General features: G+C 45.0%; 2 protein-coding genes across 3 annotated transcripts in view; one reads left to right on the plus strand and one right to left on the minus strand.

Annotated features, from left to right (window-relative positions):
- Positions 1–70,759: 70,759 nt before the first annotated feature.
- On the plus strand, positions 70,760–224,163 carry MYH11 (myosin heavy chain 11). Of its 2 annotated transcripts, XM_075317961.1 has the most exons (42): positions 70,760–70,863; positions 74,232–74,587; positions 90,610–90,766; positions 125,818–125,845; positions 153,435–153,537; positions 158,537–158,557; positions 168,702–168,794; positions 168,910–168,973; positions 171,594–171,692; positions 171,850–171,993; positions 173,998–174,093; positions 176,469–176,587; positions 180,681–180,833; positions 181,538–181,711; positions 181,795–181,968; positions 182,063–182,177; positions 182,286–182,479; positions 183,579–183,700; positions 184,269–184,338; positions 185,575–185,735; positions 195,923–196,031; positions 197,458–197,589; positions 197,706–197,912; positions 198,315–198,452; positions 198,541–198,664; positions 201,276–201,447; positions 201,713–201,925; positions 203,193–203,337; positions 203,423–203,629; positions 203,710–203,814; positions 203,920–204,072; positions 206,113–206,361; positions 206,446–206,658; positions 206,800–207,012; positions 207,179–207,340; positions 207,529–207,657; positions 207,749–207,837; positions 207,932–208,055; positions 208,134–208,342; positions 210,504–210,612; positions 211,154–211,326; positions 223,206–224,163. In XM_075317961.1, the coding sequence occupies exons 2-42, from the start codon at positions 74,249–74,251 to the stop codon at positions 223,345–223,347; spliced, it is 5,943 nt and encodes a 1,980-aa protein (XP_075174076.1). In that variant the 5' UTR covers positions 70,760–70,863; positions 74,232–74,248; the 3' UTR covers positions 223,348–224,163. The 2 variants fall into 2 exon arrangements, with proteins under 2 accessions (XP_075174076.1, XP_075174078.1); XM_075317963.1 differs by lacking the exon at positions 158,537–158,557.
- Positions 224,164–280,672: 56,509 nt separating this feature from the next.
- Positions 280,673–288,358, minus strand: part of NDE1 (nudE neurodevelopment protein 1) — a 77,496-nt gene continuing 69,810 nt past the window's right edge. The window contains exons 6-9 of the mRNA XM_075319123.1: positions 286,582–286,761; positions 285,971–286,074; positions 284,530–284,681; positions 280,673–281,582 (exon numbers count right to left, since the gene is read on the minus strand). Coding sequence (XP_075175238.1) covers positions 281,489–281,582; positions 284,530–284,681; positions 285,971–286,074; positions 286,582–286,761 — 530 coding nt within the window. The 3' untranslated portion in view covers positions 280,673–281,488. The remainder of the gene's footprint in view (positions 281,583–284,529; positions 284,682–285,970; positions 286,075–286,581; positions 286,762–288,358) is intronic.

Here is a 288,358-nt window from a genome sequence, read left to right on the forward strand (position 1 = left end):
TATTTCAATTTACATAGCTAGTTGTGACGATGGTACTATAAATTCCATTAGTCCTCCTTATGTTTCTGAATATTTATTAACAAAGATGTTAAAATACACAGGGCAGCAGGAGGGCTGTAGGAAAGCATTTTGGCTATTTTTAACGTCATGAGAACTCAGGTCAGGGGTTGATCTACCAGGATTTTTATGTGCTGCTCTTTCTACTATTTTCCAGTTAGAGAACAGTTATCTGTAGTGGAATAATCTAATATATAAAGTCGTGTGTGTGTGTGTGTGTGTGTAAATGTGACGGTGCGGATTCCTTTAGCGAACAATCACAACATTTTGCACAGACACTCCATGTGACTCAGGGAACGTCATAGACTATGTTTGGACGGGAAAATGTAACCCTGCGCTTCCCAGTTACTCTCCAAAAATCCTGCCTCCATTAAAGTCAATGGAGCTGCGACCTATTAGGTTATTAATAGGAGCTGTGAGTGGTTGCTATAGGAACAAAATAAGTTGTTAGTATAAGAAGCTTATGTGTGAGGTAATAAGATGTCGGTGGGGAGATGGATAGAGACAGAGAGACAGACAGTCAAAGAGACAGACAGAGGCAGACAGACAGGGAAAGAGACAGCTAGACGGGGAAAGAGACAGCTAGACGGGGAAAGAGACAGAGACTGGGAAAGAGACAGAGACTGGGAAAGAGAGACGGGAAAGAGACAGAGACAAGTAACTAGACAGGGAAAGAAACAGAAACAAGAAAAGAGAGACCATTAAAGAGACAGGGAAAGAGACAGACCTGGAACGAGACTGACAGACAGAGACAGACACAGAGAGAGATAGAGAGGCACAGAGAAAGAGAGAGAGACGGACAGAGAAACTGAGACAGACAGAAACTCGAAGAGAGACAGTTACTATCCCGGGTACTACAGGTAGTTTCATATAAAAGAGAACTGCGTAGTTTGCTTCAATATACTTCTGATTTTCAAACACACAAAAATCTGCTATGGATATACAGATTTTTAAGAAAGCTCAAAGAAGTCAAAGATAATAAAATACTTTTTCTTTATTGAAAATGTCTTCTCTATTATAAAAATACATATATACATAACTCCACTGTATAGTACCCTAGGACTGGAAGGACAGGTCAAAAATTAATTAATTATCCCGCATTAGCATATGGATTTAAGGATTCATAGTGCCCTATAGTTAATTAAATATATATAAGGCTGCAATGAAAATTCAGACTTCCTTTTTTCCAAGTGCAGAAATTATTTAGTAAAAATAGTCACAGCAGCATATCATGTGGTGAATAATAAATAGGTGCAAGGTACCATATATCAATTTCCTATGCCACTACGGGATACTCAAATCATTTAGTGCGTTCCCTATTCTGTGGGCATGTAGACTTCTGATTTTGCAAGTTTTCCCACCTACAAAGAATGGAGAGGTCTGTAATTTTTATCGTAGGTACACTTCAACTGTGACAGACAGACGAAAAAACAAAAAACAGTAAATCACATTGTATGATTTTTAAATAATTAATTTGCATTTAATTGCATAAAATAAGTATCTGATCACCTACCAACCAGCAAGAATTCTGCCACTCACAGACCTGTTATTTTTTTCTTTAAGAAGCCCTTCTACTGTGCACTCATTACCTGTATTAATTGCATCTGTTTGAACTTGTTACCTGTATAAAAAAAACACCTGTCCGCACACTTAATTAATCTCACTCAACCTCTCTGCTATTGCCAAGACCAAAGAGCTGTCTAAGGACACCAGGGACACAATTGTAGACCTGCACATGGTTGGGATGGGCTACAAGACAATAGGCAAGCAGCTTGGTGAGAAGGCAACAACTGTTGGAGCAATTCACAGCACAACAATGTTTTTGCTACTGAGGGTAAAACATGTGTTCTTTACTAATTTGAACATGCTGATTCCAAATATGAACTCAGAATTTGCACAGCACGTCCAGATTTTGAGTTATACTCAAAATAAATATATGCATATATATATATATAAATGCATTTATATTAGTAGTTCAAAACTTCCTTGGAAACGAAAGAGCAGAAAACTATGCTGAACTAATAGACAATATGCTTCAAGCATACGAAATGCATGGTGCCCGAATGTCATTGAAAATGCATTTCCTACATTCACATCTTGACTTCTTTCCTCCAAATATGGGTAATGTCAGTGACGAACATGGTGAGAGATTCCACCAGGACATTTCTACTATGGAAGAAAGATACCCAGGTCGCTTTAACCCCAACATGATGGGCGATTACTGCTGGTTTTTGCAACGGGCCACTAGGACCACTCACAAGCGCAAAAGCAAGTGCCTGAAGCACTTTTAAAAGTACTCTGCTGAGTTCAAGGCGATTTCTTAAGCTACTATAAGTGATTTTTAAGTTTTTTGGTTTATTTACCTATACTTCTTTTTCAATAAAAATGATAATACATGTTGTGAAACTGTGGGACATAACGATTCTGTATCTTTATTAATTGCTTATTTTAATTTTCACAAAAATTGGAATAACTTAATATCCTGACGTGCTACAAAAAAACTAACTTCAGATTTGGATTCAGCGCATTCGATTTAGTATAGCGTACATGGTTTTTGCCAAGTAGCAGACAAAAAGTGTTTATTTGTTGTGCTGTGATTAGAAAATGGAAGAAACACAAGATGACTGTCAATCTTACTTGATTTGGGGAACCATGCAAGATCTCGCCTCATGGGTAAGGATAAGTCTGAGAAAGGTCAGCAATTAGCACAGAACTACATGGGAGGACCTGGTCAATGGCCTGAGGAGAAGTGGGACCACAGACAGTCTCAAAGATTATTGTTTGTAACACACTATGCCGTCATGGATTAAAATCCTGCAGGGCATGCAAGGTACCCCTGCTCACGCCAGCACATGTCCAGACCTGTTTGAAGTTCACCAATGACCATCTGGATGATCCAGAGGAGGCATGGGAGAAGGTCATGTGGTCAGATGAGACCAAAATAGAACTTGGTATCAATGTATCAATGTCAAAGGAGACAGGATGACTGCAGCATACTGAAATGAGGATAAATAGGGTAATGTATCTAAGATTTTGGTCAACAACCTCCTTACCTCAGTAAGCGCATTAAAGATGGGTCATGGCTGGGTCTTCTAGCATGACAATGACCCAAAACACACAGCCAGGGCAACTAAAGAGTGGCTCCGTAAGAAGTATTTTAAAGTCCTGGGGTTGCCTAGCCAGTCTTTAGACCTGAACACAAAAGAAAATATTTGGAGGAAGCTGAAGTTTACTGTTGCCCAACGACATCCCCAAAACCTGAAAGATCTGAAGAAGATCTGTATGGAGCAGTGGGCCAAAATCCCTGCTGCAGTGTGTGCAAACTTGGTCAAGAACTACAAGAAACGTCCGACCTCTGTAATTGCAAAGGATTCTGTACCAAATATAAAGTTCTGTTTTTCTATTGTATCATATACTCCCCCATGCTTAGGAGGTCGCTTGGCCTCCTATGCATGGGGGAGTATATGATACAACTGTATTCTTTGTGAGAGACCTTTCACCAGATGTACTATTAAATTTGCATTTTATTGGAAATCCCTGGTGTTTGTATGTATATGAGTCCAGTGGCTGGTCCTACTCAGTGATTGCATGCAGTCATACACTGAAGAGAGTAGGATTTTGTATCGCACTCCACTCGCACTGATTTTCATGCTGTGTGTCTTAGGCCTTATAGTGACAACAGAGAAACATGATTAGTAGACCTGCTGCAGACTGGTGATTTTGCAAGATTTATAGCAGCAGCTTGTCAGGAGCTGAAAGGGAAGTGTGCAGATAACTGCTGAATAGAAATAAATAGGCTATAGCGAGGTGGCTAGGATAGTAAGTGTTAATTGCTTTTGATGGAATGTAACTACTGAGCATATTTGGCCTGGGTGTAACGCTTGCCTAGAATCATAGACTCAGACTGGCTGTCATGGACAGGCTAGAGGAAAGCCGCTCACAAAGCAGGATCCTGAGAACCCTGAAACCCTTTAACCCCTATACAGGGATTTGGAATTACACAGGGCCCCGGAGATCACTACCTGTCGTAGGCTGCAATCCAATGAGAGTATTAGGCTGTGTTTGCACGTACATGCTGAAATTTCTGCAGCGATTTGACAGCACATTTTCGCTTCAAATCGCTGCAGAAACACTGTGTAATGGATGCAGTGTTTCAGCAGAATAAATGCCGAATTCATGCGCTCTGGATGCTGCCCCCACCATAGACAGAGTGGGAGCTGCATCCAAAGTGCACAAATTAATTGACATGCTGCTTTTTTGAATGCACGGATTTGGGTCAAAATTTTGGCATCCAAATCGCTGCGTTCAAAAAAGCATCGTGCAGACGGATTATGCACAATCTTCATAGATTGTGCTGGGGAAGCAGGACGCATGTATTTACGCAACGTGCGCACATGCCCTTAGTCAGGCAGGGTCAAACCGGGAAATGCAGAACAGGGACAAAATCAAAGGACAGGCAGCAAAGGCAGCAAAGGACGTAGTTAGGAAACCAGGCAGAGGTCAAATCCGGATTGGGTAGCAAGGTACAAAAACGGCATACAAGAGGGTAGTCAGAGAACAGGCAGAGGTCAAAACACAGGAATCACTATACAAAACAGAGCGGTAACCAGAAAGCAGGAATACAAAACTATCTCTGGCAGTGACCAGCAGACAAGAGGGAGAATTGGAAGGCTGTGGTGTCTTCCCATTGGCTATAGCTGAATGGTGGTAACTTCAGCTGACAGACACATGCCACCTACAGTCAGCTAGTGGTACTGCAGGTCCTAGGGAAACCCAGCTTAGTGGATGAGCAGAGCCTGTGCCCACCAGAGCCACTGGCACCGACTCCTCTCCTATAACCAGCAAAGTCCACAGTGGGAACACGGCACAGCCTGATGACCGAAGCAGAAAGTCGCAGGAGCGGGCTCTGGTGGAGATGTGACACTGGGCAGGCACTAGTGGCCAAGCTCCATGCAAACCAGCTATACACGATCAAAAATAAAAGCTCTCTTTCGAGAGAATTACAACAGATAGAAAAAGCAATTCAAAAGCAAACTTTCTTATTTCCAATCTAAACAAATGAAAACCCCTTTAAAGTGTGTTGAAATAAAGTACTGATAGGATAGAAAGGATTCTCAATATTCTCATTGTTATTTTAGCTAAATATATTTTTCCCTTTTCCTCATAATAAAGATATTGTTCAGATTCTGCTTCCACGCTGCAATCATTGTCATAATGGGGATTGGAAAATATACAGTATAAACAAATATGTTAGATAAGTGGTAGATGGGTTAATTTAATAGGTTTATAGACAAGAATTGGTGACAGTAATGAAAGTTTCTGACAATCAGAAATGCTGAATGCAAAGACCACCCAATGGTCATACTATAAATGAAATAATCCAAATGTGTATATGTTACCAGGAGGAAAGGAGGACGCTAGAACCAAAGGAGTGTATCATCTACTCAACAAATAAAGGATTACGCAGTTATAATCCAACTGCCTGATCTGTATCTCCCTTGGTATCTGCCAGTATCACATTTTGAGACGATCACTGCAGCCTATTGTATAGTCATATGGTGGTTACATCTCCCATAGGCTCCTCTTCTAATGAAACAGAAAGCGTACCATTTCCTAAACATTTTAATGGACTCTGTGCAATGGCAAGTACAGTAATTTACTTTTTGTAATGGTGGTAAAACATATTCTGATTTGTATTGGCCTAAACTATGCCAAATAAAATTATTTTTTTATAGATAGTGCATCAAGGAATACACACAACATGTAAAGAAGATGATGTGATCTGAACATGTTACGAGTGTTTCACGGCCTGATGTGATCTTGGGGGATCTGGGATCAGAAGGTCACATTGTATAGTTAATCGCAGATCCTCTTTAGTTTCCGCTCGTCGTTGACCCTGAGTTGGAACTTATTTAATTCCATCCGGTACTGAAAGGGTTAAGGTTCCTTTCGATCCTGCTGTGATTTAACAGGTAGTTGTAACTAGAGCTGATCGGATTGGCGAAAAAAACAGGAGTGGCAGATCACTGCTCAATTAAAAAAAAAAAACCCGATCCGCCAGTGGTATTGCAGGTCCCAGGGAAACCAAGCTTAGTGGATGGGCAGAGCCTGTGCCCACCAGAGCCACTGGCACCGACTCCTCTCCTATCACCAGCACTGTCCACGGCAGAAATACGGCGGCACCTGGTGACCGAAGCAGAAGTCGCAGGAGCGGACTGCGGTGGGAACGTGACACTTTATTACAAATGTATATTTGTGAATGTATTGTGCAAAAATCCATCCTATAGATCTAAATAAAACCATTACGGTACATGATTTCCACTTTTATGCACTGACGTAAGCTGCAGATTCCACATGTATTGGCTCACCTCTATTGATTACATGGCTTTTGGGTAAGAACACAATAAATTATCTGTAATACCTCGCAGTCGCCTCATTGTATACAGTCTGTTTTCTGGCTATGAATGGGTAATACTATAACACAAGGATTCCCTATGTGGTGTTGGTATTGCACAATAGCTTCCAGCCTCCTGTAGTTATAGCTCAAAGTGATAAATCCCAGTAACTTATAAACATCGCAGTAGAGTTTCCTTTCCATAACTTCAGTTAAAGGTAGCTCCAGTAACAAGTTAGGCAATGTCTCCTGCGCGGAGACTGGTGGAACTCACCTACACCTTGCTGAACATTTCCGCACAGAAAATGACCAGAATTCATAACAAATTTCAGAATTTTCAATAACAATGAAAACTGTAGCAAATATGGAGATGCAACCAAAGTTGCAATATACAGTATATTACTCCTTCCTTAGGCTTCATTCTGCGAGTTTGCTCCAGAGTTTCTGTGTAGGTTTGCAATGCAAAAGGGGAAATCTGCAGCAAATCCATCAAATTCTGTATATAGTTTATGCTTTTCTTGCTACCAATGTGTTGTCTAGAAATGCACAGAAAATATGATAGGTGTGAATATGCTCATTAAGTTAATCCGCCATTATCAAGGCCTTTTCTTTTTAGACCATCTTTGAGATATTAACCAACTGCATTGTTGGCAGATTTGACTCCAGCATGGATGCTATGTTTTTTTGGGCTGTAGTTTGGTAAACTTCAACTTAAAGCGATTGTCTGGTCAAAAATGACAAGTGTGCAGTCACTGCATGGCATGTGACTTGTGAATTTTCACATCACGCGCCTTGCTCGCTGTGAGGGTTCTCCGGTATCAGCAGCAGGAATGGCAATCACGTGACCGCAAGAATGCGACATATAGTACATACTCCTAGCCAGAGTCCGACTAGACGGTTTCTGGCTGCTTAATGCAAGAGTATTGAGGAGACCGAAAACAGTCAAGAATGTGATCATGTTCTAGAATAAAACCGTTTAATACGCTTATATTACTGGTTGTGTGTCACACAACCCTTCGAGGTGAGCTTCTAATTCTCTTGATCTCTTCACTGTTTCTGTTGGGTAAAACGCTATTGCGCTTGTCTATCCACAGTTATCTAAGAGTTAAAAGGGTGGTCCAGTACACGGCATAGTGGCCACATCGGTGTAAAAATCATAGTGATGGCTTTTGTCAAATACTTTGTGTAGAACATTCTGCCTCTGAGCAGCGCTATTGCGGTCCACTCATCCTCATCAAGTGAGCCCCGGGCTCCATGACCTCTAAGATCCGGTGATGTCACATCAACTTCCAATTGACCCAGCATCACCGAGGTGGGCTCCAGTCTCCCCGAGTGACTGGTCTGTGGGCAGAGTTTCACCGCTCGTCACAGCCCAGCATCGCTTCTTCTTGCAGCGCTCTGCAGCGAAGGAGAGAGCGCGTGAAATGCTGGGCTGTGATAAGCGGTGAAACTCCGCCCACAGCACAGTCAGTCAGCGAGACTGGGGCCCGCCTCAGTGATGTCGGGTCAGCTAGAAGTTGATGTCACATCACCGGATCTCAGAGGTTACAGATGCCTGGGGTCACTTGATGGGGATGAGCGGAGCACAATTGCACTGCTCAGAGGCAGAATGTACCACACAAGGTATTTGACAAAAGCCTTCACTATGAGTTATACAGCGATGTGGTCACTAATGCTGAGTAGTTAACCACCCCTTTAAGATATGTAAATGGAGAGAATCTTGGCGCATGCGTGATGCTTTACATAAGTCAGATCAGGAAGATTTCTATAGTAAACCTTAGGCATGCACGGGATATACCAAACTATGTATGCGTTAGTTCAACATGGGAACAAAAATACAAATATACAAACAATGTCAGGAAGATATTAAAAAGCAGAACGTAGTAGATAGTGCCTATAGATATATAGGAACATATAGGTAAGTAGGTAATACATCAGAATGCGCATATGTGGGCTATAATAGCAACAAAAACAGAGAGATGTAAAGAAAATTGAATGATGAAAGCTGCAGCTCCTATAAATGATAACCAAATAACATGCGGAAGCGCAGTCCGCCCGCAGTACATACAAGGCACATGAAGAGTTAAGCTGGGGTCACACATAACGACGACGACAACGACGTCGCTGCAACGTCACCATATTCTGTGACGTAGCAGCGACCATAGATGATCGTTAGTAAGCTGTCAAACATGCTATAAAAAGCAGCGACGGAGTAGCGATCATAGCGACGTCGACGGTCGTTGTGTGGTTTCAGACGTAGCGTAGCGTCCCTGCTGCGGTGTCAAACAAAAGGATTATCAGCTTATCAGCATGGCGCAGCGGGATAGCAGCGTTCAAAAAATGACCTGGAGCATTCAGGAGCGAGCAGCGATTTCGCAGCAGGGGTCTGATCGTTGTTATGTGTCACACATAGCGACGTCGCTGTTGAGGTCGCTGCAACGTCACAGAATATGGTGACGTTGCAGCGACGTCGTTGTCGTCGTCGTTATGTGTGACACCAGCTTTAAATAGAGACGTAGTCACGCATGCTTTGTTTCACATTGAAAACAGACAACCATCCTTTCAGGAAATATATACTTGTCAGAAAGGGCTGTGTGGTTAAAATAGCACAACGAAAGCTAAAAACGATAAATTATGTACAAGGGACGTAGCATGTGTTTAGTTAATAATGGAAAGACAGAATAACAATATGCTTATGTTTCAAAACCAAGCAAAATAAAGCTAACACAATCTCCCTATGGACAAATAGAAAAGTATAAATGCAAGAATAGAAAAAAGAGCAAAAATTAGGGAGACCCCAAATTCACAGGGTTAAAGCCAATGTATCAGGTAAATAAATATATGTATACATTAAAAAAAATAAAGTGAAACAATTAACACAGTGAATGACAATCAGTGGTGCCTGCAAATATTAATTATTTATATTACTATTGTTTAAATGTTTCTTCTTTATCTTGAGCTTAAAGTAAAAGTGATAAGAGAAAATCTTGATATGGATCCTCAGTGAAATTTGAAGTATCAGCATGGGGGCTCGTCTGACTGCAACCAATCACAGACGTCGATGGGCGGGAGGAGCAGTGAATATGTATGAGCCTAATGAGTGGGTCGGGAAGAAGAATGAGAGGCCGCAGGAGCAGTGTGACAGCCGCCCCAATGAATCGGTAAGTATGAAGTGCTTGCTACCCCTTTGCGCCGGATTCTGGTCCCCATAAACTTTATATGGGGACCAGCATCTGGCCAGATACCAGGGATCAATTCTCCGCCAACCCTGAGTCAGCGGGGCATTGATTTACAAAATGCAAAAAGAATAGACATGCTGCATCTTTGTGGTCACCACAGAGATATAGCCAATAAAACTACAACGTGACAGCAAACAGCAAAAATGAAATCTTATAGACTTTGCTGGGGAAGGAAATTCATGCAGTTTTGGTACCAAAACTGCACCCGGAAAACACTCAAAAACGAGGCAAGAAAACGCAGCGAGCGCATAAGACCTAAGAGGTGAGTTCTCTGTAAATGTGTTCAAATAGAAAAAACAGATCTAGTATAAATAGTCATCTAAAAAAGGGCACAGACTGTTAGTCATTACTAGACTACAGTCAGCAATAGTAAAAAAAAAAAAAAAATAGGAGCAGCCCCTCTAGACTAAACTAAACCAATGTGGTTAACAAGTAGTGAGCTGTCTGAAAAAAATATTGACTATCTTCTTCTCTAAAACTGCGCAGCAGGGCAGATATTTTAACATGGAAACACACAGTCTTTTATGACAACCAGCAAGTTTCCATAAGGAATTTGACACTGGGGTTTTATTGGCTTTTTTTAACTTTTAAAAAAACTCCATGGAATTTTTACAAGCACTTTTTTTGTATGATTATTATTATTATTATTATTATTATTTTCATTCACATACTTTAATATTTGCATTCCCTATAGAAAAGAATATAAGAAATTGCACGAAAAATGCAGCACAGCCTACTGTATATTGGGAAAAATATGTGAGGGATCCAAAAATGGAACAAAAGTGAAAAAAAAAAAAGCCACAGAAAAAAAATTCCTCTTGAGTTCTAACCAACATCTCTCTGTTTTTTCAATAAAAAAATGAAATTTTGCAGAATAAACAACATTAGGGGTTTCCAAAACAGCATTTGTAAAAAGAAAAAATATTTCCTTTTTCTATATTTTTCGGATTTGCATGTTGAAGATATGACAATTTCACAGGCAAGTTGTGATATTTTTCTACATTGAACAGTCTTGTTTTTTTATTTCTGTGCTAAAAAAAACATGTTTCAAATTGCATTTTGTTGAAATTTTTTTTGGGGGGGGGGACGGAAAGTGCTTGTAATTTTTTCTAACTTTTTAATTCTAAAAACAGCCAAAAAAGGGGCAAAATTTATTAAAACTCCAATTTATAAACAATGTACAGTTAGACTACATAGTCTTAATATGAGCTTCAAATGAGAAGGAATGGCGGCAACTCACTGGTGAATATTAACGGCAATTTTTATTGCACAATCTGCGGCATTGTTACAATGTAACCAGGGCTTACACACCTGGGCTTGCAGTGCCTAGCCTTTCTTTTTTATTACTACATAGTCTTAAAGTGACTCATGGTGGACGATAAATTTGATCCAAGCTTAGACCATCTAGTCTACGTTTATACCGACCATTAATTGTTGCCTCGGTGCTAAACATTTATGGCAAAAGTTTTCAGTTTTTATGATCCCATAATGTTTGAAGATGCCAAAGAAGTTGCATTCTGAATCTGGAAAAATACCTAGAATGTACAGCACATTTATTCATGGAATGTGTATGTTTCTTCAAAGCAGCAATAACATATGGTGAGTGGTCTGCAAATGGGATCACAGGGGTTAAATCACAATGAAAAGAGCCACTTCTGAAACAAGATCCTGCTTTCATCTTAAGGAAATTCAGCTTCAACCAGTAATTGTTTTGCCCTTCAGGCAGTTCCTGATAAGATGGTTGGGAAACATTGCAACCACCATTAAATTTCCAGTTATTTTTGGGGGCAATGATATGTCGCAACAATAGGTAAATCGAGAGACCTTATCATCAAGCAGTGCAAGAATCGGCGATAGTTCAGCATTTTGTAATTGATTGAAAGTTTTATGATCTATCATTTGTCAGTATCATATCCCTCGTATGATGCAGCATCTGTTAGCTGTTAGGGGACCGGAGGAAAGATAAGAGATCTCACGAGCGATCATAATTACTAAAGAACTTGTAATTACTGTACTAGTTAAATGTATATATTGTGAAATTAAACAACTTTGCTTATACCCCAGATAGGTGATGTTTGACCATCCAGGCTATTTCACTCATATTTGTTTAGGCATTCTATTGAGTGGATATACGATACGATACACTTTATTGATCCCGTGGGAAATTATGGTATCACAGCAGCACAACTTAAATCATAACATGAATTACATAATTGACAAGACAGTAGAGTTGACATATGTAGTAGGTGGACTTGTCCCGTACCGGTTATGTCATGTACTAATACTACTAGTACTGATTGTATATGTTAATATGTTATGCTACTAGCTGGGTGCAGGTTCCAGATACAGTAGAGCAGGACTGTTACCAAAGGTGCCATGTAGTGGTTGGGCTCAGATAGTGGCAGAATGGAAGAGAGAGGGTTAAAGGGGAAGTGACAGATGTGACAAAGAGGACAGTTTTGAGGTCTCGAGAGGAGCCAGTCTAAAATAGGGTTCAAGTGTGAGAGGACGTAACCTCGATGCTAAGGCCAATCAGGGAACCCTGAGGCACTCTGAAGAAGTCCAGAGCTTGGAGAGTCAACTGGCTAGAGAGCCGCCAAAGCCCTGAATCGGACAAAGCTGAATGGTGTCGGGGAAGGAGACACAGACCCCGGAGCATGAGATCCAAATTAGTGGAGGGAGACAGGTCGAGAGGTAGTACCCCACACTGAGAGGAAGGAAGCAAAGGAAGGCCATGTCGATCACAACAGTGTGAAAAATAAAATGAATAGGGATGGGCAGACCTGAACTGTAAAAGTCCAGATCCGTGCGGATTCAAAAGAACCCGAGCACCGACCCTGGAGTTCTCAGGGAAATCCGGGTAAGGATCTGGATCTATCCATTCAAGTAATAAAAAAAAAATCAAAAGAAAAATAAAGAACAGAATAAACCTTTATACGTACCGGACTCTGCGTGGTTGTAACTCTGCTTCTAGGCCGCTCATTATCTTCAGGCATATGCACTACTTTCCCCACCCACCAGCAGTCATGGAGTCACTGATTGGTTGCAGTCAGACGCGCCCCCAACCTGTTTGACAGCATGTCTGACTGCAACCAATCAGATGCGCTGTGTGTGTCTAGATTAGTAAAAGCAAAAATAAATAAAAAAACCTGACATGGTCCCCCCATATTATGATACCCAGCCATGATAAAGCATACAGCTACAGGCTGCAGCCCCCAGCCGTGTGCTTATCTTGGCTGTGTATCAAAATATTGAAAGCAGAATTTTTTTACATCTATTTATTTAAATAAATAATTTTAAAAAACGGTGTGCGATCCCCCCTCTATTTTGATACCCAGCCATGATAAAGCTCTCAGCCAGGAGCTGGCATTCTCAGGTTGGGGAGGCCCATGGTTATTGGGGGCCCCCCAAGACTGAAATTAGCAGCCTGCAGCTTCACAGGATTGTCGTATCCATTAGATTAGAACTTTACCTGGCTCATCTAAATTGCCCTCGTGGCAATCGGGGTAATAAGGGTTTAAGAACAGCTCACAGCTGCCACTTAGCAATAATGGGAGGCTTCTATGAGACCCTACCCCATTACTAATCTGTAAGTGAAAAGAAATAAACACATGCTTTATCATGACTGAGTATCATAATATGGGGGGACTCTACACCAATTTTTTTATTTAATTATTTTTACACCAATCTAGACGCAGACACAGTGCCTCTAATTGGTCGCAGTAAGACACGCTGTCACATAGGCTGGGGAAGCGTCTATTATAGGCCGCTTTACACGCTATAATTTATCATGCGTTCGCATGTTCGATCGCACCCGCCCCCATCGTTTGTGCGTTACGGGCAATTTGTTGCCCGTGTCGCACAAAGTCGTTAACCCCTGTCACACGTACTTACCTCCCGAACGACCTCGCTGTGGGCAGCGAACATCCTCTTCCTGAAGGGGAAGGGACGTTCGGCGTCACAACGATGTCACACAGCGACCGCCCAGTAGAAACGGAGGGGCGGAGATGAGCGGGACGTAACATCCTGCCCACCTCCTTCCTTCCGCATTGCCAGCGGGACGCAGGTAAGCTGTGTTCATCGTTCCGGGGGTGTCACACGGAGCGATGCGTGCTGCCTCGGGAACGATGAACAACCGGCACGCAGAAGGATGATCGATTTTTTTAAAATGAGTGACGTGTCAACGAGCAACGATAAGGTGAGTATTTTTGCTCATTCACAGTCGCTCGTAGCTGTCACACGCTACGATATGTCAAACGAGGCCGGATTTGCGTCACTAACGACGTGACCCCGACGACATATCGTTAGATATATCGTAGCGTGTATCAGGCCCTTTACTGCAGCCAACCAGAGACGTGGGGACTACCGGTGGGAAAAGGAAGAAGTGAATATGTATGATGGATAATGAGCGGCCCCATAAGTAGTGTTAGAACCATGCGGAGACTCAGTAAGTATAATGCTCCTAATCCAATTCCCTTATCCCTTCTACCACCATTTTGAAGAGCCAGATTCTGGTCCGCATAGACTTATGGGGACTGGAGTCCAGTCAGATATCAGGGATTGATTCCGGGCTCGAACCGTTTTTTTTAAACCCGATTGGACCCGCCGGTCCCATGTAGGAGGGTGTCTGGTGACCTGCATCCCACCTGAAGACGTCATGGCATTTTATGTGTATGTATTTGCGTGTAATATATTTATGTGGTCATCTAATGGTTCCCAGGTATCCTTATAGGCAGGAAACAGTTAAAGTGTTGTAGGAATAGCCCCCAAGAGGAGCTCAGCAAGTAAAACAGTCTGACTTCTCCAGAAGTAGTGGTCCTTTGCCCTAAGAAGACTTTTGGGAAGCGACTGACTCCAATAGGACTGCTTCCGCTTCTGGGGAGAGTTAACATAGACCTGGGTGAACGGGTCGTCATGGAGACAGTGATGAAGGAACTTTGTCCGGTGGTAAAATGAATCCCAGTTAGACTGCAAGCCCACGATCAGGGTTCACAGCGTTTTGGACGCAACGTGCTTTTGCTGCGTCCAAAATGCTGCGTTGTACAGTACAAGCACCGTGGGTGGGATTTATAGTAATCCCGTGCCCATTGTGCTTGTTTTTCTCGCAGCTAAAACTGACATTCGGTGTGGCTTCCTGAGCTGCAGAATGTCAATTCTTTGCTGTGGAGATGCGAGTGAAAACATAGCGAGAAACCGCAACTGCCCGGGCCTGGATTATGGACATGAGTGTGTTCTCCTGTGGAGGAGACTCGTGGCCCCGCAGGTCAGAACCTGCTGCATCCAGGACGCAGCTGGTTCTGATCGTGGGCATGTACCCTTAGAGCCATGCGGGACTTTTTGAATTTATTGCTTGCCACTGTGGTGTTACAGGGAGGGAAAGGCAGTCTTAGAGCAATAGCAGCAACGTACATAATGGAGCAGTCTCCAATGTTAAAGCTTTGTGTCCACATTGAGTGTGACTCAAGAACACTGTGTCAGTTCCTAAGTAAAGAATGGTTGAAAGTTATACTGGACTTCGTGTCTAAAGTACCCCTAAAGAAGTGGGGTTTTGATTTCTTTAATTGCACTGTAGAGGTGGCCGGGGTGCAGCCCAGAAGAGAAGCACTGCCTGAAAGTAAGGACTCGCCCTTGCCCAAAACTACTGCCCCATGTCATCTGCACACCCAGGTATTTGCGAATGCAGCCATCGTTAAAAGCGGGGTGATGAACGCCGGCCTAAAGAAACCAGTAAGTGTTGTGCATCACACCTTAGGTTTAATCTGCACAAAGTGGTTCCTTAGCAGAGGAGTGTGGCACCCGAGTGGCCCGGGGCTGGCACCTTCCTTCATATATGTGCCAAAATCCTTCTCAAAACCACCTAAAAAATGACTGGAAAACTTTTCCTATTCATTTTTATGGGAAATCTACTTTGCTGTTCAGACAAAGATTTTTTCAGTGTCATATTTTTTCGTCCTCTGAAGAGGTTTTTGAAAAAGGCCTCGTGGAGAAAAAAATGTATTTCACTTCTTTGAAGTACATCCTGGCTTTTTTAAGGTACAAAGGCTGTCATGACTGTACAAAACATCTTTATTAAAATAATAACTTTCATAAACTCCCTAAAAATAAAAACTCAGTGTGAACATAGCTTTATCTTCCCTTGTGAAAGAAAACATTTATCACCAATGTTCACCCAGAATACTAGCTTAATTCGCAGATGTACCGTGTTTTTCCAAAAATAGGCCCTCCCCCAAAAATAAGCCCTAGCAGGAATTTTCAGCATTTTCGGAGTAAGGCTTAAACATAAGCCCTACCCCGAAATTAAGCCCTAGTCGTGGTTCAATAATGAAGTGTACATGCAGCTAAAAAAGTTAAAGATACTGCAGGACACATCATTATAGACAGTGGACACAACACAAATATAATTACCAGACAGAGTGGGAACACACACTCACCACATCAGCGATACTGATTTCTTCTGGCTGGCAAAGAATCCTGAGACACAGTGCGGTGGAACGCATAGGCCCTGTGGTGCAAAGCATGAATGCGTTCCAACACCGGGTCATCCATGCATTCCACTACACTGCTTCCCATCTTTCCCTGCTGGCCAGAAGCAATCAGAATTGCCAGATGTGGTGAGCGTGTGTGTGATTGTGTATGCGATCTGATGTGTGACTGTGAAAATGAGTGTGTGTGATCTGATGCATGCAAGTGTGTTGGCCAGAAGCAGGGGAGGACAGCATGCAACATACCTGCTGAGAGCGCCTGTCGAAGATCACAGGAGTACCTGGGAGCCCTGAACTATCAGGTCGTCACAGGGTACAGCACAAGCTGCCCTTCCGTGCAGTATTCCACCTCCTTCTTGGTTCTGGGTCCCTACTTAAGTGGTGTTGCCTCCAACAGCAAATCAAACCCTAGAGACACCCTGCACCACACCCACCTGATACACCAGTGGATGGCTTGAGAGGAATAGAGTCGCCCACTTGGGGGGTCAGTTAGGGGAGGTGAGGAGTGTAGGGAGTCTAGTCAGTCAGTGAGTGAGTTGAGGAATGGAAGGAGAGAGAGTTGGAGTAGCCCTCGAGCTGAGAGTAGCTCAGAGGATGTCGGGAGTGGTGATTCCTGAAGTAACTGCCTAGGTTGCAGACGGTGGTCTGGGCCTAGAGGAGTCGGACCCCCGGTCACAGGGGATTGTGGCGAGGTGCTCGGACCTGTCGAGGAGGAGAGCCGGCAGTCTAGCACTATCACCGGTCCGGGATCGAAGGCACGACGGGGTACACGGACCCTAGGTCGGGGAGTAGCTTCAGGCAACCCGAAAATTCACCTGAGGAGAACGGAGCCTTTACGATCTGTTCCCACCTGCTCCAGAATCGTGGCATTAGCGCAACAAGGGGGATAGGACTTTCCAACCAAAACGGTCCAGAAAATCCCAAGCGTGAGCCCTGAGAGCAAGCTCCCATACTTAACCATAGTAGGGAGCGGGGCCCGGCTAGTTCCATGCTACCGGGCCATCAAGTTGAAGTCAAAGTAAGTGCCAGGAGGCAGGTCACGGATCACCAGGCAGCATCATTGAGGACGGGACCAGGACGAGCTCCCCTCAGCGGCAGCGGTACCCAGAGACTTGGTTTACCCAGTTGTCAGTGTCTGCTTATGGACTGAGTGAGTACGAGAGTGACCCCTGCACCCCACGGCAGCCCTCACCGAATTCAGGGGCACGCCCTACCCGTGGAGGGTTACAACACCTTGCTGCCCCCCGCTCCATCATCCCCAGGTACTCCCTGAACGACAGCGGTGATACTCTCAATTACCACACACCACAGGTGGCGTCACGAACTATAACTCCCCTGTAAATACCCCCTTTCACTTCAGTGGCCGCACGACCCCCGGGTCTGGAGACTCTCGAGCCACAGCGAACCCGGATCTGAGCAGCTCGGCTGCTTCCACGGGGGCGGTACACATACGTTCGTGGTCTGGTAAGTATAAGTCTCCTGGGAAGGGGGGGGCTGCTTTTTTGGGGACGGGGTAAATTTACCCCAAACCTTATTTCTCCAAGAATAAGACCTACCCTGAAAATAAGCCCTAGTGCTTTTTTCAGGGTACAAAAAGTATAAGCACCTTGCTATAGCTCTTCCACTGTTTTCCAAAAACACATAAACCAGGTTTTCCACTGCTGTTCTGCCCTGTTGTAGAGGGCGCAGGTTCTCTGAATAAGACCCTATGTGTCTGGGTGGCCAGCTTACTTCAACCTTACTTCAACATGTTCTATTGGTCATGGATCAATTTCAGTGGAGGAGAGACTACATATGTGTGTTGTCCCGGTTCTCTGACACCGCACGAACCGCCCCCTTAAAGGAGAGATTGTTCGATGTCTCCAGTGATGTTGGTGAACGGTAATTGAGTGTGACACTGCCATAGCGATATTGTTCGCTACGGCAGCGATCACCCCGTGACACGCCACCGATGTTGGCGGGTGCTATCGCTTGCGACATCGCTAGCGATGTCACAGCGTGTAAAGCCCGCTTTCGTCCCCCTGCCCTTTTCTTATTCTCACCCTCCGGCGGCTTCTTCTATTTTCACTGACGTTCCCATCGGTTTCCGGTCATTTATGACCTTCTGGCAGCTTCATTGTTTCATGGAGAGGTCACAACTCAATACAAGTCTATGAGAACCTCGTTCTGGCTCTCATAGACTTGTATTGAGTGATTGTGATGTAACGTCCGATTTCAAGCCAGTCAGAAGTTATGGGAACAAGATGGTTCTGTGGGACCGGAGCGACGCCAAACAAGGATGAAACCGGCGCAGGGTGAGTTTAAACTTGGGCAGAGGACTTAGATTTATAGCTCCACCCTGGCGCTGAAACCCCCTTGCCCGCTGAGTGGAGCTTTAAAGGTGCAATCGAATAATGAAAATACACTTTTCCATTTGTGGGTTTATAGAAACAGACAATTTTACTAGTGGACATGGAATAACAAGAGTGATGTAATTGATTCTTGCTGGCTCTTTAAAACGGCACAAAGACTGTAAATGCCACAAATGTAAGCTGGCAGGCTACAAGTCAGTGCATGCCTCTCCAGAGAGAGTGGTTTGAAATTGGCCCCGTATCCTTCCTAAAGTGCTCTTTCTTGTTCCATCCCTGTTTACTAGTTAACCCAATGCAGCCTATTTTAGTCAACCGCAGCCATCTGAAGGAGGATTGTGCCGTAACCCTCTGGGTTTTAACTTGACACCATATTTAGTATGTTACAATGTGGCTGGCTTCTATATTTCATATCCGGTATGTTGATGGGATTCCTAGAGGATCCTTGCTTTCCTTTTTGGGATGTCTCAGAGTTCCCTTGCATCGGGAGGTTGTCAGAGGTTGTTTTACTGGGAAGGCTTGGAAAGCTGCAGTTTCTAAATTCACTTGGCATTGATGAGGAGCAGAGATGTGCAGCGCTGCCGAATCCTCTCCAGTGTCAGGAGGGTTGGAATAGCTCTCCAGCTCCAATGCTCCTCACCTGCTCACTATTACCGTACTACACGGACATTTCTATTAAAGTGGATAAAAATGCACATACCATAATAATGTGAAAATCATTTCTCTTTATTTTACATGTGCAGCAATGTTCATTTAATCCTAAGGCCGGCGTCACACGGGACGATATATTGTGCGATCGCACCCGCCCCCATAGTTTGTGCGTCACGGGCAATTAGTTGCCCGTGGCGCACAAAGTCGTTAAACCCCCGTCACACGGACTTACCTCCGAACGACCTCGCTGTGGGCGGTGAACATTCTCTTCCTGAAGGGGGAGGGACGTTCGGCGTCACAGCGACGTCACACAGCGGCCGCCCAATAGAAGCGGAGGGGTGGAGATGAGCGGGATGTAACATCCTACCTACCTCCTTCCTTCCGCATTGCCGGCGGGACGCAGGTAAGCTGTGTTCATCGTTCCCGGGGTGTCACACGGAGCGACGTGTGCTGCCTCGGGAACGATGAACAACCGGAGCACAGAAGGAGGAACAATTTTGTTAAAATGAGCAACGTGTCAACGAGCAACGATAAGGTCAGTATTTTTGCTCATTAACAGTCGCTCGTAGCTGTCACATGCTATGATATGTTAAACAATGCCGGATGTGCGTCATTAACGACGTGACCCCGACGACATATTGCCCGATATATCGTAGCGTGTGACGCCGGCATTAGATTAGGGCAGCACATCCTTAGGAACGAACAATTTGCACGAGATTTAACACCAGCATTGCTCCAAATTTTCTATTGTCAGAACTCACTCACCCATACTGGAGACCGGCCCAGGGGGCAATTTCTCCCTTGTCCCCCGGGCCAGCGCACCCCTGCATATGGCTCAATGTGGGCAGAGATGTATCTATTTAGGACTTCCTGGAGGAATCGTCATTTTGACACAAAAAAAATAGAACAGTTAAATCAAAGTTGATATATTACTATGCGCAAAGTTCAGTAAGTTTGTTTCTATGTAACACAAGACCCTCAGGTTATTGAGAGATTTCTACCTCCGTGCCTATGTTTTGTTTTATAAATATAGTACGGTATACAGTAAAACCTCTGAGTATTCCGCTTAACGAGCAATGCTTGCTGTAAATTTGTAACTCACTTTACGAGCAAGCTTTGCCGTACAAGCAAAATACTCACTGCACATACTTCCGGTTCCATACATCCACCGCGCTCTGACCCGCTCTTATAGTCCGCACAAACACGCACAAACACGCACAAACATGCACAAACACACACATATTATGCTCCCCTTACCTTCCGTTCCATCGCCGGCCTCTCTATTGTTGTAGTTCGCCGTTACAGGATGTGTATCGGTAACCATCGCGACAAGGGAGGAACTTCCCCTGTCAGCCGCTACTCAAAGGCAGCACGCTGACCAATCAGAGGCAAGGGGCTCCTGCCTTTGACATCAGTGCTCTGGAAGCGGAAGGTCCTCCCTCATCGCGATGGTTACCCAATACATATCCTGTACCGGCGAACTGCAAGATCCAGGAGGCCGGTGATTGAACGGAAGGTAAGGTGAGTATAATATGTGTGTGTGCGTGTTTGTTTGTGTGTGTTTATGTATGTTTGTGCATGTTTGTACGTGTTTGTACGTGTGTGGAATGGCACAATAGGGGACTAGGATGGGACAGTTAACAAGTTGTGGAACGAATTGTCTGAGCTTGCATTATTTCCTATGGGAAATCTTGCTTTGCTAGACAAGTAACTTGGTTAACAAGCACACTCCCAGAATGGATTGTTCTCGTTAACCAAGGTTCCACTGTATATACAGGGGAGAAGTATTAGGGGGTATACAGGTAACTGGGGCACTTGCGCCCTGAATGAGATCATAGGTATCTACATCACGCTGTCACATATAGTTGGGGAAAAAGTATACAATCAGCCACCAATTGTGCAAGTTCTCCCACTTAAAAAAATGAGAGGCCTGTAATTGACATCATAGGTAGACCACAACTATGAGAGACAAAATGAGAAAACTAATCCAGAAAATCACCTTGTCTGATTTGTCAAGAATTTATTTGCAAGTTATGGTGGAAAATAAGTATTTAGTCACCTAAAAGCATGCAAGATTTCTGGCTCTCACAGACCTGTAACTTCTTCTTTAATAGGCTCCTCTGTCCTTCACTCATTACCAGTAGTAATGGCTCCTGTTTGAACTTCTTATCAGTATAAGAGACACCTGTCCACAACCTCAAACAGTAAAGCTGGGTTTACACACTGCAACATCTCAAACGACATCGCTGTAACGTCACCGGTTTTGTGACGCAATAGCGATGTTGTTTGCGATGTTGCAGTGTGTGAAACCTATCAGCGACCCGGCCCCTGCTGTGAAGTTGTAATCGTTACAAATCGTTCAGGACCATTCCTAGGTCCTTTGTTTCCCGCTGTGCAGCATGAAGTTTCAGTGTGTGAAGACTTTGCAGCGACTTTGTTAGCAACTTCCCTTTCAAAAGGCTGCTTATCAACGTCCCCAAACAACCAGCTAGGTCGCTCTGCAGGTCCGGATCGCTGTTGAGTTGTTGGCCAGGTTTGCCTGTTTGAACGCTCACCAGAGACTTAGCAGAGACTTAGGGAGGTCGCTATTGCGTCACCAAACCGGTGACGTTACAGCGATGTCCTTTGCGATGTTGCAGTGTGTAAACCCAGCTTAACACTCCAAACTCCACTTTGGTGAAGACCAAAGAGCTGTCGAAGGACACCAGAAACAAAATTGTAGCCCTGCACCAGGCTGGGAAGATTCAATCTGCAATAGGCAAGCAGCTTGGTGTGATGAAATAAACTGTGGGAGCAATAATAAGAAAATGGAAGACATCCAAGACCACTGATAATCTCGCTCGATCTGGGGTTTCACGCAAGATCTCACCCCGTGGGGTCAAAATGATCACTAGAACGTTGAGCAAAAATCACAAACCCTCATGGGGGGAGCTAGTAAATGACCTGCATACAGCTGGGACTACCGTAACAAAGGCTACCACCAGTAACACACTACACCGCCAGAGACTCAGATCCTGCAGTGCCAGATGTGTTCCCCTGCCAGTACATGTCTGGGCTCGTCTGAAGTTTGCTAGAGAGCATTTGGATTATCCAGAAGAGTATTAGTAGAATGTAATATGGTCTGATGAGACAAAAGTAGAACTGTTTGGTAGAAACACAACTCTTCGTGTCTGGAGTAGACAGAATGCTGAGTTGCATCCAAAGAACACCATACCTACTGTGTAGCATGGGGGGTGACAACATCATGCTTTGGGGCTGTTTCTCTGTAAAGGGACCAGGACGACTGATCCGTGTACATGAAAGAATGAATGGGGCCATGCATCTTGAAATTTTGAGTGCAAACCTCCTTCCATTAGCAAGGGCATTGAAGATGAAACGTGGCTGGGTCTTTCAGCATGATAATGATCCCAAGCACACCACCAAGGCAATGAAGGAGTGGCTTCGTAAGAAGTATATGAAGGTCCTGGAGTGGCCTAGCCAGTCTCCAGATCTTAACCCCATAGAAAACCTTTGGAGGGAGTTGAAAGTCCGTGTTGCCCAGCGACAGGCCCAATACATCACTGCTCTAGAGGAGATCTGTATGAAGGAATGGGCCAACATACCACCAACAGTGTGTGCCAACCTTGTGAAGACTTACAGAAAATGTTTGACCTCTGTCATTGCCAACAAAGGATATATAACAAAATATTGAGATGAACGTTTGTTATTGACCAAATACTTATTTTCCACCATAATTTGCAAAAAAAACCTTGCAAAATCAGAGAAGATGATTTTTTGGATTTGTTTTCTCATTTTGTCTCTCATAGTTGTGGTCTACCTATGATGTCAATTACAGGCAAATCTCATCTTTTTAAGTGGGAGAACTTGCACAATTGGTGGCTGACTAAATACTTTTGTCCCCACTGTATACTGGAGATCAAAATTAGAGCACAATGTGTGATCATTTGCTTTTTTCAGAAATAAAGTAATCTACATAGATCAACATTGAAGTTTTTTTTGTAAGGGGTACACCATGCCACTGGAACAGTGTTTTACATAAGATCCAAAGTTTATCAACATAAAACCTTTCTTTTGCCCAAAACGTGATGATCATAATTAGAGAACAATGACTGTAGCACGAAGAAAGATTCTAACTACATTTTCTGAAGGTAACAAGAGTCACCAATCAGTAGGACGTGTTCAGGCCTTTTCTTTGAATGACTTCAGCACATCTGCGGCCATGCGTCATCACTAGTCACTCACACTGCTCTGGTGTGATTTTGGTCCACTCTTCTTCCACAGTTTTTTGACGTTGTGGGTTTCTTGGCCATAACATTGTCACCAAGGATTTTCCAGTAGTTTTCTATTGGGTTTAGATCAGGACTCTGGGCTGTGGCAATTTCATTGTTTCAATGTTTTCTGTTTCTATGAACTGTTTTACCCATTTTGCTGTGTGACAAGGGGCATTGTCCTGCATGAACATTGCTAGTTGATTGAGTGATGAGTTTTTTTGCCTAAAACACAAAGTAAATGTGTCATCTACAACTTTATGCTTTTTAGAGATCATTTCATCTTCAACTTGTTTAACTGTTCACAGTAAGAGTAATTTTGACAAGAGGTACCCAAACTTTTGCATGCCACTGTATATGCTAAAATAAGTAGTAAAGAGACAACGAAATTCAAGGATTGGGGTTTTTTTTGGGTTCCCCTAACTCCGCCAAATAATGCAATAATGTGATCAAATATCATCGATTCCCCAAATCGGTATCAAAAACATCAGCTTGCCATGCAAACACAAGTATTCATATGGCCACATCGCCCTGAAAATTAAACCGTTACCAGTTTAAAAAAAAATTGTGACATAAGCTAATTTTTTTTCCCAAATGTCAGAAGTTTTTCTCATCACTTAAATGAAAAAAATAAATAATACAAGTTTGGCATCTCATGCTGCCAAGTCATTTTTACCACACAACAAGCGCTGTAAATGTGGAGCCCCGCATTACCTTCAGGTCGCCTCAGGGTCTTCAGGGACTCCACGTGCTGGAAATCTTCTGGCCGCAGGTAGGTCAGGTTAACTTCTATGGGGATCGTGAGGCCACTCTCGGTATTTGCGGTCAGGGGGGTGACCGCCACTGCAATTTAGGGAACGCCTGGGGCTGATGGTAGATGCAGTCAGTTCTTGTGGCCTCCCAAGAGTGAGGCTGGCCCCAGGGCCCGGTGTAAGTGTGTAGTACCACAGGTCGCAGAAGAACTCACACACAAGCAGCAATATCTTTCAGGGTTTTTACTCACTTTCAGATGGTAGCTGTGAGTCAACCCGGGCGATGCTATGATGAACCAGGCGGAACCAGGTATCCCTTCGGCTGATGTAGGGGTGACTGCTGACTCGCCTTCCTTGCCCTTCTTGTTTGGGGTGACTCCTACTTGTAGTTGTGGTGGAATTACCCAGGGAAGTCGCAACTGCCGTTCTCCCCTTTCTGGCCCGTTTGCGGGCAGCGTGGGCCAAGGTAAGATGGCTCCTGGCTCAATCCTCCTTATGGGCCCCCTCGTTGCTGCTGTAGCTGCGGACTCTGTGTGGTTGGTGAGGCGCATAAAGTGCCCTCACCAGCTGGTTTAGCAGGCCAACTGAATGGGCCCTTGCTCTGGGGACCTGTTTCCCCGTGCGAGGTGGTTTACCGGTAGTTTCCTTACTCAGCCACCTCTTGCCCTAGGTGGTTTTCAGGCGGCACCACTGGGTAGCCTCTCTCCCCCGCCAGCAGCCACTACAGCTGCAGGGTCTGACAGGGTCCTGCTCCTCTGCTCTACCCTCCAGACGCGGCTCCTCCACTCCTACTCCTTCGGCTGCCTCTGCACAACTCCCTGTCTCCAGTCCCACTACTCACCACTAGCTGGGATGCGAGGGCTACGCCCCCTCCTTGGGTCTACCCTGGGGTCCCCTCTAAGCTGTGTGTGTGTCCTGGTTACGAAGTGTCTGTGTAAACACACCCCAGTCAGCCTTTGGGATTACCTGTTTGTACTGACCCAGGCATGGGTGCAATACTCAGTGGCGCCTCACCAGGTCAGGTGCGCCACATAAAAACATAACCTTAAAGAAGTGGTGAAATTGCATTTTTATCACAATTTAACCACAATTGGATTTTTTCCCCATTTGGCAGTACAGTATATGGTTAAGTGAATGGTGAAATTCAACACTACAACCTGCCCCACAAAAAGCAAGCTATCACAATGGAAAATTTAAAATAGTAATGGCTCTTGGAAGAAGGGGGAGGGGAAAAACAAAAATGCAAAAATTAAAAATTATTTTGTCATGAAGGGGTTAAGTTGTGAAGGAAAGTGTGAATATGGTTGTCCTTTCAAACTATTTCAGTATAAAATTACTATTGCAGACTGTAGACTAGTAGAACTGTAGTGTAAAATATTCCACAATGCTACAATAATCCTTTAATATAGGTCATAACAGGGCAAGGGTAATTATTTTGATCCCCAGAAGTCCCCTGCAATAAATACAATGGATTTACAAAGTCTATACACCCCTGTTAAAATGCGATGTTTGTGATGTAAAAAATTATACCAAGAAAAATAATTTCAGTACTTTTCCCACCTTTTTTTGTCACCTATTTGTACAAAGCAAATAATTTGTGCAGTACTTAAGGTTCCTAAGAGCACAGTGGCCTCCATAATCCTTAAATGGAAGAAGTTTGGGACCACCAGAACTCTCCCTAGATCTGGCCGTCCAGCCAAACTGAGCAATCGTGGGAGAAGAGCCTTCGTGAGAGAGGTAAAGAAGAACCCCAAGGTCACTGTGGCTGAACTCCAGAGATGCAGTAGGGAGATGGGAGAAAGTTCCACAAAGTCAACTATCACTGCAGCCTTCCACCAGTTGGGCCTTTATGGCAGAGTGGCCCGATGGAAGCCTCTCCTCAGTGCAAGACATATGAAAGCTCACATAGAGTTTGCAAAAAAACACATGAAGAACTAAAGTGAAGAATGTGTGCTATATGATCCTCTGTGACACTGAAACGTGCAAGATTTGTGTTCGCTATCTAACGTACATTGTTGATGCCAAGTTTATGTTCAGTAAAACTACATCATTTATGAACTTGTGGTCTCCCTTAATGAACTGTGTGCCATCTGTTAGCCAAAACTATCTGCAACATGTGGCCTGCAAAGGCGTATCGCCTCCATAGTGCAACACCACACACTGAGCCAGGACCTCCATTTTCATGTGTTAGGGTGAACTCTTAATCAGAGAACACTAGCTGCCTACTGCCTGGCCGAATTGATATGGGCCAAGTGCATGCATAAAAGAATTCACACCAGACACAGTCGGATATGAAGTCTCTTCTTGGTCACAGTAAAGATAGCACCAAACAAACAGACTGAGGAGACTCATGCGTCCTCTGATATAGGCTAGGGGCGTACACAAGTTCGGATATGCCCATTTAGTGGGACAGTTCATGGGCTAGCGAATGGGGAGATCCGTGTTGCTGTTGATGGGCAGGTCTGACTCCAGTGGATGAAACCATGATGATGGGAGGGACGTCATTTAGTGGATCCATGCTGATGGTTTGGTCTGTGATGTCTTCTAGCTTGATCAGGGGGTCTTCCCTTATATGGTGGTCTTCTTTCATCTGGACATTCCTTGCATTCCAAACAAGGTGTGCAAAACAGGAAATAGCGGCCATCTTTATATCTGTGTCATGTATATGATCTGAAACCTGAATTATGTAAGGCAAATCGACATATTTCCCACAATCCCTTGTCAAGAGGTTAATTAAGTATTTGATAAAAAGGTCCTCCTCAACAGTCCCCCCTAAATACTTTATTAACCTTCTGACCCTACTCCTAACCCATCAGTCTCCAATACCTGGCTGCAACTCTTTTCTTTTTGCTGCCCGCTATACGAGCAATGCTAAGCCTTTGCCCCCATTGTTACAGACTTCGATTGGAGCCTGATGTATTCGCCCTACCCAGACTGCCTAGCTGGGGACTGTGAAAGACTGAAGGGGGCCTAGCTGCTCTATATCCACAGAATAGCTGACCTCCTGAGCTAGGAAAGTGGGGACTGACGTTTCTACTCCTTTCTCGATCATCTTCCTTATACAGGGAAAAACACAACAAACAACAATAGCTACAACAATTAAGACAACAAGGATCACTATGCCTATCTGAGCTAGCCATCTCTGCCATCCCTTCATCCATGAGAAGTATTGGTCCCAGGGATCCTCTACACCTGAATTCCTTTTTAATTCTTTTTGTAGAGAAGCTAGCTTTTTTATCGCTACCGTAACCTTCCCGGTGGGACCTGTATTATCTGGAATGTAGGTACAACACGCGGACTTCACCATTTTACAAACACCTCCTTTCTCTGCCAGTATCATGTCAAGGGCCATCCTGTTTTGAAACGCCATTATTGATGTAGGGCCTAGCTGATCTGCCAAACCTTGAAGAGCTTCTCTAGTGTAATTGACAAATCTTTGTTGGTTATAATAGATGTAATTGATCCAGTCTACATTTTTATTTATGGTCACTAGAGGTAGTATGAATGACTCAAAACCTGCTTTTACTTGATCCCTGGCTTTAAATTCTTCTGGTACCCCCCTTGGGACTCCTATAGCATCAATATAAACATGGGGGTAAAAACTGCCTTTGGGTTCGGGATTTGTCTCTCTTTTTGTTCTGTGTAGCTCTTTTGACGTTAGGGCTTCCTCTCCTTCTGCTGCTATGTAGAAGGGCATTATGGCTTTGGCTAGTGTGCATTCCCCCATCCATTCACTTTCTAAATGAGTTCTGATCTTCATGTCCCCACATATCCAGAAGACATCAGAAATGGACTGGGTCTGGTTGACCAGGTCCTCTCTGGTGGCACTACTATATCTGCTGCAATATCCCTCTGTGAAATTACCCACAAATGTGTTCCCCTCAGTGCTAGTATAACAGATGTATTTTCCTGGATATATGGTGATGCCTTGACCTGGGTTAGGTGTGTCTGTGACTATGGGGTACTTCTTTTTCCAGTTTTCACAATTTAATTCACTAAGGGATTTGTTAGTGAACAGACTCAGGAAACATTTTTCCACATCTGGGGGGAGATCTAGAGGGACAGATCCTAGATGGGGTCTCGCCCCTGCGCAGACAAAGCAATTAGACTTATTATATTGATTGGCGGTATATTTCATCCACTTCAACCATAAGTTGGTCTCAGTGTACCCTGTTTCAACGGCAAGGATATCTTCAAATGTGGGGTTTGCAATGGCCATCATTTTATTAAGTTTTTGAATACGGAACATTAGGGAATTTGAGTGTGTGTTTCTATCTTTTGTCGACATTTCTCTTATGTCTGCTAATCTGAACACCCCCAGATGGGCACAACTAGCACACCCACCATATACATATGTGCCCAGTAGATAGGTGCCATTATCGCCAGGTTGAGGGTTCTCCAGGTTAAGGACTAGTGGATTACATTGACCAATAGTATCACAGGGCTTGATGACTTTTGTACGGGAGAGTGTCATCCTGTTGAGTAGAGGTTTGCCATGGGAGTCTAGTTTATTTAGGGCTGTCTTCGGTCTATACCCCCAATCTTCACCAGTGTTCCACCCGACTGCCCTCCATGAACCACATGTTTGTCCCCAACCATCACCTGTAACACATATATATTGTTGTCCTGATCTTAATTGTGCTGGTTGACTCATTGAGGAAGGTGAGGAAGCCCATTGATTGTCACACTATACTACATCACAATAATCGAATTTAAAAGAAGCAACATGTGTAGTGGTGTTATACCAGAACGTAATCACCCCCCCTGCTTGGGTGATCGCGGCCTGCTGTGCTCCTACAAAGGAGTGTAGAACTGTGTAACACATAAGGTAAAAGATATGCGGCATTATGCAGAAGACTCTGATGGAGGCATGAACTTCTTGCAGTGGGAGGCGTGTATCCACGTTGGTCTTCTTTCAAGTTTGACAGAAGTAGGAGTAGTCAGGAGCACTTGGTAGGGACCTTCAAATCTCGGTTCCAGGGATGTCTTTCTGGTGAACTTCTTTACCAGCACGTAGTCACCAGGTTGGAAACTATGGACACCTTCACTGGAATCTGGATCTGGAATGGATGATAAAACTCGTGCATGTGTTATTGACAATTCTTTAGCAAGGGCAACAACATAATTCACAAGAGTATCACTTCCTAAAGCTAGCTGTTGTGGGAAGTATTGACCCAGCCTTGGAGGCCCCCCAAAAAGAATCTCGTATGGTGTGAGTATAGTGGAACCCCTTGGAGTGTTTCTGACTGAATATAAGGCAATAGGCAAAATGTCTGTCCAGGGAAGTTTGACTTCCTGACTAGCTTTTAGGATTTTGTTTTTCAGGGCACCATTAAGTCTTTCTACTTTTCCACTGCTCTGAGGGTGATATGGGGTATGTAGACCCAAATCCGCTCCTACAAACGTCCATAGCTCCTTCGTCAATACTGCCGTGAATGCAGGTCCTTGGTCACTCTCAATTACCTCTGGGACCCCATATCTGCATACTAACTCAGTTATCAGTCTCTTAACAGTCACCCTGGCAGTCATATTGGTTACCGGATAGGCTTCGGGCCATCCTGAGAACATGTCAGTCACTACCAGTACATATTCAAATGCCAAAAGTAGGGAAGTATGAGTATGATCAATTTGAATTCTTTGGAAAGGATAGAGTGGTTTGGCCAAATGTTTTTGAGTAACTTTTTGGGGTGGTGCTGGATTGCATTTTGCACACACAAGGCAGGACTTGCAATAGTTTTGGGTGACAGTAGAGATCCCCGGTGCCAGATACATCTTCCAAATCAAGTCATTCATCTGGTTCTTGCCTCTATGGGTGATACCGTGTGCCCATTCTGTCACCGAGGGGTATAGGTTGCGGGGTAGACAGATCTTTTTGTTCTTCCTCCAAACTCCATCTTCATCCTTTTTTGCTCCTGCTTCTTGCCAATGCTTTTTCTCATCATCGGGTGCCTTGTCTTGGTGTAGATGAATAAACTTCATAGGAGAGCTCTGGAGTTCCTCTTCAGGATCTTGAGACACGTACACCACTGCTTTTTCTTTCTTTCAAGTGGGTGCACAGCATACGTTTTCGCTATTTTGTCAGCAAAGAAGTTTCCCTTCGCCTCTGGAGAATTTAATTTCCCGTGAGCTTTAATCTTGATCACTGCAACCTCTGAAGGTAGGTCCACAGCAGCCACAAGTTCTTTTATGGCAGCAGCATGTTTTACAGGATTTCCACTGGACGTTAGGTATCCTCTGGCTGCCCAGATACTGCCGAAGTCATGAGCCACTCCGAAAGCATATCTTGAATCCGTGTAGATGATGGCCACCTTCTCTGCCGCTTCTTGACAGGCCAGCGTCAAAGCCTTAAGTTCCGCTTCTTGTGCAGACATGTGTGGTGGTAGGGATCCTGCTGAGATAACCTGGTCATATGTAACCACGGCATATCCTGTATGGAACCTTCCTGTTTCATCTGCAAATCTGGAACAATCAGTAAAAAACGTCAGGTCAGCGTGCGGGAGTGGGTCTTCGGACACAATTTTCTTTGAGGCTGCTTCTTGCTGCATCTGTTGTAGACAGTCATGATCATCTGAGTACATATAGGCCTCTTCTCCTGGAGTATGACTGTCATCATCTACATCCCCCCTGGAAAGAGGAAGCAGTGTGGACGGGTTAAGGACGGTACAGCGGACAAGAGTGACATTATCCGGAATTAGGAGGGAACATTGGAGTCTCATATGACGCTGTAGTGACAGATGTTTAGGTTGAGTCTGGTCAAGTATAGCTTTGAAATCGTGTGGAGCCATCAAGAGCACTGGATGTCCTAAGATGATGTCTGAAGTTTTGTCCAGGAGCATATGTGCAGCATGTACGGCTCTAAGGCAAGTTGGTGAAGCTTGAGACACAGTGTCCAGACGGGCAGAGTAATAACCGATGGGCCTTGTTTTTCCCCCATGTTTCTGGGCTAGGACTCCGGAGGCATGTCCTGCTACTTCACTGATAAACAGGTAGAAAGGCAGCTGATAATTTGGGATTCCAAGGGCTGGTGCAGATTGTATGGCTTGTTTAAGAGCATAGAAAGCTTCCACAGACTCTGGTTTTAGTGGGAAAGCAGACATCTTGAGGTCATCATACAATGGTTGCATCAACTTGGAGGCGTCTGGAATCCACTGCCGGCAGTAGGTTATAAGTCCCAAGAAAGCTTGTAGCTGCTTAGTTCCTTTTGGTAGAGGAACTGTCTCAATTGCGTCTTTTCTTTCACTTGTGAGATGTTTTAACCCTGGAGAGAGACAGTGTCCTAGAAACACAACTTTGGGTTGACACCATTGAACTTTGTTGAGGGACACTTTGCAGTTCTGTTGTGCGAGGTGAAGTAGAAGACTGAGACTTGATTTTTCAGCTACTGCTTGATCAGGACAACACAATAGAAGATCATCGACATACTCAAGGAGAACAACCTGATGGTTCATCTCTCTCCAAGGCTTCAGACAAGAGGCAAGGGCTTGAGAGAAATGACTTGGTGAATTCTGTGCTCCTTGTGGCAAGACCGTCCAGGTGTATTGTGATCCTTGGTAAGTGAAGGCAAACAGGTACCAATCTTCTGGATGCAATAGTACGCTGAAGAAAGCATTGGCTAGATCGATGACAGTGAAATGTGTAGCATCCGATGGTATCTGAGACAGCAATGTATGTGGATTGGGCACAATGGGACTTTCCAATACAGTTGCTGCATTAACAGCCCGGAGATCTTGAACCATACGGTACTTTGGGGCTTCTCCCTTCAATGTCCTCTTCTTGACTGGGAACAAAGGTGTGTTACAGAGAGAGGTACATTTGACTAGTGCCCCGTTATCCAAGAGAGTCTTAATTTGAGTGCCTAAAGACTCTTCCTGGGCAGATTTGAGTGGGTACTGAGGCACCCTTGGGAGTTGAGCTCCAGGTTTAAGAATGGCCCGTACAGGAGGTACAGCAAGACGTCCAATATCTTCAGGACCAGTGGTCCATAGAGTAGATGGGACTTGCGACATCACTTCTGGTGGAATACCCGAGGCAGCATTAACGACTTCGTCCATCATCATAAGCAACGGTGCTGCCTGAAGTTGACACTCTTCACTCGGATCGAGTGGATCAGTAATGGTGATGGTAAGACCATTAGATGAATAGTTGATAGTCGCTCTCAATCTTTGGAGAAGGTCTGCTCCCAGAAGGTTAGTGGGACAAGTGGGGGACACCACTAGGCGCATAAATACATCTTCGTATGGTCCAACCTGTACTTCTCGGGTGAGCTTGTTAGAAGTAGGCTTGCCATCTACTCCCACGCATGTCACAGCTTCAGAGGATATCAGGTCGGGAAAAGGCAGGTCCTGTAGTCTGATAACACTTCTGGCTGCACCTGTATCCACAAGGAACGGTAAGGGTTTGCCTTGAACGTTGATGGTTACTTTGGCTATTGGACCAGACGTAGAAGCCAAAGTAGTGGACACGGGCTTGCCCTTGTCCTATTGGGTATTCGGATCCCTCAGAGCAGCGATGTGACTGGCATCTGGGTGGACCTGTGGTTGTGGCTGATTTAAATAATACTGGTCCTTTCGGGGATAGGCAAGTCTACGGTTGTCTCCACCGTGGTATTGTTCCCAAGAAAAGTTTCTACAGTCACGTTTGTAGTGACCACGTTTGCCACAATTGAAACAGAGACCTCTAGCATGTGGTGTTGAAGGAAGCTGACCTTGATGTTGTACATGATGTACATCATTCCATAGGATATGAGTCTTCTTATTTGAAGTTGTTATAGTTTTTTCAGGGAGTGTTTTTTCGAACCCCTTAGCTATCGTTAAGACATCCTTAGGATCCAATGTGGCATACTCAGGTCTGATTGCTTGGAATTGCTTCCTCAGGGCTTCTCGAAGGCCTTCAACAAAAGAGGAGACGAGCAGTGTTCATTGAACCTTAATCTGGATACTGAAGCCGAGGTCACTAAACATTTGAGTTAAACGAGCATGATATCTCTCCACTGATTCTCCTGGTTCTTGTGTGACATCCTTGAGCGATGTTGATTGATCAGCCAGCTTATCTGAGGCCCATGTCTTTAGTTGTTGACAGAACTCAACACCGGAGTCCCACGTGGTGTCACTGACAAGTGTGGCGTCATTGAATGCATTTTCCATAACAGGCTAATATGCATCGCCCGCTTTAAGATTTGCCAGGGAAATGAGATCTTGCCACGTTGCGGAGTAATTTCTCTGGATTTGAAGCATGCTTCTGTAAAAAGGCATCGGCTGCTTTTCTGGATCTGTAAGCTGGTTCAATAGAGTAGCAGCTTGCTGTGGTGTAAACTTGACATAGAGGGTGGGCTCTCCAGACGTGGGCTTTTCCGCTATTGGTAGTGGCACCAGCGGTGGGAGTGGAGGTGGCAGTCGGGGTATGGGCATCGACACTTGTATGAGAGGAGCAGGAGGAGGTGGTAAGCCTGGAGGGAGAGTTTGCGATTGAATAGCTCCTATATCATAAGGTGGAGTCCAGGTGAGGCAGGCAGTCTTGAGAGCCTTTACAATCCTGTCTTCATTGCTAATTAACCTGATTTCAGAGAGACAGCAAATGTTTGGGGGGCTGCATTTGTTCATTATAACGCCTACTATCTCTCTTGCACATGCATGAATGGGATATCCAAAAATGCCAGAACCAATAGCGGGGATTGTCAGGGTCTCAAACTGCTGACTAGTATTCGCATATTCTAGAATGCGAGTTATTGCTGTGCGAAGTTGTTGTGTACTAACGTCTGGATGCATTGGGTCAAAAGTAGATATCACAGCATGTATAATCAATCTACAGGGAAGACTGCCAGGTTTAGTCACTGCTATGTCCCCAATAGCTATCTGCCCACGTGACTCAACAATGACTCGACTGTCAGCTTGAATAGTCACCCCTCCTGCCTCCACTATAGCTCTAGCTATACCTCCATTGTGTTTTAAATGAGAATTTGCAGCATTGACAATAGCCTCTGTCCCCATTGTTGTTATAACAGAGAGTAGTAGAGAATGGGTTTCACAGCCGCGCCAAAAGACTACTGGATTCTTCTCAGATTAATGTTTCTTTTATTTCATAACAGGTCAAGTCTACGCGTTTCAGAAGGACACAGCTCCCTTCTTCAGGACAAACCAGCAAAGAATCATCAAATTTGATGATTCTTTGCTGGTTTGTCCTGAAGAAGGGAGCTGTGTCCTTCTGAAACGCGTAGACTTGACCTGTTATGAAATAAAAGAAACATTAATCTGAGAAGAATCCAGTAGTCTTTTGGCGCGGCTGTGAAACCCATTCTCTACTACTCTCTGTTATCTGCCTCTTGGGGACCGCTGCCGGGACTTGGTGTTACATGCTGCTATAGGTGTTGTGACTGTCACAACCCGAATTGGTGAGTAGGATTATTCTTTGCTTCACCCTATATATATTGGGGTAAGACCCTATTGCGCTTTCTTTTTCCACAGTTTTCACTTATACCCATTGTTGTTATGTCACCTTTACCCACCACCAATAAAGGTCCCTCTGGAATTTCTTTTTCAAGAACTGATTGCCAGTATTCCCTTCCCCCTATGCTCCCTGTGGTATTAGTGTTCCCTTCCCAAATTGTGCCTTCCTCTGATACAGTGGCTACCGTCCCATATAGATGTGCACTTGGTTGTGAAAGGACCCTCGAGGCGCCGGGAGTAGTATTAGAGAGACAGCGTGAGAGTGCTGTTGCATCAGAAGTGTTGGGAGGAAAGGTTGCTGCTTGGAGTGGCTCACGTGAGTGTGTGTCTGGATTGACCTCAAAGGTGACAGTGGAAAGGGTTGGTGCTGAGAGTGATTCTTGTGTTTGTGCAGCTAAATTAGCAGCGGAAGTGACAGTGGAAAGTGTCGGTGCTGGGGATGATCCAGGTTGGAGGATAGCTTGATTCACAGCGGAAGTGGTGGAGGAAAGGGTTGATGCTTCACTGGAAATCGTTGTGACAGGAAATGTGGGTAATGTCTGTTCACTTCCCAGAGGGATGTAGTACTGACCGTTAATGGTCATTACTGGGTAGAGGGAATCTGGGCGGGTACCACTAGGGACAGCACATTTGTCTTCAACAAAATGGCTACCACCGGGTCGAGCACATTTGTCTTCAACAAAATGGCTACCACCGGGTCGAGCACATTTGTCTTCAATAAAATGGCTGACACTGGAAGTGGCACCTGCTCCTCCTCCAAGATGGCCGACACTGGAAGTAGCACATGTTCCTCCTCCAAGATTGCCGACACTGGAAGTAGCACATGTTCCTCCTCCAAGATGGCCGACACTGGAAGTAGCACATGTTCCTCCTCCAAGATGGCCGACACTGGAAGTAGCACATGTTCCTCCTCCAAGATGGCCAACACTGGAAGTAGCACATGTTCCTCCTCCAAGATGGCCACCAGCAGATTCAGCACATGGCCTTTGTCCACCATTTTGCGGTTTAGAGTCACCACATCCACAACAAAATTTATTCTCATCCGAATTTCTACAACTACAACCAGAACAGGTCCATACCACAGCATCAGCATTATATGGAGGTGGTCGCTCACAAGGTATAGTCTTGTAATACACATAATTTAAAACTTTGTCTTTCTTTTTCCTCACTTCTTCTACCCAGTTCTCTCTATATAATCTTTCAGAAACTCTTCCCCATGCACAAGCAGCAGATAGCAATCCATTGTCTTCCAAAACACCTTTTCTCTCTGTTAACCCCTTCACCCCCGGCCACTAAAACACCCTAATGAGCGGGCCATTTTTTGCAATTCTGACCAGTGTCACTTTGACAGGTTATAACTCTGGAACGCTTCAACGGATCCTGGCGATTCTGAGATTGTTTTTTCGTGACATATTGTACTTCATGTCAGTGGTAAATTTAGGCCGATATTTTTTGCGTTTATTTGTGAAAATTTAGGAAATTTGGCGAAAATTTCGCAATTTTCAAACTTTGAAAATTTATGCCCATAAATCTGAGAGATATGTCACACAAAATAGTTACTAAATAACATTTCCCACTTGTCTACTTTACATCAGCGCAATTTTCGAAACAAATTTTTTTTCCGTTAGGAAGTTAGAAGGGGTCAAAGGTCATCAGCAAATTCTCATTTTTCCAACAAAATTTACAAAATATTTTTTTTTAGGGACCACATTACATTTGAGGTGACTTTGAGAGGCCTAGGTGACAGGTGACAGAAAATACCCAAAAGTGATCCCATTCTAAAAACTACACCCCTCACACTGCTCAAAACCACATCCAATAAGTTTATTAACCCTTTAGGTGCTTCACAGGAACCAAAGCAATGTGGAAGGAAAAAATGAAAATTTTACTTTTTAACACAAAAATGTTACTTTAGCCATAAAATTTTCATTTTTACAAGGGAGAAAAGAGAAAGTACACAATACAATTTATTGTGCATGTTCTCCTGAGTACGCTGATACCCCATATGTGGTAAAAATCAATTGTTTGGGCGCACGGCAGAGCTCGGAAGGGAAGGAGCGCCATTTGAATTTTTGAACGCAAAATTAGCTGCACTCATTAGCGGACGCCATGTCGGGTTTGAAGACCCCCTGAGGTGCCTAACCAATGGAGCTCCCCCATAAGTGACCCCATTTTGGAAACTAGAGCCCTCAAATAATTTTTCTAGATGTTTGGTGAGCACTTTGAACCCCTGGGGGCTTCACAGAAGTTTATAGCGTTGAGCCGTGAAAAGAAAAAATTTTTTTTTTACCACAAAATGGTTGCTTCAACTAGGTAGCTTTTTTTTTCACAAGGGTAACAGGAAAAAATGCACCATAAAATGTATTGTGCATTTTCTCCTGAGTACGCAGATACCTCATATGTGGTGGAAATCAAATGTTTGGACACACAGCAGTGCTCGGAAGGCAAGGAGCGCCATTTGAATTTTTGAGTGCAAAATTAGCTGCACCTGTTAGCGGACGCCATGTCGGGTTTGAAGACCCCCTGAGGTGCCTAAACAATGGAGCTCCCCCACAAGTGACCCCATTTTGGAAACTAGAGCCCTCAAATAATTGTTCTAGATGTTTGGTGAGCACTTTGAACACCTGGGGGCTTCACAGAAGTTTATAGCGTTGAGCCGTGAAAAGAAAAAAGTTTTTTTTTACAACAAAACGGTTGCTTCAAGTAGGTAGCTTTTTTTTTCACAAGGGTAACAGGAAAAAATGCACCATAAAATGTATTGTGCATTTTCTCCTGAATACGCAGATACCTCATGTGGTGGAAATCAAATCTTTGAACACACGGCAGTGCTCGGAAGGCAAGGAGCGCCATTTGAATTTTTGAGTGCAAAATTAGCTGCACTCATTAGCGGACGCCATGTGGGGTATGAAGACCCCCTGAGGTGCCTAAACAATGGAGCTCCCCCACAAGTCACCCCATTTTGGAAACTAGAGCCCTCAAATAATTTTTCTAGATGTTTGGTGAGCACTTTGAACACCTGGGGGCTTCACAGAAGTTTATAGCGTTGAGCCGTGAAAAGAAAATTATTTTTTTTTACCACAAAACGGTTGCTTCAACTAGGTAGCTTTTTTTTTCACAAGGCTATCAGGAAAAAATGCACCATAAAATGTATTGTGCATTTTCTCCTGAGTACGCAGATACCTCATATGTGGTGGAAAGTAATTGTTTGAGCGCATGGTGGGGCTCAGAAGAGAAGGAGCGCCATTTGACTTTTCAAACGCACAGACGCAGTGCACTGATCGGCCGCTGCAGGACGCACGGTCGGATGCGATAAAAAAAAGCGTCGGGGATACGTAAAAAAAAAGTCACGCCAAAAATTGACCATGGATGCAGATACGTTATGTGCATCCCTGATCAGCGCTTGGTGGGATGCACGGACGGATGCGATACAAAAAGCGTCGCAAATACGGAAAAAAGTCACGCCAAAAATTGAGCAGGGATGCCGATCCGTTATGTGCATCCCTAATCAGCGCTCGGCGGGACGCACGGACGGATGTGATACAAAAAGCGTCGTGAATACGGAAAAAAGTCACGCCAAAAACTGAACACGGATGCAGATCCGTTATCTGCATCCCTGATCAGCGCTCAGCGGGACGCACGGACGTATGCGATACAAAAAGCGTCGTGAATACGGAAAAAAGTCACGCCAAAAATTGACCATGGATGCCGATCCGTTATGTGCATCCCTGATCAGCGCTTGGCGGGACGCATGGACGGATGCGATACAAAAAGCGTCGGGGATACGGAAAAAAGTCACGCCAAAAATTGAGCAGGGATGCCGATCCGTTATCTGCATCCCTGATCAGCGCTTGGCGGGACGCACGGACGGATGCGATACAAAAAGCGTCGGGGATACGGAAAAAAGTCACGCCAAAAATTGAGCAGGGATGCCGATCCGTTATCTGCATCCCTGATCAGCGCTTGGCGGGACGCACGGACGGATGCGATACAAAAAGCGTCGGGGATACGTAAAAAAAAGTCACGCCAAAAATTGAGCAGGGATGCCGATCCGTTATCTGCATCCCTGATCAGCGCTTGGCGGGACGCACAGACGGATGAGGTGTAAAAATGGACAGGGGATACGGAAAAAAAAAAAGTTATACTCACAGTACCCAGAGGACTAGCAGGAGGATCACTGACCAGAAGAGCTGCAGAGGAACAGATGGCAGAGAGATGGACAGCTTTACAGGAGCAGCAGGCAGATCAGCAGAATGCCCAGGAAGGACCCAGCGATGGACGCAGATGTGATCAGGCCGGTGAAGACAGGTAAGAGGACGTCGGGGGAGAGCAGAGGGGGAGAGGGGGGGGTGAGAGCAGAGGGGGGGTTGATAGCAGAGGGGGTAGAGCAGAGGGGGAGACCGGAGAGGGAGCTGCAGAAGCAGAAAAGAGATAATGGGGGAGGCAGTCAGATCGCGGGGGGAGCAGATCGGGATGTGGGTGGGGGGGTTGGGGGGAGCAGATCGCGGGGGGGCACGGCAGGGGCTATCACGGCAGCGCGCAGGGGCACCACGGGAGCGCGCACGGGCTGGCTGCAAAGTGAGCACAGTACTCACGTGCAGCAGCAGCGGTGACCTCAGCTACGGCGGCGGCAGCAGCAGCGGTGGCGTGGTACCACAAGTACCAGCCACTGCACGCTGCAGACATGTTGGGGGAGGCGGATCGCAGGGGGAGCAGATCGGGATGTTGGGGGACACGGGCAGGGGCCATCACGGGAGCGCGCACGGGCTGCAAGGGGAGCGTAACACTCATGTTGAGTAGGAGCACTAGCGGTGACATCAGCGGCGGCGGCAGCAGCAGCGGTGGCGTGGTACCACAAGTACCAGCCACTGCACGCTGCAGACATGTTGGGGGAGGGCTCGCAGGCCAGCACAGGCCTGGGGAGGGCGGCCACCGGCAGATCAGACCGCCCCACTGCACACTGATTGGAGCGATTGCGCGTCATAGCACGATCGCTCCAATCAGTGCTGCAGGGGCTGGGGGCGACATGTTTGAGGTCCACCTATGATATGCTGCAGCAGCTGCGACATCTCATAGCTGGATCTCACAGGATCGCACTAATTCGGGCATTATTTTTGCCGAAATTAGTGCGATCGATGTGGTTGGCGGTTCAGATTTGAACAGCCAATCACATCAATCGTCGATAGGGGGTGGCGATGCCGCCCCCCCTGGGGTCAAGCAAAGGTCCCCTGCTGTAAGAAACAGCAGGGGACATCATTTGAAAGCCGTTGCTATGGCCACGGCAATCAAATGAAGTTTAGGCCGTAAAATTACGTCCCTGGTCGTTAAGTCACGTTGAAATAGGACGTAATTTTACGGCCCGCGGTCGTGAAGGGGTTAAGGTCCAGTCACACTAAGCAACTTACCAGCGATCCCAACAACGATAGGGATCGCTGGTAAGTTGCTAGGAGGTTGCTGGTGAGATGTCACACTGCGACGCTCCAGCGATCCCACCAGCAACCTGACCTGGCAGGGATCGCTGGAGCGTCGCTACACGAGTTGCTGGTGAGCTCACCAGCAACCAGTGACCAGCCCCCAGCGCCGCGTGGAAGATGCTGCGCTTGGTAACTAAGGTAAATATCGGGTAACCAACCCGATATTTACCTTGGTTACCAGTGCACGCAGCTACACGTGCAGAGAACAGGGAGCAGCGCACACTGAGCGCTGGCTCCTTGCTCTCCTAGTTACAGCACACATCGGGTTAATTAGCCGATGTGTGCTGCAGCTAAATGTGCACAGAGCAGGGAGCAGCGCACAATGCTTAGCGCTGGCTCCCTGCTCTCCTAGCTACAGCACACATCGGGTTAATTAGCCGATGTGTGCTGCAGCTAAATGTGCACAGAGCAGGGAGCAGCGCACAATGCTTAGTACCGGCTCCTTGCTCTCCTAGCTACAGCACACATCGGGTTAATTAACCCGATGTGTCCTGCAGCTACATGTGCACAGACCAGGAGCCGGCACTGACCGTGAGAGCGGCGGAGGCTGGTAACAAAGGTAAATATCGGGTAACCAAGGACAGGGCTTCTTGGTTACCCGATGTTTACATTGGTTACCAGCCTCCGCAGAAGCCGGCTCCTGCTGCCTGCACATTTAGTTGTTGCTGTCTCGCTGTCACACACAGCGATCTGTGCTTCACAGCGGGACAGCAACAACTAAAAAATGGCCCAGGACATTCAGCAACAACCAACGACCTCACAGCAGGGGCCAGGTTGTTGCTGAATGTCACACACAGCAACATCGCTAGCAACGTCACAAAAGTTGTTCGTTAGCAGCGATGTTGCTAGCGATGTTGCTTAGTGTGACGGGGCCTTTAGCACAAGCTTCCACTCTAAAGGCTGCAATCTTCCTCCTGCTGGCATCCCACACAATTTCATGAGTTTTCTACATTGTTTTATATGACTCTTCCCTTCACGAGCTGCAACTAATGTGCATGGGTCTAATTTGCCATCTGAATTTGGCTTATTGCCAATACGACAAACCTTCATCAATTTTTCCATCCTCTCCCAAGATAAACAACACCAAACAATCTTTCTCTATGCAGACCAAGATAAAAATAACAGACAAAGAGATGGGGAGATGACACAACTGAAACACTAAAGAAAGCCTAGGGTTTGCAGCATACACTTCCAAATCCTTCCTTACTCTGTCATGTGGTCCCTGTCTGATTTCTGCGTTCTGTAATTCACAAAGACACCAATGGTGTCACCCCTGACTACAAGGTGCCCGTACCAGCCGATTCACGTCCAGCGCTCTTTCTAGACCCCAAGACACCCCATACCAATTATATCACCCAAGCTTGCGCTAAGCCCCAATGGTATCCGTACCAGCCACTTCACGTCCAGCGTTAGGCCCCAAGACTACCACGTACCAGCCACAACGCGCAACTTAAACGCTATGCCCCAATGGTATCCGTACCAGCCACTTCACGCTACACTGCGCTAGGCCCCAAGATTACCACGTACCAGCAGTCCCACGTATTTCCTCACAGAACCACAAACCATATCACAGGCACCACCATTAACCATGTGACAGACAATATCCTTTTTGTTTCCAGACACTGCTCACAAACCCACTTGCTCTTTTAACTACGAGTCAATCTCCCCTTGAGACAAACAGGCAGCAGGCAACTAAACACGTGATGGTTCTTCCGCAATTAATATGGCCAGCAGCCGTGAGACCCGTCTGCCGTGTACAGAGACCCTGAAAACCGGACACAGTCAGGCAATCAGTGCCACACACCCCGAGAATACACAGGGAAGACTACAGATTATAAAAATCAGCAGACTTACCGTGCAAAATAATGTTAGGAGGCGATCAATCTCCTTTCTCAAGGTGTGGGGCTCGTCCTGCCGTTCCAATTGCCGATTCCAAGGGTTTTCGGGTGTCGACGTCTGATGGCCCCACGTTGGGCACCAATAATGTTAGGGTGAACTCTTAATCAGAGAACACTAGCTGCCTACTGCCTGGCCGAATTGATATGGGCCAAGTGCATGCATAAAAGAATTCACACCAGACACAGTCGGATATGAAGTCTCTTCTTGGTCACAGTAAAGATAGCACCAAACAAACAGACTGAGGAGACTCATGCGTCCTCTGATATAGGCTAGGGGCGTACACAAGTTCAGATATGCCCATTTAGTGGGACAGTTCATGGGCTAGCGAATGGGGAGATCCGTGTTGCTGTTGATGGGCAGGTCTGACTCCAGTGGATGAAACCATGATGATGGGAAGGACGTCATTTAGTGGATCCATGCTGATGGTTTGGTCTGTGATGTCTTCTAGCTTGATCAGGGGGTCTTCCCTTATATGGTGGTCTTCTTTCATCTGGACATTCCTTGCATTCCAAACAAGGTGTGCAAAACAGGAAATAGCGGCCATCTTTATATCTGTGTCATGTATATGATCTGAAACCTGAATTATGTAAGGCAAATCGACATATTTCCCACAATCCCTTGTCAAGAGGTTAATTAAGTATTTGATAAAAAGGTCCTCCTCAACACATGTAGCATGCCAGGGTACAGCAGATGATTACTTCGCCCATGACTACCACTCCACACCATATTACACTTGCATAAACAATCTACAGTTTTTTACCATGTTTACTTTCTGGATTGTTGTATACACATCGCTGAACCAGCACTTGTGTATACAGATTAGGAAGCACTAACAGCACTTCCTCCCCCAGACCCAGTGATCATAGGATTGTTGTGTGTAGAGAGGGAGCAACAGCTGCTGAGTCCTAGGAGACTCAGTCAGTTCTTCCATGGGTGGACATATTATTAGTGCCACCTGGGCAGCTGCATAGGGGCTTAAGAGGTAAGGGTTATTGTAGCACCCAGGGGGCAGGGGTTGTCAGGCACGGGGTGTCTTGTACCTCTGTTATTCATCAACGGGCTTGTGTAATGATCTGGGATGTCGTGGTGGCCTGCCCGGCTTCGTACCCCGAGGTGTACACCAATAAGGAGGGAAAATGGTGGGGATAGTAGTAGGATGAATGTTGTGATGCCACCTGTGGTATGCGGCCAGGGATTCTGTCGCTGTCATCTGGGGCGGATGGTAGTAGCAGCCAAAGATGGTATTGTGACGCCCTGGACTAGCCAGGTAGTCACATACATACCAACACACACACCAGGGCCGGACTGGGACTGAAATTCAGCCCTGGAACTCAAACCAAAGCAGCCCACATGTGGTGGCGCACTGGCGGTATAATACCGGCGGCGGCCAGCAGCATTGAAAATTGGCGGCGGGGGCCGCTCACCGGACCCCGCCGCTATAGTGGCGGGTGGCGGCAGCCACAAAATAATTTTAAACAGCAGGCAGTGCGGGCAGGGCCGGCTCCAGGTTTTTGTGGGCCCCAGGCGGAAGAGTCCCAGTGGGCCCCATCCACACGCAGACACACACATACGTACACATACATATACATATTTAAAGACAAACTCACAAAAATACATATAGAACTGACACATCTATACAGTCATATACACTGACATACATAGATACACATCATACATGCATACAGACACACATAGCTCTGCTGCATACATACACACATAGCTCTGCTGCATACATACACACATAGCTCTGCTGCATACATACACACATAGCTCTGCTGCATACATACACACATAGCTCTGCTGCATACATACACACATAGCTCTGCTGCATACATACACACATAGCTCTGCTGCATACATACACACATAGCTCTGCTGCATACATACACACATAGCTCTGCTGCATACATACACACATAGCTCTGCTGCATACATACACACATAGCTCTGCTGCATACATACACACATAGCTCTGCTGCATACATACACACATAGCTCTGCTGCATACATGCACACATAGCTCTGCTGCATACATGCACACATAGCTCTGCTGCATACATGCACACATAGCTCTGCTGCATACATGCACACATAGCTCTGCTGCATACATGCACACATAGCTCTGCTGCATACATACACACATAGCTCTGCTGCATACATACACACATAGCTCTGCTGCATACATACACACATAGCTCTGCTGCATACATACACACATAGCTCTGCTGCATACATACACACATAGCTCTGCTGCATACATACACACATAGCTCTGCTGCATACATACACACATAGCTCTGCTGCATACATACACACATAGCTCTGCTGCATACATACACACATAGCTCTGCTGCACACATACACACATAGCTCTGCTGCACACATACACACATAGCTCTGCTGCACACATACACACATAGCTCTGCTGCACACATACACACATAGCTCTGCTGCACACATACACACATAGCTCTGCTGCACACATACACACATAGCTCTGCTGCACACATACACACATAGCTCTGCTGCACACATACACACATAGCTCTGCTGCATACATACACACATAGCTCTGCTACATACATGCATAGCTCTGCTACATGCATACACACATAGCTCTGCTACATACATAGCTCTGCTACATACATAAATCTGCTACATACATACACATAGCTCTGCTACATACATACACACATAGCTCTGCTACATACATGCACACATAGCTCTGTTACATACATAGCTCTGCTACATACATGCACACATAGCTCTGTTACATACATAGCTCTGCTACATACATGCACACATAGCTCTGTTACATACATAGCTCTGCTACATACATGCATAGCTCTGCTACATACATACACACATAGCTCTGCTACATACATACATGAATCTGCTACATACATACACATAGCTCTGCTACATACATACACACATAGCTCTGCCACATACAGACGCACACGTGGCTCTGAGGGGCCCACACACGCGGCTCTGGGGGGCCCACACACAGCTCCAGGGGCCAGCACATACAACACCGGGGGGGGCAACGGGGAGGGCACATACCGCTCAGGTCACGGTGGAGAGGGGACCCACACAGCGCCGGAGAGAAGAGCTGTGCTGGGGGTCGCTGGCTGGCACTGCAACTCCTTCATCTGTGGGACTGAGCAGGCCGGTCGGTAGCTCCGCCCACAGATGAAGTTCAAACCAGGAAGTCTGCTCGCCTTAAAGGGACGGCGCTGCAGATTCCTGGCGAGGACTGCAGACCCCCGGAACTCTGCCCGGGGGCAGCAGAACTAAGGCGAGGGGGCCCCGGCCAAGGGGCACCAGAACTGACGAGGCCGAGTGGGCCCCCCCGGCTCTCCAGGGCCTCGGCATTTGCCCAGGTATGCCGCGTGCACTGCTGACGCCGGCCCTGAGTGCGGGAGAGGCGGAGGGCGGCCCCCCCACCCCTCCACCGGCCAGCCCACCGGGAGAAGTCCCGCCCCTCCTGCCTGTCAGTCCGGGCCTGACACACACCCCCACCCTAGGCAGTTACAACAGTCAATCAAAAACCCTTGTTGCCTCCCTCCAGGGTCTGATGTCCACACCAGGTGGGGCGGAGCCAGGCGGTTAGCTCCACCCACCGAGGAGTTCACAGCCCTGGAGGCGGGAAAAGTGTCAGTTTAGTCTTGGAGGTGAAAGTGAGAGGAGTGAACACTTGAGGTGTCTGGGTTGGAGCAAAGACACTGACAGCAAGGTTGGCAGACGGTGGTGGCCGTCTGCAGGAGTTGGTGGAACTCCGCAGAGCCGTAAGGACCGGGGTCGGGCGTCGGCCCGCCGGTACCAGACCGGGAAACGGAGTGAAGCTAAGCACACAGGCAGGGCCATCGGACTCCGACCAGGCTTGGAGCCGCCATCAATAGTCAAATTGAATGTGACAGGAACCCCAAGGGTTTCCCAACTACTAAGTCCCGATTGAAGGCAACGGTCCACCCAGAGAGGATATACAGCCACCGCCACAGGCTAGAGATCCAAGGGCCAGCTCCTGCGGGCAAAATGGGCTCCTACGGCACCTATAGGCCGGGGAGCGGACTACCGGTGGGCAACCACAGGAGTCAAGAACATTCTTAAAGGTGCAGGGAAAGACAGCCACCATCAGCCGTCCGGGGAGAGCACAACAACAACACTGCAGCCGGCTGCGGGACCCGTCCATCCGGCCGTTTGGTTTACCTACGACTCTGTCAATGATTGTCTGAGTGAGTACACCAGTGCCGTCCGGCACCGCGCCGTGCAGTCCCTGCACCCCAGCCATCCAGCCTCCCCGTTACACCATCAGGCCCCGGGATCACCAACCCCCTACCCACGGAGGGGACAACATCTCAGCTGCATCTCTCCCGGGATCCCCGTTACCAGCAGCGAGGGTGCCATTATCACCACGACCCATGGGTGGCGCCACGAACAATCTCCCTAACCAAACCATCCCTTTTCACTCACGGGTGAGGAGCGCTGCTCGAGTCCCCTGGTCCGGTCCACCGCTCGAGCCATCGAGCAGCAGCAGCAGCAGAAGCCCCGGACCTGAGCGTGGAGCCCGCGACAGTATCACTCCTCCCCACAGGTGGAGCGGGCCCCGGGCAGGATGATGAGGGGAGTAGTGATGGCGTTTGAGCGGCGAGGTGCGAGGTGGCGGTGCTGGTAATAAGAGTCCGAGTCGGTGGCTGCGGTTCCAGGTATCTTTACTTTGTGCTGTGCCGCTCGTCCGGATAGTACTGGTCACCCGCTGTGATTGGCTCCGTCGACCCTGGATAAGTTAGGAGAAAGCACCGGTGTTTGAAAGAAGAAGAAAGTCCTTTTTCAGAGTTGCCCTTCCAGCTGTGAGGCACTTGGGCGAGCGTTCCGCTCCCAGCCCAAGGCTCTGTGAAGAGAAGAGAAGAAAAAGGTGATGATGTTGTGTCCCAGAACTGGTGTCCCGGGTAGACTGACTCGTGATTGTGTGAGTGTGCTCCTACTTCTACCCCAAGTGGAACCCGCCCCCAGGTGGCCCCTTCAGTGACTGGGGAAGTCTCATGACTCATGATGGCCACCCCCCTACCTACCCTGAGCCATTACCCTGGGAGAAGACTCCTAAGCTTTATGGAAAGTGTGAATGTGGAACACCAGTGATTAACCCCCTCCTTAGCCAAGGCGAATATCGCACCTAAAATAAAGTGCAATACTCTGTCACGTCTGAAGTTTCAGGGGCGCCACATTATGGCATAGACAGAACTAGTGGATTGGATTGCAAGGAAATCTGTGATTCTCTTCACCATACGTGCACGTCATGAGGCAGGATAGTCAAATGTTTTAGGGTTGGATACCCAGAGATCACATCAAAATTAAGGAGATAGGCAGAGGCGTAGTCAGGTCATGGTCCAGAGTCAAGATAGTCTGGAGGGTTGCAGAATCAGAGCAGATGGACAAGGCAAAAAGGTGGGTCAAACAAAATCAATGGTCAGGCAGCAAAATATCAATTCCCAGAGCACAGATACAAAAGGCCAACTAACATAACTGAGCTATGACTAAGACTGGCTATGTTCTTGGACTGACTGCTTAGCTGAATAGCTGGGCAATAAAACCAAATAAAGCACACCTGGAAAAACCCAGAACCTCTAAATCTCAGAATGGATGGAGAAGCTGTCAGTGAACACATCAATAGCTCTACACTAGTTTGGACAACTGAGCTGTCAATCAGCATACCGACAGCGCAGCACCCCCAGAATCTATAGTACAAAATAAGGATGAAAACCAAAATACCAATTTAATAAGGAGTCCAGAAAATCAAACACAAGTAACAGATGAAAAACTGAAACATAGAACAAAATGGAAGGAGAGTTCCCTGTTAACTTCTAAAAGGCCGGCGTCACACGGGACGATATATCGTGCGATCGCACCCGCCCCCGTCGTTTGTGTGTCACGGGCAATTTGTTGCCCGTGGCGCACAAAGTCGCTTACCCCCGTCACACGTACTTATCTCCCGGACGATCTCGCTGTGGGCAGCGAACATCCTCTTCCTGAAAGGGGAGGGACGTTCGGCGTCACAGCGACGTCACACAGTGGCCGGCCAATAGAAGCGAACGCTACGATATGTCTAACGATGCCGGATGTGCGTCATGGAATCCGTGACCCCGACGACATATCGACCGATATATCGTAGCGTGTGACGCCACTCTTATACTCGATACACGGGTCGAGCCTGTCCGAGCATCCTACTGCTCATTACGAGTACTGAGCACCCGAGCATGGTAGTGATCGCTCCTCACTAGTCCCTGGGCAAGGACCACAGAGGCAGCTGCTGTTCGGAGACAGAAGCTAGCCAGAAGAGTAGTCAGGTAGCTGGGTCAAAACCAAGAGGGCAGCAAAGTACAAAATCATCAGGCAGGAGAAAGGGTAATAAATAAGCCAAGGTCAAAACGGGAAACAAACACATTACACAGGAGCTGTACATAAGGGACTGAACCAGACGAACACTAGGTTATATCTGGCAGCTTCCAGCAGTAAGCTGGAAGCTTAAGTAGGGGGTGGTGCCTTCCAGTAGGCTAAAGTATAGAGCTACTAACACTAGCTGGACAGCACAAACACACACATTCTGTCAAACTGGAAAGCAGCACAGGTCCCAGCCACTCTGTCTAGAGCCCCTATTTTTTTATATAGCCTCTATCACCAGCGTCACCTTCAGAGTGAATATGGCGGCGCTTGATGACAGAAGCAGAAGTAGCATTATCAGGTTCTAGTAGAGATGTGCTTAAAAAAAATAAGAAGTAGGGAGGCACTCGCCCAAGGCAGTAAAAGGCAGTCCTTTATTTCATCTGGACAAAAGGAACAGCGGGAGGATGCGGGAAGCAGGGACGACGGCTGCCATTTCTTGCTTAGAGTAGCGCTTCTTGGTGGACCCGTAGAAGCGCTACTCTAAGCGCGTTACAGCAGCCGTTGTCCCTGCTTCCCGCATCCTCCTGCTGTACCTTTTGTCCAGATGAAATAAAGGACTGTTTTTTACTGCCTTGGGTGAGTGCCTCCCTTCTTCTTATTATTTTTTTTAAGCCGTTGATTTCATTGATCTTTGGCTGACACCCCCTATTATTTGACCTAGCTCTCTATCCCGGCTGGTTTCTGTAGCTGTGTATTTGGCTCTTGACTCCGTAAAGGCTGACTATAGGCCCTATTACTGACCAACCAACCAACCCCCAACCCACCAGGGGTTCTTACCTAAAATAAACACCAAGACTGTGTGACGGATATAAAAGGCCACAACAACCCCCGTTTATTAATACCAAAACATAAACAATATACAAACATTCCAAAGCATCCATTGAAGAACATCTGAAAGGAGGCGGGGGGGTCAGTGAAGGTTGACAATGTGGGGAGATAAGGTATGCACACCAGTGACTATGTAAGGGGAATACATGTAATAGCAGAAACTGCTGTGTGAATACTGACATGAAAAATTCAATAGCTATATGTAAGAATGAAATGTGAAAAATGGAACCTGCATTACTGCCATGAATATATGAATAAAGAGAAATTTAGCTACTGAATTGATCAATGCAATAGAGCCCCAACACTACGCCAAAGTATTTCTCTACGTTGGGGTCCCTAGCTTGTGTGTGTCCTCTCATGCAGTTAAAAAACTTACCGTGTATGGGAAGCTGAGACCCAGGCTATATATACGATGTGGATTGGCAATAGGTGTGTATGGGGAGGGTTCACAAACGAAAAACTACTAATAAATAAGAAATAACGTTTGGAACTCCATTCTATGTCTGAACTGGGTGCAAAAACCTAAAAAAAACATCACTATAGGGAGATAAGGTATGCACACCAGTGACTATGTAAGGGGAATACATGTAATAGCAGAAACTGCTGTGTGAATACTGACATGAATATATAGCCTGGGTCTCAGCTTCCCATACACGGTAAGTTTTCATTCTTACATATAGCTATTGAATTTTTCATGTCAGTATTCACACAGCAGTTTCTGCTATTACATGTATTCCCCTTACATAGTCACTGGTGTGCATACCTTATCTCCCCGTAGTGATGGTTTTTTTTTAGGTTTTTGCACCCAGTTTAGACATAGAATGGAGTTCCAAACGTTATTTTGTATTTGTTAGTAGTTTTTCGTTTGTGAACCCTCCCCATACACACCTATTGCCAATCCACATCGTATATATAGCCTGGTTCTCAGCTTCCCATACACGGTAAGTTTTTTAACTGCATGAGAGGACACACACAAGCTAGGGACCCCAACGTAGAGAAATACTTTGGCGTAGTGTTGGGGCTCTATTGCATTGATCAATTCAGTAGCTAAATTTCTCTTTATTCATATATTCATGGCAGTAATGCAGGTTCCATTTTTCACATTTCATTCTCACATATAGCTATTGAATTTTTCATGTCAGTATTCACACAGCAGTTTCTGCTATTACATGTATTCCCCTTACATAGTCACTGGTGTGCATACCTTATCTCCCCATAGTGATATTTTTTTTTAGGTTTTTGCACCCAGTTTAGACATAGAATGGAGTTCCAAACGTTATTTCTTATTTGTTAGTGAAGGTTGACAAAACTGTATGCTACAACACCGGCTCCACCACCTACCCTCAACCACACCACATCGGTTCGAGGGTGTTAGGGCCAGGTGGACGGGCAGACCCAGGAGGTGGATCCACTGGGCTGAACACCTCACCGAAGGCAAGGTGCCCGGTAGCCGGAGCACTACGGGTAGCAGGACAGTCCGTTCAGAGGAGTGGAGTGTAGAAGTTCCTGGGACCACGGAGTCACTGAAGGTAGTCCGGGTGACGGAGCTCAGGTTCGGAGGCCGAGATGACGTCAGGCAGAGTCCGGAACCGATGGAGCGAGAAGAACTGACGGGATGGCAGACCGTCACCGTTCGGGGTTCGGGTATCGTCAGGACCGGTTGGCGAGGCAGGAGCGGCTCTAGGAGAGAGATAGGTAAGTATACCACAAGTGAGTCGCCCCCCCCCCGTATATTGTAAGGTAACATATGGTTTCATTGGTGAATAGTGGGATAGACGGTGAGCATAAGTCCCACTACCACCAATGATTGCACTATTTTGCACTTTTTGAGCACCAGTTTTACAAAAAACATTGTTTTTCCTCCCTGATTATACCCCAGTGTTTTCTGTGATCTGTGGATAATCTTTGCATTTGCACGTAGCCACTTTAAAAAGAGTGTTAATCTAAGGGCAAGAGTGCAATTTTGGGAGGATCACGGTTTTTTGCACAATGTCACTTTAATCATTTGGATATATATATCTGAACCGGGAGGACCGTGAGGGAATTGGATATAACTCCTGTTGATATACTGTATGCATCCAATCTGTACTTTGTGTTTTTTTTTACCTTGTGGTAACACCTGATTGGTCCTATAATTTTAATAGAGAAATTAATAAAGGTTAAATTTTAAATACCAGTGCTATACACAACTTCTCATATTGGTATTACCCCCTCATATATAGACTCGTTTGTCGAGTGGAGTAACAGGCACCTGGTACTTGTCCACCGTGGCCTGCTGGATGAAATTGCCTGCTGCCCTGGAATCGAGGTACGCCTCGGCCGTGAACCGCGTCTCTCCCATTGTTACTTGAACAGTCCACGTAACCGGGTCTGAGAGAGTCCCAGCACCTAGGGTGGCCTCTCCTACCAACCCTAGGCTTTGGAGTTTCCCGGCCTCTCTGGACAGGAACGTAGCAGGTGTGTGCCCTCTCCGCAGTAGAAGCAGAGGTCCTTGGCGAGCCGTTCTGCTCGGCGTTGTTCGGACTGCCGCAAACGGTCAATCTGCATGGGCTCGTGGACAGAGACACCAGACGACGCTGACTGAAGTACGGCGGGCTTCTGCGGAGGAGAGGAATGCCGTATCGGACGTCTCTCACGGGACACCTCTTTGGATCGTTCCTGGAATCTGAGGTCCACGCGGGTGGCTAGTGCGATCAGGGCATCCAGGGTGGAAGGAACATCGCGGCCTGCCAGCTCGTCCTTAATACGACTGGAGAGTCCTTCCCAGAAGGCGGCGGTGAGAGCTTCATTGTTCCACCCCAATTCTGAGGCCAAAGTGCGGAAGCGGATGGCATACTGCCCCACCGTCATGGTCCCCTGACGTAGCCTGAGGAGTGATGAGGCGGATGCGGCGGCACGTCCGGGTTCGTCAAAGGTGGTTCTAAACGCCTGCAGGAAGTCCTGGATGTTAGTGGTCACAGGGTCCTCCTTCTCCCACAAGGGGTTCATCCAGGCCAGTGCGTCACCCTCTAGATGGGACATCACAAACGCCACCTTGGCTTGGTCGGAGGCAAACAGGTGCGGAAGCAGCTTGAAATGGAGGGAGCACTGGTTTAAGAATCCTCTGCAGGTCTTGGGATCTCTGGCATATCGGGGTGGAGAGGCCAAGCGGGGTTTAGAAGCTTCCGAGGTAGCTGCCATGGGAACCGTGGCGTGGACTGTGCAGTAGTAGCCTGAGATGCCAGGGACGTGGCAGTCGCTTGCAGCGTGTTCAGGCGGGTATCCACCGAGGACATGAAGGCCAGCATGCGGGACTGGGTCTCGTGCTGTCGTACGAGTTCCTGCTGCAAGGTGCCCAGCTGGGTCGCTAGTGCTTCGGCGGGATCCATGGCCTGTTCTTACTGTTAGGGCCAGGTGGACGGGCAGACCCAGGAGGTGGATCCACTGGGCTGAACACCTCACCGAAGGCAAGGTGCCCGGTAGCCGGAGCACTACGGGTAGCAGGACAGTCCGTTCAAAGGAGTGGAGTGTAGAAGTCCCTGGGACCACGGAGTCACTGAAGGTAGTCCGGGTGACGGAGCTCAAGTTCGGAGGCCGAGATGACGTCAGGCAGAGTCCGGAACCGATGGAGCGAGAAGACGGGTCACCACAGGGATCGGAGATGGTATGAACTGACGGGATGGCAGACCGTCACCGTTCGGGGTTCGGGTATCGTCAGGACCGGTTGGCGAGGCAGGAGCGGCTCTAGGAGAGAGATAGGTAAGTATACCAGAAGACACAAGGAGACCTGACTCCTAGCTTAGCAAAACACGAAGAACAGGCCCCGCCCACTTGGAAAGGATCTCCCTATATACCCTGTACCTGATTCTTAAATATCCTGTTGGAGGACACTGGCCCTTTAAGAGAGGGTCAATGACCGCGCGCGCGCCCTAATGCACATGCGCGAGGCCCGGGTGTCAGAAGCGGGCACCTAGCCAAATGTTGCCCACCAGATGTCCCGCTGAGACTCAACCCAGCAAGGACCCAAATCACAAATTACTTGCACCACCAGGGGTAACCCGCTCCTGCCATGGGTCTCCCCCCTCTCTTCAGTGCAGACCCCCCCACCTTCAGATACCCCCCTCCTTTCCGCTGCTGTTGCGACAAAATCACCAAGTCCTCTTCTTCCAATTTCGTTGTCAAGATTACCACCAGAGCGGGCGGGCAGGAAACGATTCGGGGCGCTGTCCATGTAAGAAATACCGTCACTCACCTTTGCCCTGACCTATATAGGACCCGCATCCCTCACCCCCTCCCCTGAGTGCCCAGGACCAATCAAATCCCCCTTGCCCTAAATGACCCTACAACTCCACACTGCAGTTTGGTGCTCAACTGCCTTATTCGCATTAACCCTATGCTGACCCAGTGGCATGGCATCCCTAAAAGTAATGCTGCCCTCCCTTGAGCCCCTTTCGGCAGCAGTACGGGCTGTTCCTTTCTTGTGGATCTGTGGTGCTGGACTTTCTGCTTTGTTGTGCAGCTCTGGTGGAGATGTGACATCCTGATTCCAGTGATTTATCACTTACTGGGCTGTTTTTCTATAAATGCTGAGTTTTGCTGACAGATCCCCTTTATTTCACATTGTAAAGCAAGGCAATGCACTGTGTACTTGTGTTGTTTGTTTGCTTTTCTGGGCGCAGAGCATTATTATTGCTATTACACTATTACTATACTATTATTTAGCACTGTGCAGACATGTCGTACTGTACAGAGATGCTATTCATACATAATAGTGTTTTCTATAACTAAACACACCCACAAAAACAACTTTATCACTAAATGTCTACAATCTTCCCATGCTGCTGATCACCAAATCCTCCGACACTTCATATTACTATCACAGCCTAATAATGAATTGTTCAGGACCAAGTCACGGCACATGACTGAGGATCACTGTCCACACAGTAAAGACTTATGGAAAACTGAAATCTAAAAAGGTAAGCATATCATTAGATTAGATTTTTTTTATTTTTTCAACCCATACAATTTTTTTCTAACTTTGAATCTAGACGTAACAGCTGTCTTCTCGTAAAAACGTTTTATTAACCAATGCGCTATAGCGTTCTTCTTGCTACTCTTGATCTTCTCAGATGTTTTATGACTTCGTGCACATCTAACAATATTTTTATTCCTAAAGTGTCTTTTTCAGCGACTTTTCAGTGTTTTTTTTTGCAACGTTTCTTTTTTCTTCTACTATATAAACTACTGAGCAGCTTCCAAGCAGAGGCACTTGAATAATGATCAGATCACTTCTTTTAACCGTTTGGCTTCTTTGGTAACCAGAAGCAGTTAAAAGAAGCTCCAAAAAGGAGCAAGAAGTCGTTTTTACATTGCAGTGCACATATTCATTCTTTTTTACGTTTATTTAGTGCTTTTTAAGGCGGGTTATGGAGCAGATCCATCTAAAAAAGACATTATGTGCATACACTGTAAGAAGGCATTTAAACTGGCCAATGATTGTATTATTATTTACTAATTATGATAATCGTGCAGTGTAAACTGACTGCACGTTTGGCAGGTGAAATGATTTCTAAGCTTAATAATAGTAATAATAATAATATTTATTTTTATTTATATAGCACCAACATATTATGTAGCACTTTACAATTAAGTTGTCACAAGGGGATTTTTGCAGGCATCGCCAACTGTCATGGTGGTGTCAGGATCTGTGGAAACTGCAGATTCTGGCATTGTGCCTGATAACTTATCTGATGTCTGTGATCAGCGCAGGGAGATGCCGGTGTTGGCCCACAGACTTAAGCAGGCTATCAAGAGTTAATTCCTGCTGGGCTGCTTGTTAGTCTCTTTGATCGCATGCTGTGGGGGAGCCAATCACATCCGCACCCCTCCTATATATGCTGCCTGGACTATTCCATTAATGCCAGTTGTAGCTTACCTATACTGGTCTGGTAAGGTGTTGTGATTGAGACTTACTGGTGGTTGTTGTGCATTATTGCTGTGAACGGTTGTGGTGTTAACCCTTTTTGTTGCTGCCTTCCTGCTCCTGCTTTTCTTCTGTGTCTCTTACTGTTTATTCCTGTGAGTTTTCAGTTTGTCTGAGTCTTGGTTTTTCACTCTCTGTATAAATCTGTGTTTCCATCACATTCCTGCCCTTCATTCCCTAAGAGGGGGGTAACAGATTATATCTGGTCAGGAGAATAGCAAGACATGGACATTGGCATCTACACCTTCATGAGTAATCCGGAGATTAGGGACAACCCAGGGTCCCTTAACGTGCGGGACAGTATAGGAGCCCCCCATCCCTCGCTATCCTGCTGTTGCCTTGTCACATAAGTGGAGAAGGGAAAGAAAATAAAGACATTACAAAGCAACACATAGTTCAAACAGATACATTAGGAGTAAAGGCACTGATCACAAGCTTACAATCCGTAAGAAAATAGAGCTGACCCAATAGGTAAAAAGTGCTTGTTGTGTATGGTGCTGACATCATTATAATAAATAGGGGTTTTCAAATAAAGTAGCATGAGCTGTTTATCTTGCTTAAAAATCATTGATCTCGGCAGCACATCATCTTGGGTAAAGACAATATATGCTGCCGAGAACAATGAGAGTTTATGAACATAGAATGGTCATATAGTAGATCAATCATTCTGTGCTCATGGAAGTGCGGTCAGCCTGTCTAAACAGGCTATTAAATGAATACTGATCGGCTTCATGGTAGCTCGTCGGCAGTTATTTAACTACCACCTCGATCATGTAGTGTGATACAACCTTAGGCGGGCTTTGCACGTTGCGACATCGCAAGCCGATGCTGCGATGTCGCACGCGACAGTCCCCGCCCCAGTCGCAGGTACGATATCTTGTGATAGCTGGCATAGCGAAAATTATTGCTACGCCAGCTTCACATGCACTCACCTGCCCTGCGACCGTCGCTCTGGCCAGTGACCCGCCTCCTTCCTAAGGGGGCGGGTCGTGCGGCATCATAGCGACGTCACACGGCAGGCGGCCAATAGCAGCGGAGGGGCGGAGATGAGCAGGATGTAAACATCCCGCCCACCTCCTTCCTTCCATAGCCGCTGGCGGCAGGTAAGGAGATGTTCCTCGTTCCTGCGGCTTCATACACAGCGATGTGTGCTGCCGCAGGAGCGAGGAACAACATCGTACCTGTCGCGGCACCGGCATTATGGAAATGTCTGAGCCTGCAACGATGATACGATAACGACGCTTTTGCGCTCGTTCATCGTATCATCTAGGATTTACACACTACGACATCGCAAGTGACGCCGGATGTGCGTCACTTTCGATTTGACCCCACCGACATCGCACCTGCGATGTCGTAGTGTGCAAAGCCGCCCTTAGTCGACTATTTTTGGTGGAATCTGCAACAGAGGCACCAAGTCAGATGTGAAAATAGCCCTAGTGGATCAGTTGTGAATATCTCATTGGGTCACTTTGGCAGGGTGAGGACTCATGGGAAGGTTCACCACCAAGTGCAGTTAGACTTTGGAAAAGATTTCTAAAAACTAATGAAAGTGAAAAGTTGACTAGATTCTCAAAGCTACAAATCAGTTTTAGATTTTATTTTTCAAAGACATATGATAAATAAAAGAAGTATTCTGACTTGCTCCTTTGGGCAAATACTCTACTTTAGCATTATTGTGGTTTCACAGCTGCAATAAACGCCAAGAAAACCAAAAGCGATGAACTGGAATAACTTTGTATACATGCAATGTGTAGGACCTTGTTCACACTGGCCATTAAACAACACCCTAGAAAATATAAAAAAATGATCAAAATACCCTAAAATAAGTCAATTAATAGCAATAGTGCATGTAACCAAAATAGGGTACTTTTATTATTTTTGCTTTTTTAGGGGGAATCAGATCAGGACTGGTCAGGAGCAGGGCCAGGAAGGAGACTCGGGCCTCTCCACCATCAGAAGTATCCCTGAGGGTAGGGATAACATACGGCCCCCTAGCTTGAGGGACAGATTGGGAGCCCCGGTGTCACACTATCCTATAGTCATTGTGACAATAGCTTAGTGTGTTATTAGGTTGATTCCAAGAGAAACATCATTGGTTCGAATTGAGGAGCAGCCATGAAGAAGATTTCCCAAGAAAAGAGAAACAGCATCATCCGGCTCATCGATAGTAGTCTCTCACTCAAGAAAATTGGCAAACTGCATCATGTGAGTGCTATGACAGTTTGAAGAATAGAAAATGAAGTTTGTCCATCCATTGAAAAGCCAAGAGGTGGATGTCAAGGCACATTATAGGGGTCAACAAGTGGGCCCATCACAAGGTCTATCAGTTTTGGCGTGACAAATATGGCAGTGGAGGCGGCTCGTATGCTTCGTAATAGTGCGATCACAGATGTCCATGCAAGCACCGTGAAATGCACGTTGCACAAATCTGGAATGGCTGCCTGAAAAAAGGTGAAGATGTCTCTACTTCAATATCGTCAAAAGAAGCTTCGGCTCAAGTTTGCAAAGATGTACGAAAAAAGGATAGCAGAAGATTGGAAACGGGTGATTTGGAGCAATGAGATGAAAGCCAATAGACTAGGCTCTGATGGGGCAAATGGGTCTGGAAGCAACAAAATATAAAGGGACTAATGGATGAAAAAGTTGAAGAAATTGTCAAGATTTGTTGAGGAAGCCTGATGATATGGGGTTGTTTCATAGTCACAGGCATTGGATACTTGACCAGTATCAATGGTGGTCTCAATGCTGAGGTATATATGAGTATCCTACAAGACGAGTTACTTCCTAAACTCGAGTACTATGGTTATGAAAAGGAAGACATTGTGTTCCAGCAGGACAACTAATTGAAGCATATGTCGAGATTGTTATTGAACAATTTCTTCACCAATGAGTTGGATTGGCACAAACAGTCTCCAGACGTCAACCCAAACAAATACTTTTGGGTAGTGTTGAAAAAAAGCTGTATATATAGCCAAGTGAGTCAATTAGTATGCACCAACATTGGGAACGTGTAGAAGACACCTGGGATCAGATTTTGGTCAATATATCCATCAATCTGATCAAGAGCATGCCCAAAAGGAATCAGGCAGTGTTGAAAGACAAAGGAGATTTACAAAATACTTGCAAAATAATAAAAATTTAGATTTTTAGAAGCAAAACAGTAACAATGCAGTGACATGACAAGAATCTGCATGACTAATCAATACTAAATAGTTACAAGTCAAATTTATGTATGAGATAGCCAAGATGATTGTCTGTAAGATGAAAGTAGTTTCACACTCAAAGCTGTAGTGGATGGTCAGATATGGAGCATGAAAGTCAAAAGTTCAAAACATTGTTACTGTTTTGCTTGTCACTGTATTGTACTTCATGATAATGGTAAATCTAAAGGGGGCTTTACACGCTGCGACATCGCTAATGCGGAGTCGTTCGGGTCACGGAATTTGTGACGCACATCCGGCCGCATTAGCGATGTTGCTGCGTGTGACACCGATGAGCGATTTTGCATCGTTGCAAAAACGTGCAAAATCGCTCATTGGTGACATGGTGGTCCATTCTCGATTATCGTTACTGCAGCAGTAACGATGTAGTTCGTCGCTCCTGCGGCAGCACACATCGCTATGTGTGACGCCGCAGGAACGAGGAAGCTCTCCTTACCTGCCTCCCGGCCGCTATGCGGAAGGAAGGAGGTGGGCGGGATGTTACGTCCCGCTCAGCTCCGCCCCTCCACTGCTATTGGGTGGCCGCTCAGTGACGTCGCTGTGACGCCGCACGGACCGCCCCCTTAGAAAGGAGGCGGTTCGCCGGTCACAGCGACGTCGCGGGGCAGGTAAGTATGTGTGACGGTCTGGGCGATGTTGTGCGGCATGGGCAGCGATTTGCCCGTGTCGCGCAACAGATGGGGGCGGGTACCCACACTAGCGATATCGGGACCGATATCGCAGTGTGTAAAGTAGCCTTTAGACGATTTTTTTTTTGTTTATTTGTGAAAATATCGCAAATTCTGTGAAAATCTAAAAATTTTTAAAATTTGAATTCTTATGCCCTTAACCCTTTCCAACCAAGGACGTTCCGGTACGTCCTATTTTTACGTGACTTAACGACCAATGATGTACCGGTACGTCACAGGGGCGCATACACTCGTGATCGCGGCAGGCATCCGATTTACCTGACAGCCAAGCCTCTGCCCTCGCAGCCAGGGATGATGCCTGTGCTGTCCCTGGCTGTTTAACCCCCTAATTGCCACGATCTATACTGATCATAGACCTTAGGGGCTTGGGAGAAGGATCGTGCTGACTCTCCCCTCTAATCGTCATCCCCGTGATGTAACTGCGAGGGTCTGAGTGTTGTCACGGTGACCCGAGACCATCCTAATGACTTCCAGGTCACCTGAATATGGAGAGCCTGTGTGATCATACCTGCAGCGTGATCACATAGGTTTTCACTGTGCAGCTCTGACAGCTGAGATGTCTTTACAGTGATCAAGCAGTACAGAACATTGCAGCTGCGATCAGAGTGCTGTGGGCTGGTCCCATAAAGTTAAGTAAAAAGTAAAAACAAGTAAAAAAAAAACAAACCAGAAAATAAAGAACAAAAAAATAAAAAAAATTCCTTCCAATAAATACTTATATTTGTGTAAAAAAATATATAAAAAAGTACACATATTTGGTATTGCCGCGTCCATAACAACCTGAGCTAAAACTGTCACACTTGTTAACCCCTTCAGTAAACACCTTAAAAACATAAACAAAGCGTAGCAAAAACTGTCTTTTCATCATACAGGTGACAAAAAAGTGGAATAAAATGTGATCAAAAAGTCATATATAAATAAAAATGGTACAGCTGAAAACATCATCTTGTCACGCAAAAAACAAGCTGCCGTACAGCTCCGTCAGCCAAAAAATAAAAAAGCTATAGCTCTCAGAATACAGCAGTGCAAAAATTGTTTTTTCCTATAAAATAGTTTTTATGGTGTAAAAGTGGCAATACAAAAAAAAAAGTTACATAAATGTGGTATCACTGTAATCATACTGACCCAAAGAATAAACTGTGTTATCACTTTTACGGCACGGTGAACGGCATAAAAAAAAATTAAAAAAAATATTCCTGAGTTGCTGTTTCTTCTTGATTTTGCCTCACAAAAAGTGTAATAGCGAATCTGCCGAGCAGAGAGGTAATGCCCAATAGTCCAAATAGCAAAATCAATAATAGCAGGGACTAAAACATAACTTTTAATCTAACAACGGATAAAATCTCTATATATAATTGCCTTATTCTGTCTGTCTGTCTGTCTTGCTCCAAAATTGTGTCCTTACGGTGACAAACAGCGGATTGGCCGCTGAGCTCGCCATGGCCCCGCCCCCCACACGAATTGGCCGCTCGCTTTGCCTCGGCTCCGCCCCCTCGCACGGATTGGCCTCTCGCCCCGGCCCCCTGCACGCATTGGCAACTCGGCCACGCCCCGCCCCCCTTACGCATTGCCCGCTCGCTCTGGCCCTGCCCCCCGCACGCATTCCCCGAACCGACTCCCTGCAGCGGCGGAACACACACACACGCACACACATAAGAACAGACACACACACACATCAGATCACACTCACTCTCACACACACCTCACACCCACATCAGATCGCATCCACACACTCACAACATCCCGTGATATCGCTTGCTTCTCGGCGGCAATACTGTGTGTGCAGTGACCTTCCAGGACCTGCCGGAGGATCACATGGCCGGAAGAATGTGGTATCTCCGGATGTTGTGATTGTGTGAGCGCGTATGTGCGATATCGTCAGTGTGTGTGTGAGTGTATGTGATCGGATGTGTGCGAGTGTGTTCTGATGTGTGAGTGTGCGTGTGTGAGTGTATGCGATCGGATCTGTGAGTGTCGGCAGAGGAGCACGGCGTGCTGGGGGAGGATGGGAGGAGAGAGGCTGATCCTGGGGAAGGCTGGGAGGGGGAGGCTGATGCTGGGGGAGGCTGGGAGGAGAGAGGCTGATGCTGGGGTAGGCTGATGCTGGGGGAGGCTGGGAGGGTGCGTGTATGCGATCGGATGTGTGTGAGTGTGTTCTGATGTGTGAGTGTGTGTGAGTGTATGCGATCGGATCTGTGAGTGTCGGCAGAGGAGCAAGGCGTGCAGCACAGCTGCTGGGACCGCCCACCGGTGGGCACAAGGAGAAGTGGGGTGTGTGTGTGAGTGTATGCGATCAGATGTGTGCATGTATACTGTCTGATGTGTGACTGTGGAGCACGATGGGGAATGCGCAGCATGGGGGATGGAGCATGATGGGGAGTGCGCAGCATGGGGGATGGAGCATGATGGGGGGTGCGCAGCATGGGGGATGGAGCACGATAGGGGGTGCGCAGCATGGGGGATGGAGCACGATGTGGAGTGCGCAGCATGGGGGATGGAGCACGATGGAGGGTGCGCAGCATGGGGGATGGAGCACGATGGGGAGTGCGCAGCATGGGGGATGGAGCACGATGGGGAGTGCGCAGCATGGGGGATGGAGCACGATGGGGAGTGCGCAGCATGGGGGATGGAGCATGATGGGGGTGCGCAGCATGGGGGATGGAGCACGATGGGGAGTGCGCAGCATGGAGGATGGAGCACGATGGGGAGTGCGCAGTATGGGGGATAGAGCACGATGGGGAGTGCGCAGCATGGGGGATAGAGCATGATGGGGAGTGCGCAGCATGGGGGATGGAGCACGATGGGGAGTGCGCAGCATGGGGGATGGAGCACGATCAGGAATGCGCAGCATGGGGGATGGAGCACGATGGGGAGTGCGCAGCATGGGGGATGGAGCACAATGGGGAGTTCGCAGCATGGGGGATGGAGCACGATAAGGGATGCGCAGCATGGGGGATGGAGCACGATGGGGGGTGCGCAACATGGGGGATGGAGCACGTTTGGGAGTGCCCAGCATGGGGGATAGAGCACGATGGGGAGTGCGCAGCATGGAGGATGGAGCACGATGGGGAGTGCGCAGCATGGGGGATAGAGCACGATGGGGAGTGCGCAGCATGGGGGATAGAGCATGATGGGGAGTGCGCAGCATGGGGGATAGAGCACGAGGGATGGAGCACGATCAGGAATGCGCAGCATGGGGGATGGAGCGCGATGGGGAATGCGCAGCATGAGGGATGGAGCACAATGGGGAGTGCGCAGCATGGGGGATGGAGCACAATGGGGAGTGCGCAGCATGGGGGATGGAACACAATGGGGAGTGCGCAGCATGGGGGATGGAACACAATGGGGAGTGCGCAGCATGGGGGATGGAAAACAATGGGGAGTGCGCAGCATGGGGGATGGAGCACGATGGGGAGTGCGCAGCATGGGGGATGGAGCACGATGGGGGTGCGCAGCATGGGGGATGGAGCACGATGGGGGGAGCACAGCATGGGGGATGGAGCACGATGGGGGGTGCGCAGCATGGGGGATGGAGCACGATGTGGGGTGCGCAGCATGGGGGGATGGATCACGATGGGGGGTGCACACCTCCCCCCAAAACACACACACACCGCCACACACGCACTGCACAACACACCACACACACACTGGGAACCACAAACACTGCCCTACACAGACACCCACAGACAACGCCGCACACACACAACACCTAACACACAAACACCGCGGCACACACAAATATACGCACATACCGCACAACACACACATTGCACAAAACATACCTGCCCCCAAAACACACACACACACCCCCCACCCACACAAACCGCGCAACACACACACAACGCTACAGACACACAGCGCTCCACAAACAACGCAACACACGCAACACACAAACAACACTGCTCTCACCCCCCCGCCACACCCAGACAACACCCAGAACATGTACAGCGCCCTACACAAACACTTGGTAACTACACACAACAACATCTATATATATATATATATATATATATATATATATATATATATATATATATATATATATAACAAAAATCATACAGTAACTACACAATACGTAAATTCTAGAATACCCGATGCGTAGAATCGGGCCACCTTCTAGTTAGTAATAAAGTGCTTGTGCATAAATAGTGCAAATAACAAAATGCCACATGGCAACAAATAGGTTAGATCTCACCCAAGCTTCAAGGGCAGCACCCAAGTAAGATGTCTGCCCCACAACCAGAAATACAAAAGGAATGTCCTCCCGACGCGTTTCCCTCTCAATATAAAGAGTTTCTCAGGGGAGACGGAGGAAAAAATATAGGGGGATCAACCTGCAGTGGCAGAGACCAACACAGGCTACTGAAGATGAATAACCTATGTGTACGAGGCAGACGGTGGGGCAGACATCTTACTTGGGTGCTGCCCTTGTCAGGGCGGAAGTCTATCTACGGGGCACGACAGGGGTTATTTTACCACACTTGTCCACCCTGTCCTTCCAGCCTGTGACCTCTCTTTCCTGGACCGGTGTGCTTTTTGTGGCATGTGGCATTTTGTTATTTGCACTATTTATGCACAAGCACTTTATTACTAATTGTATCCGTTGTTAGATTAAAAGTCATGTTTTAGTCCCTGCTATTATTGATCTCACAAAAAGTGGAATAGAAAGAAATAAAAAATTATTTTGTGTCCAAAAGTGGTACCAAAAAATGCCCCAACTGATCCCGCAAAAAAACGAGCTTTCACATGACTCTGTCAGCAAATAAAAAAAACTATAGCCTTTAAAATCCGGTGATGCAAAAAAACCTTTATTTTGTAATAAGCGTTTTTTAGTGCGAAACTAGCCGAACCTAAGAAAAACTATATACATACAGTATCACTGTAATTCTTCTGACCTAAGGAATAAAGCCGCCTAATCACTTATACTGCAAGGTGAATGGTGTGAAAAATAAATAAAGCCAATTTTTCACCTGCCATTGACTTATTCATTCTGCCTCTAAAAGATCACGGTACGGCACGGCTCATAATGGCGCACCTGGATTACGTGTAGGGTACGTGCCCATAATCTGGAACTGCAGCATCTTGGACGCAGCGTGTTTTTGTTGCTTCAAAACTGCTGCGTTGTACAGTAAAAGCAGCAATGGAGGTTTATTAACCCTTTAGGTGCTTCACAGCTACCAATGTGTAAGGAAAAAATGAAAATTTTACTTTTTTACACAAAAATGTTACTTTAGCTCCAAATTTTGGGTATCAGGAAAAAATGCACCATAAAATTTATTGTGCAAATTTTCCTGAGTATGCCGATACCTCATATGTGGTGGAAACCAATTGTTTGAATGCACGGTGGGGCTCAAAAGAAAAGGAGCGCCGTTTGAATTTTTGAAAGCAAACTTAGCTGGAATCATTAACGTATGCCGTGTCGCGTTTGGTCTCTAAACAGTGGAGATCCCCCACAAGTGACCCCATTTTGGAAACAAGACCCCTCAAGGAATATAACTAGATAGTTGGTGAGCACCTTGAACCCACAGGTGCTTCATAGAATTTTAGAATGTTGAGCTGTGAAAATGAAAAAATAAATTTTTAACCACAGTTATATTGCGTTAACGCCAAATTTTTAAAATTCACTAGGGTAACATAAGATAATGAACCATACAATTTGTTGTGCAATTTCTCCTGAGTATGCCAATACCCCAAGTGCTTTTAGGCACAGTTCAAAGTGAATTAAGAAATGAGCACCATATTTGAGTTCAGATATAGTTGGAACGGTTTGCGGGTGCCATGTCACATTGGCAGAGCCCCTGAGGTGCCAAAACTGCAGAAATCCCCCACAAGTGACCCCATTTTACCAACTGCACCCCTCAATTAATGAATCTAGGGGTGCATATTGCCACTACAGGTGTCTGACAAAATTTTATGCTATTGGGCGGTGATGAAAAATAATAAAATTTTTACCACTAATGGCCCCATAATATGTTATACAATTTCTCCTCAATGTGGCAATACCCACATGTGACTATAGAATACTGTTTGGCCACACCCCAGAGCTCAGGAGGGAAGGAGCATCATTTTATTTTTGGAGAACAGATTTTTCTTGAATAGTTTGCGGACCCCATTTGCAGAGCCCCTAAGTGCCAGAACAGAAGAAAACCCCTCAAGTGACTACATTTTGGAAACTGCACCCCTCTGAGAGTTCATCTCTGTGAGTAGTGACGATTTAGTCTCTGGAAAACACCCATGGAGTCAAAACGCAGTGAATGTTGCAGAATTAAAAAAAACAAAATAACTCTTTGTCCTGCCCAGTACATTGTAGTGCCCATACATTGTGCCCAGCTTGTGCTTCTAGAAACCTGCACCCCATAAATTCAGGTGGCTCTCATGAACCCGGGAAGCATACACCCTGCTTCAAATGCGCACTGATGCAGTCGAAAAGAGTCACGCGCATGTGGGAGATTTCCAGGAGCTGGCGGTGCCACCAGCTCATGGAAATCATGTTCTCATATCCATAGCTTGACGAGTCAAATACCTAATTAGCATAGGTGTAACACCGGTATCCCTGCAGGGACACCAACATAGTCACCACCACGGACGGTCTGTGTCCTCTCCATCCTCTCCACAGCCATCCACATGTTCTCCTGCTGCCTCTCGCTCCTGGGCTTGGCGCATGCCGCACAAGACTCGTGGAAGTGCATGTGCACTCTTTCCCTGCTCTTAAAGGGCCAGAGCACTATTACCAGGAAGTGCCTTTCAGCCTAAGGCACTAGGTATTTAAGGCAACCTGCTCCTAGGGGAGGGACCTGATAAACATGTTTAATTAGTTAGTTGCCTACTTGCGAGCTAGTTGTCAGGTCCTGTTAATCCTGTTCACGCCACCTGTACCTGTGCCCGCCTTTCCATGTCTTTCTGTACCTGCCATACCCTCAGCATATGCCTGCACCAGCTGTACTATCTGTATCAGCTGTCCCGGCTGCACCTGTCTGCATTAGAGACCGTACCTGTCCGTATCTGAGCCCGTCCCTGCCCTGGGAGTCAGCTGCCACAGTCCTGGACACTGCCATGGGAGTGGCTTGTGGTATCTACTGGCAGCCAAGCCCATCCTCACCATCAGAGGCTCTGTTGAATACCCGGTAGGAGCTTAGTTAAGCCTCTCCCACATCAGGGTAAGCCCAAATCCCCCCTGTGGTTCAGAGGATCCACTCCGACTTACTCTCCTGGCAAGCGTAACAGTTTATTCAGGCCATGGACTCTGCTGACTCCGACATCCTTTTACTTCCAGCGCTTTACCGGGAGATGTTTCACATGAAAGTTAAGCAGGATCAGATACTGTCTCATCCACGGTCCGTGAACACCCATTTTAACGATGTGGGTCTAGTAGTCTCATCTGTATCTGTCCTGCCTGCAGTTCCAGCACCAGCAGCACCTGTGCCCCATCTATCTGCTCCACTAGGTTTCGACAGTGAACCAAAGGAATGCTGGGGGTTCATCAACAAGTCTACTCTTTTGAACTGTTGGTCCACCAGTTTTCTTTAGACTGGACCAAAGTGGCATTCCTGACGTTGCACCTCGATGGGGAGGCCATTGCCAGGGTCAACCCCCTGTGGATGAGAAGAGACCTGATTAGATCTGATGTTCTGGATTGCCTGGAGGTCTTCTGGAAAGTTTTTGATGATTTGGGTCATGTCGCCTCTGCGACATCCTCTCTTCTGCAGCTGTGTCAAGATGATCAGAATGTGGGTCAGTATGCGGTTCAGTGCCGTACCCTTTCCTCAGAACTGGGATGGAATAATCAGGTGCTTGAGGATGTCGTTTTGAAGGTCTATCCAAGATGATTAAGGATGAACTGGTAAGCCATAATATACCTGCTACACTGCATGATCTGATTTCCTTTTTTACCCGGGTCAATCACAGGTGCCAGAAATGTTCCATGGAGGTGTCATGTGAAAGGACACCTATGCGCCTGGCTCGATCCCAGAAGAGGCCACTAATTTCTCAGTTTCCAGTTGATGCTCCAGCTCCTGAACTAATGCAGGTTGATTATATCAAGATGTCTGAGCAACGACGAGAACATTGTTGAATCAAGGTTTGTGTTTCTACTGTGGAGGAGCATAACACTTCATCCATGCTTATCCCGTGAGGCTGGGATTCTCTTGCCTTGGGCTGGTACAAGGTGCTACCCTAGGTGAGAACAATCCTTTTTCTCCATTGATCTTGTCCTTGTCCGTATCATATGGAGGAATTTGGTTCTCTGAGAGAGACAACCTTGATTCCAGATCTACTGGAAACTTCATACAACAGGTTGTGGTGGATCGGTGCCAGATACCCATCCAATGCCTTCAGAATCCCTTGACGGTGTCATCTGTTGAGGGAGTACTCCTGTCTGTATCCATATGGTTTGTTTCTGAACCAGTGGAACTACGGGTGAGAACCTCTCATTCGGAGAATATCTCCTTCCTGGTGCTTCCAAACCTGTCTTGCCCGCTTCTCCTGAATCTGCCTTGGCTCTGTACTCATGACCCTGTCCTGGACTGGAAAGCCGTAGAGGTGATCCATTGGGGACAGAATTGCCACAAAAGGTGCCTAGTCAGTGCTCATCCATCCATCTTCTAAGGTACCATCTTGCCATTCGGTTCTGCTTCTTGCCTGTTGGCCTGTTACTGTTGACTTCGACAAGAAGAGAGAGGAGTCTCAATGTGTCCCTGAACACTCTGAGATGACTATTTTTAACCAGTTCCATCTGCCATTCAGAGGGCCAGGAAAAAGTCTCTTAAGCAAAAACCATCCAATCTAACCCTTTCATCGGCTGTTCCTGTGCCCGTCAAAGCTGAAGACGTCGTTCTGGAGAGGACATTTCAGAAGTGTCTCTCAGCCTATGACCCCTTGTGTGGTTAGGTAATTACCCGCTTGCTAGCTAGTTGTCAGTTCCCGTATATCCTGTCCCCATTACCTGTTCCTGTACCCAACTTCCCATACCTGTCTGTAGCTGCCATACCCTCCTCTCCTGCCTGCACCAGCTGTCCTATGTGCATCAACCATCCTGGCTGAACCTGTCTGTAGCAGAGACTATACCTATCCATAGCTGAGCCTTTCCCCGCCCTGGGAGTCAGCTGCCACAGTCCCGGACACTGCCCTGGGAGTGGCACGTGGCGTCTACCAGCAGCCAAGCCCATCCTCACCATCTGTGGCTCTGGTGAATACCTGGTAGGTGCTTAGTTAAGGCCTTCCCATGTCTGGGTAAGCCCAGGAACCTGTTGTGCCCTCCTGCTGAATGCAACAATAGGGAAAGCGGGGTATATACATTTTTTTTTGTTTTGTTTTTTTAAAACATCTATATTCGTGAATAGCTTAATACAAGGCTGGTTTGGGGGAAAATTTAGTCCATACAGCTATGAATCCTGCTGGGTTGGAGGGCATAGGGGACCTGACAGATTCCTTTTATGTTCTCTTATGACAATTTATTAAGATCTTAAACTCCTTATCATTAGAAATACGCAATAATAAAAAATCTAGAAATATAAACATTTGATACCCGTATATTATATACCCTTTTAAGACAAACGCATGAAATTACTTATACGTGTAAACAGGATGTATATTAATTTTAATTAGTACCGTTTATCTGATAAAACTAACGTGACAACTTACAATTACTCTGTTCTGCCAAAGCTACAAAGCAAAATCCCTTGTAAGTATGAAACAAGAGATGTCTGCAATACGCTGACTTGGAAGAATTGCTTAAGGTAACAGGGGATTTGGGTGTTTACACATAGGAATACAACTGCTTCTTAAGGCTGTTAAGCATTAATGGGTTAAATGGAGGCGTTCGCCCTTATTTATGGAATTACATGTTTTATAAAAGACTCCTCTTTCCTACAAGTCACCAGCAGCCTCTCTCCTTACCCTGAGAACAGACAGCCCCTAACATAGAAGAACAGGGGCACAGAGAGTTCCCGTCTCCTTATTTGGGCAGATGGAGTCACATCATCATACAGGGTTTTTTCATTTTTTTTTCCTTTCTCAAGAACATGCATGGGAAGCCCCCAGCTATAACCACAGTCAGTGGGAATCATATACTCCCCACTAAGGAGTAGGATGTCCCTGAGCTCCCAGCCAGATGTGGATGACAAACATTATCCTATTCTTTACAAATAATGCAATAAATATTGGGAGAGAAGTTTATAGAGATACACTCAGGGGTGGACATACCGTCAGTGCAGCCTGTGCAGTCGCCCTGGGGTCCAAGAGGTTAGGGGCCACGTCTACCTCCAAATCAGCAAACAGCTTCTGTCACAGACACATAAAGGGGTGCAATATGATGTGACCCATAGGGGTCCATATGCTTTTTTGCATAGTGTCCCTCTAATGTTTGTGTCCGCTCCTGGAAATATAGTAGATAATGCTTTATGTGTACCTATATATTTTGTTATATCTAAATATAAGTATATACAACAATGTACTTCAGGTAGGATCCAACTTTCCTTTTGAATGCAGATTATATCAAAGCTTGGGGTCAGGAAGCATAAAGGAGTCTTGTTAAATACATATATTTATATAGCTGTTTTATGGACATGGACATTAAATATTATTATTATTATTAATAATAATAATCTTTATTATGTAGAGCCAACATATTCAGCAGTGATATAATAGTAATAATAATATTTCTTTATATAGAGCCAACATATTCAGCAGTGATATAATAATAATAATAATAATAATAATAATGATAATAATATTTATTTATATAGAGCTAACATATTCAAAAGTGATATAATAATAATAATAATAATAATTTATATAGAGCTAACATATTCAGCAGTGATATTATTTTGTTAATAATAATAGTATTATTATTAACAAAATAATAATATCACTACAGAATATGTTAGCTCTATATAAATAAATATTATTATTATATCATATTATATCACTACTGAACATGTTGGCTCTATATAAATAAAGATTATTATTATTATCTTTATTTATATAGAGCCAACATATTCAGCAGTGATATAATAATAATAATAATAATAAAAAAATAATAATCTTTATATAGAGACAACATATTCAGCAGTGATTTATTATTATTATTATTATTATTATTATTATTATTATATAGAGCCAACATATTCAGCAGTGCTTTACAAACAGTCATACAATAATTAAAGCAAAAATAATGACGACCCTACTTATAAGAGCTTACAATCTACAAATATGTATGTACACTATGCACATTAGTGTCGGTGTATACATCAGCCCTTAAAAAGATATGAGCACAGTGTGTATGTAAGAAAGAACAATACATGCATTGTGCTAGTTTAACTTTAGAGGGCAAAGTTTACTGATTTTTTTTTGTAAACTATTGGAAAAAAAAGTTGGATCAAAAAGTTTGCAGTGATCAAGTGTGCAATATATATGTTCTAAAATGATAAAATCATATCACAATGTACTCTTCAAATAAAATCCTATTATGGCAACTGAGGGGTTACTGTCAAATCCACACTGTACTAAGGTGCACTGAGTAACCCATACCTAGGAGCAAGAGGATGAGCTCCCAAGCCCTCCCTCCAGCTCTCCCTATGCTCCATCCCTCCCACTGTGGAGATGGCTCAGTCTATATAGAGGGACTGCAAACTGAAGGGGAATTTGGACTGTCCCAGCTGTGAGCTGTACAGGTTCCAGTCTCTGTCTTCAATCCAACCTCTGCTTAAGTAATTGGATATCTGTAAGTAGGCACTGTTGTTTATACTATAGGATTGGGTATCATTCTATTTACAAAATAGTGTGATTTTCAAATATACAGTATAGAAAGAATAAGAAGAGGGGCTACTCTTTGGCAGTTAACTAGTTAACAAGCGATGTGTCAGACCAGTCCCTGTGCAGACGTTGAATGTGTCAGATGTCACAGGTTATCTAGTCTGTGTTAGGTTAACCTTGCATTTCTACAAGCTGAATGTATCATGTGAAAGTGTCAGAGCTTTTCAGACAATGAGGGCTTCTGTCACAGATGTCAAAGTGCAGATGACTAAGAGCAGGTACATTTTGGAAATGATGGCAAATTCCTTTTTTTGGAGTGAATACTTTTTCAGTTTATTCTGTACTTATTGGATTTTTGCAAAAAAAAACCAAAAAAAACCCAAACACCTAATGGTGTCATATGTTCCAGGACAGATGTTATAGTTACAATGTATCTTTGTATTTTCAAAATAGAGACACAAAATAACAGCACAGTTTATAGGTATATAAACCAGAGAAAAGTCCATTTTCTATGCATTAGTTCTTCCAAACTTAATAAACCCTTTAATTGCCAAAGATTATCCTGCTCACAATATAGGATTATCTCTTATGAGAGGATGCTGCTGCCTGGATAACAGGAATGTATAGGAAGCATCGTTTGGAATCATAACTTTTACTTGACGTTTTACTTTACTTTCTACAGACTGACTTTTTTTTCTCCCTAAAAGGTATTTGTTATGAATCAGTTACTGCGTCTTCAGGGTAACATAGCCTTATAAGGGTCCTCGCAAAGGACCCCTGCTGGCAAATGTGTGCTAGCTCCATGTCTTCTCATATCCTAATGATATGCACACGTTTAATATGCTAAGTACGGAATTCTAGCAAATAATTAATATTAAATTGCATTATTATGTTACATCAGCTCCAAAGAGAAGCATTTCACTCTTATTGAGCGTTGGCATATTGAATCTACTTATTTCGGTTTTGACCCTTCAAGGGCATTGAGTAATTATATATATATTTTTTTTTATATATATATATATATATATATACATATATATATATATATATATATATATATATATATGTGTATATATGTATATGTGTATATATGTATATGTATGTATATGTATGTATGTATATATATATATATATATATATATATATATATATATATATATATATATATATATATATATATATATATATATGTATATGTATGTATATGTATGTATGTATATGTATATTGGGCTAGACTTAAGAGATATGAGAAAGAAAAAAATAATTTGTAACTTTTATATATATATATATATATATATATATATATATATATATATATTATATATATATATACTGTATATTATAATAAATTGGGCTAGACATAAGAGATACGATAAAGAAGACTATTTGTAACCTAAGACAAGAATGAGAGGGTCTTGCCACCATGTTTTCCATGTTCTATGACTTTAGAACATCAAATATTGACGGAGCCTGTCATTAGATTCATGCTTCCTGAACCACGGGCAGCATGAGTCAAATCTTAGCTGCACTCTTCAGGTACATTTCTCTAATGCACTGCACCGTTTCAAAATAAATATACTTCGAAAAGCCGTTCAGGGACTATAGGGAGAGACCTATCAATCAACTGAAGCGGGCAAGGAGAAATCTTCCATGGCCCACATCGGATTAGTCAGGTGTCTCCCTTTATTCCCAGGCCAGATTCTCAAAGTATATCTGCTCAGAAATGCCGCAGTTGTTCGGGTAGCATGAATTAAATGTGCATGTGTCAACAGTGACATCAGTCTCATTTGGCTTTTCATTTCTCCATTGATATAAGCCCCCATACACATTAAACTAAAGTCAACTGGACCCACCGGGCTGATGATCTAATGCCAATGGGACATCTTGAGTCTCCTGTCAAGGAAGAGAAGGATGAAACATGTTGAATTTTAGTGCCATATCCTTTTTTATTCCTTGAGATACATGCTCTTGCCAGAAGTATCTGGCAGCAGCTCACTCAGGTTCTCCATTGAAAATACAGACATGCTGGGCCAAGCATGATTATGTATGGGGTAGTTCGAGAAGGATAACTTTTAGCTATCGGAGACTACTATCTAAAGTGCATGGGCACCTTAAGACACCATTTCATAGGAAGCCTATTGACCAGTAACAGTCTGCTTTTGAAGTGTTGGAGATAAATTACATCCAATCTGGTCTTTTCAAGGATTTATCAAAATCTGGAATCTACCAGAAAGACCAGTGAAACATTGTTGATTATCACCAGGGTTAGTAACTCGTCTTTCATCTGTGTTTGTGTTTGAGCCAAACAACATACTAATATGTTTTACATTCCTCCTCTGCAGATCTCCTGCAGATAACACCCTTATTGTCTACAAAGTATGGAGTAAGCCGTGCTTTGGTGGGAACTTGGTGTAATTCAAAGGGGCTTTCCAAGTGTAAGTTCCTTCCTTGCACTAATTACTGGAAAAAGTTGAATAGTGGAAATGGATTAAAGAATAGCAGCAAGATACAAACTATCTGTAAAAACCAAGAGAGATGAAAGCCTTTTCCTCTATGCATTTTTTTCTGATTTATCATGCGTAGTTCTAGAGATGGTCAAACTACATCATTCAACTACATTGTATCCATCAAAGCTGCATAATAGACATCATGATATGACCAGTAATGAGCCTTTGTAAGGGTGATTGTTGGCCTCATGCCACCACAACCAGCACCATTAAGAAAGAATATCAAGCGATCTTTATCACATATGGTTTCATACCATATACAAAGTCTAATAGAATTGCTCGTCACCAGTATAAGTACTTCCGTTCCCCTAACAATATCTTATATTCACCCTAGTAATTGAACTTTCACTTTTTCATTCTTTAAGCGGCATTGTCTAGCTCAGGGCAGGAACTTTTATAAAGCTTTAAAGATATAGTTCAATATACCAAATCTATACCCTTTTCTTTGTCATCACCTGGTCCTGTAGGCTAATTGTTTCCTTATTACTAGAAGTAGACTTTTGATTCTGTTAATTACCTCCTGTACTTTTAATCTCAAATTCTTATCCTTCCTTCAACTGTCCTATTTCCTTCCTAACCACTCACCAGAATAATACACCCAAAAAGTCCGGATTTTGGTCCATTACATGGGGATGTTGGGGTATTTTATGAGGAAGAACATAACTGTAAAGCCTAGCTAGTAATAACTTTCCTCTACTCTTGCCTGTGTCCTGTTTGTAGTCCATTTGGAGAGGTAATGCTAGTTTGAAATGTACTGGATATATAGATGATTTATTTTTTGTTTTGACCACCTTTGATTATTATTAAGCTTTTGTTATTCTTTTTTTAGGTGATCTTTAAGTCAAAATGTCGCAAAAACCACTGACCGAGGATGAGAAATTCCTCTTTTTGGACAAGAACTTCATGAACAATCCCACAGCCCAAGCAGATTGGTCGGCCAAAAAACAGGTTTGGATCCCTTCTGAGAAACATGGATTTGAAGCTGCAAGTATCAAGGAAGAAAAAGGTGATGAGGTTATGGTTGAATTGGAGAATGGAAAGAAATTTAGCCTAAGCAAGGATGATATCCAAAAGATGAACCCCCCCAAATTCTCCAAGGTGGAGGACATGGCAGAGCTGACTTGCCTAAATGAAGCATCTGTGCTGCACAATTTAAGAGAAAGATATTTCTCCGGCCTTATCTATGTAAGTCATTGGTGATATAACATGATAATTTTTTGGTGTATATGAAATTCTTTCAAGTGGTTATTCCATATGTAGAGAATAACCTTGTGGTGGGATCCTTGCAGAAATTGGAGTATACTTTCTTTTGTCCCAAAACTGTGGTATTTTACTGCTACTGCTTATCTTCAATTGTTATTGTTTATTATCATATATTCCATACTTAACATAGACACTCTACCACCCCTAGAACACCATCATTTGGGTATTTGGTCAATGGCACATAAATTAATGCCCACAGTAAGCATAAAAACAGGACACCTGTACTGGGGCTGGTTCACATTTCCACAGCTCCCACTCCCTATCCCCAATTCCATCAATTCCTAGAATGTTGCTCTCTCCGTGGAACCCTGTCAAAATGGCATTTAGATAACTCATATATGCCTTTATTCTCCATGGCACTGATGATTATAGCAGAGAAAATCGAGCTCAATCGCCACAAAAGAGTACTATTCTCAGGAATGTTGGGGATCCCAGCAGTTAGACCCCGCAATTGGGAAGTTATTACCTATCCTGTGGATATTCGATAACATCAAAACTTGGCCTAAACCGTTTAAGCACTACAGAAAAAAGTAAAGTGATCATTGATCTCATGTTTGGCTGTCTGACTACAACTGGGAGTCATCATCAATGCGCCAACATGACCTAATGGAGTCTGTAGTGCCACGTAAGGAAAGGGGCATATTAACCTTAAGCTCAATTTCCGTAAGGGGCTTGTTATTGATCATAGAACAAATCAGCTATAATTTTTCATTTGTTTTATACATTTGTTTATTGATAAAGTTGTTTTTCTTGTCTCCTGAACTTTTTAAGGCCCCCATTCAAATTAAACTAAAGTCGTCCGAACTAGTCATTCGCAATGTACTCAGACGATAGCCTAATCATATAAAAATAAAAAAACACTCTGTTTATAGTCATCAAAAGTCAATATACAAATCACAAATTCCTTAAGGAGTGTTGGCAAAACCAGCAAAAGGAAATTAGTGACAAAGTATATAAATAAAATCCAAAACTTTTATTGAAAATAGTATTAAAAGACAAAATTATGCAAAATAGAAATAAGGACAGGGAGGTACCCAATTATCAGCAAATATGCATGGCAATGCAAAAAAGACCAAATATACTATTATAAAAAGTAAACCAAAACAATGCAAAAGATAATAGAATGCAAGGGCTGTAAAGAATTGGATTTATATGAAATGTGCCAGTGCAAAAGAAATCCCCAAGAAACCAAATACTTTGTGAACATCTGAACATCAATATATATATATATATATATATATATATATACGGTCTGGGGGCCAATCCTGAAACAGGCCCAAAAGTGCAAATGCAAATAAATGACAGGTAATAACTACTTTAGTAGTATATGGTCAAGTGATGCTGCATACCGCAAACCCCGACGTACGTGTCGTCCGCAAGTTACTTCCTCAGAGGGCGATCCTTTTCTTCTTGACGAGATAAGATGTCATAGAAAACACAATGGTGCCCAACTGGCCAAGAACTCCTATGGATGGAGTGATTGAGAGAGATAGCTGCTGGACGAATGAACGGCTGAACCATTGACAGCTGTCTAATGTCCGTTGGGCCACCAAGTCAGTTGAGGACTTCAATAGCCCAAGATAAGATTTAGTATATTTTTAAAATATTGTATAAGAAAGAAAAGTAACCAATGAAATAAAAACACTGTAGGGATATTCAGTACAAGTTAACTTAAAAATGTTTAGGAAACTATAGAACCATGAAAAATCCTCTGCAAACTCTGAGAACAAACTCTATGCAGATGTTCCACTGTCCCGATTTACACCCTTGGCCCTTCATTCCGTAACACAAGAGTGCAAGCCATTAAGCCACCCATACACATAAGAACATTTTGATATCTTTTTTACTTCTTCTATGTCTTTCCCACATTTCCACACTGATTTACACATATTTGTTAATAGAGAGAAAGCGAGGGTCATTGACATCCATACTCCTGTCACTGTTTACATCTGCTGATATTCACTTCTGTTGGTCCATCGCCCGCCCGGGCAAAAGAGCAGCAGCTGACTGGTCTTATGCATACATGCTGTTACCAGGTTGTGCCTGTATTTGCATAGTCCGAAGAGGTGAGCGTATCCTCAGTCATCCTTGCTTGCAGGTTTCTGCCAGATCTATAGCCAGGGACTATATTAGCTGGGCACATGCTTGACCACCGCTTCTTTCGAACTCCTCCTCATTGGAGTCAAGCAGTGAAGAGATATGGGAAGTGTGGGACACCAGGGGCTGTCCAAAGTTATGGACCTACCGATAAGCCTAACAATGTATTTCCTAGCAGAATTACATATCTGATCCTCATTCCATGTTCATTATTCTTTGTTCACCTCGGTTTTCCATGCGTTCAGAGTCTAGCTTTGTCCACATGTCACAATGATGGCATGAAAGCATAGCTGATAGCAATATGTGCAAAAACTATAATGTGGGATTATAGTTTATCTGATGTCTTGAAATGTATTGCATATGTAAATCAAAAGATCCATTAAATTGCCCAGTTTTGGCCTGGATGCTGCTGCCCTTTCTGGAGAACCAAGGTCAAGCCTCCCCTTCCCCCTACTCACAATCAATGGGTGCACGAGAGTTTAGAATGCCACACACTTTAAGGTTCATACATAGGGTCTTTAGGCTGTTTAGGCCCAGGTAAAAACATTCTTATTGTTGATCCAGTGACTCAGCAGAAGCAGTGTCTAGACCAGGGGTCCCCAACCTGTGGCTCGGGAGCCACATATTGTTCACGGCTGTCTGCCAGCTTGGTGCATAAGGATCAGGTCTAGCAAACAGATATGAAGAGCAGGTCACCAGATGGTGAATTATAAGAAGACCCATGCATAAGAGCAGATCTGAATGGTTGTATGGTGGGATCCCCTGGATCTTGGTATACCGTCTTGATGTGATTTCTTTGGAAAAGCTTACTCTGTCATTGTAAAGGTAATGGGGGCTCTGGATGTCACTACAATGAGGGGACACGAGCTGGATGTGGCTCCCGACCCTCTTTCAGAGCTAAAAGTGGGTCTGATGGTCAGAAAGGTTGGGGACCACTGGTATAGACTTTTATATTGATATCTTACGAGACTGGAGGCCAGGTAGAGGAATACATACTTCTATGTACATAATGAATTATTGGGGTGAATCATCCTAAATTAACAAACATTTGTAAGAAAACCTAACAGTTTCTTTATTCCTCCCCTTCATATTTCCAAGTGGGCACTATTTCAAGAATGTATTTTGCACATAATGATAATAACAGTTAGCAATGAACTCCTCTACCCTCACCCCAGCCTACTCCCCTACACCTACCCTTATCTTAACTCCCCTATTCCTACCCCTATCCTACTCCTTTACCCCTACCCCTATCCTACTCCCCTACCCCTACCACTATTTTACTCCCCTTCCCCTACCCTTATTCTACTCCCCTTCCCCTACCCTTATCCTACTCCCCTACCCCTATCCTACTCCTTTACCCCTACCTTACTCCCCTACCCCTATCTTACTCCCCTACCCCTACCCCTATCCTACTCCCCTACCCCTATCTTATTCCTCTACCCCTACCCTACTCCCCTACCCCTATCTTACTCCCCTACCCCTACCCCTATCCTACTCCCCTACCCCATGAAGATTCTTACTGTACCCATTGCATAATATCTCATACTAACTCAATGTCCATTATTACCTACCGTATTTTATAGCAGAAAACAATGAAATATTGTTAAAGTAACACCTATAATAGCCATACCTGAACATTTACTGTCAATATGGAAAGATCCAGCTGATTGATTTTAATTCTCAGCATTATATTGTAACATTACTTTTAACGGAGTCCAAGAATGAGAACCCTGAAACTGAATTCTAGTTGTATTGGTATGTTATTTCTGTGGATTGAAAACCTGGTATATAATTTAGGATAATTGGTAGATTTTTAAAAGGGTTGTGCAGATATAGGTAACTGATGACCTATCTGCAGGATAAGTCATTAATAGCAGATCGGTGGGGGTCCACCACCAATTAACCGTTATTTCCACTGGTAGCATCCGGATGTAAACACTTTGACTGGCGCTGTTGAGCACACCTCTATTCACTATGTAGCGATCACTGTCAGACGTTGATGGCTCCTGTTGTTTTGGATAGAAGCTTTACTGTAGTAGCCGGCAAAGCCAAGCTGTGACCTCTACTCTTTGAACGAAGTGGCTCCTTCCAAAGTTTTAACAACCGACTGCCGCCGGAGTACAAAATAGCTCATTTGAGGGTCACCGGTTGTCAGCCCCACACTGATAAGCTATAGAGGACCTATCTTGTAGATAGGTCAACAAATACCTATTTCCAGACAACCCCTTTCATTTAATGGTACAGTAACGATTCTTAGGCTGCTTTCACACATCCGGTTAGAGCAGTGCGGCTAAATCCGGCTCTAAAACCTATGCAACGGATGCGGCTAAAAAACCGCATCCTTTGCATAAGTTTTTACATGCGGCCCGTCCGGTTTTTGCCGGTTGCGGCACGCTACTGAGCATGTGCCGTGCAAAAAAACGCATGCGGCGTCCGGATGCGTTTTTTGCCGCATCGCGCCGCATCCGGCGTCCATAGGCATGCATTGGAAAAAGCGCCGCATCGGCTGGATGCGGCGCAATGCGTTTTTTTTTTTGCTGGACAAAAAAACATGCCAGGCAACGTTCCATCCGGCTGCTGCATGGGCTAAATATGCCGCATCCGGCAAAAACCGGACCGAACGCAAGGCCATGCGGCACAATCCGGCACTAATGAAAGTCTATGCGGAAAAAACTCAACCGGCGGCAAAAAAACCCGGTTGCGTTTTTCTGCAAAGAGCCGGATTGTGCCGCACAGCAAAAACCGGATGTGTGAAAGCAGCCTTATCTAACATGATCTTATCTACCTGTTAACATGTAGGCCAATGTAAATGGCTAAACAGCAGCCCAGTAACAGAAACTGAAGAGGTAGAGAAGCAGAATATTTATCAATAATATTATTAATCGCCATAGCCATGGTAAAGTGAAGCAAATAAATAGGGAATTATTGATTATACCCCTAGCATAGATTAATCAGATATCTGGGGTAAGGAAAACAGGTGCTGTTTTCCCTTAGAAATTTAGGGGAGTTACTTCTAGTGGAGACTACCAGTTGATGTAGGGAGACTTAGGGCGGCTTTGCACGTTGCAACATCGCACGTGCGATGTCGGTGGGGTCAAATCGAAAGTGACGCACATCCAGCGTCACTTTCGACATCGTTGTGTGTAAATTCTAGATAATACGATTAACGAGCGCAAAAGCGTCGTTATCGTATCATCGGTGCAGGCTCCGACTTTTCCATAATTACGCTGCCGCGACAGGTGCAATGCTGTTCCTCGTTCCTGCGGCAGCACACATCGCTGTGTGTTACGCCGCAGGAGCGAGGAATATCTCCTTACCTGCCACCGGCGGCTCTATAGAAGGAAGGAGGTGGGTGGGATGTTTACATCCTGCCTATCTCCGCCCCTCCGCCGCTATTAGCCGCCTGCCGTGTGACGTCGCTATGACGCCGCACGACCCGCCCCGTTAGGAAGGAGGCGGGACACCGGCCAGAGCGACGGTCGCAGGGCAGGTGAGTGCATGTGAAGCTGGCATAGCGATAATTTTCGCTACGCCAGCTATCACAAGATATCGTACCTGCGACGGGGCGGGGACTATCGCGTGCGACATCGCAGCATCGGCTTGCGATGTCGCAACGTGCAAAGCCCGCCTTAAAGGGATATTCCTATCTCCCATCCTATCCCAATATGTAGTGAGTGTTATAATAATGATAATAGCAAATACCTCCATTTAGAAATGTAGTATAGTTCTCCTGATTAGCTTTGTCTCTAACCTCATGTGCACGGCATTGCAGCAGCTTAGATATCCATGGTTATGACCAATCATATAGTGACAGTTAGTTGCTAATAGTTGTAACCATGGATGCTAAGCTACTGTAATGCCCTGAACATGAGGTAAGTGATATAGCTAATCAGGAGAACTATACTACATTTCTAATTGGAGGTATTTGCTAATATTATTATTATACCTACTACATATTGGGATAGGATCTTCGAGATGGAAATACCGCTTTAAGCAACAATCCTTAGGCAAAAGTATGCAGCTTAGCTCCTACAGGAGGGAAAAAACTCTCTCTCTAGTGTCCTTGTTCTCAATGAGTCAATGTCTGACCATTCATTAAGCTTTGCCACCAGACTAGGGATATTTAACTAGGGATAATCGAATACCAAAATATTCGCCTTCGCAAATATCCGACAAATAGGTCGCCGCTATGCGAATATTCGATGCGCAATGTAAGTCTATGGGAAGCCCAAATAATTGTTATTCGGGTTTCCCATAGACTTACATTGCACATCGAATATTTGTGAATAGTCGAATAGCGGCGACCTATTCGGTGAATATTTGTGGTATTCGATCATCCCTGTATTTAACCAAAAAAAGTGTTATCCAAAAGGAAAAGACACCCATCTGCAGACAGCTGTTTCAGGGTCCTTGCCTCTCATCAGTACAGAGCAAGGTACTGATTGCTAAAGGGTGCTTGACAGAGGTCTAGGCAGGTACTGTTTTGTCTTGTGGAGACCACTATCAGTATTGGGAGACTTATAGGCCAGCCATGCTCTATGGGAAGAGGGAGAATTTACATATAATTTTCCCATGAAGGTCAAAGGGGGAAAGTTTCTCTTTGTGGAGAGCATCAAGTCCATGTAGGTATGCAATACTCCTCTGGAGATTTAAAGGGGTATTCCCATTTCTAAGATCCTATCCCAATATGTAGTAGGTGTAATAATAATAATATTACCAAATACCTCCAATGAAATATAGAAATGTAGTATAGTTCTTTGGATTCACTATATCTCTTCCCTCATGTTCAGGGCATTGCATTACCTTAGGTATCCATGGTTATGACCACTAACAACTAACTAGTTAATTTGACTATATGTGTGATTGTAACCATGGATACCTAAGGTCCTGCAATGCCTTTCACATGAGGTAAGTTACATAGTGAATCAGGAGAACTATACTACATTTCTAATTGTAAGTATTTGCTAAAATTATTATTATTACACCTACTACTATAAAGACATAATCTTGGAGATGGTAAAACCCCTTTAAATTATTATTTTGCTAGAAATGCCACCACTTTTAGCCATGGGTTGTCTGGTATTGTACCTCATTCCCTTTAAATGGAATCTGTCACCAGGTTTTTGCCCCCCCCATCTGAGAGCGGCATAATGTAGAGACAGAGACTCTGATTCCAGCGATGTGTCACTTACTGAGCTGTTTGCTGTCATTTTGATAAAATCACTGTTTTCTCTGCTGCAGATTTAGCAGTTATACAGAGCTCATGAATATGCTGGACTATCTGCAGGACGCCAAGTAATCCTCTAATGATAATCTTCTGCTGATTAAACTGTGATTTTATCAAAACTACACTAAATAAGTGACACACTGCTCGAATCAGAATCTCTGCCCCTACCTGGTGACAGATTCCCTTCAAAGCAAATGGAAGTAAACTGAAATACTATTTACTACTATATGGTTATTTTCTAATTTGATGACACACAGATAAAGTATACATATTGTCACTCCATCTATATATGTTTATAGTTGGCCCCATTAACCATAATAGAACCTTAAAGACAGATAGATGTTTCCATAGTTTTTTTTTCCATATATCAATAATACATGTGAAAATACAATACTTTGTAATATATCTCTATCAGATATATTGATGTCTTTTTTCTCTATAACTGATCTTTCATTCTCAAAAATTTTCAAAATTAATTCTCAAAATGTGCAAAAAATCTGTCTTCATTGAATACAGACTTTCTCATTACTAAAGCCAAACTGTCAAATGCAAAAGGTTCTGGTTCAATAGTATTAAAGGGAACCAACAGCAGGATTTTCATATATAAAGTAAAGCCAGTGCTATACTGGCACTAGGATGCTGAATGTAAGCATAGCTTTTGTTCAGAGATTGGATGTTTTATTTCAGAAATATGTGCAAGTAAAGTTCCAGCAATGCACTGCTATTTGATTGACAGGTGCAACAGGAAGGGAATATGTGAGTTGGGTCTTGTTATCTGTTCCCGCACCTGTCTGTCTGCCTGTGCCAGAATTAACATCTATGATGGTGACAGGGGAGGAAAAAACAGGCAGGCAGACGGGGCGAGAATAGATAGCAAAACCCAACCCACATATTCCCTTCCTGTTGCACCTGTCAATCAAATAGCAGTGCATTACTGGAACTTTACTTGCACATATTTCTGAAATAAAACATCCAAACTCTGAACAAAAGCTATGCTTACATTCAGCATCCTAGAACCAGTATAGCACTGGCTTTACTTTATGTATGAAAATCCTGCTGGTTGGTTTCCTTTAAGTGGTGCTGTCAGATGATAGATGAAAGTAGCTGTAAGTAAGAGAGGCATCCTGGTATATATTGTGCAGCTCTTAGTGCAGGAAGGTTGAGCTTCGCTCGGGGGAATAATGGTAATTTTTATTAATTAGGTAATCTAGTGTCAGTAATAATGATCGTTCTATATAAAGAAGACTATTGCATGTCTGAATCTGGAGGCTATACAGGTATTTATAATACATGTCGTGAGCTGTAATCCCATTTTCAGGAATGAGGACTGTCTGTTCAGAATTTCCCATTGCCAGAAGGGGCACATCTCGTCTGCCAAGTCACCTGGGCGAAGACTTTCCTGTGAATTAGGTTCTAAGTGCATATGCTGACATGCCCGACACTTCATCAAGTGCAAAATTATGTCCAAAAGGCAAATTAAACCCAAGAACTATCTTCCCACACTGCAGACAAGCTTAACTGGCCATGAAATGAGTTTTCTTTTCTTTGATCAGGACAAGGAGTACGAAAGGTTTTTGCAGGAAGGATCTTATAGGTATTATTACCTTGCGCTCAATATATATAGATAAGGTCTCATATAAGGACATAACTTTTAATTATTCAACCTTAATAATACCGGAATGAAGATAATGGTTACACATGTAGATAGCGAGTACGTCTAGCATATATGGATAATGTGTGATACCGAATTACCTGCTAATCCGCTGACACTTACGACCACAGGCCAAGTAATTCATCACAGATGTAACTAAGCTTTTATCTGTAGTTTAACCTTTACTTATATATATGTATTTTTTATATATATATATATATATATATATATATATATATATATATATATATATATATATATATATATATATATATATATATATATATACACATATATGTATATATATATATACACACACATATGTACAGTATATAGCACTGTAGATGCAAACTTCGTACAATGGTACTCTTAAAGTGTCACTCACACTGAGATTTGTACAGACTGTCATGAGGGCATTGGACTTTGTTCAGATTGCAGATTCTAACACTTCTGCCCAATGGTTTCTCTGGCTTGTGCGATTAACACAGACTCGAGCATCAACCTGCTGTGTGCTGATTCATAGGCAGGCTAGCAGGAGTTAATCTCACCTAGTCTGCTTGCTCCTTTAATAACATGTTGTGTGAAGACCTATCACATCTGCTCTCCTCCTATTCATACTGTTGGAATCCTTCTACCCATGCCAGCTATAGTTTATTCTGTGTTGGTCTGTGAGGTGTGGTGCCCCAGATTCTCTCTGGTGAAAGTTGTGTTTAGTTGTGATTTTTGCTTGGTGTGGTTGTGTAGTTTACCCCTGTTATTTTGTACTTCCTTCCTGCTCCTCTTTTCCTCCTGAATCTTGGATTTTCTTATCCTGTGTGTTATAGAGTTTTGTTTTTTCCCTTGTCTGTCTTTTTTTGTGGTTTTCAACACTCCTGTTCCGTCTCTCCCTGGGGCAGAGGGAATTAGATCAGGACTGAACAGGTGCAGGGCTGGAAAGGAAACTCAGGCCTCTCAACCATTAGGAGTATTCCTGAGAATGATAGTATAGGTCCCACTAGCTTGAGGGACAGCTTAGGTGCCCTTGTTCCCCACTATCCCATAGTATTTCTGACATAAAGGGAGTCTGTCACACCTGGAATGCCATTTAAACATTTATATAGTGGGAGACGTAGATCCTAATAAATAAATCATGCCAGGCATATACAATTTAACTTAATATTTGTAAATATTAATCTGCAAATGAGCACTCTTCTGTGCACCGATGGTGTGGCCTTTGCCCTGGTACACCGTTATGGGCCTGTCATAACACCCTCTCCTTCTTACTGAAGCCGCTCGTTATACTTATGGGTGCTTTGAGCAGTGGCTACAAACAGTCAGGAACTAGGCATCAGAGGGTGCCCATGGCCACTTGGATCGTGCCAGAGTTCTCCTCCGGTGTCAGTGCACAAGGACAGAAGCAGAAACTGATTTTAGACAGCGGTTCACTTTTATCAACGGAGCCCTGTCAATCAAGATAAGGAACTGTGTTGTGAATGTCAGTTATGCTTTTGCTGCTGTGAGGCTCCCTCTTGTGGCCAGGAATGATTTGGACAGAGACCAGGTGTGTTGAGCAATGGGCGTTTCCATTGCTAACTCTCTGCCTATTTAAACCCTGGTCTGCTAGCAGGCTATGCCGGATGTCAGTTGTTCTTTGTTCACCAGCCTGCTTCATCCTGCTGCAGACCACATCTACCCCAGATAAGTGCTTTGCTCTTTATTTGTTGTTTGGTTCTTTTTGCTCTTATCTGAGTTTGTCAGTTTATTTGCATGCAGGAATCTTCCCTCTCAATTGCTTAGCTGGGACGCTCCCTGCAGCTATGTTTGGAGTATTGCTCCTATTAGTCCATGTGTTTGTTGCTTCTTGAATTTGTAATGGTTCCTGCTTTCTGTTCATTGGTATGACAAGAGAACCTGGTATAGGACGGAGTTCAGATCTAGTGATCTTGATGGTTAGTAAGGGGATGGCGGCCAGATTAGTTGCCAATGATCTATGGTGGTCTTCCATGGTTCCGGATCATAACAGAACTGGCTTTAATATGCAAAAAGGAGTGCGTAGTGGTGCATTAAGGTACAGTGGAACCTTGGTTAACAAGAACAATCCGTTCTGGGAGTGTGCTTGTTAACCAAGTTACTCGTTCAGCAAAGCAAGATTTCCCATAGGAAATCATTGCAATGCAGACAATTCGTTTCACAACTCGTTAAAAGTCCCATCCTGGTCCCCTATTGTGCCATTCCACACACGTACAAACACACACAAACACGCACGCACATATACATACATATATGTATTATGCTCACCTTACCTTCCGTTCCATCGCCGGCCTCCTGGATCTTGCAGTTCGCCGGTACAGGATGAGGATCGCGACGAGGGAGGAACTTCCACTGCCAGAGTGCTGACGTCAAAGGTAGAAGCCGCTTGCCTCTGATTGGCCAGCACGCTGCCTTTGAGTAGCGACTGACAGCGGAAGTTCCTCCCTTGTCGCCATGGTTGCCGATACACATACTGTAGTGGCGAACTACAAGAACCATGAGGCCGGTGATGGAATAGAAGGTAAGCATAATATGTGCGTGTGCGCGTGTTTGTGTGTGCTTGTGTGTATTTGTGTGTGTTGCATTGTGCGGACTGCAAGGAGCGGGTCAGAGCGCGGTTAAAGTACGGGAAGTGTGTGCGGTGAGTATTTTGCTCGTACAGCAAAGCTTGCTCGTAAACAGTTACAAATTTACAGCAATCTTTGCTCTTATAGCGAAATACTCGCAAACTGGGTTACTCGTTAAGCGAGGTTCCACTGTATAGGCAACACCAAGGATGCATAAAAGTGCCATCATTTGCATAATAAATAAAAGCATATTTTCTAGTAAATATTAAGTTAAACTATATATATGTCTAGTATGTTTTTATAGGGGCTACATCTTCTATATAAATGTCTATGCAGTTTATTTGGCCTTTTAGGGGTGACAGACTCCCTTTAAGAGACACTGACCTTGTTTCCATTATCTATTGAGAGCATATTTTCCACATTGTTTCAGGTCACCTTTTAAGCTATGGATGGTTAAATAATACCATGAGTTTATCGTTATGGACACGTATTATATAGTCCAGTTTCTGCTGGTATTATTATATTAATAATGCATCTTAATACCCTTATCCCTACACCATGGATCTCTGACCCAACTGGTATTTCCTGATACAGGAGATAAGAACTTTTCTGTCTAAATTGTTTGTTAAAAATGAATTAGGCGGAAACAAAGACACCCATTGTTATAAATCAAGACAAGACCTGATGGTAGATGCATGGATGTGAGGGTACATGCCTGACGTATAGAAAAGAGGTTTTTGCTCTTACTTTATTCCCTTTGCTCTGTTGACTATTTCATCTTTTTTTGTAATTTCGTCATGCGGCCTTTTATTTGGATATGGGCCTTTTTATTTTAAGCTAATTTTTATGATTTTTTTCCCAAGAGGCCATGGCTCACAAGGTAATTATGCAAGGTCGCTTAAAGACACACCCCCATAAAAAAATCATGTGAGCCACGCCTCCTTGGTAAAGACCTTAAATATTAGCATTAAATAAAATGACCTATATCTCTGTATGGAAGATTTAATAAAATAATAATAATAATAATAATAACATAATCAGGAGCGCAGCAGGAATAAAATAAGATCAAAAATTGGTTGCTCTTGACCTGGTGAAAGGTCCTCTTTAAATACCCCCCAATTCTTAATCCCAGGGAGCACTCACTACGAGTGGAAGAAAGGCGATTCCGGCAGCTAAATAGGAAAGGGTTCTTTACAGTTAAAGTAGTCAGACTGTGGAATGCCGACCACAAGAGGTAGTAATGGCCAACTCTACTATGTGACTTAATCACAAAATATCTGCACCCAGACCCTAAACAGGTAAATCATCCAATCATGGCCACCTGCCATGGCTTCAATATCCCACACACACCTAAGTAGCTGCCATGACTCATTTCACACACAGCTATTAATTCCCATGTTTGAGTTCAAGTATCTATGGAATATTCACCTCCTCTACCCAACACAAATGAATTTACAATGGGCGGGATGAGACGGACTTTGGTAAAGGAATGGTCTACACTACCTTGTCCTCCTAATCTACCACCATCTTCTACTAATCACTGACTTCCACCTTGTCTACCCCTTCCCACTGATTCTCCCATGTATTCACCTTCAGCAAGTGAGACAAAAGGTCATCTCTCCCTTGGTCATTCTGGAGCCATGTGGCCATTTTATCTCTATCCAAAGCTCTACTACTACTCCTTCAACTGCATGCTATGTGCCAAGGATGCCCTGGCCTCTTATAAGTCTCCCTCATCCATAAACGGATGTAGTTTATGCCATTTAGTGGACTACTACTGGTTTATGAGCCTTGCCTCTGGCATCACTGTCCCAGAACTTTACAACTTACCATTCACAACCTAATTCTGCCCAGATGTTCAAATGTGAGAATCAGGCAACAAATAGTTTCCCTCAAACATTAATGGGAACTTGTGACCATCATGTTCCGATCTTCCTCTTTTCTAATAGTTCCCAGTTCGTTTGGAGACAGGGATATTGTTGACATCCTGCCATCTTCGCTATGTCTGCCCATATCACACATACCTCAGCATCACAGAACTAAGATATTTCAGGGCAGCTCTCCCCAGGGTAACTGGCAATTAGTTAAACATTGCCAGACCATGGGCGAAACAAAAACCGGAAAAGTTGGACCATGACTTGTCTGATTCTGTGGGGGGTTTTTTTCCACCTGAATTAGATGTTTGGAGATCTGCTGAGGGTGTGTGAGTTGTTATCTGTATGTGTCAATGTTACAATCAAATAAAATATTTAAATTGACCTTAATAGGCATGTTTATAGTAAAGGTCATTTCATTTCTTAGAACTCCTTCTTGGTCACTCCATTTTTGTTAGTTGATTTTTCCCAATAATTGCTGGTCACATCTGCTGGAATCCCAAAAAATAAAACTGTGATCCCAGGGGAAATCTGGTAGCACGTTTCCACTTTTGCTGCAGCAATCCCTCAGGTAAAGAAAAACACTAGTGCATTTCCTCATCATCTCCCGCCTCAACTACTGCAATCTCCTGCTCTCTGGCCTCCCTTCTAACACTCCTGCACCACTTCAATCTATCCTAGACTCTGCAGCTTGACTAATCCACCTGTCTCCCCCCCATCTATTCCCTGGCCCCTCCTCTCTGCCAATCTCTTCACTGGCTTCACATTGCCCAAAGTCTCCGTTTCAAAACACTAACCATGACATACAAAGCCATCCGCAACCTGTCGCCTCCATACATCTTTGGTCTAGCATCTTGGTACCTACCTGCACGTAACCTCTGATCGTCACAAGATCTTCTTTCCTCTCACCTTATCTCCTCTTCCCGCAATCTCATACAAGATTTTTCCTGCACCACACCCGTACTCCGGAACTCTCTGACTTAACATAGACTCTGGCCTACCGTGACTTTCAAAACGAAACTGAAGACCCATCTCTTCCAACAAGCCTACAACCTGCAGTAACCCTCAGTCCACTGTAACACCACACTACCAGCTTTACCCTCACTTACTGTCTCCTCACCCTTCTCCGTTAGACAGTGAGCCCTCACAGGCAAGGTCCTCTCTCCTCCTGTTGACTGTGAGCCCTCGTTGGCAGGGTCCTCTCTCCTCCTGTAGACTGTGAGCCCTCGTGGGCAGGGTCGTTTCTTCTCCTATAGACTGTGAACCCTCATGGGCAGGATCCTCTCTCATCTTGTAGACTGTAAGCTCTCGAAGGCAGGGTCCTCTCTCCATCTGTTGACTGTGAACCCTCTCGGACAGGGTCCTTTCTCCTCCTGTAAACTGTGATCCCTCGTGGGCAGGGTCTTTTCTCCTCCTGTAGACTGTGAGCCCTCGAGGGCAGGGTCGTCTCTCCTCCTGTACCATTCTGTGCCTTGTATTCTTTACGATACAAGGTTCCCAATTCACGATTACATTGTTCCCAATTAAATATATGGCTCTGTGCTCATATTAATGCATTAATATGCTAGGTTCTCCTGGAGAATAAGAGGAGTCCTTAATAAAGAAAAGCCCCCATATATTTAAAGAAATGATTTTCCTTCTGAAATTTCCCCACTCTACATTAAAGTATGCACTAAGTATTTCTTATCCTTATGGCACCATCCAGGTACTGAACATTTTTGGGTCTCTTTAGGAGAAAAGAGGTTGCGGTTCCATCAGAGCACAGGTGTCTAAGTTGATCCAAAAAGTTTGTTTGTCCTCAGTGTTGATACCTTTTAAGTTGATCCAAAGACCCCTTTGTTATATTTTGGGGGTATCAATTCTTTAAGTTCAGTCTGATTCTGGTGATGTAATTTAATGTCATGATTAAAATTGCAGACATTTTAGAAAAAGTTAATATACATGTACAGGAAAAAAACAGGAATGAGTAAGATTGGAGTTAGGTGCTGAGATACATACCGTAAGCACGATGAAAAGTACAACCCAACGTCAGTGGAATGCAGCAGAACGTAACCTTGCCACAAAGGATAATGGAAACAGCAAAAAAGTATCTGCGTCATATATTGCCGTGCTGCTCCTCTACAACAAACATATTCCCATTTATGTTCTTTCTGTTTCTAAATACCAAGCAAACCATACATACCAGCACTTTAAACAAGACGTACTTTGTTCTCCTTTTATGGCCAAAAGAGATCTCGGTACCCACATGTCAAGATCTTTTCTTCAGGTGCCAGAAGACGTAATAACTAATACATTAATATTTAATGTGCAAACTAGAATTAATAATCACATCATACATTTACAATAAAATGTTGTCATGTTTTATAATGATGACCATAATAATTGGACATAAAATTCATGTTTTGTGAAAACCACTCATGACTTACGTTGGGTTCTTCTGAGCGTCCCAATGGGGGCAGTTTAGTATATTCTTGAGTACTATTCCTGTTATATGAATACGCCTCCTCTTTGTATTTCAGACATATTCCGGTCTCTTTTGTGTTGTCGTCAACCCTTACAAATCCCTTCCAATTTATTCGGAGAAGATCATTGACATGTACAAAGGCAAGAAAAGACATGAAATGCCCCCTCACATCTACGCAATAGCAGACAATGCCTACAGGAGTATGTTACAAGGTAAGCCTGCTGGGTACATACCATCGTATGTTGTCACCTCGGGATTCGGGAGGGCAAAGTTTATTCTAAGGCTTCCTTCACATCAGTTCCATGGCTTCTGATCATAATTGAGCCATGATACCTTTTAAATCCACTTTCAGTACATCTGAATAGACCTCATTGGCTTCTGATGATGTTCATGAAAATTCTGGACAGATGCCAAGTGTAGCGCTGAAGACATCACTATTCTGGCAAAAGTGTCTGTGTGAATTGAGCGTACAGTTAGGTTGGGAAATAGCTGCAATGTAATCTTGTAATTATATGTCAGACGTGTTAAGAAGCCCATGATCTTGGATCCCTCTGAACGCCTCCATAAACTTATAGTTTTGGCTAAGCCAATTTTTCATGCATTCTCTATTAGGATAGCCTAGCCATGTGCTGCCCAACTCATCTGGCAGTGTATTTTTGAGTAGGAGAACAAAAAAAAAACAATAAGGGGCTTGAATTCAAGACACCATCTGTCATGAAACTCAGGAGTCCTTCATAGAAATTAGATGATCAGTATGTCCTGCTGAAGTCAGTGGGAATGGCTGACTTTAATACAAGAGAGACCTTTAATTAGCGCTTTGCCCTCAAACCTGTCCACAAATATCAATTTTAGGCCATATAATTTGATGTAAACTATATATAGTATCTACTTGTAGCAAAGATGCACAGCTCGAGCCAGTGGCTCAATTATATCCACGTTTGGCCAACATCTATCTCATATGTACGGAAATCATCAAATCTGTTAAATCGGGTTCTGTGCCATACTTCTTTTCACCTAACAGCAATCAGTTATATTTGGAAAACCCAAACTTGGACTTTTTCCTTCTTTTATCTGATTGTATACATATTTGAAAGTCTTTGTAATGAGAAATAATGATTACCTAAGTTTTGCCTCTATCTGCATCCACACTACGTGCTAATCCTAAACTAAAGGTGTTGAAATGAAAGCAGTTTTCCACTACAAATGTGATCCTCTTGCTTTTATCCTAACTCTCCCGAACTAACATTTCCCTAATATACGTCTGCTATCTACTCTGCTCCCATAAGCTTATCTCTAAGAGTCTCGTAAATATCCTTACTTTAAATAAATTCTAAAGTATAGGTGTTGAAATAAAAGCAATATGCACTACAAATGTGTAGCACTACAAATTTCTTTTATCCTAACACTTTCCTAATATACTTCTGCTATCTACGCTGCTCCTGTAAGTTTATCTCATAGAGGCTCATAAATACCTTTGTTGTTGTTGTAGCGTTGATCCTTCTGACTACAGACTAGAATTGTACCCCATGAGCCTGGCATGTCACTGGTGGGGGCTGAGAGGAGAGTGAAGTGTGATCTGGCCATGCACACCCAGACTGCTGTTGTGACGCCCTGGACTAGCCAGGTAGTCACATACATACCAACATACAAACCCCCCACCCTGGACAGTAACACCAGTCAACCAAAAACCCTTGTTGCCTCCTCCAGGGTCTGATGTCCACACCAGGTGGGGCGGAGCCAGGCGGTTGGCCCCACCCACCGAGGAGTTCACAGGCCTGGAGGCGGGAAGAACAGTAGTTGAGTTTAGGAGGTGAAAGTGAGGGGTCAGAAAACTGCAAGTGTCTGGGTCGAAGCCCAGTCACTGACAGCAAGGTTGGAAGACGGTAGTGGCCGTCTGCAGGAGTTAGCAGAACTCTGCAGAGGCGTAGGACCGGGGCTGGGCGGTGGCCCACCGGTACCAAACCGGGGAGCGGAGTGAAACTAAGCACACAGGCAGGGCCATCGGACCCAGACCAGGCTTGGAGCCGCCGACAATAGTCAAATCCGAGTATGACAGGAACCCCAGGGGTTTCCCAACAACCAAGACCCAACAGAAGGCTAAAGTCCACACCGTGAGGATATACAGCCACCGCGACAGGCTAGAGATCAAAGGGCCAGCGCCTGCGGGCAAAACGGGCTCCTACGGCACCTATACGCCGGGGAGCGGACTACCGGTGGGCAACCACAGGAGTCAGAACATTCTAAAAGGTGCAGAGAAAGACAGCCACCATCAGCCGTCCGGGGAGAGCACAACAACACTGCAGCCGGCTGCAGGACCCGTCCATCCGGCCGTTTGGTTTACCAGAGACTCTGTCATTGATTGTCTGAGTGAGTACACCAGTGCCATCCGGCATCGCATCGCGCTGTACCTGCACCCCCAGCCATCCAGCCTCCCCGTTACACCACCGGGCCCCAGGATCACCAACCCCTACCCACGGAGGGGACAACATCCTAGCTGCTCCCTACCATCTCTCCCGGGATCCCCGTCACCAGCAGCGGTGGTGCCATCATCACCACGTCCCGTGGGTGGCGTCACGAACTCTCTCCCCAAATAAACCATCCCTTTTCACTCACGGGTGAGGAGCGCTGCTCGAGTCCCCGGGTCCGGCCCACCGCTCGAGCCACCAAGCAGCAGCAACAGAAGCCCCGGACCTGAGCGTGGTGAGTGCGTCCCCTCCGCCCGCGACACTGTCACTCACAGAGTGGCAGTCCTGCCCCCACCAGTGATATGCCCTGTTCAGTTGGTCCGATTCTGGTTTGCAGCTGGAAGGAGTAGATATCAGAAGTATATGAGGAAAGTGTTAGTTAGGAACAGTTAAGATAAAAGAAAAGAAATCACATTTGTAGTGGAAAACCACTTTAATTTCAACACCTATACTTTAGAATTTATTTAGAATAAGAGTATTTACGAGCCTCTTAGAGTTAAGCTTACAGGAGCAGAGTAGATAGCAGAAGTATATTAGGAAACTGTTAGTTAGGAAGAGTTAGGATAAAAGAAAGGTGATCACATTAGTAGTTGATAACTTCTTTAAAGAGTAACTGCACTTTAAGAAACATTTTGCTATATCATAGAGCCATGTTAGAAATTTTGATTGGTTTGGTCCTGGTTCTGAATCCTAAACCAATTGTTAAATTCGAGGGGGGAAGAAGCATTCAGCTGAGCACTGCTCTGTTCAAAGACAGCTGGGCTCAAAAGATGCTCTATGAGCCCATTGTCAGCTAGTATAGAGAGAACATGCCTTTGTTTTTAGAAATCTACCGATCACTACATCTGACAAAAGAACTTCTGATATGTCTCTATGATATCTCAGATGTTTTTTAAAAGTGCAATCACTATTCAAATGGGTTGTCAGCTCCTAAGTAGATTTTCAGCAATGTACACACTGTTAGGATTCAGCCAGTTCCATCACTCATCTCGTGAGCATATGTACAGTTAGGTCCAGAAATATTTGGACAGTGACACAATTTTCGCGAGTTGGGCTCTGCATGCCACCACATTGGATTTGAAATTAAACCTCTACAACAGAATTCAAGTGCAGATTGTAACGTTTAATTTGAAGGTTTGAACAAAAATATCTGATAGAAATTGTAGGAATTGTACACATTTCTTCACAAACACTCCATATTTTAGGAGGTCAAAAGTAATTGGACAAATAAACCAAACCCAAACAAAATATTTTTATTTTCAATATTTTGTTGCGAATCCTTTGGAGGCAATCACTGCCTTAAGTCTGGAACCCATGGACATCACCAAACGCTGGGTTTCCTCCTTCTTAATGCTTTGCCAGGCCTTTACAGCCGCAGCCTTCAGGTCTTGCTTGTTTGTGGGTCTTTCCGTCTTAAGTCTGGATTTGAGCAAGTGAAATGCATGCTCAATTGGGTTAAGATCTGGTGATTGACTTGGCCATTGCAGAATGTTCCACTTTTTTGCACTCATGAACTCCTGGGTAGCTCTGGCTGTATGCTTGGAGTCATTGTCCATCTGTACTATGAAGCGCCGTCCGATCAACTTTGCGGCATTTGGCTGAATCTGGGCTGAAAGTATATCCCGGTACACTTCAGAATTCATCCGGCTACTCTTATCTGCTGTTATGTCATCAATAAACACAAGTGACCCAGTGCCATTGAAAGCCATGCATGCCCATGCCATCACGTTGCCTCCACCATGTTTTACAGAGGATGTGGTGTGCCTTGGATCATGCGCTGTTCCCTTTCTTCTCCAAACTTTTTTCTTCCCATCATTCTGGTACAGGTTGATCTTTGTCTCATCTGTCCATAGAATACTTTTCCAGAACTGAGCTGGCTTCATGAGGTGTTTTTCAGCAAATTTAACTCTGGCCTGTCTATTTTTGGAATTGATGAATGGTTTGCATCTAGATGTGAACCCTTTGTATTTACTTTCATGGAGTCTTCTCTTTACTGTTGACTTAGAGACAGATACACCTACTTCACTGAGAGTGTTCTGGACTTCAGTTGATGTTGTGAACGGGTTCTTCTTCACCAAAGAAAGTATGCGGCGATCATCCACCACTGTTGTCATCCGTGGACGCCCAGGCTTTTTTGAGTTCCCAAGCTCACCAGTCAATTCCTTTTTTCTCAGAATGTACCCGACTGTTGATTTTGCTACTCCAAGCATGTCTGCTATCTCTCTGATGGATTTTTTCTTTTTTTTCAGCCTCAGGATGTTCTGCTTCACCTCAATTGAGAGTTCCTTAGACCGCATGTTGTCTGGTCACAGCAACAGCTTCCAAATGCAAAACCACACACCTGTAATCAACCCCAGACCTTTTAACTACTTCATTGATTACAGGTTAACGAGGTAGACGCCTTCAGAGTTAATTGCAGCCCTTAGAGTACCTTGTCCAATTACTTTTGGTCCCTTGAAAAAGAGGAGGCTATGCATTACAGAGCTATGATTCCTAAACCCTTTCTCCGATTTGGATGTGAAAACTCTCATATTGCAGCTGGGAGTGTGCACTTTCAGCCCCTATTATATATATAATTGTATTTCTGAACATGTTTTTGTAAACAGCTAAAATAACAAAACTTGTGTCACTGTCCAAATATTTCTGGACCTAACTGTATATGATTTCATACGTGCGGTCACTTGTCGGCTAAAGTATCTGCTGCTTTGCTCAATAAAACATTGTGAGATGCAGCAGACACTTTAGTCGGCAGGTGAATGAAAATAAGAAAATCACATACTTTTCGTCCCTGGAAGTAGACCCGAATCATGACAGTGTGTGCACTGCACACCATTAGTATTCGCCAAGCTGCACGACTTGCTGAAAATTTACAGCCTCTATAAATTTAAGCAGTTCCCTATGCTAGATATATATGGTAAGGTATCCATGCTGGGTCTGTGACTTGTTCCCAGTGTCACACAGAGCTGTGGAGACATCAAGAAAACTATGTCCTTCCAAATAAAAAAAGACAAGCAGCAGGAAGCCAGCGGTGGTTTACAACTCCATTGCCTTTTTTGGTGGTTGGAGTAAATGTAACAGACATAATAAATCCTCGGGAGCATTTTTGCAGAGTGGCTATGAGCAGATAGCATTCTTAGCTTTATTGGGGCGATGTTCATATAAACCACGGTCACATTACACCCATGAGATACATTTCAATGTTAGGCACTAATCTACAATTCTGGTCTATATTCATGGTTTTAGGTAAGGATTTATTAACTAGAAGAATAAGTGCATGGACTATAGCGGCCGTAGATGATACATTTCCTTTGGTGGTTTGTACTAATTTTGGAGAGTAAATTGAATGTCTATGGTGAGAACTGGATGATGTTCCCATGACACATTTTTTGTCATATACATGAGTGGTGTTAAATGTGGCCACATTAAAGGTGCACATCTATGTGAAGTTGTACCAGAGCCGTGGGCTGATTGATCAATCATTCAAGAGCTAAACCATTGTCTTTTTTTTTTTTTATGTAACATTTTCCTTGCCAAAAAGATACACTGCTGGTTACGCCTTGTTCAGAAGTTGCGTTTTTGCAGCGGTTTTTTTTGCAGCATTTTTTTAATGCAAATTAAAAATTGCATTTTACATTATCAGCAAAACCTATGACATGGATTGAATTAGAAAACTGCAAAGTTTTTCATATCTGCCGCATGCATTTTTTTTTAAGTGTTTTTTCCCAGTATTTTTTCACCCATAGAGTGTAAAAATGCTGTAAAAAAATGCAACTTTATAGATGTATTTTTTCAGCACTAGTCAGGAATAAAGCTAACTTTATTACATTTAAATACGTACTGTAGACAAGTGACACATGTAATCCAGGAAAAAAACCCTGCAAAAATGCAACGTGAGAACATAGCCTTGCAGTGCATGTATCAGACCAGTGCCTTGTAAAGTAGATTTGCACTTTTGTCATCATCACATGGATCGGCATAGATTAACACCCACTGGAACTAAACATTGGGACTTACTATTAACTGACAACAAGCAGAGATCTTAGAAACCAAGAAGAAATGATACACGGTGGCTCAGTGGTTAGCACTGCAGTCTTGCAGCGCTGGGGTCCTGGGTTCAAATCCCACCAAGGACAACATCTGCAAGGATTTTGTATGTTCTCCCTGTGTTTGTGAGGGTTTCCTCTGGCTACTCTGGTTTCCTCCAAAAACATACTGATAGGGACTTTAGATTGTGAGCACCAATGGGGACAGTGTTGCCATTGTATGTAAAGCGCTGTATAAGTGAAAAAATATTATTATATTGAGAGTACATTAGAAATTTGTAGAATTTCTAATGGTACTATAAGCAGTTATGGCCGAAAGGGTTGGTTTTCTTCAAATTGTTTCAAAAAATGAAGTATTTCTCCCAGTATATTATTGTAATTCCACATTTTGTTATACACATGTTGATTTCCTTTTTGTGTATTGAAATAACACAAAAAAGGGGAAAAAAGGTACATTGGACATCATTTCATACAAACCCCCCAAAATGGGCTGGAGAAAATTGTTGGCACCCTCAACCGAGGGGTACTTTGCACGTTGCGACATCGCTAGCCGATGCTAGCGATGCCGAGCGCGATAGTACCCGTCCACGTCGCCCATGCGATATCTTGTGATAGCTGCCGTAGTGAACATTATCGCTATGGCAGCTTCACACGCAATTACCTGCCCTGGCCGGCGACCCGCCTCCTTCCTAAGTTGGCGGGGTCGTGCGGCGTCACAGCGACGTCACACAGCAGGCGGCCAATAAAAGCGGAGGGGCGGAGATGAGCGGGACGTAAACATCTCGCCCACCTCCTTCCTTCCGCATTGGCGGTGGAGGCAGGTAGGAGATGTTCCTCGCTCCTGCGGCTTCACACACAGCGATGTGTGGAGCTGCAGGAACGAGGAACAAAATCGTATCTCCTATAGGTGCGACATTATGAAAATGAACGATGTGACACAGATCACCGATTGACTGTTTCACGCTCGTTCATCGTCGCATCTAGGCTTTACATTTTGCGGTGTCGTTACCGGCGCCGGATGTGAGTCACTTTCGATTTGACCCCGACAATATCGCAGTAGCGATGTCGCAACGTGCAAAGTACCCCTTAATATTTGGTTGCACATCCTTTGGAATAAATAACTGCAATCAATCGCTTCCTATAACCATCAACAAGCTTCTTATACCTCTCAGCTGGAAGTTTGGACCATTCTTGTTTTGCAATCTGCTCCAGATCTCTCATATTAAAAGGCGCCTTCTCCCAACAGCAATTTTAAGATCTCTCCAATAGGATTTAGATGCAGACTCATTGCTGCCACTTCAGAACTCTCCAGAGCTTTGTTTCCATCCATTTCTGGGGGCTTCTTGAAGTATAGCTGGGGTCATCGTCCTGCTGGAAGACCAATGACCTAGGGCATAAACCCAGATATCTAAAGCCTGCTTTACACGTTGCAATTTCGCATACGATATCGTATGCGATTTGCAACGCCCCCATCGTATGTGTGGCATGTTCAATTTGTTGAACGTGCCACACAAACGATTAACCCCCGTCACACGTACTTACCCATCCATATGACCTCTATGTGGGCGGCGAACGTCCACTTCCTGGAGATGGAGGGACATTCGGCATCACATCGATGTCACGCGGCAGCCGGCCAATAGAAGCGGAGGGGCGGAGCTGAGCGGGACGTAAACATCCCGCCCACCTCCTTCCTTCCGCATTACCGGCTGGGAGCCGCAGGACGTAGGTAAGATCTGTTCATCGTTCCCGGGGTGTCACACACTGCAATGTGCGCTACCCCGGGTATGATGAACAACCTGACGTGCAATTCTAGAGAGAGGTACGATGTGTATGCGATGAATGTTTTAACGTTCAATCGCAATCGCACGTACCTGTCACACACTGCAATGTACTTACGATGCCGGATGTGCGTCACTTACGACGTGACCCCGCCGACACATTGAAAAATACATTGCAGCGTGTAAAGCAGGCTTAACACTGGGCACTATATTGTGACCCAAAATCCTTTGGTGATCTTCAGATTTCTTGATTCCTTGCACACAGTCAAGGCACCCAGTGCCAGAGGCTGTAAAACAACCCCAAAAACATCTTTGAGCTTCCACCATATTTGACTGTTCTCATTCACCTAATAGAACTTTTATAATTGTACGCATTCATTGTGTATTCATAATGATTGTAATATTACAATTGTTGTTCTACTTATACCGTAATACTTCTGTTTCATCATGAAATATAAGCGTAGTCCATATTTTTGGTTTTATCGTTCAGAGGCTGAGTATGGCTATAATTTTTTTTTATTGACCGCATTACTTTTGCCTTTTTTCTATTATTATCCCTACTATAAGTGTTGTCTGTTTGCTGAGTAACCGCTGAAGGATCCATTGAGTTTTCCTGTTAAGAAACCACTTTTACAGCCTGTTCTTGTGTTACTGAGAGATAAGATAGACAAGGACCAGAAGGAACTGTCTGTGTCCAAGATGATAGCATGAAAACACAAAATAATTCATTATATGCTGCATATTTATTATGTCCCTCCACTTGGAAATATAGGAATATTACAGATCTTAAAAGTTATTTAACCCCCAAAAAAGAACAAACCCCATTCTTATAAAATATCAATCCTGCTTTACATTTTCATAAAAGCAAGCCTCATTCCCATGGTTTTTGAGGTCTGCATTGCTTAAAGTTGTAGTTGAGGAAATATCCCTTGTAAGATCCTTGAAACAGTTTCTGGCCAAACCCAAGTGTGTCTTACTCCATGTGTAAGGGCATGTGCGGTTTGTATGCATTGAAATTAATAGGAAAAAAGTTCTATATATAGATAATGGGACATCACATGGTGCCTCCTTTTTTTAGGTTAAACTGCCTAATAGTTATGTGTCTCCATACTCCATTAGGCTGGGTCACCATGTCCTGTAATGATCCGTTTGTAACGGATATGGCGCAGGTCTAATAACAGATCCCTTAACAGATAACTTTTTTAACTGATCCGTGAAAGGCTCCCTTATCATTAGAGTCAATGGATCCTTTAACGGATCCGTTATCATTTTATAGAGATAGCTAGATAAAGAGATAGATAGCATAGAAAGAAAGGATAGATAGATAGATATGACAGGTAGATAGCATAGAAAGAAAGGATAGATAGATAGTTACAGTAGATAGAATAGAATAGAAAGGATAGATAGATACAGTAGATAGCTTGTACAGCTATTTAGCAGAATTTAAAATTAATTTTAGATAAAAAAATGACATGAGTTCCCCCGCAATTTTGTTATCCAGCAGAGGTACAGCAGCAGCTGCAGGTTGCGACCCTCAGCTGTCAGCTGTGCCTTGGCTGCTTTTTTTTTTAAATGTGGGGACCTCACGTCATTTTTTGTCTTAAATATTTTTTAAATCTGCTAAATAGCTGTACAAGCTATATCTATCTGTGACGCCCTGGGCAAGCCAGGGGTCACAGGTCACAACACCACACACACCCCACATTCCCTGCAGGAACACCAAGGTCAGAACACAAACCCTTGTTGCCGTCCTCCAGGGGCTGATGTCCACACCAGGGGGTGGGCCAGGCGGTTGGCTCCGCCCACCGAGGAGTTCACAGCCCTGGAGGCGGGAAAACCAGGCAGTTTAGCTTAGGCAGAGCTTGAGTGAGGAGGAACAGTGAGAGATTAAGTGAAGAGTTCAAAGTGAGAGGAAGGAGAAGGAGGACAGTGAGAGTAGTGACAGAGAAAGTGACAGTTGAAAGCCTGAAGTTAGTCCGGGTGTGTGCCCCGGACTGAGACAGCAAGGTTGGCAGACGGCGGTGACCGTCTGCAGGAGAGGCTGCTTGGAGGTTGCCGAAAGGACTGTGGACGGGTGGTGGCCTGGCGGTACCGGAGCGGTATACAAAGAGAAGCCAGCACCAGTGGCAGGGGCCTTTCGGATCCCGGCAAGGCTAGGAGTCGCCATAATTTGCCAAATCCGTCAGTGAAGGGGACCTTCGGGTCTCCCAACAACCAAGTCCCGATTGAAGGCAACAGTCCGACCGTGAAGGGGAGACACCGCCACCGCCAAGGCACCAGTTTCCCAGGGACAGCGCCTGCGGGCAAGAGAGGGGCTCCACCGGCTCATATCCAAGCTGGGGAGCGGGTTACCGGTGGGAATCCATCGCTACCAAAGAACCGTACTTAGGTGCAGGGAAGTGACAGTCACCGCTAACTGCAGGGAACATCAGCACCGTAGCCGTCCAAGGGACCCGCCAACCAGCCGTTTGTTTACCGTGAACTGTGTCATCATCCTTGGGCTGAGTGAGTACCTTCGTGCCGTGCGGCACAGCGCTGCCCCGGCGTCCCTGCACCTCCACAGGCCCCATAACCCGCCTGTCCACCATCCCAACCCCATCACTGGGCCCTGGGACCACCAAACCCCCTACCCACGGAGGGGTCAATCAACAACTAGCTGCTCCAAACCACCACTCCCGGGATCCCCAGACAGAGCAGCGGTGGTGTCCACACAATCACCACAACCGTGGGTGGCGTCACGGACAATAAATTATCCCAAAAACCAAACCCCTTTCACTCACGGGCGAGGAGCGCCGCTCGAGTCCCCAGGATCCGGCCCATCGCTCGAGCCACCGAGCAGCAGCAGGCCGCAGCAGCAGCGGCAGCCGGACCCGAGCAGTGGGAGAGCGCAGCGTCCCCTCCTCCGCCCGCGACATATCTATCTATCCTATTCTATTCTATTCTATTCTAGTCTACTCCGTCGATAAGTGGAATAGCTGTGAAAAATAAAGCACAATAGGGTCTTACCCTTATAAATATAGGGTAGGGGAGGGGGGAGCAATACTACTCACCAAATGTAGTTGTGAAAGTCACAACCACTGCAATCGCATGTAGAAATGGATCAAGGCAGCAGCAACCCAAAACGGCAGATAACAGAGAAAAGTAGAAGATGGGTTTGTAATGCCGCGCCAATGATCACCAGTCATCAAATCAATCAAATCCCATTTGATGTTGTCTTATTTCCGACAGTCCTGAGGAAGGGAGCAGAGCTCCTGAAACGCGTAGACCTATGCAACAATAAAGATACATGAATCTGATCCTCTGACTGGTGATCATTGGCGCGGCATTACAAACCCGTCTTCTACTTTTCTCTGTAGTCTACTCTGTCGAGCATTTATGGGCAGCAGATCCATTCAAGCATAATGGGAGTGTGTCACGGGGATTGTACTGACGGACCAGGGGTACCTAAACTGGCCCTTAGACTTAAGACCCTGCGCTGTCCCTTATCTCGGGGGTAAGCTTGATGGTAGCAAGGTCCGAGCCCCCAACGTGACCCTGACTCCTGTCCGAGCCCTGATCTTACTCCTCCGAGCCTGGGAGCGGGCCAGAAACCCAGTAACAAAACCCCACAGAAAACACACAGACAAGGGAGAATGAAACCTTGTACACTCTGCACTCAAACATAAGGAAGAGACAATATATGTATAGGGGAATAAAGAAAAGGGAAAGAAATAACTGCACAACAGGGGAACGTTCACACTATGCAGAGAAGCAGCTGTTGGTCACCATGAACTGATAACTAGTGAGACCGGGATCACTGATGCCATTTTCGGCGATCTCCTACTACACTCCCCAGCCGTAAATAGGAAGCAAGAAGCATTGGATGGTAATCAGCAACCTGGCTCTCAGAAGAGATGCACACTGCTCCAAAAAGGATTAGCTCCTGCACAGCTAGGAGCAGGGAAACAACTCAGCCGACGCCCAGCAGAGCTGAGCACTTAAGAGAGACCAGGTTGCCTGTCGGACTCTGCAATTAAGGGTGCTTTACACGCTGCGATAGCACCCGCTCCCGTCGTTCGTGCGACATTTGGTGATCGCTGCCGTAGCGATCATTATCGCTACGGCAGCGTCACACGCACATACCTGTTCAGCGATGTCGCTGTGACCGCCGAACAATCCCTCCTTCAAGGGGGAGGTGCGTTCGGCGTCACAACGACGTCACTAAGCGGCCGCCCAATAGCAGAGGAGGGGCGGAGATGAGCGGCCGGAACATGCCGCCCACCTCCTTCCTTCCTCATAGCCAGTGGACACAGGTAAGGAGATGTTCGTCGTTCCTGCGGTGTCACACATAGCGATGTGTGATGCCGCAGGAACGCCGAACAACCAGCGGCATGCACCACCAACGATATTATGAAAAGGAGCAACGTGTCAACGATCAAGGGTTTTTGACGTTTTTGCGATCGTTGATCGTCGCTCCTAGCTGTCACATGCTGCGATGTCGCTAACGATGCCAGATGTGCGTCACTAACGACGTGACCCCGACGATATATATCGTTAGCGATGTCGCAGCGTGTAAAGCACCCTAACGTCCGACGCCATAGCAGTAATCCCCATATGCAGATCAGGACAGCGCATGGGAGAGTCTAAGGGCATTGGATCTATTAACTGCTAGGTGAACGGATGCATTACTAACGGATTTGTTGCCCATAGACTCCCATTATGCTTGATCAGATCTGTTAGTGATCCGTATTTGGATCCGCACAAGAAAAGTTCTGCACCCAGACTTTTTGTCTGTCCAAAACAACGGATGGCTGATGGATTGGCACCTAAAGGATGACAAGTTTTGACCGATCTGTCATCATTATAGTCAATGAATCCATGAACGGATCCATTTTTTCCAGAATTTGCATTTTATAAATGGATGCGAAACCGGAAATGATTACAGGACGTGTGAACATAGCCTTATTCTGATCAGTCACTCTACAGCTGACAAATCAAGAAAAACGACACGGGGAGACAAGGAGTAGATTTCTTCCAAATCTGGTAATGTCCTCAGGCAGACACAGCTGGCAACAGTGCAATGGTTCTTTATCTAAGAGCTGGAATTACAGAAACCATCTATACACAATTAGAAACATCTGCACCCACCGCACCATAGTAAAGCTTTTCTCTGAATGACTTGTTTCACTGGGTCTGAAATATGCATATAAGATCCTCGAAATGTAATAATAGACCTGAATTATTCTACACAAGATTCCGCCAAATCTGATAACCTCTACAGAAAGAGCACGCCATGCCAGGAAATCAGAATACAATACATTTCGATTCCCTCGTATATACAGTAAACCATGTACCTATCTATTAACTTAATGGACAATGGATTAATGCCCCCATACACATTAGATAGATGAAAGTTGGAGTAGCCTACCAATTTCGGAGGGACTGGCCGAGGATCTGAGGTGTAAGGGGGCCTCCCTACTGATCTCCAGCAGATGTTGGAGAAGAGAAGGTTCAGACAGTTGCAACATCAACACCTTAAACTTGTTTTCAAGAGGAATAAACTGATGGCAGAGGAGTGTTAGAGGCTTACTCCGGTTGAAAAGACATGAATGCTCAGCCAAGTACTCATGTGTGTGTTCGGCCGACAGCTATCTTACAGTATGTGTATGGCAAGCTTTAGAATCAAACATATGCACTATTGTCGATTGTGACGCCCTGGACTAGTCAGGTTGTCCAAGGTAGTCCCATGCACACACACCCCTCCCTAAAAAGGTGACAACAGCCAAACTTCAAAACCTTGTCACCACCCTCCAGGTTTGATGTCCACACCAGGGGGGGTGGAGCCAGGTGGTTGGCTCCGCCCACCGAGGAGTTCACAGGCCTGGAGGCGGGAAAAGCAGTAGTTCTAGTGCAGAGTAGATGATTAGCTTTGACAGTGGAGGAGAGAAGTCAAGTTCAAGAGCAGACCTGTGACCAGGTCTGCCATAGTCTACCAGGTGTCTGGGTGGGAGCCCAGTCACTTCTGGCAAGGAGGCAGACGGTGGTGGCTGCCTGCAGGAGCTGGGATTACAGTCGGTGGAACCATAGGGACCAGGGTCGGGCGGTGGCCCGCCGGTACCGAACCGGGGAACCGATTGGAAACCGGAGCACCAGGAGGGGTACTCAGACCCAGTACAAAGCCCAGAACCAACAGGGCTGAGTCAAATCAACTGATTGAGGACTGGACTTAAGGACCTTTCCCACATAAGACCCGACTGAAGACAACAGCCCAACCATTAGGGGTAAAGCCGCCGCCAAGGCATAGAGACCCAAAGGGCCAGCGTCTGCGGGCAAACAGGGCTCTCCCGACACCCAGCAAGCCGAGGAGCGGACTACCGTTGCTTAGGCATAGGAGTCATTACATTCACATTAAGGAGGTGCAGGAGAAAGGCGGAAACCACCAACCTGTTAAGGGAGAAGCTGCAGCCGGCTGTGGGCACTGTTCATCATCCCGTTTGGTTTACCAGAGACTCCAGTGTGTTGTGTCATAGTGAGTACAACAGTGCCTTTGGGCTGCGCACCGCGCCGCACCGCACCGACACGCCAGCACCATCCATTCCCCCGCCTCAGCGCCTCCCTCGGGCCCCTGGGACCTTCATCTCCCTACCCACGGAGGGGTCAACACCAAGCTGCGCAACACCGTCCCCGGGAGGCCTAGTCAATGGCAGCGGTGATATCCATCCATTCACCATAACCCGTGGGTGGCATCATGAACTTAAATCCCCTACAAACCATTGCGGCTCCGGCCGTGGATCTCCCCACCGAAGTCCCTACGTGTAGCGCCAACCCCTTTCAGAGCGACGTGACCCCCGGGTCCGTGAGGAGCTCGAGCCACCCACCGTACGAGCACGGATTCGAGCGGCTCGATAGCTGGCCGAGCCTGCGGGGCGGTACACGATCATAGACATAACCACTCTATCTGCATCTTCTCGCAATGGTTTTATTCATATTGAATTAAATAGATTCTTTATTTGAAACATGGGCTGTTATCAGGATTCAAACTCACAACCTTTCATATGGCAGGTGGGAGCTTTAGCTATGAGCTAGGAGTTGTATTGCTAAAGAGCTAAATCATATTCTTCTTCTTTACAGGCATATTGTACTGGTACATAGAGATATTTTTTTCTTATCAGCCTTTGGCTTGTTCTTGAGCCATGGCAAATTGATGGATGTAAGATCTGTAGGAAGATCGATCTTGAATAAGGCCTGATAGGTCCACCAGGGTCTACTCTGTTGGTACTCTGATTTTATGAAGCCTTTGGATTGCTGGTCTTCTGGTTTGCCTTGTTCCTTCAATTCTTCCACCCATTATATTCTTCTCCTGTGATTGCTCTTTTCTTGTACATAGAAATACATCTCTATATTAGAGATGAGCGAACATGAAAAATAAAATTTGGTGTTCGAACTGAACATAAAATTTGCTAAAAAATTTGAGTTCGGAGTTTCTTGTGCTTTACGTCTAAACAAATGAGCAAAAAAAAAATCTAGGGAACTATAGAAGTACATTACAAAAATACTAATGTATGCATGCTTGTGTTATGTGTATATATGTATCTTATGTACGCTTGCGTGCATATGTGTACTATGTTTATGTGTGCTTGATATGTAAATGTATTAGGTACAAGTATGTGTGTATTGTATTATTCCCAATGTAAATATACCTGGAAATGTGAATGTGTTTATGCTGGTGGACCATGACCTATTGATACAAGATCCTGCACAGGGGCTCTTCACGGTCAGTGTCCGCCCCTGGAGTGCAAGGAGTATGATGGATACTGTTGCATGAAGTGGTGCTCTTCTAAGTTATATTCATGATGAAAGGGCTATAGTCCTATAGTCATATAAAATAAGATAGATCTGCCTACAAAGATGGGTCTTTCAGGCTAGTTAAAAACTGGATATTGATAAGTGATTGTCTGGAGCAGCGCACTCCAGAGAACTGGTGCAGCACAAGAAAGATTTTGGTGACAAATAATTCCTTAATCAATACTTAACATAAGTATTGCTGTATGATGATGATCTACAGTTCTACAGTTATCTTATGAGTCCATCAGTGGATTTTAGTCTGATGTTTACACAATTATGCAGGCTACAAAGGGGCCAGGAAAACATCCTGTGTCTGCTTTGAAGCTGCAAGTAATTTCACTTCCCCCATAGGGCATTTGTATAGGCATGGATTACTGCATAATCTATTCTTAAGATCTATCCAGCAGCACAAAATAAAGATCTATTTTCTATGAAATGTTAAATGCTGGCACGTATATGTAACTAAACTTCTCTTTATATTTTATCTTTCAGACATTGCAAAATTATGAATTTTTATAATGTACTTATTACCTTATATTGCTTTCTTCTCTCTAAATACTATGCAGCAATGTTGTTTCAATGCCCAGTACATGCTCTTTAGAAGCTGCTTTCAATTGCTGCTCAGCGAGATTCTTACGTTATATTCTCAGCTTGTCTATAGCAATTCCCCTGCCTGCTTAAAGAAGGTTTTCTCAGACAGGGAAAGTCCCATACACAGACTGTTTGAATATATTGTGTATGGATTGGAAAGTAACTTCGAAAGGTGCTTGAAGTAGCCAAGTGAAACCAGTTCAGGAAAGTATTTGGAAGAGAAGGAAACAAAATAGGGCAATGGGGTATGTTACATACGCAGAGGCGTAATGTGCCGATCAGTGAATGTCCCATCTCCCTATGGGTAGGTGATAACATTTTTGTGCAGTGCCTTGAAAAAGTATTCATAGCCCGTGAGCCTTTCCACTGTTTTCCACTTTACACCCACAAATTTAAATGAATTTTATTGTGATGTAATGGGATATACCAACACTAAGTAGGGAGTATTTCTGAAGTGTAAAGGAAATGATGGTTTTCAAAATGTTTTGCAAATATTCATCTGAAAATTGTTATGTGCATTAGTATTCAGCCCCTGAGTTGATACTTTGTAGGACCGCCTTTCGCTGCAATTACTGCTGAAAGTCTTTTGTAGTTATGTTTCTACAAGCTTTGCACAACTAGAGTGGGACATTTTTACGCATTTTTCTTTGCACTCGTTCTAGCTCAGTGAAATTGGATTGAGATGTCTGAACAGCAATTTTCAAGTCTTTCCACAGGTTCTCAATCGAAATTAGGTCTGGACTGTGAATAGACCATTCACACACACATGAATGTGCTCTGATCTAATCCATCCATTGCAGATCTGGCAGTATGTAAAGGGTTGTTGTCCTGCTGGAAGGTGGACCTACACCCCAGTTTCAAGTCTTTTGCTGCCTCTAACAAGTTTTCCACCAGGATTGTCCTATATTTGGCTCCATCCATCTTCCCATAAACTCTGACCATCTTCCCTGTCCCTGCTGAAGAAAAGCCTCCCCACAGCATGATGCTGCCGCCACCATGTTTGATGGTAGGGATGGTGTTTTCATGGTGATGTGCAGTTTTAATTTGCCAACACACATAGCATTTTGCATTCAGCCCAAAAAGTTCTACTCTCACCTTTTCCACATGGCATGTAGCAGACACAGTTAGCATGTGGAAGAAGGTGCTCTGGTCAGATTGTTAGGGTAAACTCTTAACCAGAGATCACTAGTTGCTTACTGCCTGGCCTAATTGGTGTGGACCAAGTGCATGTGTAAAGAAATCACACCAGACACAGTCGGATGTGAAATCTCTTCTTGGTCACAGTAAAGATGGCACCAAACAGAGTACAGAGCATGCGTCCTCTTGATATAGGCTGGGGGCATACACAAGTTCAGATATGCCCATTTAGTGGGACAGTTCATGGGCTAGCCAATGGGGAGATCTGTGTTGCTGTTGATGGGCGGGTCTGACTTCAGTGGATGAATCCATGGTGATGGTGATGGGAGGGACGTCATCTGGTGCATCCATGCTGATGGTAGGGTCTGTGATGTCATTGGGGGCCATCTTGGGTTCCTCTGAAGACTGACTGGCTTATGTATAGAGAATTAATTTCAATGAACATACTTCTCACAGTGCTCTATGTCCAGAGGTTAATTAAGTATTTCATCTTATGGCTCTCCTCAACAAGATGAGACCAAAGTAGAATTTCTTCAGCTAAATGCAAAACACCATGTGTGGTGGAAAAATAAGACTGCACATCACCCTGAAAACACCATCCCCACTGTCACACATGGTGGTGGCAGCAGCATGCTGTAGGGAGGCTGTTCTTCAGCAGGGACAGGGAAGCTGGTAAGAGTTAATGGCCAGATAGATGAAGCTAAATACAGGGCAATCCTGGAGGAAAATCTGTTAGAGGCTGCAAAAGACTTGAGTCTGGGGTGTAGGTTCACCTTCCAGCAGGATGTCGACCCTAAACGTATTGTCAGAGCTACAATGGATGGTTTAGATCAAAGCATATTCATGTGTGTGAATGGCCCAGTCACAGTCCAGACCTAAATCTCAGTGAAAATCTATGGGAAGATTTGAAAATTGCTGTTCACAGACGTCTCCATCCAAACTCACTGAGTGAGAGCGAGTGTGCAAAGAAGAATGGGCAAAAATTTCATCCTCTACATGTGCAAAGCTGGTAGAGATATAGCTCAAAAGACTTGCAGCAGTAACTGCAGAGAAAGGTGATCCTACACAGTACTGACTCGGGGGGCTGAATACAAATGCACGGCACAATTTTCAGTTTTATATTTTTTAGATATTTAGAAAACCGTATATCATTTCCTTTTCACTTCACAAATACTTGCTACTTTGTGTTGGTGTATCACATAAAATCCCAATAAAATACATTTAAGTTTGTGAGTGTAAAGTGCAAAACTGTGGAAAAGTTCATTCGGTATGAATACTTTTTCAACGCACTGTAGATTGGAATTGAACACTAATGTTAATATACAGTATATGGAAATCAGGGTCACGGAAAGCCAAATCATATATAAATATGATTAGAAGTAAAAGGTTTATAGATATGTTAGGGTCAGAAGATTTAAATGCTAAAGTAATAAAAGAGATATCCTAAACAATACATGTAAGACACGCTCGGATCTGCTTACTCAAGACCAAGGAAAATAAACCAGTACAGTTCACATCCTTGTTTGCTTTTTCCTGTTAAACACAATTTACACACAAAACTCCCACACACAAAAAAATATCTTCAGCTGAGGGGATCTGTCCTTCATTAACATTCTTTTCACTCCATAGTGATTTTTATCATTTGCATATATTTCAACTTTTAAAGGGGTTGCACCAAGTTTAGAAGTTATCCACTATACATAGCATTGTTAGTAAATTCCCAACCCCCTCAGACACTGACTGAGCCCAAAAAGCTGGGTCTGAAGACCCTGTGTGTATGGAGAAGTGGTGGGTCATATGCACCTCCGCAACATTCATTCTTAATAGGGCCAGTGGAGATTGCCGAGGACAGCGTTTCTCTAGTCTTCGGCAATCCCATTATGAATTAAGGACACGGAGGTACATATGGTCGACCACTACTCCATTCACACGGCGCGATATCTTTTAAACTTGGTTCAACCACTTTAGAGTTTTTCTCAACTTTCTTCAGGAGTGCACCACTTCTTTGCCTCCCAGCTTCCTGTTTACGCTCCTGAAAATTGAGATTTTGGACTGTTGTTCTGACCTGAACGCTATTTCATGCTTCAAGCAGAGGCAGCTTTTTCTCAGGAACATGGGAAAAGCGCAGGAGGACTGAATCTGGCTGGATCCAGCAAGCAAACAGCACTTGTAGGCTTTAAATGATAGAGCCTGCGAGTGATGTGCGCACCTTGCCTAGTGAAACACACACCGCTGGAGATGGTAAGGCAGTGAGCAGGAGTAGACCCACTGGACCACAGGGGGTACCCATGCTTACTCTTTAGTGTTGAGGGGCTTGACTAAGCACCCACTGTGGGGCAGACGCCAGGTGCCACTCCCAGGGCAGTGACTGGGACTGTGGCAGCTGAACCCCAAGGCAAGGACGGATACAGGTGCATACAGGCAAAGTCACTAGTGTAGCAGGGCAGCCAGAACAGCAGACAGATGATGTGGACAGGCTGGACGGACTGAGTCACTAGTCTAGTAGGGCAGCCAGGACGGCTGAGGCAGATGGTGGGCCAGGCTGACAAACAGAGTCACTAATGTAGCAGGGACCACCGGGACTGCTAAGGCTGATTGTATGGCCAGGATGAACAGGCACTGGGTACTGACAGGACTCGAAAACAGGAATAGGACACTGAACACTGACACTGGGATGCACAATGGACAGGGAGAACTGATAACTTGCTGGCTAAGGCACAGACCACTAACTAACTAACCACGTTTATCAAGCAAGCAAGTGTATCAACTTGCTTCCGGTTCCGCAGTCAATGCGGTGAATATTCATGAGCATAATGAGTGGGACCTGGAAACAACAGCAGCGCCGGAGACAGGTAAATATATATATATATATATATATATATATATATGTGACTTGTGTTTTCTCCCATACATGTCACACTGATGTCACACAAATCACATCAGTGTGCTGTCCATGTGACACCCGTGCTGTAGGCAGAAAACGGATATGTTGCCATGTAGAGCACATGGACACGTGGGTCTGTGTCTCCAGTACGTGTGGAAACCAGCACCAACCACATGGACATGTGAAGGAGACATATGGAGCTATACTGGAAATTTTTCCTAATAGGACAGGAAGTTTTTAAAAAAAAAAAACTTAGTGGCCAGTGCAAAAATTGCAAGATTACTGTTTTTTATGATCGTAGTAGAAAAAAAATATTGCCAATATTTAAATGGCCAGGCCACATGGACATGTGAAGGAGGCATATGGAGCTATACTGGAAATTTTTCCTAATAGGACAGGAAGTTTTTTAAAAAAAAACCTAGTGGCCAGTGCAAAAATTGCAAGATTACTGTTTTTTATATGATAGTAGTAGAAAAAAAATATCGCCAATATTTAAAAAAATAAAATAAAAATAAAAAATATAAAAAAATACATATTACTCAAAATCCTGGTTTAAACCATAGGTCATATTCTGATGATAGCGTCCCTTTAAATCTAGCTCTTATAATTAACCACAGGGAATAAAATGTTCACAATTATTCCCAGCATTGTGTCTGCACTTTCAGAATCGCATCCATCTACAGATTGTATTCATTTACAGTTAGAAATCTCATGTTATATACCAGATTGTGGTTTGCAGTTGATTTAGTTGGCGTGTTAGCTTTGTTACAGTATAATTGGCATATATGAAGTACACTTGGATTAAATTATTTACCGCTGCAGGAAGGGCGGCCTATGACGTCCAGGTTTTGGCAGTGTGAGCTGCCGATGGGGGGGGGATATTACATCTCGACACAATGGAGCACTTATATCAAGCAGTGGATTTCCTATTGCCAAAGAGATATGGGTTGTTATAAACATTGGCATGGGGGTCCGCCTGCCAGGGGGCTACCGCTATCTATACTATAATATGTATTACAAAACTAGATACAAATTGAACAAACGTTAAATCCTTCATGTTTTGCCCAATCTGAAGATTTAAGACTGATACAATACCAGACCGAATCCAAAAGGGTTTTTTGGGGGAAACCATTTTGGGGGAAACCATGGATTTGTTTATATTCTGTACCCTGTACCATGACTGCCCTAAATATGAAGACATTGTAGTTCACAGCACATTTCTCTTGGACAGTTTTTATAATTGATGCCCTATATACCACTTTAGGCTTCTGCTACGCACACGTGAAAATCACGCACGTGCCGCGAGATACGTATTTTCCTTGCGTGTTGCGTTAGGCAAGTACATGTCTCTGGTACGTGCGGGCCACGTGTGTTCTACGTGTTCTATCCGCGATAACACACAGAGAACCGGTAATTTGCATACTCACGTGGTCCTTGCTGCTGTCCGTGGTGCTGATCTTCAGTCTCCAGTCCTGCCGATTCCCCGCTGCTGCTGCTTCCGGCCGCAGTGAAGTGAATATGCAATGAGCATAATGAGCGGCGGTCGGAAGCAAGTGACAGCAGCGGCAGAGACAGGCGGACAGGAGAAGGTGAATAAAGATTTGTTATTTTTTTCTCTGACACATGAGTTTTCTCCGGCATGTGTCACACGGGACCGCATCCACACTACATCCATGTGGTACGGGTGCGGGCCGTGTGACACCCGTGATGCCGGAGAAAAACGGACATGTCAGCGTGAGAAACTCATGGACACACGTAAGTACGGAATGGACACATGATCCATTCAAAAATACTTACATGTGTCCAATACATTAGGAATACATTGGTCCACATGTGTACGTGTCTCTAGTACGTGAAAAAACTGCCAAACACGTACCGGATGCACGAACGTGTGACAGAGGCCTTACAAATTATTTGTCCATGTGTATGTACCCATAGTCCAAAGTATAATCAAAGGGGTTTACTGAGCCAAGAAGAAAAAAAAGTAATGTTTTCTTTTTGGTCCACAAATCCCTTTAAAGGGAATCTGTTAGCAGCTTTTTGCTATCTCATCTGAGAGCAGCGTGATGTAGGCAAAGAGACCCTGAATTTAACAATGTATCACTTAGATTACTGTGTACAGCCATTTTGACACAGTGAAAGATTTTAGATTTTGCATGTAGCAGTGCTGGAAGAGCTACCCTCCCCCCCTCTGTCCACACCAGACATTCAGTGTATATTTCCATAGACATAAGCTGCTAATCACAGAAGGGGGCGGAATTGGACTACAGCTCACATGCTGCTGAGACCCATTAATGATGAAGATAAGAGGCTTAAACTAACATGCAGGGATGAGTTTTCTGCTTTAACTATTGCAGCATGCTGTCTTCAGATTACATTGCAGAAACCTTCTGACAGAGTCCCTTTAAATAATACCAGTATCAGTGGCTGTAATTACATTTATCATAGAGCCAATGCTCGAGCTGTGGATACGTGATAAAAATTTGCATAGCCGCTCTTTGATCAGTATTACAGCCTGTTTTTATCCATTTATGGTAAAGCTGCCAAGAGCCTACATCGCTGTGATAAACGTCAGATTCTGCTTGAGATTAGGAAGAAGTTGCTGTTTTCACAGCCCTGAGAATCGTTAGATAAGAGATAACAACTAAGCATCATCCTGCAAATTTAAGGCATGAATCATTGTAAATGAAATAGGGAGGAAGCTCCAGAATCTCTGCTCTGACTTTCTAGGGATAGCATGATTGATTTCTAAATGTCAGATCAAGAGCGGAGATAAAACTGCAAAATGTACAAATGTACTAATCCTTATATGCTGAGTTAAAGCGGTGTTTGTGAAATGTATCACCAGATATTAACCAGAGGATGGGTACTAAATATCTGATCGCTGGGGGCCTCACAATTGGGGCCTACATCGATTACCAGAACAGAGATCCTGATCCACTCTTTAGTGCATGACCTCTGGGAGAAAGAGTTGTGGGTGCGGATACCATCACATACTCCAACAAGTTGTATTGTAAATGTGTATTCATGCTTAAAGAGAATCTGACGGCAGATTTTTGCTACCTCATCTGAGAGCAGCATGATGTAGGCAAAGAGATCCTGAATCCAACTAGGTATCACTTAGATTATTGGGTGCAGCTGTTCTGACACAATCAGAACTTTTAGAATTGGCTATGTAGCAGAGCTGAGAGAGCTATGGCCGCCCACACCAAGCTCTCAATAGAGATTGTACATTGACAGTGAGAAGTCAATCAGAGGAGGGGGCATGCCAGACTGCTGTGCAGTGACTTTGTAGTCAGAGCAATGAGAAGTCCTGCTGCTTAAACAAACATAGCAAATAAACAACAAATTGGATTATAACAAGACAGGCATCCCTGAATTCTCTGTGTTAACCCTTGCAGCATGCTGTCTTCAGCTTACATAGCAAAAACCTGCTGACATATTCTCTTTAAAAGCCCTGTAGTAGGGGTGAACATAATGCATTAAGTGTGGTTTTCAAAGCATTCATTTGCCTGAGATTTCTGACCATCTTTCCATTAAAATCAGTGCTCAGTGATACCTCGTTCTACCGAGGGATGAGTAACCTATTTGTGGGACCGGCATCTAACAAACAGTTATGGCCTATCCAGAGGATTTACTGTAATCTTATGAGATGCCAATGCCCCTTACTTTAATCTTCATACATGTCTAAATATGCAAATTAAATGTAATATTTGGGATTCAAACCATATTTCTTTTCTTGAAGGGTGACTACCATGTAGTTCCAGTCTAATCTAAATGAAATTGGATACTAAGGGGGATGTATAATGAGAAATGTTTATGAAGATTAAAAATAAGACACAAGAGAACAACTGAGGTCTCTGATCAGGGGGAGAGATATCATTGGTGCAGTCACCCCGGGGCCCAAAAAGTAAGGGGGCCCATTCCCACCTCCAAAGTAGCAAGAGGCTTCTGTCATAGGAGAACATTTGGACTCCAAAGGGCCCATATGCTGTTTTTGGGGCCCTTTTCTGTCTGTGTCCGCCACTGTCTCTGTAGTTAACAGATAATTAATTACTTTTGCATATCATGATTTCCATTCTAACCATGACTTCATCTGTCCTTATACTGGGGATATTAAGGCTAAAGCTGCCCATTCATGGAAGTTAAAAGTCAGCAAAAATGACTTATTTTGGCCATTTCTAGCCACCATCGTTCTCACTGGCTGATGGTATACTCCTATGTTTTGTTCTTTTTTTAACAAAAAGATATGAACCCTAAAAAAGCCATGGACAAATCACACAAATATTTTGGTTGCTGAGTTGCTTAACGTTATGAGCCCAAACATAATGCAGCCTTCAGGCTCCCTAATGTCGGCTGAATCCGTCAATATCGATATAGGGGTTAAGGTATATGGGGGAGACAGCCAACTTATGGTTTGGGAAGATGTCGGATATTGGATTGCTGATTGCAGTGTTCTGCCGGAGATAACCCACACACCAATGTAGGAGATGATAGTTTGCTATTAGAGGAGCCAGGACTGATTGGCAGAATGATCTCTCCTGTGTATGGGAGCGTTGGCTGGGATGGCTGTCGGCCAATACATTGTTCAGCCAACAGCCTTCTTATGTGTATGGCCAACCTTAGCTGTCACAGCGTGGACTTGGGGAGGGTCTTTCGTGAGCCAAAACACACAACGAGAGGGGTAACACCATGACAAACAAGGGGTTCACTGGGAACACTTTGATAATTGAGGGCCCTAGGACTAGTAAGAGGGAGATGGATACCTTCTCCACTTACCTGCCACTGTACCCTGCACTCCTAGCCAGTCCCTATAGAGGTTCCTCACCTGTTGCTGAGCAAGAACCTGAAGCCCTGAGTGAACCTATAATAGTCCTGGCTAATGAGCGGGCAGGTAAGGCACGCTAGCCCCACTGCTGCACTAAAACAACACACCAGGGAAGGAAGACAGACAGGGGGAAACACAACAACAAACTGCTGTAGCCAGCACCAAAACTGCAGCCACACCAGCAATTTCAGGAGAGGGTTTCAGCAGCTCCTCCTACCTTCAACACCAGCATCCAAATGGCAAAGAGAATAACCAGCACCCTCTGCAGGTTGCAGAGGGTATATAAAGGGACTGGGAGTGGTCACAACTGGAAACACCTGACCAGGAGTCTGAAGCTGCGGGAAAGCAAACTGATATTAACCTTACGACTGCCAAAGGAAAGGAAACCAATTTAATATTGAGAGTCTAGCATGGAAATAACTCTCAAGCCCTGAATCTGTCACTAGTCTCATAATGCAGAGACAGCCGTGACATTGGCCTTATCTTCCTACTTCACCTGTCCAACTATATAGCTCTAGACAACAGCTTGGTGCCGACTGATACGTAGGATCTTACCATGTACCCAATATAATGGCGCTTTTAGATCTCACCACTGTTTATATGCCAGTATTGCAGCAGCTATAAACATCAGATTAGCACAAAGGGCTGTGGAATGGGAGAATAGAATGGAGATTAGTATTTCTAACATTACAATCATGTTAAAAATGCAATAGAAAAGGTGGATTGATCAACCCCCAATTACGGTATGTGGCAAAGAGGAGATTGGGTGCCTATTCCAGTCTGACCACAGGCATCAGGCGTGCAGTTGTGTGGCACTGCGTGAGCTTGGCATATGGAGTAAATGCCAATCTTCTATATTGTCATTGAGTGTAATTGTAACATAAGGGATCATTCTGGAGGAGAGAAACAAAGCTTCTTATAAATACTGAGAACACCACTGGCATTCACAACATTTTTCTTTACAGTCCTACGTGTACAACTCCGAGGCAGGACTCCACATTACAGTAACATTGCACATATATGGAGCGCTGGCCTCCAGCCCATAATCTTGGATATGCTACACAGGCACCTGGGGATCCTAAAACTGCTTGTTAAAATGTGACCAGATTATGGAAGAATATTCCTGACACTATGCAGACCCAGTATAATATTTCTATAGAGTACTGTATTACTATCTACAGTACAGACCAAAAGTTTGGACACACCTCATCTCTAAAACTACTATTAAGAGACTTTCTGCAGCAGGCCTTCATGGTAAAATAGCTGCTAGGACACCACTGCTAAGGACAGGCAACAAGCAGAAGAGACTTGTTTGGGCTAAAGAACACAAGGAATGGACATTAGACCAGTGGAAATCTGTGCTTTGGTCTGAGGAGTCCAAATTTGAGATCTTTGGATCCAACCACCGTGTCTTTGTAGAAAAGGTGAACGGATGGACTCTACATGGCTGGTTCCCACCGTGAAGCATGGAGGAGGAGGTTGACGGTGTGGGGGTGCTTTGCTGGTGATTTATTCAAAATTGAATGCATAATAAATCAGCATGCCTACCACAGCATCTTGCAGCGGCATGCTATTCCATCTGGTTTGCGTTTAGTTGGACCATAATTTATTTCTCAACAGGACAATGACCCCAAACACACCTCCAGGCTGTGTAAGGGCTATTTGACTAAGAAGCAGAGTTAGGGGATGTTACGCCAGATGACCTGGCCTCCACAGTCACCAAACCTGAACCCAATCGAGATGGTTTGGGGTGAGCTGGACCGCAGAGTGAAGGCAAAAGGGCCAACAAGTGCTAAGCATCTCTGGGAACTCCTTCAAGACTGTTGGAAAACCATTTCCGGTGACTACCTCTTGAAGCTCATCAAGAGAATGCCAAGATTGTGCAAAGTAGTAATCAAAGCAAAAGGTGGCTACTTTGAAGAATCTAGAATATAAGACATATTTCCAGTTGTTTCCCATTTTTTTAAGTATTTCATTCCACATGTGTTAATTCATAGTTTTGATGTCTTCAATGTGAATCTACAATTTTTAGAGTCATGAAAATAAAGAAAACTCTTTGAATGAGAAGCTGTGTCCAAACCTTTGGTCTGTACTGTATATTTCTACTTACAGTAGATACAGAAAAGATGGAATAGATAGGTAAAAAATAGTAATATACTGTTATACTGTCTGTATAGACATTTAAGGGGTTCAGTTGTTAAAACTTTTTTGTTTTTTATTGTGATTTTGATCCACCGTCCGTACCATCAACCATCAAGCTCGACTGCCCTATTGCAGATGCTTCATTACCCTCTTCTCTAACACCTCTCTAACTTCCATTCAACCATCATTCCCTATTCCCTTAAATGAACACACAACACCCCTTTTTGGATAAATTGGCCAGATCGGCCCTTTTATTAACAAACATAACATAAATAATAAAGAACTATTTACACACAAGGAAGGTTCTTGGAGCCCCAAACACCTGACAGGCAACCAAATATTATTTAACAACCATCCAGCGTTTTGCCCCCACAGGCTCTGGGGCACCTCGCTGCTGGAAAACCTTATTTCATAAGGGGGACTTACACGCTGCGACATCGCTAGCGATGTCGCTAGCATTTGCACCCGCTCCCGTCGGTTGTGTGTCACGGTCAAATCGCTGCCCGTGGCGCACAGCATCGCTAGGACCTGTCACACTACTTACCTTCCTAGCAACTTCGCTGTGGCCGTCGAACCGCCTCCTTTCTAGGGGGGCGGTTCGTACGGCGTCACAGCGACGTCACACGGCAGCCGTCCAATAGAAGCGGAGGGGCGGAGAGCAGCCGAAAGAAAGTGACGCCCACCTCATTGCCGGAGGACGCAGGTAAGGTGTTGTTCCTCGTTTCTGGGGTGTCACACGTAGCGATGTGTGCTGCCTCAGGAACGATGAACAACCTGCGTCCTGCAACGATATTTGGGATTAGAATGACGTGTCAACGATCAACGATTAGGTGAGTATTTTTGATCGTTAGCGGTCCTTCGTACGTTTCACACGCAACGATGCCGCTAACGAGGCCGGATGTACGTCACGAATTCCGTGACCCCAATGACATCTCGTTAGCGATGTTGTTGCGTGTAAAGCCCCCTTAACACCGACTCTCAGGGAACCGCATTCTGGAGAGCCCCAAAGTCTGCCATGCAATTACCAGTCCAAAATAAGCGGGGGAGGTTGTCACCATCCACCCGATGTACAACCCCCCCACCCTAACTTTTCCACCAACTCCAAGAACCCCACTCACCACCGCTTGCCAAAAGGACCAAATCAAAACAATTCTAGAAACCACAACCCTTACTATTCCCCCAAGAGATTAACCATAGGGGCGGGACCTTCTCTGCCAACGTGTCGTTATAGTGGCCTACCTCCTCCCCTGAACCTATACATATATATATTCCTACCTCTTCTAACCAGCGCCTGAATGTTCTAACCCACCTCTTTAAACTATTGACCCCACAAAAGCCTGCTCTGCTCCCTGCAGCTACATGTTAATCCTACGTTTCCCTGCAAAGGAGAGTCATGGGTCATTACGCCCATGGCTCTACTTTGGCTCCATTCTGCTTTTATTTGAAACATTTTCTTTATTTATCAGTGGTCCAATGAGTCCAGGAACTGGTGGTAGCAGTGGCTTCATTGACTGGTAAAGCACTCAGGAGTTCTGAATACAAAGCCAAAACTGAACAGATCCAACACTGGGGAACACTAATGATGAATGCATCTTTGGCTCCATACTCTTAGTATCACGGGGTTGCCCTTTGAATCACTATTTGTCTTCATGTCAACGAGCCAGGTTCTCCCTGTAATTTTTTACTATCCATGAAAACACAGGCATAACTTTAGGCCCAAATGCAAATATTGGAACAGTGCCTCCACCTACAATATACCTTATATATTACTTGTGGGGGGTATATACGGTATGTGTGTAAGTGGTCAGGGAGTTCTGCAAGTAACTATTCCCCAGGCTGAAAATGAGCATTTGTGTATAGGCTCCCACTATCTGATCATGACCCTACCAGTAGCAAAATCCCAACAGACAATTTGACTCGGATGCAAAGAATTAAAAATGCATTATCACTAGGGATGATCGAATACTTCGATTATTTGGCTTCGCGAATATTTTTCGAATACCTCGCCGCTATTCGACTATTTGATGTGCAATGTAAGTCTATGGGAAGCCCGAATAGTTCTGAATAGTTGTTATTCGGGTTGCCCATAGACTTACATTGCGCATCGAATATTCGCGAATAGTCGAATAGCGGCGAGGTATTCGGAAAATATTCGCGAAGCCGGATAATCGAAGTATTCGATCATCCCTAATTATCACTCAATATAATATTTTCTGTTAATTTTTGGGGGGCATTTTCTTCAGTAGGAGGACGCAATATAAAAATAACAATTAGTGGAATGGCAATAAAACTACATCTATCACTTTCAAGAATCTGTCCTGTTCTGCATTACATAGACAACACATTAATTTAAAGAGGATATTTCACAATTTTTTACATGGATAATTGTCCCCATCATGATAAAGTGGTTAAAAATTTTTTTACTTCTCATGTCCATTGCTGAGATATTATCTTGCAAACTTTATATGCTAATGTCCCCTTTAACCAAGAGGACAGTAGCAGAGATTCTTCTCTGGGGGCGGTTACTTTTCCCCCTGCATGACTTTGCCCAATCATAAGCAGGAAGTGATATAGAGGGGGAAAATCAAACATCCCAGATAAGCTTATAACAGGCTTTCTGTGTGTATAGCAACATTATCATTATGTGCCAAGTTTAATATTTAAAAAAAGTTGAATCTGTCACCAGGTGTTTGCCACCTAATCTGAGAGCGTCATAATGTACAGGCAGAAACCCTAATTCAGTGATATGTAATTTACTAGGCTGTTTTCTGAAGTTTTAATAAAATCACAGTTGTTTCAGGAAGGGATTATCATTAGGGGACTATTAAACCGGCTGCCAGGTAGTCCAGCATATTCATAAGCTCTGTATAACCACACTCACACTATTGATTCGCACCTTTCTGCTTATGCTCAGTGTACACAAAATTCTGCCAATCAGTGGTGCGCGCAGGGTTATACAAGGCTCAGCATTCAAAGAACAAATAGATCCGCATCAGATAAGGAATTTTTATCAAAACTGCAGCCAAATGAGTGATACATCATTGTAATGAGGGTGTCTGCCCCTACATTATACTGCTCTCAGATGGGGTAGCAAAAACCTGGTGACAGATTTCCTTTAAATGGGCACTATGTTTAATACTTAATTTCCCCTGTGATGGCACTGAAGGGAAATGAAGAGAGAAGATTTTACCACACCTTACAGCTAGTGATGAGTGAGCACTACCATGCTCGGGTGCTCAGTACTCGTAACTAGTGATGAGTGGGCACTACCATGCTCGGGTGCTTGGTACTCGTAACTAGTGATGGGCGAGCACTACCATGCTCGGGTGCTCAGTACTCGTAACTAGTGATGAGCGAGTACTACCATGCTCGGGTGCTCGGTACTCGTAACTAGTGATGAGCTGGCACTACCATGCTTGGGTGCTCAGTACTCGTAACTAGTGATGAGTGAGCACTACCATACTCGGGTGCTCAGTACTCGTAACTAATGATGAATGGGCACTACCATGCTCGGTTGCTCGGTACCCATAACTAGTGATGAGCGATCACTACCATGCTCGGGTGCTCAGTACTCGTAACTAGTGATGAGTGGGCACTACCATGCTTGGGTGCTCAGTACTCATAACTAGTGATGAGTGGGCACTACCATGCTCGGGTGCTTGGTACTCGTAACTAGTGATGAGCGAGCACTACCATGCTTGGGTGCTCAGTACTCGTAACTAGTGATGGGCGAGCACTACCATGCTCGGGTGCTCAGTACTCATAACTAGTGATGAGCGAGTACTACCATGCTCGGGTGCTCGGTACTCGTAACTAGTGATGAGCGAGCACTACCATGCTTGGGTGCTCAGTACTCGTAACTAGTGATGAGTGAGCACTACCATACTCGGGTGCTCAGTGCTCGTAACTAATGATGAATGGGCACTACCATGCTCGGGTGCTCGGTATTCATAACTAGTGATGAGCGATCACTACCATGCTTGGGTGCTCAGTACTCGTAACTAGTGATGAGCGACCACTACCATACTCGGGTGCTCAGTACTCGTAACTAGTGATGAATGGGCACTACCATGCTCGGGTGCTCGGTACCTATAACTAGTGATGAGCAAGCACTACCATGCTCGGGTGCTCAGTACTCGTAACTAGTGATGAGCGAGCACTACCATGCTTGGGTGCTCAGTACTCGTAACTAGTGATGAGTGAGCACTACCATACTCGGGTGCTCAGTACTCGTAACTAATGATGAATGGGCACTACCATGCTCGGGTGCTCGGTATTCATAACTAGTGATGAGCGATCACTACCATGCTCGGGTGCTCAGTACTCGTAACTAGTGATGAGCGACCACTACCATACTCGGGTGCTCAGTACTCGTAACTAGTGATGAATGGGCACTACCATGCTCGGGTGCTCGGTACTCGTAACTAGTGATGAGCGATCACTACCATGCTCGGGTGCTCAGTACTCGTAACTAGTGATGAGTGAGCACTACCATGCTCAGGTGCTCGTTACTCACAACGACGAGCAGTTGGATGCTTGGATGGGCGCAACTCAAGTACCTAAGTATAATGGAAGCCAATGGAGAACGCAAGCATTTTTCCAGAATATTTCCCTGAAAAATGTTTGAGTCCCCCATTGACTTCATTTATACTTGGGTACTTGAGTCGCGCCCCTCTGAGCACCCAACTGCTCTAAACGAGTACCGAGCACCCGAGCATGGTAGTGCTCCTCATCACTAGTTATAGCTGATTGCTGTATCTTTCAGCCCTGGACATCCTGTAATATGCTGATCACTGGCTGATCCTTCTAAGAAAAAGGAATTGTATAAAGTGAACAGCCCCTTTCCCTTAGTTTTCGATGTCTTTGTACCTTGTCCAAAAAGAAGAAAGCAAAGATCTCCTCTCTTGGGATTTGTTCGTTCTCTGAAAAATATCAGTTACAAACCACAATGGATCTGTGTTGTGCTAACACGGCCAAGATTATCTGGAACTCATATAGAAAATAAATTAATGGCTCTGCAATTCATCTACAAGCCGAAGTATACATGATATCTTACTCCACAAATATATGAGAATTTCTCACCACATCTGTCATATCCAAAAACAACCACCACAATTTTTTATTATAAATCATCTGGAACTTTTCCATGTAAAAAATATTATCTCCGACAGTAAGAAAGTCATCCTCAGAAACACTGCAACATGGTGAGAAAACAATGCAGGATAAAAATAGAAAGAAGAACACAAAAACTAGTCCCCCATGGAGAACGAAAATTTCCATCCGGTTTGGACATCTCTCAAAATATGGACCCCAGCAGCCCAAGATTTGTTCTTCAGAGTTTTTAAAGGAGTATTCCCATCTTAGAATTTGGTGGCATGATTGCTTGGATATGTCATCAACTCAACGGAGGTGGCAACAACTCTGAGAACCCCCGATCAAACCAAAGAATAAAAGGGGACACAGCAATGGGGTAAAACTGTGTCCCATTGAACGTTTTCCCTTTACTGTGGAGCTCTCGACCACCTGGAAGCCAACCCAATCCACCATCACTGTTGTGCCCTGACCATCCAGGAGTGCCGCTGTGCAGGACTCAACCGTGAATATTATAAAACTATATTATAAAGCTTTAGCCCAGTTGTGTCTCTTCATTTTCAGGATCGGTAGAGTTCCCAGAATATGGACAGCTACTTTTATTATAGTGATAGTATGCTAGTTGTCACGCCGGGAACAAGAGGACTCCCAGCGAGCAACACAACATTAAAGGGAAAACCAAGGAAGCAATTCAACAGAAGACCCTGGCGCTAGGGAGAGGGGATCAGGATCAACTCCTAAGAATAACTTAAGACTAATCCCTGCACCCCCCAACTTCCCTAGACGGGTCCTTACCCCAAGTGCCGTCATGTGCCCAGGCCCTTGATGGCCCTGATCTCACCCTGATTAGTGAAGGCCCACAAGATGCTAGTCTCGCCACAGCAATAACACAACATGAGGAAGGTAAGACAAACAAATGTGCGGATAGACACAACAAATAACATTCCACAACTTCTCCAGCAGGAAACTTTGCAGCTCCAACAGAAATGAACACTTAAGCTTCTCCACAGACAGGCTCCTTCAAAGGGGACAGTATATTATGAACTATAGCCGGCATAGGAAGAAGTAGATATTTATAGCAGAAGAGAGAGGCTGTAGCTTAGGTTACAATTACCTGTTAGATCACTGCAGGATAGAAAGGAACCATAATCCCTTCAGCACCCGGAGGAATTAAATAAGCTCAAACTCAGGGTAAACAAAGAGTGGGCTCTGAAGAGGATCTGCGATCAACTAAACGCTGTGATCTTCTGATCCCAGATCCCACTGAGATCACATCCGGCTGTGACACACTTGTGATACTAATATATCCAAGTGATATGCCGACACTTTATAAGGAGGGACTACCCCATTAATATCTTTTCTGTGGGACAAGTATTCAATTTTAAAACAGTCTACATAAAAGTAGTGAAAACCAAAAGAGCTGCCATGTTAGGAGCCACATGTGTTATCCATATTACTAGAGCTATAGTCATACATTTAGGATTTGATAAGGCATTAAGCATGGAAATCATTCCTAAGGACTTACTGTATAAATTCATCAACTTTCCAAATAAAATGCAAATATATTGATTATTTCCTACATTATTCATGTGCAGTTGAATAAATGTGTGCATAATATTGATGTATCATACTCATGACCTGCATGAATTGCATGTGCCGAAATGATGGGTACTCTATTAAATGGCACATCCAAGACAGAAACCTGAGTGTCCGTCTCAGACATCTGAGACAAGTTCCATATGTTGAAGACAAATCCACTAAATTAACGTTTTAATGACAAAGTTTAGCAATAATATGGTGGTGATTGATATGGAGGTAACTACAGCTGCTGGAAGTGTGATTTCTACTATTAATGGCTAAATGGAGCTTTTCTTTTTGTGGGTCAAAATAAGGAGTCAACTGTTGTATGATCATATTAGTGAGGCTTCAGACTCCACTCATCGAGCCTGACTGACAGCTGCAGCTTGTACTGAGCAGTGTGAGATCTCAGCAGCAGCAGGGAGGAGGGACACTGAGGAGCTGGGAATCAGACTAGTTTTTGAAAACATCTCTGTTGTTTCTTTGTACATGGGTTTTAAAGTAAATTCTCCAGTCTCATCAGGTCTTCTGAATTTGTGCAGTCTCTATTTTGAAATCTGGTGAGAGATCCGCTTTAAACCCTTTTGAGAAATGGAAGGAGACTATAAGAACTGTATTTCTAGGAAGAAAATTGAATGATCTGTATATACAACAGCTCATTACAGCTTAAACCAGCAGCTGATTTTCCTAAAATTGAAGCAAATACCACAATATAACGTCAGAATGTGAACATCCCCTGAAAGACACTAGACGGTTGTAACTGGTAGTGCATAAAACCTTTTATTTTGTGTGTATAGAAATTGCACAGCACTTTATATCAGATTCCCATATAGAGCTTGTTATAAGCATAAAATGGAAAAGTGTATCTTATTATTATTATAATTTTTCTTTTTTTTTTTCAGATCGTGAAGATCAGTCCATTCTGTGCACGTAAGTACAAATTATTATCACATGATCTACATTTTATATGCACTGCCGGATCTATAGAACTGTGCAAAAGTTTGAATTTGGTTTAGATTTCTCCTTTATCCTTTTAATAAGCAATTTAAGTGATAAAAAAGAACACAGCATTTTTTTCTGCCCCTGCCTAAAAATTTTGCGCAGTATTGTAATTTTCACATATAAGCCTTTCTGTTGTTTAATATCACATTTTTCACTTATGGCATGTTCTTCATACATTAGAAGCCATGTCCTTATATATTTTGTACTGGTGAGCTGTTCTTTAGATAAGTTATTTATTATTTATTCAGTCTACTCTGGGTCCCTGATAATTAATATTGTTTGGTACATGTCTATGACTTGGTATAAATGAACCCTAAATGCATGAAATGAATCATGCGTACTCTAGGTGCAAACCACCTTTTTTTCTTATCTGAGAAAATCAGTACTATTCTGCTGATCAGACTCTGATCAGAGTGTGATCAGAGTGCGATAAATGTGCTATCTGATTAGAGTGTGATCAGATCCAACTATGAGCCAAGTGTGATCAGAGTGTGATCAGATCCAACTGTGAGCCAAGTGTGATCAGAGTGTGATCAGATCCAAGTGTGATCGAACTGTGATCAAAGTGTGATCTGATCAGAGTGTGATCAGAGTGCGACAAATGTGCTATCTGATTAGAGTGTGATCTGATCAGAGTGTTATCAGATCAGATCCAACTGTGATCCAAGTGTAATCAGAGTGTGATCAGATCAGAGTGTGATCCAAGTGTGATCAGATTGAAGTTTGATCGAACTGTGATCAAAGCGTGATCTGACCAGAGTTTAATCCAAGTGTGATCAGATCCAAGTGTGATCAGATCCAAGTGTGATCAGAGTGTGATCTGATCAGAGTGTTAGCAGATCAAAGTGTGATCTGTATTTGATCAGATCTGAGTGTCATCAGATCAAAGTGTGATCAGATTGGAGGGCTATCAGAGAGTGATCAGAGTGTGATCACAGTTTGATCAAAGTGTGGTCAGAGTGAAATAAAATCAGAGTGCGATCAGCATGTGATCAGATTTTCTTAGATGTGGAGAAGATAGGAAAAAAATCTCCATCTTCTCCATTCTGTCAGTCTGTAGAACTTAGAGTGTGATCTGATCAGAGTGTGAACTTCTCAGAGTGTGATCAGATCAAAATGTGATCAGAGTGTGATCATATCCGAGTGTGAGCCGACTGTGATCAGAGTGTGATCTAATTAGTGTGATCAGATCCAACTATGATCAGATCAGAGTGTGATCATAGTGTGATCAGACTGCACTCAGATGTCATTGATGTTGATGTCTGTGGACCCATCTGATTTCCAGAGGCAACTCAAACATACTGCAAACATTTTCCTCTTGCAGACTTTTCCAAGGATAAAATCGGACTTGTGCATGGCCACATAGGATAACTTTGGTCCTAGTCTGATCCAATGTTTTGTTGAATAGAATAGCACTCGGACCACAAATACGGTCGTCTGCACCAAGCCATATACTGTACTGTATACTTTTCTCACAGTGGATTCTTATATATGTCTATTCTAGTTTAATGTTACAGCAAATGGGCAAGTTTCTATGAGTCTAATATTAGGTCAGTTCCATGACATTTGTAAATTATATATATATATATATATATATATATATATATATATATATATATATATATATATATATATATATATATATATATATATATATATATATATATATATATATATATATATATATTCATATTCCCACTGGAGTAGAAATTTCCATCTGTTTTGTTTTTTACATCCTTATAGTATCCCTTTGTATACATCATCAGTAAATACCATTTCCAAGGCTAAATACAGTTTCATTTGTTAGGAATTGCAATGTGTCTGTTATAAGTTTGATCTGTATGGGATCTGATTTTTTGGGGGTCACCCATAGATTTGAATAGTTGAGTCTCATCCAAAATACAGATGAAGATAGTGGAAAAAACTGTCATCTGATCAGCCCTATTGGATTACCTTGCTTCTTCGGCTTTCTGATTTTAACAAGGACTACACGCTCATCTGAAAGAGTCTTAAGGCGCCGGTCCGACCCTCTTACACAGTAAAGGGGGAAATAAATTGGTCATGTTTTTTGGGAGGAAGAAGGTGGCAAACTTTTGTTTTACTGCCCCTCTCTATTCCCCCATATATATTAAGTTGAGCATTCTACAACATACGTCAATGGAATATAAAGTGTCATAACAGTGAATTGAATAGTGAATACCTTTTGTCTGGCAGACCTTATGGGAATGTTTTGTATTAGCCTATAGGATCCTATAGGTCCACAGTACACATACCGCCTACTACTGTGGTATGTATGGAACTATGTACTTAAAGGGGTTAGATGGAACTTGATAGACTGTCTTTAATTTATATGATATCATCTAGGTCTATCTTTCATTCTCCCACTATTTAGCTATTTAAAGGGACCATAGTGGTCCGGCACCCATCGCATTTCACTTGTTGCTTTCCAGGTATTGCTCTGCACATTTAATAGCAGTGTTGCCTTGTTTTACAACTTATTCACACTCCCCTAAGGCTAGGTTCACAGTAGCATTTGGCATTCTTTCTTCTATTTGATTGACAGTGATGTCTGAACAGACAAATCCATCCATTCTATTATTGACGGTGTGTCCTAAACAAATAATCATTTTAACCTCATTAAAGATGACCTTTCACTTGATTTTTTAGCTTGAAGGGAATCTGTCATCAGGTTTTCGCTATATAATGTAAGACCAGACTAATGTAAGAGCAGAGACACTGATTTTAGGTATTTGTCACTTATTAAGATGTGTTCTGTAGATTCAGTACAATGTTTTATCGGCAGGAGATTATCAGTACTGTACTAGTTCTCACGGGCAGGCAAGCTAGAATAATCTGTGTAAACCCACCCCCACTACTGATTGGCAGCTTGCTCAGAATGTACAGGAAATTGTCAATCAGTGGTGTGGGTGGGGTCATGCATAGATGAGCATTCTGGCCACTCCTACATCTACAGCAAAGAACACAGGGATTCTATCACAACTGTAGCAAGCAGCCCAGTAAGTGACACATCAATGAAATCAGGGTCTCTGCTCCTACATTATGCAGCTCTCAGATTACATAGCAAAAAGGTGCTGAAAGATTCACTTTAAACTTTGTATCCCCTTACATTTCTGATGTTCAACTGATTCTGGAACTGGTTTCCTTTTCTGTTTGTGCCCCTCCATTCCAAACTTATACCAACTGGACATATACCACAGAATTTCTCTATTTAATCTAAGTCTATGAGAGCCCCATTCTGACTCTCATAGACTTGTATTGAAAGCTTGTGACGTAACTTCTGACTTCTGGGCAGTCAGAAGTTACAGTCACAAGAAGGCGCCGTGGGAAATGAGCAACATCGGCAAAAGGACCTTAGATTCAAAGCACCACTCCGGCGCTTAAAAACTTCCACCTCTGGAGTGGTGCTTTAATGAATTAAACCAAAATAGTTACATTTTGGACTTGCTGTGGACTTTTCTCCATCATGTCAATAAGATTTGGTAACACATCATTTACTTACATTCTCCTCTACTTTCTTACTCTGAAGACTGGCAAAGGTTTGCCATGGCCGTACTTTGTTCCCGTTCTTGACTTCATCTGAATACCCAAAAGGAGTGACATAGACATGTACCTGATGGAGCCATTGACTTCAATAAGGCAAACGGAGTCCAGAAAATGAAGCTTTGTACTGTGTTTGGCCTCCTTTCCACCTTTTTAGTCAGTCACAATAGTCTAGTGGAAATGATTGGAACCCAGACTTAGGGGTACTTTGCACGTTGCGACATCGCTACTGCAATCTCGAAAGTGACGCACATCTGGCACCAGTAACGACGTCGCAACGTGTAAAGCCTAGAAGCACCGATAAACGATCGCAAAAGCGTCGAAAATTGGTGATCTGTGTAGTGTCGGTCATTTCCATAATTTAGCTGCAGCGACAGGAACGATATAAAAACAAAAAAACAAAAAAGTGAGCCGGAGTATGAGATGGTATACATGGAACTTGTGAGACCATGTTCACACTGGCCATGAGACAAAGAGAAACCAAGGAAAAAATTGTGAAAACATACCCTGCTGTAACTAAATAAAAGCATAGTGCATATAAACATAGGGTACTTAGTAAACACTGTTTTTGATCAAAAAAAGCATAAAGCTATCCCACCAAACGTCAAGGTGTACCCAGTTGGGATAGTACCTACACTCTCTAATATTAAAACCTTACCATGGGTCTAAAATAGGCCTCAATGTGGCTAAGGGCTGAGAGCGACCGGGTCCCAACAGGACACACACAGTCAGGGGGATTCACAAAATGAAATGTCCAGCTCGCTGAGAAGGGGGCCACTCCCTGTTTGTACTGAATACAAAAAAACTACATAAAAACAAAAAAGTGAGCCGGAGTATGAGATGGTATACATGGAACTTGTGAGACCATGTTCACACTGGCCATGAGACAAAGAGAAACCAAGGAAAAAATTGTGAAAACATACCCTGCTGTAACTAAATAAAAGCATAGTGCATATAAACATAGGGTACTTAGTAAACACTGTTTTTGATCAAAAAAAGCATAAAGCTATCCCACCAAACGTCAAGGTGTACCCAGTTGGGATAGTACCTACACTCTCTAATATTAAAACCTTACCATGGGTCTAAAATAGGCCTCAATGTGGCTAAGGGCTGAGAGCGACCAGGTCCCAACAGGACACACACAGTCAGGGGGATTCACAAAATGAAATGTCCAGCTCGCTGAGAAGGGGGCCACTCCCTGTTTGTACTGAATACAAAAAAACTACATAAAAACAAAAAAGTGAGCCGGAGTATGAGATGGTATACATGGAACTTGTGAGACCATGTTCACACTGGCCATGAGACAAAGAGAAACCAAGGAAAAAATTGTGAAAACATACCCTGCTGTAACTAAATAAAAGCATAGTGCATATAAACATAGGGTACTTAGTAAACACTGTTTTTGATCAAAAAAAGCATAAAGCTATCCCACCAAACGTCAAGGTGTACCCAGTTGGGATAGTACCTACACTCTCTAATATTAAAACCTTACCATGGGTCTAAAATAGGCCTCAATGTGGCTAAGGGCTGAGAGCGACCGGGTCCCAACAGGACACACACAGTCAGGGGGATTCACAAAATGAAATGTCCAGCTCGCTGAGAAGGGGGCCACTCCCTGTTTGTACTGAATACAAAAAAACTACATAAAAACAAAAAAGTGAGCCGGAGTATGAGATGGTATACATGGAACTTGTGAGACCATGTTCACACTGGCCATGAGACAAAGAGAAACCAAGGAAAAAATTGTGAAAACATACCCTGCTGTAACTAAATAAAAGCATAGTGCATATAAACATAGGGTACTTAGTAAACACTGTTTTTGATCAAAAAAAGCATAAAGCTATCCCACCAAACGTCAAGGTGTACCCAGTTGGGATAGTACCTACACTCTCTAATATTAAAACCTTACCATGGGTCTAAAATAGGCCTCAATGTGGCTAAGGGCTGAGAGCGACCGGGTCCCAACAGGACACACACAGTCAGGGGGATTCACAAAATGAAATGTCCAGCTCGCTGAGAAGGGGGCCACTCCCTGTTTGTACTGAATACAAAAAAACTACATAAAAACAAAAAAGTGAGCCGGAGTATGAGATGGTATACATGGAACTTGTGAGACCATGTTCACACTGGCCATGAGACAAAGAGAAACCAAGGAAAAAATTGTGAAAACATACCCTGCTGTAACTAAATAAAAGCATAGTGCATATAAACATAGGGTACTTAGTAAACACTGTTTTTGATCAAAAAAAGCATAAAGCTATCCCACCAAACGTCAAGGTGTACCCAGTTGGGATAGTACCTACACTCTCTAATATTAAAACCTTACCATGGGTCTAAAATAGGCCTCAATGTGGCTAAGGGCTGAGAGCGACCGGGTCCCAACAGGACACACACAGTCAGGGGGATTCACAAAATGAAATGTCCAGCTCGCTGAGAAGGGGGCCACTCCCTGTTTGTACTGAATACAAAAAAACTACATAAAAACAAAAAAGTGAGCCGGAGTATGAGATGGTATACATGGAACTTGTGAGACCATGTTCACACTGGCCATGAGACAAAGAGAAACCAAGGAAAAAATTGTGAAAACATACCCTGCTGTAACTAAATAAAAGCATAGTGCATATAAACATAGGGTACTTAGTAAACACTGTTTTTGATCAAAAAAAGCATAAAGCTATCCCACCAAACGTCAAGGTGTACCCAGTTGGGATAGTACCTACACTCTCTAATATTAAAACCTTACCATGGGTCTAAAATAGGCCTCAATGTGGCTAAGGGCTGAGAGCGACCGGGTCCCAACAGGACACACACAGTCAGGGGGATTCACAAAATGAAATGTCCAGCTCGCTGAGAAGGGGGCCACTCCCTGTTTGTACTGAATACAAAAAAACTACATAAAAACAAAAAAGTGAGCCGGAGTATGAGATGGTATACGTGGAACTTGTGAGACCATGTTCACACTGGCCATGAGACAAAGAGAAACCAAGGAAAAAATTGTGAAAACATACCCTGCTGTAACTAAATAAAAGCATAGTGCATATAAACATAGGGTACTTAGTAAACACTGTTTTTGATCAAAAAAAGCATAAAGCTATCCCACCAAACGTCAAGGTGTACCCAGTTGGGATAGTACCTACACTCTCTAATATTAAAACCTTACCATGGGTCTAAAATAGGCCTCAATGTGGCTAAGGGCTGAGAGCGACCGGGTCCCAACAGGACACACACAGTCAGGGGGATTCACAAAATGAAATGTCCAGCTCGCTGAGAAGGGGGCCACTCCCTGTTTGTACTGAATACAAAAAAAACTACATAAAAACAAAAAAGTGAGCCGGAGTATGAGATGGTATACATGGAACTTGTGAGACCATGTTCACACTGGCCATGAGACAAAGAGAAACCAAGGAAAAAATTGTGAAAACATACCCTGCTGTAACTAAATAAAAGCATAGTGCATATAAACATAGGGTACTTAGTAAACACTGTTTTTGATCAAAAGCACTATGCTTTTATTTAGTTACAGCAGGGTATGTTTTCACAATTTTTTCCTTGGTTTCTCTTAGCGACAGGAACGATGTTGTTCCTCGTTCCGGCGGCAGCACACATCACTGTGTATGAAGCCGCAGGAGCGAGGAACATCTCCTTACCTGCCTCCACCGGCTATGCGGAAGGAAGGAGGTGGGCAGGATGTTTACGTCCCGCTCATCTCCGCCCCTCCGCTTCTATTGGACGCCTACCGTGTAACGTCGCTGTGACGCCAAACGACCCACCCACTTAGGAAGGAGGCGGGTTGCCGGCCAGAGCAACGTCGCAGGGCAGGTAAGTGCGTGTGAAGCTGCCGTAGAGATAATGTTCGCTACGGCAGCTATCACAAGATATCGCATCTGCGACGGGGGAGGGAGCTATCGCGCTCGGCATCGCTACAATCGGCTAGCGATGTCGCAACGTGCAAAGTACCCCTTAGAGTCAATGTGGCCCTGATTCGGCAGTATAGATCAGATAGTTATCGGCTGAGGTTATTTTGGCCATCTTCACCATACATGTTTATGTCTGTGTGGGAGCAGGGAATAAGCTAGTGCCATAGCTAGTGCCTTATATCCTCTGAGAATTAAAGATTGGCCATCCTAAAATTTAGCATGATTGACCCTTTTTGTCCCTACGTCTGCTCGATTGAAGGCAACCATGGATATCAAGCTAAGCGCACACTATGTTTGTACACTTAGTTGACGCTATATGTTGGGAGTTTAAACCAGCGCATACTTTATGCTGGGTTTAGATGCATTGTGCTGCCAAAAGATTGCTTTGTGCCGTAGTGCTGTGCACGTGAATGTAACCCTTAACGTACCACGACCGCAAAGAGCAAGTCATAAAAAATCCAAATAGTTCTGACCTCTCTGTGTCTGACTTGCTTGTCATGGTCATGGTACCTCAACTGACGCAATGCAACACCGTTCACATGCGGTGAACGATCTTTGGCCATTCAACCTCCTTTGCGGCTACAGGTGCCGTTTAGCCTCAGTTTTGATGTTCCCAGAAAGAGGATAGAGTGTGCCCTTTTGGCATCCATCATACTATTTATATACTTGTTTTGGAAAGTACATAGTGATGAACACCAAGAAAAACATTGACTTGCATATCTGCTGTAACGTGTTGATTAGTTTCATCTGACGCACCCACATGGGGAATACAGGTGAATCTTAACAGTGTGAACATTACACACTGTCACCAGTCTGCAGTTACATAGAGTGACTTTTATTTTCAGGCCTTGTGTTCTCCATGATGAAGTAATAGTGCGAGAGCTTTTCTGCTTTATGTAATTCATCTGTTATTCTGATAAATGCCCTTGAATTGATATTTTATGGGAAATGCCAGTATTTCTTGTATGGATAGGTCAGGAGAGCAGACTGGTGAAGTAAACCGGGCATCATTAAGAAGTGATTCCCAATCTCCTTGTTCGGTTTGCTCATCCATCACACTCCGCACACATATACTGAGGACTGAGAGCATTGAGCGAGCGATGCCTGGGAGCCTGGTATGACAATTAGGAAGATATGAGGCCGTATATGGTCCGAGAGCCTGGAATTACTGAGAAATGCCAAAAGATAGGCACTTATAGCCTGGGAGAAAGGAAATGCACTATGACCACACTGTAACCTTTCCTCTGCAGAAACCACTCCATGCGCTCTGCTCCATCAAAGACTTCAGATTTCCAAAACACAAGCTGCAAGGTACAGCTATGGGGAAAGTCTGGAGCGTTCCCACAGGATTGTATCTTATCACACACAGGGATATATGGGGCAGGTCTGCTCCCCATTACATGTCCCACAAGGGCAGGCAACAGTCATTAGAAGCTGATAAATACTGGTCGTCAGTCTGTCTCCCCTCCAGGGTACCCCGCAGGTGGCATTATCGGGGCACCTTATCCATCCAGATGTTTTTGTAGCACATAAGACTTGCACCCTTTGAGTATGTGCTTACTGTCTGCACCATTTCTGCATCTCTTGGCAGGAAAAATGCAGCATAAGGTTATATTCACACGCTGCATCTTTTCTATGAGTGCATCTTGACTGCATCTTTTTCCTGTGATCCCAGAAAATGCAGCTTGTGGCCCAAAAAACGCATGATGTTTTGCCGCGACTTTCCCGCATTTTTGCCGCGTTTTTTGAAGGAGAAAAGTAATATAAAAATATGATAGGGTAAGAGAATAGATAGAGAATAGGTAGATTATAGGTAGATAGAAAATAGATAAATAATAGAAAGAACATATAGAATAAATAATAAGAAAGAACATATAGAATAAATAATAAGAAAGAACATATAGAATAGATAATAAGAAAGAACATATAGAATAGATAATAAGAAAGAACATATAGAATAGATAATAAGAAAGAACATATAGAATAGATAATAAGAAAGAACATATAGAATAGATAATAAGAAAGAACATAGAATAGATAATAAGAAAGAACATATAGAATAGATAATAAGAAAGAACATATAGAATAGATAATAAGAAAGAACAGAATAGTTTGATAGAGGGATAGCTAGCTTGACCAGCTGTTTTCTTAATTTTTTTTTTTTTTTTTAAATGATGTGGGGTCCCCCCTAGGTTTTATATCCAGCACAGGAACAGCAGCAAGTTGCAACCCTCAGTTGTCTGCTGTACCTTGGCTGGTTATGAAAAATAGAGGGGACCCCAGGCTTTTTTTTAATTTGTTGATTTATTTATAAAAAAAAATTCACGTGGGATCCCCCCATTATTTTTAAACCAGCCAAGGTACGGCAGACAACTGGGGGCTGATATTATTAGGGTGGGAAGGGCTATCATTACTTGGCCCTTTCCAGCCTAACAGTAGCAGCCCACAACCGCCCCAGAAGTAGCGCATCCATTAGATGTGAAAATTCTGGCTCTGGGCCCGGCTCTTCCCGTTGCCCTTGTGCGGTGGCAATCGTGGTAATTAGGGTAATGAGGGGTTAATAACAGCTCACAGCTGCTACAAAGCCCTAGCTTAGTGATGGTGTCGCGGGCGGAGGGGCCGCGCTCGCTACGCTCGGGTCCGCGGCTGCTGCTGCTGCTCGGTGGCTCGAGCGGTGGGCCGGACCCAGGGACTCGAGCAGCGCTCCTCGCCCACGAGTGAAAAGGGGGTGGTTTGTTTTGGGAGATAGTTCGTGACGCCACCCACGGGTCATGGTGATGATGGGCACCACCGCTGCTGGTGACGGGGATCCCGGGAGCGTTGGTAGGGAGCAGCTAGGATGTTGTCTCCTCCGTCGGTAGAGGTTGGTGATCCTGGGGCCCGGTTGTGGAACGTGGAGGCTGGATGGCTGGGGTGCAGGGGCAGTGCGGCTCGGTGCCGGATGGCACTGTGGTACTCACACAGACACAAATGCACAGAGTCTCTGGTAAACCAAACGGCTGGATGGACGGGTCCCGCAGCCGGCTGCAGTGTTTGGGCTCTCCCCGGACAGGGTGATGGTGGCTGTCTTTCCCTGCACCTTGTTAGAATGTTCTGACTCCTGTGGTTGCCCACCGGTAGTCCGCTTCCCGGCGTATAGGTACCGGAGGAGCCCGTTTTGCCCGCAGGCGCTGGCCCTTGGATCTCTAGCCTATGGCGGTGGCTGTGTATCCTCACGGTGTGGACTGTTGCCTTCTGTCGGGTCTTGGTTGTTAGGAAACCCCTGGGGTTCCGGTCACTTTCGGATTTGACCGTTGTCAGCGACTCCACGCCTAGTCGGGGTCCGATGGCCCTGCCTGTGTGCTTAGTTTCACTCCGCTCCCCGGTTCGGTACCGGCGGGCCAGCGCCCGACCCCGGTCCTACAGTTCCGCAGAGATCCACTAACTCCTGCAGACGGCTACCACCGTCTGCCAACCTTGCTGTTTGTGTCTGGGCCACTACCCAGACACCGACAGTTTCTGACCTCTCACTTTCATTGTCTACTCGAATCTGTCTCTTTTCCCGCCTCCAGACCTGTGAACTCCTCGGTGGGTGGGGCCAACCACCTGGCTCTGCCCCACCTGGTGTGGACATCAGACCCTGGAGGGAGGCAACAAGGGTTTTTGTCTGACTGGTGTGACTATCCAGGGGAGGGGGTGTGTGTGCTGTTATGTTTGTGACTACCTGGCTAGTCCAGGGCGTCACAATGGCAGGTGTCTATGAGACACCACCATCACTAATCTGTAAGTGAAAGTAAATAAACACAAACACCCAAAAAATCCTTTATTTGTAATAAAAGACAAAAAGCACCCTCTTTCACCACTTTATTAACCCCCCAAACACCCCTCCAGGTCCGACGTAATCCAGATGAGGTCCCACGATGCTTCCAGCACTGCTACATATCTGAAGCTCACAGCGAACGCCATAAAACAAGACTGCTCGCTGTGAGCTCCACACGTTCTAATCATAGCATTTCTGTATGCAAGGTGTCGATTCGTATTGAATTGATGATGCCCTACAATTTTTTAATTAACTTTTTTTCTGTATCTCGTTCCGTTTTCAAGATAAAAATACTAACTCCATTGTTTTCCACCAGGTGGCGCTATAGGTGGTTTCATTGCGTAGCGCATGGCTACTTTACTATACCTAGACACCACTTCTATTCCTATAGCTGCAGGCATTCTCAAGTTAATGGCGGTGGACAGGATATGGGTGGACACACTGTATAAGAGCCCACTGGTGGTGGCCGCAGCTTGTAGACCCCAAATCTGGTGACAGGTTCCCTTTAATGATGAACAGTCGGCCAGAGTCTGAGTGGTCTTGGACCTGGGGAAGAAACCAGTGGCATGTGCAGCATACTGGGCCTTTGTGTGGAATGTGATCTGCTGACTGTAAGAGACCCTGACATTATTAATCCTGCAAGTGAGAGCTGGCCATTTATCTCTATGGGAGAGCCGGCATGGAAAGAGGTTGTTTGTTTTTCCATTCTGCCAAAGTTTATGCACTGCAATAAACATACCTCTTTGACCAAGGAACTGCGTGCCTACGTGAATGCTACCTGCTGCCTAAGGCCAGAGTCACACTTGCGAGTGACTCATGCGACTCTCACATCGGCATCACCTGGCACGGCCGCACATTCTCCTGACAGGAGCGGGTTAGCTGCATGCATTTCTATGCAGCTGAGATGCTCCTGTCCGGAGAGTGTGCGGCCGTGCCGGGTGATGCTGATGCGAGACTTGCGGGAGTCACTCGCAAGTGTGACTCCAGCCTAAAAGCGAGTGAATCTCTAAACCCTAATAATCTTTATGATCTAAATTCTGAAAATGATGACAATTAAGTTACTTTTTCAATTTTTGAAATATATATATATATATATATATATATATATATATATATATATATATATATATGTGATTTTTTTTGCCTAGATTTTTTTTAAAGTCTAGGTTTAAAGTTTATAATAAAAAAATCAGATTGAAGTTCAACGTTCAGCTAAAGTAAATTCAGGAGCCAGATAAATCCTCTCATTACCCCCTGCCATAAGTTTGTATATAACGTTTAGGATAAGTTTATACATTCGTTCACTACAGAAAGTGATTTAAACAAACCGTAACTCTGATCTGCTCCACACATAAGTATAACAGAGACATAAGATGATGGCGGCCGCTCCATATATAGAGATCGCAGATGTTCTTTACAGTAGCTCGTTATTAGGGTGTATACTTGGTTATATACTCTGAGGCTGCCATTGCTAGGAAATGCCCCTTCCCTTGTGAGCTTGTAGTATACGTGCCGACTTTTTGAGACTCCACTACTCCTATTCGGAAAGCTTGTTGAGTACGACGCGTTGCTTGAAGCTATTATCTTGCCATAACCGCTCCCTTCTGGGAGTGCGGGGTCCAAGAGGTTTGGGGAGCAGTTAAGCAGCACCCTGTAGGTTTGGTGACTGGTAATGAGACTTCCTATGGACACTTGTTCACTGATCTACTGTAGCAGTCCTCTTCTAATGTCCATGAAGAAGTACTATAAGACTAACCTTCAGTTTTATTATTATTTATATATATTTAATAATATTATTTTTAATAAATCATTAGTATAAATGGAAATCAGAAATTGTGTAATATATCCTATTAGAGAAATCCGCTTTTTTTTCCATCCTGGACTGAACATTCATTTGCAAAGTTATCTATTTATGGGTAAAGCCTGTATTCATTGAATGCAGATTTTCACGTTTCTAATATAGGAGATGACAGTGGGTGCTTATAAAGTTCTATGGAGAACTGTATCTGCTGTTTAAAGAGAACTTGCAAAAGAATGACTGTCAGCCTCTATCTAGCTCCACCCACTCCTCCCATCGTCAGAGAATTTTAAATGAACCAGCTGCCATCTCCTATCTCAGTAATCTCAGAACCAACTGCCATCTCCTATATCACTTACCTCATAGCTAACTGCCATCTTCTATCTCAGTAATCTCAGAACCAACTGCCATCTTACATCTAAGTAATCTCAGAACTAACTGCCATCTTCTATCTCAGTAATCTCAGAACCAACTGCCATCTTCTATCTCAGTAATCTCAGAACCAACTGCCATCTTCTATCTAAGTAATCTCAGAACCAACTGCCATCTTCTATCTAAGTAATCTCAGAACCAACTGCCATCTCCTATCTAAGTAATCTCAGAACCAACTGCCATCTCCTATCTCAGTAATCTCAGAACCATCTGCCATTTCCTGTCTCAGTAATCTCAGAACCAACTACCATCTCCTATTTCACTTATCTCAGAACCAACTGCCATCTCCTATCTCGATACCAACTGCCATCTCCTATTTCACTTAGAACCAACTGCCATCTCAGTAATCTCAGAACCAACTGCCATCTTCTATCTAAGTAATCTCAGAACCAACTGCCATCTCCTATCTAAGTAATCTCAGGACCAACCTCCATCTCCTAAGTAATCTCAGGACCAACTGCCATCTCCTATCTAAGTAATCTCAGGACTAACTGCCATCTCCTATCTAAGTAATCTCAGGACCAACTGCCATCTGCTAGCTCAGTTATCTTAGAACCAACTGCCATCTTCTATCTCAGTAATCTCAGAACCAACTGCCATCTCCTATCTCGATACCAACTGCCATCTCCTATCTCAGTAATCTCAGAACCAACTGCCATCTTCTATCTAAGTAATCTCAGAACCAACTGCCAGCTCCTATCTCAGTAATGTGAACATTTATCTTCCCGAATACAGATTTTCCCATTTCTGAGATGACAGTTGCTGCTTATAAAGTTCTATGGAGAACTTGCAGCAGAATAACTGTCTGCCTCTAGCTCCTCCCAACTCCTCCCTCCGCTCTCCATAGAATTTTAAAAGGATGAACCGCTATCTCCTAAGTAATATGAATATCTATCTTCTGTGAATACAGATTTTACCCATTCATTTGGAATGACAGATCTCTCCAGGAGGAGAAAAAAAAGCGGATTTTTCTGATAAGAAATATTACAAAGATTCTTATTCTCATGTGTACTATTGATTTCTGAAATAATAATTAAAACAATAGTTACACTTTGATAAACATAAAAGGAGCCAAAGACAAAAATGTCCCTAAAACAAGTATATAAGCATGAAGGATCTCGGCCTCTTTGCGGAAAATTGGCAATCCTCTTGAAGACTAAAAACTACACTTCCCTGATATTTAGAACTTTAAGTTATAACTTCTTAATTTAAAGGGAATCTTTCAGACATTTTTGCTATGGGATATGAGAACTTCATAATGTAGGGGCAGAGACATTGATTCCACTGGCCTGCTTGGTGTAGTTTTGCTGGAATCCTTGTTTTCTCTTCTATAGATGTAGCAATAGTCAAATTGTTGAGCTCTCTATCTGCCCACACCACTGATTGTCAGCTTCCTGTATATATTGTACATGGTCAGTAAGCTGCCCATTAGTGGTGGGGGTGGGGTTACACAGATTAGCATGACTGCTCTGCACATGAGTCCTTTAGTGTTACTCTCCTGCCAATAAAACACTAATTGTATTGAAACTACAGGACACAGCCCAGTAAGTGACACATGTCTGGATGTTTACAGGATGCATTGTCAGTAAGCTGCCAATCAGTGGTGGGGGTGGGGTCACAGAGATTAGCCTGACTGCTCTGAACATGAGCTCTGTAGTGATAATCTCCTGCTGATAAAACACTGATTATATTGAAACTACTGCACACAACCGAATAAGTGACACCTCTGGAATCAGGGTCTCTATGCCTACATTATCCTGCTCTCAGATTGGATAGTAGAATCCTGCTGTCAGACTCCCTTTCATTAAGTAAATCCTTGAGTACTGTAGTACTTCTAGACCTTGTGCCACCTTCTCAGGACCTGAGCATTTCTCCTGATTTCACATGCTGATTGTGAAGTGGAAAGCTTATATTTCCAGGGTCGGCTCATAAATATAATGCTTCTAAAATAGGATTATGGGGCATTAAATCTTACATGATATTTTCATGATTCCTGCAATAGTCGGTGCTGGCCTTATAATAGAGTCCTGTGCTGTTCATTCTATTAACACCATCCTTTTATGATACCATGTCGTGCCCAAACTATATAATCTTATAGCTGCAAAATAACATTACTGTAAGATGCTAAAGGCACATTAACCACTCAATAAATGAGGGAATGTAACTGCTTTTTCACAGTTTTGGATGAGCGGTGGGTGTTCCAGGTGCCTGGACCATCAGAGCCAAGGGTGAAAAGAGCCAATTCCGCCCCTTTTGCTATGTAATCTGGATGCAGGGGCTGAGATCCTCATTCCAGTGATATGTCACTTTCGAGTCTGCATGTTGTCATTTGGATACAAGCAAGTTTTCCCTGCTGCAGATCTAGCAGAGCTCAGAATGCTGAGCCTTGTATAACCCCGTCCACACCACTAATTGGCAGCTGTCAGCTGTGTATACTATACATAGGCAGAAAGCTGCTAATAATGGTAGAGGTGGGAGTTACACACAGCAGTTGACTATGAGTTCTGTAGTGATAATCTCCTGCTGATAAAACGTTGATTTTATTGAAATAGCAACACTGTCATGCTAGATACAGGGAAATACCACACGCACAGCAAAAGGGAAGGGAGGGGAAACCTTGTGTCTAGGGATAGGGAAGATAGTGACCCCTGACTAAACCTTCTGCTGGTCCCTGGGGTCCCTCACCACCCTAGATAGGTTCCGCACCTATGCACCGAGCCGTATACCTCACCCTAAGTATCCCTAGTGTTGGACCCTAAACAGGGAACGGATGGGATGAGCTCTTCATCAACCTCACTAAACACTATAGAAGACACAAGGGGGACATACAGGGGGAAAAGCATGAACTACTTTTCTACAGATGACACAGGAAGAAGTCTAGCAAAGCTTTCTGCAAAGATACCACAGAGGAGTACAAGCCACCCACTTGCACCCAGGGCTTGAAGTAACTGAATAATGTCATCAGCACCAGTCAAAAGACAGAAGGGATATTTAAACACCAAGGGAATACTGATAATCAGCAGCTGGGTGGAAGGTGAGCTCCTGCTGGGTCCAAAAGGGGGAGAGATAAATCCAACAGGAAAGCTACTTATACCAATGAATACTGACAGCAGGAACCATGAAAAGTCTGGGAGCATTCTGCGCAGCCAGACCCTGTGAACTTCAATGGCCAGAAACTACATGATTGCCTGTCACACGTGACACACCCGTGACAAACACACAGTAAATTACACATGACTGGAATCAGGCTCTCAGCCCCTACAGAGGATAGTGCTTTAGAGGTACAATCACATGTTAACTACACAGTAACATCAGGCCATACAGAACTGTCGTAAGTATGTGATTTGCATACAGCAATATAGAGTATGGAAATATTGCACTGGTTTAATGATACAAAAGTAGTATATGATAGTGAGCACTGCTATACATTGAACTCATATTTTTACATTCCGGTGGCATTTGCTTTTAGCCATGAAGAGGTCACCTTGGGTTAATCGTGGTAGAACTTCAGTGCGTGGAGTGGAAGGTTTCCGTCTACTCAATTCGACAGCAAGACTAAGGAAATTGAGACAAATCCTTGGTGTAATCAGTAGATAGCCCGTATTTAGCCCTCCGACCCAGGATCACTGCTGCTGCCGCACTATAATGCTAATAATCTGGTATTAATATTAAAACATTTGTCAGGTGTTAGAGGCAGCTGAGCGTAATGTCTATAATATATGTAGCTGCCAACGCAGATTCAATTACATAGGAAGCAATTACAGGCAGAATATTGTTATCCTACATTCACTTCCATCCTAGAAATATTTACTGATTGTAATAAGTACAGATGGGAATTATAATTAAAATTCAGGGGACAAATTGTCAAGACTGGTGGATTGTATTCCAGTCTTGGAAAAACAATGGCCACTGTAACTGTAGCTTCCCCTGAAGCCATCAGGGAGCAAGAAGGTACTGCATCCCCACCAGGATGCAGGGCCTACCCCCTAGGGACCCGGAAGACCAGTGCTGGTCCCACAAAAACACTTCACAAAATCCCAGTTTTTCCCCAACCTCTCCACCATCAGCAGTATCCTGTAGGTTAAGGATAGCATAGAGCCCTCAAGTTTGAGGCACAGCTTAGGAGCAACAGTTCCCTAATCTCCCATACTCATCATGACAACTAATGACCCCATTCTTGTCTAATCAGTGCTTAGAGTTTATCACAATTTATGTGTTTTTGTTTGTTTACCCACTTTTTGAGGATTGTCCACAGGGTCTCAATAGTATTGAAATCTGGGAAGTTTCCTAGCCATGGACCCAAAATTTCAATGTTTTTGTTCTCGGTGGAACTGAAATCTGGGGAGTTTCCTGGCCTTGGACACAAAACGTAAATGTTTTGTTTACCGAGCCACTTAGTTCTCACTTTTGCCTGGTGACATGGTCTCCATCATGTTGGAAGAAGCATTGTTCATCACCAGATTGTTCCTGGATTGTCAGAAGAAGTTGCTTTTGGAGGATGTGTGCCGCACCCACGCCTGTAGCAGCCGGGCTGCTCGGATCCGGACCCGCTGTGTGGCTCGAGGGATCCTCCGGACCCAGGGGTCACGCGGACACGCCAAATGAAAAGGGGGACATAGTTGTACGGGCTTGGCCGTATTCAGTTCGTGACGCCACCCACGGTGTGTGGTGAAGTGGGACACCACCGCTGCTGTTGCTGGACACCCGGGGGAGATGTAGTGGCAGCTGGATGTTAACCCCTCCGTGGGTAGGGATGGTTGCCCCGGGACCCAGTGTCTCTGTGCAGGGTATGGCGATGGCAGGGACTTGTACGCCCGGACGTACCAGGGGGTGTTTGGTTACTCACAATTAAATGAATCACACAAGTCTTTTGGTAATCCAAGGTGCTGGTGGCCGTCCACCGCGGCGGTTGTACTCTGGTTCCCCACCCAGGCTGGTGGTCGCCGTCTTTTCCTCTGCACTAATTCTGTTGTTTGTTTAGACCTACCGGTATGGAACACGGGAGTCTTTGTGTACCTGAGGAACTGTGCCCGCTGACGCTGACCCGTGGGATCTATGGGCCCTGGCGGTTGCCCTATCCCTCTCTGTGGGTGGTTGTCTGCTTTTGGGACTTTGGTTGGGACAGGACCTAAAATCCTGCCCTCAATATGTTGATTAGCTAGGCCGTTGGTTCCGGTCCTGGCTTCAGGGTCCGAGTTACCCCTCTGTGCACGGTTTCCGGGTCGGGTCTCTGGTGTCGGTACCGGCGGGCTCCAACCCTGTCCCGTTCCACCTCGGATCTCTGGCTGCCGTCTTCACGTCGCCTGCCGACGGGGACCACCGTCTGCCACCTAGCCAAGATACCAGGGCTCCAACCCTGGCACCTTCAACTTGAGCTTCTCCTCTGCTGGAGCTACACTTAGCCCCAGTCTCACTCCTCTCAACTCCACTCCACTCGACTCAAAACTCAAACTGTTTGTTTTCCCACCCCGGACTGTCTAGACCCCTAGGTGGGCGTTCCCTAACCGCCTGGTCCCGCCCACTGATGTGCCTGTCTTGCCCTGAGGGGGGTGACTAGGGTTTCAGGTCGGCTGTATGTAACCCTGTGAGGGAAGGTGTTAGGGGGCCTAATGTGTGACTACCTGGTTTTGCCAGGGCATCACAGATGTTTAGTTCCTATTCTTTATTCATAGCAGTGTTTTTAGACAAAAATGTGAGTGAGTCTCCTCCATGGATGGAAAGCGACCCCACACATGAATGTTCCCAGAATGATTTACCATTGGCATGACACAGGACCCTCGGTATTGCTCAACTTTTCTTCTCCAAAAATCATTCTTCCCTATGTCGCAAACATATGTATGATACGAGTCAATAGGGAAACATGAAATGCACAACAAATAGTGGGACAGATTTACTATTGTTGTCCATCATTCGGACAGCAGAAATGTAGGAAATGCAGTCAGAAAATGGGCCAAATCTGTCCGGTGGTGCACACTGCTTTGGCACATCATTAGAGCCCACTTTACAGTGTTTCCTTTTTTATACCACCTCTTACAGACAAATACAGACCATGTTTTTATTGAAGCGTTTTCTTTTGTGTCTTTTTGGTTGTTTTCTTTGCTTCTTTTTTTTATTGCGCATATATGTAGAGATGAGCGAACCTGACCTGTAAAATCAGCGTTCGTACCGAACACTGGGTATCCGGGGCTCGAACCTGAATACAGTCTTTTTAAAACAGCCCATGTCCAAGTTCGGGTGCTGTTCACATGCCAACCACTCAATCGAGCATCAGGGTGCTCGGGTACACTCGGTGCTTGGCCCAGTTAGAGCCGTTTGCAGTCCCTGAACAGCTCTCACTGGGGGCGGGGGAGGAGGGGGGGTTAAAAACAACATTTTTGGATGTAGTGTGTACAAAAAATCCACTCTACATCCACCGGAAATGCTCTGTTTATGGCTGGCTGTATGTGGGAGTAGAACCGAACTGCCCAATCAGTGACTTCCATTATACTCGTTACTTGAGTCAAGCCCGTTAGTTTGTGTCCCCATTGGCTTATATGGGGTTTGGGATCCGGGAACAAGTTCAGGTCAAGTCTGGGTCCTGAAACGAACTTATAACTAAAGTCCAGCTGAACCTGGCTGTCATGATTCCTATGTGCAGAACATTTTGTATTGTTTTGCCATGCTTTCCTGCAGAGCCAGTATATATTTGCTTATGGTGCAGAGCGTTTTGCAGGATGAATGTTCTGCTGATTGTTTCACAGCAATGGGTTTCACGCTGGTCCTGGGAGGTGCTCTTGTAGATGCTTCTAGTTCCCGGTGATTGCTGTGCTTCTTTAGGGAGCGTGTTAGCTCAGGACACTGCCAGTCATACTTACTGGTTTCAGTTGTGCTGTTAGCTCCAGTGATGTTTAGTGTTCAGGTCTTGGCCTCTCGACTCCAGACTGCTGTTTATCCATCTCTGCCTGTCCTCCCCTGTTTCTGTTGTGACTTCCCGGCTTCTGACCTCGGACTTCCTTCTGACCACATCCCCGCCTGCTCCCTGTATTTTGTACATGCTCTCCTGAAACCCTGACCTTCGGCTTGTATCTTGCCCTAAACTCCATCTGCCCCCATGTACAGTCATACCCTCCTGGTTTATGATCTCAGCCTGTCTGACTACCTCTCCCTTTAATGCATACTAGTAGTGTAGGGTCTGCTCATCTCTACATATAAACTACTTCAAAGCGGAAGCTGTGTGTAGAATGGTCAGCTTATAAAGCGTAAGGTGATTAAAAGAAGCTCTAGAACACTCCACATATGTACAAATACATAATACCTTGCTTTCACACCATACATCAGTAGTTTGGTGCATTGGGTGTAAAACTAACCCCGTTTTCTAGATAAGAAGTGATGGCACAAACAATCTCATCTTTTTGGTGCACTTAAGGCCCCGTTACACGCAACAACGTATCTAACGATATGTCGTCGGGGTCACGGAATTCATGACGCACATCCGGCCTCGTTAGCGACGTCGTTGCGTGTGACACTTACGAGCGAGTGTAAACGATCAAAAATACTCATGTAATCGTTGATTGTTGACACGTCGTTCATTTTAAAAAAATCCTTGCTGGTGCTGGACGCAGGTTGTTCATCGTTCCTGAGGCAGCACACATCGCTACGTGTGACACCCCGGGAACGACGAACAAGAACGTACCTGCGTCCTGCCGGCAACGAGGTGGGCGTGTCGTTAATGCGGCTGTTCTCCGCCCCTCCGCTTCTATTGGCGGGCTGCTGTGTGACGCCGCTGTGACTGCGCACGAACCTCCCCCTTAAGAAAGAGTTTGTTCGCCGCCCACAGCGACGTCGCTAGGAAGGTAAGTATGTGTTACGCGGCCTAGCTATATTGTGCGCCACGGGCAGCGATTTGCCCATGACGCACAAACGACGGGGACGGGTGCTTTCACGCGCGACATCGCTAGCGATGTCGCTGCATGTAAAGCCCCCTTTAGTTGATAACATTATCTAAAAATATTTGCGCCAAAATTTAACTCGAAAATTATACCTAACTTACAATAGCAAATCTGCAAAAATGCATTTTTTGTACAATTCTTCCTTTGATATTTTTGGGGTTTGCAGAGAATTTTTTTTTAAATTAAGGTGCATGCTGTAGGTATGACATTGCCATTTCCCCTATACACTTCTCTCTTAATAAAAAAAAAACTGAACTGAATTGTAATTATAAAATTTATCATGGAAAGATTTTTACTTAAATTGAAAGGTTGTCCATGGTAGAATTTTATCCCACCGCGCTACTAATCGGAAGAGGTATCAGGGATGGCAGGTAGAAGGAGCATCATAGGACTCCAGTCCTACGGCCACAGACTACCAACATGGCTGCCGGACAAAGCTCCTGCAAACCTTTTTGTCACGCTCCCATTTTAACATCTGAATGTAAATAAGTTATTTTTCACTGTCAGCAAAACATATTTCCAAAAGCGCGAGGAACAAAAATATTCCAAACCTCTAGAGGTTATCATTTGTGAAGATTTATTAGCATTAGGCAATATTTGTATAAAATCAAAAATGTGTGTGTGTGTGTATATGTATATGTATATGTATATGTATATATATATATATATATATATATATATATATATACTAGAAGGTGGCCCGATTCTACGCATCGGGTATGCGTGTGTTGCGTTGTTTGTGGAGAGCTGTGTGTCTGTAGCGTTGTGTGTGTGTGTGTTGCGCGGTTTGTGTGGGTGTGGTGTGTTTTGGGGGGAGGTATGTTTTGTGCAATGTGTGTGTGTTGCGTGGTATGTGCGTATATTTATGTATGCCGCAGTGTTTGTGTGTTGGGTGTTGTGTGTGTGCAGCGTTGTCTGTGTGTGTGGGTGTCTGTGTAGGGCGGTGTTTGTGGTTCCCAGTGTGTGTGTGGTGTGTTGTGTGTGTGTGTGTATGTGTTGGGGGGAGGTGTGCACCTCCCATCGTGCTCCATCCCACATGCTGCGCACTCCCCATCGTGCTCCATCCGCCATGCTGCACACTCCCAAACGTGGTCCATCCGCCATGCTGCACACTCCCAAACGTGGTCCATCCGCCATGCTGCGCACTCCCAAACGTGCTCCATCCGCCATGCTGTGCACTCCCAAACGTGCTCCATCTGCCATGCTGCGCACTCCCAAACGTGGTCCATCCGCCCTGCTGCACACTCCCAAACGTGCTCCATCCGCCATGCTGCGCACTCCCAAACGTGCTCCATCCTCCATGCTGCGCACCCCCCATCGTGCTCCATCCCCCATGCTGCACCAGCATCAGCCTCTCTGCCTCCAGCATCAGCCTCTCTCCTCCCAGCATCAGCCTCTCTCCTCCCAGTATCAGCCTCTCTCCTCCCAGCATCAGCCTCTGTCCCCAGCATCAGCCTCTCTGTCCCAGGCATCAGCCTCTCTCCTCCCAGCCTCAGCCTCCCCCAGCATCAGCCTCTCTTCTCTCAGCCTCCCCCTCCCAACCTCCCTCCTCCCAGCCTCCCCCAGCATCAGCCTCCCCCTCCCAGCCTCCCCCAGCATCAGCCTCCCCTTCCCAGCCTCCCCAGCATCAGCCTCCCCCTCCCAGCCTCCCCCAGCATCAGCCTCTCGCCTCCCAGCCTCCCCCAGCATCAGCCTCTCTCCTCCCAGCCTCCCCCAGCATCAGCCTCTCTCCTCCCAGCCTCCCCCAACATCAGCCTCTCTCCTCCCAGCCTCCCTCAGCATCAGCCTCTCTCCTCCCAGCCTCCTCCAGCATCAGCCTCTCTCCTCCCAGCCTCCCCCAGCATCAGCCTCCCCCTCCCAGCCTTCCCCAGGATCAGCTTCTCTACTCCCAGCCTCCCTCCTCCCAGCCTCCCCCAACATCAGCCTCCCCCTCCCAGCCTCCCCCAGCATCAGCCTCTCTCCTCCCAGCCTCCCCCAGCATCAGCCTACACCCTCCCAGCCTCCCCCAGCATCAGCCTACCCCAGCATCAGCCTACACCCTCCCAGCCTCCCCCAGCATCAGCCTCCCCCAGCATCAGCCTCCCCCAGCATCAGCCTCCCCCAGCATCAGCCTCCCCCAGCATCAGCCTACCCCAGCATCAGCCTCTCTTCTCCCAGCATCAGCCTCCCCCTCCCAGCCTTCCCCTGGATCAGCCTCTCTACTCCCAGCCTCCCTCCTCCCAGCCTCCCCCAGCATCAGCCTCCCCCTCCCAGCCTCCCCCAGCATCAGCCTCCCCCTCCCAGCCTCCCCCAGCATCAGCCTCTCTCCTCCCAGCCTCCCCCAGCATCAGCCTCCCCCTCCCAGCCTTCCCCAGGATCAGCTTCTCTACTCCCAGCCTCCCTCCTCCCAGCCTCCCCCAGCATCAGCCTCCCCCTCCCAGCCTCCCCCAGCATCAGCCTCTCTCCTCCCAGCCTCCCCCAGCATCAGCTTCTCTCCTCTCAGCCTCCCCCAGCATCAGCTTCTCTCCTCTCAGCCTCCCCCAGCATCAGCTTCTCTCCTCTCAGCCTCCCCCAGCATCAGCCTACACCCTCCCAGCCTCCCCCAGCATCAGCCTACCCCAGCATCAGCCTACACCCTCCCAGCCTCCCCCAGCATCAGCCTCCCCCAGCATCAGCCTCCCCCAGCATCAGCCTCCCCCAGCATCAGCCTACCCCAGCATCAGCCTACCCCAGCATCAGCCTCTCTCCTCCCAGCATCAGCCTCCCCCTCCCAGCCTTCCCCTGGATCAGCGTCTCTACTCCCAGCCTCCCTCCTCCCAGCCTCCCCCAGCATCAGCCTCCCCCTCCCAGCCTCCCCCAGCATCAGCCTCTCTCCTCCCAGCCTCCCCCAGCATCAGCTTCTCTCCCCTCAGCCTCCCCCAGCATCAGCCTATACCCTCCCAGCCTCCCCCAGCATCAGCCTACCCCAGCATCAGCCTACCCCAGCATCAGCCTACACCCTCCCAGCCTCCCCCAGCATCAGCCTCCCCCAGCATCAGCCTCCCCCAGCATCAGCCTACCCCAGCATTAGCCTACCCCAGCATCAGCCTCTCTCCTCCCAGCATCAGCCCCCCCCTCTCAGCCTTCCCCTGGATCAGCCTCTCTACTCCCAGCCTCCCTCCTCCCAGCCTCCCCCAGCATCAGCCTCCCCCTCCCAGCCTCCCCCAGCATCAGCCTCTCTCCTCCCAGCCTCCTCCAGCATCAGCCTCTCTCCTCTCAGCCTCCCCCAGCATCAGCCTACACCCTCCCAGCCTCCCCCAGCATCAGCCTACCCCAGCATCAGCCTACCCCAGCATCAGCCTACCCCAGCATCAGCCTCTCTCCTCCCAGCATCAGCCTCCCCCTCCCAGCCTTCCCCAGGATCAGCCTCTCTACTCCCAGCCTCCCTCCTCCCAGCCTCCCTCCTCCCAGCCTCCCCCAGCATCAGCCTCCCCCTCCCAGCCTCCCCAGCATCAGCCTCTCTCCTCCCAGCCTCCCCCAGCGTCAGCCTCTCTCCTCTCAGCCTCCCCCAGCATCAGCAAACACCCTCCCAGCCTCCCCCAGCATCAGCCTACCCCAGCATCAGCCTACACCCTCCCAGCCTCCCCCAGCATCAGCCTACCCCAGCATCAGCCTCTCTCCTCGCAGCCTCCCCCAGCATCAGCCTCCCCCTCCCAGCCTTCCCCAGGATCAGCCTCTCTCCTCCCAGCCTCCCCCAGCACACCGTGCTCCTCTGCCGACACTCACAGATCCAATCGCATACACTCACACACACACACACTCACACATCAGAACACACTCGCACACATCCGATCGCATACACTCACACACACACTGACGATATCGCACATACGCACTCACAACATCCGGAGATACCACATGCTTCTGGCCATGTGATCCTCCGGCAGGTCCTGGAAAGTCACACCACAGTATCGCCACCGAGAAGCAAGCGATATCCCAGGATGTTGTGAGTGTGTGGATGCGATGTGATGTGTGTGTGTGTTGTTATGTGTGTGCGTGTGTATAGTTACCAGCTGCAGGACCTTGATGCGCTGGTAACTATGCTACCATGGTTACCAGCGTATCCCGTCCCCCGCTCGCACGGGAGCCCACACCAGCATACGGCGGCAACCCCAGCAATGCAAGGGTATGTGTCGGCTGGGTTGGCGGCGTACGCTGATGTGGGCTCCCGGGGGTACAGTACTCACCTGGGAGTCGTGGCTCCGTGTCGGTTCGGGGAATGCGTGCGGGGGGCGGGGCCAGAGCGAGCGTGCATTGCGTGAGGGGGGCGGGGCGTGGCAGAGTTGCCAATGCGTGCAGGGTGCTGGGGCGAGAGGCCAATCCGTGTGGGGGGCGGAGCCTGGGCGAGCGGCCGGCCAATCCGTGTGCGGGCGGAACCTGGGCGAGCGGCCAATCCGTGCGGGGGGGCGGGGCCATGGCGAGCCCAGCGGCCAATCAGCTTTGTGTCACCGTAAGGACACAATTTTGGAGCAAGACAGACAGACAGACAGAATAAGGCAATTATATATATATATATATATATATATATATATATATATATATATATATATATATATATATATATATATATATATAATGCTTCTCTGTGCCATATGATGCTTCTCTGTGGGGAGTATGCTAGTGATGTATACATGAAGAAATGTATAAAATTCAATTGACAATCTATGGAACATGCCCAAGTTTTTAGAGAATCAAAATGCAAACTTGTATATTACACAGTTTAGTCGGAAGACTATGAAAAAAAAAGTCTGATTGGGCCATTTTGACTAAAAACATCAGTATCTGAAGCTGGCCAGGATGCAAAATTTGTAGTATTATGAGAAGTTGCCAGCACACTGTAGTTCAGGTGTTTCTCAGAATGGAGATGAAAGGGTTAAAGGGAACCTGTCAGCAGGTTTTTGCTACCTAATTTGAGAACAGCATGATGTTGGCAAAGAGGCCCTGAGTTCAATGATGTATCACAGAGATTACTGGCTTTAGCTGTTCTAATATAGTGAAAGATTTTAGATTTTGCATATAGCAGTGCTGGGAGAGCTGCTCCCGCCCACACAGTACACAATTCCATAGACAGAAGCTGCTAATCACAGAGGGGAGCCTAGATGGACTAGAGCTTACAGGCTGCTGAGACCCACTAATGATACAGATAAGAGAAGACTGTGAGACTAAAAAAAGACTGTGAGATAACAGACACAGGGCTGAATTCTCTGTTTTAACTCTTGCAGCATACTGTCTTCAGGTTACATTGCAGAAACCTGCTGACAGAGTCCCTTTAAACAGTCGTGGTGACCTGAACAGTGATTTTTTTTCTACATGTTTTGGAGACAAGGAAATCTCCTTCTACAGGAAAAATCACAGATGTTTCTCTGAAACACGTAGAAATAAATTAGAAATAAATCACTGTTCGGGTCACCACAACTGATCCTTACATGTCAGCGTGGTTTTTAAACCCATTCCTCTCCATTCTGCGACTCATCACCGTCCAGGGGCCACGGCAGCCATTTTGTGCATGCTGTTATAGTGGTTGTGACTACTCACCATTTCAGGGGAGCAATTCCATGTGTGTTTCTTAATCCTTTTACTAAGATAAGACCCCTATTTGCGCCATTTATCTTTCCACCACATCATCATTGTGGCTCAGGTGTGAGAGGAGCCCGGAAACCGCTTTGCAGGCTTGTAGAAATCCAAGAAAAGAAGGGAAGATCCAGCTCTAAATTTGGATAAAAAGAAATGGCTTTATTGAAAAACATTAAAATCCATAAGTAAATGTTCCATGTCGAGGTGAAGTAAGGTAACAACAACTACTTCATGCCAGCAGAGGCAACGCGTTTGGCGTCCCTTGTCTAGCATTTGACAAAGGATGCCAGAATGTGTCCGAAACGCGTTGCCTCTGCTGGGAGGAGCTGGATCTTCCTTTCTTTTCTTGGATGCAAAATTTGTATCGCCTCTTATGTGCTAATTATAATGCTGGTGTGGTCCTATCAGAAGGGCCTGATCATGGGACCATTAACTCTGCACCTACTCGTTTAGTTTCTACCCTGATTGGATTTTTGTTTTCTCACTTTAGAGGTGAATCTGGTGCTGGGAAGACAGAGAACACCAAGAAGGTCATCCAGTACTTGGCCGTGGTCGCATCATCACACAAGGGAAAGAAAGACACCACCATCACTGTAAGTATCCCCCATTATTAATGATTTATAGAGCTAATGATGAATGGTAACACTCAACCAACTCTCCACAGGGTGGAGCATATTAGAGAAACATCGTAACGCCAGCTATCTGTTCTCCTGCCAAGTAACTGACATGTTAAGAATACACAGCTACATTTCAGTTCTCATGTTTATGCATAGCTAAGACTTTGTTTAATATACTGTGTGTTGTGACCCGGCACAGTCCAGAGTGTGTCGCGCTGACAATGTCACTCGAAGCATCAAATGATATATTTGCTTACTAAATGTCATTATTTTCTCTAAATTATTTAGGGAGAGGCTTAGGAAAATGCGGACACGAGGATTTTATTTTGGCTTAATATCGAAATTGTAACATTCGATACTGAGAAAGTAAACTGTTAGTGTCATCATAAGCATGCATCGTTGCAATAAATGCTATAAAGTGTATACTAGCCCTCAGTTATGTTAAAGAGGACCAACCACCAGGATTTTAGTATATAAACTAAAGGCAGTGCTATACTGGGGTTATCATGCTGATTCTATACATACCTTTAGTTGTCAGATCAGATGTATAGTTTCTGAAATACAGGCAAGTAAAAGTTTGTGAAATGCACTGTTATTTGATTGATAGGTGCAACAGGTTTTGCTAGTTATTCCCGCCTCTGCCTGCCTGTCCTTCGTCCCTCCCTCCTCCCCCTGTAACAACAGAGACAGGGGGAGGAAGGACAGGCAGATAGGGGTGAGAATAACTAAGTAACCCGACCCACCTATTAGATATTCCATTGCACCTCTCATCAAATTACAGTGCATTTCACAAACTTTACTTGCTTATATTTCAGAAACTATCAATCCGATCTCACAACTAAAGGTATGTATAGAATCAGCATGATAGCACCAGTATAGCACTGGATTTAGTTTATATATGAAAATCCTGGTGGTTGGTCGTCTTTAATCTAAGCCTATCTGCAGAAAATGACTGATCAAACCAAGCATAGGCATAGGTGGTGCACCCTTGGTGTGGCCAAACTGTTAAAGTGGTTGTTCTCTTTCTATTAAGTTTCCACCCTGGTTGCAGTTTGTTAGAAAACATAAAAGAGCGCTGTACTAACCTTTCCTGGGTCCATTGTTGAGTCTCTACCGCTGCTCTCAGTGCCTGTGTTACATCAGCAGTGCGGCAGCCAATCAGTGAGCTCAGCGGCTCTGAAGGTGCCATTCCATCACATGGGCGAGAGGTGCTGAGCTCACTGATTGGCTGATATCAGCACCATAGTCAATGCCAGACACCAGGAGCAGCGTTGAAGACTCAATGGTGGACCCAGGAAAGGTGAAAACAGTGCAGTTTGTTTTTTCATTTACTTGGTAAAAAAGGAACAACCCCTTTAAGTGCACCTTCCCACATACTTTATTTTATATCTTTCTCCTCATCTTTGATTGACAGCTCTGGCTTTACAGGAGCCATAGGGGTAGAAATAGACAGAAAACAAGTAGGAGGGAAGGTACACTGAACTGTTCTGGCACACCAAGGGTGCACTGAGTGTCTGTGCTTGTTTGAACAGACATACTATTGTGACAAAGACCCTTTAAATATATTCTCAATTATTTCTCGACTATTGCTGCCTTTACAGTAGCCACACGGAGTGTTACCCAGTTTTCTAAAAGGCAAACGTAGTGCACAATATCTGTACTATGCTAAAAACTTGGCAAAATGCCACATTTTGGCCATGTTCACATAGTAAGGGTTTCCCATAAGCTAATTTATTGTGTATTATTTAAACAATACTTGATAGAAATCAACAGATCAAACTAGAATTTCTGTTGGGTATTGTCCAAAGGAAACAAGGAACAGTTCCATTATTATAATATAAAAAGTCTGTCAGCACAGAATGACTGCTCAAACCAAGCACAGGAGCTCCGTGCACTCTTGGTGTGGCCAAAGGTGTCAGTGCTCATTCCCACCTACTTACTTTCATATATGTCCAGCCTCCTCTTCTTTGATTGACAGTTATGGCTTTAGAGGAGCCATAGATTAGTAATGATAGATGGAAAACAAGTATACCTGAAGATGATCTACATTGTTTAACCCACCAAGGGCGCCTATGCTTGGTTTGAACAGTCACTTTGTACTGTCAGATTTCCTGTAACAGAACAAATCCATGGCTTTTCAATAGGAAATTTGAGGCAATATTTAACAGGTTTAGATATTAAAACTTGTGTCATTTTCACTATTTCCCTTTGGACATTTTCCTGAACATATTAATGAGGACATATGTGCATGGATGGGCCATGGGTGACTGTCCAAAGTGTGACCCAATATGTTTCAGCAGCTATCCATTCTGGTAATGAGTGGGACACCCTCCTCTTATACAGTATGTCTATATACCATAAATATATCGTGTTTTTGGGATCGCTGGTGTCCCAACAGCCAGACCCATCAGCAAATTATCAACTATCGGTTGGACCCTATTTTACATTACATATCATATATATATATATATATATATATATATATATATATATATATATATCTATATATATATATCTATATATATATATATATATATATATATATATATATATATATATATAGATATATAGATATATATATAATGTGTATGTGTGTGTGTATATAATATATATACTGTGTGTGTGTATATATATATATATATATATATATATATATACTGTGTGTGTGTATATATATATATATATATATATATATATATATATATATATATATATATATATATATATATATATATATATATATACACATACACACAGTTAAACAGTTTATATATATCTCTCTCTCTATATCTATATATATAATATATATATATATATATATATATATATATATATATATATAATACAGGGTGGTCCAAAAGTAGGTGGACACTATGTGTAATGGGGTTATCAAACATGGTGTAAAGTGAAACTGACTCAGTTGCACTTACCACCAACCAATCAGATTCCACCTTTCATTTTCCAAAGAGTCTGTGAAGAATGAAAAGTGGTGTCTGATTGGTTGCTAAGGGCAACTGAGTCAGTTTCACTTTACACCATGTTTGATATCCATAATACACATACTGTCCACCTACTTTTGGACCACCCTGTATATATATATATATATATATATAATATATATATATATATATATATATATATATATATATACACGTATATCTATCAGAGATATATAAATATAAATATATATATATATATATATACTGTGTAACTGTGTATATAAATATATATTCCTTCACATATGAGTAGAGCATATCAGTTATATACCGTACTTCTGCTTGAAAACTTAAAGAATCTTTGGAAGTGATGGTCACCTCTCCTTTGGATAAGTGATACCTTACTGATCAATTGCGGTCCGACTTTCACTGATCCTGAAAAAGGGGCTCAGTAAGGCCCCAACTGAATGAGGCGGTGGCCGGGCATGTGCACCATGACTCCATTGATACTCTGTGGGACCGATGGAAATACCTGAGCGCTGTATTCAGTTATTTCTGGCAGTACTTTACAGAATGAATGGAGTGGTGATGCTCATGCTCCGGCACCTCTCCATTCAGATGGGGCATTTGAGAGCCCCTTTTTTCGGATCAGTGAGAGTGCTATCAGTTTGACCCAAAAAATGAGTGCATTATGGCCTTATTAAGTAACCTTTTACATACTATATTTCACAGAATTTTCTGCTGTTTGAAATGGTTAGTTTGCTTTATAGTTTTTTTTCCTTAATTCTTTCTAATACTTTTTTAAAACAGGGAAAGTTATCACCTTTCCAAACAAGGACGGGGTTCTGAAATGCCCCATCATAACGTAGTAGTGGCCGACCATGCACGCCATGACTACATTCATTCTCTGTCTGACTGCCGTAAATAGCTGAGCACTGTATTTGGCTATCTCCAGCAGCGCTATAGAAAATGAATGGAGCGATGATGCCATGCGCAGGCACCGTCCTATTCTGACAAGATATTTCAGAGCTTCATTCTTAGGATCAGGGGGGTTCCAGAGGTTAGACCTGTACCAATCAGAAAATTATCACCGATTCAGCTGGACCCCCACTGATTAGCATGTTATTGCCTATTCAGTGGTAACTTCTGAAGATGGGATTATTCCTTTAAATACTTAATTTCACAAAATACTCTACTGTTAACATTCAACCATTTGCTCTAAGTTCTTTTTTTTTGTATTCTTTATTAAAATATGGAGTCATCACCTGTACAAACAATATTTGATAACTTGTTGATTGATAGTGGTCCAACTGCTGGGACCCCACCAATACTGTAAGCGGAGCTCTGAAATGCCCAGTGTAAAAGGAGAAGTGTTGGACCCAAACCAATTAGCACGTTATTACCTATTCTGAAGATGGGAATAACTCCTTTAAAGGGATTGTCCACTACTGGGACAACTTCTTCTGATCCCACCAGACCCTGTACTCACCTCCCGTTCTGGAGCCATTCCAGTGCTGCCGGGAAATGCGGTTTTGGGCTCACATGACCTTGTGACATCACAAGAGCCCCACATCTAATCACCGCTGGTTTCTCGCTCCCCACCTTCGGACCAAATGAGTTAATAAACAGGAAGTGACGCTGTGACTGCCACTCACTTCCTGTTGATTGCTCATTTAGTCCAATGGCAGGGATGGAGAAGCCAGTGGTGATTGGACGTGGGGCTCTCGGGATGTCACAATGTCCCCTGAGCCCCTAACCGCGATTACCAACAGTGCTGGCATGGCGCCAGACCGGGAGGTGGGTACAGAGTCTTTTATTTTAACTGGGGGAAACAAGTGGAATCAAAAGTGGTGGTCCTAGTAGTGGACAACCCCTTAAAATACTATATTTAACAGAATGTTCTATTGTTAGAATTGGGCCATTTACTTTAGGCTTTTTCTTGTATTCTTTCTAACACTTTAAAATAGGGAGAGAAAAAAAAATGTGTTTTGTGCCATTTCTGTGTCTGACATTTGTTTTACCGCATTATTCAACTACAGCAAGGCCCGTCTTTTGCTTACGTGAGTAAATAGATTGTGCAGTGTGCGTGTGGTGGCACCGAGTGGACATCTGCATGCTATTGTTGCACACTCAGAACCGTCGGTGGAGGAGAAATGGTGGTGATATCGTGTTGTATCATGGAGAAATGCAACAATAGCACTCGTGTTTGACACAAACTAGTCGAATGAATGAGCTTTGACTCGTGCCGAACTGTGGTTGTTCAGCGGGGAAGAAGTCTAAAAACAGAAAATCTGCAAGGTGGCATAATGGAATGGGTATCAGTAGAAAGCAATCTGGAGCTGCGGGGGCAATATCTCAACTTTGAATGACTTTATATAGAAGGGGCTGACAATCACTGATCGCAAGTCAAACCTCATACAATCCTTTGTGTGTTTTTGATACTTTTGGTTAACATTTCGACAATGCTGAACGAACCAGCTGCTTGAATTTGGAAAGTCATCGAACTGAAATTGAAATTTTAACAGACCCAGTGTGACTTTGTAGTGGGATTGCAATATAGTGTGCACCTTCTTTATTGAGACTTTGTGCTCTGCATGACTGCATGACTCTCTGCTTGCTATTACTTTTGGTTGTTTTCTAATATTAACATATATTTAGCTGAATACAATGAAATATATATTTTCGAGCTGAAGCTTCCCAGAAATATTTACAATCATGGACATCTAAAAAAAGATACTAAAAAAAAAAAGAAAGTAACTGCTACGCATTCCCACAAATCAGAGCGCTGTGCATAGCTGTCGTCTGCTCACTCATTCCAGTTAATAGTGATCTGCATTCCAGTTCTTCTCTACCAGAGAGGCAGATTCTACAGTTAAAACCAGAACTTTATAAACACTATCTAAAAAGATACATCTGCATGTTTTTCTCACTATATGACATGATAATTAACTCAGATGTTGCCAACAAACCTATCAGAAGCTTCTGAAGACATGACATCATCATATGGGCTGTCCCATAGTGTTAAAGTCATTGTACTCTAAAGGCCCCGTTACACGCAGCGATATCGCTAGCGATATCGCTTGCGAGCATACCCGCCCCCGTCGTTTGTGCGTCACGGGCAAATCGGTGCCCGTGGCGCACAACATCGTTAAGAGCCATCACACATACTTACCTGCCTAGCCACATCGCTGTGGCCGGCGAACCGCCTCCTTTCTAAGGGGGCGGTCCGTGCGGCGTCACAGCGGCGTCACTAAGTGGCCGCCCAATAGAAGCGGAGGGGCGGAGATGAGCGGGACGTAACATCCCGCCCACCTTCTTCCTTTCGCATTGCCGGTGGCCGCAGGTAAACTGCAGTTTGTCGTTCCCGAGGTGTCACGCGTAGCGATGTGTGCTGCCTCGGGAACGACGAACAACCTGTGTGCTCAACAATCAACGATTTTTTGAAAAGGAACGACGTGTCAATGATGGATGATTTGGTGAGTATTTTCCATCGTTAACGGACGCTCCTTGCTGTCACACGCAACGACGTCGCTAACGATGCCGGATGTGCGTCATGGAATCCGTGACCCCGGCGATATATCGTTAGATACGTCGTTGCGTGTAACGGGGCCTTTAGTGTATGTAAACTTTTGACTTTGCAGAAAGTAATGAAAATGACTTAAAACACTCTCTCTCTCTCATTATTCTGGCATTTGGCAAATATAAATAATTTTGGTTCTTAATTGACCTAAAACGGGAAAGGTTTGTTCTGATTTCATGTCAGATAGTGCGAAAAACATTCAGATATGTCTTTATGGATAGTGGATGGAAACTGTATGTGGCCCCCCAATTTGTGGTTTGGGATTTATATTCCTTGCCTAGCTCAAATTTTTTAGGATATGGTAACTTTTTTAATTAAATATATATATATATATATTGGGCTAAAAAATGATTTGTGCAATTATGTGTCATTAAACATTTATCTCCTTTTGGCTATTATAGATTTTTAAGTCCATGCACATTTCTGGCTAGAAAGAGTTAACCTAGAATCCACAAGGGAAGCTAGATCAAACATGGTGTATATTTATTTTACTCACTTGTATAGCCCTAATAATTCCACAGCACTTTACAGACATGATCTATGAGTCTTACCTTTCTTTTTATGAACTTCTCTGTGCTAATTTATGACCACACCAATGTTAAACTGAGCTTTGAGGTGAGGAAAAGCTCAGAAAAAGAAAGATAAAAGAGTTAGAATGAGTTCACTGACAGATTCTCAGTTAACTCATTCTATCTTTACTATCTTTTTGTGAACTCCTCTGTGCTAATTTATGACCACACCAATGCTAAGCTGAACTTTGAGATGAGAAAAGCTCAGAAAAAGACAGATAAAAGAGTTAACTGAGAATCTGTCAGTGAACTCATTTTAACTCACTCTGCAGTGCTACGGTAGGCAAATGATGCAAAAAATGTAATGAAACCCTATTGCAAAATTTATTTTTCAACCCAAAATATATTCATTTAAGAAAAAGAAAATGTAATTGAAGATGCTTATTTTCTTAAATATAGGGTATTATTTTGGATATGTCGTAGATTATGGGAACAGTGCACACAATTTGCTATATCTGCTAAAGCTCATGTGGAATGGCAATTCTCATGCTTGGCATGAGTCAACACCTGGATTATATTACGAAAACGTGCACATTACACAAGAGATACATCTGATTTTTGTTTTCCTTAGTTTTAAATAGTAAAAAGGTGTTATGATGTAAGGCAGTGACCCCAATCAATGGCCTGTGGGACATATGTGACTCAGGGCACAGCTTCTTTCTATTTGCAAGTCATTGACTCATTTTATAGTCCCAATGTGAAGTTAATACTGACTGACCGGAATATTTCCTAATGTCTCCTGAATCCTGCATTGCTTTCCTTTTGTTCCTGTGCCTCTCCTCTCCTGAGATAGGGCCCCCTCTTCTCCATATATAAGTGTAATCTTGTTAGCCAAGAGGGTGGGGTCATCAACTTTTCTATGTGGGTACCTCTTTTGGAAGATCACACCCCCTTGGCTAGTAAAGCACATCTCGGAAACAGAAAGGCACAGGTACAAAAAGTGAACAAAACCAAATTCATGAGAAAAGCTACATTTACATCAGGTTAAAAAAGTTATATTTATGGCAAGTACAGTGATGCTATTGGGTTCAAATGCTACATTTGTGAAAGTAACCCTTCTCATGTACCATTAAGAATACTGGGGTGGGTTTGCTATGTGGCCGAGTGGTCTTAGGCACCAGTCACATATGCTGTTGCGAACTTGGCACCTCCTATAGCAGTGCTCCTGCTGCACAGACAACTTCAAGGAGAAAACTGAGATGTAGTCAGATAACTGTCCGGGGTTAAAAGCCAAGAAGTCACGACAGGAACAGGGAGCAGGCAAAGAAGTCAAGCAACAGTCTTGGGTCAGAAAACAGGGATCAGAAGAAATCAAAAACTAAGGTTAACAGAACAACTACCAAACCAGAATGTACGACTGGCAAGGTTCTGGGGGAGCATGTTCAGTAAAGAAACAGGGCAATTTCCAGAAAGATGGAACACCTGAGCAATACAGCTCCCAGAACCAGAATGGAATCCTGCACAATCAATCAACCTGCCAGCTCAGCAGTCCAGAAAACACAGCAGAGCATCTCCAATGCAAGATGTTCTGCACAGAGGAATCATGACAATTATACAGATCAGGGGTAGCCAGCTAGTGGTGTTTGGTGCCAAAATATTATCTATAAAGCAGTCAGGAGCCTCCATCATGAGAGCACAGATGCATGTGCCACTGCACCAAGTTAACTTCACCCCTTATTATATTGGCACATCTCCTAAACTAGATAATGACAATTCTGTATTCTCAGCCTGAGTGCTCAGAACTAGTAATATAAAAGATGACCCTTGCACAGTACCCACAGTACACTAGAGTAACATGCAAGGTACATAGTAGTGCAATCTGCAGCTACACCCCATTATTGTCCCATGGAGAAGTGTCTGTATGGCAGAAACACAATTTTTTAAGTGGACAACTCTTTTAACTACTAGTTAAAGGGAGCCAACCAGCAGGATTTTCATATATAAAGTAAAGCCAGTGCTATACTGGTGCTAGGATGCTGAATGTAACCATAGCTGTTGTTCTGAGATTGGATGTTTTATTTCAGAAATATGTGCAAGTAAAGTTTCAGCAATGCACTGCTATTTGATTGACAGGTGCAACAGGAAGGGAATATGTGGGTCGGGTCTTGCTATCTATTCCCGCCCCTGTCTGCCTGCCTGGCCTTCCTTCCTCTGTCATCATCATAGATGTTAATTCCGAAGCAGGCAGAGAGACAGAAGCGGGAATAGATAGTAAGACCCGACCCACATATTCCCTTCCTGTTGCACCTGTCAATCAAATAGCAGTGCATTGCTGTAACTTTACTTGCACATATTTCTGAAATAAAACATCCAATCTCAGTATAAAAGCTATGCTTACATTCAGTATCCTAGCACCAGTATAGCGCTGGCTTTACTTTATATATGAAAATCCTGCTGGTTGGCTCCCTTTAACTAGTAGTTAAAAGAGTTGTCCACTTAAAAAATTGTGTTTCTGACATACAGTCATGAGAATAGCTAAATACTCCCCCTTCAAATTCTGTAGATTTACTTATCAGGAAATAATTAATAAAAAATCTGGTCCCCAAAAGGTCTTAAAATTAGGTAAACGCAACTGAAGATGAATAACAACACATGACAAATTATACCGTGTCATTGTTTATTTACCAGAAGCTAGGACAAAATTCAAAAGAAGCGTGTAGAAAAATAAGTAGGCCCTTACTGCTTCCAGAGGAATTAAGAGGTTAATTGTTCATCAGCAAGTGTGATCACCTCTATAAGAGCAGATGTTTCAGAAATTTGCTGGTCAGGAGCTTATTATAGGCATGTGTTAACACAATAACAAAGTACAAAGACATCAACAATGTTATTAGAGAAGCATTTGTTGCAGTCTATAAATCTGGGAAGTGTTATAAGGCCATTTGAAACAAATTTGAAGTTCTTCATTCAACAGTGAGAAAGATTGTTACAAGTGAAAAATATTCAATAATTTTACATATTCCCAGGAATAGGTATCCCAGTAAATTCATTCCAATAAAGATTATTATTCCAAGGTCAAACTGTACAATGCTTAGAGAAATAATAATAATAATAATAATAATAATAATAAAAATCCAAGAGCTACAGCTCAGAAGCTAAAGGCCTCCATATCCTATTAAATGTTCAAGTTCATGACAATACAAGAACAAGACTGAATAAGTATGCCTTGTTTGGAAGCTTTGCCAAGAGAAAGACTCTTTTTTTCCATAGAGAACATGGCAGTATGGCTAAAATTTGCAAAATTGCATCTGAACAAGCTACAAGACGTCTGGAACAATGTGCTTTGGACAAACGAGACATAGTGGAGATCTTTGGTCATAGTTTCTAAACTAGAAATATCAGCACAAATACCTTTTACCAGGTGTCAATTGGCACCGCTTTTGTTGAATAAAGACATATTGCAATTTGTAATGTGTTTTTGTTAATCTTTGGTCCTATTTACATCATTTTAAGACCTTCAATTGTCCAGATGTTTTTTATGATATCCTGCAATGCAAACACATAGAATTCAAAGGTTTTGGCCATCACTATAAAAACAAAGAAATTACTAAAGCATCCTGTATAAGTGAAGATTCACTGATGTCCCTGTTTTCTTGGGTTCTTGCAGCTTCAGTCCTAAACTCAAGAATAAGCTTAAAATGTCAGTCCATCATACGTTGTGTGTGTGAGAGAGGCTGTCTGACTGCTCCCTTCAGTAACTAAGCCAGTCCCCTTGACTTAATTGGGTATTCCCATCTCCAAGATAATATCTCAATATGTAGTAGGTGTAATAATAATAATATTAGAAAATACCTCCAATTAGAAATGTAGTATAGTTCTCCTGATATAGCCATGTCACTTACCTAATGTGCAGGGCATTGCAGCTTAGGTATCCATGGTTATGACCACTCATTATGACAGTTAGTTACTAGTGGTTGTAACCATGTATACCTAAGATACTGCAATGCCCTGCACATGAGGTAAGAGACATAGCTAATCAGGAGAACTATACTACATTTCTAATTGAAGGTATTTGCTAATATTATTATTACACCTATTACATATTGGGATAGGATCTTGGAGAATATCCCTTTAACTATTGAAATGAGCCAGTCAGCCAGTCTCCTTCACACCCAGCAATGATGATGCACCGACACTGTAACCACAGGGCTAGAAGTGAAGCTACAGGGATGATGACTTTACAGTAAAATGGGGACATCAATGCAGTGGAGCGTTCCTAATTAAAACACTGTTATATATAAATAAATCACATTTAAAAAAAATAAATTAAAAAAATAAATAAAATATATATATATATATATATATATATATATATATATATGTGTATCCTCTACAGGTAGTAGTATGTTTTGTATCATTGTATATTCATTTATTTATAGCACTAGAAATTGATAAAAAAAAATACAAAAAAACACATGCACATGCATTGTACCTTTTTATCTGTGCCTACAATTACTAAATTCATTATTTTGACCACTGTCTGCATGTCGTGCTGTGTTCACATTTATATCCTTATTACACTGCTTGCGTATCTGTGCATGCAAAATCAATGATAAGATTGCGAGACATTGATTTATTTTTCCTGTTGCAGGCTAAGTATTGCTGCATTTAGCATTATTGTTTGCCTATATTGTGGAATGCAGTAGCAAACATTCAGAAAAAGAAGGGTTAAAGGGGTTGTCTATTACTTAGACACCCCTACTCATTCCCCTTGTTTGCTCCCGTAAAAATAAATAAGCCTTTTCTCCCTTCCGGGACAGCCACGGTTCCAGCAATGCCTGAAGTCACGGTCCCGAGGCCCTCATGACATTATTATGACATGCGAGCCCCACGACCAATCATCATTCGGCATCTGTCTCCCCGCCTTCGGACATTTGAGCAGGATGTGAGCGCAGCGCTGACTTCCTGCTTAACCGTCTGTAAGAAGGGAGAAGGAAGTTGACATTTATTGGTTGTGGGGCCTACGTGTTATAAAAATGTCATATGGACCCCGGGAATGTGACTTCAGGCATCGCTGGAACTGCAGCCACATCAGAGATGAGTATAGGCTTATTTATTTTTACGGGGACAAACAGGGGAGATGAGTAGGGGTTCTCCAAGTAATGGATATCCCCTTTAAGCAGTGCTTACTTAGGCCCTCTTCACACATACCGGAGACACACTCACATGCCTACTTATTAAAATCTATGTTGATTTCACACAGATCATATGTCTGTGTGAATCATACGTGCGTTCCTGTGATCCACATGGGTATATGTCCATTTTTCCCGGTAGCTCGGATCACATGAACCCATACAAGTTAATGGGTCCATGAAAACACACACAGCACATATACGTGTGCCGTCCATATGGCATGGACCAGAATGAAATGCATTCAAAGAATTACTGATTATGAAGTGTTAAAGATGTGCAAAGATAATAGATAGCTATTATCTGTCTATCTATCTATTATCTATCTATCTATCCCTCTGTCTATCTATTATCTATCCATCCATCTATCTATCTATCTATCTATTATCTATCCCATTATCTATCTATCTATTATCTATCCCATTATCTATCTATCTATCCATCCATCTATCTGTCTATCCCTCTATCTATCTATCTATCTATCTATCTATCCCTCTATCTATCTATCTATCTATCTATCCCACTATCCATCTATCTATTTATCTATCTATCTATCTATCCCATTATCTATCTATCTATCTATCTATCTATCTATCTATCTATCTATCTATCTATCTATCTATCTATCTATCTATCCCTCTATCTATCTATCTATCTATCCCATTATCTATCTATCTATCTATCTATCTATCCCACTATCCATCTATCTATTTATCTATCTATCTATCTATCCCATTATCTATTTATCTATCTATCTATCCCTCTATCTATCTATCTATCCCATTATCTATCTATCTATCTATTATCTATCCAACTTTGCACATCTTTAACACATAAAAACTATTATTTTTGGTGTCATGTGTTTTTTATTCTAGGATGTGTTACACAGTTGACACATGTACACACGGATAATACATGGATGGCACATGTACACACGGATGACACATTGGTGACAGACACGTACACATGGATGACATACATGTGCACACGGATAACACATGGATGGCACACACTCACGGATGACACATTGAAGACAGACACGTACACATGGATAACATACATGTGCACACGGATGATACATGGATTACACACATACACACAGATGACACATTGATGACACACATGTACACATGAATGACACACACATACACATTGATGGCACACGAACACACGGATGACACAGGGATGACACATGGATGGCACACGTACACATGGATGACACATACACACGGATGACACATGAATGACACATACACACAGATGACACATGGATGACACACGTACACATGGATGACACGTATACACATATGACACATGGATGGCACACGTACACACAGATGATACATGGATGACACACACACAGAAGACACATGGAGGACACACGTACACACGGATGACACATGGATGACACGTACACACGGATGACACATGGATGACACACGTACACACGGATGACACAGGGATGACACATGAATGGCACACGTACACACGGATGACACACGGATGACACACGGATGACACACGGATGACACACGGATGACACACGGATGACACATGGATGACACATGGATGACACACGAAAACACGGATGACACAGGGATGACACTTGGATGGCACACGTACACATGGATGACAAATGGATGACACATATACACAGATGACACATGGATGACACACATACACATGGATGACACATGGAGGACACACGTACACACGGATGACACATGGCTGACACGTACACACGGATGACACATGGATGACACACGTACACACGGATGACACAGGGATGACACATGAATGGCACACGTACACACGGATGACACACGGATGACACACGGATGACACACGGATGACACATGGATGACACACGAAAACACGGATGACACAGGGATGACACTTGGATGGCACACGTACACATGGATGACAAATGGATGACACATATACACAGATGACACATGGATGACACACATACACATGGATGACACGTATACACATATGACACATGGATGTCACACGTACACACAGATGATACATGGATGACACACATACACACAGAAGACACATGGAGGACACACGTACACACGGATGACACATGGCTGACACGTACACACGGATGACACATGGATGACACACGTACACACGGATGACACATGGATGACACGTACACACAGATGACACATGGATGACACACACATGCACACGGATGGCACACATGTACACACGAATTACACACATACACACGGATGACACACATACGACACACATACACACGGATGACAAAAGCACACACTGATAACACACACAAATGGATATCAGATACGTACACACGGATGGCACATTTGAGTGGCACTCATGTACACACGGATGATTCACATGTACACACAGATGACACACACAAACGGATTACACACACACACGTACACACGGATGGTTAAAACAGAGCATGCCCCAGTTGCGTTTTTTTGTGCACACGTGTGAAGGGGGTCTTAAAGCTTGGTGATGTGTGTTACATCACGACATGGCACAATGCTGTGTTTAGGGCAGAAGATAAGAGGATTCTGGATGTTTCTTTTCTGATATTAATTTTTGCCAAAAATACCAATGATTCATCTGACAGCTTGTGCCAAGTCCAATCAGGGCATCTCAGTAATGATACTTAGCAGATGCTGCGCTTGGTCTTTGATCTGAACATTACAGTACTTACTGTATGATAGCGGCTGCTCCAGGCTTCATGCTACAATAGAGTTCTTAATTGCAATCCACCAGTACATCAAGCTATTCGCTCAGAGGAGTAAGTGACCTTTGGCCACCCATTAAATTTCATATATTTTAGGTATTTCAGGCTCTACTCTTACCCCAAATTATGGATGTATACATCATTTTCATTTGTTGATTTCTATCCATCACACTGGTTGCTATGAATTTCAGGGAGAGCTGGAAAAGCAGCTTCTTCAAGCCAACCCCATCCTTGAAGCTTTTGGTAATGCCAAAACTGTGAAAAATGACAACTCCTCCAGATTTGTAAGTATAAAACAAGCAAGTGCGTAAAATAAGCAAGTTGACAACAAATGTTTACATAATATTGGATAAAACACATTGTAACAATGTAACCGTTGTCTTTCTCTTATGTGTCTAGGGTAAATTTATCCGTATCAACTTTGATGTTTCTGGATTCATCGTTGGCGCAAACATCGAAACTTGTATCCTTTTCAGCCCTCTAGAGAAGAATGCAGCCTGTTAGATAAACACATAGGACTGAAATGTCTAAGTAAGGGAAATATCCACAGGGAGAAAGATATAAACATCTAGAGATGTGGACACTGTTTAGAGACACTACATTTTTGGTTTCTTCTCTTCCAAGAGATACTTATCCTAGCGATTGTCTGAGCCAGAAGATTTTTTTACTTTGAACTAAATCATCCAGTCTCGACGTCTCAGTCTATGCAGAACAATTATTTACTCTTTCATGATAATTTAGATTTTTATCTAAAATCCTAAGCGTTTATTTTAGTAATAAAAAATCATGGTAAAATTCCGAAAAAATAGTTTAATTTAATTTTTAGGCTTTTTTTTCTTTTTTTTATCGAGGTGACAAGTAGTGACTATCATCAGGAGTTTTCTAAAAAAAAAGACTATAGAAATAATGGGACGTTTCTACAACTCAGTCCTTCTTCTGGTCCTACCAAGGAGCCACGTATATCAGTTTTAATATGCTGTACCATACTTACCTGTATAATATGGAAATGTAGCCCTGATGGGGTTGGAAATGGTAGCATTAGATGATTGTAAGCCAACAATGACAACTTACCATCTATCCAAGATAGTTGATGTGTCTGATCGTTGAGGGTGCCACTGTTGAATTCCCCAAAGAACAGGGGCCTAATGTCCTTTATATTAATTAAGTTGTGGTCATTCATGGGTGCTAACATTGTATTAAAGGTCCGTAAAACCGACAAAAATAGTCAGGTTGTCACACCGGGGACGAGAGGTCATCCGGTGAGTAACGCAACACATAGGGTACACCAGGGAAACAATACAATGGATGGCCTTGGCGCTAGTGAGAGGGGTCATCTCCTAACACTCACCTGAGGCTGATCCCTACACTCCCTAATGTCCCTAGACGAGTCCTTCCCAACGTGTGCCATTACATCCCTAGGTCCTTGCTGGCGTTGAACTCACCCTGACTGGTGTGAACACCAGCAAGAAGCTAGTCTCGCGTCTACAATAAAACAACACAAGGAAGGTAAGATAAACAGGGGAAAGAACAAGAAATAGTTCTCCACAGCTACTCAAGCAGGAAGCTTTTCAGCTGCAACAGAAACAACGCCTCAGCTTCTGCAGAGGCAAGTTCCTTCAAAGCGGTCAGTTACAGAATGAGAATGAGAGAGTGAGGACTAAGTTTAAATAGCAGAAGGGTGTGGCTGCAGCTGAGATTAACAGCTACAAGTCAATTACAGCATCATAGATAAGAGACCATAACCCCTTCAGCAATGGAATGTTTAGTTTAAAAAAGAGAAGGCTGAGAGGAGACTTAATAGCGGTCTACAAATATCTGAAAGGTAGTCACAGTGCAGAGGGAAATACCCTATTTTCATTAGCACAAGGAAGTACAAGAAGCAATGCGATTAAACTTAAAGGAAGGAGATTCAAATTAGACATTAGGAAATACTTTCTGACAATGAGGGCAGTCAGGGAGTGGAACAGGCTACCACGGGAGGTAGTGAGGGCAGTCAGAGAGTGGAACAGGCTACCACGGGAGGTAGTGAGGGCAGTCCAGTCAGAGAGTGGAACAGGCTACCACGGGAGTTAGTGAGGGCAATCAGAGAGTGGAACAGGTGACCACGGAAGGTGGTGAACTCGGCATCAATGGAAATCTTCAAGCAAAAACTGGATAAACATATAGCTGGGATGATTTTGGAAAGCCTGCACTCACGGAGGGTTAGACCCGATGGCCCTTGAGGTCCCTTCCAACTCTACCATTCTATGATTCTATGAATAAATGGAATTAAATTCGCACCTACTCTGGATAATCAATGAGCAGATTCTAAAATGGATCTGCGATCAATCAAACACTGAAACTTTCTCATCCCTGAAGGTCTCAGCAGGGCCCGACACATTCATGACACAGGTGTTGTTTAGTTCTTGTGATCAGCGGAGGTTCTACACATTTTAAGTGAAAAGTTCTGATAGTTGGCGAACATTTAAAGGAATACTCCAGGTAACAGATGCTGTGTTTTGCAAGTGGTCTTTGGAGCAGTATTCATATAATATGTGGTATGTCAAAAGTGTATATAGAGTATAACATTATGGTCAGTGGGTTTCTGCTATCGTCCCTAATATTGAAGAGTTCACAGGCACAGTGGATGGGAAGGAGTGCTGCTAGGCAAGGATGATCTATAAAGGAGCCACTATGTTATACCAGTAATGCAGCCACTAATTTGGAGAATTGATGGAACTCCCAGTGGTCATGTCCCAATAATCACACGGCATACCCTCACAATATGCCTTGACTTGTAATAAGTGTAAAAGACCTTTAATGACGAGGATGACTAAAACAATGCGAAGATTCAAACAGTCCAAGAGAAAAGGTGGTATGTACAAGACTTCAAGTCACTAATCCCGAAATATTGGCTGCTACGCTGGATAGATTGCACTGAAATGTTTGGTCCGGAGGTTAAATAACTGCAGGCTACTCCATATAAGGGCTCTTAGGATTTTGGCATAAAGTGTCGCTGTATAAACAAGCTCTAAATTCCACCCAGTTATCTTTAAACTTGGTTTTCTGTAGATTCTATGTTTGGTTCTTTAATAAAGAAACAGATTTGCTTGAAAAATCTCGTGCTATCCGGCAAGCTAAAGATGAGAGGACTTTCCACATATTTTACTATTTGCTCCGAGGATCTAAGCCTGCGTGGAAGGGTATGTAATGTGTTTGTATAGCCATCTATCCATCCCAATAAGTCCAGGGACCCCATTCATCAAAAATGTTGATGTAGTGGGACCCCATGTTCAAGTCACAAATCCGCACCACTGAACAGTCAATGTATCCCTTCACTTGTCCCATTTCTGTTTTCAGAGGAGTTACTACTGGAAGATTTTGGAAATTACACCTTCTTTTCCCATGGTTATGTACCCGTGCCTTCACAGGATGATGGAGACATGTTCCAGGAGACTTTGGAGGCCATGGAAATCATGGGATTTATTGAAGAGGAACAGCTAGGTAAGGGATCAACCTCAGCCTACAAATCTACAACTTCCAGAAGAACTAATGACTTTACGCATTAAGAGAATAGACACCTAAAGGCCTCTTTACACGCTACGATTTATCTGATGATATGTCGTCTGGGGTCACGGTTTTCGTGACGCACTTCCGTCATCGTTAGCGGCGTCGTTGCGTGTGACACCTACGTGCGACTCCGAACGATCGCAAATAGGGTGAAAATCGTTGATCGTTGATACATCGTTCAGTTTCAAAATATTGTTCGTCGTTTGGAACGCAGCAGACATATTGCTACGTTTGACACCCTGCCAACGACGAACAACATCCACACAACCACCTTGGTCAAACAATATATCGCTGAACGATGTGAGATGTGTACGTGTGACTGCCACAAAACAACCTATGAGCGATCTCGGCAAATTGTAGCAACGATCTGGACGTGTCACATCGCTAACGAGATCGCTAGCGATATCAGTGTGTGTAAAGCAGCCTTTAGAATTAGAAGTATTCTAACTCCTTGACCCCAAAATGACCAGAGGGCCACGTCTACAAACACTATGGCAATGGCCACGTCTAGTGCAGTTGTCTAGCTGCTTATAAGTAAAATATCGTGAGCTAAAACTGACATAAGAATGTAGTAATTATAGTTGTTCTCCTTTGAAGTCTCCAAAATGACCAATTAAACTAATCTTGTGCATATGAAGCACTCATCCTTAATATTAAGGCTGGCATTTTTAATATTGTAGGCTTTAACCCCTTCCCCAATAGTCAGAGCAACTTAGAGAAGTTCAGATCTTGACTATAACAAAAGTGATGATAGTAACAATGTGCAAAAGTGATGGAACAGACTCATTACAAGGGGTCTTATTCATGGTCGAATCCTAAAGCTATGTGCCCACGGGGCAATGTACCCACGGACTTTGCCGCAGGTTTGTCCGCAGGTTTACTACAGCTGCTCCCCGGAATCCGCAGCTATCCATTGCTGCAGGATTCGAGCATTTGTGTTGCGGTAAACCTGCGGGACAAGTGCGTAAATACTAGCGGAGCTCCCGGCCTCTATCTCCATAGTGGAAAGGCGGGATATCCACAAATATTTCCACATGAATAACTGACATACAGTTCTGTGCGGCTGCGGAAAATCCGCAGCATATTCCGCAGCCGCACATACCGCAGCATTGATACAGCGCTCCCCAAATCCCATAGGGTAACATGGGGAGTGTCTGTACTTGCATTAACCTGCGAATTTATCTGGAAAATCCAGATAAATCCGCTGGTTTTCCGCGGCAAAGTCCGTAGGTACATTGTCTCGTGGCCACATAGCCTTAAGCGGGGTTTACACGCTACGATATCGTTAATGTTTTATCGTCGGGGTCACGGTGTTTGTGACGCACATCTGGCATCATTAACGATATCGCAGCGTGTGACACTTACCAGCGACCTCAAGCGACCTCAAAAATGGTGAAAATCGTTCACCATGGAGAGGTCGTCCCAAAACCAAAAATCAGTAATGGTTGATTATCGATGTTGTTCGTCGCTCCTGCGGCAGCACACATCGGTGTGTGTGACACCGCAGGAACGAGGAACATCTCCTTACCTGTCGCCGGCCGCAATAAGGAAGGAAGGCGGTGGGCGGGATGTTACGTCCTGCTCATCTCCGCCCCTCTGCTTTGATTGGCCGGCCGCTTAGTGACGTCGCGGTGACGTCGCTGTGATGCCGAACGTCCCTCCCCCTTGAGGGAGGGATTGTTCGGCGGTCACAGCGACGCCGCCGACCAGGTAAGTGCGTGTGATGCTGCCGTAGCGATAATGTTCACTACCACAGCGAACACACGATATCACACACACGATATCGCACACACGATGGGGGCGGGTGCTTACACGCTCGATATGTTGTAGTGTGTAAAGCCCGCTTTAGTGCGGGAAAAGAAGGGCTAAGAAAGTGTTGATTTATTACCAATTCATATTGTGATATATTGTGATATTTTTTTTTTCCGAACATGGCAGCAATGATGAAGGTGGTGTCTTCTGTCCTCCAACTTGGTAACATTGTGTTCAAAAAAGAAAGGAACACTGACCAAGCCTCCTTGCCAGATGACACAGGTAATGTTTGTTGTAAAGTGTTCTGGAAATTATGTTCAATTATGACATACTGTACTGGTGTTTATGGTTACTTTCAAAATCTCCATTTCCCCCATCACAATGGTCTCACACTTTTGTGCTCTTTCTTGCCATCAGCTCTATGCACCTAGATGAGACACTTCTACCAGTACTATATGTGCTGGAATTTCCTTGACCTCACTCATTGGGAATCTATTAGCCAATATGAATTTTGACTGATCCGAAACCCCTCCTCTCTGGTATTGCTGTATACATGAGGTGCCCCGCTGTATGTACAGTGCCTTGCGAAATGACTCACACCTTTTGGGTTTTTACCTATTTTATTACATTACAACCTGTGGTTAAATATTTTTGTAATCTGATTTGTGTGTGATGCATCAGCACTACATAGTATAAATTGGGGAAGTGAAGTGAGAAAAATCTAGGCAAAAATTAAATTTATGTGATAAAATAAATAAAAATTGCTATGTGCGCCATGTGCATACGTATGATGAAGTCCCTAAAATTTTCTGGTGCAAGCAATTGCCTTCATAAGTCACATGCTTAGTGAGAGGAAGTCCACCTGTGTGCAATCTAAGTTCCCCAGGGTCTGTTAGTATATACACACCTATTCTGGAAGACCACAGAGGCTGCAACACCATTAAGCAAGAGGCACCACTAACCAAACAACACCATGAAGACCAAGGAGATCTCCAAACAAGTCATAGACAAAGTTGTTGAGAAGTAGAAGCCATGGTTGGGTTCTAAAAAATTATACCAATCTCTGAGAAGTTATTTCTTTGTTTGGGATACTATATAAACTGGTCACATGACGTATTAAAGCAGAAACTTTCAGTACACCACAAGGCGTGTGTGCTGCAATGATTTCCCAGGCGCTTGTAAATCAAATCTTACTAATTTGAAGTTCCAATTGCATAGAAGTAGTGTATTTCGCTCACCATCTGATGATCCCTGGAGCTCCATCAAATCCATTATCATCAAATGGAAAGACCATGGTAGCACAACATACCTGCCAAGAGAGGGCCGCCACCAAAACTCTCAGTCCGGGCAAGGATGGCATTAATCAGAGAGGCAGCACAGATACCAAAGGTAACCCTTAAGGAGCTGTAGAGTTCCCAAGCAGAGACTGGAGTATCTGTTCATACGACCACAATAAGCCATACACTCCATAGAACTGGCCTTTATGGAAGAGTAACCAGAAAAAAGCCTTTATTTACAGCCAAAAATTGGAAGGCTTGTTTTGATTTTGCCAAAAGACATGTGGAGACTCCCCAAATGTATAGAGGAAAGTGCCGTGTTCAAATGAGACCAAAATTGAACTTTGTAGCCACCAAGGTAAACACTATGTCTGACGTAAAGCCAACACAACTTATCATCCCAAGAACACCATCCCCACAGTAAAACATGGTGGTGGCAGCATCATGCTGTGGGGATGTTCTTTCCCAGCAGGGACAGGAAAAATGGTCCGAGTCAAGAAGAAGATGGATTGTGCGAAATGGGATATTCTTGAGTAAAACCTGTTTCAGGCTGTCAGTGATTTCAGACTGGATTAGAGGTTCTCCTTTCATACTGAATTCAAGACACAAAATAAAGATACAACCCTGAGATATATATTTAATTTTGTCATGAAGAACCACCAATGCTGAGGATAGAACATCATATTGTGCACTGATGGACACAGACAGTAAAGGGCCCCTGTTCAAGAACAATATATGGGCCATTTATAGCCTAATAACTCCTCATAATACACAATTCCACCTTTTTTGGAAGTAGAAATGGGCCCCCTTAACTCTTGGGCCCACGTTGCACCAATGATATGTCTGCCCCTGATTTTGTGACTAGTGAGGACCAGTACAAAAAGATTGAGAAGCCCTGATTTATGAAATACTTTATCCTATATCAGGGACAAACATACCATTGGTGTAACTTGTGCAGTCACTCAGTGACCCAAGAAGAAGGGGGCCGTCTATCACCTGCGAATAAAGGGCTGCAGTATGAAGAGCTATTGGACGGAGCATAAATTGTTCTTGCAAGGAGCCCTTTTCGGACTGTGTCCTCTATGAACAATATTATACTTTACTATATATTTATGCTATACCTATTTCAACTGAAATAAAATTAGTTAGGGCTCATTCAGACATTTGTGCACATCGGTCTGATCACGGACTCCCCAAGGGTCTCCTGACCCGCACTCTGTGGCCTCATAGGCAGATATTCGGGACAGAAGATCAGCAGCCAGTTTGTGATCAGACCGATGTGCACGAACTCCTGAATGAGCCCTCTTGGACTGAATGAAATATATGTCTAATTATCGCTAATTATCTAGCAATTTAATGAATTCATGTTTTGCTTTTTAGCTGCCCAGAAATGCTGTCACCTGATGGGAATCAATGTAACAGATTTTACCAGGTCCATTCTTACCCCTCGTATTAAAGTGGGAAGAGACCTTGTGCAGAAAGCTCAAACCAAAGAACAGGTAAGTTTGCAGTAATGTGCAGTTAAAGAGACTTTGTCAGGATGTTTTTGCTATGTAATATGAAGACAGTATGCTGTAAGAGTTAATGCAGAGAATTCAGCCCTGTGTCCCTTATCTCATAGTGTGTTTTTGTTTACCTGCAATTTTAGTTTAAGCCTTTTATCTTTATCATTAGTGGGTCTCAGCAGTGTGTGAGCTGTAGTCTGAATCCGCCCCCTCTGCGATTAGCAGATTCTGTCTATAAAATGTGTACTGAAAGCCTGATGTGGGCAGGGTCAACTCTCAGAGCTCCACTACATAATTAAAAATAAAACTATTTAATTAAAAAAAACCCACATATTTGGTATTACAAGTTCAGAAATACCCGATCTATCAAAATATTAAACAAATCAATCTGATTGGTAAAGGGTATAGGGAAAAAAAGCAAAACGTCAGAATTATGTTTTTTTTGTCGCCGTAAAACTGCATTATTATGCAATAACAGGTGATCAAAACATCACATCTACGTAAAAATTGTATAATTAAAAATGCCAGCTTAGGACGCAAAAAATAAGCCATCACTGAGCCCTAGATCCCGAAAAAAACGCTACGGGTCTCAGAAAATGGTGATAAAAGCGAAATTCTTTTTTTTTGGGACAAATTTCAGATTTTTCCACCACTTACATAAAGGTAAAACTATACATGTTTGTTATCTACAAACTCGTACTGACCTGGGTAATCATTTTGCCCTGTAAATTTTACCATATATTGAACTTGGTAAATAAAAAATCCTAAAAACCATTGTGAAATTGCATTGTTTTGTAATTTCACCGCACTTGGAATTTTTTTCCCTTTTTACAGTACATTATGGGGCAGACTGAATGGTGTCATTCAAAAGTACAACTCGTCCCACACAAAACAAGCCCTCCTATGGCTACATTGACAGAAAAATAAAAAAAGTATGGCTTTTGGAAGAAGGGGAGGAAAAAAAAAATGGAAAATCGCTGGGGGTTGAAGGGGTTAAATGGGCATTCAGACTCTGCTTACAGCGCAGCGGTGTCAGTGCTGTCAGATCTACTGATATCTTATGGGTCGCTTGCAATATCAGCAATATTGTGAACCTGTTCTATTGTAATGGATAGGAAAGGTGAATGAGAGAGTTGATGCAAATTGATTTTCAGGATCCAGTCCATTGGACATGTGAGTAATCTACAGCCTCTGGAAGATCCGATAGCCTTAACACTCAGCTCCCACCTCCTAGCATCTGCAGTTCTTCTTTTAATCATCCAGCCTTGTGCATTGTCATCATCAGGCCAGAATCACACTTGCTAGTGCCTCGCGTGTAACTCGCGCGAGTCTCTCATGGTAGAACCCGGCATGGCCGCACACTATGCATACAGGAGCGTCTGAGCTGCATAGAGATACATGCAACCGACCCGCTCCTGTCAGGGGAGTGTGCGGCCATGCCGGGTTCTACCATGAGAGACTCGCGCGAGTTACACGCGAGGCACTAGCAAGTGTGATTCTGGCCTTACAGCATAACTCAGGTGACTTTGTGCTAAGCCGGCTAATCAAAGGAAGATCTGCATGTCGTCAGGTAAGCAGTAGTTCTTAGGGCTCACGCATGCGATCGGGCAGGCATCAATACAAGTCATGTCACTGACCCTACTTACCCTAAGATGCAGGAGGAGCTGATCAGATTCATATTCATTTTTGCAGGAAAAAATGTCAATAAACCTTGCATTTTATTCATTAAAATCCCTGGTCTTTGTATGAATGAGTCCAGTGGGCAGTCCTATTCAGTGATTGACAGTCTTCCAATATGAATGTGCACAGTTTGCTGTGAATCAATAAGTAGGACCACCCACTGGACTTACCCATAGAAACAGCAGAGACTTCAATTATTACAAGTTATACAGAAGATATATTATTCTCCTCATCCCTTCCTTAAAACCATGCTGTCCATGAACCAGACTGCATGTAGAACCTGACAGGCTCCCTTTAAGAAACAACAGAAAAGTAAAAATTGGTTGAAGTCAAAGAAAGAAAAAAAAAAAAGAATTTCACTGGCTTATACCTATATATACTTAGATCACTGTACACCAGAGTCCTTCCCATATGCTATACAAGATTTTATGCATTAAATGGGCTGTCCACTACTAGGACAACTCCTTCTGATTCTCCATGTTTTACCCAGATAAAATAAAAAAGCCTATACTTACCTCCTGTACCAGTGCCATTCCAGCTGTCCTGTAGCTCGCATTCCCAGGGCTTAAGTGCAGTTGTGACTTTATGTGAGCCCCGCGTCCAATCAGTGCCGGCTTCTGGCTCTCCGTCTTCGTTTGGTTAATCAACAGGAAGTGAGCATTGCGGCTGTGCTCACTTCCTGTTGACTGTTTGTTTGGTCCGAAAGAGGGGAGAAGTTGATTGGACACTGATTGAGCCCCCGACAATTCTGGAACGGCACCATAATGGGAAATAAGTATAGGCTTTATTATTTTACCTCGGGTAAACATGTGGAATCAGAAGGGGTTGTCCTAGTAGTGGACAACCGCTTTAAAGGTGGCCATATGCATTAGATAAATGTTGACCTGAAAATCTTTGCTGGGTCCTCAAACAACACCTATCTAATCTGGGAATAAAACCTCCTGGAGTGATGCCACGTAATCAAAATGTTCTGAAAAGATGACACAAAGGATTACCACCTTGAAAATGAAATGACTCAACTTGTCAGGAAGCCAACCTTGAACTCTAATAATCAGGCAATGAACACTCTTCTTTTTGTACCTAGAGTGCTTCATTCAGTAGATAGCGATGGCCATGAGTTACATTCTACTAAAACATAACTGACGACCATCAATGTACAATATGATAGTCTTTTGTTTTATTGTCCCCTAAACCATAGGTTACAGTATGGAATAATGTGATTTTGCTGTAACACAGTTTGCAAGTCCATAAACTGTAGCTGAACTTTCACAAAACTTTTAAAATGTCAGAAGTTTTGCCATCACTACGATGAACCGGCAGAAACACTTACCCAAGCATTGTGATCCTACAAGACTGAAGACAAGAAGCAGAAAGTCTATAAGTCCCAGTTCAGTTTTGGAGAAGATCAATACTCAGCTGATCCCTTATGCCCCTTTTTTTTAGTAATTGATGGGGGCATCTCAGCACTCCAACCCCTACTTATCAAAACTTCTTGTAACGATCGCGGCTGGTATAGGGATAGCGTGTGGGTTTAGTGGATCCACTAGACCACAGGGGGAACTCGAGCTTACCCTCTAGTGTTAGGTGCTTAACTAAGTGCCTACCGCGAGGTGGATGCCAGGGATCAATCCCAGGGCAGTGACCAGGATTGTGGCAGCTAACCAGCAGAACAGGAGATAGACTCAGGTATAGGCACAGGTGCACGCGGGTACAGGTGGGATGTCTGAGGCAGACAGGCAGGCAGGTATGAACAGATATGATGGGCACAGCAGTGACAAAAAGATATGCAAAGGCAAGTAAAGGTGACAGACACAGGGATAATGGGACAGGAGCACGGGAACCTGGCAACTAGCTAACAGACTGGAGAATGACCAACTGACTATCTAAAGGCGTTGCATAGGCACCTCCCCTAATGTGAGGGTGCCTTAAATACATAGAGGCATTTCCGGGAAATGGCTCGCCTGTCCTTTAAAAGGATATCCGTGCATGCTGTAAGCACATTCCTGGGGAGCCTGTGCAGTGTGCACAGGCCCCAGGGCGAGATGGAGGCAGATGAGTACATGTGCGGCCGCGGAACTGCAGGGGAGGATGCAACCCAGTGGCAGCAGTGAGTAAGTTGGTGTCCCTATAGGGACGCGGGAGCTACACTTCTCTGTCATATAAAAGGTTATGTGAAAGTGCAACCACATTTTAACAACCAAGTAAAATAATATACTTAACAATATTACTTAAGATTATCCATAGATGATTTACATATCTTCATCTAATGGTTTTCCAAACCATTCCAAGACTTAAGAAACTTTCACTTTTCTGTCTTTAAGAAAGTCTTCAGTTTTGAGTCATTAATTCAGAATACAGGAAGCTGATCAAAACACTAATTATTACATTTTTTTTCTTCTAAAAATAGGCTGACTTTGCAATTGAAGCTTTGGCAAAGGCAACTTATGAACGTCTCTTCCTGTGGTTGCTCAATCGGGTCAACAAAGCTCTAGATAAAACCAAGAGACAAGGAGCTTCTTTCTTGGGTATTCTTGACATTGCTGGTTTTGAAATCTTTGAGGTAAGCAAACTGAGTTGATATTGAAAATGTATTAGACTAAATAAGGTTTTGAAAAATCAGAAGTGTAGAGATGAGCGAACTCGAACTGTAAAAGTTAGGGTTTGTACCGAACAATAGGTGTCTGGGGCTCGAACCCGAATACAGTCTTTTAAAAACAGTCTTTGTCCAAATTCAGATGCTGTTCGTATGCTAACCACTTGATCGAGCATCAGGGTGCTCGGGTACGTTGGTGCTCGGCCAAGTGAGAGCCACTTGCAGTCTCTGACTGGCTGTCGTTGGGGGTAAAAACATCATTTTCGGATGCTGTGTGTCCCAAAAAAAATCCCCTCCCTACTTTCCTCCCCCCGAAATGCTCTGTTTATGGTTGGTTGTATTTGGGCAGAGAGCCGAACTGCCCAATTATTGACTTCCATTATACTCGTTACTCAAGTCTAGCCTGTTAGTTCTGGTTCCCATTGACCTATATGGGGTTTGGGGTCTGGGAACAAGTTCAGGTCAAGTCTAGGTCCCGAAATGAACTTTTAAGTAAAGTCTGGCCTAATGCGGTGAACCCAAAAATCCACGAGTCCACTCCTCTCTAGTGATGCTGTTTCGAAGTCAACGAGCCGTTAACTCTATAGTTAGTCTAAGAGCATTTTTATCCATACTCAATGGGATGTTGATTTTCCTTTACTAATCACAACTTTTTTATTTTAATATTGTAGGTCAACTCATTTGAGCAGCTCTGCATCAACTACACTAATGAAAAACTCCAGCAGCTGTTCAACCACACTATGTTCATTTTGGAGCAGGAGGAATACCAAAGGGAAGGCATTGAGTGGAACTTCATTGACTTTGGTCTAGATCTGCAACCATGCATAGAACTTATTGAGAGGCCTGTAAGTCATTTATAGGATCCTAATTTTATAGCACAAGATGAAAAGGTCATGTAGTTTATAAATTATTATTTTTTTTATTATAGAATAACCCACCCGGTGTGTTGGCTCTTCTGGATGAAGAATGTTGGTTCCCCAAAGCCACTGATGTCTCATTTGTGGAAAAACTGTTTTCAGAACAAGGGAACCATATTAAATTCCAAAAACCCAAGCAACTGAAAGTTAAAACTATCTTCACCCTTGTTCACTATGCTGGAAAGGTACTAGGATGATATGATGAACTGGATATATCTGTTATCAACTTGGAGAAAAATACAAAAAGCATTAAAAAAAATGTTGCTTTGTCTACTATAGGTAGATTATGATGCCACTGCGTGGCTAACCAAGAACATGGACCCCCTGAACGACAACGTGACTTCATTATTGAACCAGTCATCAGATAAATTTGTTGCAGATCTATGGAAAGATGGTAGGATATGGGTTCTGTTACTAGATACTGTATGTTGCTTGATAATTTTTTAAATTCCTTTAGTATGCAGAACATGATGTTTATTACAATCCCATCTCTCTTTTCTAGTTGATCGTATTGTGGGGTTGGATCAGATGGCAAAAATGACTGAAAGTTCCCTACCAAGTGCTTCAAAGACCAAGAAAGGCATGTTCCGTACGGTTGGCCAACTTTACAAGGAGCAACTGGGCAAACTGATGACAACTCTGAGAAACACAAGTCCTAACTTTGTCCGTTGTATCATTCCAAATCATGAAAAGCGGGTAAATATCTTATATATATCGGAAGGATTTTGCTCACCAGTTGAAATTCAAGGTAGACACAGGAATACTTTCTGTATACATTTTAGATGGTTTATTCAACTTCATAAACCAACCCAACATAACACAACAAAAACAGCCTTTCTGGCATAAAGAAAATAACAAAATGAACAGTCCATATAGCTGTGGGGTTCGTCTGCTCAAATTACCCAAGAGCACAGCTATGGAGGTCTGCTGCCTCCATACACAGAGCAACAAGTGATTCCAGAGGCCTTACGTTTACTTGCTGGACCACACCCTAAGGTGGAGATATGTGAACAGCCATCCCATCCATCTCTTTGTTCCCAAAAAATCCTGCCCCTGTCATGGTCAATTAACCCTCTCAGCACCTAGTATGCTGAAGCCTAATTTCCGGGTTTCATATCACTGAAGGTAATAACCTCCATGAAAAATATCTTCCCCTCCATTGACCATGTTACTATATATATATATATATATATATATATATATAATATATATATATACTTCATTGAAAAGTGGCATGGCGTAGAGGCAGAAAACCTGATTCCAGTGATGTATCACTCCCTGGGCTGCTTGTTGTTTTGATATAATCACTGTTTGATTAGCAGAAGACTATCACTACAGGATTCGTTCTCTCGTGCAATATAGTCCTCCTGCTTTGTGTAACCCCGCCCCCACTACTGATTGGCAGCATACACAGAAAGCTGCCAATCAGTGGTGTGGGTGGAATTACACAGAGCTCAGCATTTGGAGATCTGCAGCAGAGCAAACAATGATTTTATTAAAACTGCAGCATGCAACCCAGTAAGTGACACATTGCTAGAATCAGTCTCTCTGTCTCTACAATATACTGCTCTCAGATTACATAGCAGAAACCTCGTGACAGATTCCCTTTAAGCATGTATCTTATTATACTGCTAAATATTATTACGTTGATGGTGCAATACACTCTACACACAAGACATAGGTACAAGAAAATGGGTGCTTGTTTAGAAACCTAGTCGCAAATTATATTAAATTATATATATATATATCCACTTATTTCTCATAGTTTCTGTCTAATGTTTAATCATCTCCTCAGTCAGGAAAGCTTGATGCCCATCTTGTTCTGGAACAGTTGAGATGCAATGGTGTGTTAGAAGGTATCAGGATCTGTCGGCAAGGATTCCCCAACAGAATAGTATTCCAGGAGTTCCGTCAAAGGTAAAGCCATGAAAACATAATTTAGTGTACAAACAATACCATAGGATAGTAAAAAAGGCTACACGATAATTAATGAATCTCTGGAGAAAATGTATAATTAAAGAGGCTATATGGTTCTATACATTTGTGCCTTGAAAACAGGATGTAATGTTGTACATTTGATACTTGCACCTAGAATATACATTGAAAGTTCCCTGTATAGGCTACATGGTGGACAATTATCTAAGAAGCATTGTTTATGCTAGTCTGTGCCTAAAAGGCTGCCATTGTCCATGTTTTCTTGCAAAATCGCCAGCCCTTTTCTTAACACTTTTGAAAAAAAGGGAGAAGGGTAAAAAGTTGCAAAGTTTTACATTTTTTTTTTACAAAACTTATGTACTCCAAAACGAACATTTTTTTACATCATAATGTAATTCCATAATTACTTCTTATTAATAATAATAATAATAATAATACAAATAATATTATTTATTTACTTATATAGCACCATTGATTCCATACCACTTTTACATACATCAGACACATTTTTGCCAATAATCATTCTCCCATCCTTGTTTCATTATAACAGATATGAAATCCTCGCTGCTGGATCTATCCCCAAAGGCTTCATGGATGGTAAACAGGCCTGTGTGATTATGGTACGTAAAACACAGAATGCTTGAATATGTCCCTGTCCCCTCATATTGCCTTCATGTGCTCATTTCCTAAGAACGTGATTCATATACAACCAGTTAGGCTGCGTGCCCACGATCAGTGTTCACAGCATTTTGGACGCAGCATGCTTCAGCTGCTTCCAGAAAGCTGCATTGTACAGTAAAAGCATAGTGGATGGGATTTCTAGAAATCCCGTACCCACTGTGCTTGGTTTTCCTGCAGTAAACACTGTCCTGCGGTGCGACTTTCTGATCTGCAGCATGTCAATTGTTTACTGCAGAGTCGCAAGTGTCCTCCATAGGGAGAACACAGCGCACTGAACCCTGATCGTGGGCACGTGCAGCAGCGGTCTTCTGCGTTCTCCTGCGGATTAGACTCGCGGCCGTGCAGGTCAGGACCAGCTGCGTCCAGGATGCAGCGAGTCCTGATCGTAGGCACATACCCTTAAGGGTCATTTACACGCTGCGACATTGCTAACGATATATCGTCGGGGTCAGGATGTTTGTGACGCACATCCGGCGTCGTTAGCGACATCGCAGTGTGTAACACCTATGAGCGACCTTAAACGATCACAAAAGAGGCAAAAATTGTTGGTCTGTGATACGTCGTTCATTTACCAAAAATCGTTGTCTGGTCAGTAGCGAGGTTGTTTGTTGTTCCTGCGGCAGTACAAATCGCTATTTGTGACACCGCAGGAGCGAGGAACAACCTCGTACCTGCGGCCGCCCGTAATGAGGAAGGAAGGAGGTGGGCGGGATGTTCGTTCTGCTCATCTCCGCCCCTATTGGACGGCTGCCATGTGATGTCGCTGTGACACCGCACAAACTGCCCCCTTAGAAAGGAGGCGGATTGCCGGTCACAGCGACGTTGCAGGGAAGGTAAGTCCGTGTGACGGGTGTAAGCGATGTTGTGCGCCACGGGCAACGATTTGCCCATGACGCACAACAGACGGGGGCGGGTACGCTCGCTAGCGATCGCGATAGCGAGATTACAGCGTGTAAAGAACCCTTTAGACCTTACTGATAAAATGTCTTACACATCTGATTATAACGATAAATATTACTACGCAATTAAAAAAAAATCATGGATATGTATATATTTGGTACAGATGAAACTTGAATCTGGATTCCCCAAGTAACCTAAATGCCAGTACTGTAAACAATATAATGGGGTTAATATAAAAATGTAATCTAAACATATTTTTTTATGTTTTTGCTCAGATCAAAGCCTTAGAACTTGACCCCAATCTGTACAGAGTTGGTCAAAGTAAGATATTCTTCAGGACAGGTGTCCTTGCTCACCTAGAAGAAGAACGAGACTTGAAGATCACAGATATAATAATTGCTTTCCAAGCTCAAAGTCGCGGTTACCTTGCAAGAAAGTAAGTAACATTGGTAAAAGGCAATAATAAAGTGAGCAAATACCCCAGAATGGACTGCAGAAGTGGACAGACTGATGACTTGACTTAAGGCCCCGTTACACGCAAAGACATTGCTAACAAAATATTGCTGGGGTCACGGAATTTGTGACGCACATCCGGCCTCGTTAGCGACGTTGTTGTGTGTGACACGAGCGACCGATAACGATCCCAAATACTCACCAAATCGTTGATTGTTGACACGTCGTTCATTTTCCAAATATCGTTCCTCGTTCTGGACGCAGGTTGTTCGTCGTTCCTGAGGCAACACACATCGCTACGTATGACACCCCAGGAACGACGAACAACACCGTACCTGCGTCCTCCGGCAACGAGGTGGGAGTGACGTTAATGCAGCTGCCCTTCGCCCCTTATTGGTGGCCCGCTGTGTGACGTCGCTGTGACGCCACACGATCCTCCCCCTTAAAAAAGAGTTTGTTCGCCAGCCACAGCGACGTTGTTAGGAAGGTATGTTAGTGTGACGCGTACTAGCGATGTTGTCTGCCACGGGCAGCGATTTGCCCGTGACGCACGCACGACGGGGGCAGTTGCGATTGCAGCGTGTAAAGCGGCCTTTAGCGATTTTCCCTCTCTAGTTTCTTTCTTTAGCATTCTGCTTTATAATTAGAGTAAGCTTTGTTATTTCATAGGTTTAATACAGAACAATATAATATGAAGGAGGCAGCACCCTAATATTTGTACACTATACTGATTTATCTTCCCATGTCACTTACATGACACTTCACCTCCATGATCCTACATCTTTTTGGCTTGCGTTGAATGGTGACTTGGAGTTAGGTTCCCTTCAGTCTCCCATATTCATTGCTGAACCTTCTGATATCGGCCAACCAACTTATACAGGGGCTTCTCTACTCTTCCCCGACAGATGATGACGGATAAAAAAAGGATTTGGCAATTTAAATTCAAGAATGTTCATATATATGGTAGATTTCAGGGAGATACCTTTGTGCCAAATGGTTATATGTACAACATGCAAACGTTTTAGGCAGCTGTGGAAAAAAATGTTGCAAAGTACAAATCAAACTTAGTGTCCCCAAGTAATCTAAATGCCAGCACTGTAAACTATATAATACAGTTAATATAAAAAAAATAATCTAAACATATTTTTTTTGTAATGCTAGTCACTACTTACGGATAGTACAGACGGAAGAGTAGTCAGAAAAGCCTGGGGTCAGTAAACAGGAGGACATGACAGGACACAGGGAGCAAGCAGAAACGCAGTCAAGTCACAGGCCGAGGGTCAGAATTCTAGGAGAGCAAGTATTAGATTTAGGGAGCAGACAAAGACGTGGTCAGGTAACGGTAACGGTCCGAGGTAACAACAAGAACCGGGGAGCGGGCAGAGAGGAGTCAAACAACGGTCCGGGGTCAAGAAACTTAGACCAGAACACAAGCACAACACGAGCTAAGAGCACAACTGCAGAACCAGAGAGTACGACTGGCGAGGTTCTGGGAGAGCATGATCAGTAATGAAACAGAGCGATTACCAGGAAGGTTGAAGCACCTCCCAGAACCTGCATGGAATCCTGTGCTGTCAAACAACCTGTCAGCTAGTGCTCAAACAAACAGCAGAGCATATCCAAATCCAAAATGCTCTGCACAAAGGAAACATGTCACTACTTGCTCCATAATTCAGGAAGGTGCAGCAGAACATCACCTGTGTTCAAGATGCTCTGCACAGAGGAATTGTGACCTTTTTTATGTTTTTGGTCAGATCAAAGCCTTAGGGGTACTTTACACGCTGCGACATCGCTGCCGATATATCGTCGGGGTCATGTTGTTAGTGACTAGAGATGAGCGAACTGGTCCCGGTTCGGCTCGAGGTCGGTTCGCCGAACGGGGGTCCCATTCGAGTTCGGTTCGTCGAACGTTCGACGAACCGAACTCGAACGTATAGGCTATAATGGGAGGCAATCACAAACACATAAAAATGCATTATAAATGTACACAAACAGTTAATAAACATTGCCATAACACTTACCAGTCCTCGCGATCCCTTCTGCACTCTGTCTCCTGCCGCTATTCCATCCGATGATCGCTGAATCCTCCCGGTGACCTGCACTGCCAGCAGAGATGCAGGACCTATTGTGACGTCAAAATAGCCATGTGACCAGTCACGTGGCTATTATCTCATTGGCTACAGACTGGTCACATGACTATGACACGTCATGTAGGACCTGCGAGTGCATCTCTCCGGTACACGGTGCACATATGTGTATCGCCGTGTACCGGCGACATGCTCTAGCACACGGTCGACTCCCCGTTCCGTTAGGGACCGGCTGACACAGCCGGTCATTACCGGAGATCACCGTTGCCATAGCAACGCAGTTAGCGGTGACGTCACTGCTAACCGCGGCTCCGAGAGCACCGTTGCTATGGTAACGCGTCTGTCAGCGTTACCGCTAGCAGCCAGCAGTGATCACTCACGGAGTGAAGGCTGCACGCTGCTTCCCGATTGTAGTGATGATTGTAGTGAGGATGGAGGTTCCCCAGCCCCAAGTGATGAGCTGGTGAACCTCATCCTCACTACAATCGTCACTACTACTACACTAGTGATGATTGTAGTGAGGATGGAGGTTCCCCAGCCCCAAGTGATGAGCTGGTGAATCTCATCCTCACTACAATCGTCACTACTACTACACTAGAAAGAAAGAAGACAGAAGAGCAGGATCGTGGAGGGCTGACAGGGGGTAATAAAGATGGAGTCTCTAATGTGTCTGTGTATTTATTTCTATTAAAGTATTTTTTCTCTATGTGGTGTCTTTTTTTTAACCCTTTATTGGAGATTCTTAATGGCCGGGTCAAACGTGCCTGACATTAAGAATCTCTGGCTTAATACTGGCTAGTAAAACAAAGCCAGTATTAACTCATGATTACCCAACAAGCCACCCGGCTCCAGGGCTGTTGGAAGAGTTGGATACAGCGCCAGATGATGGCGCTTCTATGAGAGCGCCATTTTCTGGGACGACTGCGGACTGCAATTCGCAGCAGAGGCGCCCACAAACCTCGGGCTAACCTGTGCTGCGGATTCCAATCCCCAGCTGCCTAGTTGTACCCGGCTGGACACAAAAATAGGGCGAAGCCCACGTCATTTGTTTTTTAATTATTTCATGAAATAAGTGAAATAATTAAAAAAAACGGGCTTCCCTATATTTTTGGTTCCCAGCCGGGTACAAATAGGCAACTGGGGGTTGGAGGCAGCCCGTGGCTGCCAGCTGTACCTGGCTAGCATACAAAAATATGGCGAAGCCCACGTCATTTTTTTGGTGGGCAAAAAAATTCTGCATACAGTCCTGGATGGAGTATGCTGAGCCTTGTAGTTCTGCAGCTGCTGTCTGCTCTTCTCCATACAGACAGACAGCAGCTGCAGAACTACAAGGCTCAGCATACTCCATCCAGGACTGTATGCAGAAGTTTTTTGCCCCCTGAAAAAATTATGTGGGCTTCGCCATATTTTTGTATGCTAGCCAGGTACAGCAGGCAGGTACGGCTGCCCCCAACCCCCAGTTGCCTATTTGTACCCGGCTGGGAACCAAAAATAAAGGGAAGCCCTTTTTTTATTATTTCATGAATTTCATGAAATAATTAGAAAACAAATGACGTAGGCTTCGCCCCATTTTTGTGTCCAGCCAGGTACAACTAGGCAGCTGGGGATTGGAATCCGCAGCACAGGTTGGCCTGAGCTTTCTGGGCCCCACTGCTGCGAATTGCAGTCTGCAGCCGCCTCAGAAAATGGCATTTTCATAGAAGCGCCATATTCTGGCGCTGTATCCAACTCTTCCAGCACCTGCCTGCTATACCTGGCTAGCATACAAAAATATGGCGAAGCTCACGTCCTTTTTTTGTAGTTTTTTGGCAAAAAAAATAAAAAATGCTTCCCTGGATTTTCCATTGCCAGTGAAGGTAACACCAAGCAGTGGGGGTTAGCAGCCAGTAGCTGCTTGGATTACCCTTAGTTAGCAATACAAAAAATGCAGCGGGAGCCCATATTTATTTTTTTTAATTATTTATATAAATAACTAAAAATAAAATGGGCTTCCCTGTATTTTGATTGCTGGACATCACAGGGCTGTAAAAATAAATCTTTAAAAAAATGACGTAGCGCTCCGCGGTATTTTTGATTCTCAGCGCAGATAAAGCAGACAGCTATGGGTTGCCACCCCCATCTGCCTGCCGTTACCTTGGTTGGCAATCAAAATACAGGGAAGCCCATTAATTTTTTCTATTTAAAAAATAGTTAAAAAAAAAAAATGACGTTGGGTCCCCCCATTTTTGATAGCCAGCTAGGGTAAAGCAGACGGCTGTAGCCTGAAAACCACAGCTGGCAGCTTTACCGTGGTTGGGGATCCAATGTGGAGGTCCCCTCAGGCTCTTTTTTTATAATTATTTTATAAATATTAATAATTACACAAAAAAAGTAGGGTCCCCTCCAAATTGGATCACCAGCCAAGGTAAAGCGGACAGCTGTGGTCTGGTATTCTCAGGGTGGGAAGGTCCATAGTTATTGGGCCTTCAGAGCCTAAAAATAGCAGGCCGCAGGCACCCCAGACGTGGAGCATCCACTAGATGCGCCAATCCTGGCGCTTCACCCCAGCTCATCCCGTACCCTGGTGCAGTGGCAAACGGGGTAATAAATCGGGTTGATACTAGCTGTAAAGTCACCTGAGATCAAGCCCAGCAGTTTGTGATGTCATGGCGTCTATTAGATACCCAACATCATAAACTGTCAGTACTAACAAAAACAAAAAATCGACAAAAGAAATTTATTTGCAAAAACAGTCCCCAAAACATTTCCTCTTTCACCAATTTATTGTAAGAAAAAAAATAAAGGGGTCCCACGACGACTCTGGACCGTCTAGAATATGGGGGGGAGACACTCAGGGAACGTATCCCCCATTTTCTAGGAGTGCGGACCCTTCATGTGAGGAGTGTGGGTGCAATGAATCTGCACTCACTCTCCCCGGGTCCACAGCAGCAGAGTCCATGTCGTAATGGTTGCTACCAAAGCTGCAATGCCCTGCTCATGAGGTAAGGGCATGCCTAATCAGGAGAACTACTGTAGAGGAAGCTCTGCTCACTGGTATATAGGTGCTCAGAGGTAATAATAGATAAAATTAGTGAGTAACCTCGGCACTCTAAATCTCCCAGACTAAGTCAGTAAGTCACAACGGATAGTAATGCAAAATCACTCTTTATTGGTCCGTATTAAGAACATTTTTTTTTTCATAAGCATATATGTTTTTGTCCAAAACAAGTTACAATTGACGTTTCGGCCTGAGCCTTCGTCAGATTGGACTTATCTGCATGTAATCATGAAAAATGACAATAATCAGTATCACATAAGAGTGAGAGAACAATAACATAAACTCGAACAATGTAGAGGTACAATTGGCATGCAGCAAAAAAATTGCAACACAGCAAGAAATGAAACACATGATACAAATGTCATAATACAGTACAAGGACAATATAGTAATGACAAATATGGGGTCAGAGTAGACTTAGACAGCTCTGGTACGAAAGAGATGTCAATCATAAAGTAACATGTGCAGTAGGTGTAGAGCTACAGTATGCATGGCAGAGCTAATGGGTAGACCGACCATAGAAAAAGTACGGAGAAAAAGTGGAGAAAAAGTGGAGAAAAAGTGGAGAAAAAGTGGAGAAAAAGTGGAGAAAAAGTGGAGAAAAAGTGGAGAAAAAGTGGAGAAAAAGTGGAGAAAAAGTGGAGAAAAAGTGGAGAAAAAGTGGAGAAAAAGTGGAGAAAAAGTGGAGAAAAAGTGGAGAAAAAGTGGAGAAAAAGTGGAGAAAAAGTGGAGAAAAAGTGGAGAAAAAGTGGAGAAAAAGTGGAGAAAAAGTGGAGAAAAAGTGGAGAAAAAGTGGAGAAAAAGTGGAGAAAAAGTGGAGAAAAAGTGGAGAAAAAGTGGAGAAAAAGTGGAGAAAAAGTGGAGAAAAAGTGGAGAAAAAGTGGAGAAAAAGTGGAGAAAAAGTGGAGAAAAAGTGGAGAAAAAGTGGAGAAAAAGTGGAGAAAAAGTGGAGAAAAAGTGGAGAAAAAGTGGAGAAAAAGTGGAGAAAAAGTGGAGAAAAAGTGGAGAAAAAGTGGAGAAAAAGTGGAGAAAAAGTGGAGAAAAAGTGGAGAAAAAGTGGAGAAAAAGTGGAGAAAAAGTGGAGAAAAAGTGGAGAAAAAGTGGAGAAAAAGTGGAGAAAAAGTGGAGAAAAAGTGGAGAAAAAGTGGAGAAAAAGTGGAGAAAAAGTGGAGAAAAAGTGGAGAAAAAGTGGAGAAAAAGTGGAGAATAAATGGAGAATAAATGGAGAATAAATGGAGAATAAATGGAGAAAAAGTGGAGAATAAATGGAGAATAAATGGAGAATAAATGGAGAATAAATGGAGAATAAATGGAGAATAAATGGAGAATAAATGGAGAATAAATGGAGAATAAATGGAGAAAAAGTGGAGAAAAAGTGGAGCACCCTTTGGTGCCTTTCATGTGGCACTAAGGGGTGCTTAGCTTTGTATTTAGCCAAAAAAATGAAAAAAAAAAATGACGTAGGGTTCCCCCTAGTTTTGTAGCCAGCTAGGGTAAAGCAGACGGCTGCAGCCTGCAGACCACAGCTGGCAACCTCACCTTGGCTGGTAATCCAAAACTGAGGGCACCCCACGCTGTTATTTTAAATTAAATAAATAATTTTAAAAAAAAAACCAGGGGGTCCCCCAAAATTGGATCACCAGCCAAGGTAAAGCAGACAGCTGGGGCCTGATATTCTCAGACTAGGGAGGTCCATGGTTATTGGACTCTCCCAAGCCTAAAAATAGCAGGCCGCAGCCGCCCCAGAAGTGGCGCATCCATTAGATGCGCCAATCCTGGTGCTTCGCCCCAGCTCATCCCACGCCCTGGTGCGGTGGCAAACGGGGTAATATATGGGGTTAATACCAGATGTGTAATGTCACCTGGCATCAAGCCCTGGGGTTGGTGAGGTCAGGCGTCTATCAGATACCCGACATCACCAACCCAGTCAGTAATAAAAAAAAATAGACGACAAACACATTTTTATTTGAAAAAACACTCCCCAAAACATTCCCTCTTTAACCAATTTATTAGAAAGAAAAACAAATCCAGGTCTGGTGTAATCCAAGGGGTTGCTATGACGATCCACACTGTCCCAGTCAATAAAGAGCAGGATGTTCCCCATTGGCTGGGAGAGCAATGCAGTGACCTGAGCTAACATCAATGGGTCAGCCCAGGTCACTGCAGGGGATGACAAGTGCTGCTGTCAGCGAGGTACATTACCTGCGCTGATCTCCAGCACTGCCGACAGCCCCTGTCACCGAGGTCAATGACCGGCGCCTTCACATCAAGTATCGCGAGAGGTCCGTGACGTCACCGCCAGTGTCAGTCTCGGGTCGGAAGCGATAGGTGATGTGACAGGCGGCCATGGAGGACAGTGACAGCGCTGAGGTCGGGATGGCGGGACTTCATCACCGCAGGTAAGCCGAGCGGGGGGGGGGGGGGGTGTGAGAGTGTGTGTGTGTGTGCGTGTGTGTATATGTATGTATACATGCCGCGGGCAGGAGGGGGCGGAGCGAGCTGAGCGGGAAGTGTGGGCTTCTTGCACGTAACTAAGATAAACATCGGGTTACTAACCAAAGCGCTTTGCTTGGATACCCGATGTTTATCTTGGTTACCAGCTTGTGGCAGGCTGCCAGGGATGGCTCCTGCACACTGTAGCTGGGAGGGGGGGGTGTGTGCGTGAGTGAGAGTGTGTGTGTGTATATGTATGTATACATGCCGCGGGCAGGAGGGGGCGGAGTGAGCTGAGCGGGAAGTGTGGGCTTCCTGCACGTAACTAAGATAAACATCGGGTTACTAACCAAAGCGCTTTGCTTGGATACCCGATGTTTATCTTGGTTACCAGCTTGTGGCAGGCTGCCAGCGATGGCTCCTGCACACTGTAGCTGTAAAAAGCCCTGCTTTTTGCTGCTAGAACCGTTCTCGAACGTATCTAGAACTATCGAGCTTTTGCAAAAAGCTCGAGTTCTAGTTCGATCTCGAACAGCCCCAAAAATCACTCGAGCTTAGAACTGGAGAACCTCGAACCACGAACCGCGCTCAACTCTATTAGTGACGCACATCCGGCACCGGTAGTGACATTGCAGCGTGTAACACTAATGAGCGACAATCAATGATTGCAAAATCATTCCAAAAGGGTGATCGTTGACACGTCGTTCATTTCCTTATTATCGCTGCTGCCACCGGTACGATGTTGTTCATCGTTCCTGCGGCAGCACACATCGTAATGTGTGACACCGCGGGAGCGACGAACATCTCATTACCTCCGTCCACCAGAAAAGGAGGAAGGAAGGAGGTGGGCGGCATGTTCCGGCCGCTCATCTCTGCCCCTCCTTTTCTATTGGGCGGCAGTTCAGTGATGCTGCTGTGATGTCGCTGTGACGCTGAACAAACCGCCCCCTTAGAAAGGAGTCGATTCGCCCATCACAGCGACGTCGCAGAGCAGGTATGTGCGTGTGACGCTGCCGTAGCGTAAAATGTTCGCTTTGGCAGCGATCACCACATATCGGCCGTACAACGGGGGCAGGTGCCATCACGCTCGACATCGCCAGCAAATGCTAGCGATGTCGCAGCGTGTAAAGCGGCCTTTAGAATTTGACCCCAATCTGTATAGAGTTTGTCAAAGTAAGATATTCTTCAGGTCAGGTGTCCTTGCTCACCTGGAAGAAGAATTAGGCTTGAACATCATTGATATATTCATTGCTTTCCAAGCTTTTCATCTGTAAGAATGATCGTTCCTGCGGCAGCACACATCGTAATGTGTGACACCGCGGGAGCGACGAACATCTCATTACCTCCGTCCACCAGAAAAGGAGGAAGGAAGGAGGTGGGCGGCATGTTCCGGCCGCTCATCTCTGCCCCTCCTTTTCTATTGGGCGGCAGTTCAGTGATGCTGCTGTGATGTCGCTGTGACGCTGAACAAACCGCCCCCTTAAAAAAGGAGTCGATTCGCCCATCACAGCGACGTCGCAGAGCAGGTATGTGCGTGTGACGCTGCCGTAGCGTAAAATGTTCGCTTCGGCAGCGATCACCACATATCGGCCGTACAACGGGGGCAGGTGCCATCGCGCTCGACATCGCCAGCAAATGCTAGCGATGTCGCAGCGTGTAAAGCGGCCTTTAGAATTTGACCCCAATCTGTATAGAGTTTGTCAAAGTAAGATATTCTTCAGGTCAGGTGTCCTTGCTCACCTGGAAGAAGAATTAGGCTTGAACATCATTGATATATTCATTGCTTTCCAAGCTTTTCATCTGTAAGAATGATTTGAAAAGCACAAGTGTTAACAGTATATTTTTATCAATTAGCAAAATGGAAAGTTAATAAACAAAAGCTAAATCAAATCAACATTTGGTGTGACCACCATTTGTCTTCAAAACAACATCAATTCTTGTAAGAACACTTGTATACAGTTTTTGAAAGAATTTTTCACGGAGGTTGTTCCAAACATCTTAGAGGACTAACCACAGATCTTCTGGATGTAGGCTTGCTCAAATCCTTTTGTCCTTTTATGTAATTCCAGTAGGCTCTATGATATTGAGCCCTGTAGAGGCCATATTGTCACTTCCAGGTCTCCATATTTTATACATTGAAAATACTTCTTAATGACCTTGGCTGTATGTTTGGGGTCGTTGATCTGTTCTTGAATATATTTGGAGTCAATCAGACATTTGCCTCATGGTATTCTTACTTTGCAGTATTTCTTCCACATCTTCCTAAAACTTTTGCACAACATTGTATATACAGTATATGACCAGCTTTAGGCTTTGAATTGATATTCTGCTGTTCTACCTATGCATTTAATGAAGTTTGTTGTGGTGACGAGATCTCTTACCAAGGGAACTTGCCACCGCAACTTAATGAATACTCTTTCATTTTAGTAAAATCATAACATTAGTTTCAAAAATAACTGTGATCTTAGCATGCTCACATCTGTGTTAGAACACGTGTCACAATTTCTGCCCAAAATGCTGAATATATTGCATAACTTACTGTCCTATTTTTTTCCTGTAAAATGAAGGCCACCGTCAATCTTGAATGTTTTCTCAATGTGTTTCATATCCTCAGGGCCTTTGCAAAGAGACAGCAGCAGCTAACTGCAATGAAAGTCATCCAAAGAAATTGTGCTGCTTATCTGAAACTCAGAAACTGGCAATGGTGGAGACTGTTCACTAAGGTAAACTTCTAAAAGTCTTCACTTATAAAAATATCAACAGCAAAGATCCCCATAATTACTGTCAAGTCGACAGCCCGGGACAGGACGCAGATATCCCACCGCTGTCACCAATTGTCACGAATACCACTCCACCTCCTGCAATTTTCAGGACAATACACAATTGACTGACGATTGATGGACGAAGTGCTGCTAGACGATTATTGGGCATTTTCATAGTGAACGTATAGTATATACACACCCAATTTCATAGTATGGAATGTATATATACTTTGGTATGGTCACTGCCAAGCTCTGCAAGAACACAATAAAAACTAGATGTCACCATCAATCGTTTATACAGGCCGATTGGACACCAGTTACTGGTAACGTTTGGTCTCATGAGGCTTCAGTGATGTAGTTTATAGAGCAAGAGGAACAAAACTATTAAATTTGATATATTTAATCCGAAAAGTATGCAATGTTTGTAAAAATATGCAAAAGATATTACAAAAGGGACAAACCAACACAGTATATGCAATCACATAAAATAAAAAGGATAAACAAAGAAAAGTACTAGACCTGTAGTTGCAGGAATGGAGCAATTCATTTTTGGAGGAAAGTACACCAATTGAAAAATGGAACAACCACAATGAGCTGTATCTTCCAGACTGAAAAAGGTGAAAATTCAGAATTTGTATTTATTAAATATCAGTCATTCCCGCATACCTCTCCTTGGTGACCTCAGATAGGGGCTGGTCAATGGGATGCGGATCAGGTTTTATAAAATTATTGGATCTCCGCTCTTCAGGATATGTACACCCCCTTGAAGGTCCAGGTGGAAGATATTATTGCCATATTTCCTATCATGATTTTAGCCTTTCATGAATATTAAATATGGCATATACAACCCTATGCATCAGGCCATTATTAATTTGGCGCTGATGTGCAGGCTGCACCGCCATGCAAGAACATGCATATCGTTCCCCTTCGGATCATGATGTTAAAAATGTGTCTCCCATAACTATAGGACCTACATCTGTCACAAAAACCCAAATATTCATGACTGGGGTCCGTTGTCCTCTTGTCTGCTATTGGTCCTTTGAACAGAGAAAGGGTTATCCAGACAGAAGTGAGAAGTGTCACCTCTGAGCCTTTTGAATACACTGAATCTGGAGTTTGTGTCTGGTCTCCATCAGATAAACCAGTTTAATTAGAGTACCTGTTCACACCCAGGAGGTCGTAGCTGAACAGGGGCGAGATGTAGTTTTAGAGTGCTAGGTCTTGTTTCCTTCCCAAATGATGAGCAATGTTTCTAATAGACTGTTTCTATTTTACCATTACATTTATGACAATTACATGCAAATATCTGGTCTGGTAGAATATTATTTACTTGCATTACTAAAGGCTTATCAACTAAAATCCTCATTCATCATATATATGTTGTCAGGTGAAACCTCTACTGCAAGTCACCCGCCAAGAAGAAGAAATGCAAGCCAAAGATGATGAGCTTCAAAGAGTCAGTGAGAGATACCACAAAACAGAGATTGAACTGAAAGAGATTCAAATGAAGCATATCCAGGTATATGGAAACCAGAACATGTTTTACAACACCTATTCCATCTTAGTCAATCCAAGAAAAATACCTACTATGTATAAAGGTAAATCTTAAACCATGGTTGTATTGTCCTTGTCTAGCTGACAGAAGAGAAGAATGTACTCCAAGAGCAGCTTCAGGCAGAGACCGAGCTATATGCTGAAGCCGAAGAGCTAAGGATACGACTACAAGCCAAGAAACAAGAACTGGAAGAGATTCTACATGAGATGGAAGTCAGGATAGAAGAAGAAGAGGAACAGACCCAGCAACTCCAAGCTGAGAAAAAGAAGATGTTGCAGCAAATGCAGGTAAGGTATCATTTGTCATCTCCTATCATTTATCAAGGTCTTCAAAACATGGTCTAGATCGCAGCAGATTTTATTCGGAAACATAGGGCCAAGTTGAAACTCAAAAGCAAACATAAATATTGTGAATTGGGGAGCACGTTTTGCTCAGTGGTTAGCACTTAGCAGCTCTGGGGTTGTGGGTCCAAATACCACCAAGAACAACATCTGCAAGGAGCTTATATGTTCTCTCACGTTTGCGTGGGTTTCCGTCAGGTTCTCCGGTTTCCTCACACATTCCAAACACATCCTCATAAGGATTTTAGATTGTGAGCCCCAATGAGGACAGTGATAATGATTTCTCTAAAGTGTTTAGGAAATTAATGTCAATCTATAAGTAAATAAATATTGTGGTTTCCACTTTAGGACCTGGAGGAACAATTAGAAGAGGAGGAAGCAGCCAGACAGAAGCTACAGCTGGAGAAGGTGACAGCAGAAGCCAAGATAAAGAAATTGGAAGATGATGTTCTTGTAATGGACGATCAGAACAACAAGTTATCTAAGGTATCATCACATAAAGATATTTTTAATCTTATATAAAAGTCACTTTTTACCTTAATAATAAATGTTGACATACTTTTTTAAAAATTAGGAGAGAAAAGTGCTTGAGGAGAGAGTGAGCGACCTTACATCTAATTTGGCAGAAGAAGAAGAAAAGGCAAAGAACTTGACAAAATTAAAAAATAAACATGAATCTATGATCTCAGAACTGGAAGGTTAGTAAATGTATTGATCACTGGTTATACACATTTTATATATATATATGTGTGTATATATATATATATATATATATATATATATATATATATATATACAGTTAGGTCCAGAAATATTTGGACAGTGACACAAGTTTTGTTATTTTAGCTGATTACAAAAACATGTTCAGAAGTAAAATTATATATATAATATGGGCTGAAAGTGCACACTCCCAGCTGCAATATGAGAGTTTTCACATCCAAATCGGAGAAAGGGTTTAGGAATCATAGCTCTGTAATGCATAGCCTCCTCTTTTTAAAGGGACCAAACGTAATTGGACAAGGGACTCTAAGGGCTGCAATTAACTCTGAAGGCGTCTCCCTCGTTAACCTGTAATCAATGAAGTAGTTAAAAGGTCTGGGGTTGATTACAGGTGTGTGGTTTTGTATTTGGAAGCTGTTGCTGTGACCAGACAACATGCGGTCTAAGGAACTCTCAATTGAGGGGAAGCAGAACATCCTGAAGCTGAAAAAAAAGAAAAAATCCATCAGAGAAATAGCAGACATGCTTGGAGTAGCAAAATCAACAGTCGGGTACATTCTGAGAAAAAAGGAATTGACTGGTAAGCTTGGGAACTCAAAAAGGCCTGGGTGTCCACGGATGACAACATTGGTGGATGATCGCCGCATACTTTCTTTGGTGAAGAAGAACCCGTTCACAACATCAACTGAAGTCCAGAACACTCTCAGTGAAGTAGGTGTATTTGTCTCTAAGTCAACAGTAAAGAGAAGACTCCATGAAAGTAAATACAAAGGGTTCACATCTAGATGCAAACCATTCATCAATTCCAAAAATAGACAGGCCAGAGTTAAATTTGCTGAAAAACACCTCATGAAGCCAGCTCAGTTCTGGAAAAGTATTCTATGGACAGATGAGACCAAGATCAACCTGTACCAGAATGATGGGAAGAAAAAAGTTTGGAGAAGAAAGGGAACGGCACATGATCCAAGGCACACCACATCCTCTGTAAAACATGGTGGAGGCAACGTGATGGCATGGGAATGCATGGCTTTCAATGGCACTGGGTCACTTGTGTTTATTGATGACATAACAGCAGACAAGAGTAGCCGGATGAATTCTGAAGTGTACCGGGATATACTTTCAGCCCAGATTCAGCCAAATGCCGCAAAGTTGATCGGACGGCGCTTCATAGTACAGATGGACAATGACCCCCAAGCATACAGCCAAAGCTACCCAGGAGTTCATGAGTGCAAAAAAGTGGAACATTCTGCAATGGCCAAGTCAATCACCAGATCTTAACCCAATTGAGCATGCATTTCACTTGCTCAAATCCATACTTAAGACGGAAAGACCCACAAACAAGCAAGACCTGAAGGCTGCGGCTGTAAAGGCCTGGAAAAGCATTAAGAAGGAGGAAACCCAGCGTTTGGTGATGTCCATGGGTTCCAGACTTAAGGCAGTGATTGCCTCCAAAGGATTCGCAACAAAATATTGAAAATAAAAAATTTTTTTTTGGGTTTGGTTTCTTTGTCCAATTACTTTTGACCTCCTAAAATGTGGAGTGTTTGTAAAGAAATGTGTACAATTCCTACAATTTCTATCAGATATTTTTGTTCAAACCTTCAAATTAAACGTTACAATTTGCACTTGAATTCTGTTGTAGAGGTTTCATTTCAAATCCAATGTGGTGGCATGCAGAGCCCAACTCGCGAAAATTGTGTCACTGTCCAAATATTTCTGGACCTAACTGTATGTATATATATATATATATATATATATATATATATATATATATATATATATATATATATATATATATATATATATATAATAAATATATATATATATAATATAAATATATATATATATATATATATATATATATATATATATATATATATATATATATAGTGCAGAGTAAAATATTTTATAAAGCGCACATGGGGAACTTGTCCAGCGACGTCTTTAAAGAGGTTGTCCAATACTTTGACATTGATGGCCTATTGTTAGGATAGGTCATAAATGTCTGATCGACCGGGTCTGACTCTCCGCATCCCTACCAATCAACTGTTCTAGGTCCCAGCAGCGGCAGCAGGCAGCCAGAAAAGCTCAGTTCCGGAGCTGCTCCATCTTCTGATATTGGCCGCGGCCAGGTACTGCAAATCCATCTACTATTGATTAGAATGGTAGGTGGATGTGCAGTACCCGGCTGCGGTCGCTATCAGAAGATAGAGCAGCACTGGAACTGAGCATTTCCTGCTGCCAAGAACAGCTGATCGGCAGGGGTGCAGAGTGTCGGACCAAGGCCGATCAGACAGACATTGATGACCTATCCTAAGGAGAGGCCATCAGTGTCAAAGTAGTGGACAACCCCTTTAACACCTAGGGGGCCTTCACCACCTACCTATCCTGATGGTCTTTCTGTTAACCTCATACATTAAGATGCTTAAGACTTTAGATCCATCTACAAAGGATTATCATATACTGAAAGAGTATAGACTAGCGCTATATAGCTCATGGTATACAGTACCAAGGCAATCAAAATGCTGACTATAAGAACAACATTTAAAAAGCTTTATCCTATAAGACCTCTTTTTATGCTTCTCATAGTGCGTCTAAAGAAAGAAGAGAAAAGCAGACAAGAGCTTGAAAAGGTGAAAAGAAAGATGGAAGGAGACTCTAGTGACCTTCATGAACAAATTGCCGATCTGCAAGCACAAATCGCTGAGCTCAAACAACAGTTAGCTAAAAAAGAAGAGGAGTTACAAGCAGCTCTCGCCAGGTGACACAAGCCGGTCAGGCGAGAAGGGCAATATTTCCGGAATGATATAATACACTATAAAGATGAACTGTGAGGGGAGCGGGTAGAAAAGTGTTAAATGTAATGGTAAATTAGCTGTAGTGCCATAAATATTTCCAGCTTTTAGAGCAGTATATCCTGTAAATTACAGTATTAGATTTATTTAGGTTGAAGATGTTGTATTTGATAAACCTGACTGATTGTTCTGAATGTGTCTCTAATTTTTTTTTTTTAAATCACTTTGAAGGTTGGATGATGAAACCGCTCAAAAAAATAATGCTTTGAAAAAAATCAGAGAGTTGGAAGCTCATATCTCTGACCTTCAAGAAGACTTAGAATCAGAAAGAGCAGCAAGAAACAAGGCAGAGAAACAAAAGAGAGACTTGGGTGAAGAGTTGGAAGCACTGAAGACAGAGTTGGAAGACACACTCGACAGCACAGCAACACAACAAGAACTCCGGTGAGTGGGTCAAAAATTGCTGAAAATGGAGAAAATGAAGCATTAGTCTAAACTAGAGAGCCAAATCTCCCTTACCTCAAGCAGAAAACACAAAATACGCCTTCAATCTTTGCTTTTGATGAACCTTCTACTGACCTCAAATTGGCAGAAGCAGCTCCGTCACTCGCAGTTGGAAAGAGTCCGAGACTAGTGATGAGCGAGCACTACCATGCCTGGGTGCTCGGTACTAGTAAGGAGCAGTTGGGCGCTTGGAGGCGCTCGACTCGTATACCGAGTATGATAGAAGTCAATGGGGAACTCAAGTAATTTTCCAGAAGATCTTCGATAACAGATTTTCTATGTTCATTTTTGTAATGTAAAAATCTTTTAATAAAAATTTAATTTGAAAAAAAACTAAGCATTAGATGTAATTAAAAACTAGAGGAATTCTGTGCTCAAAGAAATAATTGGGGTTGCATAACACAATATTGGTGGAAACCTCTTTCCTACCATTCAAATATTTAGGACATATCCTAAGGATAGGCCATAGAAGTCTGTTAGTGGAATATTCTTTTAAAGTGGAACTGTCATTTCAGAACTTGCAGTGTAATGTCTGTGTCTACTTCTACCTCTTGTCTCCTACTGACCCTTTTCCCTCCATAGAACCCTGTGAGCATTAGCTGTCATTTCCTATATCAGTAATGTGAAAATCTGTCATCACCAATTAATTATTAATGCTTCTTAGTAAATGGAGGATGTCTGACTCCAACACCCCTCCCCAACTGAGACCGACATTAACAATTTCTGGTCTTGATAAATTGGGGCCTAAGTGTGATTGACCAGTCTATGATAATAAAGAAGTGTATTTCACTAAAATATGATACAAAAGGTCTATTTTCACCTGTACTATTGTTTTATGAAAAAAAGGTAAAATTATGGTTATTCTGTAAGGAGTCTAAGCAGTTTCCCTATCGGTACTGCTGTAAATCCCAAATGGCCAGTTCACTTGTGGCAATAGCATAAGTTTAATTTCCAGAAAATTATAAATAGTTTTATCATTGTCAAAATACATCTATATGTAAGAGACATTGTAGAAAACTCAAGGTACATTGGATATGGTGACGTGAATGGTCAGTAATGGTTGACTAATATCCATATTTGGTGACATGTGAATGGTCAGTTATGGTTGACTAATATCCATAGAGTGTAGCTTGCACAATGAAGATTGATTGAAGATTTATAGTATATTGTATTTGTAATGCTTCTTAATAAACTCACTTCATTACAGAGCGAAGAGAGAACAGGAGGTTACAGTACTGAAGAGGGCACTGGAAGAGGAGACAAGAACACATGAAGCCCAGGTCCAAGAGATGAGACAGAAACACACTCAAGCTGTTGAAGAGATAACAGAACAACTGGAACAAGTAAAAAGAGTATGTATTCTTCATTATTAGGATCAAATTAAAAAAACATGTATTAGTAAGACCCTCATTAATGTCATACTTTTGTAATGTTCAGGTCAAAGTCAACTTGGAAAAGAGCAAACAAGGTTTGGAGAAGGAGAACTCTGAGCTTACGGTAGAGATCAGATCATTAAATCAGTCTAAGCAAGATGTGGAACATAAGAAGAAGAAGCTTGAAGTTCAGTTGCAAGAGCTGCAGTCTAAGTATACCGAAGGAGAACGGGCTAGAAATGAGCTGACAGAAAAATCCCACAGAGTACAGGTACAGAACGCTATCAAGTTTGGCTATCAGTCACTTTTCATTGTGACCACTACTGCTTTACTGATTTATTATATCTGTAGGTGGAACTGGAAAATGTCACTGTCCTACTCAGCGAAGCCGAGACAAAATCCATCAAATTCTCCAAAGACGTTGCAAGCTTATCATCACAGCTCCAGGACAGTCAGGCAAGTGATTTGTGTCAAATATATCAGTAATAATCAATTCTATGCTCCCAAAATATGTTTTGTGACCTTTCTTGTATATATAGATTAACAGACTTGATTTTGTAGGAGTTGTTGCAAGAAGAGACTCGTCAGAAGTTGAATGTGGCCACCAAGCTCCGTCAAGTAGAGGATGAAAAGAACAGTCTCCAAGAACAACTAGATGAAGAGTCAGAGGCCAAGCAGAATCTTGAACGTCACATCTCCACACTGAATATCCAGGTAATTAGTCTGTCATTTGAGTATTGTTATGGACTCACCTTTTGAGCTAGATTTCACTAAGCTGCAGTTCAGTGTAAAGATCATCATTAGTAGCCTGAAGAAGAGACCTGCGTAGTCTCGAAAGCTTGCTATTATTACCATCTTTTCAGTTAGCCATTAAAAGGTATCAACCACTGAGGACTTCAATACTTTTAAACAATTTTTTATCAGACAACTTGTACAACTTGGCGTCAACCACAGCACTGGCTTCAGAGGAAGGGAGCAGGGCCCGACCCTGGTGCCTAGACTGATGAAAAATCATTATGTTGTATGACTAGGTGTTTGATTGAAAGTAAAAGTCCCTATACACATATTTTGCAAAGGTGACCAAATTTCCTGATACCAGAACGACTGGCCAAACATCTTACATGTGTTAAGCTGGGTTCACATATAGCGACAGCGATAACGATGTCGCTGTTACGTCACCATTTTCTGTGACGCAACAGCGACCTTGTATGTCGCTGTTATGATTGCTGCTTAGCTGTCAAACACAGCGACGCAGCAGCGATCATAACGTCGCTACATGTGCAGAGAGCAGGGAGCCGCGCACACTGCTTAGCACTGGCTCCCTGCTCTCCTAGCTACAGTACACATCGGGTTAATTACCCGATGTGTAATGCAGCTACATGTGCAGAGAGCAGGGAGCCGCGCACACTGCTTAGCACTGGCTCCCTGCTCTCCTAGCTACAGTACACATCGGGTTAATTACCCGATGTGTACTGCAGCTACATGTGCAGAGAGCAGGGAGCCGCGCACACTGCTTAGCACTGGCTCCCTGCACTCCTAGCTACAGTACACATTGGGTTAATTAACCCGTGTGTACTGCAGCTAAATGTGCAGAGAGCAGGGAGCCGGCACTGGCAGCGTGAGAGCGGCGCAGGCTGTTAACGAAGGTAAATATCGGGTAACCACCTTGGTTACCCGATGTTTACCCTGGTTACAGCTTACCGCAGCTGCCAGTTGCCGGCTCCTGCTCTCTGCTCGCTTAATTTCGTCGCTCTCTCGCTGTCACACACAGTGATCTGTGCGTCACAGCGGGAGAGCAACAATAAAAAAACGAACCAGGGCTGTGTGTAACGAGCAGCGATCTCACAGCAGGGGCCAGATCGCTGCTCAGTGTCACACACAGCGAGATCGCTAATGAGGTCACTGCTGCATCACAAAAACCATGACTCAGCAGCGATCTTGCTGTGTGTGAAGCACCCCTTAGGGTGTGTAGAATCTCACAGATAATCTCAAGGGAAAGAAAGATCAGGCATGTGGAATTTTATGGCCAGATACTTTTTTTGTTTTCAGTGGAGTTAAGACACCATAAAGGTGTCAAACTTTGCCTTAAGGCCCCGTCACACATGAGATCGCCAACGAGATTGTTGCTGAGTCACAGTTTCTGTGACGTAGCAACGATCTTGCCAGCGATCTCGTTATGTGTGACACCTACCAGCAATCAGACACCTGCTGTGAGATCTCTAGTCGTTGCCGAATGATCCGGACCATTTTCTTCAAAGGCGATGTCCTGCTGGGCAGGGCGCATCGCTGTGTTTGACGCCTACCAACGACCTTCTAACACGGTCCCAACGCCTGCCGAGATCGTTATACAGGTCGCTCATCGTTACTGCGTCGTTGGTAAGGTCTGACTGTGTGACATCTCACCAGCGACCTCCCAGCGACTTATCACCGATCCTTATCAGGTCGTATCGCTGTCAGGATCGCTGGTAAGTCATTGTGTGTGGCTGGGTCTTTACTCCCCTCTTCCTATCGAAAAAAAACACAACCAAATTGAGAGTGCATGTGTATAGGGTGATCAGGAAGAATAGTTGTCATCATACAGCTATTGAAGGAATGTGGGCACCTATGGAGTAAGAAGCAAATGTATCTGATGATATAATATGATATGGATGTCATTGTTTTACATTGCTAAAAAAAAATAAAAATTATATACATAAAAAATGCCATGATTTCAGCCATTACTGCGTTTATAATGTACTTGTTCTTTCCATTCAGCTGTCAGACTCCAAGAGGAAACTGCAAGAATTTACTTCCACAATAGAATCACTGGAAGAAGGCAAGAAAAAATTCCAGAGAGATATCGAATCCATGACACAACAGTTTGAGGAGAAAGCTGCTGCTTTTGACAAATTGGAAAAGACAAAGACTCGTCTACAGCAAGAACTCGATGACTTAGTAGTTGACTTAGATAATCAGCGCCAACTGGTGTCCAACTTGGAGAAGAAACAGAAGAAGTTCGACCAGGTTGGTCACAATTGAAAGATACTGACATTTATACTACGTAATGATTTCATAGATGGTGGCTGACTATTCATTTTATATTGGCAGATGTTGGCAGAGGAGAAAAACATATCTTCAAAATATGCAGATGAGAGAGACAGAGCTGAGGCAGAAGCCAGAGAGAAGGAAACCAAAGCGTTGTCACTTGCCAGAGCTCTTGAAGAAGCCTTACAGTCTAAGGAAGAACTTGAGAGAGTTAATAAACTACTGAAGGCTGAAATGGAAGACTTGGTCAGCTCCAAGGATGATGTAGGCAAGAATGTAAGTATTTAGGATTTGTTGTTTTTACTAATGAAATAACTTCTGAAATATTGTCAGGTTATCTCCAGGCATAAATTACACAAAGTCAATATAAGAAATCCTGTAAACGTAAATGACAAAGATGTGTTTTTTTTTATTAAGGTCCATGATTTGGAGAAATCCAAGAGAACCCTTGAACAACAAGTTGAAGAGATGAAGACACAGTTGGAGGAATTAGAAGATGAGCTTCAAGCAACAGAAGATGCCAAGCTTAGACTTGAAGTCAACATGCAAGCCCTCAAAACACAATTTGAGAGAGATTTACAAGCTAGAGATGAGCAGAACGAGGAGAAGAGGAGGCAGCTGGTCAAACAGGTAATCCGAAATATAGAAGAAAGTCTAATAATCTGCTCCAACTCGCACAAAGTCAAAGAGAAGAAGAAATAATCATGATAATACATTTCTGGGGTTTCCTGATTTTAATTGGTAGCTACACAACAGTAAATCAGTCTTCAAAGTTTATTTATTCTCACTTTCTTAGGTTCACGAGTATGAAACGGAACTGGAAGATGAACGGAAACAGAGGACAGCGGCAGCTGCGTCCAAGAAGAAATTAGAAGTTGACATCAAAGACTTGGAAGGACAAGTTGACTTTGCTAACAAAGGTCGGGATGAAGCTATTAAACAACTGAGGAAGCTGCAGGTCAGCACAATTAAATAAACAATTCCCGAAAACCAACGAGCAAACTGATACACCGTTATTTCATGTCATTACATAAAACATGACCTTACACAAAGGCTTCAAGTCTGTGTATGTCAGTATTAATACATTTTACTGCTTCTGGTAATAATATATACAGAAAAATAACAATTTACATGTATGCATGTCAGGCTCAGATGAAAGACTTCCAGAGAGATCTTGATGACGCCCGTGCAGCACGAGAGGAGATCTTCGGTACTGCTAGAGAGAATGAGAAGAAAGCCAAGAGCTTAGAAGCTGAACTCATCCAACTACAAGAGGTAATAAATATGATTATGGCATTAAAGGAGATGAAACTATAAGGAGAAAGAGAGAGTCCCAGATCTTCACAGAACATGTTTACTCCTGTAGGATTTGGCTGCTGCTGAGAGAGCAAAAAAACAAGCAGACCTGGAGAAAGAAGAACTTGCAGAAGAACTTGCAGGAAGCACATCAGGAAAGTAAGTGAAAGCCTTCAAGATGAAAAGAATACAAATATATAGTCACATTAGTACTTACTGTATCACAATAATTTACATCATTTCATGCCAATAGATCCACCCTCCTGGATGACAAGCGGCGTCTGGAAGCCAGAATCTCACAGCTGGAGGAGGAATTGGAAGAAGAACAGGGCAACATAGAGGGAATGAGTGACCGAATGAGGAAAGCAGTGCAGCAGGTACTTTATCAGGATGATTGCCTACATTTTATGATATTGGGACTGGTTTTTATAGGTTCCGTCCATTTTGGCTTGCAGGCAGAACAACTTAACAATGAACTAGTGGCTGAGCGTAGCACTGCACAGAAGAACGAGAGTGCACGCCAGCAGCTGGAGAGGCAGAACAAAGAGCTCAAGAGCAAACTGCAAGAAATGGAGGGCACCGTCAAGTCCAAATTCAAGTCCACTATCTCTGCTATGGAGGCTAAGATCTCTCAGCTTGAGGAACAGTTAGAACAGGAAGGCAGGTATGTAATGTATCCAACGTCTTTGAAGATATCTGCGTCATTATGCATCATACACAGTATTCTGTAATAATTGCCCCTATAGAATACTATACTATATAATATTTGGATAGAAGTAACCTATGATAATATCAATATCTTTCAATCACATTCTAGCAAGGTTGGCTCGCTTCACCACTGAGTAGCAGTAGCCTTTTATATTTCTTCTCATAGTTAAGTAGTTTAGAAATTTAAAAAAAGAAATAGGTCCATAAAGTTTAACATATAATCACAAAATGTTGATCCATAGATAGGCAAAATCCTCATGTGGCAGATGCTAATTGTCCCATATAACGGAGAAGATCCCTTTCCAACCCCCAAAATGGTAGTCCCTGGATCAACGTCTCCACAAATATATTACTTATAACCTGTAATATTATACTTTTTGAGAAAGGCATCCAGGCCTTTTTTGACCTTGTTCAATGAATCAATAATCACAACATGTTGTTGCAGAGCGCTCCATAGTCTCACTGCTGTTACAGTAAGGGATCTGTATCTGTGATGATGATTAAACCTTCATTTCTCTAGATGTAGTGGATGTCCCCTTGTCCTCATCGCAGGCCTAGAAAAGCCTCTGTACTGTCCCTTCAGATATTTATATATCTTAATAGGATCGCCCCTAAACCTTTGGTTTTATAAACGGAATAATCTTAAATTTGATTACCTGTACTCATATTGCAGTTCACCCATTCTATAAAATTAGTTACTCAAATTCAGCTATGTCCTTTTATACACTGGAGACCGAAACTGTGCAAAGTATCTAAGTGTGGTCACACTAGTGACTTGTATAGAGGCAAAACTATGTCCTTGTTATTTGTCTTGGTGGAGGTGACACCAAAGGTCCTAAATCTTTTTTGGTGGTAGTTAGTAAATAAATCATTTGATATTTCTCCACTTCATGCTTTCCAAAATCCTTCTATTTCCTAAAGACAATCTATCAGTAAGATCAACCCCCTCACACCACTCCAAACTGCACATATTGTGAGGTAGACCTTTGAAATGTAAATCAATCAATGCCTTTATATCTTCTATCTGTTGCTGCATTTCTGGTAAATTGGTATTTTAATCTTTATTCAAATAAGGCGTTAAGTGCTCTGGACATAATAGAGCACTTCCTGAGCCTCTGCCTCCCCAGGTTGTTTTCCTGCTCATTAACATATTTAGCTTGATTGATAGCTCAATGTCAGACATCAGACAAGGAAATCAGACAGAAACTATAATCAAGCTAAGGAGGCTGGAACTGGGTAAGGAAACAACTTGGGGAGGCAGTAGGTCCTTAAGTGCTCTGGGACACCCAGAGCACTTAACACATAATTTACATATGACTGAAATTGCCAAGTTCTTGGGAAAGCAGCAATGGACAAGAGATATAAAAGTATCAATAAATTTACATTTCAAAGACCTGCGTTTTTGTGGTTTAGGAGAGATGATCTTAGGGGCACTTCTCACATAGCGAGATCGCTAGCGAGATCGCTGCTGAGTCACAGGTTTTCTGATGTACCAGTGACCTAATCAGCGATCTCACTGTGTGTGACACTAAGCAGCAACCTGGCCCCTGCTGTGAAATCGCTGATCGTTACACACTGCTCTGGTTCATTTTTTGCTCATTGCTCTCCCGCTGTGAAGCACACATCGGCGTGTTTGACAGCGGGAGCCAACAATCTGAATGTGCAGGGAGCAGGGAGCCAGCTTCTGGCAGCCTGCAGTAAGCTGGTAACCAAGGTACATATTGGGTATCCAAGCAAGGCGCTTTGCTTAGTAACCCGATGTGTACCGTGGTTACGTGTGCAGGGAGGCGGCTTCTGGCAGCTGAGGACGCTGGTAACCAAGGTACATATCTGGTATCCAAGCAAAGCGCTTTGCTTAGTAACCCGATGTGTACCATGGTTACGAAGCACAGTGTCGTTACAAAGGTCGCTGGTGGCTGATCTCTGATCGCTGTGGAGATCTGCCTAATTGATAGCTCACCAGTGATCATGTAGCGACGCACCAACGATCCCTGCCAGGTCAGATCGCTGGTGGGATCGCTGGTTGTGTCACTTAGTGTGACGGTACCCTAACTAACTGATTCCCTTTTATCCACATCATGCACACATTAACCTAATTTCTACTTCACAAATTTCAGAGACAAACAAGCATCACTGAAAACATTAAAACAGAAAGACAAAAAGCTTAAGGAGGCTCTTCTTCAAGTTGAAGATGAAAGAAAGCAGGCCGAGCAGTACAAGGACCAGGTAAACTCATTTCAATACCTTGAAATTGATTTTTAGCAAACTGGATATAGAAACTTTAGAATATGGGCTCGCTATATCGTAATTCCTCTAAATGGCTAAAACCAAGGATGGATTTACAGTTCCTTCCTCATTTGAAGCTTAAAGTGCTGCAGCAGCTGATCAAATGACAATTTCTAGTAACGTTATGCAATACTCACTTTTACCAGTTTACCAAGAAAGACCACGCTGCTGTCCCTCTATGCCACTTTGCCATTTAAACCAGCACATAAGCAAAGCTATAGTGTATGGAGGGGTTGCAGTCACACCCTTGCACTGGAGTTCAGCTCTAGCCCATATTATTATAGCTGGAGACCATTGCATCGGGATCTATGAGTTTCACGACTCCACTGCCACCATATCGTGCACTCACAGTGGGTTGGACCCGAAGGCCCTTGAGGTCCCTTCCAACTTTACCATTCTATGAGATCATGCTATATAAATGTCATACGTATATGCAATATCTTCTATAAGGTATATGTATCTCAATTCTTTCATATTTTAGGCCGAAAAGGGAACTGTAAAACAGAAGCAACTGAAACGACAGCTGGAGGAGGCTGAGGAAGAAACACAACGTCTCAATGCTAACCGAAGGAAATTACAGAGGGAGCTGGATGAGGCCACTGAGAGTAATGACACACTGACCAGAGAGCTCAGCGGACTTAAGAGCAAACTCAGGTATGGTCATTATAAAAGTAGCCTCTAATCAGTGAATATATATATTGAAAATTAATTCCATTCGCTCAATGTTCCCTAATGAAAGGATCAGAATGAGAACATGATAGACGTCTTGCCCCTTAGTAATGGTCAGGCTGTATTAAAAAGTGCCAAAAACTACAGGTCTAGAGAGGTGAATACAAGCTAAAACTAGTACAATGTTAACAAAACCAGCCACAAAATAATATAGATATTTCTATCAATGTATTGAGAGGTAAGGGCTTGTTCACACTGAGTTTTCTTTTGAAGCAGAAACCAAGCAGAAAATCTCCAAATCCTCCTGAAAAACTTGGAGTTTGTGCTCAGTTTCTGCTCCAAAAAACTCATAAAAAAGACTCATCGTGCACACACCCTAAAGGCTCGCTCACACCACCGTATATTTCGGATGAGTGCTCTCCGATTTTTTCTTCATTATATTCATTTGCTGTGTGGGTGCTGAAGCTTTTTTAGCAGCCATATACAAAATGTATGGAGAGGTGGCTAGCCATTTGACCTGTCTCTCCATTTTGTAAAGGGCATAGAAGTGTCCTGTTGGGGGTACAAATTTCAACAGTCGGACCCCCACCAACCAGTAAGTTTTCACCTATCCAATAGAGAGGTGATAGTTTGCTTTCACTAGACAAGGCCTTTACGGCCACGTGTACACATTGAGTGTTTGGTGAGTTTTTTACCTCAGTATTTGTAAGCCAAAACCAAGAGTGGAACAATCAGAGGAAAAATATAATAGAAACACTATAATAAAAGACTCATGAAATACTCAAGCCTGATAGAAACACGGGCACCACTTCTGTATTTTTTACCCACCCCTGGGTTTTGGCTCACCAAATACTGAGGTAAAAAAACTCGCCCAGTACTCAATGTGAGCACGTGGCTTAAGGAGTGGCATATAGCATAACACACTTTACATTTTATCTTTAAGACCACGTGCACACGTTGAGTATTTGGTGAGATTTTTACCTCAGTTTTTGTGAGCCAAAACGAGGAGTGGATAATTAATGCAGAAGTGATGATGTGTTTCTATTAGGCTTCTGAGATAAAATACTGAGGTAAAAAACTTACCAAATACTCAACGTGTGCACATGGCCTTAATGATACGTGTATTAGTAGTGTGGGGGCAGGGATACCAGATTCCCTGTATTAGATATCATGTAGGATTTTAAGGACATATTTATTATTCCAGATTTTGACCACTTAAATCCCTTATGAGACCGCATTATCAGGGGATTCGAGTCTGCCAGTAACCCGAGCCAAAGTTATCTAACGTCTTGCCATTTACATTACCTTGTATGGTAAAAGACATTAGGCTTTAAAATTAGTAAAGAATGTCGGTGGAGTGAAATTATACAAAAGATTAACATGTAATTGGAAAGATATTCTTCTGGGTCATTAGCATTTTCACATAGTTTTGATTTGGCTTGGTTTGGTTGCCTGGGACCCCACTAATGGCTGTGTTAAAGGGGCATAATTTGGCTCTGATTGCCATTTCTTGGATCTGGAACCCTCTGTTTGGCTCTTCCAGGAAAGCTGACAAAAGCCCCAGAGTGCAGCACTCAATCAAGTAGTATAGCCCCTTAAAGGGGTACTCCCATCTCCAAGATCCTATCTCAATATGTAGTAGGTGTGATAATACTAATAATATTAGCAAATACCTCCAATTAGAAATGTAGTATAGTTCTGCTATAGCTGCCATGCTAGTTAAGGGGACGCACCAAGCGAATGGCAAAAGGGAAGGGTTGAGGGCAGATGGTGACCCCTGACTAAGTCTACCGCTGGGCCCTGGGTTGCCTCACTGCCCTAGATAGGTTCCTCACCTGTGCGCCGAGCCGGATACCTGACCCTGATCTGGACCCTAGGTAGGGAGAGGATGGGATAAGCTCTTTGTCAACCCTACTAGGTGCTAAAAGACACACATGGATAACAGACAAGGGGAAACAACAAACAATTTATCTCCAAGAAAATACAGGGAATTACTCCAGATGGTTGCAAGCTGACTGTTTGCACTCAGGATCTGTAGGTAGTTAAAAATATCACAAGCACTGAGTAATAGGAAGTGAAGATGTATAAAGACACAAGAGAAGTGCTGGTGAAAAGCCGCTTACAGGCTAAGGAATTCTGAAGGGTCCTAAAGGGTACGGGATGAAAACCAAGTAGAAATAATAGAAAGTCATGGAGCAGTTTGCGCAGCCAAATGCTGTGACCTTCTATAGCCGGACACCACAAGACTGTCTATCACCCGTGACACACCCTTGACAATAGCCATATCTCTTGCCTCCTGTGCAGGGCATTGCAGCTTAGGTATTCATGGTTACAACCACTCGTATAGTGACAGTTAGTTAGTTGCTCGTGGTCATAACCATAGATACCTAAGCTACTGCAATGCCCTACACATGAGGTAAGAGACATGGCTATATCAGGAGAACAATACTACATTTCTAATTGGAGGTACTTTTTAATATTATTATTACACCTACTACCTATTGGGATAGGATCTTCGAGATGGGAATAACCCTTTTAGTAAAGCGATCAGTAGGGGTCTCCAGAGCCTCTAAGCAAAGCATTGGAAATGGCACTGTGATATTAACGACCAGATAGAAATATACTATTCAGATTTTGACAGCTTTGATTTGACGTTACCATGTTATGGTGTGCTGGTATAACAGCTACAGACTTTCTATTGCAGAGGGACACAGGATACTACGCAATGACTAAGCAGGTACCAACGCCTTCAATTTTGCAGCTCCTCCTAAATGGGCGTATTTCCACTTTATTCTTTTTTCTGTTAAAGACACATTGAATGTTTCAGATTCTATCTAAAAGACCACACAAGTGTCTGGGCTAAAAGCCAAAAAAAAGAACATAAACAGAAAATATATACATGTGGCAAAATGGAAACAAAATGTTTGGCGGCGTGAAACATGCAATGTGTCTTCAAACATCCACCCTTTTCCTGCAAAATCTGAAGGCTTGGACATCTATGTATGGATATCATCTAATTCCTAAAAGACAACTAAGCAAATAAAATAACTAACGTCCCCCACCCATATGGATATAATGTAGAAAGTATATTGCACTTAACTAACTTAACACACTTCAATCTCTCCATGGTTATGTGGAATGTATCCATCATGCATGATAATGAGCACTACATGTCAGCATTAACTGTACTTTTTTATTATAAGAAAAAAATGTAATTATGGGTAGCTCGTCCTCTTTTATCCTTGGTACTGTATTTTCTGGTGCAATTTTTTTTTAGAGTATGTTTCTGAAAACTCCTATAGCTATGATAAAAGGATATAAACAATTATCAGATGAATTGTAAAATCTCATAAAAAGGGTTTTTTATTATATTTGGTGAAGGGTTGCTATATGGCCAAAGGCTTTTTACCGAGTGTCCTGTTGCTGGAACCTCCAGTGACCAGCAACCTCTAGTGACCAACAACCTCCAGTGACCAACAACCTCCAATGACCAGTTGTAATTGAAAGAGAACTTCAGACGGCTCGATGTTCAGGAGGAGACAAAAATGTCCAGCATAGCATTATTGATCGCCACCACAACAGCACTGGTTCTTCTGATGGTCTCTGTTCTTCTTCATACAGTCTAGGTGGGCATGGGATCTCTACAGATCATTACTGGAGGCAACATTGATTACGACGGTTACAAGTCTGTATGGCCAGAACAGGATGCTCAGAGCTATACATGTAGATTTTATCATTACCAAATTTGTTACGAGGGGCTACTGATAAGTCTTTGGCTTTACCCAGAAAGAAACTAGATCGGATGATGAAACTTTACATTTATTCCACATACTCTCCACTGATGTCAAAACACTTCTTACATCAGTATTCCAAGTTCTGTAAGCCTAGCAAAAAGAAGGATTTCGGTTGTGCTTCAAACCAGGCATCCGTAACAACCATGGCATCAGAAATGGTGTGAAATTTGGTACCCTTGAGGTGTTTTTTTCAGGTTTGGAAACAGATGATAGTCGGAGGGAGTTAGATCTGGCAAATAAGGTGGGTGGTCATCCAGCTGGAAGTCCAGCACTGCCAGTTTTGCCGTGGTCGCTTGTGTAGTGTTAGCAAAGGCGTTGTCTTGCAGGAACAAGATTCCTTTGGACAGCTTGCCGCCCCTTTTGGTCTTCAGAGCTGCCTTCAATTGGTCCAAAAGTTTAATGTAATACCTTGCATTGATGGTGGAACTATTTTGAAAGTAGTCCACTAACAGCATGCCCTCCTTATCCCAGAACACAGACGCCATCACCTTAGTGGCTGATTTTTGCACCCTGAACTTTTTTGGATGAGGAGAACCACTCTGCCTCCGCTCTTTTGATTGCTCTTTGTTTTCAGGGTCATACAAATAAATCCAGGTCTCATCCATAGTGACCCGTTGATCTAGGAAGTTCTTATCAGTCCAGAAACGCTGACAAATGGACCGTTTTCACTCGCATGCTTCTCTGATCTGTTGTCAAACATTTGGGGACCCACTTTGCAGATAACTTCCTCATGTCCAAATGTTCATGGATAATGACACAAACACGTTCACGGGAAATCCCCATGATGTCTGCTATTGCTTTAGCTGAAATTCATTGATTCTCCAATATGAGGTTGTGCACAGCATCGACGATCTCCGGAACAACAACCACTCTCTGTCGTCCAGGACGTTCCTCATCATTGGTGCTGAAGTGGCCTGTTTTAAATTTGGCAACCCAGTTCTTAACTGTGGAATATAAAGGGCATTGATCCGCCAATGTCTGTGACATATCATCATGAATATATTTGCGGACTTTCCTTGCAGAAACAAGAATTTTATCACGCCGCCATTTTGTTTTTCTGCGTGCGTAGAACACTTTCCATAAGCAACAAACACAACATTTTGAGACTATATATTAGATACATAAGGCTTTCATGTGATGTAACATTCATTACCATAGAAACAAAAAAAATCACAAAGCCAAAGACTTATCAGCAGTCAGTCGTATTTCAAAATAGATTAGTCAATTGAAGTATCGACTTGTCTAAAAAACGTTATTTCAACAGCCACTTAACAAGAAATGGTTATATTTTGGGAGCCATTCACATGCAGTGGGCTGAAATACCCAGGGTGCTATCTCCTACCATAGGGACGTATTGTCTCTATAACCCTCTTTAGGCAAAATGGTGGCCATATTGTAGCTTAGAACATTGAGCATTCATGGCTAATTATACATAATTGGCACATCTTGCAGCCATGCATTGTAAATGAACAGAGATAAAATAAAGATTAAACGGTTCCTTGTCAATAGGATGAGGCTTCCTTACTGATCGCTAGGAGTCTGACCACTGGGACCCACAGCGATCCAAAGTATGGGACTTTGGAATCCTGAGAATGGGGCAATGCAAAGCCCGACCTTGAACGGAGTGTAAGGCCCATGTTCAATGTTCATCCTCCGCTCTATTCATGGTCTATAGCAGGACTCCGACACCCCAGAAATAGAACTCTGCAGTCCTGTCTTGAATGGAGCAGAGGTGCACATGCTCAGTCTCATCACCGTTCATTATCAAGAAATTTCCTGTAAATAGCAGAGTGCTGTACTTGGCAACATCCATCATTACCATAGACCAGTGTTGCCCAACTCCAGTCCTCAAAAGCCACCAACAAACAGTGCATGTTTTCAGGATTTCCTTAGCATTGGAGAGGTGTTGGAATCCTCATTTGTGCAGGTAATTCAATTATCACCTGTGCCATTACTAATGGTCATGTCACACACAACGACGACGACAATGACATCGCTGCTAAGTCGCCATTTTCTGTGACGCAGCAACGACCTCAACAGCGACGTCGCTGTGTGTGACACATAACAACGATCAGACCCTGCTGCGAGATCGCTGCTTGCTCTTGAATATTCCAGGTAATTTTTTGATCGCTGCGCCACATGCATCCTTGTGTTTGACACCACAGCAGCGACGGTCGCGACGGTCGCGACGATGCTGAAGGCAGTGACGTAGGACTCAAGGCAGGACAAGGGCGTGTTTTAGCGCTGTATTTTACAACGCCCCCCACGACTCCGATTGGTGGTCATAACAGCGTTCCGATTGGGTAACTTGCCGAAGGTGTTACAGTGATTTCATTCTTTAAGTTCCATTCTTTGTTCCACGTAGTAGAGTCTCTGTCTGGTGTCGCTAGTGTGTCGTTCTTTGTGTCTTCCATTGTTTGGCACGGTCACCCAATCAGGCGCCGCTGTAGTGATCACCAATCGGAACAGAGGGGCGTGAAAAAGGCAACGCAAAGGCGCTGTAGCAATCACCAATCGGAACAGAGGGGCGTGAAAAGAGGCAACGTAAAACATGTCTAGGGGTAAACACCACGCCTCTATCAAGGTCTGAGTCGTCGCACAGCGATACGTCTGACACATCCCAACGACCGTCGAGGTCGCTATGATTGCTGCTCCGTCGCTGCTTAAAATTACATGTTTGACAGCTAACTTGCGATCATTTAAGGTCGCTGTTATGTCACAGGAAATGGTGACGTAACAGCGACATTGTTGTCGCTGTCGTTGTGTGTGAACCCACCTTAAGGAAATCCTGAAAACATGCACTGTCGGTGGCTCTTCTTGAGGACTGGAGTTGGGCAACACTGGTCTATGGTGATGATGGATATTGCCAAGTACAGCGCTCTGGTATTTCCAACAATTTTATTAGGAATGAAAGGAGATGAGACTGAGCATGTGCAGCCCTGCTCCATTCAAGAGAGGACTCCAGAATTCTATTTTGGGGGCTTTCAGAGTCCTGCTCTCAGGATTGCTAAGGGTTGCAGCAATTGGACCTTCGTTGATCAGCAATATGAGATAGGGAATGATCTAGATTCCATCACAATGTTCTTGAAGAGACATGTGCAGAAGTCACCCCAACAGGGGGCCCAGTAGTGCTTTTGGGGTTCCTTGAATGTCAGACACTACATACAACAACCAAACTACTGTAAACATTAATGGTTGCCTATCCTAAAAATTCCAGGGTATTTCATATTACCAGGATAGATGATAATAATCAGACTTAAAATGGATTTGATGCATATATAATATTTGACCTGGAATATTAATATCATCATTAGCCACAATGATAGGATATTCTGCTAATACCTTGTAATATTAACTGCATCAAAGCGACTTTGCATGGTCAACTTAGTAACATGACTATTGTCAAAGGCAAACTGCATGCAGAACGTGAATGTAAGGACATGGTCGTAACTTACTGGACTAAATCTTTATCATTTAAGGTCATAGTCATATCCACACTAATCCACTTCTTATTACAGGATAATCGCATCTGATGTCTATGCCATGTATCTGTTTTCTCTATTGCAGATACATATATTTAAAGGAGATGTCTACAATAAAATGAATCAATTTTGGATTAATGATTTCTGTAATTTACATTAGTAGTACATAAAGATTTTATGCATTAAATGTGACCATCACACATAGCGCCTTGTAAGATGCTGCAATTACGAGGGCATCCTCTTCAAAGTATCAAGTACAGTCTCCACTGGCTCAGACAAATTACATGGATTTTGGTCCCTCTTAACAGTCATCTTTCTATAAATCTGGTCCAGGAAAGCAAAAAATGAGTCACTCATACACTACTCACAAAACGTTAGGGATATTTGGCTTTCTGGTGAAATTTATATAAAACGTAAAAAGTTCACACTACAGTGAGGTATGGCATATAAGTGAAAGCATGCAATGATGACTTCCTCATCTCAAACAATTAATTGAAACGAAAGCCAACACCAGTTAAGGTTATACCCCCCAAAAATGTCAATGCCTCAATAACTTGTCATGTGGCCTTAAGCATCAATTACAGCTGACAACAATGTCTCCTGCTGTTCATAAGTGGAGTTATTGTCTCTGAGGCATGGCATCTCACTCTTCTTGAAGGGCGGCTCTCAGGTCATTGAGGTTTTGGGGTACAGATGTATGAGCCTCTACATGGCGATTCAGCTGATCCCATAGGTTCTCTATGGGATTTAGGTCAAGAGACTATCTAGGCCACTACATTTGAGGTACCCCAGTCTCCAGCAGCTATTTCCTGATGATGCGACCTCAATGAGCTGGAGCATTGTTTTCCATGAAGATTAAATTAGGCCTGTGTTGGTCATGCAGAGGCACAATGACTGGATTAATGATGTTATTAGTAGTAGGGGCTGTCACTGTTCCATTCACAAAGAGTAGAGCAGTTCCATATTGACTAGACACAACTGCCCACACTGTTACCCCACCACCACCACCACCAAAGACTTGTCTGGTGACAACAGTGGCTGATGCATAGCCCTCTCCTTGGCATCTCCAATATCACTGGCGGCCATCAATTCTTCTTAGCGTGAATTGTCTTTCATCAGTGAACAGCACTAAGGCCTACTGGTCCCTTGTCCAATGTAGATGATGCCTGTGCCTGGTGGTGTGGTCAGGTACCCTTGCATTTCATCTAGCATGCAGATGTAAATGGTTTCAAATGGTCTAACATGACACTTGGGTGCCTTTCACCTCCCTTAAATGTGCCTGGAGTTGTGTGGCATTCATCATGCGGTCATCAGGGCATTGTTCACATTGAAGTCATTAGTGTCATTAGTGTGGGATGTAGCCAAAGGATGTCCACTTCTATGGCTCTCTATGACTCTTCCAGTCTCACTGTATCAAGTTGTGCAAAAAGAACTGAAACATTGAACAGTTGGACATGTGTAATCAGAGGATTAGAAGAAGGTCACATTAAGTTCACCTGAAAAGTTTAGAGTGCATTTTACAATCATTCTGAAATTTCACTTGAAAGCCAAATATCCCTAACTTTTTTGTGAGTAGTGTAAGAACCGGTCATCTCTAAAAATGCTATTTAGCTTCAGATGTAGTGGAAATCTGCAGGTAAATAGTGTTTAAATCATGTATGCCTTCCTTACTTAAGCAGCAGCAGCAGCATGGAGAAAATGACTTGTATCCTCTCTGCAGCTGCTCAGTCATCAGGATAGGCAGGGAGCTGTAAGGCTATGTGCCCACGGGAGCTTGCTTCTGCGGATTTTGCTGCGGAAAACCTGTGGATTTATCTGGATTTTCCAGATAAATCCGCAGGTTTTAGCATGTACAGACACTCCCCATGTTATCCTATGGGACATGGGGAGTACTGTGTCCATGCTGCGGAATGTGCGGCTGCGGAACATGCTGTGGATGTCTCGCAGCCGCACATAACTGCATGTCAATTATTCCTGTGGAATTACCTGCGGAAATCCCAGCCCTCCACTATGTAGAGGCCGGGACGTCTGCAGGTAAATTGCATGAAAGTCTGCAGGTTTATCGCAGCTAAAATAGCTGCGGATGCCGGCGGGCAGCTGCGGGAAACCTGCGGCCGTACCTGCGGATAAATCCGCAGGTGCGATCTCTCGTGGGCACATGGCCTTACAGTCACCGATCGCTCCACGGTGAGCTCAGTTGTAATCACTTTCCAGCACATTAATTGACAGTGTGCTCTGCAATTCTACACTGCATAACAAGTTGTCAATTAAAGTTCCAGGGAGTGAACACACCACACTTAGGCTATGTGCCCACGGGACAACGTACCCGTGGATTTTGCCACGGAAAACCTGCAGATTTATCTGGATTTTCTAGATAAATCAGCAAGTTCTAGCAAGTACAGACACTCCCCATGTTATCCTATGGGATTTGGGGAGTGCTGTATCAATGGTGCGATATGTGCGGCTGCGGAAAATGCTGTGGATGTCCCGCAGCCACACGTAACTGCAACTGCATGTCCATTATTCATGAGGAAATATCTGCGCAATTCCCGCTCCTCCGTTATGGAGATACAGGGTGAGAATTCCGCAGGAATTCTGTGCAAAATCGGCACCGTTTCCGCAGGTTTACCGCAACATCTCCACGGAAATACTGCAGCAATGGATAGCTGCGGATTCCGGGGAGCAGCTGCGGTACATGTTTTTCAATGCCCATTGCTCAGTGTCATTAGCAGTTACGTGCATACCTGTATCCGTTGTCACCGCCTCAGACGCCGGATTTAGGCTCAGTGCACATGATCACAAGTCCCAGCACTTCCGATCATGTGCACTATGAAGTCGGAAGTGCCAGGACTTCTGATCATGCACGCTGACATTAAACCCGGCATCTGAAGCGGTGACAACGGACACAGGTATGCGGATCACCGCTGTGCTAACAGGCTAATAGGGAGGACCATAGGAAGTCATATGGTCATATGATGGACCCACAAGCATAGCTACAGTACAGTTGCCGGAGCTGAATGTTTTGCATTTTAGTCTTCATTGCAATACCAGAACAATGCTTTATTCCCTGGAAGAAAGGTTTCATTCAGACTCTGCGCATTTTTGTACAATGATCTATTGATTTGAATGGGTGATTTTGATCCTTTATTTAGCATCAGTAAAAAAAATGAGTGAAATGTAATCAGCATCATAGCCTATAACGGGTGTATTTTCAAAAATATGGACTTTGAATGGGGTCTAAAAAAAAAGTAAGTGAATAAATGTTCTTATATGATTACTGCAAGCACATGTATTTAAAGGGAATCTGTCAGCAGGTTTTTGTTATGTAATCTGAGTGCAGCATGATGTTGGGGCTGAGAGCCTGATTCCAGTGATGTATCACTTATGGACTGCTTGGTGCATTTTTGATAGAATCCCTATTTTCTCTACTGTAGATCTAGAAGTGGTCAGAATGCTGAGCTGAGGGGTTTCTATAACTGCAGTTACTCAATATGCAGTGCCTTTCGTTATTTCTTTTTAATCATGATGGAATAAAGCTTGTTGATTTTATATTTTTGGTGCTGGATCTACCTTTTTGCTACTTTTTCTTGCAGCGCTGTGTATAACCCCTCCCACACCACTGATAAGCAGCTTCCTGTGTGTCAGTAAGCTGTCAATCAGTGCTGGGGGCGGGGTTACACTGATTAGCTGGACTATCTTTCACTCGACACCTAGTTGTGCAGTGATAATCTCCTACTGCTAAACACTGAATGTATTGAAACTACAACAAGCTTCTCAGTAAGTGACACATCCCTGGAATCAGGATCTCTGCCCTTACATTACGCTGTTCTCATATTACATAGCAAAAACCTGCTGACAGATTCCCTTACAAACCAAAAGAAATCAATATAGAAAGCCTCTTAATTTTTCATTATACAAAGAGTATGAAATATTTTTTAAAAAAATGAAATACCCCCTTAAAAAGTACTTGTCAACAGGTTAGAAGTAGCAAGTTTTTCTTCTTATTTTATTCCCATTTCTCCCATATTTTTCTTTTTTAAATTCACTATATGCTTCTAGAGATATGAGCCATGTTATTTGGTGCTATTTTTTTTTTTTTTTTTACAAGGGGGTGGTGCTCACAGAGCAATTATGCAGAGCAGCCTAAAGACACGCCCATGAGGATCCAGAGATAAATAAAAAGGCCTATATCTCTGGATCCGAAAGCCGGTTTTAAAAAATAAATAAATGATAAATAAATAAAATAAAAAATAAAATAAAAAATGGCATTCTCAGGGGAGCAGCAGGAATAAAATAAGAGCAAAAACTATTCACCTTTGACTTGGTGAAAAGCCCTTTTTAAATGTACAAAACACAATAAAATCATTTAGGCCCTGACTTTGAACACATTAAAAACACATTCAACTATTTTAAATACTTTTCTATTTTTCTAATCAGTGAAATCCATGAACAAATTTGACATCCCTTTAAATATTGATGACGAACTGTCAGTAACTCAGATATGATTTCTCTTCCAATATCTAGCAGCAAATAATAAAGTGGCCAGCCAATATAAAGGAGGTCTAACCGTTCTTCTTACATCTGGCAGGCGGGGGAATGAACCATCATCGTTTGCCCCACCTAGACGATCCGCGGGAAACAGGAGAGCTGTAGAAAACGCAGCTGACGGGTCTGAGGAAGATGCTGACTCACGAGATGCAGATTACAACGGAACGAAAGCAAGTGAATAATCCTACTCCTTATCACATCACGTGCCTTTGGACTGTATCACAACTCTATTTATCCCCCTTCAATCCATGAGATGCCTACAAGTGTTCCCGGCTGCATCGGCAAACTAACAAAAAGGCTAATTTTCTCTAATGCACGTGCACCAACATGGCCCCCCAATACTGCAGCATGGAAGCCATGCAGAAGGTCCAACCACTATCAAAAGGCAGATGTCTTCTCTTCACGCGGCACCGTTTTAGGTAAAGGGGCAGCTCCCGGTGTGTACTTCTGGTAGAAAAGGGATGCCCCTTGGGCAGCACCAACCACGGCCTGCACAGTATAAGCCTGGGAGACCCAGGAGGACTAGTCAAAAGTGCTGCCGTAATTAAAATTAACTATGTGACCCCCACATTCACTGGTTGACACGATGGAAGTGTTCTCGCTTTTTCAAATCTACGTCCATTTATGATCCAGTGTGCAACCTATCGTTTATTATCTCAAGATGGCATTTTTATTTTTTTTTAACTCTTCATGCACCAAGTGCCTTTCTCTTTCACCAGTATTAAACGTAAACTCAGATGTATAACACTGTTTAATTTGTGCACCCTGATCGTGCTAAAGCCACATCCACTCAGAAAATTATACAGCACAAGACTACATAGTAAGCGACCTTCTGTATTAGTTGCTCATATTCTAGGGGTAGGATGATTGAGAGTTTCTTTGGTTTGACGGCAACGGACTCTTAATCCACCCACCCCCCGTTGTGTTACTAATGTCTATTTAAATGCAATAACTTTTGATTTGGCTTCTCTAATAAAATTCAGATTTATTGCAAACTACATTGGTTGGGTCTGTTTATTCAAGTAACTGAAGGGGGAAAAAAATAAAAATATGGTGGATAAACAAATTATTTTACTATTATGGACTAAGTCACATACAAAACATACATCTTGCTAAAATAAAAAAAGCTAAAAAAATGTTTTTCTTTTGGGGGGTGCTGGGTCTCTAATAGAGCAAGTTGTTGAATACACTTTGTATACCTGTAACGCCCATACCGGCATCCCTGCGCTGTCCTGCCCCCCTCCCCGGTGGGTACGTCTGTTCCCTCATCTACCCGGACATCCTGCAGTAGCTGCCTCGTACCCCGGTCCATGCTGCTGCCTCCCAGAACCTATGTACACATCACAGGCTTCCTGGTTCTGCCAGAAGGGTGTGCACGCGGCCATGCCCCTTTTCTTAAGGGGTCAGCGCACCCTAACCTGGAAGTGCCTCTCAGATCAGCTGAGAGGTTGCAGGTACTTAAGGCACTTTTCCCCTATGGGAGGTGCCTGGGCAACAAGTTAGTAATGTTGCTAGTTGTTAGGTCCTCTGTGCTGCTGCTATTATTGTATTACATGCTGCTGCTGATTTGTGCCCCTGTTTCAGTGCACTCCTTAATCGCTGCTACCATCTACCTTCGGTGGCAGTTATGAAGACTCGGCGGCTGGTCCAGTTTGCTCCCCCAAGCGACTGAACGGTACCTTCAGTCCGGTGGACCCACTAATACAGTGCTTGCCCTGCGAGCATAACAAGACCAAGTCATTAACAGATCTACCTAGCTGCTCAATACATTTTGACTGAAGATCAATTGCTTGGTCATCTGATAAATGCAGGCATAGCAGCAAAGTTTTGATGCCAAGAAACTTTAAGAAAATGCCATCTTCTTTGGTGTGTCTATGGTCTTTTTCTTGGTGGCTTTACTTATATCAAATTTGAATATAAAGTATCGAGAAGCTTCCAAGCAGAAGCCGCTTGACGACAGCAAGTTGTTTGTTTTTTTTTTACATTATTGTGCATATATTCACTCTTTTTGGCATTTTTTTAGCAGTTTTTCAATTAGGTTACAGGTCTGAAAAAGACACCATGTGCACATAACCTAAAAAAAATACTTGGACCTGAGTATTTTAAATATTCACAATAGCAAACTTCACTTTGTATCAGGTAATGATTAGGGATGATTGAATACCTCAAATATTCAGCTTCGCGAATATCCGACGAATAGGTCGCTGCTATGCGAATATTCAATGCGCAATGTAAGTCTATTGGAAGCCCGAATAGTTCCAAATAGTTGTTATTCAGATTTCCCATAGACTTACATTGCACATCGAATATTCGCGAATAGTCGAATAGCGGTGACCTATTTGGCAAATATTCGCAAAGACGAATATTTGAGGTATTCGATCATCCCTAGTAATGATGGAAGAATCGATTCACAGGTCTCCGGTCCATTGGCCAAGTCAGTAATCTGTGACGTCTGGACAGGCTACCTGTGAACCTCGTTACCTCCCAGCTCTTCTTTGATTTGGTGTGATGTCATCATTGCAGCATGATGTCACGCCAGCCTGGCTTGTCTAAAGCAAAGCCGGGAGGTAAGAAGATATGCAGGATTCCTGGCCAGCAGTCTCAAATCACTGACCTGGCCTGGAGTCCTGATCGAGTCTTCCACTACTAGCACCCTTAAAGGTGTGTTCTGGGACTCCATTATTGATGGCTTATAGAGTTGAAAATGTTTACTGACTAGATTGTGTAGTTTGTTATAAAGTAAATGAAAACCATAATCAACAACCAGTTGAGGGCTGGATTCCAAATCAACCTCCCCCCCAAAAAAAAAAAAAAAAAATCACAGGGGGAACTATTGTTTGAGAATTTTATCATGGCATCTCATAATTTGACTCAGTAGTATGTATGGCCTTACGTACCACATCTGGATATGTTCCTAATGAGTCCTTGAGGATCCCTCCCAGACCCGCATCAATGAGCTTCTGAACACTCTGTGCTACTACTTAGTGGCATTGAATGTATTGATACATAATCTCCAGAGGTTTTCATTTGAATTCAGGTTTGGGGAACGTGAGGGAGAGTCATTGTCATGAATACCTTCGTCATCCAGAAAAAGCCTACACACCGGACATTGTCCTGTACCAGAAGTAACCCAAAGCCCAATGCACCAGCATCAGGTGTAACAAAGGAACTGAGGATTCTATTGTGGCACCCTTGGGCTTCAGGCGCCACAGGGTATTATACCACTTTTATGGGGTAATATCTATCCCGGGTCAGGAGGGGGTTAACCTGCCGGTGCCTTCACAAAACACACACATACAACAGCAGGTGCTTACTCACAGGGCGTTGGACTAGGGCAGATAGGAGAGCCAGCCATCATGAAGCATTGGACTTCCCAGTCACTAGGACATCCACCGGGGAGCGGGCACCACATGGGGTAGAAGTAGGCACAACCATTACACTTCAGACAGAACCTTCCTGGGCACAGCTTGGGAGAACACCTAGCACTGACAACTGGCGTTCGTGTTCCTCTCGTTCGTGGGCCCATGACTTGGAGCAGGAGGCTCGGCCTGGGTTTCGGATAACTACCGAGGTACACCTTACTAACAGACTTTCATGGGCACCGGCAGTGACAGCTGACGGATCCGGGATCAGCTGGGGCCCATCGTGGTAGAGGACGGCACTTCGGGGCAGCGCTTAAACAACCTGTGAGTAAACAGACTAGGAACCGCAGCCCCTGCCTCTCCTTTAACCGGCGCCAACACCCAGTGCTGCGGCGCCAGCAGGGACTACCACTACCCGCTCCGTCTGTGGGAAGCGACACCATCCCAGCTGCACTTAACATCTGCCCCGGTGAGAGACCTAGCAGCGGCCCCCATCCCTGGCCACGTACCACGGGTGGCGTCACGATCACCTGAAAAGACTTTCCTAAACCTCCGACTATTACCTCCATCCTCCCTGCCACCATCCTTCCTGTACGCCTCGGGGCAACGGAACCGGGCCAGGCCATCCCGTGACAATGTAGAGGATCTACAACCTCGGCCCGGCGACTAGTAGGTTAAAACACCTGCTCCATGGGGCGCTATATTATCACGTGGAGCCCTCCCAAGCATGTCTTTCCTTACCTGCCCAATTGCTTATGCTAGATAATGTTCAGACAACAAAATATAAACCACTGAATTGCTGTCACCTGTGCTCAGTGTGAACCTGCTCTTATCTGTGAGGCGAACGTGACTCTAATGGCATCCTGTCAATTTGAGCATTGCCTTGCAAATGTCAATCTATCAACTGAGCACTAAGAGAAAAAAACAACAATTATTTTTATCATTCATTCTCACATCCAATATTATATACAGTCATATGAAAAAGTTTGGGCACCCCTATTAATGTTAAACGTTTTTCTTTATAACAGTTTGGGTTTTTACAACAGCTATTTCAGTTTCATATATCTAATAACTGATGGACTGAGTAATATTTCTGGATTGAAATGAGGTTTATTGTACTAACAGAAAATGTGCAATCCGCATTTAAACAAAATTTGACCGCTGCAAAAGTATGGGCACCCTTATCAATTTCTTAATTTGAATACTCCTAACTACCTTTTACTGACTTACTAAAGCACTAAATTGGTTTTGTAACCTCATTGAGCTTTGAACTTCATAGGCAGGTGCATCCAATCATGAGAAAAGGTATTTAAGGTGGCCACTTGCAATTTGTTCTCCTATTTGAATCTCATATTAAGAGTGGCATCATGGGCTCCTCAAAACAACTCTCAAATGATCTGAAAACAAAGATTATTCAACATAGTTGTTCAGGGGAAGGATACAAAAAGTTGTCTCAGAGATTTAAACTGTCAGTTTCCACTGTGAGGAACATAGTAAGGAAATGGAAGAACACAGGTACAGTTCTTGTTAAGCCCAGAAGTGGCAGGCCAAGAAAAATATCAGAAAGGCAGAGAAGAATGGTGAGAACAGTCAAGGACAATCCACAGACCACCTCCAAAGACCTGCAGCTTCATCTTGCTGCAGATGGTGTCAATGTGCATCGGTCAACAATACAGCGCACGTTGCACAAGGAGAAGCTGTATGGGAGAGTGATGCGAAAAAAGCAGTTTCTGCAAGCACGCCACAAACAGAGTCGCCTGAGGTATGCAAAAGCACATTTGGACAAGCCAGTTACATTTTGGAAGAAGGTCTTGTGGACTGATGAAACAAAAATTGAGTTGTTTGGTCATACAAAAAGGCGTTATGCATGGAGGCAAAAAACCACGGCATTCCAAGAAAAGCACTTGCTACCCACCAGGGCTGTGGAGTCGGAGTCGGTATAAAATGCACAGACTCCTAAAATATATAATAAATTGGGGACAGTAGTACAATGCAGAATGTGCTGAATATTTTACTAAATAATAACATTTAGTATAATGCTTATATTTAAGTGAAAAATGTATTGTAGTACAATGTGAACATTAGACATTTAATTATTTTTATGATACAATAATCAAGATATTTAGATAAAATATATTTATTGGAATACAACTTTAGAACACAAAAAACTAATAAATTGTAAATATGCAATACAATATGTAATATATATATATATATATATATATATATATATATATATATATATACACATACACACACAAGATATATATGTAATCTACTGTATATTACATAGTGTAGTACATATTTACAATTTATTACAGTTTGTGTTCTAAAGTTGTATTCCAATAAATATATTTTATGTTCTATCCAAATATCTTGATTATTGAATCATAAAAATTATTAAATGTCTGATGTTCACATACACATGTTCATGTATTACAATACATTTTTCACCTAACTATAAGCAATATATGTAGGAGTCGGTGCAAGAGAAATTGAGGAGTCGGAGTCGAAGGTTTAGTTTACCGACTCCACAGCCCTGCTACCCACAGTAAAATTTGGTGGAGGTTCCATCATGCTTTGGGGCTGTGTGGCCAATGCCGGCACCGGGAATCTTGTTAAAGTTGAGGGTCGCATGGATTCAACTCAGTATTAGCAGATTCTTGACAATAATGTGCAAGAATCAGTGACGAAGTTGAAGTTATGCAGGGGATGGATATTTCAGCAAGACAAGGATCCAAAACACTGCTCCAAATCTACTCAAGCATTCATGCAGAGAAACAATTACAATGTTCTGGAATGGCCATCCCAGTCCCCAGACCTGAATATCATTGAAAATCTGTGGGATGATTTGAAGCGTGTTGTTCATGCTCGGAGACCATCAAACTTAACAGAACTGGAACTGTTTTGTAAACAGGAATGGTCAAATATACCTTCATCCCGGATCCAGGAACTTATTAAAAGCTACAGGAAGCGACTAGAGGCTGTTAATTTTGCAAAAGGCGGATCTACAAAATATTAATGTCACTTTTATGTTGAGGTGCCCATACTTTTGCAGTGGTCAAATTTTGTTTAAATGCGGATTGCACATTTTCTGTTAGTACAATAAACCTCACTTCAATCAAGAAATATTACTCAGTCCATCAGTTATTAGATATATGAAACTGAAATAGCTGTTGCAAAAACACAAATTGTTATAAAGAAAAAAGGTTAACATTAATAGGGGTGCCCAAACTTTTTCATATGACTGTATATCCAGTATATATATATATATAATTATATATATATATATATATATATATATAATTATATATATATATATATATAATTATATATATATATATATATACATACACACACACACACACACACACACACACACACACACACACACACACACACACACACACACACATACATACATACTGTATATATATATATAGACCAAAAATTTGGACACATCTTCTCATCTCTAGAACAACTGTTAAGAGGAGACTTTGTGCTGCAGGCCTTCATGGTAAAATAGCTGCTGGGAAACCACTGCTAAGGACAGGCAACAAGCAGAAGAGACTTGTTTGGGCTGAAGAACACAAGGAATGGACATTAGACCAGTGGAAATCTGTGCTTTGGTCTGAGGAGTCCAAATTTGAGATCTTTGGATCCAACCACTGTGTCTTTGTAGAAAAGGTGAACGGATGGACTCCACATGGCTGGTTCCCACTGTGAAGCATGGAGGAGGAGGTGTGATGGTGTGGGGGTGCTTTGCTGGTGACACTGTTGGGGATTTATTCAAAATTGAAGGCATACAGAACCAGCATGCCTACCACAGCATCTTGCAGCGGCGTGCTATTCTATCCGGTTTGCGTTTAGTTGGACCATCATTTATTTTTCAACAGGACAATTACCCCAAACACACCTCCAGGCTGTGTAAGGGCTATTTGAGTTAGGCTAAGTTCACATTTCCGCTAAAATCTATCAGTCACAATCCGCTGCTCTTGTAAACAGCGGAATCCGTTTAGCGGATTCCGCTGCTCCCATAGACTTGTATGAGCAGCGGATTGTGACTGATGATGCTGCGTTGCACCCTCCGCCCGACTGATCAGTCGTGGAACGACTGACCGCCGGGCGGGGGGAACGCAGCATGTAACGTTTTTTGAGCAGCGAGATCCGTCGGATTTCGCTGCGCATGCTCTCTGGCTCCCTGCACACGTCACCAGCTTTGGTTGGTTACCCGATATTTACCCTGGTTACGGTGCAAGGAGCCAGCGCTAAGCGGTGTAGGCCCGTAACCAAGGTAAATATCGGGTAACCAAGGTAAACATCGGGTGCTTTGCTGTTACCCGATATTTAGGCTGGTTACGTGTGCAGGGAGGCCGACACTTCCCCGCTCGGCCCCGCCCCCTCCCGCACTCCGCACATGTATGCACACACACACACACCTGTCCCCAGCCATGCAGACAAGCACTGCCACTGACACCCTCGTCTGGCCCCGCCCCCTGCTCGGCTCCGCCCCCTCCCGCACTTTGCATGTGCACACACATACACACATACATACATACATACATACATACATACATACATGCACATACACACAGGGCTGTATTTTGCCTTCGTGCTGCCCTAGGCACTTTAAGTGGTCGCGCCCCTTATTGACAACGTAAAACTGAGTTTTCGCACACGACATCTGTTTAAGGCAGATCTATTCTGTAAAACACTTGAAAAAGTATCAATGAGAAACGAAGGGCACTAACCCCCCCCCCCCCATGGGGATCACCACAGGCACATCAAAACATAGCATGAGTATAAAATATTCCCACCGTCCCCACTTATATACTGTGACTGTCACACTGCCCCTAATAAACTACACACTGCCCTCCCTTATAAATTATACCCACCACACCTTCCTCAATTATGAAATATGATCTGCACACTGTCCTCACATCATTCTTCCCCCTCCTCACAATGTCCCATGCATGCTGCCCCCTCCTCACAGTGTCCCATGCATGCTGCCCCCTCCTCACAGTGTCCCATGCATGCTGCCCCCTCCTCACAGTGTCCCATGCATGCTGCCCCCTCCTCAGTGTCCCATGCATGCTGCCCCCTCCTCACAATGTCCCATGCATGCTGCCCCCTCCTCACAGTGTCCCATGCATGCTGCCCCCTCCTCACAGTGTCCCATGCATGCTGCCCCCTCCTCACAGTGTCCCATGCATGCTGCCCCCTCCTCACAGTGTCCCATGCATGCTGCCCCCTCCTCACAGTGTCCCATGCATGCTGCCCCCTCCTCACAGTGTCCCATGCATGCTGCCCCCTCCTCACAGTGTCCCATGCATGCTGCCCCCTCCTGACAGTGTCCCATGCATGCTGCCCCCTCCTCACAGTGTCCCATGCATGCTGCCCCCTCCTCACAGTGTCCCATGCATGCTGCCCCCTCCTCAGTGTCCCATGCATGCTGCCCCCTCCTCACAGTGTCCCATGCATGCTGCCCCCTCCTCACAGTGTCCCATGCATGCTGCCCCCTCCTCACAGTGTCCTATGCATGCTGCCCCCTCCTCACAGTGTCCCATGCATGCTGCCCCCTCCTCACAGTGTCCCATGCATGCTGCCCCCTCCTCACAGGGTCCCATGCATGCTGCCCCCTCCTCACAGGGTCCCATGCATGCTGCCCCCTCCTCACAGGGTCCCATGCATGCTGCCCCCTCCTCACAGTGTCCCATGCATGCTGCCCCCTCCTCACAGTGTCCCATGCATGCTTCCCCCTCCTCACAGTGTCCCATGCATGCTGCCCCCTCCTCACAGTGTCCCATGCATGCTGCCCCCTCCTCACAGTGTCCCATGCATGCTGCCCCCTCCTCACAGTGTCCCATGCATGCTGCCCCCTCCTGACAGTGTCCCATGCATGCTGCCCCCTCCTGACAGTGTCCCATGCATGCTGCCCCCTCCTGACAGTGTCCCATGCATGCTGTCCCCTCCTGACAGTGTCCCATGCATGCTGTCCCCTCCTCACAATGTCCCATGCATGCTGCCCCCTCCTCAGTGTCCCGTGCATGCTGCCCCTCTCCATGAGCTCCTAATGCTGCCTTCCTCTTTTCCATAATGTCACCTCCATGCTGCCCCATTCATCCTAAGACCACCACACTAACGCTTATGCTGAGACCCCCCACACACACACTACCCCACTCTTGATATTGACTCCCCTACATTGTTCCACTCCATACTGAGCCCAGACATGCTGCCCCTTCTCCATAATGAGCTCCCAATGCTGGCCCCCTCTTATTCTGAGCCTTTACACTCCCCCCCCCATCGATATTGTCATTGCTCTATCCCTCAACCCTTGTCCTCTGTCTCTAGCATTGGCCCCTCTCTCCCATTCCCCCAGCAGCAGCCGCTCTCTCCCGCCTTCACCAGCAGCCTCTCCCCCAGCATCAGCCTCTCTCTCCCCAGCATCAGCCTCTCTCCCCCCAGCCTCCCCCAGCTTCAGCCAGCATCAGCCTCTCTCCCCCCGCTTCCCCCAGCATCAGCCTCTCTCCTCCCAGCCTCCCCCAGCATGAGCCTCCTCCAGCATCAGCCTCTCTCCTCCAAGTCTCCCCCAGCATGAGCCTCCTCCAGCATCAGCCTCTCTCCTCCCAGCCTCCCCCAGCATGAGCCTCCTCCAGCATCAGCCTCTCTCCTCCCAGCCTCCCCCAGCATGAGCCTCCTCCAGCATCAGCCTCTCTCCTCCCAGCCTCCCCCAGCATCAGCCTCCTCCAGCATCAGCCTCTCTCCTCCCAGCATCAGCCTCCTCCAGCATCAGCCTCTCTCCTCCCAGCCTCCCCCAGCATCAGCCTCCTCCAGCATCAGCCTCTCTCCTCCCAGCCTCCCCCAGCATCAGCCTCCTCCAGCATCAGCCTCTCTCCTCCCAGCCTCCCCCAGCATCAGCCTCCTCCAGCATCAGCCTCTCTCCTCCCAGCCTCCCCCAGCATCAGCCTCCCTGCTCCCAGCATCAGCCTCCCCCAGCATCAGCCTCCCTCCTCCCAGCCTCACCTTCCCCCTCCCAGCCTCAGCCTCCCTCCTCCCAGCCTCAGCCTCCCTCCTCCCAGCCTCCCCCAGCCTCAGCCTCCCTCCTCCCAGCCTCCCCCAGCCTCAGCCTCCCCCAGCCTCAGCCTCCCTCCTCCCAGCCTTCCCCAGCTTCAGCCTCCCTCCTCCCAGCCTCCCCTAGCCTCAGCCTCCCTCCTCCCAACCTCCCCAAGCATCAGCCTCCCTCCTCCCAGCCTCCCCCAGCATCAGCCTCCCTCCTCCCAGCATCAGCCTCCCTCCTCCCAGCCTCCCCCAGCATCAGCCTCCCTCCTCCCAGCCTCCCCCAGCATCAGCCTCCCTCCTCCCAGCCTCCCCCAGCATCAGCCTTCCTCCTCCCAGCCTCCCCCAGCATCAGCCTTCCTCCTCCCAGCCTCCCCCAGCATCAGCCTTCCTCCTCCCAGCCTCCCCCAGCATCAGCCTCCCTCCTCCCAGCCTCCCCCAGCCTCAGCCTCCCTCCTCCCAGCCTCCCCCAGCCTCAGCCTCCCCCAGCCTCAGCATCCCTCCTCCCAGCCTTCCCTAGCTTCAGCCTCCCTCCTCCCAGCCTCCCCTAGCCTCAGCCTCCCTCCTCCCAACCTCCCCAAGCATCAGCCTCCCTCCTCCCAGCCTCCCCCAGCATCAGCCTCCCTCCTCCCAGCATCAGCCTCCCTCCTCCCAGCCTCCCCCAGCATCAGCCTCCCTCCTCCCAGCCTCCCCCAGCATCAGCCTTCCTCCTCCCAGCCTCCCCCAGCATCAGCCTTCCTCCTCCCAGCCTCCCCCAGCATCAGCCTTCCTCCTCCCAGCCTCCCCCAGCATCAGCCTTCCTCCTCCCAGCCTCCCCCAGCATCAGCCTTCCTCCTCCCAGCCTCCCCCAGCATCAGCCTCCCTCCTCCAAGCCTCACCTTCCCCCTCCCAGCATCAGCCTCTCTCCTCCCAGCCTCCCTCCTCCCAGCCTCCCCCAGCCTCAGCCTCCCTCCTCCCAGCCTCCCCCAGCCTCAGCCTCCCTCCTCCCAGCCTCCCCAAGCATCAGCCTCCCTCCTCCCAGCCTCCCCCAGCATCAGCCTCCCTCCTCCCAGCCTCCCCCAACATCAGCCTCCCTCCTCCAAGCCTCACCTTCCCCCTCCCAGCCTCCCCCAGCATCAGCCTCCCTCCTCCCAGCCTCCCCCAGCCTCAGCCTCCCTCCTCCCTCCCTCCTCCAAGTCTCCCTCAGCATCAGCTTGCTTCCCTCCTCCAAGCCTCACCCTCCCCCTCCCAGCCTCCCTCAGCATCAGCCTCCCTCAGCATCAGCCTCCCCCTCCCAGACTCCCCCAGATCAGCCTCTCTCCTCCCAGCCTCCCCCAGCATCAGCCTCCCTCCTCCCAGCATCAGCCTCCCTCCTCCCAGCATCAGCCTCCCTCCTCCCAGCATCAGCCTCCCTCCTCCCAGCCTCCCCCAGCATCAGCCTCCCTCCTCCAAGCCTCACCTTCCCCCTCCCAGCCTCCCTCCTCCCAGCCTTCCCCAGCTTCAGCCTCCCTCCTCCCAGCCTCCCCTAGCCTCAGCCTCCCTCCTCCCAACCTCCCCCAGCTTCAGCCTCCCTCCTCCCAGCCTCCCCTAGCCTCAGCCTCCCTCCTCCCAACCTCCCCCAGCATCAGCCTCCCTCCTCCCAGCCTCCCCTAGCCTCAGCCTCCCTCCTCCCAACCTCCCCCAGCATCAGCCTCCCTCCTCCCAGCATCAGCCTCCCTCCTCCCAGCCTCCCCCAGCATCAGCCTCCCTCCTCCAAGCCTCACCTTCCCCCTCCCAGCCTCCCTCCTCCCAGCCTCCCCCAGCATCAGCCTCCCTCCTCCAAGCCTCACTTTCCCCCTCCCAGCCTCCCTCCTCCCAGCCTCCCTCCTCCCAGCCTCAGCCTCCCCCAGCTTCAGCCTCCCTCCTCCCAGCCTCCCCTAGCCTCAGCCTCCCTCCTCCCAACCTCCCCCAGCATCAGCCTCCCTCCTCCCAGCCTCCCCTAGCCTCAGCCTCCCTCCTCCCAACCTCCCCCAGCATCAGCCTCCCTCCTCCCAGCATCAGCCTCCCTCCTCCAAGTCTCCCTCAGCATCAGCTTCCCTCCTCCAAGCCTCCCCCTCCCCCTCCCAGCCTCCCTCAGCATCAGCCTCCCCCTCCCAGACTCCCCCAGAATCAGCCTCTCTCCTCCCAGCCTCCCCCAGCATCAGCCTCCCTCCTCCCAGCATCAGCCTCCCTCCTCCCAGCCTCCCCCAGCATCAGCCTCCCTCCTCCAAGCCTCACTTTCCCCCTCCCAGCCTCCCTCCTCCCAGCCTCAGCCTCCCCCAGCTTCAGCCTCCCTCCTCCCAGCCTCCCTCCTCCCAACCTCCCCCAGCATCAGCCTCCCTCCTCCCAGCCTCCCCTAGCCTCAGCCTCCCTCCTCCCAACCTCCCCCAGCATCAGCCTCCCTCCTCCCAGCCTCCCCCAGCATCAGCCTCCCTCCTCCCAGCCTCCCCCAGCATCAGCCTCCCTCCTCCCTCCCTCCTCCAAGTCTCCCTCAGCATCAGCTTCCCTCCTCCAAGCCTCACCCTCCACCTCCCAGCCTCCCTCAGCATCAGCCTCCCTCAGCATCAGCCTCCCCCTCCCAGACTCCCCCAGAATCAGCCTCTCTTCTCCCAGCCTCCCCCCCAGCTTCAGCCTTTCTCTCCCCCCAGCCTCAGCCTCTCTCTCCCCCCAGCCTTAGCCTCTCTCTCCCCCCAGCCTCCCCCCCAGCCTCAGCCTCTCTTCCCAGCCTCAGCCTCTCTCTCTTCCCAGCCTCCCCCCAGCCTAAGCCTCTCTGTCTTCCCAGCCTCAGCCTCTCTCTCTCTTCCCAGACTCCCCCCAGCCTCAGCCTCTTTCTCTTCCCAGCCTCAGCCTCTCTCTCTTCCCAGCCTCCCCCCAGTCTCAGTCTCTCTCTCTTCCCAGCCTCAGCCTCTCTCTCTCTTCCCAGCCTCCCCTCAGCCTCTCTCTTCCCAGCCTCTCTCTCTTCCCAGCCTCAGCCTCTCTCTCTCTCTCTTCCCAGCCTCCCCCCAGCCTCTCTCTCTTCCCAGCCTCACCCTGTCTCCCCCCAGCCTCCTCTTGCATGATTACAGTGGACAAAAAGAGGCATCGCAATTTGCAACGATCAGCAACTAACCTGTAAGGAGCCCATACATTCTAGGCTCTGCCTCTGCCTTACCTGCTCCGGTGCCCGCCGCCCTGCTCTGGCTGGCTCCAGCTTCAGACGCGTCCTCCTCCACGGCGTGTGTCATCTGCAGCATTGGACGCTGCAGCACGGGGCAGTCAGCTGAATGTCGCGCCCCGGAACTTCCATGGAACTTCCGGGGTTAGTCAGCTCATTATGCCCGCCATGTATTGAAATAGACAGCAGAAGTGCGCCTTCCCCCCCCCGGAACACAGCCGAGTGTAACGGAGGGAGGGACGGGGGGCGGGGATGTAAAAAAAAAAAAAAAATTATAAAAATTTTTTTTTTTTTTTTTTTGCTGCCAGAAAGTGCCGCTCCCCGCAACGTGCCGCCCTAGGCACGGGACCACGGGTGCCTAGTGGCAAATACGGCCCTGCATACACACACTCACTCACTCACAGATACACTCACCTGTCCCCAGCCATGCAGACCGCAGCACTTCCACTGACATCCTCAGCGCCTGGCCCCGCCCCCCGCTCGGCTCTGCCCCCGAACTCCGCCCCCCGCACACAACGGAATCCGACAAAGAATTCTGTTCTTTGTCATCCGTTGTACAGCGTTGAACAGCGCATCAGTCACATGCGTCAAGCGACGCATGTGACTGATACAAATCAACGGAAATGTGAACTTAGCCTAAGAAGGAGAGTGATGGGGTGCTACACCAGATGATCTGGTCTCTACAGTCACCAGACCTGAACCCAAATCGAGATGGTTTGGGGTGATCTGGACCACAGAGTGAAGGCAAAAAGGGCCAACAAGTGCTAAGCATCTCTGGGAGCTCCTTCAAGACTGTTGGAAGAACATTTCCGGTGACTACCTCTTGAATCTCATAAAGAGAATGCCAAGAGTGTGCAAAGTAGTAATGAAAGCAAAAGGTGGCTACTTTGAAGAACCTAGAATATAAGACATATTTTCAGTTGTTTCAAACTTTTTTAAGTATTTCATTCCACATGTTTTAATTCATAGTTTTGATGCCTTCAATGTGAATCTACAATTTTCAGTCACGAAAATAAAGAAAACTCATTGAATGAGGTGTGTCCAAACTTTTGGTCTGTACTATATATATATATACACACACACATACATACATACACACACACTAATTATATATATATATATATATATATATATATATATATATATATATATATATATATATACACATACACACACATACATATGTTATATATATGTATATACATACATATATACATTATATATATATATATATATATTAGAGATATATATATATATATACATACATACATACATACATACACAGTGCCTACAAGTAGTATTCAACCCTCTGCAGATTTAGCAGGTTTGATAAGATGCAAATAAGTTAGAGCCTGCAAACTTCAAACAAGAGCAGGATTTATTAACAGATGCATGAATCTTACAAACCAACAAGTTATGTTGCGCAGTTACATTTTAATAAATTTTCAACATAAAAGTGTGGGTCAATTATTATTCAACCCCTAGGTTTAATATTTTGTGGAATAACCCTTGTTTGCAATTACACCTAATAATCGTCTTTTATAAGACCTGATCAGGCCGGCACAGGTCTCTGGAGTTATCTTGGCCCACTCCTCCATGCAGATCTTCTCCAAGTTATCTAGGTTCTTTGGGTGTCTCATGTGGACTTTAATCTTGAGCTCCTTCCACAAGTTTTCAATTGGGTTAAGGTCAGAAGACTGACTAGGCCACTGCAACACCTTGATTTTTTCCCTCTTGAACCAGGCCTTGGTTTTCTTGGCTGTGTGCTTTGGGTCGTTGTCTTGTTGGAAGATGAAATGACGACCCATCTTAAGATCCTTGATGGAGGAGCGGAGGTTCTTGACCAAAATCTCCAGGTAGGCCGTGCTATCCATCTTCCCATGGATGCGGACCAGATGGCCAGGCCCCTTGGCTGAGAAACAGCCCCACAGCATGATGCTGCCACCACCATGCTTGACTGTAGGGATGGTATTCTTGGGGTCGTATGCAGTGCCATCCAGTCTCCAAACGTCACGTGTGTGGTTGGCACCAAAGATCTCGATCTTGGTCTCATCAGACCAGAGAACCTTGAACCAGTCTGTCTCAGAGTCCTCCAAGTGATCATGAGCAAACTGTAGACGAGCCTTGACATGACGCTTTGAAAGTAAAGGTACCTTACGGGCTCGTCTGGAACGGAGACCATTGCGGTGGAGTACGTTACTTATGGTATTGACTGAAACCAATGTCCCCACTGCCATGAGATCTTCCCGGAGCTCCTTCCTTGTTGTCCTTGGGTTAGCCTTGACTCTTCGGACAAGCCTGGCCTTGGCACGGGTGGAAACTTTCAAAGGCTGTCCAGGCCGTGGAAGGCTAACAGTAGTTCCATAAGCCTTCCACTTCCGGATGATGCTCCCAACAGTGGAGACAGGTAGGCCCAACTCCTTGGAAAGGGTTTTGTACCCCTTGCCAGCCTTGTAACCCTCCACGATCTTGTCTCTGATGGCCTTGGAATGCTCCTTTGTCTTTCCCATGTTGACCAAGTATGAGTGCTGTTCACAAGTTTGGGGAGGGTCTTAATTAGTCAGAAAAGGCTGGAAAAAGAGATAATTAATCCAAACATGTTAAGCTCATTGTTCTTTGTGCCTGAAATACTTCTTAATACTTTAGGGGAACCAAACAGAATTCTGGTGGTTTGAGGGGTTGAATAATAAATGACCCTCTTTTCACAATTAAAAAAAAAAAAAAAAAAAAAAAAAAAAGAAATCTTTTTTGCTGCAGTGCATTTCACACTTCCAGGCTGATCTACAGTCCAAATGTCACAATGCCAAGTTAATTCCGAATGTGTAAACCTGCTAAATCTGCAGGGGGTTGAATACTACTTGTAGGCACTGTATATATATATATATATATATGTAGAACAAGCTGAAGAAGGATCCAGCAAGGCAGAATGACTCCAAAGGGCAACAAAAGTTGTTTTTTTTTTCTCTGACTTTATTATCTAAGAATAAAAAATTCGGGGGGGCCCGATTTTCTCCGTCCTTAGCAAATCTAGTCATGGCCACCTGGGAGGACGAGAATCCATTTAAAAATAACATTATTTGGGCAGGAAGATTCATAGATGATTTGATATTTATTTGGGATAAAGAATTGGACGATGGAGATGCCACACAAAGCCATCTTGATTTTTTTTAACTATTTAGACTTTAATGACTACAATTTACGATTCACAAGCACTATGTGTCAAAATACAGTCAATTATTTGGATCTAGTTTTGATGGGTGATATTCACACTAATAAAATACTGATTTCCCCTTATAGAAAAAGTATGGCTTGTAACAGTATTCTAACAGCCACTTCTAATCATCCCAAACACACTATAAGGAGTATTCCTGTGGGTGAACTCATTAGAGTGAAAAGAAACAGCACTAGGGATTCTGTATATCAAAAAGAATCAGAACAGACCTGTAATAGATTACTAAAAAGAGGATATTCGCAGGGACATTTAATAAGAGCAAAAAATATAGTAGATGGAATAAATCGACAACAGTTGTTAGTCGGTGGGAGTAAAAATAAAATAGAAAAAATAATAAAGATTTAAACCAACAAATAGTATTTAGCACTAATTACAGCCCTCAATTTGATAAAATAGTATCTATCATCAAAAACTACCTGCCAATATTGTGTCAAGATGAAAATAATGCAATCTCCTTTGTGTCTAAACGAGCTCCAACACTTTCATCCTTATTATCACCTAGTTTATTCTAGGATCCTGTTCAGATGAATATCCAGGGAGGAAACTGGTTAAAAACAAAAGGTTTTTTTGGATGTGGAGCCAACGTCTGTAAATGTTGCAAATATGCCAAGAAATCCAGAACCTTCATTTCCTTTCATAATAAAAAACAATTTGATGTTCTGACTTATATCAACTGCAATACTACAAATGCGATTTATCTCATTAATTGTGAATTATGCCAGAAACAGTACGTTGGGTGTACAATGAATTCTCTTAAAATGAGAATCCGTAAACACCTATCCGATGCTGTTAATCTACCTACAGTAGGAGCCTCAGTGGTTTCTCGGCACTTTTTTAATACACGGAGGAAATTTGAAGAGTTTTTCTTTTCTTGGCATAGAACAAGTTTTTAAACCAGAGAGAGGTGGCAACCTGCAGAAAAAAATCCTTGCAAGAGAAAGCAAATGGATGTTTCTCTTGGAAACCAGGATCCCTTTTGGCTTCAATAATAGAATGGATCTTGCCGTCCAATATTAATATCTGGTCAATGTATAGAATGGTAAATAATCAAGATATTATTTGTTTAAAAAAAAAATAAATAAATAAATATATTATTCTTGATGCTGCAATATTTTTTAGTTATCACTTATAAGTATATGTATGTGCACTCTGTTTACTTGTTTTTATTGATTCCAGTAATTGATATATGTACACTGTGTTGTTCAGGCTACATTTTTATATGTCAGATGTGCAAAACTGTTGCTAGTTTAACTCGGGCTCTTCTAATCAAACTCATATGTGTCAGCTCACTAGTGGTATATAGAACACAACACATGGGAACACATAGCTCACTAGTGGTTACGTGGGCTGGGCTAACTAACTATATAGAAGCCCTCTTCATACTAGAACATCAGTTTTGTCTTGGGACCGTGAAGAAGGCGGCTGCGTCCGCCGAAACGCGTAGTCCATACTGCATATACCTTGCACTTAACAACTTGTCAAGAGCTCTGGAATTTTTTATTCTTAGATAATAAAGTCAGAGAAAAAAAAAACTTTTGTTGCCCTTTGGAGTCATTCTGCCTTGCTGGATCCTTCTTCAGCTTGTTCTACATATCTTGGAAGTCTCACACTTCGGGTCCGTGCAATAAGAACAAAGACGCCGGGGCTTGAGCTCAGACAGGTGAGCTGGTCTACAACGTTTATTTCAAAATATATATATAATTTATTACACAGCTCAGGCAAAAATTAAGAGACCACTTCCAAATGTTCAGTTTTTCTGATTTTTCTCTTTATATTTTTGAGTAAAATGTAAATTGTTCTTTTATTCTGTGAACTACTGACAATGTCTCCGAATTTCCAAGCAATACATTTTGTATTTATTTTCTGAAAATCAGAAATGATCAAAATAACATAAAATTACATGGCTTTCACACCTCCAATAATGCAAAGAAAATAAGTTCATAATTATTTAGAAACAACATTACTAATAATGTTTTACCTCAGGAGGAGATCAGAAATCAGTATTTTGTGGAATAACCATGATCTTTATTTCAAATCTGTTTTATTATTAAGTTTATAAATCAAGCATACATCTTGAACATTTATAAAGATTATAATACATAAACAGTGATCTCTCAGTTTCGGAATGACAAAAATAACATCACATTGTAGATTTCATTGGAACTCTATAAGCTATCTTTATGCTAACACTCCATGGCAAACCATACACTAGAAATCAGAGTTCCAGCTAAACATGTCTTCCTGATAATTGACAAGACCACTCTCAGCATAAAACAATCCCCTTTTAAGTTATTGAATAAACATTTAAGAAAAAGTAGAAAACTAGAAGAAAAAAAAAGAACAGATATAAGCTTAGAAAAGAAGGAATCAAATAGAGTGAAGAAAGTAGGGTAAAGAGGGGGTGGGGGAAAAAAGTGTGTGGGGAGAGGTGAAGACAAGGTATGTCACCATTTCTCATCCCAAATAACCTGCCAGACTCACCGTGAACTCAGGAGACTCCATGAACGTAATCCACGGTCCCCACACTGTGATAAATTTTTCCGTGAGCCCATTAAGTTCAGCTGTGAGTTCCTCCATTCTCTGGAGGTTTGCCATCTCCTCTACCCAGTCAGCTAACGTGGGGCATCTAGTCTGTTTCCAGTATCTGGGAATAATTATACGGGCTGCCGCTAAACAAAATCGCAGCAGGTCCCTCTTTTGTGACTTGAATGAACCTGGGAGGATAGAGAGGAGGGCCACCTGGGGAGATCTCTCCACCTCACCCCCACTCATCTTTTTATACAGAGAAAACACTGAGTCCCAGAATGGTTGCAATTTAGCACAGCTCCACCATATATGTAACATAGACCCTTTTTCTGTACCACATCTCCAGCACATGTCGGACACTGAGGGAAAGATAGCATGCAATTTGGTCGGGTATTGGTACCACCTTGTGAGAATTTTATAGTTTTTCTCTTGGGCGGCACAAGCCAGAGAAAGTTTGTGGGTCCACAGAAACGCCCTGCTCCATCTGTCCTCCGAAATGTCCTCTCCCAGTTCCTCTCCCCATCTATAGACAAATTTGGGTTTGTCCGACATGTCTCTCTGGTTCAGCATTTTATAAATAAGAGAGATGACATGCCCAGGTGACGAACCCTGCAAGAACAATTTCTCAAATGGAGTAGGGGGGGTCCTCAACTTCCTCTCCCTGTCCTGGTTGGATAGAAACGATTTCAGCTGCATATATTCTATCCAGGAAACCTCTCTCCCTGTGGCCCGTAGAGATGCATAAGGGGGCAGGGTATTTCCCTGGAGCACATGAAAAAAACGAGTTTCCTCCACCCGAGTATATCCCAGAAATTTATTGGAATGAAGCCCCGGAGGGAACTCCTGGTTGCCAAAGAGGGGGGTAAGTGGACCCCTCCCCTGTGAGAGAGAACCCCTCTTAACCTCACCGTCCCACGTCCCCATCACTGTCCAAATAAACTCCATTCCCTTCTCTATCTGTGACCTACTCTCCTTTCCCATCCATGAGAGGAAGTGCAAAGGGACTCCCAATCCGTCCTGTTCGATCGCGACCCATTGTTTCGAGTTCCTATGGAAGTGCCAATCCATTATCCTCGTTAGAATAGTTGCCCTGTAGTATAACTGGAAATTTGGGAGCCCTGCCCCTCCATTATTTTTGTGTCTGGTAAGAGTTTTTATGCTTGTCCGAGGTCTCCTATTCCCCCAAACGAACCTTGACAAAGCCGTCCGAATTTTGGAAAAGTAACTCCCCGGCAGCTGAATAGGTACCGTTTGGAACAAGAAAAGAAACCTAGGAAGAACATCCATTTTAATAGCGTTGATACGCCCAAACCACGATAGTCTTTTTTTGTCGTACTTCTTTAAATCCCTAATTGTCCTCTCTAACAGGGGTAGAAAATTATGATGCATAATTTTTGTTGGATCCCGAGGTACAACTACCCCCAGATATTTTATAGCTGACGGTTGCCACTTAAAGGGAAAATTTTGGGTTGTACGGGCTAGATCTTCCGCCGACAGGGTCACATTCATAGCCTCTGATTTAGAGAAGTTCACTTTAAAATTACTTAAGTTACCAAACTCCTCGAACTCTTTGAGCAAAGACGGGAAGGATATGTGTGGCTGGGAAATAAACATGAGAAGGTCGTCAGCAAATAAAGCTAACTTGCGATTCCCTACCCCGGCCTCTATCCCATGGATACTAGCATTATTTCTTATGGCGACCGCTAGATGCTCCATGACAATGACGTAGAGCAGAGGTGACAATGGACATCCTTGCCTTGTTCCATTGTGGACCTGAAACGATGACGACAGAAACCCATTCGTCCTAACTTTTGCTGAGGGTCTCGAATAAAGGGACGCAATCCTATCTAAAAATTTTTTGCCCAAACCCACCTGCTTTAGAGCGGCCATCATGAAATTCCAACTGACCCGGTCAAAGGCCTTCTCCGCATCCACTGAGAGTAAACACATGGGAAGAGAATGAGCCCTCGACCGGGTCATCAGGAGGAACAGTTTGTTGGTATTGTCACGCGCCTCCCGACCTTGTACGAACCCCACTTGATCTGTGTGTATTATCCCGGGCAAGGAAGGAGCAAGTCTGTTGGCTAAGGCTTTGGAAAAAAGTTTTAGGTCTAGATTGATCAGTGAAATGGGTCTGTAATTTGTAACTAACATGTGATCCTTCCCCGGTTTGGGGATAACACATATATGGGCTTCGAGAGATTGCGCCACCCATTGGGAATTTTCTGAGATGGAATTAAATACTTTAGTCAAGAACGGGGATAGCTGAGTTTGGAATATTTTATAAAATTTAGGGGTGAACCCATCTGGACCCAGACTTTTGCCTGAGGGAGATTCTTTAATGATAGATGCCACTTCTTCTTCTGTAAAGTCCGTCTCTAAATTTTCAACCTCAGCACTGGGTATAACCGGTAGGGCCGTTCTGGATACGTAGTCGTTTATTTTATTTTCTAATGCGTCAAGTGGCATGTCTCCAAATTTGCCCTTTATGTTATATAGGTCTCTATAATACTTTTGGAACTGTTCCGCGATGAGAGTTGGGTTCTGAGTCGAAGAGCCGTCTGCTTGTTTAATCATGGGAATGTGGCTGGGGTCTCCCCTAGGGTGTAGAATCCTAGCTAGTGGTCTACCACATTTATCTGCATACTCATAGAGGAATCTTTTTATTCTAGTCCTATGTCGCTCATACTGTCGGTCTAGAATCGATTTAAGCTCCTCTCTATTTTTGACTAGCTCCGCCAGTGTCAAAGGTGATAATGTCTTCTTATGGGCCCTTTCCAGATCTGAAATATTCTGAAGTAGGGACAAAATGGTTTGGGCTCTCTCTCTCTTAAGCCTAGCCCCATGTTTGATCAAAACCCCTCTCAACACACATTTAAGTGCCTCCCACTGCACGGGAAGGGCTGTGGGGTCTTCTGAGTGTATTTCTAAAAATTCATCAATCGTGTTCTGTAGATCCTTCATGCACCCCTGATCCCCAAGCAGACTATCGTTCAGCCGCCAAGACCACGGCCTCCCTGCCCCATCTGGGATAGTAAGGCTCAGGAATATAGGAGCGTGGTCAGACCAGGATATACTGCCTATAGAGGCCTGTATCTGCCAAGTCAGAGCCTTTTGGCTCACAAGAAACAGGTCTATGCGGCTGTACGAGGAGTGAGCCGGGGAGGAGTATGTGTAGTCACGCTCCACTGGGTGTAACGTTCTCCACACATCTACCAATCGAAGCTCTTGTATTGAGCGTTTAACTTTTGTTAGCTTTCTGAGAGAGAGAAAATTGTGTCCCGAAGTTGTATCTACCTTAGGGTCCAAAGTGAAGTTTAAATCGCCACCCACGATCACGGTCCCTTCTGCAAATTCATCCAATGATGACAGGAGAGAGGAGCAGGACGTCGCCGGATCTCTGTTTGGTAAATACCAATTGACAATGGTAAAGATAGATGAATTAACATTAATTTTCAGAAAAATGAATCTTCCCTCAGTGTCCACTCTCGTGTCCAGAACCGTGTGCACCAGGGCTTTATGGATGCCTATAGACACCCCTTTTGATTTTGACTCTGGGTTGGTGCTATGGACCCATTTGGTGTAATATCTGTCTTTAAAGTTAGGGAGGTGACCAGTTTTGAAATGTGTTTCCTGAATCAATAATATATGGACTCGTTTCTTATGCATGTCAAAGAATACATGAGACCGTTTTTGCGGGACATTGAGGCCTCTCACATTCAATGAGCCAAAGGTAATTTGCGTCATTCTGAGGAGGAGGAACGGTGAGGAACGGTGAGGAACCGGGAAGATGGGGATGGGAAGAGAGGTGTGGGTGGAGAGAATAGAGAAGGTTAGGAGAGGGGGAGAGAAAAAAAAAAAAAAAAAAAGGAGGGGGGGGGTAGAAGGATTAAGTATATGAAGGAAACTACAAACAAAGAGAGAGTACCGTAGGCAAAAAGGTCAAAGCACCTCTTGCCTGTAGGGTCGTAACGTGACCCTTATACTTGGTCAAATAGACTAGAGGTAAATGCAGAAAAATAAGAATCTCTATATACCAGGGATGTTAATCCTACGCCACTACCCTGTGGCGTGTTATCCCAATCAGGGAGGGAACTTTCCACAAAGGAGCCCCCTGCCCTGGACTAAAAAACAGCTTTTAACTATATATATTTTGATTTGCAACTAAAGCTCTGTATAAAGAAGGGAGAAGGGGCTTTGAGAGGGTATTGTACCTTATAATGTTGAGGGGCGCCCCCCATTACACCCAGGATGGAAGGAGGGAACCCCCCACCCCCCTGTCCAGGGCGATACAATAACCCCACAACGCGATAACCATGATCTTTAAATCCCAGCTTTCATGCGTCTTGGCATGCTTTCCACCAGTCTTTCACACTGCTTTTGGGTGACCTTATGCCACTCCTGGTGCAAAAATGTAAGCAGTTCTACTTTGTTTGATGGCTTGTGACTATCCAACTTCCTCTTGATTACATTCCTGGGGTTTTCAACGGAGTTCAGGTATGGAGATTGGGCTGGCCATGACAGGGTTTTGATGTGGTGGTCCTTCATTCACACATTGATTGACCTAGCTGAGTGGCATGGTGCATTATCCTGCTGGAAAAAACAGTCCTCAGAGATGAGGGAACATTGCCTGAGCAGAAGGAAGCAACTGTTTTTTTTCCAGGATAACCTTGTATGCGGCTTCATTCACATGTCCTTCTCAAAGATGCTTGTTGAATTTTCTTTACCTAATTTTCAGCTTTGCCCAACACCTGGTCATCTGATGATTAGACGGAGAACTGTAGAGGCGTGCAAGCTACAGTGTTTTGCACCCACTGTGAAATTTGGTGGAAGATCAGTGACGATCTGGTGATGCTTCAGCAAGGCTTTAATTTGGCAGGTTAATCTTTGCAATGGACGTATTAATTATTTCATACACACTATTTAATACCAAAGTTGGTTATGAAAGTGACCGTCTCTTGAGAACTATTCAGCCTTTTCTGTTTTTGTCATGGAGGAGTCGTTTGAATCTGCTGCCCTCTAGTGTTAGTCAGCAATACAGTTCTTTAAAAATGAATCTGCAAACAGCCAGCTCTTCAGAAATTGTTTAGAATCAGAGAGTTATGTTGGAAACTCAGTGTAGAGACAAAATACACCCTAGTCTGAGCAGTTGACACCCCATGAGTCCACCTGCGAGTAAATTTCTACACTTCTAGTCATGGTTGGAGCTAACTACCGTTGACCACTCCCTCCTATTACAGACCCTCTCTTCCCTTGGTGTCAGAGATCTTGCCCTCTCTTGGATCCCTTCATACCTTTCAAAATCGCACTTTCAGTGTCTCCCACTCTCAAACAACCTCTTCATCCCGCCATCTCTCTGTTGGCGTCCCTCAAGGCTCTGTCCTAGGACTCTTACTTTTTTCTATCTACACATTTGGCCTGGGACAACTCAAAGTCCGATGGCTTCCAATACCACCTATATGCCGACGACACCCAGATCTACCTCTCTGGCCCAGATGCCACATCTCTGCTGTCCAAAATCCCGAAATGTCTATCTGCTATATCCTCCTTCTCCTCTCGCTTCCTAAAGCTCAATGTGGCCAAAACTGAACTAATCATCTTTCCTTCGTCTCACCTACACTCTACACCTGATCTATCTATTACAATAAATAACACCATGCTCTCGCCAGTACCCAAAGTTCGCTGCCTCGGAGTGACCTTTGACTCTGCCTTATCCTTCATACCACACATCCAATCCCTCACCATCTCCTGCCGTCTTCAACTCCAAAATATTTCCAGAATCCGCCCCTTTCCTCAATTCGCAATCTACTAAAATGCTAGTGCATGCCCTCATAATCTCCCGCCTCGACTACTGTAACATCCTCCTCTGTGGCCTCCCTGCCAACACGCTCGCCCCTCTCCAGTCCATCCTTAACTCTGCTGCCCGACTGATCCACCTCTCTCCTCAATACCACCCCGCCTCTCCCCTCTGCATGTCTCTCCACTAGCTCCCAATCTTCCACCGTATCCAATTCAAACTACTAACACTGACCTACAAAGCTGTCCATAATCTCTCTCCTCCGTATATCTCCGAACTAATCTCCCACTACACTCAAACACGTCGCCTCTGGTCCTCCTAAGATCTCCTTCTCTCCTCCTCTCTCATTCTCTCCTCACGCAACTGACTCCAAGACTACTCCAGAGCATCCCCAGTCTCCTGGAACTCGCTGCCTCAACACGTCAGACTATCTCCTACCCTTGCAAACTTCAAACGGAACCTGAAAACCCACCTGTTCAGAAATGCCTACAATCTACAATGAACTCGCTGCCGCCCGACCACCGTGCGGAGCTGCCGCCCGACCACCGTGCGGAGCTGCCGCCCGACCACCGTGCGGAGCTGCCGCCCGACCACCGTGCGGAGCTGCCGCCCGACCACCGTGCGGAGCTGCCGCCCGACCACCGTGCGGAGCTGCCGCCCGACCACCGTGCGGAGCTGTTGCCCAATCTACACCCCACCTGTCTCCTCCCCCTATAGAATGTAAGCCCGCAAGGGTAGGGCCCTCTTCTCTCTGTACTAGTCTGTCTACTGTAACTTGTGTATGTATTCTATATGTAACCCCCTTCTCATGTACAGCACCATGGAATTAATGGTGCTCTATAAATAAATGCTAACCTACAGAATCCCAAAAGGTACAGACTATGAAACTCAGGATATCAACACCTCTGTTTTGAGAAAAGGTAGTTCTATGTAGAACGCAGTAATCGTAGTAACGGGATGTTCAAACTGTAAATGCGCGACCCGGAAGCAGTGTGCCACCATGACACAGAGTCACGGTAAGTATGAAACTCTCACTTATTTCTTTTATAGGGTATGTGTGCACGTTGCGTCGAGTTAGTTGCAGTTCTAAACGCATCCTCTGGCAGAAATGGTTTTTGCCAAAGTTGGTTTGGATCATAAAAACGCGATAAATACACGTGCGTTTTTAGCGCTTTTTACATGCTTTTCCATTGCTTAAAGTCAGATGCGTTTTGATTAAAAAGACACTACTAAATAAAGTTCTAACATAAAAACATTATGAAAAAAGGGGAAAAAAAATAAATATATATAATTATGTAAATCATAATAGTTATATTTAATATAATTATAGAAGTTTTATACTATTTATGGCTATAATTCCAATAATTTAATATTTTTCATTCATTTAATTGTCGGACGATGTGTGTGTGTAAAGGGACATATCATTCCATTATTTTGATGTCATAAACACATGTGTTTATGTAGTCCAAAACATATGTTTTCTGCACCTAAAAAGCATGTAAAATGCTGGAATTTTGATGTTGCTTGCTTTTTGCTACTTCTCATTGACTTCAATGTTAGCAAAACGCAGCCCAAATGGCAAAAACAATTGACATGCTGCTTCTTTGAACGCTGAGTTTTGGCCCAAACTTATGCAAATTAAACACAGCGTTTATAACAGCATGGTGTGCACCAGAAATCCCTATTTCTCATAGACTTTGCTGGAAAATCAAAACGCATGCATTTTGGCATTGAAAAGGTGCAGTTGAAAACACTGCTGAAAAGCACGTAAAAACGCAACGTGCGGATATAGCCTTAGTTTATTGTCACTCTAATTCCCAGATCATGCACATGGAATCCCGGGTTTGGCACCCAGATAGTGTTGAAACCGCGTGGATCCGGACTTTTACAGTCCAGATCCGTTCAGCCCTACTCATGACCTCTTTTTCAGACCGATTCACGATATCTTCAGGCTTTTGAAAATCTTTTAACCACTTCAGGCTAATAATGCAAATTTTCGTGATTTGGGCTCCTTGTGCCATTATTTTTTTTTTTTTTATTTAAAATGAAACAACAGATACAACTGAAGTGTAGCCTTTTAAAAGGATGGAACAAAACTATCCTGTGAAACGTTTAGGCATTGCAGCCATTTTTCTACAAAGCCTCCTCATCCCAGGGCGCAGAAGTAATTTGACAAATTATCTGTACCATAAATAAAATATTCATTTTTAATACTTTGTAGAGAGTCCTTTTCAGATAATGACTGCCTGCCATCTGGAGACCATGGATGTCACCAAGGGCTGGGATTCTTCCTTTGCAACCGGTTACTGACTCAGTTATTCCTTGTTTGTGGGTCTTTCGGAATTAAGTTCTGTCTTACGCATAAGAAATGCAGCTCAAAGGAAGGGGTTTAGATCTGATAACTGAAGCGGCCATTGAAGAATATTCCACTTCTTTTCCTTAAAATGCTCCTGGATTACTTTCCCATTATGTTTCAGGTCATTGTCCATCTATACTGGGAAGTGTCATCCAATCAACTTTTCTGCAATTTGTTGTATCTGAACAGAAAGTATCACTCTGTACGTTTCACAATTCTTCCGGCTGCTTCTGTATCCAGTCACATCATCAATAACCACTGGTGACCCAGTTCCACTGGAAGCCATCAGAGCAAAAGGAAAAAAATATTTAATAAATAAGTATATTTTTTTTTGGTATCAAAATAAAAAGAAGGATTTTTGTGTACTCACCGTAAAATCTCTTTTTCTGAGTCTTCATTGGGGGACACAGGACCATGGGTGTATGCTGCTGTGACTAGGAGGCTGACACTAAGTGAACATAAAAAGAGTTAGCTCCTCCCTGGCAGTGTACACCCCGAGCCGGAGGCGGATCTATGCCAGTTTAGTGTACAAGCAGTAGTAGGAGAGACCTGAACAACCATAACTAAACAAAGTAATGTCAAGAGAAAAAAGTGTTGTGAAACACAGTGCCTTATGGACACACATATTATATATATATATATATATATATATATATATATTAGCCGGGTGGAAAAAACCCCAAAACATTGACCCGTAAAGAAACTGGGAACATCCGGCAAACGAAGACCCCACAATCCAAACAGGGTGGGTGCTGTGTCCCCCAATGAAGACTCAGAGAAAGAGATTTTACGGTGAGTACACAAAAATCCTTCTATCGCTTTCATTGGGGGACACAGGACCATGGGACATCCAAAAGCAGTCCCTGGGTGGGTACAGAAGCAATCCTACAGATCCCAACAATCACAAAATTCTGCAGGAAAGCTCTGTCCAACTGTTTACTACCTTTTCAGAGGTGTGCGACGGCCGTCTGCAACACCTTTCTCCCAAGGCAGGCATCCGCTGATGCCTGGGTGTGGACCTTGTAAAACCTGGCGAAGGTATGAAGACTGGACCACGTGGCGGCTTTGCAGACTTGCTCGGCTGAAGCCTGGTGTCTGATTGCCCAGGACGCCCCAACTGCACGGGTGGAATGGGCTCTTACTCCCCTCGGAGGGGACTTGTCCCTGATCCGGTAGGACTCCGAAATGGCTGACCTGATCCATCTGGCAATGGTAGCCTTGGACGCCGGCATGCCCTTCTTGGAACCAGAAGGCAGGACGAACAAGTTGTCTGATTTGCGGAAAGGCGCAGTTCTTGAGACGTAAGTCCTGAGCGCTCGCACTAGGTCCAGAGTGTGCAGTGACCTCTCCAAGGAGCGAGTGGGTGCCGGACAAAAAGATGGAAGCACGATCTCTTCATTCAGGTGAAAAGGAGACACTACCTTCGGCAAGAACGCAGGAGACGGGCGCAGGACAACCTTGTCCTGGTGAAAAACAAGAAAAGGTGATCGGCACGAAAGAGCTGCCAGTTCAGACGTTCTCCTGATTGAAGTGACCGCCACCAAAAAGGACACTTTCCAGGATAAGTGTGAGAATGAGGATTCCTTGAGTGGTTCAAATGGAGCCAGTTGGAGGGATCCTAAAACCAAATTAAGATCCAATGGTTCTAGCAAAGCACGATAGGGCGGAACCAGATGGGCGACTCCCTGGATGAACGTCTTGACCTGTGGACGTGATGCTAGATTTCTCTGGAACAGAACAGACAGAGCCGAAACCTGCCCCTTGATAGATGCAAGCGAGAGACCCGCTTGTAAACCTGCCTGAAGGAACGCCAGTAGTGTCGGGAGTGACAGAACTAACGGGGAGGAATTGCCGTTGACCTCGCACCACTGGAAAAGAAGGGAATTTTGTTTACTTACCGTAAATTCCTTTTCTTCTAGCTCCAATTGGGAGACCCAGACAATTGGGTGTATAGCTACTGCCTCCGGAGGCCACACAAAGTATTACACTTAAAAGTGTAAGGCCCCTCCCCTTCTGGCTATACACCCCCCCGTGGGATCACGGGCTCCTCAGTTTTAGTGCAAAAGCAAGAAGGAGGAAAGCCAATAACTGTTTTAAATACAAATTCAACCCGAGAAACAGCCTCGGAGAACTGAACTGTTCAACATGAACAACATGTGCACCCGAAAAAAACAAACTTCCTAAGAAAACAGGGCGGGTGCTGGGTCTCCCAATTGGAGCTAGAAGAAAAGGAATTTACGGTAAGTAAACAAAATTCCCTTCTTCTTTGTCGCTCCTAATTGGGAGACCCAGACAATTGGGACGTCCAAAAGCAGTCCCTGGGTGGGTAAAAGAATACCTCGTGATAGGGCCGTCAAACAGCCCTTTCCTACAGGTGAGCCACCGCCGCCTGAAGGACTTGTCTACCTAGGCCGGCATCCGCCGAAGCGTAGGTATGCACCTGATAATGCTTGGTAAAAGTGTGCAGACTCGACCAGGTAGCCGCCTGGCACACCTGCTGAGCCGTAGCCTGGTGCCGTAATGCCCAGGACGCACCCACGGCTCTGGTAGAATGGGCCTTCAGCCCTGATGGAATCGGAAGCCCAGCCGAATGGTAGGTGTGAAGAATTGGTTCCTTGATCCACCGCGCAAGGGTGGATTTGGAAGCTTGCGACCCTTTACGCTGACCAGCGACAAGGACAAAGAGTGCATCCGAGCGGCGCAGAGACGCCGTGCGGGAAATGTAGATCCTGAGTACTCTCACCAGATCCAATAAATGCAAACCCTTTTCAAATTGGTGAACTGGATGCGGACACAAAGACGGTAAAGTGATATCTTGATTGAGATGAAAGGAAGATACCACCTTGGGAAGAAATTCTGGAATTGGACGCAGAACTACCTTGTCCTGGTGAAACACCAGGAATGGAGATCTGCATGATAACGCCGCCAGCTCGGACACTCTCCGAAGAGACGTGACCGCCACTAGAAAGGCCACTTTCTGTGAAAGACGAGAAAGGGAAACCTCCTTCATAGGCTCGAAAGGCGGCTTCTGGAGAGCAATTAGAACCTTGTTCAGGTCCCAGGGCTCCAACGGCCGCTTGTAAGGGGGGACGATATGACAAACCCCTTGCAGGAACGTGCGTACCTGAGGAAGTCGCGCCAGGCGTTTCTGAAAAAATACGGATAGCGCGGAGACTTGACCTTTAAGGGAGCCAAGCGACAAACCTTTTTCCAACCCAGACTGCAGGAAGGAAAGAAAAGTAGGCAATGCAAAAGGCCAGGGAGAAACTCCCTGAGCAGAGCACCAAGATAGGAATATCCTCCACGTCCTGTGGTAGATCTTGGCGGAGGATGGCTTCCTAGCCTGTCTCATGGTGGCAACCACTTCATGAGATAAACCTGAGGCCGCTAGGATCCAGGACTCAATGGCCACACAGTCAGGTTCAGGGCCGCAGAATTCAGATGGAAAAACGGCCCTTGAGACAGCAAGTCTGGACGGTCTGGTAGTGCCCACGGATGGCCTACCGTGAGGTGCCACAGATCCGGGTACCACGACTTCCTTGGCCAGTCTGGAGCGACGAGAATGGCGCGGCGGCAGTCGGACCTGATTTTGCGGAGCACTCTGGGCAACAATGCCAGAGGTGGGAACACATACGGTAGCCGGAACTGCGACCAATCTTGAACTAAGGCGTCTGCCGCCAGAGCTCGGTGATCGTGAGACCGTGCCATGAAAACCGGGACTTTGTTGTTGTGCCGTGACGCCATCAGGTCGACGTCCGGCATCCCCCAGCAGCGACAGATCTCCTGAAACACGTCCGGGTGAAGGGACCATTCCCCTGCGTCCATGCCCTGGCGACTGAGAAAGTCTGCTTCCCAGTTTTCTACGCCTGGGATGTGGACTTGCCGTGTCTTCCACCCACGTCAGAATCCGCCGGACTTCCTGGAAGGCTTGCCGACTGCGTGTTCCCCCTTGGTGGTTGATGTATGCCACCGCTGTGGAGTTGTCCGACTGAATTCGGATCTGCTTGCCTTCCAGCCACTGTTGGAAGGCTTGTAGGGCAAGATAGACTGCTCTGATTTCCAGAACATTGATCTGAAGGGTGGACTCTTTCCGAGTCCACGTACCTTGAGCCCTGTGGTGGAGAAACACTGCTCCCGCATCTGTCGTGACCACCGCCCAGGATGGGGGTAGGAACGACTTTCCTTTTGACAATGAGGTGGGAAGAAGCCACCACCGGAGAGATTCCTTGGCTGCCTGAGAGAGGGAGACCTCCCTGTCGAGGGACATCGACTTCCCGTCCCATTGGCGGAGAATGTCCCATTGTAATGGACGCAGATGAAACTGCGCAAAAGGAACTGCTTCCATTGCTGCTACCATCTTCCCTAGGAAGTGCATGAGGCGCCTCAAGGGGTGCGACTGGCCCTGCAGGAGAGATTGCACCCCTGTCTGTAGCGAGCACTGTTTGTCCAGTGGAAGTTTCACTATCGCTGAGAGAGTATGAAACTCCATGCCAAGATATATTAGTGATTGGGTCGGGGTTAGATTTGACTTTGAAAAGTTGATGATCCACCCGAAACTCTGGAGAGTCTTCAGTGCCACGTTCAGGCTGTGTTGGCATGCCTCTTGAGAGGGTGCTTTGATAAGTAGATCGTCTAAATACGGGATCACAGAGTGACCTTGCGAGTGCAGGACTGCTACTACTGCTGCCATGACCTTGGTGAAGACCCGAGGGGCTGTCGCCAGCCCGAAAGGTAGAGCTACGAACTGCAGGTGTTCGCTTCCTATAACGAAGCGTAGAAAACGCTGATGCTCTGGTGCAATCGGCACGTGGAGATAAGCATCCTTGATGTCTATTGATGCTAGGAAATCTCCTTGAGACATTGAGGCGATAACGGAGCGGAGAGATTCCATCCGGAACCTCCTGGTTTTTTGAGCAGCTTTAGATCCAGGACGGGACGGAACGACCCGTCCTTCTTTGGCACCACAAACAAATTGGAGTAAAAACCGTGGCCTTGTTCCTGAAGAGGAACGGAAGTCACCACTCCTTCCGCCTTTAGAGCGGACACCGCTTGCAGCAGAGCATCGGCTCGGTCGGGCGGTGGAGAAGTTCTGAAGAAACGAGTTGGAGGACGAGAGCTGAACTCTATCCTGTACCCGTGAGACAGAATGTCTCTCACCCAACGGTCTTTGACCTGTGACAGCCAAATGTCGCCAAAGCGGGAGAGCCTGCCACCGACCGAGGATGCGGAGAGAGGAGACTGAAAGTCATGAGGAAGCCGTCTTGGTAACGGTTCTTCCGGCTGGCTTTTTTGGGCGTGATTGAGTCCGCCAAGAATCTGAGCTCCTCTGATCCTTTTGAGTCCTTTTGGACGAGTAGAATTGGGACCTGCCTGAGCCTCGAAAGGACCGAAAACCAGACTGTCCCCTCCCCTGTTGGGGTTTGTTTTGTCTGGGTTGCGGTAAGGCTGAATCCTTACCCTTGGAGTGTTTAATGATTTCATCCAAACGCTCACCAAACAATCGGTCACGAGAAAAAGGCAAACTGGTTAAGCACTTCTTGGAAGAAGAATCTGCCTTCCATTCTCTCAACCACAGGGCTCTGCGTAAAACCACGGAGTTGGCTGACGCCACCGCCGTACGGCTCGTAGAGTCTAGGACAGCATTAATCGCGTAAGACGCGAATGCAGACATTTGAGAGGTCAATGGTGCCACCTGCGGAGCAGATGTACGTGTGACCGTGTCGACCTGTGTAAGGCCAGCTGAAATAGCTTGGAGTGCCCATACGGCTGCGAATGCTGGCGCCAACGACGCTCCAATAGCTTCATAGATGGATTTTAACCAGAGCTCCATCTGTCTGTCAGTGGCATCTTTAAGTGCCGCCCCATCTTCCACTGCAACTAGAGATCTGGCTGCAAGCCTGGAGATTGGAGGGTCCACCTTGGGACACTGTGTCCAGCCCTTGACCACGTCAGGGGGAAAAGGATAGCGCGTATCTTTAAGCCGTTTGGAGAAACGCTTATCTGGATAAGCGTGGTGTTTCTGGATTGCGTCTCTAAAGTCAGAGTGGTCCAGAAAAGTGCTTAATTTACGCTTGGGATACCTGAAATGGAATTTCTCCTGCTGTGAAGCTGCCTCCTCCGCAGGAGGAGCTTGTGGAGAAATATCTAACATCTTATTGATGGACGCTATAAGATCATTCACTATGGCGTCACCATCCGGGGTATCTAGATTGAGAGCGGCCCCAGTATCAGAATCCTGATCAGTTACATCCGCCTCATCACACAGAGAGTCGTCCCGCTGGGACCCTGACCAGTGTGATGAAGTTGAGGGTCGCTCATAGCGAGCCCGCTTAGGTTGTCTGGGACTGTCGTCCGAGTCAGAGCCGTCACCCTGGGGTGCATGTGACACCCCCGGAGCTAGGAAGTGTTCCAGCTGAGGGGGACCAGGGGGCAATGAACCAACAGTGCCCATGGTCTGAGTTACTGGTCTAGACTGCAATGTTTCAAGAATTTTAGACATAGTCATAGACAATCTGTCAGCAAAAGCTGCAAACTCCGTCCCTGTCACCTGGACAGCATTCACAGGTGGTTCTCCCTGGGTCACCTCTAGCAGAGGCCCCGGCTGAGCAATTGCCACAGGGGCCGAGCACTGCACACAATGGGGGCCAGTGGAACCTGCCGGTAGAGCAGCCCCACATGCGGTACAGGCAGCATATAAAGTCCGTGCCTTGGCACTTTTGCTTTTTGCGGACGACATGCTGTTGTCTCCTTGAGAAATCTAAGGAGGGTATATAGCAGAAAATCACCAGCGACCGTACAGTGTAAAGTATTGCCAGCACAAAATACAAAGTACACTATGGCACAAGTGGGGGAGAGCCCTTGAGGGCTGCTTACCGCCCGCTGAAAAGCGGGTGTGAGGTCGTAGAATCCCTTGTCTGGGTCTCCCAGCCTCCCCTCTGCAGCTCAGCGTGCAGGCAGGAATGGCTGCCGGCGTCCTGTGAAGAGGGGCGGACCGTGGGCGTGCCACAAACAAAAGTGCGGGAAACTGCGTCCCACTGTGCCTAGTGTGAGGGCTGGAGTATGTAAAACAGACTCCAGCTCTTAGCGCTGCTGGTCTGTACAGCGTCTCGCCCTCCTCCTGACTGGCAGGTCTGGGGGCGGGAACGATACGAACTAGGCCGCAAAAGCCGGGGACTGTAGTAATCTAGCGCGGCCGTCATATATGCACGGCCAGCACGGAAGTCCCCGGCGCACCACAAATCCCAGCCGCGACGCAGTAAACACTGACCCCAGCGGCCGGATCGGCCGATCGTACTAAGTCTCCTCACTCAGCAGAGCTGTAGTTAGTAACGGCACAAGCGCAGCAGCGCTGTTTACCCCGGCGCACTAACACACCCAGCAATGCTGCAGTGTGCGTGCGGTAAGCACGGGGACACGGAGTACCTTAATGAAGCAGGGTCCTGTCCCTGAGGAAACTCCGCTCCGTATCCAGCAGATTCTCCAGGGGCTGTGGATGGAGCACGGTCTCAGTGCCCGGAGACCGGTCAAGTCCCACTTCACCCAGAGCCCTAATGGGGATGGGGAAGGAATCAGCATGTGGGCTCCAGCCTCCGTACCCGCAATGGGTACCTCAACCTTAACAAACACCGCCGACCGCAAGTGGGGTGAGAAGGGAGCATGCTGGGGGCCCCCGTATGGGCCCTCTTTTCTTCCATCCGACATAGTCAGCAGCTGCTGCTGACTAAACAGTGGAGCTATGCGTGCATGTCTGACCTCCTTCGCACAAAGCATAAAACTGAGGAGCCCGTGATCCCACGGGGGGGTGTATAGCCAGAAGGGGAGGGGCCTTACACTTTTAAGTGTAATACTTTGTGTGGCCTCCGGAGGCAGTAGCTATACACCCAATTGTCTGGGTCTCCCAATTAGGAGCGACAAAGAAAAAAAAAAAAAAAAAGCCTTCCAGGTGCGGTAGTAGATCTTTGACGATGAAGGCTTTCGAGCCCTGATCATAGTCTGTATCACTCCTGGAGCAAAGCCTGACTGGGCTAACAGCCAGGATTCAAGAGCCGTGCCGTCAAATTGAGAACCCCTGAATTTTGATGGAAGAGCGGACCCTGAGACAGCAGGTCTGGCCGATCCGGAAGCCGCCAGGGGGCGTCTGCGACGAGCTGAGCGAGTTCTGCGAACCACGCTCGCCTGGGCCAATGAGAATCACTGGAATGCCCTCTGCCTTCATTTTCTTGAGGACTCTTGGGATCAGTGGAAGCGGTGGAAAGATGAACGGTAGTCTGAACTGATTCCACGGAAGGAGGAGGGCGTCGACTCCTAGCGCCTGCTGGTCTTGGTAACGGGAGATGAACTGCGGGACTTGATTGTTGAACCGAGAGGCCATTAGGTCCACATCCGGAGTCCCCCATCTGTGGCAGATCTGTTCGAACGCTTCTCTGTTGAGAGACCATTCGCCCGACAATAGACCCTGTCTGCTGAGGTAGTCGGCCGCCCAATTTTCCACGCCGGGGATATGTACCGCGGAGATCCTGGAGTGGTGAGACTCTGACCACGGTATGATCTTCTTCACCTCTCTCATCGCCATGACGCTCCTCGTGTCGCCTTGGTGATTGATGTATACCACAGCCGTGGCGTTGTCCGACTGTATCCTGATTGGAGATCCCTGTATCAAGCGCTGAAATGCTTGCAGGGCTTGGTGGACCGCTCTGATCTCCAAAACGTTGATCGGGAGCCGGCTTTCCTGGGAGGACCACTGACCGTGAGCCGTGTATTGATGGAACACCGCTCCCCAGCCCAGAAAGCTGGCATCGGTGGTGACTGTCTGCCAGTGTACCGGTAAAAATGACGTTCCTTTGGAGAGATTTTGGCTGTTGGTCCACCAAAGAAGTGAGCGGCGGACTTCCGGGGACGGACGTATCTTGCGATCCAAGGTGAATAGTGACTTGTCCCATTTGTTCAGCAGAGATAGCTGAGGGGTGCGAAGGTGGAAGCGGGCAAACGGAACCGCCTCGATTGCCGCCACCATCCGACCGAGGACCCTCATACCAAAACGTATGGACACCGCTGTGGAGTGGCGGAGGGTCCGGATGTCTTTCCGGAGAGAGAGAATCTTTTCCTGTGGGAGGGACACGCGTCCTTGGATGGTATTGAATTCCATGCCTAGGAAGGTAATCCGGCGGGCCGGGGTCAGAGAGGACGTCTTCCGATTGATGAGCCAACCGAGTCGGGACAGAGTATCGATGGTGACCTGAACGCTTAGGAGACAGTCGTTGAAAGAGGACCCTTTGATCAGCAAGTCGTCCAGGTACGGGATCACCAAAACTCCTCTGGAGTGTAGGATAGACATGGCAGCAGCCATGACTTTCGTGAACACTCGTGGCGCAGATGCGAGGCCGAAAGGTAGAGCAGTAAACTGATAATGATAGTCTGCTACAGCGAAGCTCAGGAATTTCTGGTGCTGATGGGCAATCGGGATGTGCAGATATGCGTCCTGCATGTCCAGAGAGGCGAGGAATTCGCCGACCGCCATGGAGGCAATCACCGATCGGAGGGACTCCATGCGAAATCTTCGGGGTTTGACGTACCTGTTGAGGATCTTGAGGTCAAGAACAGGGCGCACAGTGCCATCCTTTTTGGGGACAACAAAGAGGTTTGCGTAGACTCCCTTGAAACGTTCCGAATTTGGGACCGGAATCACGACCCCTGAACGGTGCAGAGATTCGATGGCGCGAAAAAAAAGGGGCGAGCTCGTGCGTCTGACTCGGGAGGATGAGAAGGGAAAAAACGACTTGGAGGAATTGATGAGAACTCTATCTTGTACCCTGATACTAGAATCTCTCTGACTCAGGCGTCCGTGATCAAGGGCAGCCAGACGTGTTGGAAAAGAGAAAGGCGCCCCCCCACCTGGTCTGCGCTGGCGCGCGAAGACCACGAGTCATTTGGTGGAGTATCGCTGTGACCTGGATGCTGATTTGGCTGGCTGGCGTGGTCTAGAACGCCAGCAAGGATTTGTTTTTAAGGACGGGTTCTTCCAGTTTCTCGGCGGGGATCTGTTGCTCCTAGGCTGTGTGATGGAACTGAAGCTGCGAAAAGGCTGAAACCCTGAGGTCGGCTGGCGACGCGGAATACGCCTTGGTCTCAGTTGTGGAAGAGAGGTGCTCTTTCCTCCCGTAGCCTTGGCGATAATCTGATCAAGCCTGTCCCCAAACAGCCGGCCTCCTGCAAAGGGGAGGGCGGTAAGGGATTATTTTGAAGACGCGTCTGCATTCCAGGCTCTGAGCCAGATCGCCCGGTGGATTGCCACCGTGTTGCTGGCCGCTTGTGCTGCGCAGTTGGCTGTTGACAGAGATGCGTTAATGATATACTCACCCGCTAGAGCGATCTGTGCCGCCATGTTGGCGAGTTCGGGATCGCTAGACTGTGAGCGAAGACCTCTGCGGAGGGTGTCGGCCCAGGCCACCATGGTTTTAACTACCCAGACGGCGGCGAAAGCAGGCGACAGGGCCGCGCCTGCTGCCTCAAAAGCCGAATGGGCGAATCTCTCGGTGTTCTGATCCGTGGCGTCTCGGAGCGATGTCCTATGCGGCAGAGATAGAACTGTATGGGAGGCCAGGCGGGAAACCGGCGGGTCGACCAACGTTGAGCCTGCCCATTCTTTCCCAAGATCCTCAGGGAAAGGATAGTGTAAATCAATCGACTTACCATTGTTGAATATCCTGTCCTGTTGCAGTCTGTGCTTGCGTAGGATCTCAGCAAATTCTGGGTGGTCACAGAAAAGCCTGTGGACACGCTTAACTCGTTTGAAAGAGACTTGCGAGCTCTGGGTGGTGACAGAGTCCGGCTGGAGTTTCAGGGTCTTATTCTCCGTGTCGACCAGACTGTCCACCATACGCCTGACATCTGCAGCCTGATCTGAGTCCAGCAGAGATGCTCCATCCGACTCTTCACCTGAAAGATCCGAGGGTCCTGGAGACGAGAGGTACTTGGGCCTTGGAGGGGAGAGAGACCTCTGGGAGGAATTGGAAGACGAAACCGTGCAGGTCCGCTTCCGCGCTCCAGTAGCCGGGTCCGGGTCAGACCGACTGCCGTCCTGCGACGGCTGGACCTGCGGGGCATGGCTGAGCGTAGGGAGCGACTGCAACGCCTGCGCGATGGTCAGAGACGCCCTTGACAGAGTCCACCAACTGGGAGAGGGAAGTCAGCCACTCTGGGGGAGGGAGCGCATTGGAGCCCGGGGCGTCCCGTACTGCTGCAGTAGCGACGTGGACAAGGGGACTGGCGGCGTCTGGGGCAATCTGCGTGGGCTGTGGGTCAGGGACGCAAGCCGAGCAGAGGGGGGTAGCCTGGCCTTGGGAGAATTTTTCGTTGCAGGACAAGCATGCAAAATACATTATAAAGGGGGCCTGTTTGGATCGGGACAACTTAGAATTAGGCATGGCTGCTCAGGAGACTCCTACTAGAGACACTAGGGAGGAGACAGGGATAGGAAAAAAGAAGAAAAAAGGTTAAAAAAAAAAAAAGTCGCTGGTCCTAAACAGGAGCAGCAGTCACCCAGGCCCGTGTCCTTCCCGGGTCAGCAAGAGTCTCGCAGTATAAAATATCGGTGCTGCTGCTCCCTGGCCTGCTTGTGCTGAGGTGGGCCGTTTGGAGCAAAAACGCGGGCTTTTTGCGTTTTTTTTTTTTTTTACTGCAGGGGGGGCGTGCTAAGAAGAAGAGCTGGCTGTCTCTGGGCAGCAAATGCGGGAGGCAGGTCCAGAAGGGCACGCGCGCAAACGGGGGGGCGGAGCACTCCGGCCTGAGGTAGGCCCCAAGCCGGGGGCTAAATTAGTGAGCGGGAGCGCAGCGCTGCGCGCGGAGATCTTACCTGCGTCCTGGCGGTGTCGCTGCGATCCACGGACCCAACCTTGCCTGCTGCGGCCCCCGGTGAGTGTAGTCTGCCCCTGTAAGACACCAGGGGGAAGTGCTGGAGAGCTGTGGGGAACACTGCAGAGCGCTCCTGCGCTGCAGTGACCGGATACTCTGCCTGGGCCCAGGGTAGGAGGGAAAACGCTGGGGGAGGCCTGGTGCTGCTGACCGCTCCTGCGCTGCAGAGCCTGCGGTCCTGTCACTGGGTCTGGACGGGGAAGGTCACGTTGCAGAGATTCATCGCCGCCTCCACCAGAAACACCCCTTGGGACGGTACCATAGGGGAGGACGGGGAGTGTGCCCTTAAAAAAGAAAATGTTCGACCCCAAGCAGCCCCTGGGACAGTACCATGGGGCAGGAGGGAGAGAGGGCTTGGCGTCTCGAGCCTCAAACAACCCTGGGGACGGTACCCGGAGGGAAGGAGCAGGCGAGGGTACTCTCTGATGCGGGGACTTTAACCCTGCAGAAGAGACAAAAGGCTAGAATATGAGAAGGCTGAGCGGCGCCGTATAGCCCGGAAAAAAGGAATAGCCTAGGCTGAGATTGGCCCACAGAGATATGAGCCCACTTCAGCCTCCTACGACACCAAGCAAAAAACTGGCATAGATCCGCCACCGGCTCGGGGTATACACTGCCAGGGAGGAGCTAACTCTTTTTATGTTCACTTAATGTCAGCCTCCTAGTAACAGCAGCATACACCAATGGTCCTGTGTCCCCCAATGAAAGCGATAGAGAAACATGGTTTTTAAAATTAAGTGTAGCGAATCTGCCACAGTCAGTATATGGTCAGAAAATAGTGAAAGGCCAAACTCCCACAAACGGATAAAATTGATGAAGTAAAATGCGGAGGGATGAGCGGCTGGATAAAGTTTTTTTTTTTTTTTTTTTTACCTTCAGTGTCTGTCAGTACCCTAATATGTCGATATGGTACCTCCACTCAACATGGGTTACCCCAAGTGACTACTGTGACCTCCAGTCCAAAAACCACCACCAACACCCAATTAGATGCTGAAGGACATATTATTATTATTATTAAATAATAATAATAATGTCTAGTTATAGAGAGCCTTAATCAATTACCTACTGTACTCAAAGTATATAAGCAATAACCAAAATTGATCGCATTCAACTTAAACCATGAGCGTATTACAGGGTGTGTATGAGGTCAAAATGATATGCATGAGAGAGAATCTAAAAGACCAAAGGCACAATAATCAGCCATATATCAGGTCATAGGTGGGGGGGGGGGGGGGCTGGGGGAGAGGTTACCTATCTAAGTATAAGCATCCTTATCCCTATCCTGGTGCATTTCCCCCCTATAATTAAGGTGTTTATCAAGGGATCAGTCATAATGGACGGTAGGGAGCACAGTCTGCCTCCCTTGCTGCATGTAGAATGTTACGCTGCGTGCGTTCCACACCTTTTTTGTACAGGTGAAATTCTCATATTGTCGCTGAAAGTGACACACTTATCGCGCTGGAGCATATGATGCAATGCATGGATGTGGTCGCTCAAAATGAAGGGAATTTTGTTACTTACCGTAAATTCCTTTTCTTCTAGCTCTTATTGGGAGACCCAGACGATTGGGTGTATAGCACTGCCTCCGGAGGCCACACAAAGCAATTACACTAAAAAGTGTAAGGCCCCTCCCCTTCTGGCTATACACCCCCAGTGGGATCACTGGCTCACCAGTTTTAGTGCAAAAGCAAGAAGGAGGAAAGCCAATAACTGGTTTAAACAAATTCTCTCCGAGTAACATCGGAGAACTGAAAACCGTTCAACATGAACAACATGTGTACCCGCAAACAAACCAACAATCCCGAAGGACAACAGGGCGGGTGCTGGGTTTCCCAATAAGAGCTAGAAGAAAAGGAATTTACGGTAAGTAACAAAATTCCCTTCTTCTTCGGCGCTCTATTGGGAGACCCAGACGATTGGGACGTCCAAAAGCTGTCCCTGGGTGGGTAAAGAAATACCTCATGTTAGAGCTGCAAGACAGCCCTCCCCTACGGGGAGGCAACTGCCGCCTGCAGGACTCTTCTACCTAGGCTGGCGTCCGCCGAAGCATAGGTATGCACCTGATAATGTTTGGTGAAAGTGTGCAGACTCGACCAGGTAGCTGCCTGGCACACCTGTTGAGCCGTAGCCTGGTGTCGTAATGCCCAGGATGCACCCACGGCTCTGGTAGAATGGGCCTTCAGCCCTGATGGAACCGGAAGCCCAGCAGAACGGTAGGCTTCAAGAATTGGTTCTTTGATCCATCGAGCCAGGGTGGCTTTAGAAGCCTGCGACCCTTTGCGCTTACCAGCGACAAGGACAAAGAGTGCATCCGAACGGCGCAAGGGCGCCGTGCGGGAAATGTAGATTCTGAGTGCTCTCACCAGATCTAACAAATGTAAATCCTTCTCATACCGATGAACTGCATGAGGACAAAACGAAGGCAAAGAGATATCCTGATTAAGATGAAAAGAGGATACCACCTTCGGGAGAAACTCCTGAATAGGACGCAGCACAACCTTGTCCTGGTGGAAGACCAGGAAGGGAGCCTTGGATGATAGTGCTGCCAGCTCAGACACTCTCCGAAGAGATGTGATCGCTACCAGAAAAGCCACTTTCTGTGATAGTCTAGAAAGTGAAACCTCCTTCAGAGGCTCGAAGGGCGGCTTCTGGAGGGCAACTAGTACCCTGTTCAGATCCCATGGATCTAACGGCCGCTTGTACGGGGGTACGATATGGCAAACCCCCTGTAGGAACGTGCGCACCTTAGGAAGGCGTGCCAAACGCCTCTGAAAAAAGATGGATAGCGCCGAGACCTGACCTTTAAGGGAGCCGAGCGACAAACCTTTTTCTAACCCAGATTGCAGGAAAGAAAGAAAGGTAGGCAATGCAAATGGCCAGGGAGACACTCCCTGAGCAGAGCACCAGGATAAAAATATCCTCCACGTTCTGTGGTAGATCTTAGCAGACGTGGGCTTCCTAGCCTGTCTCATGGTGGCAACGACCCCTTGGGACAATCCTGAAGACGTTAGGATCCAGGACTCAATGGCCACACAGTCAGGTTCAGGGCCGCAGAATTCCGATGGAAAAACGGCCCTTGGGACAGTAAGTCTGGTCGGTCTGGGAGTGCCCACGGTTGGCCGACCGTGAGCTGCCACAGATCCGGATACCACGCCCTCCTCGGCCAGTCTGGGGCGACAAGTATGACGCGGCTGCAATCGGATCTGATCTTGCGTAGCACTCTGGGCAGGAGTGCCAGAGGTGGAAACACATAAGGGAGCCGGAACTGCGACCAATCTTGCACTAGGGCGTCTGCCACCAGCGCTCTTTGATCGCGAGACCGTGCCATGAAGGTTGGGACCTTGTTGTTGTGCCGTGACGCCATTAGGTCGACGTCCGGCACCCCCCAGCGGCGACAGATTTCCTGAAACACGTCTGGGTGAAGGGACCATTCCCCTGCGTCCATGCCCTGGCGACTGAGGAAGTCTGCTTCCCAGTTTTCTACGCCGGGGATGTGAACCGCGGATATGGTGGAGGATGTGGCTTCCACCCACATCAGAATCCGCCGGACTTCCTGGAAAGCTTGCCGACTGCGTGTCCCCCCTTGGTGGTTGATGTATGCCACCGCTGTGGAGTTGTCCGACTGAATTCGGATCTGCCTTCCTTCCAGCCACTGCTGGAAGGCTAGTAGGGCAAGATACACTGCTCTGATTTCCAGAACATTGATCTGAAGGGTGGACTCCTGCTGAGACCACGTACCCTGAGCCCTGTGGTGGAGAAAGACTGCTCCCCACCCTGACAGACTCGCATCTGTCGTGACCACCGCCCAAGACGGTGGTAGGAAGGATCTTCCCTGTGATAATGAGGTGGGAAGAAGCCACCACTGGAGAGAGTCTTTGGCCGTCTGGGAAAGGGAGACCTTCCTGTCCAGGGATGTTGACTTCCCGTCCCATTGGCGGAGAATGTCCCATTGAAGTGGACGCAGATGAAACTGCGCAAACGGAACCGCCTCTATTGCCGCCACCATCTTCCCGAGGAAGTGCATGAGGCGTCTTAAGGAGTGCGGCTGACTTTGAAGGAGAGCCTGCACCCCAGTCTGTAGAGACCGCTGCTTGTCCAGCGGAAGCTTCACTATCGCTGAGAGAGTATGAAACTCCATGCCAAGATACGTTAGTGATTGGGTCGGTGACAGATTTGACTTTGGGAAGTTGATGATCCACCCGAACGCCTGGAGAGTCTCCAGTGCAACATTCAGGCTGAGTCGGCATGCCTCTTGAGAGGGTGCCTTGACCAGTAGATCGTCCAAGTAAGGGATCACAGAGTGTCCGTGAGAGTGCAAGACTGCTACCACTGCCGCCATGATCTTGGTGAACACCCGAGGGGCTGTCGCCAGACCAAATGGCAGAGCTACGAACTGAAGATGGTCGTCTCCTATCACGAAGCGTAGAAAGCATTGGTGCTCTGTAGCAATCGGCACGTGGAGATAAGCATCTTTGATGTCTATTGATGCTAGGAAATCTCCTTGAGACATAGAGGCAATGACTGAGCGGAGGGATTCCATCCGGAACCGCCTGGCGTTCACATGCTTGTTGAGCAGTTTTAGGTCCAGAACAGGACGGAAGGAGCCGTCCTTTTTTGGAACCACAAAGAGATTGGAGTAAAATCCTCGCCCCCGTTCGAGAGGGGGGACAGGGATCACGACTCCTTCTGCTCTTAGAGAGTCCACCGCCTGCAGCAGGGCATCTGCTCGGTTGGGGTGTGGGGAGGTTCTGAAGAACCGAAGTGGAGGCCGAGAACTGAACTCGATTCTGTACCCGCGAGACAGAATGTCTGTTACCCACCGGTCTTTGACCTGTGACAGCCAAATGTCGCAAAAGCGGGAGAGCCTGCCACCGACCGAGGATGCGGCTTTTTCTGTTGAGGTTTACTTGCTCTGGGCTGTGGTAAGGAAGAGTCCTTACCCTTGGACTGTTTTATGATTTCAGCCAATGGCTCACCAAACAGTCTGTCTCTAGATAATGGCAAGCTGGTTAAGCATTTTTTGGAACCAGCATCTGCTTTCCAGTCCTTTAACCACAAGGCTCTGCGCAAAACCACAGAATTGGCGGACGCCATAGCGGTACGGCTCGTAGATTCTAGGACAGCATTGATAGCATAGGTCGCAAACGCAGACATTTGCGAAGTTAGGGACGCCACTTGCGGCACTGCTGGATGTATGAAAGCATCCACCTGTGCTAAACCAGCTGAAATAGCTTGGAGTGCCCACACGGCCGCGAATGCTGGAGCAAACGACGCGCCGATAGATTCATAGACAGATTTCAACCAAAGGTCCATCTGTCTGTCGTTGGCATCTTTAAGTGAAGCGCCATCCTCTACTGCGACTATGGATCTAGCCGCAAGCTTGGAAATTGGGGGATCCACCTTTGGACACTGGGTCCAGCGCTTGGCCACCTCAGAGGGAAAAGGATAACGGGTATCCTTAGAACGTTTAGAGAAACGCTTGTCTGGATGAGCGTCGTGTTTCTGGATCGATTCTCTGAAATCAGAGTGGTCCAAAAAAGCACTTAATTTACGCTTGGGATATAGGAAATGGAACTTCTCCTGCTGTGCAGCTGCCTCCTCTGCAGAAGGGGCTGGGGGAGAAATATCCAACAGCCTATTAATTGCCGATATAAGGTCATTAACCATGGCGTCACCATCAGGGGCATCCAGATTGAGAGGGGCCTCAGGATTAGAATCCTGGTCACCGTCCTCAGTCTCATCACAGAGAGACTCTTGTCGCTGAGACCCTGAACAGTGTGAAGACGTGGAGGGTCTTTCCCAGCGAGCTCGCTTAGGCTGCCTGGGACTGTCATCTGAGTCAGAGACTTCAGCCTGTGATGCTTGAGACCCCCCTGAAGTACGGATTAGTTCCAACTGAGGGGGACCGGAGAGCATAGACACAGCAGTGTCCATGGCCTGAGCAACTGGCCTGGACTGCAAGGTCTCCAGGATTTTTGCCATAGTCACAGACATTTTATCAGCAAAAACTGCAAAGTCTGTCCCCGTCACCGGGGCAGGGTTCACAGGCGTCTCAGCCTGGGCTACCACCACATTAGGCTCTGGCTGACGAAGTGCCACTGGGACTGAACATTGCATACAATGTGAGTCTTTGGAGCCTGCCGGTAGATGAGCCCCACATGCAGTACAAACAGTGTACACAGCCTGTGCCTTGGCACCCTTGCGTTTTGCGGATGACATGTTGCTGCCTCCTCAGAGCAGTACAGGGTGTCCAGCCAAGAAGCGACCTTACAGTGCAAATATATATATATATATATATATATATATATATATGGTACCAAGAAAAAAGTACACTAATATAACACTGAGGCACAAGTGGGGCCAGCACTAAAGTGCAGCTTACCGCCCGCTTAGGAGCGGGTGTGTGGTCGCCGAAATCCCTTTAGTCTGGGTCTCCCAGAGCCTGCTGCCTTTCCCCAGCCAGACCGCATGTGTAATGGCTGCCGGCGTCCTTGTGGAGAGGGGGGGCGGGCCCTGGGCGTATACAGACGAAAAGCGGGAAGCCTGCTTCCCACTGTGCCTAGTGAGAGGGCTGGAGCATGTAAATAAAGCTCCAGCCCTCGGCGCTGCCTATTGAGCAGCGTCTCTCCCCTACCCTGATTGACAGGGTGGGGGCGGGAACGAAGCGGCGCTAGGCCGCAGAAGCCGGGGGCTAAAGTTAGAAGCGCCGCCGCCGTAAAAGCGCGGTCGGCGCAAAGTCCCCGGCGCACCACAAGTCGCAGCTGCGCCGCCGCTCCAGTAGCGGTCGGCGCAGTAGTTCCCAACATGTAACGTCACTCAGCAAAGCTGCAGTGACCTAACCCCAGCGCACAGCGCTACTGTCCCCGGCGCACTATAACGCTCAGCAAGCCTTGAGAGTGTCCGTGCCTGCCGGGGACACAGAGTACCTGAAAGTTGCAGGGCCTTGTCCCTGAACGGCACTCCCGCTCCAAATCCAGCAGGTTCTCTGGGTCTGTGGATGGAGCCCGGCCCCAGGGCTTGGGGGCCGGCAAGATCCCACTTCCACAGAGCCCTCCAGGGGATGTGGAAGGAAAACAGCATGTGGGCTCCAGCCTCTGTACCAGCAATAGGTACCTCAACCTTACAAGCACCACCACGGGTGAGAAGGGAGCATGCTGGGGGCCCCATATGGGCCCTCTTTTCTTCCATCCGATATAGCCAGCAGCTACTGCTGACTACAAACAGTGGAGCTATGCGTGGATGTCTGACCTCCTTCGCACAAAGCAGAAAACTGGTGAGCCAGTGATCCCACTGGGGGTGTATAGCCAGAAGGGGAGGGGCCTTACACTTTTTAGTGTAATTGCTTTGTGTGGCCTCCGGAGGCAGTGCTATACACCCAATCGTCTGGGTCTCCCAATAGAGCGCCGAAGAAAAGCATATCGCATCACCAGAAGTAATGACAGGTCTGCGCTGGAGCGCAAATGCATTCCATATATGTAATATACTGGAAGTGGCTAATGATGGAATGCAAAGCACTCCAGCTTTGACATGGCCACTCATGCAAGGACAGAGACACATGTGCCACAAGTAGAGACTCTACCCAATAACTGCATAATATCCCTAAATGAACTCAGCAGCTACTAGCATAATGAAGTAGGATAAGTGAAAAGGGGAGGGGGGGATACTCAATGTATATACAGTGTGTCCACCCATATCCTGTCCACCGCCATTAACTTGAGAACGGCGGCAGCTATAGGCATAGAAGTGGTGTCTAGGTATAGTAAAGTAGCCTTGCGCTACGCAATGAAACCACCTATAACGCCACCTGGTGGAAAACAACAGAGTTAGCATTTTTGTCTCGAAAATGGAACGAGAGAGAGGAAAAAAAAGGGAATTACAAAGTTGTACAGCATCATCAATTCAATAAGAAGCGACACCTTGCATACAGAAATGCTATGATTAGAACGTGTAAAACTCACAAGGCTGCGGACGTGAAGCGATACCTCATGGAGACCTTCCTACAAGTCATTGGGTATGGTGGCTGCATGGAGTGGCCTCTACACTCACCTGACCTGACCCCATTGGACTTCTTTCTGTGAGGTCACATGCAACCCTTCCACCAACATTGCAGGACCTATGACGACGTATTAGATGGTTGTGCAAACTTGTCACCTACCATATTGCACAACATGCAGTAAGATACAGTATGCTGTCCAGAGTCCAGATGTGCATTGCAGCTCATGGTGGCCACTTTGAGCATCAAAGTTAAATGAGCGCCATATGCGTGACCAGCATTCAATGTTTTGGGGGGAGGGTCATGGGTTTCATATCATAGCATTTCTGTATGCAAGGTGACGATTCGTATTGAATTGATGATGTCCTAAAATGTTTTAATTCACTTTTTTTTCTTCTCTCTCGTTCTGTTTTCGAGATAAAAATGCTAACTCCGTTGTTTTCCACCAGGTGGCACTATAGGTGATTTCATTGCGTAGCGCATGGCTACTTTACTATACCTAGACACCCCCTCTATGCCTATAGCTGCCGCCATTCTCTAGTTAATGGCGGTGGACAGGATATGGGTGGACACATACTGTATATTATATATACAAATTTTAAACCAAAAAACCTACCTCGTCTCTCAAATTTTTTTTATCCCAGTCATTGATTTGTGCATCACTTTGATTACCCTAAACTAAATTAATTTAGTTTCGCCTTGATGCCTTTGGACCACAAGGAGAGGTAATGGGGGTCTCTCGCTCATGACTTATATCAGCAATATGTTCTCCTATCCTAACCTGTCGTTTTGTTTTCTTCTACATAGTTCATAAGGCAGGTGCAAGTACAAAGATCTGCAACTCCAGACGGTTTGCAATTTGCAAAATCTGTATTTGAGTATAACCATCCCTTTGACCACAGTGGAGAAAGTTTTAGATTACAGTCAAGCCATGGTCCTGGTGATCTCTGGGGGTTTGTAGGGAGAAATAACCGAACTACATGATCGTATATGGAAGTTACCCTTACTTAAAGTGACTGTAGGTGTGGCCGATTATATTGGAGATGTCTGGATCCGCCCTGAGGATCCCCCAGTTTTGTCTCAAGATGTTCATGACCTTTACAGTCTGATCATTAAATGTACCAATCAAACATGTAATTGACTGAGGATTTTTTGGGTTTTTGACTCAATCCTATTGCTGATCAACACGTGAATCATTCACCTCAGTTGTATATCCTCAGTGCAAAAATCTACATTTAATAGTGTAAGCCTGCAACTGAAAATCCATCAAGGAGGAACAATTTCTACACAACCTCAAAAATTGTACTTTTGCAAACCCGTTCCTGAGGTTAATTGGATGATGGCTTTCCCATCTGTGGTTGCTGTGGACTTCTGAAAGATAGCAGTTCATAGGCAAGGTTATTCTTCTTCAGATGCGCCACAAACCGTTCAAATGATTTCTTATCTGACACAGGATGAGGATGTCATCAATGTAGCGCCCCCAGTGCTGGATAAGGAGACCCCATGTGACATACCCAACCTGATGAACCACTGTGTCCGCTCACCGGCCCAAGATCAAGTTAGCATATCTGGGAGCACAAAGCTATAGCTACGCCCCTAAGCTGGTGGTAAAATTTGGCATTAAAAATGAAAGAAAAAAAAAAAAAAGTATGGCCCAAGACAAATTACAAAGATCCACAAGGACTCTATCATAGAAATAGAGTCCGTCCCTTTAGTGCTTAAATAGTATTCTACAGTATGTGGAAAACTACTATAACACGACTAAACATCGATGTCAGAATCATTCCAGGATCCAAATGAATAGCTTCTATCTTGGTAAGTCAGTAGTGTCCCTGATTGAGGAGGGTAAGGTTACAATGAAAGGGTTGAGAATCTGATCCAAATATAAGCTTGAATTTTGACAAAAGGAGTCTATACTGGAGACAATAGGCTGTCTCTTTAGTGGGTCAAAGCTCAGGCATTTTAGGTAGGGAATAGAATGTAGCAATCGGATGTTTTTTGGGATACATAAAGTCAAATTCGTTTTGACGGGGTACATGGAAAGGGGAGCGGGAAACGTCCAGTTCACTTGTGTCAAGCAACGCTTCAATAGGTCCTAAAACCTATTTTAGGACCTATTGAAGAGCGGCTTGACATGCGTGAAACGGAAGTAGTCTGGGCATTCCCCACTCCCCTGCATTCAGTGAATTTATGGCTCTACAATAAAGGACAAGTGGTGAGTGCTGTTGCTTCAATTCTTTTTTGTATCATTTGAAGATATACGTTAATGTGTTCTTGTTTTTCAGCCTAATAATGGTCTCTTTCTCTTCCATTGAGAGCGCCTTTGACCACATGTTGTGGGTTCACAGTAACAGTTTGCAAATGCAATTGCCACACCTGGAATCAGCACCAGACCTTTTACCTACTTAATTGATGATGGATTAATGAGGAATAGCCCATACAGGCCATTAAAAAGCGCTTTTGAGAAAATTGTCCAATTAATTTTGATCACTTGAAAAAAAGGCTACATATAAAAGAACTACAATTCCTAAATCTCTACGCCAATTAGGATGTGAATACTCTCAAATTAAAGTTGAGTGTGCTTTGTAAGCCCATATTAACCCCTTCACCCCCAGGCGATTTTCCGTTTTTTTTTCCTTCCCTTCTTCTGAGAGCCATAACTTTTTTATTTTTCCGTCAATCTTGCCAGGTGATGGCTTATTTTTTGCGGGAAGAGTTGTAGTTTTGAATGAAACCATTAGTTTTTCCATGTAGTGCACTGGAAAACAGCAAAAACAAATTCCAAGTGCAAAAAAAAAATAATCGCAAAAAAAGTGCAACTGCCTGGTTGTTTTTGGGATATTTTAATCACCATGTTCACTACATGGTAAAACTAATGTGTTGGTGTGATACCTCAGGTCGGTACGCATTCATAGACCCCAAATATGTATAGGTTTACATTTATCTAAGGTGTTAAAGTTAGTTAATGCAAAAAGTGCTTTTTTTTATTTTACTCGAGCCGTAGCGCTATCATTTTTCGGGCTCTACGGCTCAGTGATTGCTTATTTTTTGGTGTCTCGAGCTGGTGTTTTTAATGGTACCATTATGGTGCAAATGCTACATTTTGATCGCCTCTTATCGCATCTTGCGCAAAATATGAGACCAAAAGACAATTTTGGCGTTTGGATTTTTTTTGCCGCTACGACTTTTACTGATCAGATTAATTGATTTTATATTTTGATAGATCAGGTGTTTCTGAAGACTGATACCAAATGTGTATATATTTTTTAACCCCTTAATTTTCAATGGGGTGAATGGGAGGAGGAGGAGGAGGAGGAGGGGGGGTGAGATTTGAACTTTTAGATTTTTTTTATTTTTACTAGTCACCCTAGGGGATTATAAGGATCAGCAGTCTGATCGTTCATCCTTTACTGTGAATCAGAGCAGCATTGCTCAGATATGCAGAAAAGCAGCTCTCCTCTCACGCGGCACTCTACCGGCTGTGAGAGGAACTGACTCATGATAGCTACAAGAGTCATCACATGACCTTGTGCTACCATACCAACCACTGGATCCGCGTGATCACATCACGTGACCCGACTTCACACGGCGCCGAGTAATTGAATGTTTACCGCAGCCGGCATGTACAGCGCGCTGTGACATTTTCACAGTGTGCTGTAAGGGGTTAACAGGCACAAGTGTGTAGTGAATCCACTGGTGCCTGATAGCTGCACGTCAGCTGTTCAAATCAACTGACATGTGCAGGGATTGCTACCGGCTGCCTGCAGTAGTAGGCAGGGATTAACCTGACACGATCCATGACATACCCAGTACTTCATGTGTTGTGAAGAGGTTAATTATATTGAAAATATTTTGGTAAAAAGATAAAATGTTAAGAAGGGAATTTTGTTACTTACCGTAAATTCCTTTTCTTCTAGCTCTTATTGTGAGACCCAGACGATTGGGGTATAGCTACTGCCCTCTGGAGGCCACACAAAGCACTACATCAAAAGTGCAAGGCCCCTCCCCCTCTGGCTATACCCCCCCCGTGATATCACGGGTTCTCCAGTTTTAGTGCCAAAGCAAGAAGGAGGAAGCCAATAACTGGTTTAAACAAATTAACTCCGAATAACATCGGAGAACTGAAAAACCGTTCAACATGAACAACATGTGTACCCGCAAACAACAAAAAAAAAAAAACATCCCGAAGGACAACAGGGCGGGTGCTGGGTCTCCCAATAAGAGCTAGAAGAAAAGGAATTTACGGTAAGTAACAAAATTCCCTTCTTCTTCAGCGCTCTATTGGGAGACCCAGACGATTGGGACGTCCAAAAGCTGTCCCTGGGTGGGTAAAGAAATACCTCATGTTAGAGCTGCAAAACAGCCCTCCCCTACGGGGGTGTCACTGCCGCCTGCAGGACTCTTCTACCTAAGCTGGCATCCGCCGAAGCATAGGTATGCACCTGATAATGCTTGGTGAAAGTGTGCAGACTGGACCAGGTAGCTGCCTGGCACACCTGTTGAGCCGAAGCCTGGTGACGAAATGCCCAGGACGCACCCACGGCTCTGGTTGAGTGGGCTTTTAGCCCTGAAGGAACCGGAAGCCCCGCAGAACGGTAGGCCTCTAGAATTGGTTCTTTGATCCATCGAGCCAGGGTGGCTTTAGAAGCCTGCAACCCCTTGCGCGGACCAGCGACAAGGACAAAAAGTGCATCGGCACGGCGCATGGGCGCCGTGCGGGAAATGTAGATTCTGAGTGCTCTCACCAGATCTAGCAAACGTAAGTCCTTTTCATACCGGTGAACCGGATGAGGACAAAAAGAAGGCAAGGATATATCCTGATTAAGATAAAAAGAGGATACGACCTTAGGGAGAAACTCCGGAATAGGGCGCAGCACTACCTTGTCCTGGTGGAACACCAGGAAGGGAGCCTTGGATGACAGAGCTGCCAGCTCAGACACTCGCCGAAGCGATGTGATCGCAACAAGAAACGCCACTTTCTGTGACAGCCGAGAAAAGGAAACTTCCTTCAGAGGCTCGAAGGGCGGCTTCTGGAGAGCAACTAGTACCCTGTTCAGATCCCATGGATCTAACGGCCGCTTGTACGGGGGCACAATATGACAGACCCCCTGCAGGAACGTGCGCACCTTAGAAAGACGTGCTAGACGCTTCTGAAAAAACACGGATAGTGCCGAAACTTGCCCTTTAAGGGAGCTGAGCGACAAGCCCTTTTCTAACCCCGATTGCAGGAAGGAAAGAAACTTGGGCAATGCAAATGGCCAGGGAGACACTCCCTGAGCAGAGCACCAGGATAAGAAAATCTTCCACGTTCTGTGGTAGATCTTAGCCGAATTCGACTTTCTAGCTTGTCTCATTGTGGCAACGACTCCTTGAGATAATCCTGCAGATGCTAGGATCCAGGACTCAATGGCCACACAGTCAGGTTCAGGGCCGCAGAATTCTGATGGAAAAACGGCCCTTGGGACAGTAAGTCTGGTCGGTCTGGCAGTGACCACGGTCGACCGATCGTGAGATGCCACAGATCCGGATACCACGACCTCCTCGGCCAGTCTGGAGCGACGAGTATGATGCGGCTGCACTCGGATCTGATCTTGCGTAGCACTCTGGGCAAGAGCGCCAGAGGCGGAAACACGTATGGGAGCTGAAACTGCGACCAATCTTGAACCAAGGCGTCTGCCGCCAGAGCTCTTTGATCGCGCGACCTCGCCATGAATGCCGGGACCTTGTTGTTGTGCCGGGATGCCATTAGGTCGACGTCCGGCACTCCCCAGCGGCGACAGATTTCCTGAAACACGTCCGGGTGAAGGGACCATTCCCCTGCGTCCATGCCCTGGCGACTGAGGAAGTCTGCTTCCCAGTTTTCTACGCCTGGGATGTGAACCGCGGATATGGTGGATGCTGTGTCCTCCACCCACATTAGAATGCGCCGGACTTCTTGGAAGGCTTGCCGACTGCGCGTCCCTCCTTGGTGGTTGATGTATGCCACCGCTGTGGAGTTGTCCGATTGGATTCGGATCTGCTTCCCTTCCAGCCACTGTTGGAAGGCCAGTAGAGCAAGATACACTGCTCTGATCTCCAGAACATTGATCTGAAGGGTGGACTCCTGCGGAGTCCACGTCCCCTGAGCCCTGTGGTGAAGAAATACCGCTCCCCACCCTGACAGACTCGCATCTGTCGTGACTACTGCCCAGGATGGGGGCAGGAAGGATCTTCCCTGAGACAATGAGGTGGGAAGGAGCCACCATTGTAGGGAGTCCTTGGCCGTCTGGGAAAGCGAGACTTTCCTGTCCAGTGACGTTGACTTCCCGTCCCATTGGCGGAGAATGTCCCATTGAAGTGGGCGCAGATGAAATTGCGCAAAGGGAACTGCTTCCATGGCTGCCACCATCTTCCCTAGGAAATGCATGAGGCGCCGCAAGGGATGCAACTGGCCCTGCAGAAGAGATTGCACCCCTGTCTGTAGTGACCGCTGCTTGTTCAGCGGAAGCTTCACTATCGCTGCTAGAGTATGAAACTCCATGCCAAGATACGTTAGTGATTGAGTCGGTGATAGGATCGACTTTGGAAAGTTGATGATCCATCCGAAAGACTGTAGGGTCTCCAGCGTAGCATTCAGGCTGTGCTGACATGCCTCTTGAGAGGGAGCTTTGACCAATAAATCGTCTAGGTAAGGGATCACCGAGTGTCCCTGAGAGTGCAAGACTGCTACCACCGCCGCCATGACCTTGGTGAAGACCCGTGGGGCTGTCGCCAGACCAAATGGCAGAGCTACGAACTGAAAATGGTCGTCTCCTATCACAAAACGTAGAAAACGTTGATGTTCTGTAGCAATTGGCACGTGGAGATAAGCATCTTTGATGTCTATTGAGGCAAGGAAGTCTCCTCTGGACATTGAGGCAATGACAGAACGCAGGGTTTCCATCCGGAACTTCCTGGCGTGCACATGTTTGTTGAGCCGTTTTAGGTCCAGAACAGGACGGAACGAGCCGTCCTTTTTTGGAACCACAAAGAGATTGGAGTAAAACCCTTGCCCTTGTTCCTGAGGAGGGACTGGGATCACCACTCCTTCCGCTCTTAGGGAGTCCACCGCCTGCAGCAGAGCATCTGCTCGGTCTGGATGTGGGGAGGTTCTGAAGAACCGAGCTGGAGGACGAGAATTGAACTCGATTCTGTACCCGCGAGACAAAATGTCCGTCACCCACCGGTCTTTGACCTGTGACATCCAAATGCCGGAAAAGCGGGAGAGCCTGCCCCCGACCGGCGATGCGGAGGGAGGGGGCTGGAAGTCATGAGGTAGCCGCTTTGGAAGCGGTACCTCCATTTGCTTTCTTGGGGCGCGTGTGAGCCCGCCACGAATCTGAGTTTCTTTGCGTCCTCTGAGTCCCTTTGGACGAGGTAAATGGTGTCTTGCCCGAACCTCGAAAGGACTGAAACCTCTGCTGCCACTTTTTCTGCTGAGGTTTGGTTGTTCTGGGTTGTGGTAAAGAGGAGTCTTTACCCTTGGACTGCTTAATGATATCAGCCAATGGCTCGCCAAACAGTCTCTCTCTAGATAAAGGCAAACTGGTTAAACATTTTTTGGAACCAGCATCTGCTTTCCAGTCCTTTAACCACAAGGCTCTGCGCAAAACTACCGAATTGGCGGACGCCATTGAGGTGCGACTGGTAGATTCTAGGACCGCATTGATAGCGTAAGACGCAAACGCCGACATCTGCGTGGTAAGATGCGCCACTTGCGGCACTGCTGGATGTATGATAGCATCCACTTTTGCTAAGCCAGCTGAAATAGCCTGGAGTGCCCATACGGCTGCGAATGCCGGAGCAAACGACGCGCCGATAGCTTCATAGACAGATTTTAACCAAAGGTCCATCTGTCTGTCATTGGCATCTTTAAGTGAAGCGCCATCCTCCACTGCAACTATGGACCTAGCTGCGAGTTTGGAAATCGGGGGGTCTACCTTTGGACACTGTGTCCAGCGCTTGACCACCTCAGGGGGGAAAGGGAAACGCGTATCTTTAGATCGTTTAGAGAAACGCCTTTCTGGGTGAGCGTCGTGCTTCTGGATTGATTCTCTGAAGTCAGAGTGATCCAAGAAAGCACTCAATTTACGCTTGGGATAAAGGAAACGAAACTTCTCCTGCTCCGCAGCCGCCTCTTCTGCTGAAGGGGCTGGGGGAGAAATATCCAACAGCCTATTGATGGCTGAGATAAGGTCGTTTACCATGGCATCCCCATCAGGGGTATCCAGGTTGAGAGGGGTTCCAGGAATGGATTCCTGATCACTCTCATCAGACACATCACAGGGAGACTGATTGCGCTGAGACCCTGAGCAGTGTGATGACGTCGAGGGTCTTTCCCAGCGAGCTCGCTTAGGGTGGCTGGGGCTATCATCTGAGTCATAATCCTCGGCCTGTGAAGCCGGGGACCCCCCTGTGGGCTGGATTAATTCCAAGTGAGGGGGACCTGAGGACAGAGGCCTCGCCGTGCCCAAAGACTGAGCCCCATGCATAGATTGCAAGGTTTCAAGGATTTTTGCCATAGACAGAGACATATTATCAGCAAAAACTGCAAAGTCTGTCCCTGTCACCGGGGCAGAACTTACAAGCGTCTCAGCCTGGGTCACTACCTCTCCTGACTCCGGCTGGCGAAGCAGCACCGGGTCGGAGCATTGCACACAATGGGAGCCTGCTGGTAGATCAGCCCCACATGCAGCACACGCAGTACACACAGCCCTGGCCTTGGCAGCCTTGCGTTTTGAGGATGGCATGTTGCTGCTTCCACAGAGTGATCTGGGAGAGCAGCCAGAAGCGACCTCACAGTGCAAGAAAAAACAATATCTATATATCTGTACACAGTACACCGATACACCGTGAGGCACTAGAGGGACCAGCACAGAAAAATAGCTTACCGCCCGCTTAAAAAGCGGGTGTGTGGTCGCCAGATAGCCCCTAGTCCAGGTCTCCCAGAGCCTTGCGTCCTTCCTCCAGCCAGACTGCATGTAATGGCTGCCGGCGTCCTGAGAGGAAGGGGGCCGGGCCCTGGGCGTTCCTGGCTAAGAGCGGGAAGCCTGCTTCCCTCTGTGCCTAGTGTGAGGGCTGGAGCATGTAAATCAGGCTCCAGCCCTCGTCGCTGCTAGCGAACAGCGTCTCTCCCCTACCCTGAATGACAGGGTGGGGGCGGGAACGAATCGGAGCTGCCGGCGTCCTAGGCCCAAAAAGCCGGGGACTCAATTTATAACCGCCGCCGTAAAAGCGCGGACGGCGGATCCCCGGCGCACCACAAGTCACAGCAGCGCCGCCCGGTCCAGAGGGGGTCGGCGCTGCGTTCCCATACACAAAAAATCCCCCAGTAATCTGTAGGGACACCAACTCCAACGTTGCGGTCCCCGGCGCACTACAACACCCAGCCAGCCCGGAGTGTGTCTGTGCCTGCCGGGGACACAGAGTACCTGTATGATGCAGGGCCTGTCCCTGATCGTACTCCTGCTCCGTCTCCATCAGGTTCTAATGGGTCTGTGGATGGAGCCCGGCGTCAGAGCTGAGAGGCCGGCAGGATCCCACTTCCACAGAGCCCTACCAGGGGATGTGGAAGGAAAACAGCATGTCAGGCTCCAGCCCTGTACCAGCAATAGGTACCTCAACCTTACAACACCATCCAGGGGTGAGAAGGGAGCATGCTGGGGACACTATATGTGTCCTCTTTTCTTCCATCCGAAATAGTCAGCAGCTACTGCTGACTAAAATCTGTGGAGCTATGCATGGAATGTCTGACCTCCTTCGCACACAAAGCTAAAACTGGAGAACCCGTGATATCACGGGGGGGTATAGCCAGAGGGGGAGGGGCCTTGCACTTTTGATGTAGTGCTTTGTGTGGCCTCCAGAGGGCAGTAGCTATACCCCAATCGTCTGGGTCTCCCAATAGAGCGCTGAAGAAAACTTGTGTTCCTCACAATAATTCTAGACATTACTATGTTAAAATTAATTTGATTATTTTTAGAGCAAAAATAAAGATCAGTGATAATACCGCATTTGTACAAATAGAATATTAAGAAACAGCCAGTGCTTTCCTGGCACGCTCCAATCAGAGAAACGGGACACCATGCAAAACAGAGAAATGGGACATATTATAAAGTTATGACTTTTATATGACAAACAAGGTTAGGAACAACTTCAGAAAAGCTTTACAGAAGGAAGCAAATATGAGATCCATTGAAGTAAGCGGTGCAGTACAGGCATCACAGGGGTAGAACCTCTTTCATCTATTGAAGAAGTTCTTTTTAGTGAGAAAGAAAAAAAAACATAAGAAAAACCACCCACAATGCAAAAAAGGAGTAATCAAAAGGGAGTGTTACACCCCCAAAATGTTATTAAACTCCTTAAACGTAGGTTAGGGTTAATATGCAGACTCGCTTTAAAATGTGAAAATCGGTGAAGATTCAAGAGGTCAAATCGGAATAATTAAAGAATGGAAGTTCTTGGATTACTACTGAAAAAGCTGCAGCATCTCGGCAGCCACCATAGCATCCTATTCACTGGTTAAGTTCCCAAGTGTTGGAACTACAAATACATAGCTATCCAGAAAACCCTTCACCATGACATCCACGCAAGTTCAATCCAACAGTGCCCATATCTTCTAGAAGAAAAATCCCATTATCACTGAACATACATTAGCCACCGTTAAGTCACATACCTGATTCCATCTTACAAAAGAAGAATAAAGCCATAATTTAAGAAAAAAAAATGCAGAATGGTGAATAAGGAATGTTTTGTGCAATCAGTGCTTGGCCACCAATGTTCCCATGAAGTTATTAAGCAATGAGTCTTTATAATCAGCTGAGGTCTTCATTAAGTCTCTTGCACATAGTCCAGGTTATTTCTTGTCATGATTAAAATACTAAACACTAAAAATTAATAAGTTAAAGTTCATATAGCCACATTCTCTACAGTATCATCTTGACTATTCCTTGAGGTGAGTACATGGGCTGGACAGGTACATTTTGGGACACTGATCCAAACTCTAGTCGTTTAATGAACCTGGGAAAAAAAATAAAAATTAGATGTATATATAAAACAAAAAACAATAACATAATTATTAAAACTAGCTCCCTTCAAAGATCTTCTATTGGATTCAGGTCTGGAGACTGGCCAGGCCATTCCAGGATCTTGAAATGCTTCTTATTGAGCTACTCCTCAGTTGCCCTGGCTCAGTGATCAGACTCATTGTGATGCTGGAAGACCCAGTCACGACACATTGTCAATGCTCTTACTAAAGGGAAGGAGGACATTGGCCAAAATCTCATGATACATGACCCCATCCACCCTCCTTCAATACAGTGCAGTCATCCTATCCCATTTGCCGAAAAGGACTTTTTTACAGAGAACGATGGAAATCAATAAAGAACACACACACACTCTCTCTATCACAAAAGTTAGTACACCCCTCAACTTTTTGAAAATATTTTATCTTTTCATGTGGCAACACTGAAGATATGACCCTTTGATACAATGTACAGTGTCAGTGTGCAGCTTGTATAACAATGTAAATTTGATGACATCTAAAACAACAACACAGCCATTAGTGTCTAAACCGCTCTCACCAAAAGTGAGTACACCCCTAAGAAGAAATTGCTAAATTATGCTCAATTAGCCATTTTACATTACTGGTGTCATGTGACTCATTGTAACAAAGGTCTCAGGTGTGAATGGGGAGCAGGTGTGCCACATTTGGTGTTATTTTTCACATACTCATACATGGCACCTCATGGCAAAAAAAATTCTCTGAGAAGCTGAAAAAAAAAAAAAAAAGAATTGTTGCTTTACATAAAGATAGGCAAGGCTATAAGAAGATTGCCAACACCCTGACACTGAGCTGCAGCACAGTGGCCAAGACCATACAGTGGTTTAACAAGAGACAGGTTCCATTCAGAACAGGCCTCGACCAAAGAAGTTGAGTGCACACGCTCAGCGTCATATCCAGAGGTTGTCTTTTCAAAACAGACATATGAGTATTAACACTAAGAGTCCCAGAGAGGGGTCATTTAACATTTCTACCATTGAAACCCTATGGAGCTCGAAATTCCTGGGACTTCTAGTGTTAAGGACATGGATTTCTGGAACCATGTCCTGTGGTCTCAGGAGTCCAAGAGACACTCATTTGGTTCAGATGGTGTCAATTGTGTGTGGTAGCAACCAGGTGAGGAGTACAAAGATAAGCGTGTCCTGCCTCCAAGCATGGCAATGGACACGTAATGGTTTGGGGCTGCACGAGTGCTGCCGGCTGTTGGGAACTACAGTTCATCAAGGGAACCATGAATTCCAACATGTATTGTGACATAATGAAGTAGCGCGTGATCCTCTCACTTACTATTAAAACATGATAATGACCCCAAACACACCTCCAAGACCACCACTGCCTTGCTAAAGAAACAGAGTAAAAAGGTGCTGAACTGGCCAAGTGTATCCAGACCTAAACCCTATGGAGCATCTGTGGGGCCTCCTCAAATGGAAGGTGGAGGAGCGCAAGGTGTCTACCATCACCAGCTCGGTGATGTTGTTATGGAAAGTGGAAGAGAATCTAGCAGCTCCTGTGAAGCTCTAGTCAACTCCATGTCAAAAGAGGTAAGGCAGTGCTTGAAAATAATGGTGGACACAAGATACTGACACTTAATGCACAATCTGGCCATTTTCACTGAGGGGTGTACTCACTTTTGTTGCCAGCAGTTTATACATCAATGGCTGTGTGGTGAGTTATTTAGAGGTCACCAAATGTACACTATTATACAAGTTGTACACTATCAAAGGGTCGGTTCTTCACTGTTGTCCCATGGAAAAAACAGAATATTTACAGAAATATGAGGTGGTGTACTCACTTTTGTGATAGATATACACACTATTTTAGAATGAATATATTTTGGGCCTTAAAAAGAGACAGTTTTAGTAATTTAATCATTTATCCAATGATCCACCACTTTAATTTTTTTTTTTTTTTGTTGAACGATGTGACCGCTACTTTTAGATTCAGGATCTTTCCTTGGGGTTTGTTCACATCACCGTAATTTATTTCCAAGTGCGGCTCGAACTCTGACTAATGATATTCTATGGGGTTGTGCACATGTCTGATTCTTTCAGTCTGTTCCAGCCTGACCATAGGACCGAGACAGCTGAAGGGGCGAAAACAGTTTCTCGTGGGCCACACCACGCCCTCGCCTGCTTCCAGCGCTATATGCATCCTCAGGATGAAAGGTGAATAGCGATGAATACTTTGGTGTAGGATGGAGGCACAGGTATAGGATGTGTATATACAGGCTATTTGAGGGCTCATATGGTATACACAGACCATGTGAGGTCTAATACAGTATAAAAGGGGCCCAGAGTGTGGCCTCATACTGTATATAGGAAGGGGGGGGTGCAGCATAAATTATTTTTGCTAATATTAACTGATAATTCTGAATATTTTATATTGGGATATGGAAATGACTGATCAGCAGCAGCACATGCCCTGATAAAAACATTTAAATCTGCGCATGCACCGCTCACATTCGTCTCCACGGTGTACTCCGTAAAATGGCGCCGGAGATAGCTGTGCGCGCATGCGCTGATTCCGTTGTCATTTTATTGAAGACCATGTCACAATAGTAATGCGCACGTGCCGCCAACAGCAGGAATTGTGGCAGTGCAACATTTAAATAAAGATTAGTAGGCAAGGCAGGAGGAGGAATCATTACAGAAAACCTGGCCCACAAAGTCGTGACCCGATGCTCAAGCCTGAGTATCAATTACGGAATTACTGAAGGTTTGAACAAGGATTATTCTGAAATCAAGACTCTGATTTCTTATCTAAAAGGTCTCATTTTAATAAGCCTCCTAGCGCCATTATGGCACTGCTTCTAGTTTATAGGGCAAAAACCTGTTTGGTTCCCTTTAAATGTGAATGGTTATAACGGAGATTATTAGTTTTCACACGTCACATACAATGACTTACCCCTTCTCCCCTGGGCTCATGGTGGACATGCTCAGCCTGTTTTCACTGCATTCTCTAGTGTTGTTTACATGAGCCAATAAAGGAGTCACTGCTCTATTGGGCGACTGCTCATATACAAAATGTTTGCAAGATGTCAGCTTAGTCTCCAATGCCTGTGGATAGAAAAGATAAGCACTCTAAAGTCCATAAATAAAATACACTGGATCTAGGAGGAGGTGGAAGTGTAAGAAGAGGAAGAAAAAGGAAGGAGGAGGAGGCAGTGGAAGAGGCGGAAAAGGAGGCAGTGGAAGAAGCAGGCAGTGGAAGAGGCGGAAAAGCACGATGTGGAAGAGGAGAAAGAAGATATGGATGAAGAGGAGGAAAGTGATGCAGAAAAGAAGAAACATGAGGCGGAAGAGGTTTAAAAGGTGAGACGGGAAGAGGATTAGTTAGGCGAAAGAGATTGTGGAGGTGTTTGACATGGTGGAAGTGGAGGAGATCTCTTAAATTGCTTTTGGATTCCAACACGGCCACTGGAATAATCACCAAATATAAACACCGAGCATCAGGGCTTTGTTTATATTGTGAGAGAATGGGACTCAAATTACCAATATAATATATATTAATATATATATATATATATATTTTTGGTGCGTCTTCTAATCCGAAAAATATGGTGTGTGTGTGTGTGTATATATATATATATATATATATATATATATATATATATATACACACACACACACACACACACACACACACACCATATTTTTCGGATTAGAAGACGCACCAAAAATTCTGGAGGAAAATAAGGGGCGAGTCGTAAAATCCTAATATAGCTTTACCTGAGGGGGCTGTCTGTGCGGAGATTGGGTGCGTGAGGGCAGCAGCTGGGTGCCTGTGGCCGCGTGAGGGCGGCAGCCGGGTGCCTGTGGCCGCGTGAGGGCGGCTCTCTGGGCGGGCAGCCTACTGGCTGCCATTCTGTGCGTGCGGGCGGCTGTGCTGCAGGTTTCCCAGTGTGTCCGCAGTCCCAGTTTCAAATGATGGCGCCAGGAGTCAGCGCGTGCGCAGATTGAGCTGCTGGATGAGAGCTCCATCTGCGCATGCGCCGCTCCAGGCGCCATCATTTGAACCAGGACTGAGGACACTGGGACACTCACCGCACCGGCCTGCTGCACCACTCACCCGCCGCTGCTGCCGCCACTACTGACCCGTGGCACCTGCCAGCACAACCTCTGCCTCCTGTGACCCTGCTTCACCACCACTGCTGCCCCCTCCGGTAAGACAACACCAGAGTATAAGGTAAGATGGACCCCATTTTTATTTTTTACCTTTTTTATCTCTAAATTTGGGGTGCGTCTTATAATCCGGTGCGTCTTATAAAGCGAAAAATACGGTTTAATATATTAGCTATATCTATCCATTTATATAATTTGCAGACTCATCAAAGAGCCTTGCTTACCACAATTTTTCTAAGTAGATCCCCCACAATGTTCAATGCCGATATCCTTGCTGATGGTGTAAGTGGCGTGCCCATTGGTGTTCCAACGTAACCATCATCGGAACCTGGAAATGAAGAAGCAAATGTGTTAAGTCAATGACGTGACAGTCTGGTTTTTCAAATTTGATCATTAGAGAAAAACCTAGATTTCCTGATGATGAGAGGGAGATTGATTCGATCTGGCACAGGACAAAAAGGTAGGAACAATTGCAGCCAATCACACTGCTCCTTAATTATCCAAAAGGACTTTGTAAAAATATATTGGTGAGGTGATTGGTGGTACCTTCTACACATTTTACTTGGATTTAATGGGATAAATCCCTCCACTATGTCTATTCATTTGAAGCAGGCAAATTAGCTTACATAATAATCCATACTATGGAAACAAATGATTGGAAATTCAAAAAACCAGGGGAAAGTCAAGATGCCCAAACACATTAGACCACAAATTAGAGGGCTTGTCCAACTAAGACCTTGAACACTGATCCATTATGGCTTGCTATTCCGGATCACTTCTCCCTATAATGAAGCCATGATAGCAGGTGCTCCTAGTCCGACAGCGGTCTACTTACTTTTCCTGATTTGCATTGGAGAGCCGAGACCAGAGATAGTCCCCCTGTGACCCACAGGAGTTGATGGTACAGACATGGATGCTTGGACGGCCGTGTCTATACGTACACTTTCCGGGATAACGCTGGTGCTAAGTTTAATTATCTCCTGCTTCTGCTGAACGGCTAATTCTTGTCGCAAGTCTAAAAGTCACGGGAAAACAAGATGAGGAATTCTAAAGTAGTTAAAGGCACATAATTGTACAGGATCAGATTCTCAAAAGGGCACTAAAAAAAAAGATGAAGAAAATGCAAGAATTGTGTTTTTTTTGAGTTGCCATGCACTACAAAAAAAAAAAAAAAAAAAAAAAAAAAAAAAAAAAGAAAAAATTTGCAATTAAAAAAATAAAGCACCCTCACATAGATTATCATAAAAAGTTTATGCCTCTGAAAATGGAGACAGATTTTTTTCTCTTCTTGACCTATTACCGACATTGGACGTACTGGTTACATCTTTCCTCATGTCAGTATACTCACTGTCAGCTGCCCGCGACAGCAGTGAGTTCCACACTTGTCAGCTGATTTAAACATCTGATGTGCGGCTATCAGGCACGAGTGGATCCGCTCTCCACTCGTGCCTATTAACCCCTTGCACCCCGCTGTCAAAATGTGACAGCGTGGTGTACAACCCAGCCGCGGTGAGCACTCACTCACCCAGCTCCATCGGAAGTCAAAACAATGCAAACCGCATAAGACTGGATCCTTTTGAACGCATGCAAACGTAACTGTTATTTTACAGGATCCTTTCACTTGCAGTTTATGGGCGGGCATTGGAGTCATGTGATCTTGGAGAGAGAGCGCGAGATTACCCTTAATTAAAATACTGCAAGTTACGGGATCCTCACTGTACCGCACGGAACCGCATGAGAACACATGTTGACACGAGTTCATTGCAAATGCATAGAAATGAAAACGCATTTGTACTGTATACGTTTTTCCATTAAAAAAAACGTTCAGGGCGCATGTGTGAAAACGTATTGTGAAAGCACCCTAAACTGCATAGCAGCAAAAAAATTCCAAACCCCAAACTTAGTTTTTGGTTGCCGCAAATTGTCAAAAATGCGATAACAGGTGATAAAAAACGTAGCAGCACAAAAATGGTACCTTTAAAAAGAGTCAGCACGAGACGCAAAAAATAAGCCATAATTGAGTCAAAGATCCCGAAAAATGAGAACGCTACGGCTTTTGGAAAACTGTGCAATAAGTGTGCCACTTTTTTTGGACAAACGTCTGAAGTTTTTTTTAAAAACTTAGAAAACAGTAAACCTATACATGTCTGGTGTCTACAAACTGGCACCGACCTGAGGCATCATAGTGGCACATCAGTTTGACCATATAGTGAACCTGGTGAATAAAATATCCCAAAAACAATCATGCAAGCGCACTTTTTTTTTTTCCAATTTTTCAGTACACTATATGGTAAAACTCATGGTTTCAATTAAAAGTACAACTCATCTCGCAAAAAATAATCCCTCCCATGGCAAGATTGACAGAAAAATAAAAACAAAAAAAAAAACAAAAAGAAGGGAATTTTGTTTACTTACCGTAAATTCCTTTTCTTCTAGCTCCAATTGGGAGACCCAGACAATTGGGTGTATAGCTACTGCCTCCGGAGGCCGCACAAAGTACTACACTTAAAAGTGTAAGGCCCCTCCCCTTCTGGCTATACACCCCCCCGTGGGAGCACGGGTCCCTCAGTTTTAGTGCAAAAGCAAGAAGGAGGAAAGCCAATAACTGTTTC

This window comes from Anomaloglossus baeobatrachus, chromosome 7 (assembly GCF_048569485.1).
Source record: "Anomaloglossus baeobatrachus isolate aAnoBae1 chromosome 7, aAnoBae1.hap1, whole genome shotgun sequence".
NCBI lineage: Eukaryota > Metazoa > Chordata > Amphibia > Anura > Aromobatidae > Anomaloglossus > Anomaloglossus baeobatrachus.

Bases quoted from the DNA above. Each gene is read 5' to 3' on its own strand.
- MYH11 (XM_075317961.1), top strand. From the start codon at position 74,249: ATGTCGCAAAAACCACTGACCGAGGATGAGAAATTCCTCTTTTTGGAC. The intron at 168,795-168,909 runs GTAAGTATAAAA...TTATGTGTCTAG, and splicing joins ATGACAACTCCTCCAGATTT to GGTAAATTTATCCGTATCAA. The intron at 198,453-198,540 runs GTATCATCACAT...TTTAAAAATTAG, and splicing joins AGAACAACAAGTTATCTAAG to GAGAGAAAAGTGCTTGAGGA.